Here is a 288,358-nt window from a genome sequence, read left to right as displayed (position 1 = left end):
CATACAGAAGAAATCTATACACACTGAATTTTTCTCTGGTATCTTTGAAGTAGTGTCATTTAAAAAGTGACTTGCCTCTTCAGCAGTCAGAGATGCTGCTATGAACATTTGAAAGAGGGGTCTATCTGTTTGTGTAGTTCTCCCCAGAGCACAAATGTAGCTTCTCTGAATCGTGGCCTGTAATTGGTTTTGTGCTGTATCAAAATTCTTCTATAATGTAATCATTATTTGCCAGAATCAAATCCAAAACAGCATTCCCGTTCTTGGATGGCTGTCAATGGATGAATATGCTGTCTGTTAAATTCAGTAAATAAAAGGAATAATGATAATCTCTCATGGAAAAATCAAACTCTCCCATGCTGACACAATATATAGTTACAGTACAGGAAAATACTAGCTTCATCATCTGTGCAAAGTTCAACTTTTATCTTGCTAAAGGGAGCGTTGATGATGAGAGAGACTATTCCTTCTGTAATGTTCTCTTAGGGATGTTTTCCACTTTTCTATGAACTACATTATTTGATTTCAGCTGCAATTCTATACCCACTTACCTGGAAGTAGGTCCCATTGAACTCAGTGGGCTTTAGTTCTGAATAGACATGTACGGCGCTGTTAATATGCAACTTCAAGATATGCAATAAAGTGCATGCACCCCCTAAAGAAAAAAAGGAAGGAAGGAAGGAAGGAAGGAAAGAAGGAGAAGCAATCCTAGTTGTTGGGGGATGCCTTCATTTTCCTCACCCTTGAGCCCAAAATATTGTCCATTATCTTTTCTGCATCTTTTTTTCAATGTTCTTCAGCTTATTCTTCACCGCCAGAAGCCTGATCAAGCCCATAACATCCTTGCAACATGCTGATGGGCTTGATCCATAACAATTCAGAAACTATTGATACGTATGTAACATGTTATCTTTGTGATGTTTCTTTGAGTAAAAGTATTTTATGGCAAATGCGGTCCTTTTAATTTATTTCTGGAATGCCAATGGCAATGCACTGTTTTCACCTTCTTTCCAATGTTTAGAAATATCAATATTTTAACATGGTTTTGCATGAGTGACCTCCTGATGGTCATTCCACCCTCTCCAGCACCAACGTTTTGTAAACCAAGACATAATATTTTCAAGATGCCAACATATGAATATATGTTAGAACTTCCAACAGAGAAAGCTGCTTGCCTGATACTGTCAGACAATTCATCTGTATAGCTCAGTATTGTTTTCATTGACTGACAGCAGATCTCTGGGGCTCACATACACCAAGCAGGATATTCCACTATGAAAGTGGTATGAATGCAGTATACAAAAGGCAGGAGCCACACTACTGGATGGCAGTTGAGTTTTCAAGGATACTATGACAAAGTCTGTGAGTGTGTTTTGACATTTGCTTTTTGTTTCTTTCGCTATTGCTCTGCTGGTGGCTGAGAATAGGGTCACAACTATGCTATACTGTCATTAGCCTTGGGGTAGCAGGCACCCAGCATACTGGGGCTGTACAGTTGCCCTACCCATTTGGTTTGCTTTAAAAAGTGCTGCTAGAGGCGGCACAGAGATCTGATGTGGTGTGAACATTAATTAAGGTTAAGAGTGCTTTAGGAGTCTAGGGAATTGTTCAGATCCTCAGTAGCAGAAGCCAAGTCGGCTACCACAAGAGACTGCTGTTCTGGAGTTCTTCACAAAACAAGCCCCAGTAGCCATTGGAAATTGCTTGTTTTCTATTCAAAACACAAATATTTGGGAAGAACTCATGCCAAATACGTGCCCTGGTCCCATATTTCCTTGTCCCTTCTCTCCATTCAGAATAGATTCCAGAATGACTTCTTGAGTATTATTATTTCTTTTTTAACACAAACTATCTGGTTTGAATTGGGAATAAAAGTTTGCACAATAATTGTTGGGCCTTGTTGTGGCTGAAGAATAAATCTCAAACAGAGGACATAGATGACTTGGCCTGGTGAATTCTTTCTCAAGCAATGGTGTACTGGAGCCAGGGCTCACAGGGACACAGCACCAGTACCTTTTATTAGCAGGATTGCTGATGTCATCTGGCCACCACCACCACCGCTTTGCCTCAGAATTGTGAACCACCCAGAGAGCTTCAACTATTGGGCGGAATGGAAATATAATAAATAAATAAATAAATAAATAAATTTGATTGTGTTCTAGTATTATTTTTTAATTGTTTATTTTTTCAGTTTTTTGTTTTTTGTTGTACTTTTAGTTGTTTATCCATTGAGTATTTTAATAATAATGATCTTTTAAAATATTTTTGCATACAAACTCCTTAGAGATTTTCTTATATCAAGTGGTATTCATGTATAAATAAATAAATAAATAAATAAATAATAAAAGTGTGTTGATTTGTTTTGCAAGAACAGATTTTACTCACATGCTTAGATCAGTTCTATTAAAATCAGTGGGAGTTAAGAAGGACTTAACTTTGGTTAGATTACGCACTTTGTGAATTGGACATATTTGGTGATTAATATAGGTATTAAATGGGCATTTTCCCCACAACCTTAGTGAATGTCCTTAATCATTCTCCTAACAAAGATGTATTCCAAACTCCATAGAAAACTATGATATCAAATGACTACAATAGAGGCATAAACTTCTGGCTGGTATTACTAATATTCTTTCTTCATAATAAATTAATGTTACATTTACAACACCTGTATAACACTGTACTTGGATTAATAATTTCAGTACATAAACCATATAGATGTTGTATTTCTTTTGGTAATAAAGAATCTGAGATGCTTAATTTCATGTCAAATTAGTCAGCATCTTTGCCAAGATAAGCTCTGCTGAAATGCTTCAGAAGAGTCTTATGTTCAAACCTAATTTGCAGTCCTTTATCTGCTCATTCAGAGGAGGTGAAGAATGAGAGTGAAGTAGAAAACTGATTTCGGATATCTTCTCTTGTTCAATATACGCATGCTTGCCATTTTAATGCATGCACATATGATTAAGTTAATAGTTAACTTGATTTGCTACTCTTGCAACATTCAATTAAGCTTAAAGGAGGAAATATACAGCAATGTGCTAATATCATGTTCTCTAATGACAGGCTTACTGTTGGAGACATGTGTCTATTATTCTTCCAGCACGAAGGTTTAGGAAGGAGGTGGGCTGGACCTGCATTGTAAATAAAAGCCATCTGCCTTCTTTGTGTACATCTGGCATATGGTCAAAAACAGACTATAATTTGGACCAGGAGGAAGTTGAAAGCAAAAGCAACTTGCTACCTGAAAGCAAGTAGGCCCTGATCACAGATAGGGCTCTGTGTCCCATATCCTCCAACATCTGGTACAATTATGGCAAAACCCTTTTGCTCAAAAATCACATCTCCTAATCAAGTAAAATCAGTCACACACATCCCTTTTGACAACAGGCTTTAAGCACTTTGAAGAACTGAATGTGGACTGAAGCTTAAAATGAAATTCCTCAGAGTCACACCTTTGTGCTCCACAATAAATCTGAAATAACTAATACGCACACACTATTCTGCATTCAGAGTCACCGATGAGAATCAGAACTGCCATTCCACCCAAAGGCATTGTTGTTGCGTAAACATTACGAAGACACTTTCTATGATCCAACACACCTTTATCGATAGAAAGGAATTCACAATGCAATGGAGAGAAGATGTACCTCTGCCAAGGAGCACCTTTCTCTGACTTTTGCTGCACATGCTCAATTGTTTCATGTTTACGTAGCCAGTTCTGGTTACATAAGCATGAAACAATTGAGCGTGTGCAGAGGACACCTGCTAACTCAGTAGGAAAGTTAGCTGATCTCAAGTTCCTGAAATTTCTGTGGTTAAGTCAGCTTTTTCCTGTCTGTCTTGTAAGAGGAACTTTCTTAAGAGTTGAAAGCCCCAGCTCAGTCAGCTGGCCATGGCTGAAGAAAACCCCGCACCCTCCCTCAGCATCAGGATTGGCTGCCACTACCCAGAGAAAGCGTGGTTTCTATTTTTTGCAGCGGCCACCTGGCACCATATAGAGAGCCCCCTGGTCGTATCATCACCACCCATGATTAGTTTTTACACAATGCTTCAGGAAGCATCTCTTCTTGCAAGTGAGCATGTAAAGTTTCAATTATGGGAGGAGTGGTGTGTGTTTGCTCTGAGCCAGGATCTCCCCCAGCTCCATCCTGTGGATTTACCGACATAAGGAATGGAATGACATTGGAACTAAAATGAGTAAGATGCCACCTTATGCATAAAACTAACAATTGGGACAGGTGATAACCGGAACATTTCAGTTGCTTCATATCTGTGCACACAAAGCTCAAAGCCCCTGAAACAGATTTTGGTTTCCTTTGGTTTAAAACAGGGATTTGAACCTCCTTAAGCTGGAGAACAGAATTCTATTTTGGAGAAGCTCTCGGAGGCTGCATTCCAATGGTGGGCGGGGCCAAAGGTAAAATGGGTGGGGCAAAGGCAAAATGGGCAGGGCAAAAGTACCAGCGTATTTTAGTTTACAGCTCTTACTGTCAGTAACCAAAGCAGCAATCCTATACATGTTTAGACAGAAAGAAGTCCTGCAACTCCCAGCAATGCCCAGCCAGTGTGCTCGCTGGGCAATGCTGGGAGTTGTAGGACTTCTTTCTGTCTAAATGTGCACAGGATTACACCCTAAGCCTTTTATGATGGGGGGAAATGCACAAAAAGGTTGGAAACCATGAAACAACTGGCGGCCGGGGGAAAGTGGGTGAAGCCAGGGGAAGGGGTGTGTCCATGTGAGGAAACCCAAAGGGTTGCATTGGACTCTAGGAAGGCTAGATTTGGCTCCAAGGCCTGAGGTTTTCCACCCTTGGTTCAGAAGAATTAATGTCAGGCCAGACACATTTTTGCCTACTGAGGTAAAATATCATCTCTTCTTTCTGCCCCTTAAATCTTTCATTATTCTGAGTCATTTATACATGCTCAAGCTGACTCAGATGACTTCCCCAACCTGGTGCCCTCTAGGCATGTTGGACTACAATTCCCATTCTCTAGGGTGCCCCTTTGCTCCACATTGGAATCCTCCAAACCACAGAACTCCTTTACTCTGGCCAGCCTTAGCTCCCTTTCCATTGGCATCAGCTCTCACCCAAAGAAAACTTACAAGCCCTAACTTCTATCAAGTGGATCCTTCAGCTGACCTTCTCTTTATTATGTAATCATCAGCAATACTCAGGATTTAATATACGTATCTTTTAAATTTTAGTTGCAGTATAAAGACACATGAAGCTGTCGTAGAGATCCATCACACCAGCGATTTATCACACTCTCGCCATGCCTGGTATGTGTTTTTGCAGTGTGGTCCTCACATAACCTTGTCCTTGTCCTGCGCTCATCTCGCCTCTTCGCCTCCCTTTTCCGTCTTATTTTGGAGCAGGGAAAGTCCAGTTTTTCCCCTTCCATGTGCAATAAAGCCACTCCTCTGTCTCGTGTATTGCTGTCCTTGTGCTATATCAGACCATCCCATTTGTTGTTGGTGTGTGTGTGTGTGTGTCGAAGGGCGGTCTCACTGACAAAAGAGGAGGGTGGGGAGGTTCTCCGAGAGGGAGCCCGAACACCCTGCAGAGAAGGCGAGCAAGTCCGCCACTACCCATGCCCAGTGGGGCGGGAGATTTTGCCGGCACAGTAGCAATACAGGTGAAAAGATACATGAGCTGAAATAGTGCGACATTGCACAGACATGAAAGTGCCCAGCGCTAGACTCGCTAAGGAAACAGAGGGGTAAACCGTGGATGAAAAGCAGGTGGGAGGGAGTAGGTGCGACGGAGCTCATATACTTAGACCATGGATTCAGGCTTAGTCACACTGAATGTAGACCCATTGAAATAAATTTCAATAAGTTTATTCTTGGTATGATTTATGGTATTCATAACTATTGTAAATCTAAACTAATGTCAATGTTAACAGGTTTACCTTAACCATGGCTAAATCTCGCTCGGCCCCATTTAATCCAGTCCTGTCTACACTGTCCTGCTTGTGGCGCCTCCTGAAAACGGCTCTTTTCCAGGAAGCATTCCTTAACTGACAAGCCCTAGTTTTTATGGATATTCTGTTTTAACAAGGACCATTTTAATATGCTGTTTTAATCTTTTTTTTAAAAAAAAAAACTTTTCTTTTCTGCTTTTTTTTTTAATGGTCACTGCTCCGGAATCTATTTTAGATATGGAATGGTATATAAATACTGTAAATAAATAAATAAATACACCGGGAGTAGACAAAACATTTTGGGTCAGTGGGCTCATGTGCCATTCCCCCCCCCCCCAGGTCCACGGGCACATTCTTGCCCTGCTTCCAGGATTCCCCCCTTTCTTGTCCATTTCCAGGATTACCCATTTCAGGAAAGGGGAGAGGAAATCCAAAGTGTAGCATCAGGGAAGTTGTTGAGAGAAGGAGGGGGAATTAAACTCCTCTCCCTGCCTCCACAATCCTAATTTCCCTCAGGCTTCCCCTCCCCCCTCCCCCTCTACCCTTCCCACGCTGCAGCCCATGGTGGCTATTTACATTTTAAAATAGCTCACATTAAGTGCAATAACACATTTAATACCACGCTGAGTGTGCTTCTACATCACACACAGTGCCCAAAGTAGGAGAAACAAAGGAAGAGGAGTGGTTACATCAGAAAAAGTTATGTCTGCCTGAAAAGACCTGGGATAGCATCCCACCTTGTTTCAACCCTTTTCAAGGCTGGGTTGCAATGTATAGTACAAGTCTTAAGGGTTATGATATAAACAGAAGAGTGAAAGGTGGGAGTTATAAGATAGAGACAGCTGAAACCCCAGCGGAGAAGGGCAGCTGGTCACAGGCGCCTGGAAAAATCCTTACATTTTGAAGAAACTAGTCTCTTCATCTCAGGAAGACAGACATCCCTGCTTCAAAGCCTTGTTGCCAAAGGTAGAGCACAGTTAGGAGATTCTCCATGGGAATCAACAGCAATCCTCTTGCACAACTCCATTCATTATTAAACGTTTGTGTGCAAGTTGTTCCCAAGAAAGAGTGTTTAATCTAACTGAATATAATGTTGGGCACTACACTTTAATTCTGATAGAAACCATTCTTCTCATAGAATCAAAGAGTTGGATGGGTCCTTGCAGGCCCTTCAGTCCAACCCCTCTGCATGAGGCAGAAAATCCAGAGCCAAAGCATCTACCCTCCTGTAAATTAAAGCCATTAGATCTAGAGGTTCCTACAGGAAGCATTTGTTGTGCGCTCATCATTCCTTACTCATGGTTGTTTACAGGTTCATTAGACAACACTAAGGCCCTCCAGTTTCACTTCTGTTTCTAAACAGCACTTTCCACGAGTCTTTTTTTACAGTAGGGAAAATGGGGTATTATTTCTAATGGTGAAAGAAAGTGTGATTTCCTCTTAAGGTTTTGCACTCTTCTGCTATACCACAGTGCAACCTAGTCCTTATGTAGTGGAAAAGCAGGAAAGGAAATGCTCCTCATATAGTACTTGGATCACAATCCTGCAATGAAACCAAAGGTAGATGAAGAGAATTAACAGCCTCATGTAGAAAAGCCCCTAGACATACTTTTTGTGGCAGCAGAGAAGTCGTTGCCACCTGCCGTGTAATAACCCCTCAGATATTTGAAGGGTGCTATCATGTCCAGCCTCAGTCTACAATTCTCCAGGCAAATTGAAGAAGTTCTTGTCAATGAAGTCTTAACTTTCACCTCAAAATGTGTCTGATTAATATTTTCACAACAAATTAATAATTTCCTCAGCAGTAACGGTGCTTGTGGCTTGATCCCAGCAAAGTCACATGATATCTCACTGGAGACCTATAAAAGAAAAAGAGGACCAGATGAGATGTCTTGACATGGCTTTTTACAGCTTCAGCATCGCTTGACTATTACACAAAGAACTGGATATTTATAAAGAGAATCAGAGCCATCCTCTCATTCCTCCACCCACATTTTTGGAGAGACTACAGCTCACCATATCCAGATGACTCTAGTTAGTGTTCTGGCCTAAACGGCGGCAAAATTACCACAAACACCACTTTCTATGCCAAAGAAATTATATTAGGGCCAACTGGCATTTAAAATAGCTTAAGTTTACTTGTTTTCTGTAATTACTTCAAGGTTCCTTAAAAGCGTGTTAAAGGTGCTACATAAATTCAAATACTGTCAGTTTTATGTCTTTAAAATTGCAAATGTAAGAGGTAGAGAACCAACACAGCATCTACTAGACTCAGGTTGGAACATGCAGCCTCACAGGACCCATATTTTCCATGGGAGAAAGAGAATATGTTTGTGGGTGAAAACAAAGTGATGACTGATGTAATTATTGAAGGTTGTGTCAAAAATTCCTCCTCTTCCTCTTCCTCTTCCTCTTCTTCTTGATGGAGTGTGTTTAAAAATTGTCATTCCCCCTCAGAAATACCATCTAGCTGTGAGTCCTGCAAGATGTGATCCATGCTTCTGTGTTTGATTCTACCTGGTCTAGGAAGTGGGACCATGACTTTCTCCAGCTTTGAACGGTGTTGCTCCTGCTGTAATTTTTGCGGCTTTCTTGGCCTATTTTATTTATTTATTTATTACTTCTTTGTTTGGCTTTAGCATTAATTATTATTAGATTCTTCAATTTTAGTGCACTTTTTATTCAAGTGAAATTTTGATTATTCTATGTACCTCTGATTATTTAAATGTCAATATGACATCTAGTTGTTATAGCACTATCTTGAAGTGTTGTTATATTTTACTGTGAATGGTTTCTGATCTTGCTATAAGCAGCTTTGAGCATGGCTTTACAGTAGGAACATGTCATACAAATAAACTGATGATGTTTTTAAACTCAATTGCCCATTTCTCCCCCACCTTTTCTGTTTAAACTACCTCTCCCTTCATGCGCTTAACATGTTTTTATTTATTTATTATTGCATTTATATCTTGCCTTTTTCCCTCTTATAGAACTCAAGGCGGTGTACATAATTCTCCTCCTCTCCATGTTATCCTCACAACAACAACCTGTGAGGTAGATTGGGCTGAGAGTCTGTGACTGGCTAAGACTCACCCAGTAGGTTTCCATGGCCGAGTGGGGACTAGAACCCAGGATCTCCTAACTCCCAGTCTAACACTTTAGCCACTACAGCACACTGGGCATCACATATTTAAAGAGGCTGTGGCATTGTGCTTCTGGTTGCACCCCCAAGGTTTGGGAGTTACTTTCCCCAGCCCTGTCCTCAATGTCTCTATGTTAGGGCTTTTCTATATGAGGCTCTTAACCCGCATCTTTACTGAGGCTTCTGTTTCCAGATTCTTTGCAGGGTTAAGATTGGCTCTTTTACACATGTTTTCCCCAGGTGGTGGTTGTTGGTGGTATACATTGGAATTTCTAGGTACATATTTTAAAGATGTTATGGAAAGGCAATGATGTAGGACCAGCAATCCATCTCAGAGTAATCAGAGATGGGTTGCTGGTAACATGAAAAATACTTGTCAGATTTAGCTCACCAAGACAGTTGTGTAACATTTTAAAATTATAATGAAATAATTTTAATTAATCATTGAATTATACAACTAAAGATGGAATCTATCCCATCAAACTCTTTAAAACAAGCCAAGTGGAAAATTTAGCCCAATTGCATGTGGAAAAGTATAGAAATGTTATTACACATTGAGTTTAGTGACACTCCCTTTACAGATGCAAAGATCTTGATGATGGTTACTTATTTTCCTGGCCTTTGGTAAAAATCAGTTTGCCTTTGAAATATTTGCCACAAGAGGACTCTGAAGAAGCCAACGTGTCAGTGATTGCTGAGATCTAGAGAAGTTCATTGCCTGGTCTTGCTTAAGAGGTAAATGGGAGAGTGTCATGAACAAGGACCCTGAGCCCTCATCCTCAGAGGATCCCAACCTCTTGTCCTCAGAAGATGATACACCAGAATTAATGGTTCAGGGAGGCATCATGAGGCTTCCACTTCCCCAGGACACAGTTCTCCAGAAAGACACTAGGAATCAGCTCCCCAGAGAAGGTCACATTATCAACCTTAGATTTGAGGACTTGGGCCATGGAGACACTAGCATTTCCCAGCCACTCCCATGTTGTCACAATCTGACATTGCTAAAACAGCCCATGCCCCTTTATAACAGCAAGCTTCAGTTAGTATGGAGGCAGGATCAACCAGCCTAAATGTAACCAAACTCCTATTGAATACTCACTTTTCCTCTGCTCCTTGTTGGAGTAACATACAGACAAGGGTAACATACCAGCACCTCTCAGAGCTTTCCATGGTGCTGATCTCTTCCTGTCTTGCTTACCTGAGAAACCTGACCTAACTTGAACCCTGTTCAACGTCTGATCCATAGCAGATCCTTGCAACCCAGGCTATAGTGCAAGGCATTGACAGAACCCATACCCTGAAATGACTCTATTATCTATTGGAAATTAGTGCCAACTCTTCTCACAATGGCCCCATTCAGACAACACGCTAAACCATGCTGCTTAACCACAAAATGGTAAAGCAGAAACAATTGTCTGTAGCAAGAAATGCAATATGGCTGGACAACCTCAGTTGGGTGGGTTGGAACTGGGGAGACTTCTTTTTGTGCTTCAGAACTGTTGTGATCTAGAAGTGTTGTATGCTTTGATCACACGGGGACTGATACAGGACCAGTATGGGATGCAACGTTCACAAGGATGCTTTGATTCCTCGCTCTCCTTTATTCCTCATATCGAGGCAGTAGCTAAATCCTGTCGTTTCTTCCTGTATAATATTGCCAGGATTCGACCATTTCTGTCTGTCTCTTCTGCCAAGACTCTCGTTCATGCACTGGTTATCTCTCGGTTGGACTACTGCAACCTTCTTCTCTCTGGCCTTCCTTCGTCTCACATCAGTCCGCTGGTCTCTGTCCACCACTCTGCCGCTAAGATCATCTTCTTGGCCCGCCGCTCTGACCATGTCACTCCACTTCTGAAATCTCTTCATTGGCTTCCAATTCACTCCAGAATCCAATATAAACTTCTCCTGTTGACCTTCAAAGCCTTTCACGGCCTAGCTCCTGCCTAGCTCTCCTCTCTCATCTCACACTATTGCCCCGCTCGTGCTCTTCGCTCCTCTGATGCCATGCTTCTCGCCTGCCCAAGGACCTCCACTTCCCTTACTCGGCTTCGTCCTTTTTCTTCTGCTGCCCCTTACGCCTGGAACGCTCTTCCAGAACACTTGAGAACTACAAACTCAATCACAGCTTTTAAAACTCAGCTAAAAACTTTTCTTTTCCCTATAGCTTTCAAATATTGAGTTTGTTCTGACTCTATACTGTTAGCTTCACCCCACCCGGTGCCTGTTTACACTTCCCTGTGCCTGTCTGCATTCTCTTTCCCTCCTTATTGTTTACTACAACTTTATTAGATTGTAAGCCTATGCGGCAGGGTCTTGCTATTTACTGTGTAATCTGTACAGCACCATGTACATTGACGGTGCTATATAAATAAATAAATAAATAATAATAATAATAATAATAATAATAATAATAATGGGAAAGTACCTAATTTTTGCCTGTCTGAGTGCTATCCATAATCTCAAATCGCTATTGTCTGGACAAGTGCTAGTTAACTATCTGAAACTGAAGGTGACCGAAGTCAGGGCAGAATTAGTCATTGTTTCAGATTAATTCATCGTTGGAGATGAGAATTGATAAGGAGGAAGGAGGGAGAGAGAGTGTGGTGAATGCATAGGCACTGTATCTTTAAGAGAGCTGGGATTAGACCCAGCTGAAGGGTAGTAGCCTATAAAAGGAAATTGGGAATAGCAACTAGCAGGCTTAGTCAGGCATACTGCTAGTGCTGCTAGCCTTGCAATGTGGATTTTTAAACAAAGGATTTTTATTTTCTTACTTTGTCTCTCTCTCTGGATACAGCATTTTGGCAATGAAGGTTCATGCTGGCGAAATTTGTAGCAAAAATACAAATCCTTTATTTACTTCTATCAGGAATCACTTAACCATTGTGTTAAGTATGCTCGAGCAGGTTCTCACAGGTTAAGGAAGGCCATGTGGCCTTCTCCTGATCACATAACAGTAAAGTTGTGGCTCTGTTCCCAGGTGTGGAGATTTTTATTTTATTTTTTTGCTAGTAGCCTGTCCAGCCAGAGGAGCAGTATGGAATGCTCTCTGTTCTCCATCACTTTTCACATGGTGTAGAACAGAGCTTGTCTTTGTGAGTGCTGGTAGAAGACATAAGTGTGGGCCATTAGAAATAAGCTCTCCCCATCCTTTCAATCTGGTCACTATATGGCATAGCTTTGGACTGTAAAAGGAATGCATTGCTTGGATGTCAGCAAGATGGTCACAGATTAGGCAGACCTGCTTACTGATTCTTACAGCTGTATAAACAGCTTAAAGGAATGTGATGTCAAACTAAGGTGACTGCAGAATTCAGTTATGGAGTGGCACTGTGACAAAGAGAATAGCTTGAAGTTTCCAATTCCTCAGCCTCAAGATCCTAACTGAAAAGAAGATGGTTTTCACAAAAACGTTTCAATGGCAAAAAAGTGTTGGGAGACATGGGAGAGTTATGACTGTAAGACAAAGCGGTCTGGAGTCACCCACCCCTCCATAAAATTCTGTGAATGAGGAAGGGCAGTGGTGTGATGAAGGCCACGTCTGAAAATGTAACCTCTATAGACTGAATAGTTTAATACCATAGGGGCAGAGTCCTCACTCAGAGGGAAGGCTAAGAGAGGTGTGTGGGAAGTGTCCACTTGTTCTGCTGGGATGCTGAATGCAAGAGAACTGTTTTATGATTATGGGCTCTTCTCACCTTGTTGAGGTAAACTGAACTGATATTTATGCATAGCAGAATTTCAAAGGGATGGGGAATTGTTTTTTGTATCGTTGATATTTGTTATCTTTATATTATTATTGCAGGGCTAATAGCTTGAACTACAATGTATAAGCTGCCATTTGTAGATTGTTCTGTGGTCCTGTGGTCTGAAGTGTCCAGCATCTTGTGAAACCAAAGACGCTTTGGGACTGACCTACTGTAAAGTTGCAAGCAAGAACTCCATATTTTTGTTTGGACTCAGGAGGACTAATTGTTGCATTTATTTATAATGGGAATTGTTGCATGTTTTGTATAATTTCACTTCTTAGTAAAGATATGTTTATTCAGTTATATTTTTGTAAGTTTTATTCTAATTAAGTCCCATAGGACCCACACAATTAAAGCTTATAGAAGCACCTCGTATTTGGTAGAAACACCTCATAATTATTGGAATCCACAGGGAAGTAGTTATGTCAAACATATGACCAATGAAATAATACCACATAATTATTGTGTTTGCACAAGTCTGTATCCTACATTTTTCTTGGAAACAGGACAGGAATATAGCTTAACACATGTCTGTACAAAGTATCAAAGAGACAGAAGATGTGATGGGAAGTTGTGACTGGTGAACACAGAAGACTTTTATGTGGCTCCTTCTTTTCTGGGCAGTTTGTGATGGTTTCTTCCTTTCCCCTCTAACACTGCTCACCAGTAACCTATATTTCAAATCAACTCATTCAGAAGAATCATAAATAAAGAACGTGGAGATACACAAATGTTTAAGTGAATATCTAAAAATTCAGTATTACAGGCCAGACCATTTTTAAAATCTTGGAGCTGGATGAAGGGTAGCATGTTGAAGCTTTACCCAGACAAAATGGAGAAAGTTATAACTAGCAAAGACACCAATGGAGTCCCTGCCCGCTGCCCTTGAAGCCCCTGCATAGGTGTATGTGGGAGAATTTAACAGGGAAAAGCAGCTGGGTAATATCAAAGCCCCATGTGACTACACAGAAGTAAATATAGGAGCGACGATCATCTGCATGCTATGTATTTAGCCCTTGGCATGCTTCAAGATGGAAGGTTCCTATGCTTCCAATTGAAGAACATTTTTTCCATAAAATAGAAAGATGGTAAAATAGAAAGATGGAAGAAGGAGTGGGATAATATGAGATGACAAATTGATGACGACTTTGTCTGGATTCGCTGTAAAATTCTGTGAAAAAGGCAGGATGATTACACAATCAAAGCCTCATCTGGAAACACTCTCAGAAAAAATGAACTAGGGCTGTGCATGGACCCTGCTTCAGGCCCAAACTGCTTTGGGTTGATCCGCTCATCCTCCGCTCCGTGGAATGAGATCTGGAGGGGCGGATCGAGATTTTGCTCCCCCTTCCCTACTTACTTGCCTCCGTGGCAGACAGTGGAGGCAGGTAAGTGGGGAAGGGGGGACGAAATGGGGGCCGATAAGCCAAACATCCCCCTGACCCCTTACCTGTGTCCGTCACAGTCCATCGTGGGCTTCAATTGAGGCCCTGGCTTGAAGCTGGAAGAGGAGGCCACGGCCTCTTCCAGCTTGAAACCGGGGCCTCAATTGAAGCCAGCAATGGACTGTGACAGGCACAGGTAAGCCCCCATCCCCCTGCCCCCTTACCTGGCTCTGCCGCCATTGCTGCACAGACTGTCAGACTGCACAGACTCCCCCCACCCCCCACCTCCATTGTGGTCCGGCACAGGCTTCAACTGAGGGCCAGGCCTCAAAGGGAAGCAGGCCACGGCCTGCTTCTGCTTTGAGGCCTGGTCCTCAGTTGAAGCCCACGAAGGACCATGATGGAGGCAGGTAAGCTCTCCTTCCCCTTACCTGGCTCTGCTGCCGCCGCCGCATGAATGCTGGCAGCAGAGCCAGGTAAGCCAATTTCCCTCCCCGCCTCCTTACCTGTGTCCGTTGCAGTCCGTCGCGGGCTTCAATTGAGGCCCCAGCTTCAAGCCGGAAGAGGAGGCTGTGGCCTCTTCTGGCTTGAAGCTGGGGCCTCAACTGAAGCCTGCGACAGACACAAGTAAGCCCCCCTGCCCCCTTACCTGGCTCCATCACCATTGACGTACAGACTGCGGCACCGGCACCAAGTGAGTCCCCCCCCCCCCACTTACCTACATCCAGAGCTCTGGATCAAGGCGAACCACTTTGCCTTGATCCACAGCCCCCCCCCCCGACCCGATCCGTCTCCGCCTTTGTTGGAGGCGAATCAGGCCGCTCCACTATCGCTTCTATGAAATGAAGCGGAGCACAGCCCTAAAATGAAAGCAGTCATTGATAGGATACAGCACACACAGAGACACACTTGTTACTCAGACTTGCATCCTTGAGTTCTCCGATTTGGCCCTTGTCTTGACAACGTTGCTAATGCCACGCGTGGCTTTCCGGGTGCTGTTGCTGCTGCGCGCGCCTACCTGAGCACTCACACAGTAGGTACGGGGTGCCTGGGAGCATTGACACCCCAGTTAGTGGGTTTTTAAAGGAAAAATGGGACTGACACAGTTTTTTTTAAATTGTTTTAAGCTGTAAATGTGAAGGATCGCATTTATAACTAACTGGGGCAGAAACAAGGGGGGAGGAACGGGGTGCTCCCTTCCTGGCGGTATTTCCAGCCCCCCCCTTGCTCCAACCTAAAAAAGTTGTGTTAAGTACCTGACTTTTTTAGTGCAGAGTTTTGGGGCTCCACTCTGAAGCTACCTTGGGGGAAAGTGCCCGTGTAGGCAAGCCCCTGGACTCACTGCTGTTTTTTTACTTTCAGATGGAGGTAGAAACTAGGAGCACTTTTCACTAACTTCATCTGGGAAGAAGGCTGGAACCCTTTCTGTTAGCTTCAACCTAGGAACCCTCATTTTTTACTTCACTGTTTGATACTTTTAAGCTTCTCTTCCTGGAATGACAGTGAAAGGATCCTTGGATGCGTCTGCTGGTGACCATTGCAGAAGATCATTTGGGGGCGGGTGGCGGGTGCACATTGCTTTGTGCTTGGTGTAGATGTGTCATGGGCCCCAACAGTGGTCAGTGCAATTTAGTACCACTATAAAGCAGTAGCGTAGATCCTGCAGTGCACTTCAGTAGTGCTATTAAGCAGTAGTGTGGCTCCTGCCTTTTATATTCCGCTTTCATAGTGGAATATCCAGCTTGGTGTAGATGAGCCCTTTGACTCATTTCTGCTAGTAAACACTTACTGCTTACCTCTATGCGGGACCACAGGGAACTATAGTTTGTTGTGGGTAATGATGATGCTAGTTATTGTTATTTTGTTTATAGTTGTTTATGACAAATATACAAAGTACAAAATCCACCATAACATCTCATTTATAAATGACAAAACAGGTGCACCTGAAAAAAATCCCCTTCTTTCCTGCAGGACTTTCCCAAATAACCAAATTCACTTCATGCTCATTCTAGAGCTTCCCTCTCCTTTCATTAGAAAGCTACTTTCTCTTCTTGTAAGGCATTGAATATCAGAAATTAATTTTGGTCCGTTGTGTTTCTATTTAACTCGTTTCAATTTATAGCACTGTCCTGCCTTGTACCTTCAATGTTCTACCTTCAGCAGACTCTTAGCTGTTTATAACTGCCCATTTGTACCTATCTCTAGTCTTGAAGATCTCCATCTTGGACTGCATGCTCTGAGGAGAAAGGAGAAAACAAAATGGAGAGATGGGGGAAATATCAGAATAACCTTGTAATAACAAAGTAAAGTGTTTTGATACATGAACTGAGAGCTGTAGTGTCCATGCCCCAGAAAAACTTGTTGTAAAGCAACCTTCCCCCACTCAACAACCCAACTTTAAAGGTCAAAACACCCAAAGCTATATCCAACCTTGCTATTTATCAAATACTCATTGTTTCAAGATTTTTGTTAACATTCAAGTTCCACACAACCCTGAAGTTAATGTGAATCATTAAAAGCCTGTGTTGTGCCATTTGTTTCCTTTGATAAAATATCGCACTAGCATCTTTCAGCTGAACAGCCTTTGCCCAGTTCCTGTGGGCAAGAGCAAATGTCAGCGGCCGACACAGATAGGGCCTGTGCAGCTTTCCTGGGCTTTGGGGCAGACACAGAGGCGAGCAGAAATGGCAGGCTGCCGTCAGCCATTAGCGGACAAGTTTGAGATTAATAGGTCGAGGTGGTAAAAGCCATTTCCATGTCTTCCAGTGTGGTGGCTTGGTATATATCCTGACCCATAATACTCTCAAAAATAATTAGAACAAGAAGCTATAAACATTCATTTCTAAAAGCCTCAAAACTCAAGTCGCTGTCTTCTGCTCAGCTTCCCACCTGTGAAATGGGAACAAGGAAATACCTCTCAGTGCTATTGTGAGAGGAAACAAGAAAAAGGCTTTGACACAAGTGTGCTGTATAGTACTGTGTATGTAATATTATATAGTATTATAGCTTTGGCCATAGATCTCCTTACTATGTGGATCTCACTACATTGTGAGTCCATGCTCCTCACAGTGACAGGTGTGTGTGCACTAACTTATGTTGTGATAGTGAACATCAACTAATTCTATATAAGAAACTCTGGACTCACTGATGAGAAAGCCAGGAAATCACTCCTCATGAGGAGGACATTTTAAGCAGGATCCTCTTGGCAACTGTAATGTCCCATCCAGTGGAGGCTGGTGGCTATGACTTTGGTGGGGCTGTGAATCTATTCTGGGTTTCAGTCAGAATCAGCCATAACTCTAAAACAGATATCAAAGGTTCTGAACCTATTTTGGGGATTGGGTTCAGCACCTTGGATAGCTCCTGTAGAGTTCTGGCTGGTTCTGACTGAAATCCAGAATAGATTTACACCACACTGAAAGCAAAGCCACCAGCCTCCACTGGTGTCAGCTCTCAATGTGTACCCCAGAAATGCAGAACTATGTTCTCCTAGCAAGAGACATCAAATGTAATCCAACACATTTTCAAGATGTACTATAAGACCTTCCTATTTGGGCTGCCTTTAAAAGCTCCATCACACCGGTGGGAAACAGCTCCCTACCGTCGCTTCTCTGTCCATGTTTTCGTTCCTCAGTTACTTCCTCTTTCAAAAGAGGAAGTGCACAACAAGCACGAGGCCCATTGAGTCCACTGTTGTAATGGCGCTGCTTCTCCTGCACACAGCAGGAGAGAGCAGCATTTCCGAGTTTAAAAAAAACATTGGATTTGATGAGGGTTGTTTGTTTGTTTTTGTCATGCAAGGAAGGCCAGAAGGGTCGGAAGGGAAGCAGGAGGCAGACGATGTCATGTGAGGGACCTGAGCAAACTCCATGAGTGCCCAGTAACGAGCGTGCAATAAAACGCTCATCAGATGGAGCTTTTAGTGGCAAAATAAAGGTGGCTTGGAGTAATTTTAATTGTGATATTTTGTACAGCATTTTAGAGGTTAACATTGATTTTATTGGTCTTTATATTTAAGGACTGCTGCCTGCCTTTGAGATTAGGTGGCATAGCAATCTAGATACATGAATGAATAAGGACATTTTTAAAGTACCATGAACCACCCAAAATGAAGACATTCTATTGTGTTTGGGAAGTGTGCAGTCTTTGGTCTTCCCTCTCCTATATATATATATATATATATATATATATATATGGGAGAGAGAGAGAGAGAGAGAGAGAGAGAGAGAGAGAGAGAGAGAGAGAGAGATGAACGGCCCTCACATTAAGTCACTTGGTGGCCCTTCCAGGGGTGTGGTGTATTATTTTGCGCCAGAGTGCATCAGTATATGAATAAAAAGCCGTACATGCTTGCCAAGTCCAGCCACAGTCCAACGCCAATAAGAAAACCAATAAATCTCCTGCATGGCCACCCAGAGACACACAGTCTAGCACTCACCTACAGAACGGGTACACTGCAGGCTTCTAATCTGCCTTCCTGCAGAACGGTCCCCTGATACCAATATGAAATCATACTGTGTCACGTTCCAGGGCTGCACTACCGCCTTTCTGGGAGCACTTTCTCTTGAATTACAACCTGCGGTCAGGCGGACATAATGGAGAATGGCCTCTAAGAGCTCAATGGGAAAGTCTGACAGAAATACGGCATCATATTGAGAATGGCAGGAAAAGCCTCTATTATTCTACTTCATTCTATCTGCTGTGAGGCCATGCGGCGCCTGGAGCCTGTCTGTATTTAACGCACTTCCCTGGATTTCCGAGTCATAGCCGCAGCTCCTACTCAACGCCAAATATTTCACTCTGGAGACGTACTACACTTCCTGATATAGGATGCACTTGCATGTATCCCAGTGACCTTAAACACTAATAAAGGAGTCATAATATGACCTAGACAGGCCTTGAGACCCAATTGTAATGTGAGTGATTGATGGGGGTGGGAGAGGTTGGTGGAAGTATTTCGTTGCCTAAATTTGTCCAGAAGCCTTGATAGGGTGAACTTTTTATTATGATTTGCGTAGGCAAGGGATTTCAAAACACTCTCTTTTGCTCACAGTGAGGGTTAATCGTGGGATTGAAACAAACAAACAAAAAAGAGTTGATGGTAACAGGTTGACCACAGTAACTCGGTTCCATGCTCTCTTCTCTTAAGCATGAGAGAGGACTTATAGAAGGCAATTAGAAGCAATTCCTAACAGTTTCTAGTACAGTTCCCAAGCAGGAAATTCCTTCCTGTTATTTATTTAAATCCTCAATTACAGTATCAAATAAAGGGTTGTATACAGGATCTTCCTTCTGCAAATGAAAGGGCTGTGCTCGCAGACGGTCTTGCTACCACATTTTGGGGTATCCACCCCTCACACCATAGATCACCCCATTGAGCAGAGCCTCCTGAATCTCTACACAGCTTTTTCAGGGGGGAGGAGCTTCCGTGGGAAGGAGGAGCCAGGGGAAATCCACTTCCGTTCATGCATTTGATCCAACATACATCTGGATCCAAGCCAAGCACATCAAAGCTCCATTTTGCATTTAGCCACAGGGAAAAGAAAGATGTGTGACATGTTCACTCTGCTATAACAACACAGATCGAAAGGGGACACCTTGTATTGAGTCAAAGCAATGACTTACAGTTGTTCAAATAGCCATGGTCTTTCCCAGCTTTGCTCCCTGAAAAGTGATTCTCTTGAGCTCCATATAACATTTGAGGTGAAGATCTTGAGCAGTCACCAATCCCAAGGTTGCTTATCCAAGAATAGTAAGCCCTGAAAAAAAAGCTATTTTCTAGATGTAAGTAATTATTAGGAAGGGACCATAGCGCTGTGGCAGATGACTTGTATATAGAAAGCACCCAATTTAATTTCTTATAAAGTTCTGAGGTTTGAAATATGTCTGCCTGACAACCTGGAGGTCTACTGCTCGTGAAGAGAGACAATGCAGTCCTTAATGTGTCCTTCATTAATCTAGGGTGATGACCATATGAAAAGGAAGACAGGGCTTCTGTATCTTTAACAGTTGTATTTAGAAGGGAATTTCAGCAAGTTGGTGGCCACATAATTGGGGGGGGGGGCATCGCCAAGCACATGACAAGCAAGCCACATCTCCAAACCAGATGGAAAAATAAAGAGTACTATGTTAATTCATGTGTGGCAATTGTGACAGAGAAGGATCCAAACATTCTACAAATGAGCACTTAAAAAACAAAATGGGACAATATCAGGGCAGGCATAGGGGACAGGAAAGGAGCAGCTTGGGTAAAACATTGTCTGGATTCTCAGGCCATAGCTAGACCTAAGGTTTATCCCTGGATCGTCCAGGGGTCAAACCTGTTCACCTAGGTGATACACAGGGGATCCAGTGCTCAGGCAGGGGTGAACCCTGGATGATCCCAGGATAAACCTTAGGTCTAGCTGTGGCCTCAGTGATAAGTGAGTCAGTGAACAATATCAATCAAAACTGAAGGAAGTGGCTAATGTGGAAGCACTCAATGTTCTAGATTTTGGACGTTTCTACATGAGGCATTTATCTTGTGCTCATGACTGTTCACTCACAGAAGTTTGGGGTTCCCTCCAGTGCCTCTCTTGTGATTTTAAAGCTTTATTCCACCATTGAATACATCACCCAAAATGCAGTAATAAATATAAACCACTATCAAAGAAGTTAGTTCTGTATTCCATCCAGGCCAGAAAGTCAGGCCTTCTCCTAACTAAATATACACACAGTGAAATTATCTACAAAAGAGTAAAGGACCATTCCTGCATTCAGTATACTTAGGGCGGGGGGGGGGGGAGGAGAAAAGGCAAATGAGAATGAAGCTGAGGCATGTGGAGAGCACAGAAGTGAAGTGGGTGAATTTAAATCTGCCTATATGCGGAAATGTTTCTGGGCATCACCCTCCTGCCCTGATGCTGGTAGGGCCATGCTTTGGGCCTGGCTTTGCAGTAACAGCATCTAGGATGGGATCCAACACTGCTACAGCACTTGTGCTAACTCTTCCCATTCTGGAAGTGCTACTTTTGACTAGTTTCTGGGGTTGCACTAGCAAGCACTAACCTCTTGCCACACTAGCATTTGTTTCCACTAGCACATTTCTAGCACTAGATATTGCCCCTAGTTGCCACAAAGCTCCAAACTATGTGTAAACTGCAACCGATTGACCATTCACCTCTGGGATTGGTCTTCATGTGGATGTTGGCATATTAGCATGGAACTGTATCAATATGCCCAAGAAATGTGAGGATTTAAACTTTTTTATACCAGCATATATTTCTTTTAACTTCTCAGACATTGTTGGACTTGGGTTGGAGTAGATGGGACTGAAATCCTCCTAGTTTTGGTGAAGAGTCACAGCATACTCTTTGGCAACCCATTCTCAAGTCCCCAGTTTCTTCCCATCATATAAAATGAGCTTCACAGGGTGTTGTTGCAAACAAATGAGATAAAGACAGCTGAGTACTTTGTACATGAAAAGCCTAATTGCAATAATGAGAAATAATGTGATATTGCCAAACCCTTATTTTTGTCGATACACATTTATATCTAGTCCGGGCTTCTCCAACCAGATGTGCCAGACTACAACTGCCATCATCCCCAGCCAGCATGCTGATCTAGTCTCTACCGTTTTTAATGGGAATTTGCAAATCCGCCTTACGCTCCACTTTCTGTCACTTTCTAGTCTGCTGGGGGCAATTACGTTAACCGTGCTGAAGCCTCGACTGGGAAAAGCTCACCTCCCCAATCCTAACATCTGAGATATGTGCGGCACTGAAACAGTTAACTTTTATGAAGACTCCGAGAAAGGGAAGAAAAAACAAAACAAAAAAACAGACAGTCTAAGAACAGCCTTGTGTTGGGAGGAGGGTTAGAGAACGAGGCTGTTGCTGTTGTTTTCATTGTGTGCACTCTAATCAGGGAGAGTAAGAACAATAGTGCATGTAATGCTGATTTTGGAACCGGTCCATGCAGCTTTTCCCAGGCTAGGCAGCCTTGGGAACCACTGATAGTGTGGCACACCAGGGGCACAGCCTCCACCACCAAGCACAGGGCAGGGCAGCCTTTTCTGTGGATAAAATATGTGACGGATGACAAGAATCTTCCCAGCATGGGAAGTGGCCAGATTTTTTTTTTTTTTTTTTTAAAAAAGGGAAAGGGGAAAGGGGAAAAAAGAAGGGAAAAAAGAGCCCACAACAGCGTGAAACTGCAGGACACTTCAGACACAACCTTTCCCCTACATGAATATTGCTCCAATGTTGGAAATAGCGTTCAAACAGTCTGCAGACTCCACTCTATAAAGCACGCGTGCGGCCACTCACACATGCCCATCTTACTGCATGTACTCTCGATGGGATACTCCAGCCGGCCACAGGTGCCCTGTGCATGTTCAGGCAATGAAAGACATCAACACAAATGATGGCAAGCACATGGTTCACACATACACACCTTTTCCTACGAAGAAGTAGTGCAAACGGTCATGTCAGAATCAATCATTGTCCTGTGACTAAGTAATCAACATGAGCCACAATTTTTCCAGCAGGCAACATTTCCTGAGAGGGTGGAAAATATTATTTATTTATTTGACTCTCCCCCCCCGCCTCCTTTCTCTCTCCACCCCCTTCCTTTTCATTTGTTTGTTTGCTTCCCTTTCTTACATTCACCATGCACCCCCCCGCGCCCCCCATCCACACTTTGAAGCCAAGATGAAAGAACTCTTGTGGCTGCTGGCACTGAGCAACACACGGGGAGCCTGACTGAAGTGTGTGCTTTAGTTTAAGATGCCATATTTTTCTCCTAAGGGAGGAGGGGTGGGACGAAGCAACAGCAAGCTAAAAAAAAAAAAGAGTTAGTCAGCTAAAACACACACACACACACACATTACACTCCACTGGGAGGCATATTGTGTAAATAGCTGGGGATGAAACGTGTTCCTAATTTTTCAAAGCTTTTGTGTTCAAGGACGGAGGGCTTAAGAGTAGCTAAGATGTGGCATCCTCCCATGAAGTGATAGCTGATGGCGAGGTTTTTATTATTTATAAAACAGAAAAACCTGTCACAAAAGATTACGATGAGATCTGACATGAGACGCTGTAGCACAACAACCTGCTTTGGGTGAATTAGTTTAGCCCAGCACACAGTTTCTTTCTTTCTTTTGAAGGATCGGTAGCAATGCAACCATGGTATGGAAATAAAACTCTCCTGCAAATTTGTTTGGAAATGTATTCATTTTATCCTATTCTTTCTCCAAGCAGGTCAGAGCACCATACATCCCTTTCTCCCATTTTATCCTCAGAACAACCCTGTGAGGTAGGTTAGACTGAGAGATATAGTCTAAGACCACCAGAGAGCTTCCTGTGTGAGTAGGGTGACCATATGAAAAGGAGGACAGGGCTCCTGTATCTTTAACAGTTGCATAGAAAAGGGAATTTCAGCAGATGCCATTTGTATATATGGAGAACCTGGTGAAATTCCCTCTTCATCACAACAGTTAAAGCTGCAGAAGCTATACTAGAGTGACCAGATTTAAAAGAGGGCAGGGCACCTGCAGCTTTAACTGGTGTGATGAAGAGGGAATTTCATCAGGTTCCCCATATATACAAAGGACACCTGCTGAAATTCCCTTTTCTATGCAACTGTTAAAGTTACAGGAGCCCTGTCCTCCTTTTCATATGGTCACCCTATGTGTGAGCACAGATTTGAACCTGGGTCTCTCTAGTCTCAGGCCCAACCATCTAGCTGCTGCAGTGGCGCACAACTGCAGGAGAGGTGCTTGGAAGTACAAAGTAAGACTGTGATCCTATGCGTGTTTACTCAGTGCAGTCCTATGCATTGGATGGTATCTATTTTTTGTTAGTTGTAAAATTTCCTATCAAATATAATAGTATATGTACAGACATACACCCATATCCCATGGAACTGAATTACAGTTTGTCCATTAGTTTCAGGGGCTTAACCTCTCTGAAAAAGGCAAGCGCTAAGTAAACATTATGAACTCAGTTATGTGTCATTCTAGAGCTGGGCTGACCCACAGCCAATTTCTACCATTGCCTCTTTTGGAATCACATTGCCATTTGATGTGGTTCTGATTCACACTTTAGGATAGCATGCTGAATACATTAATCTGGTCATCTGTTCCTTAACAATGCTCCCGTAATCTCTTCCTGTTTCCAAAGCACACTTTTAGTTTCATTCTGGGTCAACTAAATTGTCACATCTAGAGTCTCTGGTTTCTATTACCTACCTAGGTCCCTAATTTACTTTTTAAATCTCTCATGGGAATTTTGCAGTTACACACGCCAAGCACCGATTTTGTTTGCTTGTTTTTGTAATGTATTCCACTGCTTGACAAAAAGCTAAATTTGTGCACAGAGTATTCAAGAAGCGCAACATAAGAGTGCAATGGCTGTGCATTCTAGAACATAATTGCACCTGCTCCATCTCTTTGTTTGTTTATTTATAATACTTATGTATCACAATATAATAAAATCTCTGTGCAGTTTACATGCAAAATACTACAGGCTACTGTTTATATGTAGTTGAGCAGATACTGGGGCCCACATGAACAGGCAGGAGCTACTAGGACTCCTACTTACCCAGCATGCAGCCCCACCAGAATCAGGCCCATACCCAATTGATACCTGCTGCCACATGGGGCCTCTGGCAGTGCTGCAGGTGAGGAGCCTCCAGTTCACCCAGGTGTGCTTACCTAGAAGTGGTGTTTTTAAATGGGAGCCGAGGAACTGGTGGCTCCCATCTCTAAAGTGCCATCAACATTGGGCAAGCATGCCCCTGGGGAGGGACTGAATGGCAGATGGCTGCAGGGCTGCTGGGGCTACAAACGGTAGCAGTGGCCACCGTTTTCATCTAGCAAGCTCAGAAAGATTCGACATCATGTTTCCCTTTTCAGATGGAAAGAAGGCTTTTCAGAGGACTTCCTCAACCTTAAGCAGTAGACGGATCCAGTGTAAACAATGAGAACAAATACAAGTATAACTCTGTGTGTTTGTTTTTTAAGCCAAAGAACAGGAGGGGCAGAGTGCTGGCTAAATTGTTATTGTTGCAACTTAACTACTATTCATTTTATAACCAATGTTGCACAACATACATAGAAGGAACATATAATGTAGAACTCCTCCATTGCTAATGCACTCATATGTATTTGCCTCTGGCCTCCCAACATTCCTCTGGTTCAGTTGTAAGCATAAATGATGGGGTGAAAGGCTGCAGTTTTAAAGGGAAGAGGATTGCCTCACTGTGTGCTTCTATCACTCCCTTCATCGGTGGCTATCACACGGTGATTGGGTTACAGTTCAGTGAAAGAGGCTGTGGGAATGAATTAGCCAAACAGGAAACAGTCATAGCAGTAGCCCCTCTATTCAGGGACAGTTATATTTGCACATATGCCCTTTTCTATAAGCTCAAAACAGGTACAAAATAAAATATCAACAGAAAATGGAAAGAAATTCCTATAATAAGAAAACTCGAGATAAGACTGTTTTTGTTATGTACAACGAGTAGATACTTTTACACCAAATAGGAGTAGCTCTAACCTGTTACAGTTAGTCCTGTATGGTGTGCATGTATCTACTTTTTATACATATCAAATATATTCTTGTCTCAATTTTCTTGTTAAATGGAGGGTCTGTTGATTTGTTTGGTGTTCTTCCTTGAGGACTGTCCTCTTTCTTGCCTTTGCTAGAAATTGCTAGAAAATAGACAACTTTAAGTCATCAAAGAGGGCACAGACTGTTTTAAAAAAAACCCCACACATTTATGATTCATTGATTTAATGGCTTCATTATGTCCCTTCAAAATCAATGGGACGTAAGAGTGCTGAACTTTAGCTGGATTGAGTCCACAAACAGCTAAAATACATCCAAAATAATCATACTTCTTGATCAGTGGTCAAAACAAGCTGTTTACATCATTTTCATAAGACATCCAAGGTTACTTTTTGGCATGAAGGAGGTTACAGAGTTTGGGGTGGTGGTGGTCCTCTGTCAGGAATGCTCCTCCCATCTCCCATCCCCCACAATGTTTGGGCACATAAAAGGCACGATCAAAATTCCACCATGAACCCTCTTTCATATAAGTAAGCTTTACCACTCAGTTTTCAGCTCCTTTATCTGCCATTTTGAATCAGTGGCACATGCCCTTTAAATCTTTAAGCTCAGATGGATATAGGCTCTTCGCAATAGCCTGACTTCTCCCTGGTGTTCCATTGTTTATACAAATTGCATTAAAGGATAAAACACACCTTTTTAAAAAAAAGAAAAAAAAAAGATGCCTTATCCAAATGTTCATAGAGATTCTGGTGGAATGGGTGAGTCAGTCCATGAAGACATAAAGACATTTAGACTTTTGAAAATGAAAACTAGCACCAGCTTGAACAAACTTTGAAACACTGCTGTGATATGGGAGTAGAGGAGCAGAATGGGCAGAATCCAATGGTGAGCTTACGCCCCTGCCGATTCTCTTGCACCCCACAGTTTCTGTTGTGGAAGTGGTGGGTTTTGCTGTTTCCATTGTGCAAGCAGGAAGGAGAAAGACAGCCTGATGCGCTTCCTGGTGGATGCCGAATGACAGAGGCAAGACATACTTAGCACCAAGTAGGCATGCAACAGTGGACTTGCAGGTAGCACCCTATGTGAGCTCAGGCTAATGATGTCAGTGGCCTGAGACAATAGTTGCTGGCTATTCTGGATGTGGGTGCCTTCACAGTGGTGACATAGCCCCCCACTCGAACCCCCTGCCCCTGCCTCACAATGCCTACTGGTAATTGTAACATGATTAGTGGAACTGAAGTTAAGGACAACAGACTCCCTGGGGAGAAATTGTTCACAAGAGAATAGTTCCCAGTTTCATGGGAACTTTTTCTTTCATTTTCAATAAAGCTTTGGTTGTAGGCCTAGCTGTTGCTGTATCTTACTATTTACCACATAAACAATATGAGTATCAGGCTCCCATATCCTTTAGTTGTTGCTTTCTCCACCCCACCACAACCCCCAAGCTTTTTGTCATTTGGTTTACAAATAGAACTTGTGCTAGCTGCTCTTTTTGGAAATAGAACAGTAAAAGTGACAGTAAAATGAAAAATATGGGAGGAGTCTGAGTAACTGAGGTAAACAGAGGTGGCATGAAATGAAGTGCTACCTTTTGGATGAATTGAAAAGAAACAAATCATTGGGTCCAGATGACATCCATCCAAGAGTTCCTTGGGGGATCCAGGAATTACAGGCCATGTCTATATAGTACTTCCATTATCAGAGGTAGTATGCTTTAGTATACCTATTGCTAGGGAGCACAAGCACAAGGGTGCTTGTGGGCTTCCTATGGGCATCTGGTTGACCACTGTGAGAACAGAATCCTGGACTAGATAGGCCTTTAGTCTGATGCAGTCACGCTCTTCTTATGTTCTTATGTAAGAAGATCCATGCTGGATCATGCCCAGGGACTGATTCACTATTTTGTTTGTAACAGTGGCCAGTTAGATGTCTCTGGAGAGCTTACAAGGAGGACATAAAGACAACAGAACTTGTTTGTTGTCCTCCAACATCTGGAATTTAGAAGTATGCTTCCTTTGGATTTGCAGGTTCCATCATGGCTACTAACCATGGCTAAAGTATGAATTTCTCTAATGAGCTCCCCAGAGAGGTCCGCCTGGTGCCTACACTGTACTCCTTTCGTCGCCAGCTGAAGACCTTTTTATTCACTCAGTATTTTAACACTTAATTTTAACTTAAATTTAAATTATACTGTTTTAACTCTGTATTTTAACCTTATATCAATTTTGCTGCGTGGTTTTATCCTGGTTGTGCTTTTTATATTGTATTTTGTATTTGTGTTTTTAACTTGTTGGTTGTTTTATGATGGTTTTAATTTTTGTGAACCGCCCAGAGAGCTTCAGCTATTGGGCGGTATAAAAATGTAATAAATAAATAAATAAATAAATAAATAAATCTTTTTAAAAGCCATTCAAGCTAGGATATTGTAGATCTTTTCAGTTCATTGTCTCCCCCAATTCCACCATCACTCCAAGAAAGAGCACCAGAGGCCATCTTCCCCAGAGCTGATCTGCCTGGTTAGGATGTCTCCACTTCAGAACTTGGCCCTGAAGCTTTGATGCTGCAGCACTACTCATCTCCTGACAGTGATGGAAGTGGAACCAATGTCTTTCAGAAGCTGTGATATCCATGATGTGATGTCCATGGTAGGTATACATGAAAATTGTGGAGATAGAGGATCCTACTGCCTGAAAAAACATTGAACTGACTGTCAAGTACTAAACCATTACAAGATTGTCCAGCCAATACCATCCGTTCATTAGCCAGGACTGCATGGAATCTGTGCTCGTCATAATGGGCTAAATTTAGACAAATGAATAAAATTATCTTTGTCTTGACATAACAGAGGCTGGACATCAGAGCAAATGAAATGTTTACATATGGCCTCAATGGCGATATTAGCCAGAAATCAGAGTCCTTTAAGGCAGCTTTTGCAAACAAATATTCAAATTGATTTTTTTTTTAAAAAAAAATGTATGGAGCATAGTGTTGTAGACAGTAATGTGTGCTATATATTGTGTGACATTGCCTACCTTGGCACCTGTGCATTTTTAGTAGGAAGTGAGTGGATGATAAACAAAACTGGATGCAGGCTCCCCTGTCCCATGAATAGAGAACAGCATGTTTAGAGTGAAGAAAAGAGAATGCTAGAAAGTGAAAGCGTTTCATGCCAGCTTAGGTTCTGATGCCAGGCGCATTTGCCACCATCTCATCACCTGCTGCTCTCTGGGTAGCTCATTTTCATGCCTTCTGAACTGTGGGACCCTGGACCTCATCTCCAAGGTCCAGCCCTACCTGTACCACTGCTTCCACCCCAATGCAGCTAAACTGATCTGCACGTAAAAGAAGGGTTGAATCTCCTGCTGGCTCAGGAACCCTGGAAACAAACCAGATGTGTTTAAAAGTGCATTAGAATGTACATCCAGATGCAGGATGCTAGCTATTGGTAGTGCATTGCTTTCAACAGGATGTGCATCTTATGAACAGCCATCCACATTTGAGTGGCCCCATTCAGAAGACACCTTAAACCATGGCTTTAACCATGGTGGTTAAGCCAGAAAGCTGGGCTGTGTTCAGAAGATACCTTAAACCACAGCTTTAACCACGGTGAATAAAGCAAAAAGCCTTATTCACTGTGGTTAAAGGCATGGTTTAAGATGTCTTCTGAACGAACCCAGTGCAACCAATCACGTGTAAAGAAAATGAAAACATTTTCTAACTGTAACTAGAGCTTGATCAGGAAAACCTCCCTTTAAAAATATTATGGGCATGTTTCAGATTTCATGCATTTACCCTTCAATGGGAAAAGGTTGCGGAGCACAAGAAGCATGAAGTGGAGGAAAGGCAAAGGATTGGTGCAACCATAAAGTCAACTGATAAGCAGGCAGGAGGGAGAAATTTCCTGCTGTTGGAACTGGGGTCACCATATGAAAAGGAGGACAGGGCTCCTGTATCTTTAACAGTTGTATTGAAAAGGGAATTTCAGTGGGTGTCATTTGTATATATGGGGAACTTGGGCCAGATCTACACTTAGCAGGATATGACACTTTGAAAATGTTTTGAAGACTGTATATGGAGTGTGTCCTGGGCCCCAACAGTCGTCACTACTGTTATAAACCATTTTAAAGCAGTAGTGTAGATCCTGCCCTGGTGAAATTCCTTCTTCATCACAACAGTTAAAGCTGCAGGTGCCCTGCCCTCTTTTAAATCTGGTCACTCTAGTATAGCTCCTGCAGCTTTAACTGTGGTGATGAAGAGGGAATTTCACCAGGTTCCCCATATATACAAATGACACCTGCTGAAATTCCCTTTTCTATGCAACTGTTAAAGATACAGGAGTCCTGTCCTCCTTTTTATATGGTCACCCTAATGGGCATGCCAGGGCCCACCATGGCTGACACTGGGTACCATAGCATCATTTCTTCTTATAGTTGGGGTGGGCAGTCAGGCCAGACAGGTACATAGTTATATTATTTTTACTTTAAATGACAACATGGTGCTTATCCCCAACTAAATGTGTTTAGCTTCAGGGTAGCAGAAGCAAACTCCATTTTATTTCTGTAGTCATGATGGTGCTAAGATTTAAGTGAATTTAAAGTGCAAAACTGCACATGCTCAGAGTATTTTTTTTCTTTTTATATTAGGGTTGGTAAACAGGGCATTGCTTTTGCTTTTGCTGTAACATATCAGGATATAGAAGCAGTAGTAGTAAAGCATAGTAGTAGAAAAGCATAATAGGAAAGCACAGTCATAGCAAGACATAGTAGTAAAGTAGTAGCAAAATAGTAGTAAAGCATAGGATGGCAGTTGGGGTGGGGGAGAGAAATGTCACTTGTGTGCTTCACAACTGAAGTAATACACATGGGGCGTTACTAGACGAGGCTGTAGCGCGCGTTACCTTCCGCAGTCGCGTCGAGGCTTCCAGATGACGTTCACGAGGATCCGTCGTTATCCTGCGGTGAAGCCTCTTTATCCCGACTTTAAAAAAGTGAGTTCTAGTGCGCCTTTTCCTGCTGGGCTGCGGTAATTCGGAGTACATGTGGGAGGATGTGAGGTCACTGCGGTCCGCACTGGTCAGGAAAAGGCGTGCTAAGGGGAGTGGCCAGCGGCTTTGGTCAAGCTGCGTCCGCCATTTGCGCCCAGCCCGCCAGCTGGGGCAGCGCGGCGAAGCGGCTTTTTTTTTTATTCCCCCAGTGACAGTTTGCGCAGGAACGGAGGACCGCAAAAGTGGCTGGTGTGCTGCTGGGGGTGTGTGGGGGATGGATGGGGGATGTGCGCCTGCTTTTCCTATTTCAACCTTTGTGTGGGTCACTTTTCGGAAAGGCAAGCATCCCACAGTCATGGGAGGGTGACTCCTCGTGGTGGGCAGCCACCGCGGCCGCATAATGGCAGCGCTGTACGGTGCGCCGAAGATGTAAAGGCTAGCGGGGACTGAGGGGGACGGTCCAGGCATGAAGGGCTGTGTGCCTGTTGGTGTGGGTACGCGGCTGGAAGAGGGCACAGCTGTTTCTGGGCTGCTGCCATGCCTACGGCCAGATGTGGGTTGGCTCCGTGGGATGGGGGAGAGGGCACAGAGGCGGTCATCGCCACCGACACTTCAGAGGCATGATGGGAGATGTAGGCACAGAGTGCCCATGCAGACGACTGACCTCGGGTCATATGACACCCACCACGACCCCCATCAGGAAGTGACCGCATCAATGTTGACCCTCAGCACCAGCGCTCGCTGGCCGCGCCCCCTGTGAGCCATCCACCAATGGCAACTGGCTCCCCTCCATCCCCTCCCCACTTCAGCTGGCACTGGCACTGGGCCGGCGGCGGCATCGCTGACGGCTGCGCAAGTTTGCGGTCTTTCGGACTTGCGCAAACGGTGCAGCGAGCGAAAAAAAAAGCCGCGGCAATCAGGCCGGTGTGGCTGCGCAACTGTGCTCGCGGCGGCAGCAGCACAACCGGCACAAACTTCCGCCACAAATCGAAGGCAAGTGTGGATGATGAGGCGTCACGGCTGAATGGGAAAATCCGCTTTCACCGCTCCTAAACGTCGGAACACCCAGTAGGTCTAGCAACGCCCATGGACATCTACCTCCCCCCATTAAGTCCAGGGTGTAAAATGACTAAGCTGCATCACTGGGTGGATGCCCAGCAAAGCTAAGATCCAATAATGTCAACCCTTAAGCAGGGGACATGGACTGTAACCCTTATTTATTTTTAATTCCATGTGAACTTGACACTGTTGTTGAAAAAGCCGCCTCCCACCCTTCTGATTCTTCTTCACCTACCACACATGGTATATTTGTCTCTCGCTTTGTCCTGCGTGCTTCCCTACCAAACTCCGTCACTGCTACCGAAGCACTTTTATGCATACCAAACCGACTGTCTTCCCATAGCTTGCAAGACAGAAGTACATTGCAAAGGTGGAGCACAGGGAGAGAAATACGTTTGACCTAAAACATCCCCTTCACACGATGTAGCTTAGGGTGACCATATGGAAAGGAGGACAGGGCTCCTGTATCTTTAACAGTTGCATAGAAAAGGGAATTTCAGAAGGTGTCATTGTTATGCATGCAGCACCTGGTGAAATGCCTTCTTCAGCACAACAGTTAAAGCTGCAGGAGCCCTGCCCTCTTTTGTATCTGGTCAAGAGGGCAGGGCTCCTGCAACTTTAACTGTTGTGATGAAGAGGGCATTTCACCAGGTGCTGCATGCATACAAACGACACCTGAAACTGTTAAAGATACAGGAACCCTGTCCTCCTTTCCATATGGTCACCCCATGTAGCTGCCTTTTGGAAGTAGCCTTTCAGAAACAAATGGAGGAATGAATGAATGAGTAAGATGCCTCCTCCGCATTTCCTGACTCTCTAAATGAAGCACATTTTACTAGAATCTGCTTAGTGCTATTGGAACACATATTTCCAAGGGAATTTTTCCCCTTAGGCTGAACTTTGATGTATTGAAAAGAAAGAAAGGCATTGCCGGGGGTTGGATTGGGGCAGGGTGGGGTAGGGGGTGGAAGACCAGCAACAACTGTGGTGTAATCCTCCAGGGAAAATCATGAGTAAGATTCTTAAGGCTAATCTTTCCATATGTCCTCACTAGCAAAGACAGTACAACATAATTACAACCATTCCTGTTTCGCTATAAAGCCCTGGAAAATATTAATTCACCCAAAAGTGGGGCGGGGGGGCGGGCGGGAAGGCATGTTAAACTGACAGTGGTTGTCTTTACTGGATTCCAATTCAGGATCATCTGTCAAGCGCTCCACCCTTTGTCTACGTAAATGCTCATGCCAGCCGGTCTCCAAGGTGCCACAGCACAGTTTGTCTTCTTCCTGTTGCAGATATACTGACAGTTTATGCTATCGGCAGAAAGCTCGCTTTTCTTGGGATGGAGAGATGAGAGAGATGAATGTTTCACACAGACTGGCCTGCTCTAGATAAAACGGCAGACAAGGTGCCAAAACCTGCAGGTGGCAGTCAGATATTTGAACATTCTTCCCAGGGGGGCGGGGAGATCACTAAATGTAGAAAAGGACCACAACTCCCTGACTGTTAGTTGTCTGTGTGCAGAGTATTTACTTCAGTTATTTGTATGTACAGTTTAAGTAGCTTGTGAAATTGCTGCATGTCCAACAGGCACATTTTACAGATGTGGGGACTGAGGCCCTTGCTAATTAAGTAGCTCACTCAAGGCAATTGTTTTGAGCTCCAAAGTGTGGCACAGCAAATTCTGGCAGTGGAAGCAGGGGATAGGAGGAAGGAGCTCAAATCATCAGCAATGCTTCAATTCAACACATAGCTCCCAAACAGTTGACCTTGAAACTGTGTTCTACCATGCTGGGGATTGCAAAACAGCTGGGCCTCTGGCTAGAACTGGGGCAGTAATATAAGCAAATATGGGTAACACCATGAGACATCCAGTCTGGAGTTGCAAGGAGAGCAGTAAGTAGAGATGTATGGATTTTGAAAAATCCCTTCCAGCTGCGTTTTATGGATTGCCAAGTGCCTTACGTTCCATTGTCCACTCATTGATGGTTTTTTCTCCCAATTGTGCAAATTCGCACTTGGACCAATGTGGAAATCCCTCCCAATGAGCAAATCGCCCTAAAATGCACAAATCCCCCCAATATACATTGTTATGCTTTAGCCTATGAGATAAATTCTCATTTTTGGCTGGTGCTTTTTTATTTTATGTATTTTTCTGTGACTTAATTTGCATACAATTCTGGAAAATAAATAAATAAATAAATAAATAAATAAAACCATAGAATATGAGAGACCAGGAAAAAGCAAGACTGCTGTAGAATCCATGGGTCAGATTCACAGAAAACTGAACTCATTTGCTTCCCTTGTGGATTTCCCTGACTCCCCTAGCAGTAAGTACACATGGCAGGTGGTGCTGAGAAAAAGGGATCCGAAGAAGAGAAGATCCTAATCATGGCAGCTGTGTAAGCACATTCAGCTAAATGGACTTGCAAGATCCTTTGCAAACCTTCATGCTCAATGCACAAAGTTCTAGCTGGGCAAGCGGGACAATCAGGGATAGGGCATGAGTGCTCACACACATCCCACCTCCAGTTTAACCCTAAGTGTAATTCTGGTAAACACCTATATAGGGCTAAGGTCAGTGGTGTCATGATTTATATAGACTAGAATTCTTATCCAGAGACAAAAGAGAGGAATGGGAAATGATATAATTCCTCTGTCAATCCAGAACTGATAAGAAGAGTAAGATGCTTCCAGATGAGGCATTTATTGTGGAATTGCCACTAACATTTAACATGGTGTTTAGATGTGGCCATCATTTTTTTTAAATTCTCTTTTTTATTTGTGGTTATCTCAGGTGGTGGTAGCATTGGGGCTCTCCTACTGAAGATCCAAAAAGACTCAAACAGTTGCACTAATTCCACAGGTGTGTATGTTCCAAAGTGCTACTTTCCTGTTTTGGGAGGAGCCATGGCCCTGACACGTTTAGGGACATTTCTAGGAGTTTGCTTCTCAGTTCTCATGCATCCGCTCTAGCACTATTTTGTTTCTGGTCACCACCATTGCCAGAGGTGTGCTTTCCTTTTCAGTTAGAACAGGGGTCCCCAACATGGCACCTGCTGGCACCATGGGCACCTCCAAAGGCACCCACAAATGTGTCCCCAGTATGGTGCCCTCTTGCATCCAGTTTTTTAAATTAAAAATATTATTTTGATTTTTTAAATATACATACATGGATTAGTATGAAATACATATAACTTTCTAGCAGTTATATGTGGGGTTCAACAAAAGTAGTCCCAATATCCATTTGAAGGTGGCATCTATATGCCACCTGTTCAAATATTGATAATGCTGTCCATTGCATTATAGTGATATTGATAGTCCATTGCATTATAGGATATGAATGTTTATCCTTCTAATATTGTAGTATCAGTCTTTTAACTGTCAAAGGGGTAGAGGAATCCATTTACACTGACCATTTTTTAAATTTTCATGAGGCAGGTAAATAAAAGAACATATACATCAGCAAATATTAAAAACTGCTCCCATACAAAATTTATCCATATAATAACCTTCCCCTAAAAAGAAGCAACTACTGGACATTGCTAAAACATATGTTTAAAAGAAGCATTAGGTTTATTGCAGCACCAGAAATTAGCCATATTAGACAATCTGTTATTAAAGAGACCAATAGACACAAAAGTTTTTGCTGAATATGACTGAGCCTAAGATCTCCATCACACCAGTGGTTTAACTCTCACCATGCCTGGTATCTGGTTTTGCAGTGCAGGACACCCATGACGTTACCCCTGTCCTGCATCCATTTCACCTCTTTTCCTCTGTTTTGCAAATTATTTTGGTGCGAGGAAAGTCTGGATTACTTTCCCCAAGCGACTTTAATGTGCCCTTAAGCCTCTGTGTAGTGTTGTTGCCTTACTTTTTCATTTGTTGGGTGTGTGTGTGCTTTGAATGGAGTTTTGCTGATGAAAGGGGAGGGCGAGGCGGTTCTCCTCCTCCAGCATGAATCTTGGAATGAATGGACTTTTTACTGCTCCAACCCCACCCTCCTTGCCCACAGCACCCTCATTTTTAAAGATAAAGTGATGAAACTTGGGATCCTGAGAGGTCTTAAGTAGAGCTTTCAGCATGTCAAGTTTGAATCAGATTGGTTCATCCCCTGATTTTTTAGGATTTTTTTTTTTAAAAAAACCCTTTCCTTGATAGTCCAACAATGCGAAAGTCCACCTGTTTGCATTTGTGAAGGATCTGTTTTCCTTTACTTTGATAATGTGAAGCTGTGCATCACCAGTTCATAAAACAGAGATCTGCTGGTTCCCTTACTCAAGAGAAAATCCCATTGATTTCAACTGCATTTACATCCAAGTCATACTAAAATCCAATGCATGTTCAATCCAATTGAACAGAGAGAAACTTACTTCTGAGTAAACACGTATAGAACTGACTTTTAATAGTGTGGTCACTCAGAAGCTTTTTTTAAAAAAATGTCTAAAGCAGCAAACTAGAAAGAAGTGCTCCACAACCCTATGCTTACTTCTGAGGTCTTACTTCTGTTTAGTCCCCACTTGGCCATGGAAGCTCAAAGGGTGACTTTGGGCCAGTCACAGACTCTCAGCCCAACCTACCTCACAGGCTTATTGTTGAGAGGATAAAAATGGAGAGGAAGAGGATTGTGTGTGCCACCTTGGGTTCCTTGGAGGCAAAAAGGTGGGATATAAATGTAATGAATAAATAAATGAATGAATAAAGCTATCCATGAAAATAAAGAGTCATTTAAAAATGTGTGTGTGTGTGTGTGTGTGTGTGTGAGAGAGAGAGAGAGAGAGAGAGAGAGAGAGAGAGAGTTGTATATATTTCTAAACCACACTTTATCTTTGTGGATACCAGGACACTGTACAAATATGATTAAAATAATACACAATACAATAAAAATATTAAAACCACATCATCGTGATAAAAACAGTGAAGGCAGCAAATATGACAGAACAGACTATGTATGTGGCAGCATGTTCTCAGTTCTTAATAAAAAAAATTGCAAAAGCAAAAACAGATGATAGAGAACCAGAGTTGCTGCGATACTACAAATAAGTAAACAAGCTCTGTGCTCTTTCTCGTTCCCTCCTAATGAGGACTGTGCTGGGAGGCCGTGGCGCCTCTTTGGTGCTCATGGCTCGGGTCTGCAGAAAAACAAAAACAACCCAATAGGGGGGAGGAATAGGGAGGGAGCGTTCTCCCTTCCCCTGCACAAGCCTAATTACATGGCAAGGCTGGCCCCTCCTAGAGGAATCCAGTTCATGGAGGGGGTCTCGCCTTTGAAGATTTCTATGGCTGTCACCACAACAAAATATGGAAACCCTAGATGGCTTGGGCCCTGGTATTATGCTCCCAAGCACAGTCTGCTGTTAGAGGCATGGCAATTTTCCAGCAGTCTAAGTAGTCAAATGACAAGGCACAAAGACAAGCAGACCAACACCAATCAATATTTCTGGAGATGAATCATGTACTGCACAACTTCTTTAAAGGTGTTGGCGTGAAGTCCTTTGCCAGATGGTCATGGTGGCATGTGTTCAGGAGAATAGCAAGGGCAGCGTATATGCACTTCTTCTTCTTCTTCTTCTTCTTCTTCTTCTTCTTCTTCTTCTTCTTCTTCTTCTTCTTCTTCTTCTTCTTCTTCTTCTTCTCCTCCTCCTCCTCCTCCTCCTCCTCCTCCTCCTCCTCCTCCTCCTCCTCCTCCTCCTCCTTCTTCTTCTTCTTCTTCTTCTTCTTCTTCTTCTTCTTCTTTTCCTCTGCAAATATTATGAAGTAGTTTCAATCCATCTATATTAAGGGACGGGTTCTTTCCACTTCTCGTGCATAACAGGACATTGACTCTTACATTGCCCGCTTGAGGTTACTCAACACTAATTGTTCATTGTCAACCCTTACTATCATATTGGCAAAAGGGTGGATTTTCCTATGCTTTCAATGAAAAATTATAAGCAACTATTATTATTTGCATAGTGATTTTCCATATCAGTAATCCATACAATAGGCCAGTAATTTTATCCCCATATTGCAGGCAAGCTGAGGATAAGCAATTGTGATTTGTCTAAAGCCAACCAGTTGGGGTGGATGGATCGCTCTCATTCAGGCCTGTGTCAGTTCTGTATCTGTTCATTCATAAGCCTGCTCTGTCCCATTTCTGCATAAACCTGTGAATTTTTTAGTAAGAGCGCAACACAAAAATCAGTGTATAAATGATACACATTTTTAAATACAATTTTTATATGTATTTTACCCCCAAAGATGTATTTTTGTATACGTTTTGTCCCAAAATACACAATTTGGTGTGTCATTTTGAGCAGAGAATTGTACCACAATATTCGGAAGAGCGTATAATCGGAAGAATGACTGTGTTCCAATACACATATTAGATTGGAAAGGGCAAATAAAATTGGTTCACTTAAAAAATCAGACCAAATGAAATTCTTGAGTACCTCACCTAGTTGGTGAAGTTCATATCTGAGCTGAAATTTTGCCAGGGAATTCCAATTCGGAACTCATACTCTTCACCAGCGATGGGAAACCCCCAGCCTATGAGCCAAATTTTGTGTGCTAGACCTCCCCAACTGGCCACCAAGACCTCTTCTGAGGCTCTTCCCCAAGCCCCTGACCTCTCCAGGAAAGGAGGGGAGTTGGGTGGCTCCATGGAGAGCTGCTGTGAAATAGTGGTTCCCAAACACAGATGACTGGGAGTGTCTTGAGGCATCACATCAGAAAAGGCAGGAGCCGAGTAAAGCCAGCTCACTGGGGAGCCACCATTTCAAAGCACTGGGAGCACCTTGAGGGTGGCAGCTCCCCAAAGCTTCCCTCACTAAATTGACAGATTCTGAAGCCTAGACATAGGTCATGGCTAGACCAGGCCTATATCCCAGGATAGCCCCGGGATCATCCCTGTACATCCAAATGACACATGGGGGATACCAGTAGCAGGCATGGATGACCCCTCCATTTGCCTAGGATAATCCTTAGGTCTAGCTAAGGCCACAGTCAGAAGTGTAAGCCGCTGAGAGTATCCTTCTCTTGGGTTCGCTGGCAGGAAGCAGCAACAGCCCCAGCACCAAAAGCCTTTTGGATAATCTAAATGTGTGCATCTGAGTGTGTGTGTGCACAGGCCTGGTGGCAAAGGTAGGCATGGTTGGGCTCCTGTCAAGGGCCCACACCCCAGCAGGGTCTCACTGACAAAAGCTCCCTGAAGTTGATCCTCCTCTTCAACACTGCAACCTGCTTGTTCACCTGCCTCTCACTCTGGCCCAGACAATGATGGTGGTGAGAAGGAGAAGCAGGAGATGCCCCTGCCGACTTGCTCCGTGGCTCTCTGCCTGTCAAGCAAGCAAGTGGTTGCAATGAAGAGAAAGAGGAGGAGGAACAAGAGCAGCTAATGAAAAAAAGGCAATGAGAAGGTAGACTCACTGAGCAAGGGGACTCTTTGAAGGCGTCTTGCCTGAAAGGACTCCAAAACCTATAACCAGTGAGCTGCACATTTATGCACAATTGCCCCAGAAATTATTCCACTCTGAATAGCTGTCATGGAGGGGACCACTTTCTATTATTATTATTATTATTATTATTATTATTATTATTATTATTATTATCCTCTGATACTAACTCCCAGTCCCATGTCACCAAAACGGAGGGGCACTTTTCTGGGGGGTTCATTGCACACACCCCCCACTGGGCTCAATCTTGCTCCACCATTTAGTAACTGCAAAAATAATTGCTTGATGAGGAAAAAGGCAGCCTGACCCCATGATCCTATCCCAAACACAGACCCTAAGGACTGCAAGCGTGTGTCAAAAGAATGTGCTGTTTCTGTCATGCAGGTTCATCTGTCGTGGGGCAGACATGTCGGCACAGCAGCGTGGAGTAGATTACATGGCCACAGTTCATCTCAAATTGGACACAGGCTTAAAGATGAGTCATCATGAAGAAGAAAGAGAAGAGTTGCTCAGTGGGAGTTTAATGAACACTTCATATGAAAGGGGGGGCTGAGTCTCTGTAGCCTTGGCAAAACTGAAGGACGAGCTGATCTCCCTCTCTCTCTCTTTCTCTCCCTCCCTCCAGCCATGCCCACATTTTCGCTCATTTGCGTTGCTTGCAAGTAGGCTCTGACTCATGAGCAGAGCTTTACCCACCAGCAAATTATTACTCCCAAGGGTGCCTCGCTCAGATGAAGTGCCAACTCCAGGTTTTTCAGGGCCCTTGGGCACGTCCTCCTCAATGGGCCTCCTCCCTCAGTGAGTTTACTTTCTCAGCACGATTATCTCCAGCTGCTTTTGCTCCCCGTCCCCTGTCTCATCCCCGCTACCACTTGCTTTCTTGACAGGCGAAGAGCCAGTGAGCAGGTAGGCAGGGGCATCTCCTGCCCCTCCTTCCTCACCACCGCCACTGTCTGGGTCAGAGCGAGAGGCAGGTGAACAAGCAGGTTGCAATGGTGAAGAGAAGTGGCGATCCAGGGGGCTCTTGTGGGTGGGCCCTTGTTGGGATGTAGGCCCTCAGCAGGTGCCCAATCATGCCTATCTTTGATGCCGGCCCTACTCAGGTAGAGGACAATCAGACAATGGGAGGAGACAACCGCCCTCAGCTGGCAAGCCATGATTGCTGATACCTCTTCACTCCGTCTTCTGCCTTCTCCTTTCTCTCCCCACCCCCACCCTGCCCTCCTGCAAATCAGGGACCATGCTCTTTCGTCTGGGGCCTTTGGAATGGAGAGGCTGCTCCTGATGCACCACATTCTTGCAAAGATTGTCTGGAATCTGGATTGGATGACTTTGGGTGTGTCTTCACAGTGCTGCTTTGCTGCTCCTTCCTTGTAAAACCCCACAGTATCACTGCTGTGGGAAATCCCCATGGCAGGAGGGAGCACGGGCTTTCTGGCAGTTGTTTGGCTGGTTCAGCCTAGCCCTCTGCCCAGCCTTCTCACTCTTCCAGCAACTTATCAGCAGCCACCATCGACCCCAGAACACCCCCAGCTTGATGCTGAAGTGAGGTCACATGGTGGTGACCTCACTTCAAAGCAAAAAGTTGGGGTAAGTCCTGACTTTTTAAATTGCAGCTTCTTGGCAAAACCTGGTAGTGGCTGCAAGGTGGCAGCTGCATCATATAACTGACACAGTGTCACTGCACAGCCACTGCAGGGCAAATAAGGTGTATAGACAGCTTCTGAGTAACAGCAGAACTAAATGGGCATGAGATCTATACCTTATACACAGGGAGAGAAAACTATCAAGTTGAAAGCTTGACTTCTGCCTTGAAATGACAGAAGCCAACACACACACACACACACATCCCTGCCATTATAGTTTTCAAGAGGCTTGTCAAAATTATTTTATGGAACAGTATTTTATTATATCTCTGCCCAGATGCTCAGAGAATTTATTCCAGACCTGTTAACTTTCACTGCTAACATGTTAGGATATTAATGTGTTGATGAGTGGTGGGTTGTAGATGAGCAAACCATGACGTTATAGGGATTGCTGGAGACCAGATGCCTAATACAGCAAACAATTTACAAAGCAATCAGAAAGCAAACACACATAGTGTGTTGCCTCCAGTACATAAGAAAGTGATCAGAGCATCTCCTGTCACCACCACACCAAGCTAAGATTACTGCAAATACAACATTAAACCCTCAGACTTTTTAAAATGTTCTTAACACATGATGATTCTTTGTTAAGAACACAAAACAAAGCTGATGGTTTTATTTTGTGTGGATAGCAGGTGTCAATCAACTCAGAGAAAACATGTTTTAGAATTGTATATTGTGTATGTATATTTATTGTTCTAATTTATATGTATAATTTCATCTGAATGCCGCCCTGAGTTCCTTGTGATATAGGGCAGGATATAAAAGTTTAAATAAATAAATAAAATATTTTAAAATAGATGTGTCTGTTATGGTGAATGTCCATGATGCTAACACTGTTCATGATCACTGGGAAATTTTGACAATCTCTGATGAAACAGCTGAATGGATGTCGAAAATGTAGAGACTGTCCTCATTCTGTTGTCTGTCAGCAGTGTTAGCCACTGCTGACATTCATTTGTGCTATTCCATACCAAATGCATAATGAACTGTCAACCTTTCTTCATGGCTGTCGGTATTAAAATTTGGGCATCCACTATAACATAGTGACCTGGTTCGCACATAACGCTAACCCATAGTTGATTTAAGTCATGGTTGACCCATAGTTTGGTACCCTATCCAGGATTTGTCTGGCAGAAAAACAAACCATGGTTTGTTTTCTCAATCCCTGTGTTGTTTGTTTACCTCCTCCTTCACCTTCTCTCTCCCTGTATCCCAAGTGCTTTTGCTGCACTGTAGTAGTGGAATGTAGAGTGAGTGGGTTGGGTGTGTTTTTTATCATTATTGCCCACCGCCTACGTAACCATGAACAACCCATGGTTTAAACAACCCAGAGTTCGCAACCCAACAATGAAATATGGGTTCTCTTTCTGGGTTGTAAGTGGTCAACAAACCATGGCTTGTTTGTTAGTGTGGCAGTGGTCACACATCACAACAACCCCAGAATTCAACAATCCATTATATGAGTTACTATTATGTGTTAACCTTGTCAGTGAGACAGTTGGGGCTCAGGTTTCCTTTCTTAGGCGGGGTTACGGAAGCTATGGCTCTCCAGAAGTTGATGGATTACATCTTTCATCATTCCTGACCATTGGCCATACTTGCTGAGACTAATGAGAGTTGGAGTCCAACATCTGCAGTGCCAGGTTTCCTTCCCTGTCTTATGGCTATCAACAATTGAACTACTTTTTAACAGCCACATTTAAAACTAGAAATATTGTAAATAAGGAGCTGGAATGTGCTATAGTGATAGAATCCCATGATGGTAACAGTATATCCCTCTTGTGTATTTATACCTCGTCACTCACACAATGACATCTGTTGTGGTATTTTGGATAATACAGAATAAAACTTGGGAAATAATGCTAGAAAAGCAGTATACGGAACGTGCCCCAACAGCTATCAGTATGCTTCAATACCGATAAAAATCACTAGTGTAGATCTAGCCCTAGATGCAAAATGTGTGCAGAGGCACCATTAGTGTGCGTCTTTGGTACCTGGCTGTGGTTCATGGATTGCAGGTCTCTAGTAAAAACCCAAAGTTGATCCAACAGTGCTGAAGTCTTCCCCATCCTTGCCTTAGGCTTGTTTTCCCTGGGACTGGACTTTTGAAAATCCTCCTTCACTAAGAGGCACAGGGAAACAATTATCCAACTGCCTCATATTCAACAGAAGAAAGGAGAAAAGCAAACATTAAGAACAGATTGTGTCTTCTTTTTGCCTCAAGAATGTAGTGCTTCAAATATAAAATATTTTTGGTCATATCATGGTTTGTGGGATTTCATCTTTAGTATATAAAGGGAGATTATTTTGAAAAACAAAACAAAAGGTTAAATTCCTGTTCATAAGAGAAGTATTTTACTTTAGTGGTATTATCAAGCCCCAAATTAACAAACAAACAAACCAGTCCACACACACACACACACACACACACACACACACACACACACACACTGTTTGGGCTTGTTGGATGTTGTCTTCTCCAGCTAGAGGTTTATTAGGACAAACTTTTTTTGTTGAACAGATACATAAAAGGCGCTTTTATAAGATCATTTAAAAATTGCAGAAAGCTAGAAAATAATGGAATGATGAGGCATAATGGACATTATATCAGCACAACCTCGCAACTAGGGATTCATTTCAGTTCATTTCTGACCAGAATTTACCTAATTCACACCTCCTGGAGCCGAACTTCAACCCAAACACAATCTGTGGCTTGAAGTCTATATATTTCTAAAGTCAAGACGCAATTCATGCATATGTGTGAAAAACGTGTGTGAAAGACGTGTTGATTTGAAAAATGCACACAAACACACTTTAGTCAATGGGAGAAAATGCATACATGTAAAATGTGCACAATGGATGCAAACATTTGGAAAAATGCACATTTTTGTGCAAAAAAGCAACAAAAGTCCCCATCTGATATGGACATGAGTAAGAACAAGCATTGAGGTAGAAATCAGAAAACCTCAATGAGCTCAAATGTTGCTGATTTGCACATTCCTAATCACAGGCAGGTGTATTGTGTCACTGTCACAAATTGACTCAGGATGTTGTGGAAGCTCTGCAGAATGTCTCACTGGCTGGACAACACTACTGGGAGAAAATTCTATGATCACGCATAGATGACATAACATCATTGGCAGAGCATATCATATCTGGTGTGATGGAGCAGGAATGGGATCACTGACTCATCTTAAAAGTGATCAGTGTTTTGGCCATTGAAGCCTTCAGAGATGTTTACATAAGAACATAAGAAGAGCCATGCTGGATCAGACCAAGGGTCCATCTAGTCCAGCACTCTGTTCACACAGTGGCCAACCAGGAACACACAAACAAGACATGGGTGCAACAGCACCTTCCTACCCATGTTCCCCAGCAACTGGAGTATGTAGGCTTACTTATGAAAATTTATATCAGCATGCCTTTGCAAGCTTCACTGTTGTTGGTTTTTGCTTGTTTGTTTGGTTTTGCAACTTTCATGCAGAATAAAAGAAAACTTCCTACATTGGTCTTTCATAGGATGAGGCTGTGGTGATATTGGGGTATCCTCAATATTGCAGAGCATAAAACCCACAAGAAATTTGCAGGTAGCATCTGTAAGTGGAGCAAAGTAGGAATCTGAACACAGGCCTTCGCTGCAAAGCATATGTGCATACTTCTAACATTTTCCACAAGGATTTCTCCACAGATGTTCTGCTAGTCCCCACCCTCAGAGTTTCTTTATCTAGACATTATCAGAGTAACAACATGGGAAGTTGTCACAGGAGAAGCCGTTCCCACGCTTCTGCAGTAATGTATGAATTGGGCCAAAAAGGGCATATTGGAGTTATGAAAGTTTAAAAGTTTAGAGTTACAAGCCACATCTCAAAAGTCATTGCAATTCTGCAGTGCTATGTTTTGGAATATAAAAAATGAATTTCCCTGCAATATGACACTTCTTCAGTCCAGATTTCCTACTTTTCTTTACTCATCCATCTCTTTGAGTCATTCTGTTAAGCCTCTGAATGCTCCTACTCAAACTCCCCTTTTTGCCCTTCTCATGTTTTTCCTGTCTCTTGCCTCTTCTTTTCCCAGGGGCTGGAGATAAGATGACCATATATGAAATGCTAAGTAATATTTAACCAAGACCAACTGCAAACTTTTCTATGGACTTCATACAATTTCACACAAAATATTACAGTTCTTCATTTTAAAAAACCAAAAAAAACAAGAGATGGATAACTTCAAGCACAGTAAGAACCATTTAACTTAAGGAGTTGAGTTTTGTTTGCAGTGGAATCCAGTTTATAGGGACAGACCAGTGGTTGCCTAATTCAGCCTTCCCCAACCTGGAGCCCTCCAGATGTTTTGCACTACAACTCCCATCATCCCCACTTGCTGGTTTCAACACAATTGGAGGGCATCGGTTTGGTTAAGATTGACCTAACTTGTCCAGTGCCACCTGAAAGAGTTTCCCATGAAATCAATGAATACATTTCCATCCTACCAGAGATCTTTGGAGGCCAGGACAGGCTGGAAGGATTTAGGGCTACCCAGAGGCTTCTACTTTCCATATGAGCTTGAGGAGGAGGGACAGGGAGAAGCATAAGGAAGCCGGAAAAAGGTTCCCACTTGCCAAATTGTGCCCTCGGGATCGGCAGAACAGCACACAATAACTACTGCCTTTCCCTGAAAAGCCCCAAAGAGGTGGCCTAAAAATTATTGCGGGGGGGGGGGGGTGCTGACCGGCCCTTTTGGAAAGACTGACCTGCAACATTTCTTTCAATACAGGTATTCTTCCTACCACTTTGCAATGAAGAATTCTCTGCTCAGAAACACAGAAGAAACTGTTCATGAGAATGTTAACTTTGTCAGAAACGCATGAAAAAGCCATTGTTCTTCTGGGCCACAACTAAGTGCCTCTTAACAATGTCACCATAGTATTGCTCATTTTCTGCCTCTGATGTTGACAAGGCCGTCGTGACCTAGGGTCGTTTGCTGAGTACACACTGGTCACGCATGTTCAAGCGAGCTGCCTACAGGCTGTTTTGAATAATTCAGGCTTCAGCATCATTTTTTCCTACACAGTGCAGATGCTCTTTTAATCTGTTTTACTATTTTCATTCGACCGAGCCCCACAGGCACAACCAACCACCTCCTCCTGAGTCGCAGGGAGTTGGAGAAGGGATAGGGGAACAATTTGAAAAAGTGTAATTTATAAAACCATCAATAAATCTGGTACTCCCATTCACCACTTAGTGGGAAAATTCAACGAAGAGAAGGTACTATTAGAATGTTCTGTTGTTGATGTTGTTTATTCGTTCAGTCGCTTCCGACTCTTCGTGATTTCATGGACCAGCCCACGCCAGAGCTTTCTGTCGGCTGTCACCACCCCTAGCTCCACCAAGATCAAGTCTGTCACCTCCAGAATATCATCCATCCATCTTGCCCTTGCCCCCTCTTCCTTTTGCCTTCCACTTTCCCTAGCATCAGCCTCTTCTCCAGGGTATCCTGTCTTCTCATTATGTGGCCAAAGTACTTCAGTTTTGCCTTTAATACCATTCTGTTCTGTATAATGTTCAGTACATTATTAAAAAGAAAATTAGAAAAGAAATTCTACAAGACATCTCTCTGCCCCAAAACACTTTTATTATAAACATTCCAAAGTTTACATTGCAATGTTTCTGGGGCCAATTTAAAGTGCTGCTCCATACAGAATTAAGCATCAAGCCATTGAGGACTTTAAAGCCCTCAATGGCTTGAGGCCAGGTTACATGAAAGTTGGGCCAGATCTACACCAAGCAGGATATAATACTATGGGCTTTGCTGTTAATCCGGTCGGGAGTAGGGGCGAGCCCGAGCTGCAGCTAGCGTGGGCCATCGCCCCAGTCTACACGTGACACGCGATGGAGTAAGGGAAAGCCCCATTGCGTCTGCCATTTTTTTTAATCTTAAAGGGGCCATGTGTGTAGCAGTGCACCAACAACAAGGTAGGTCTTCTTTAAAAAAAAAAAGGGTTCCCCACTCCCCCTGCCCCCGATTTCCCCCCGCAATGTCCAATGCCCCCCCACCCGCCATGTCCGATCCCCCGCCCACCTGCCCCTGCTTGCTTGCCCGCCCACCTGCCCACCTGCCCACTTGCCATGTCCAATCCCCCACCCGTCCCCCCATTCACTTGCCATGTCCGATCCTCCACCCGTCCCCCCGCTCGCTTGCCATGTCCGATTCCCCGCCTGCCCACCCACCCACCATGTCTAATCCCTTGCCCACCCCCGCTCGCTATGTCCAATCCCCTGCCCGTCCCCCACTCACTCGCTCGCCCCGCCTGCCTGCTCACCTGCTCGCCATGTCCGATCCCCTGCCTGCCCCCTGCTCGCTTGCCATGTCCGATCCCCCGCCCACCCACCCCGCCCGCCATGTCTGATCCCCTACCCACCCCCCGCTCGCTCGCCATGTCCAATTTCCCGCCCGCCCACCCTGCTCGCCATGTCCAATCCCCTGCCCACCCCCACCCCGCCCGCCATGTCCAATGCCCCCTCTACCGCCCCCGGCAGCAATATCCGATCCCCCCAGCTGCGATCTCCCCACCTTGGCTCCGCTCTTCCCTCCCTGGCCCCCATTTCTCTCTCCCCCCCTGGTGATTTCCCCCAGGCACAGCGTTCCTATGGAGCACTGTGCCCAGTGCACAGCTTCTCCCAGCTACTCAGGAGTAAGCTGTATGTCTGGGAAAAGCCGCGGAACCGGCTAGACCTTCCACTGCCCTGGGCTCAGCCCGGGGCTGCGGAAATACTGGGTCACAACCGGTGCAGGTTATCCCGGGCCAAGGGAGGGTTAAGCCCAGGCTGACCCCGGGATCCCCTGTGCATCATCTGGACGCACAGGGGTGAGCCCGGGTATCAGCCCGGGCTAAACCCTCGTCTAGCAATGGCCTATGAAAGCGGTATGAAAGTGGTATATTGTATGTGTCAGGGCCCCAACAGTTGTCAGTGCACTTCAATACCCTCTTATATACTGCTTTCACACCACTTTCGTAGTGCTATATCTTGCTTGGTGTAAATCTGGCCATTGACTTCTCCTGAATATACTTACCTACTTCACCGGCCCTACTCTGAGTGTCCTGCCAAAGGAAGGAAGGTTACTAGGGAGATGGTCTCCTTGGTGATGAGCTGGTAACACCTCAACTTTGGAATAGGTGTCTCAGAGAGGTTTACCTTACTCCATCTTTATGATATTTTCAGCACCAGTTGATGACTTCTGTATTTAGCCAGCCCTTATAAATAACTAATGTTTTACAATCTGGGTTTCTCAATATATTATTTATATTTCATTGCATATCCATGCGTATTTATATTTCATTGCATATCTATGTGTATTAATTGCTTTTTTCTTCCTCTATCAGAAAAGAACCATTTTCATGCTGCCTCTACACCAAGCAGGATATGACACTTTGAAAACGGTTTGAAAACTGTATATGGAGTGTGTCCTAAGCCCCAACAGTTGTCACTACTTTTATAAACAGTTTTAAAGCAGTAGTGTAGATCCTGCCACTATTTCGATATTGTATTTTAATATAGTATTATTAATATAGTATCTTATTCCTTTACATTTTCTGTGAGCTGCCAAGAGTACCTATATTACTGGGCAGCCATATAGTTATAGCAAAATGGATACTGTTGTTTTTATACTGTTGTTTTTATGTTCCTGATGCTTTTTAAATTTTGTATACTTTTTATTGTTTACTGTTTACTGTTTTAACTTTTGTGAACCGCCCAGAGAGCTTTGGCTGTGGGGCAGTATACAAATGTAATAAATAAATAAATAAATAAATAAATACAAAGAAACAAACATGTTTTATCATACAAATTGAGCCAGTATTTCTGAGTTCGGTAAGTAATTAATTCCAACTAGTAAGTTAGTTACTATTGCAGCCTTTGCAAGGATGAGGAATTTGTTAATACTTTTGTCATTTTAATGATTTTTGTACACTGCCCCGTAATTTGATAATGAAAGATGGCATATAAATATTTTTTAAAAAATTATCAAGATTACCCAAATGAAGCTGAGGGAGGATTTAAATTTTAAACTGAGGTCCATGTTCAAGAGTTTCTTCACTATGTTCTAGATCATTGACTGCATACGGTACATTCAGTATACAGCATAACATACTATAAGCAGTGAGAGCAGATCTAAGATCACTCTCCTACTAGGAAATCCATACACAAATATAAGTTTGTTAATAACTTCCTATTGGTATAGTACAGATAGATCTTTGCAACTATTTTAAACAGCTTGTGGAAGGTTTATGTAGTGAAATGTGCATTTGTCATATATTACAGTGCTCACACAGTTTTCCTTCACTGAAATAATATGCATCTTTTAATATATCCATTTACATATATTATTGCAAGTAGTTCTTATCTGCTCTTTGAAAAAAATAAAAAGATCTTCTTCTCCAGAAGGACCTTTCTATTCACAACACTAAATCAAAGGTGCTATAGTGCTAGAACGCAAGTCATCTTTTCTAAAGAAGTTCTGGGTGAAAAGTGGTTATAGATCTCTGAAGCCCGCTGAGTTGTCATGTAGTTTCAGGATTCTGGCATTTACCCTGGGGTTGGTTTCCTTTGAATGGGCCTATACATGACTTTCTGGGCATTTAGTTACTTATAAATAGGTTGCGCATAGGGGGTAATTTCACAACATTAACAAGCCAAGAGTTACTGCTACCCATCAGATTTCTTGGGGAATCAACCAGGGCCAGTATGAAGGGCAGGAATGGTTCGGTACTTGACAAGAGCCTACAAACCACTAAAGACCCACTGATAAGAACCCTCTAGAGTGGCTCCTCCACTTCAACATTGCAGCCTGCTTCTCACCTGCCTCTCACTCTGGCCCAGACAATAGTGGTGGTGAGAAGGAGGAGCAGTGAGAAGGAGCAGGAGGAGGAGTAATAGTAGCTAGTGATAATGGTGGTGGGAAGGTAGAATCACTTAAGGACGGGGGCATGAGGGTGTCTTGGGCAAGGGCCCTCAAAAACCTGGAGCTAGCATGGGAACCACCAGTTCCACAGCATCCTTGCAGAGAGCAACATTGCATGTCTTTTCTAGGCCAGATCAACACCAAGCAGGATATGACACTTTGAAAATGGTTTGAAAATTGTTTGAAAACTGTATGTGGTGTGTGTCATGGGCCCCAGCAGTTTTCACTACTATTATAAACCATTTTAAAGCAGTAGCATAGGTCCTGCCCTAACCCCAGTCCAAAATAGCCAGCTTGTCCTTTGATTTCCTGCTTACATAAAGAGCGTAATCACACGGGGAAAATCGTGTTTGCTTACCATTGCTTCTCTGCCTGCACGTTTGTCCCTCATTACTTCCTCTTTTGAAAGAGGAAGTAAACAACTTGCACGTGGCCCATTTTGTGGGCCATTTTGATCCCGCTGCTTCTCCTACACACAGCAGGAGATAGCGGCAAGTTCTGTCTTTAAAAATAAGTCATGCAAAGAAGGCTAGAAGGGGTGGTAGGTATGTGGTAAGTATGTGGGAGGCAGACGACGTTGTGAGAGGGACCCGCAAAAATCCGTGAGTGCCCAGTAACGACCGTGCAATAAAATGCTCCTCTGATGGAGCTAAAAGACATGTCTTGCCCCCTCCTCTGTCTAGTGGGTGGGTGGGAGGGAGATAAAGATGATTCATCTCCACCTTTCACTTATGCCTTCTTGGGCCATCTTAGCTTCTACTGAGTCACATCATCTGAATATTACAGGCATCCAAGAGTCATACTTTAAGAGGTCAGGGTATCCACACTGATATTTCTAACCACAGAACTCTGATAGGAAATCCATAACAATATTGACAATGTGGGTTGAGTGGACCCATATAGAATTTAGAGTTGGCTATGCAGTGATATGATTGTTTTGATTTATATTCAGCTAAGAATTCAACACATCTCATTTTATTGCACTCACATATGCCTCTTATGTACACCATCAAGGCTCCCACTGCATTTCCATCTTGGCACTCATCAGGTCCACTCCACACTCAGTTTTGTCAATACCACAGCATGAGGTGCCTTTGCCTCCCCTCCCCACCCCATCTCAGCCCAGTGTGAGCAGCACTGCAGTGCCATTGGTAAAATATGGCTTGAGTTTGGAGGGGGGGAGGGATTTTTGAAAATAATAATACAACCATTCAGTATCTGCCCAGTTCTGTACAGGTTTACTCAACCCACACTTACACATTGTTTGGTCTGTGAATAGACCTCATGAAAGCATATTGGAGCAAATATATAATAGCTGCATTTCTATGGCTGCTGCTGCTGCATACAACCAAAATGCTGAAGAATACACATGGATTACAATTACACCAGGAAAACATCCAATCTGAATCTTTGTCAGTCTTTACTGATCTAAACAAGTCATTCCAAATAAAAATGAAATACATGAAATTCAAAAATAAACACTCTGCTGAACAAACACATTCAGATTAAAGATATGATTACAAGGGTTATACCAAAAAACCAAGAACCCTAAACACTCTGCTGGACCATCCACAATTCCCATAGCAACAACCACATTTAAATGGTTACATCCTGGTCAATATAGTCAAATGTCAACTGCATCCCTAGAGGGCTGACAGAGGGTTGGTATTACACCCAGCATACATTCCAAAATTGTTACTTTAATCATTAATTGCCTTCATCCACATCAGATTCCTAGGAGTCTGCCAGTAGTTTCAGAAAATGTGGATTGGACACTGCAGGTACTCTAACTCTGCAATATTTTACAGTGCTACATTTTGGCAGGAACAGGACTGCTGGGACTTCCCAAAGAAATCCATAGGAAATCCATACTGGTTCTGTGGTTGATTTAACAAAGCTCTCAATATTGTTGTTATTTTATACAAACGTAGTTAAAACAAACATATTTCTGACAACCGTAGCCCAAGTAAAATCCCAGATTCTTAAGCGACTAGTTTGGATGTTTGCTGTTGAATGCATATCTCTGGTTACGTGGCATTACACATAAAACTCTGGATGGTTAGCATGTTGAAGCTATTTGGCAACAAGTATGAAACTGCTTCCCTTTCAAAACTGACAAGTGATGCCTGAATTAAATATATTTCCTGATAGCACATTGCGGGCGGGGGGGGGGGGGGCGTTGTACTGCTGGAAGCAGTAGAATGGTAATGATAAATATAGACTAGAAGGGGGAAATATATAAACACAGTAACTAAAAACTTCATAACAATACATTCAGAAGAAAAACAAAATCTAGGGTGGTTCTGTCTCTAGCTGTTTGTCCACACTGAACTTAAATGGGCATTCATTACACAATCAAAATAGATTATCTTACATAATTCAGTGCCTGGTGGACTGGAAACCAGGCAGGCAAGTCACAGTACTCGTGTATAGGACAGGAGCAGAAGGAGGCCACATAACTAGATGACTTTAGGCCAGAAGTAGGCAACCTTGCGGGGTTCATGGGCACATTTGGCAATTTCCTGGTCGCCACCACCGCATGGCTCTCCACAAAATAGCTGCCATGGCAAAGCACAAGTAGCCTGCTCAAATGGCTGAACGCAAGGCACACTATAAACAACCCCTTTGAAGGTAGTTTTCAGCACCAGCAGAAGCCTATTTCACAGAAGGCGAACTCTTTTCCTGACTCCCTGTAACTGCTCCGCTCTGCCAGCCGACTCATTCCCCCATCTCTTTTTCTCTCACCCTGTTGATCACCACCCATACACATGTTCCCTCTTACCAATATTAATGAAAAGTTGGGACAGTAGAGCACTTTGGCAAATGACAAGAAAGGTGTGTGTGGGATGCACCGATGCCTGCAGGCCCCATATTACCTACCCCTGCTCTATCCAATCTACCACACTCTCAAGCTTAGACTAGGGATGTATGAGAAATTTGTTTCAGTGCATATTAGACCAGATTCTACCCAGTTTGCAACTCCTGAACTCGAATGCAGACTCAATTGCAATTTGCGGTGGAAGTCCATACATTTCCAAGCTTGGGGTGTAATTCAACAACCAAAGAAAAATGTGATTTAAAATGTGTGCATTTGAACAATGCATGTGAAATGCTTACTTTTGAAAATTCCACACAAACATGCTTTAATAAATGGGTGGAAAATGCATACTTTTCCGTGCAGACCGAAACATGCACCGAAATACCCATACATTTTTGTACGAACACCAACAAAACTAAAGCTTGCAATCTGATATGGACATGACTTGGAATGAGCTTCAAGGTGCATTTCGATAACCCTCAATGAGTTTTGCTGATTCACACATCTCTAGCTTAAATCCTCTCCCATCACATTGATGGTGAAATGTTGAATATTCACTATAAAAGTTGAAACTATTGGTGGTGATACAGCATTCCTGTTTGTATATTTTTGAACACTGGTCAATCTGTTTTCATTTTTATTTGAATTTTGGGTTGTGACAGCCTTTGGCTCTAAACAATAACGTTTGTTCATCATTCAATTCCTTCGTTGACATCTCTCACCCTCTGCCATCCAGCCACTACAGGCAATGTGGGGATGTTAAAAAAATACACATACACTGGCCTGCTATAACTATTACTGAGATACTGAATGTGAAACATTTTGAAAACTAGAGGTGTGTTATAGATTGATGCTAAGTATTAATAATTTTATTTAAAGTACAAAATATAGATCAAGACATTGAATACTCTGTGCCAACAATACATTAAAATGACTGCCTATACACTTAATTCCTTCACTGTAAAGCTCAGTTCAAAAGAGAAGAACTGTTCACACTTCTGGGAAACGCTCTGACTTGAGCTATTGTCGTCTGTCCAGGGGATAAGAGTTTTATACTCATTGGGCAATCACCAACGGGTGTTGTTGTTGTTGTTGTTGTTGTTGTTGTTATTATTTATTTATTTATTTAAGATGAATTTTAGGCCATCTTTAAGAGTAGGACCTTCTCAAGGCAGCATACAAGAAAACAGATGATGTGAAACAATGCAAAACAAATACAATAAAATTCAATAATGAGATGTTCAATGACAAATCCTAGTGGGAAGACAGTGATTTGACCAAAAATGTGTGGAATCAGTTAACCCAGGAATTCAATGTGAAACAGTTTCATGAAATGGCCCCTCCCTCAAAGTTGTTTCTCCAAAGCATTTTATTGAGTCAGAACGTTTACTTGGGAATAAGTTCCACTGAACCTAGGCCCCCATCACATCTAGGTCAAAACGCACAGCTCTTATTGCTTCTCTCGTTGCTCCAACATCGATTCCTGAAAACAGGAAGTAACGAGTCCCATTCAGTCGGGCAGGAGAGAGCAGGAACCTGACTTTTTCGGGGGTGGGGGGTTGTGGTGCAACAAAGGCCAGAAGGGGTGGAAGACGCGAGAGAGGCAGATGACGTTATGTGAGCAATCTGTGAGTTCCCAGTAACGAACGTGCAGTAAAACGCTCGTCGGATGGAGCTTTTAGTGGGGCTGACTTCTGATTAGACATGCATAGGATTGTAGTGTTAATCTCTGATTTCCCCTGCCAAAGTCAGCATTAGATCCTTTTCTAAAATGTTTGGGTCTGCTTTTGAATAAAGTGTTTTTCAATGTTTTGCAAGATATTCATATAAAGAGAGAGAGAGAGAGAGAGAGAGAGGTGGGGGAGAGAGAGAGATTGGAAGGCTGGTATAGCCTATATTTAGCTAAATGGACCAAGGGGCTTGTTCAGATGACACTTAAGGCTTTGTGGTTCTCTGGGGTTAGCCGTGCTGTCGCACACAACACTTTAAGCCAGTTAGAGTTGTTAACCCTGCTGCAGGCGGTCTGACTGTGGTTAGTGAATGAGCAGGGTTCAGCCAAACGAATCGCACAAGATGCCTTAACCAGCAGGGTTCAAGGTGCCTTCTGAACAGGCCCACTATAAGACAACATCTTCTGTCACATTGGAAAAGACATCTTTTTTTATGAGTCAAGTTTTCCAAGATGGGAACGATCTAAAGATCTGTTTAATTTGGGGTGATTCCAGACAAGGCTTTTATTGTACCGTTGCAGTGATTCATTCACAGAATTTTACAGGGGGTCCAGATAACATTGTCTTCCATTTCTAGACCTTTCATGCTTTCCCACCACTTCTTCCATCTTTTTTTCTTACCAGAAAAAAAATTAAGGAAGAAAAGACAGAATAACTGCACAATGCTTATTGATGTTTAGCACTAGGAACTTTCCATCTGGAAACCCCCTTAGGTTTTCTCTTTTCCCCCCTTTCTCTAGTTAGAGACCACTTCTACCATTACAAGAGTGATCTGAATGCTTTTCTCTCATGGCGCTCTCCTACACCACTCTCCTAACATTAGCGTGATTGAGTTTATAGGGGAGGGGTCGATTATGTGGTTACTTCCCCCACACGCATACAGGAATAGTATGGGCAGAGTTGCAGGGGACATAATCATGCTCTTCCTGTACTAGAAGAATTGTGCCTGAGGAAAGAGATGAATAACAACCAAAGTTATACCCATGAAGGTTGTGACGGAGCCCATGCTATCCTCCTCTGGATATTAATGTCCGCCATATTGCTATAACTGTATATGTTTCTGATCTCAAAGCACAAAGCTGCTGAAAACATGGCTGATGCATGTGTTGAAATATTGTCTGAGTTAGTCACTAGATTAGAGAAAACACAGAAATGTGCAAGCCCATCCAAAAAGAAAAGCAGAAGCCTTTTATTGGAAATGCTCGAAGCAAAAGAGCACGCGGATGAAGAACAAAAATTGTCTCTGAAAGCCAGATTCTTCAGAAATTGTCCCGCAGAACCTGCTCATCCTTTTTGCCTATTTCCACCATATTCCTTTCATGTCATTTCTGTCTAATACAAGTGGGGAGACTGATCAAACACATTCTGCTCATTCCACTCAACCCACAGACTCAGCGTCCCAGCTGTATTCCTAACCTCACAAATTCGCAGTGAAACCATCTCCAGTGTTTCAAAAGCATTGCGACTTTCATGAGGAAGACAAAAGAGGGGCAGTGGGAGCTCCTTAATTAACTTGACTTATTTCTGCATTTTTATTTTTTTCCATTTTTACTAGACATGTCTCCTCCTTTGTTAACCGTCTGGAGTTTTAACATGAGAGGAGAAAAGAAGCCGTTTTCCCATATAGTGGAAACGCAGGACATTATTTTAACTTGCTTATTTTTCCTGTCAAAGTTTTGGCAGTTGGGGAAAAAGTCTGAGCTCAACTATTCAAATGGAAAGAAGGGAATTTAACTAATGTGAGGCTTTGTCAGAGACAAAGTTAAAATCTTAACCATTTATTTTATTTATTTACGTATTTCTTTTACTTGGGCTAGATCTACACCAAGCACTTTGTCCCTTTCTGCACCTATGGGTGTAGAGGGAGGGAGAGGGGGCGATCCTGGACTTACCTGCTTCCGGGATCATCACCCTCAGTCTAAACAGGCTGTGAGAATGGAGGGATCATTCCTCCCAGATCCTGGGATCCCCTGTGCATCATTTGGACACACAGGGATGATCCCAGGATAATCCCTGGAAAAATGATTGATGTAGAACAGGCCTTTGAAAACAGTTTGAAAAGTGTATATGGAGTGTGTCCTGGGCCCCAACAGTTGTCACAACTGTTATAAACCATTTTAAAGCAGTAGCTTAGATCCTGCCTTGGTAAACTTAACAGGTTGCACCCTTCAGCATTCCTCTGTGTGTGTGTATGTGTGTGAGTATTAAGTAAAGACTGGCTGCAACCATAATGGATCCAGGGCTTCCTTGCGGCCTTGGCATTGTGCCTCTTTACCCCTCTCTCTCTCTCCCTGGGCTCATCTACAGCAAGCAGGATATTCCACTATGAAAGCAGAATGAAAGCAGTATATAAAAGGTAGGAGTCACACTACTGCTTTATAGCGGTATTGAAGTGCACTGACAACTGTCGGGGCCCATGACACACACCACATACCGCTTTCATGCTGCTCTCATAGTGTTATATCCTGCTTGGTGTAGATGGGTCATGGGCCCCAACAGTTGTCAGTACACTTCAGTACTACTATAAATCAGTAGTGTGGCTTCTTCCTTTTATATACCACTTTCGTACCACTTTCATAGTGGAATATTCACCTTGGTGTAGATGAGCCCTCTCTCTCTGGGATATGCAAGAAAATGTTCCCATGTATCCCCATTCCGTAATACAGAGGTTGGGAAACCTTTTCAGCCTGAGGGCTGCATTCCTTCCTTGGAAACTTCCCAGGGCCACATGGAAGTGCTGGGCAGAATTAGGACCACCCACACGCAAACTCTCTCTCTCTCTCTCTCTCTCTCTCTCTCTCACACACACACACACACACACACACACACACACACACACGACTTGCCCAAGACACTGGGCATTTTGTTAATAAAATGGGCAGTGCACAATTTGCAGGTATCTATTTTTTAAAAAAGTTTTTAAGCTAACCATTAATAGCTGTAAGTTCATCTTCATGCCCATCTTCGTGGAGAACAAAGCCTATAGAAAAACCAGTATTTCCTCAGCATGCCCTAGCACTAGAACTGAGAAAATTGACAAAGACCTACTTTTGAATGTCCCAGATACTAAGAATGAAACTTGTCACTCCAAAGCTGATGAAGAAATTCATAGAAGCATATTTTTTTTAATAATGAGGACTAGTAAAGCACAGTGTTTGAGTGGTTTCACTTGATCCTGGCGCTATTAGAAATCGGTGCCTCGTTCGAACCCACTTTGACAATAAATCAGCAGAAAGGTCAATGCTGGGTGTTAGTATTTTCACCATCACCCACCTTGTGAATCCATCTGCAGTTCCTTCTGCTCCTTTTCTCTGGAAGGCAGAGCCTGGAGTCTATGGCCATAGCTAGATGGGGTGATATCCCAGGGATCATTCCAGGATCGTTCCTGTGCATCTACATGACGCACAGGGGATTCCAGGAGCAGGGAAGGATGATCTCTCCCTTTCCCCAGGATATCACCCTACCCTTTTTCCCACAGTTTTTCTGCAGTCTCAGCATGATCCCAAGACCACAGAAAGTGTGGCCCGCCGTTGCTGTTTGTCCTGGCTCCTCATGAGTAACCACGAGGAGCTGGGAGCCAGGCATGGGGCACAGAGCTCCTCAGGAGCTCTGTGCTTTCAGGGGTGGGGTGGGGGGAGTGGGGAAATAAAATTAAAAAACCCTCACCTTCTGTGCACGAGCACTCATGCGCTCCCTCTCCGATAAAAACAAAAACAAAATGGCGGCCGTGATGTCACGAGTCACATTTAAAGAGGGCGTCGATCTCGCAATCATAAAATCATGAGATCGTCGCCCTTTTACCCCCCTCATCTAGCCATGGCCTATGACATCAATATGCAGCCTTGTAATTGCAGAGAAGTGCCGTAAAGGGACATCCCCTTGCTTGGAGCTGTCCAGCTCAACCCAGCTTGCCTCACACAAAATGTCACATGTGATACTCCCAAATAGGTCATTTCTAGCCACACATACTTCAAATGATCTAAATCAGCATATGCAAATAATTCATTTTTATTGGGTTGTGGGATGATTTAAAAGGCAGGGGATACACTATATTCAGGTGCACCAAAGACTTCATAAGAACATAAGAGCCCTATATTTGATCCACCAAAGGTCCATTTAGTCTGGCATCCTGTTTTTCACAGTGGCCATCCTGATACCTCTGGAAAGCCCACAAACAGGACACAAATGCAAAAGCCCTTCCCTGTTTTGCTGCCTGTCAACCTGGTATTCTGTGGCATACTGCCTCTAAATATGAAAGTTCCATATAGGCAGCATAATTTGTAACTACTGATCAACTTCTCCTTCATTAATTTGTTGAATTCCTTTTACAATCTTCTAAGCTTTTAACCATAACCAAATTTTGTGTCAACAAATTCCATATTTATTTATTTATTGCATTTCTTTACTGCCTTATAGCCGAAGCTCTCTGGGCAGTTCATGAAAATTAAATCCATCAAGTATAATTTAAGATATATACATACATACACATATATATATATATATATATATATATATATATATATATATATATTCCTGCCAATCATTTTGTATATTGGCATCTCCAGGTAGGGCTAGAAAAATTCCTGCTTGAAACCCTGGAGAACGACTGCAAGTCAGTGTCAACAATACTGGGCTAAATGGACCAAGAGTTTGCCTCAGTAAAAGGCAGATTCCTAGGTTTATTTATTTATTAATTTCATTTTTATATTGCCCAATAGTTGAAGCTCTCTCAGCGGTTCACAAAAATTAAAGCCATAAGTACAGCATAAAACATAATACGAACCACATAAAACCACAATATAAAACAACAATATAAAACCACAATATAGAAATCCAACCAGAATAAAACTGAGCAGCAAAGCAGAGATTCAAAACACAGATTTAAAATAGGAGAGTTAAAGGACTAGGATAGTAAACTGCTAAAATACTGGGAAAATAAAAAGGTGCTCCCCTGGTGCTGGAAAGAGTACAACATAGGTGCCAGGCGAACCCCTCTAGGGAGCTCATTCCACAGCCAGGGTGCCACAGCAGAAAAGGCCCTCCTCCTGGTAGCTACTAGGGGTAGCCAAAATCACTGAGCCATCATTGAGCCTATGAGCACTCACTCACCCTGCTGTTGCTGCTGCCTACTCCCCACAAACCAGTCTGCGTGACTTTGCAGAGCACGTGCAAGTGCTCGCCAGCCACCTGCCCTGGCTTCCAGCCCTTTTCCCTGCTATGTTAATGGTGGCTGGCATTAATTCAGCAGGGGGAAATGTGCAGTTTCAACACCAATGGTGGTCACCATTAGCATGGAATGGGGAAATGTGCACTTTCTGATTTACCCTTGCATTAATAGGGCCTTGAAGGCTCTCACTGGCATGGGGCGGAGGGGCAATAGGAAGTAAGGCAGATGTCTACTAGGGATTGTTAATGGGCATTAACACAGTGAGGCGAAAGGGCCGGAAGTCAAAGTGGTCCAGCACCCAAGCACCCATGGAGGGCTTGCGAACGCTCGGATGCAGGTCTGCACTCACACTGAGCTCATCTGACTGGGTCCACGAGGGCTGGATGCGGGAGGCCTGCTGCCCTCTCAGACACAATCAGATGCTCACATCATCCCTAGTAGACACCTGCCTTACTTCTTTTGGCAAGGGGCTCATGGAGAAGGACCCCTGAGGATGATCTTAGGGTCCAGGCAGGTACATAAGGGAGGAGGCGATCCTTCAGATATGCACTTTCAATTGTCTCACCTGAATCTCCAATCATTTCATTAGATGATCCAAGTGGAGGGAGAGAAACGAAAGAAAACACTTATCTCTATCCGCTGTCTTCACACCATGCATAATGGGGAGATCGTGGGGGGGGGGGGGAAGCAGAGTTTGCAGGGAGGAAAGTGGGGATTGTGGGGGGAAGCGGGGATCGCGGGGGGGGAACTGGAGATTGCGGGGGGGAAGCGGGGATCGTGGGGGGTATCGCAGCCAGGGTGGGGAAATCAGGGGCAGTGGGAGCAGGGAACTCTTTTTTAAAAAAACATTTACTGTTGCCGGTAGTGCGCTCCTGCTCACCTGGCCCTTTAAGTCTACAACAAAATGACAGACGTGACGGGGCTTTCCTGTATCCCATCGCATCTCACGTGTGGATAGGAGCGACAGCCCGTGCTACTTGTAGTGTGGGCTGGCCCGTCCACATGCCTGGATTTTCAGGTAGGTCTAGCAAGGCCCCAAAACACATTATTCCAACACTACTGTTTTATAGCGGTATTGAAGTGCACTGATAACTGTTGGGGCACAGGACACATTCCATATACTGCTTTCATAGTGTTATATCCTGCTTTTTATTCCACTTTCGTAATGATTTGACACATCCGGCCTAAGGCTGGATCATAGATTTGTAGAAGGGTATTACAACACTGATCACTTTAATTTCAATCTCTTTCATCGCATGGAGTTTTCCTTTTTCACAACTGCTGCACGCACGGTTGATGTTTTCATTGAACATCCTTCTTGGTTAGTAGCTGCCAGTTCAGATCCTGTTAGTGTATATACAAAGTTAGGATATATTTGCTCTAGTGTGCATCATGTAACACATACATTGAACTTTATTTGCTATTTTGTTGCCATTTGCACAGTTTGGGGAGGTCTTTTTAGAACTCTCTCCTCTGGTTTTCATTACCCTGAATAATTCCAGAGCCAACCACAAACGTGGCCACAATAATTTACAATATGAATTCATAAGCAGGTTCTTCAAGAGAGCAATTCATAGCTATTTGCATTATTGTGGTACTAGTGTGAGTGAAGAGGACACAACATACTAGCATCAAGTCATTTCACCCCAAAGAACTTGCTTCTAAAACGCTTTAATTCAGTACATGCTGCCAAGATGGCTTGTAGCAAAGCAGATGTACAGACATGGGCGTAATCTACACCTACAGCCCTTTCTCAATGGAGAAGGGATAATTGCAAAGTTTCCTGCTTCCGCAATCGTCGCTCATGGGGCATATGCGAGAGAAGTTTCCCGCAAGTAAAGGAGAGCCGCTGTGGGAGGACGTGTGCCCCATGACAGTGGTTCTGAATGTGCATTGGAAGAAGTGGGTGGGACTAGATAAATGGGTACGGGGCACAAATTTATTTTAACACCTCCTCCGAGATGCACAGCAGTGCAGGCACACAGCAATGCAGGGGAGGGGATAGGTACTTTGTTGAAGATGTGCTCCTGCACATCAATAGGTTTGTGTTTTTTTAAAAAAAATACACACAGTCAGCGCCAAAATATGCCGATAGCCTAAAACTGTGCCAAAAATGGCGGGCGTCCACTCCAGCACACCTCTGAAACCGCAGGTCACGCCCCTGACAGCAGGTTGGCTGTTTGCCGAGACAGGAGCTTGTGCTGAACAGCAACAGCTTTGGGAAGGTGGGGCCACACCGGCCGTGGACTTTGCGATTGTAGCAAGAGAGTTGGAAAAGCCGCTACAAATCCAGTCAGCGAGATTCTGGTAAAACGGAGTGGTTGCCCCGAGATCACCGTGGGAGTAGGTGAATGTCATGTAGCCCAGTAGGGATGACTTTGATATAATCCCTGAATAAACAGCTGGTGTAGACACGGCCATGGTATCACAGCAGTGTAATGAAAGGAGGAGTGGAACACCAGAAAGGATCTAGAGCTATTTGGAGCCAGAGATGTCCTGCTTGAGCAGAAAGGCACTTCTGCTTGTACAGGGCAGCACCACTAAACTCCCCGATTTCCCTGTCCCATTGAAAACTCCATGGCCCATCACACACCATTCCAGAGGATCCCTTGACCTTCAGGAACAGCTTTTGTGGAAGTACAGGAAGCAGTGGGCGACTGAGGCAGGAAAGGCCTCTTGCGCAAGCAGAGTTCTGCTCATGTATCTCTTGATCCAAGCCAGTAGGAACTTTACATGCCTATGAAGTTCATGGAACTGAAGTGTATGCCCTCTGTTTTCCATACCTTCAATCAAACTTTCTCATACTGTACTTTTTGGAGTTCTTTCACACTATTTAACTATTGCTGTACATTGTTACCAAGTGTTAGCTGAGCTACCACTGCCATATTACAAGTTTACTGCATTTAGGGATGTGTTAGGGGATATACATTTTTTCCAGATCTGAAGCCTAAAGCAGGAATGGAGCCTTTATGTTGAATTTCTTGAATTAACTGGTATCTCAGCCAACATGGTCTTGTTTTTTCATCTTTAATTCTAAGTGATATCCAGTTCATGTGGTTTGGGTTGCTGAGAGATTTGTTGTGATGGAAGTTGCATGAATCAAAGGAAAATTCCAAGGGATTATCTATGCAGCACAGTTCAGTCCATAAATTACTTCTTATTGGATTCTGCTGCTCATGATAACTTTCCTTGGTCCCAAGCCCTGTTTCTCAATCATTCCGTTGAACAAAGATCACAGATTTTAAATTTACCCATGGAAAATGGCTGGCCCAAGTGCCTTTAAAAAAAAAACTCAACTAGTTACCCTTATTGCTTTTGAATGTGACATTCATCATGTTGATGGCATTGGGTTTTTTCCTTCTTCAAAAAAATGCATTCCCGACTTAGAATAACACTGTGTGTTAATCAATGCTCTGTTTTCCAACAAATAAAGACTAAAAATAATATAATTTATATATTTTGTCTTCCCTCCATTTAAAACACTAGTTGATTATAACATCACAGCTCAAAAGCAGTTTCTTTCTAATCTTGCATGTTAGCCATTGTCAGGTCTTTGGGAATATTTTGGGAGACTACTATACCTTTGGTTTTGGCATTATTCAGTGTACAGTGCCTTGAGCAACCTTCTCAACCTGGTACCCTCCAGATGATTTGGGTTACAACTCCCATCAGCCCCAGACAGCATGGTCAGGGATGTTGGGAACTGTAACCGTGAGGTTCTGAAGGCAAAAAAACATAATATCTTTTAAATGTCTCCTGAAGACATACTTTTTTACACAGGCTTTCCCTGGTCTTCAATGTAGCTGGTTTTATATTGCCTTTTAAACTTTTAATGTTTTAAATTCATACTTGTATGTTATGTTTTTTAATTGTGCACTGCCCAGAGAGCTTCTGCTGATGGGCAGTATAACATGTAATAAAATAAATAAATAAATAAATAAATAAATAAATAAATAAATAAATAATAGCCAAAAACATATGGAGGGCACCAGGTTGGGGAAGGCTGATCTAGAATTATAACCTAGCCAACAGCTAGTTTCTGGCATGTATTCTTGCAGGTTCTCAGAGGGGATGGCTTGGTGCCTATGTTATGCTCTTTTCAGAACCAGGTGAATACCTTATTTTCCCAGGCATTTTAATTTTTCCGTTTCTGTTTTAAAGCTTTACACTGCTTCTACCTTTTATTTTGGTTTTTATATTATACTGTAGTTTTAAACTTTTAGATTGTATTTTATCATGTTGTATTTTATGGGTTTAACTGTTGGGAACTGCCCAGACAACTTTGGCTATAGGGCAATATAGACATCTAATAAATAAATAAAACTAAGCAGGTAAAGTATGGCAACTCTAGTGAATGGTGGCTTTTTGCCAGTGGAAAACACTTTAGCTGGTGCAAAGTGGGGTACCCCATTTTCACTGATCCTTCCTCCTCACACCAGCCTGCCCCCACCCCACCTCTCAAACGCTGCTCCTAAGGATTGGAGAACAGCAATATGAGATATGGCACAGGAGACTGCAGCAGGTAGGGGAGACTGGTGAAGACTGGGGTGCCTTGCTGTAAAGCCACTATTTATTACAATCCTATATTCCTCAAGCGGAAGGGTTTCCTGACTTTTTAGAAGCTGTGAAGCAGGGCAAATTAGAGCACGTGCATTTTTTCCTATTAACTGCAACACTACGAAGTGTGTGTGTGTAAGGATTATAATTGGAACCCTCCCAATAGTTCTTCATGCTCATTACCATGTTAGGAGTGGGATTTTTACTAAGATAACAGCTGGGGAGGAAAGTCTTAAACTTCCCCTCCCTGTTTGCTGTGGTGCTGATGACTATCATGCCTGGCATTTGATTTTTTTTTTTCAAAATGGCATAATTGCTAATCACATCATTATTAGCTTTGAGTGTAGTTAGGCCCTAACCGGACTCAACAAATGCATTGCAGATGACATTGTGAGCTGTTAATTGACACACCACTCTTTAAAGATGTTGTCTTATGAAGAACCTTCTGGTGGAAGCCAAGTAGATCCCTGGTTTCTCCTTCTTCCAGCTGACAGTGTACCCACAATGACCTGTAACACTCAAACCACTGTGGGAACATCTTTTGTTTTTCTCCTCCGGCTGGGTCTTTGCAATCAAACAGCAGGTTTGGTCCTGCATACAAAGACACCTCCATGTCTGCCAGTGACCCTTACCCTAACTCCTTCACTCCCTCTTTGACCCTGGCCCTTTGACTGTGCAACACACATCCCTGCATTGTAGGAGGTGAAGACAGCCATCACTCATTCTTTATTATAGTGAAGAATAAAAGTGGGTACAAAAGAAGCTGTGACAAGCTCTCTCTTTGCAGGACACTTAAACAAGCATCCAGGGCATGTGTATTTTCGCCTGCAGCAAGAAGAGCCTTTTTATTTTTATTTTGCAGTTTTACACAAGTCTAAGCATGTTTATTCAGGTGTAAGTCCTATTCAGTTCAACGGGACTTACTTCCTAGTAAAGGTGCTTAGGACTGCAGCCTTAGCAAACTTTAAAATGCTTGCTTGCTTTATGTATTTAATGTCTGGCATTCCTTTCCGTGTCTTTGTAACATACTATTGTATTAAGCAGAACTGAAACAGGTCTGACGTTTCCAACTATTAAAAATAACTCACAATCAAAGTTGTTTCTTGCTGGTGACATCATCTAGCTGTCCATTTTAATGTGGCACTCAAAATGCACTCCCAGAGGTACAAGGGCTGGTGGGTCAGGTCAATTGCAGTAGTGCTTTGGGGAAGGGAGAAAGCACCCTTCAAATTAAAACAACAACAACAACATAAAACTTTGGCTATGGGGCAGCATATAAATGTAATAAATAAATAAATAAATAAATGGCAGAGCATTGCTGCTTGAGAAGGTAGCAGCCTTGAGTTCATTACCTTTTAATTTGTTTTTGTAGGCTAAACAAGGGCTCATGCAGTAGAGCAGAAAGAAGCATTTTCTAGAAAGTGCTAAAAATATGAAAATTACTTTTTTAAAAAGGTCAGAAATATTTAGAGCAGGGTGGCATTTCTCATAATCAGCGACATCAAGATATTATCCAATAGTTTGTGTGCAAAACGCAGTCAGCGTTATAAGAACCTGAGTAGCTACAGTATCTCAGCAACAGGAGAGGATTATACTAACTCCACTAAAGGTTATGTGAGAATTAGTCTTAATTGTAAGTCCCACCAAGTGTATAGGATTCTAGCCTTAATTGGTGAACTCACTAGTGAATATGACTTTCTTGGTAGCCCCTGATCTCTACAAATTCATGTGTAACTTATTTAGTGATTGTACATTCTTGGAAGCAAAAACAATTACAGACATATAGCTGCTTGGGGCTCATGTACACCAAGCAGGATATTCCACTATGAAAGCAGTATGAAACTGGTATATAAAAGGCAGGAGCCACACTACTGCTTTATAGCAGTATTGAAGTGCACTGCAGGATCTACACTACTGCTTTATGGTGGTACTGAAGTGTACTGACAACTGTTGGGGCCCATGACCCATCTACACCAAGCAGGATATAACACTATGAAAGCAGTATGAAAGTGGTATATGGTATGTTTCAATGGGCCCCAACAGTTGTTAATGCACTTCAATACTGGTATAAAGCAGTAGTGTGGCTCCTGCCTTTTATATACCGCTTTCATACCGCGTTCATAGTGGAATATCCTGCTTGGTGTAGATGAGCCCTTGGCCTCCTTCACTAACAGAGTACTTCCGCCTGACTTAGGTTAAAAGCAGAGAGTTCCCAGAGCATTGTTCAGCCATTGGGTAAATGTTGCTTTCTCCCAGGCTTTGCAACTAAAATGACAAACACGTATACCAGCTATCAATTTTGCCCTCTTACAGGTTTCAGGTGCACACAGTCTGCTTTATTTCACCTATTCTTAAAAGCACCACATTAACATTCGTGTATCCGTCACCTTGTTAATTAAAAAAGGATAAAAACCTTTTTTCAAGTGCAAAACTGCTTTGGGGTCAGGGGAGAGTAGTTTTTGCAGTGCCATCATGGAGGGGGGCAGCCAATCAGTGTCACGCCCATATGGCGTCTACTTCAAATGTCAACCTGTTTTCTTCAGAGCATGACCCTGGAGAAGAAAGAACCTTTTGGACTGAATGCAGTGAGAGCACTTCCAAAGCAGCCCCACTATTCTAAGCACATTGCATATGTTGTTACCCTTAAACCACTGGAATTTGGTACATATATATCCCAATTCGCAAACTGATTACAAGAAAATCTAGAAACAAAACATTTGTACAACAGTCTCTCAAATAGGCATCACATGAACACACACACACACACACACACACACACACACACATCCAAAGAATATATGTGTGGGTCTATGGGGCAAAACCATGTCCACTACCTCCATTTCCCATGGCCCACAGCAGAAATGCTTCCCCACTTCCTGCACATTTGTGGGCACGGCTAGTCCATTGGTGCTGTTCTTTCAACACATGGGGAGTTGGGGGTTGTGTGAACCTCCCTCAAGTTTGTTCCAAATGGCTAGGGTACTTCCACACAATTTAGAAACCAGAAATTTGATACATAGGTACCCTGGTTATTACAAAAGTCTGAAAATGTTGAACTTCTTTGCATATAACAATCAAAACTCAGTTCATGAATTGTTCATCTTAATAGATACGAAGTTTATATTAGTGAAAATAATGTTTTAAAAGGGCATTACATTAGCAAAATTGCTTGCAAAAATGTTTATATAAGGCAAAGCTGTGAACAAAAAATGTGTGTGTTAGGATAAATGCACACAAAAATGTGCATGAATATTCATGCAAACATTTTTAAATTTCAGGACTAAGTTCAGGATGAACCGAAGTCAAGATTGCAAAAATCTTAACTGAGAGAAAACCTAAATCAACAGATCTGTCCATCCCTAATTTGCAATAGCATGGAGCCAAAAATGCCTGATCTGAGTATAAGTGACTGCATAAGACAGCTCATCATATCATGGTGACCACAAGATGGAACAAATCAGGATCCCTATGCATTTTCCAAGGTGGCAAGCATTTTATGAATGTACACAGGACAGAATTTTGAGTGTGACACCGATAGAAACAGCCATCTCTTTAAAATGTTCATGGAGGTAGCTGTTTCTGTCAGTGCCAAATTGAAATAGTCTTCCCTGTTGTGGAATACTTAACAAAACAAATGGTTTGGTTTTGGAAGGACAAGAAAGTGGTTTGTAAAATCTCCAGTATTACCATCAAAGCTGGCCCATGAACCACCTTTATGCGCTAATTAAAGAAGCAGGAATGAGAATGTGCCTCACCCACTCTCCTTCCATCAGCAACAGAAGGGCTACTGTTAAAAGTATAGTAACAGCTAGGGTACTGTAGACTGTTCCTCTCACCCCTTGGGTGACAAAATCAAAAGAGCTTTGTCTAATGCTTGGAATCCACCTATCAAGAAAACAAAATCGCCACTGATTGTGTTTTAAAAAAAACACACGGACATAAGAACCCAAATGACTAAGAAGCACTTCACTAAAATGTCACACCCCAAATCAGGCACCCTGCAGTACCTCTGTAAATATGGCATGCCTGATTAACGAAAAAAGAGGTTACTCTGAGGTGAGAGGTCGGTCAGAAAATGCTCACAGACTCATTTCCTAATAAAACCTAGGAGCATTCTGGACCATGACTACAAACACTTGGTAATCAGAGATACCCTGTCTAGGATTGGGCTACTAGTAGGTAGGTAAATCAGCCTACATTGGAGGAAGGTGTTACTTCTTTAATTCCATGCAAGTGCAGAAAAGCCACAAAGTGTGGTGTTGGCTGCAAATTTCAGCAAACTGACAAATTCCGAAGAGGAAAATGAACAACTAAACAAGTGTACAGCTTTTAAAGTTGACTACTTTAACTGGTGTGGGAAATGCCTGATGAGTTTTCCAGTGATCAGGACTTCATGACTGAGTTCACATGATCACTGCATGGTGGGTTGTGGTGTGTGCTGGCTACCATTTTGAATATTTAAACCCCAGTGGGGAGTTGCCATGGTTTGTCGTGTTGTCCGAAGATGGGCGGCAGCAGTTGTTTGAGAATTAAACTACTCTCAAGTAACCCATGGTCTATTGTAGAGTTATTTGAGGGTTGTTTGACCCTCAAACAACTCTTGCTCCCAGGGTTATTTATCACTGAATATTCAAAATGGCCAGTAGCATGTGCCACAACCCACCGTGATTTAAATAAACCACAGTGAACTGATCATGCAAAAAGACCCAATAGCTCCTTCCTATCAAAGCAGAATAAATTATGCAATCTAAGAAAACATTTAGAAATATGCTTTATTTGCATTATTTATACATGTAAGAGAATTCTGCTTTCCTGGATAGAGAAATCAGGTTACCTTGGTGCTGATGTGAGGGGAGCAGGTGGGGAAAGCACATGAACCATACACACAGCTCTAGGGATAAGTGGCAACACGTGCCAATCAGCTCCAATTCTTTCATGCATCCTATACGATTTCAGAAACTGCTGCCTAGTATGTCACTGATTGTATTATTTTCTGGAGACACGATAGCAGAGAGCAGGAATTTTTAAAAGGACTTAAAATGGGACTGAAAAACTTTTGATCCACCAAGCTAAATGCAACTCATCAGCAAAACAGCTGGGACTTGATAAATCTCTCATTTTTTGCTGCTGGCTTTGGACTGTGATGCTTTGAACAGGGACTGGGAACGTGTGGCCCTCCAGATGTTTTTTGGTTGCAGCTGCATGGGCTGTGCAGGCTAGGGCTGATGGAAGCTGCAGCACAACAATACCTGGAGGGCCACATCCTCCCCACTCCTGGAAAAGAGTACTGTTGTCTTAAAAAAGAAAAGGAAAAAAGATTAGGTCAGGAGATTTTCTCATGCAAAGAAAAAAAGCCACCTCAGAGGGGCAGGAATGGCTTATCCCTGAGTTAGGTTCAGCAGTACTGGAGTATGTCTGAGCCTCAAATAATGGCCTTAGCTAGACCTAAGGATTATCCCAGGCAAATGAAGGTGTCATCCCTGTCTGCTCCCGGGATCCTGTGTGTCATTTGGATGCGCAGGGATGATCCCGAGACAAAGGGCTGGTCTAACCATGGCCATAGTCTGGATTCAAATCCACTGCAGAAGAGGGAAAGGCTGCATCATGTGCAATAACCACTCTATTGTAGATTTTGGCCTAATCTACACCAAGCAGGATATTGCACTATGAAAATGGTATGAAAGCGGTATATAAAAGGCAGGAGCCCCACTACTGCTTTATACCGGTATTGAAGTGCACTGACAACTGTTGGGGCCCATTGATACATACCATATACAGCTTTCATGGTGCTATATCCTGCTTGGTGTGGCGCCTGCCATATTCTAGAAGATACATGAGACAAGAAATGGCATCCTAGAGAAGGAAGCTTTGGCCTGTCAACTGATCCCGGTGATGAGATCAGCATGCAGCACTCCTATTATTTGGTGATAGGTGGTTGTGGAGAAAGCATAGGGGTCCTGAAGGTTTTGAATGAGTTTTGAATTAAAAGTTAGGGGAACTCTGGGAAACAATTTGATTTACAAGGATGATGATAAGTGATCAAACAACAGGAATAAGTAGAGAGGAAGGATGCTGAAATACACTGGGGAATTTTCATGACATACAAATTTATCTTAGGACATCAAACAACTTAATACACAATTTGATGGTCAATTTAAAGTCATATATATAAAACATGCATCCTTCAGAGCTGACAGATCCCTCGAATCTCATGATGACTTTGTGCAAACATGTTTATTTATTCATTTGCAGATTACAAAGGAAGGGTTGGAATAAAAATGCATGCTGGCACTAGGAGTGGTGTTCCCAAGGTAGAATCAATACAGACTTCACCCCTTGAGTTTGCCTGTTTGATTCCCATGGAAGTTTTCATTTTGGTGTAATTTGCCTGCCTTTGGAGGCTCCCTTGCTTCAATGAAGGGTCCACTTTATTTACATAAATGTATCAGTGCTATTAATCAGTAGATAACTGGCTTGCTCCAAGGGGACAGAGGGACACACCAGCCATACTATTTTGAGTCATGACTACCCCGGCCCTATTAACTACTAATCTCACTGTACATTTGTCCCAATACATATTATAGCTTCATTTACATGAATTACATGGCCCAAGATTAATCATAGTTGCATAATGACAAGCTCAGATTAACTGCCATCTTATTTACACTGAAGCATATTGATGTGTGCAATTGCATGTCAAAAGGGACAAAATGTGCATGCTTAATTGTGGCATTTGGATAATGAACCATAGATATTGTAGCTCTGTTGAAGCCTTCCCCCAACCTTGTGCTATTGGCCAAGTTGATGAGATGATGGGAATTGTAGTCTAACATATCTGGAGGGTGCCAGGTTGGGAATGATTCTAGTATATTCCCTATATTTTTACCACCACCATCTCCTTTAGCTGTGGGGTAAAGTGTATTTTGGCATTTTCCTTTGTTTATTCAGCAAGATCCTGAGTCTCATTTTCAGTCACTGCACAGGAGCCAACAATAATTTCTTTATTTCTTTTTACTAAACAGGTAAATAAATAAAAAATAATAATATCCGGGATCTGGCATGAACAGTTTGCATGGCTATTTACATTATAGGACCTGACCGCCTGCTATTGTGAATGTTCAAAGGGTGTTTTTGGAAAAGCAGGTGATGTAATTCATTAATATAAGCTACGTTCAAACTTCAGAGCTCATAGTAATGAATGCCTACTTAAGAACAAACAATGGATAATATAATTTTCACATAGAAGACATATGGACTCCTCACCCCTAAAGCAAGGGTGTGGTACTATTAGCTATCTCACAAACATGGCTTTAGTGGGTGTGGGTTGGGGAGCAGGGGAGAGAAAGATGGGGAAAATGTATTTAATGGGACTTGGGAGAGCAATATTTAGGGATCTGATTTTGATTCTGAACTGTGACACTTTTTCATTTCCATGCTGTTTCATTTTGTGATATTTAAAGAAGAATGGACTTTGGGGGGGGGACATTTTGCTTAGTGTTTCTGGCAAGACTCCACACGAACTTGTTTTTCATTCTGAATTATTTCAACAGATTTTTGTTTATTTGTTTGTTTGGAAATAGTCAGTGGTATAGATATTAATATAACCGCTGCAGTGTTGGTATTTCAAATAATTAAGTCTGAAGGGCACATTTTAAATGAATGCTGTCATCCCTCCACTAACTTTCCATCCCCATTCAACATATTTAAGTGAGGTATCTAATGTGACTATACAAAGAAGAAGGAATTTCCATTTCATCTAACCAAGGGAACTTTTCTATAGTAAGGAAATACAATTACATGTTGCAACATTTGAATAGAAACACTACCTCCAGAACATATTTACAAAACCAAGTTAAGGAACAATAATACCGGATTTTTTAAAACCCAACTAGTATCCAAGTCCTAAACAGATCTGCGCCAATTCATTGATTCCTGTGTCCAATGCATGCTAAGTTCCTGTACCTTCATTCCCTTCAGTCGTAGAGCTCAGAACTATAAGTGGAAAGAGATATACTTGGAAAGCTGTCAACTTAGGGCCAAACTAGATGTTATGTTTAGAGATGTCCTTCGGATTCAGCCAAATTCCTTACCGAATCTGGCTTATTCAGACAAATTTTGGAGACATTTGAATTGGAGTAGGGCTCTTTCTGAAACAGAGCAAATTTGAATCTGAAAATATAAGGAAAACACCAAGAGCCCTACTTCAATTTGAACGTTTCCCAAATTTGTCTGAAAATTTGATACATGTTTCTCCCCAAGCTCTCTATTATTATTATTATTTATTTATATAGCACCATCAATGTACATGGTGCTGTACAGATAACACAGTAAATAGCAAGACCCTGAGAGAGGAGGAAGGGAGAGGAGGGGATGTAGTTTTGTAACTGACAGCTCTAGTTTCTAATAACATGAATGGTTTTATCAGGCCTCTCTAATCCCAGTGCTTTGGGGCAGGGCTGTTGATGCAATATATTGCAGAGTAATCAGTGGTCTTCGCTAATTCAGTTTCCTAAGAGCATGAATGTTAAAAGAGATTTGATGGAGTCTGTCAGACTTGGAGGATGTAGCATTGGATGCTTCCATGAAAAACCCTGGATGCTGAAGTCCTTCTGCCAATGGTACTCCACATCCATCATCCATCTCTGTCTTTTTGCACGTTCTGTGACTTTGATGACACAAGCCTTAAATTGTTTTTTATTCATCATAACTCCCTAGCCCCCTGCACCTATCCTTCTGAAATGCTGCAGATTTTTTACCTAGAGACATCTCTGTGATGTATACCATTTTCATATGAATTGGCAAAACAAAAACATGGGAGAAGAGGAAATAATTTATTCCCACCCACCCAATCTCTGTTCTGCAATAAGCGGTGGGTATCATGTGCATGATGGAATTGGTGGGGCTGGCCACTCATAGAATGGATGCGACAATTATCCTCGCTTGTGAATGAGTAGCACTGGATACTCCTCAGACTTATTTTTCACTGAGGTGTTAAATCTGTATCTGGGCTGTACTACTACAGACTGCAGGTGGAAGTTCTCATGACTCCATACAATAGATAGATAGATGATAAATAGATAGATAGATAGATAGATAGATAGATAGATAGCCACATTGATAACCAGATATCAGTCTTACCTTAAATGTGAACCAATAGGAGGAGATGCTATTAATTCAGTGGTACTGCACATGAGTTGCATACCAGAGGTTGGAGGTTCAGTCTCTGGCATTTGCAGTACCTAATATGATCTTAATGATATAGGGCGGGATACAAATGTTTTAAATAAATAAATAAATAAAATAAAATAAAATAAAACACTTCAGGCTAAGAAGGACCTCTGCCTGAGACCCTGCTGGAAAGAATTAATTGAGGACTTTGGACCAATGGTGTGTCTCAGTTTAAAAGCAGCTTCATACGTTCATATAAGTTGAGACGCATTTCTTCCATCACAGAGGAATCACCGTCCACTCCCACACAAATTCCACAAAGTGCTAAAATAAAATAAATGACTTCAATTAAGTTAATACAAAAATAAAATAATATTTTAGGACTCTTAATAAAGGTAAAAGTGCTCTCTCCCATTAATGGCACAATTTTTCAGCCATTGGGCCCATCATGGACTTCCATTGGCCTGAAGAGGAACCCAGTTCGTATTTCAGTGATAGCTGAACATGAAGTGGAAGCAAACAAAAAAATGTAAAGAGTTGGCTCCTTGTCTAAAAGCTCATGTCAAACAGGATTACCCCTTCAAAATCTCCTTTGCCAGTGCTCTCCCCCTGGCCCCATACACTCCATTCCTCACTCTCTGAACTCTGCCCATGTAAGTGTTTGCAAGTTGGGTGAACTGTAAAGTGGCTCTCATCCAAGTATTTTGGTTTCTGGATAAGCTATAAAATTAGGCTGCCACTCTGATCCTAATCACACTTATTTTCCATTAATTTTAGTGAAACTTAAAGCCAAATCTTAACTATATTTATTTGGAAGCAGTTACTGTTTATTCCAATGTCCAAGTATATATGTTCAGGCTACAACTTTCTCCTTGTAAATCCATGCCGTAGGACTCATAACTCATTCCTAAACATGTTCAGTCAGAAACAATTCCTATTTATTTCAATGGTATTTCATTCCAAGTAAGACTACTTAGGATTTCTGCATTAGGTGATATGTGCGTAGCTCCTGAATTCATGAAACCACACAACTATTTAACCAAAAATGGAATGATAAAATGTATTCCTATGAAATGTTTGATGGGGTTGGGAAATGTTAGAGAGTTTAAAGTCATAGATGCTTCTCTATAAATACAATATTCAGGGAGATGATGGATATGAAAATAGGTTAATATTACTGTTTTGAAACATATCTTGAGCCACTCTCCCATTTTGACTGCATAGTGTTTTGAGGAACACCTAAAATGTGCTTAGTGGCAGTTTTACTAGTATTATTATTAATAGCTAACATAGCACTTTACAGTTTGCACAGTATTTTAACACTTTTTATTTTACTAGCCCTCCCCACAACCAGCTGAAGAGGTCACTATTATTTCTATTTGGGCAGAGAGGTGAGGCTGACAGATTACTTTGTCCAAAGACTCAGGATATGTTAATAGTAAAAGTGACAGTTTCCAGAGGAGTAACCATAGCCAAAATGGGATTTGTACTTTACTCTCCCCCTTCTAAATACAATCATGTTGAAAGTAATTATTGAAATAATAGGGGTGTACTTCTAAATAGTAAGTTTATGGTTAATATGTTTTTAAAAGGATAAGTGGCAGATTGGGTTTTCAGCTATTTTGAAGTCTTCAACAGAATCCAAATTAATACTAAATTAGTTGAACCATATTTATCTGGAGGAATACTGCATTAACTTGGATGAGTCTAAAAGCAACAAAAAGAAAGCAATAAGGAACAGTAATAATTCAATCTAATGTAATGAATACTACAATTCCAGATATGTCTTCTTGGAAGTAAAGTCTTATAGAGCCCTATAAGATTTACTCCCGGGCCACTGTGTTTAGGATGGCAGCCTTAATAGTTGTTTTAAAAACTATTGGAATCTTCCCTAAAAACCATTTTCTCAAAGCATTGTTCGTTTTGTTGTTAGTGTTGCTGTTTATAATTTAAAAACAAACAAAAGTGAAAGCTTTTAAAATTAAAAGCTGATCACTTATATTTTAAATAAACCATCCTTCCAGAATTTTGAATCGCTTTCTTCCTGAAGTATAAACTCCCTCCGCGTGCTTCTTTCCTTCAGTCTCCATGAAAAATCTTCATACTGTAGGGGTGTGTGTGTGTGTGTGAAATCACTCCGTTGTGGGGGATGTTTTTAAAATCCTGAGAACTACCGCTTGTTTTTGCTGAGGGGGGGAAGGCGGATGGTTGCTTTTGTTGTGTCTGAGTAGCGGCGCAGTTTTTAGTAACTCTGCAAACATTAGCATGAAAAGGATGTCCCCGTAGAGGCAATGAGGCATGAAATCCCACAGTTCCTTTACGCAGTAACAACAGCCACATGAAAGAGCAACATGCAACATGTCACTATATATAATTACACAGCCTGGGGCGTTGGTGAAAGAGGAACTGGTAAGGCTTTCTTTTCTAACGTATTGCGCTCTCTCTCTCTCTCTCTCTCTCTCTCTCTCTCTCTCTCTCTCTCTCTCTCTCACACACACACACACACACACACACACACACACACACACACACACACACACACACACGTTTCTTTCGCTTTTAATTTATTACCCACAAATACACACGGGGTGTCCCCCCTCTCACACCGCCCTTTTTAATCATTCCACGCACAATTCCCCCCCCACTTTAACAACTTACACGCGCGACCACACACGCACACGAGTTTTAAAGCCACCCACACAATCTTTTTTTCATTCGACCCAATTACACACCATATGATCTGGCTGGCTCTGGCTATACCCATTTGCCCCCCAACGATATATTTTTTAACTTTACACACATTACACATACGCTAACACGCGCTCAATTTCCCTCCTCGCTTTCAGGAGTGTGTTTTCCCATTCTCACGCCCCCTTAGATATTTTTTAAACGTATTACACACATTCCCACGCGCCACTTTCCTATGAATTATGATTCAACATTACTATCATTTGGTCCCATGCATTCCACGCACAATTCCTCGCCTACTACGTGCCCCCCCCTCCACCCGTGCCTCTCTGACGCTTCCACTGGTCCCGAACGCGTTCTCTTCTTTCTCCCCTCCAGGGGAGCCGCTCGGAACCTTTACGCACGCGCGCGCGCGCGCATATTCAAGCTCGGGTGGGATTGCATGTCTTTTATTTCACCCGACTGCACGTGTTAGCGTGCGCCCCGTCACCCCGGCATCTCAGTAACAGAAACCACCACAGAAAAGAAGCCCGGCGCCGCGCGCCGCCCTGAGAAGTGGCGGGAAGGCAACCAAGGAGCTTGTTTTGCCTCAGCGGGCGCCTGGCGCGCGTACTCTGTCTGCTGGCCTATGACGAATTTGCCACTTGCTAGCCTAATCTAACGCACTAGGAAAGTCACTCGCAGTTTTTAAAAGGAATAATAATAATAATAATAATAATAATAACAACAACAACAACAACAACAACAACAACAACAACAACACACGTCCTGTTCCATTTCCTTCGACGCAGGAGATATTTAACGTTGTATTGGGTATGAGAAGATACTTGTCTCCTCCTCTCCAAAGCCGAATTATGACATATCCAGCGGTTTATTTATTCCGTCCATCTTCCAAGGGATCCAGGGAGGCAGGCATGTGTTTAACACACACACTCGTGCCCCGTTTTAATCCTATCAGTCCCGTGAAGTAGGTTAGATTGAGAGGGATAGTCCAAGACAACCCAGTGAGCTTGACGACTGATCAGAGATTTGAGCTGACATCTCCCTCCCACCCAGGCCATAGCTAGACCTAAGGTTTATCCCTGGGTCGTCCAGGGATCAAACCTGTTCATCTAGGTGACACACAGGGGATCCAGTGCTCAGGCAGGGGCGAACCCTGGATGATCCCAGAATAAACCTTAGGTCTAGCTGTGGCCCCAGTCTCGCTCGCCTAGAAAACGGAACCGGCTGCAGCAGGCTTGAGCCTGCAATGAGTCCAGTTCGAACCCCCGTTGCTTCTATTTTTAATTTTAAAAGGCCATATTTTGCTTTCCTTTCTCAACATATTCTAGCAAACCGTAGATACCAGGCAATATATTTCAGCTTGTCAGCTGAGAAACATTTTTAATGTTTGGGGAGAAGAAGAAAAAAGGACAAGGAATTCGCATGGCAGTCAAGGAATTAGGAGGAGGAGGAGCAGGAGGAGGAGAAGCAGAAGCTCCAACTCTTCGCCTCTCACAAATGACTCAAGGAGAAGGGCATGAATAGCGGGCTGATTTTGTCAACTCAGTCCTAAATACTCGGAAATAAGCCCCCATTTGTTTCAGTGAAACACATTCCCATTTAGGATGGTGGCCAAAACCCAGTTACTGTTGCTCCCCCACATCCCCGCTCCCAACTATGATGGCTTGTTGCTCTTCAGGCTTCTTATCGCGTTCATCCCTTTGGCTGAGCAGGATCCCTGCGAGCAATCCAATCTCTCTGGAACAGGGCGGTGGAGGAGACACTGGGCGCTGGTGGGGGGCAGCGTTTGGCAAGCAAGAGAGAAGCAGGATGATCTACACAAGGCGAGGGGGGGAGAGGCAACATCACCCATCTGGAGACAGGCCTGCCGGATGACAGACAGGCTGCCTGGTGATTGTCCAAGCTGAAACGGGTCGGGTTTCTGTTCACACGGGGAGGCCGCCGCCCCGCCGCCGCCAGCAACGCGGACGGGCGACCCCAGGCAGCCCCTGCCCTCTACCCGCGCTTCTTTCACGCCTCTGCCAGTGTGCGTCCTCCGCCCCGACTCTCTCGCTGAGAATGCCTGCATTTGTCCTTCACTTTTACGGCTTCTTCTCCTTTCTATCTTCTGCATGTTCATCGCCGGGCCCTCTTATCTCCTCCCAACACTCCCACGTCCCCTCCACTTCCTGCTTGCTTTTCTGTTTCTATTCTTTCTGTTCTTTTTTTATCCTCCCCATTTTCCTTCTCTGACCCTTCCTCTTGAATTTCCTTTTCCTCCTCTCCTTTCTTGTTCCATTACCTCTCTTATTGTAGGTGAAGGCTCAGAAGAAGACAGCAAATGGTACGCGATTGCCTTTATTTATTTGTTACTTAAACATATTTAGACTGCGAAGACTTCAAGGCGGCTTACGACAAAATCGATAACGTAACAATTAAAAACATCCGTCCAATTATCAACAGTAGCGGCGTGAGCAGCAGTAAATAGTGAGAGAACTTTCCACCCTCTTTCTTCTCTTCCTGCCTCCATCCCATCTCATCCCTATAGATGCTGTTGCGGTCGATAACTGAATTTATGTCTACTAGTTTCCACCGGTCAATGACATCCATCCAGACTTCATTCGTTCAGAGAAGCGGATTCAGTTCAGCGCAGCCACCCTCCGTTTCAACCTCATTCCCACTCGATGTATTGTCCCAACTGGAGTTCTTTAGCTTCTGTGGGATGAAATGCAGGAATATCGCTTGCTTTCCTCTTCTTAAAAAAAACAAAACTGAATATAAGCAAGTGTGAGATGGAAAAGAGAGCAGGAAGGCGCCGACAAGATGTGAATAATCAAATGAACGAATAAAAAGATGTGGGGATGTAATCTCTAAAGTTACACCAAGCATCCATAATGCAACGAAAGTGCGCGTTAAACATTTAATTTAAATAATCTACATGTCAGAATAAGCGAATGCTGCCTGCCCAGTCCTGTTGTTGCTCTTATGCTTCGCATTGTGGCAATTGCCTGCTTTGGTATTTCATAAGAACTTCTATAAAGGACCCCACTCTTAAAACTACTCAAGAACTGATCAAATGAACTCCTATTTTCCACGTCCAGTTTCGAGTTCCAATGACATTTCGAGGTGCTTCAGTTATAAGCCACTCAGTCACTCTTGATGTATCCTCCCCACTTCAAGATCTTATCTTCTTCTAGAATCTTTCAAGAGCGAAGTTCTGAAATTCAATATTCTGAAAGTGACCTCTTCCCTTCCACCTTTTTTTTTAATAAAGCACAAAGAGAAGGCCTTATGGGTTTAGAATAACCGCTTCATTCCCATCGCACTTTCTGGGGTGTGTGTGGGTTGGCCGGGGTGTGTGTGGGGGGGTGTTCATTTAAAAAAACAATCCCACCTACATGTATTTGACTGAAACCAGTCTGCCCTTCCATACGCTGTTTCAGAAGGGGACAAGCCTTCCTGACAAAAAGCCCGTCCCAAAAATCTAACTCTAGGGCAAAGTTCGCTCCTTCCAGAAATTGCTCCTCCGGTGTCCCCCTCCCTCGTGATGCTCTGTATGCGCAGAAGCTCGCGTCTAAAGGATGGCGAGCTACAGTCCCCACCCCCGTCACCCTTTATTGCTGGAGGTGCAACCTTCTCCGTGTTGGGCCACATGATGGAGAAGTGCAGGCCCTCCGAACTATCTGACTTATTGAGTGGTTGCACTGTTTGTGCGGGTGGCTTCGCCGGTTGCGCAGTGCGCCGCTCTTGATCTTTCGCTTCCGTCATCCGCCAAGCCGGCTAGCAGAGGCAACCGCGTCGATCGGCTCCTGCTATGCCCGTCCGCGGCCAGCCAGGCTCCTCCGCAGAGCTGCCTCTCAGCCGCCCGCCTGCCCGCCAGCCCGTCCTCCCCCTTTCCTCCCGTCTCCCTTGTGTGCGAGAGGTGCTCGGGGCTTTCCCACGCTTCCAAGACACCCAGGAGTGTTTGGCGCGGAGCTCGCTGCTGCGCTTTAGCCAATGGAGAGGCGCACAGGAGCGCTTGGCAAGGAGGCCTGTCACTCACTCCTCTGCCTTCCCAATCCCGCGGCTCACCCGGGAGGGTGGGGGCGGAGCTGAAGCACCCAGGGGGCGGGGCCTCGTACTTGAGGCTGAGCTGCAGCGTGGGAAAGAGCTTCAAAAATCCATTGGCTTGGCTGGCGCCGGCTGGGGAGGGACAGGCTGGCTTAATCCGGAGACGGTCCAAAAAGGAAAACTTAAACCGAAAGAAGCCCACGCACGAACAAGCCTGAGATCTTGCAATTTATCTCCCGATTTGGAAGCTGGACTGTCTCTTTTGGCCACGATGAAGCGGCCTTGCGAGGACACTACCTCAGACAGCGATATGGACGAGACGATAGACGTGGGGAGTGAAAATAATTACTCTGGGTAAGGAAAAGGTTTTTGTTTTTGAAAACGTGGAACACATCTCAGATCAGGTCCCGCCTAAGTCATACTCAGAGTAGACCCATCGAGATCAATGGCTAACTTGAGCTACACTGATTTCAATGGGTCTATTCTGAGTATGACTATGGCTCCAAACCCTCTTTCCTGTCGTTGGGGTGGGATCCAGAAATGGATGGAGGAATTATTGAAAAGCATCACATGTTAAAAGTGTCAGTTTATTATACCCACACGTATGGGAGCCCAAGTTCATGTACTGAATTCAGATTTATGTAATTATATTTATATACCACTCAGCTCGCAAATGCCTTCATATACTGTAGTGTTATGGAGCTTGAAGGGAATAATGACTTATGCTATTCAGTTGTGATCAAGGGTCACAGCAACTTTAGACTTACCTGGACTGCCTGCTACCCTACTCTTGACTTCCTTATTCCTTGCCCTTTCTTACTGACATTCCCAGTTGCAAAATTTATCTTGGAAACATGTTTCAGTGAGACTATTTCTAAGAAAAGATGTTTGGGTAAGATGGTAAGCTATCTGGGCTATCCAAACAGCAACAGTAGCATATCTTTATCCTAACCAACTATAAAATCGTTCTATAGTGAGCAGGCTTTTGGTTTCACTAGAACGCTACTTGAGGGCTGGATGTTAAGCAAACAAAAAGGGGAGGGAGAAACAGGAGGGTAGAGAGACAGAGTTACATCTGTGCCTTGCCTGCTTTTGACAATGAATATGCATTTGATAATAGTGAACTCTATGTGAATATGGAATTGCAACATCTTGCAGTAAAGACTTTAAAAACAGAGACACCCTTTGAAGTAGGTGATGTCGGACAACCGTCTCTGGTGCACTTGGATGGGATGTTCTGTAGAACATTAACCAGGGCTGTGTGTTGCTAGAACCTTTTTAAGTGTATGCTGTTGTAGGTCATTGCCAATAGAAAGAGGATCCACTGGAAATCATCTTCGCAGCAGATGATTTGGGTTTGTCTGCTGGAAAGGATGGGGTGATAAGGAGTCTAAGGCCGTAGCTAGACCTAAGGTTTATCCCAGGATTGTCCTGGGGTCAAACCTGTTCATCTAAGTGCCACACAGGGCATCCAGCGCTCAGGCAGGGACGAACCCAGGATGATCCTGGGATAAACCTTAGGTCTAGCTACGGCCTAAGAGAGAGAAAAGAGGTTGATTGAGCTTCCATCAATCTTCATTATATTTTGCTTCTGAAGAATAAGTGGAGCATTATTGGGATAATTGGAACAAGGTATGCTTCAGCCCATCTACTACTGTACCTTGTTTCACTGCTTGTCTAACAAATCTCAAACCCTGAGATGTGTGTGGTTGAAGGCAGCTGTCAAAGCAAAGCAAGATATATTTACAAGAAGGCTGTCAACCACCTGAAGAATTCGAGTTCATTGATCATTTGAAGAAAGTTAATATTACCACATCCTTGGACTGAGAAGCTGAAAAACACGTAGCAGCAAAATTACTTTTGAAGTCAATTATTAAGTCCCTTTGATTTGTAAAATGTGGTTTCTTTTTCTGGGTTTGCTGAGATGGAGTATAGTGTAGAAGTGTAAAGAAGTGTTAGTCACATGATGCAATTAATCCGATCACCTTATATAATCCATTTTAAATTAACCTGTATTAAATACCATGATCAGGATCATAGTTTTACCATTTAACGTTGGCCAGTTTAATTTATAGTTCTGGTATGGGATAGTAATTCAGTGCTGATCCCAATCAAACTGGCCAGTGCTGGACAATTAATCTTAATTAAATCTGAATTTTATGAAAGTAATGTGCCAGCTGGAAATGTTATCCCAATTAAAGTTTAAGCCTCAAGCCATTTACTCCAGAGTAGTCTTTTTAAAGTCAATAGGTTTGCTTCAGAGTTAAGTGCATTGGGGATCTTTGGTCTAAGGGAAAATGTAATTCCAGTTAATGTCATTGCTTGAATAAAGGCAAAAATGTGGCTGTATTAAATGTAGAGGTGTGGTAGGTGTGTGTACGTATACATGCATGTTAAAAGCAGGTTTCAGGGCCTATAGTATCTCAGAAATGATTATGTGAAATATATGGCCCTGTCGGTGCAAGCACATTTTTCCTTTGATGTCCAAATAATATATTTATTCTATGTAAGAGCAATGATTGTTTTAAAAGTAAAGGGCAGGATCTAGTGAAAAGTATGTAAAAATGCTGACTTGGTACTATTGAAGTCAATTGGACATGCTGGAGTTCACTAAAGCAATATGACTTACAAGTCATATTCAAAGCAGCATAGTGGTTTAAGCGCTTGTCAGCTGTAAAGGACAGTAACTGAGGTTGCCTTATTGAAATGAATGGAGATTGCACAACAGAAGTGCCTGATGGGTTGAAAATTAAAACCTTACTGTTTTGTTGAAGTATGGGTATCAAAGGTCCCTCAAAGAAACAAACAAACCAGGCTTCATGTCCAAGTCTGTTAGAATGAAGTAATTTACACCTGGACACTTGCAGTTGGGAAGTAAGTTCCATTGATTTTGGTGAAGCCTTCATACTTCCAAGCTGAACCCAGGCAGGGCAGAATGTTTGGGAGGACTCTTTTTAATAAACCTCTTGGCCAGCAATCTAAAGGAGAGGGTGTGTGGGGTGTGTGTGTGTAAAGAGAACTAGTGAACGTTTTGTTCTCACTCTGTTCAGTTTTTACTGAGTATATATGTGTGGATGGGCAGGAGGGATTAAATCTCTCCATGAAACAATGCAGTGGGATGCAGCACCTGACATGCCTTTTCAACTGTTCCTCAGGCACAGCGCCAGTTCGGTGATCCGATCAAATTCTCCTACAACAACGTCTCAGATTATGGCCAGGAAAAAAAGAAGAGGGGTAAGTGTTTTCCCACACACACACAAACACCATGTTTTTCTTATAACAGTTGCATTCGTTCTGCAGTTTGTACCCTTTCTGTACCTTGGCAGCTTAAATTTAATACACACACATATATTGTTTTTGTTTTACAAATAGATTATAGAGAAAAGGCGCCGTGATCGTATAAATAACAGTTTATCTGAACTGAGGCGGCTTGTTCCAACGGCTTTTGAAAAACAAGTAAGCAAAAATAAATAATTAAATAAAAGCATTCTGTATCTCATCTCATCTGGTTATGTTGGGTCTTTCATAAAGCTCATTAAAATAAGACTTGATGTATCCTGATCTGGCACAGAGCAGGCACTTCAATAAAATGCTTTGTTGTGGCAAAACTATTAAAAGCAAAATCCTCCAGAAAGCTGAAAAACATTTCCATTCTCTGTTTTGGTGTTCCCTTAAGGGCAACAGTGCCCATGTTGTCTCTGTTCTTTCTATGAATTCCAGTAGTGGTTTTGAGCTTTTTGTTTTTGTTTTTAAAGTGCTTTATTCCCTGTAGTTTAAAAAATATGTCAAATACCCTTCTGGATAAATCTTTTAAAAGCATGGTATTTTTCTTCTTCTGATGTATTATTTAAATTATACATTTAATCTGCCATGTTAAAATAGCCTAATTAGTTTAGTTCTTTAATAGGAGAACCATTAAAACAGCTCTATACTATATATGTATAGTCTTTGTGGACTATACATATATATAGTCCACAAAGAAATTATAATAGAACAGTTGTTGTTCATGCTATATGACTCTTTGAAGTGATCCGTATGGAAAAACAATGTTTTAAATACACGTTTTCCCAGGGTGATCACATGAGAAGGGGTCAATAGAAACTTGTATTCTACTTGCAGAAGTTCTGTGAAGGACACATTCTGTTAAAATGTGTGTTTGTGCACACTCATTCAAAAGAGTCATAGGGAAAGCAGTAAATATTATGTTTTCTTTATTGACACATTTTTATCCCTCCTTTAAAAAATATAACAAGGTGACTTGAAAGAAAAAAAAGTGGGTGGGTGTGTATTGCATGGAATACCATTCAGAAACATTAATTCTGGAACCCTAGAAAAGTGCATTGCTGGAGCACAAGATAAAAAATATAAAGCTTTAGCACAAAGATTCTAAATGATTTCATAGGATCATAAAACTGTAAGGGATGAAAGGGACTGTAGTCTCCATGTTTACAGTGAGGTCCTATATTTAAGCTCTCCTTTAAAATCATTGGTCTTTAGTTTCCTGGTTATGGTGTGCCAAAAGCTGAGAACAACAGGGGCTGAGTACACCATACTAGGAGATAGTTATGGAAACATTCACAGGGCTGTCCAAACATCTTCTAAGCCCCGCAGTGGCGCTAGGTCAGTTATACGACGCAGCTGCCAACTCTCAGCCACCGTGGGGCTTTTCATTGAAGCTGCTTGGTAAAAAAAGTCAGGAAGTTACCCCGACTTTTTTCTTAAAATTGAGGTCATCATGGCCCTTCCACCATGTGACCTTGCTCTGAGGTCAAGCCGGGGGTGGATGGCAACCCCGATTGGCTGCAGGAAGCCAGGCAGAGGGCACGGTTATGTTAATTAATTTCTCTGATGCTGCCTTAATTCACCCCAATTTATATCCAAAACTGTGCACTTGTGGAGGGAGCTTTTATCCTTTACTTTGCTGATACACACCTGTGCATCTCCAGTTTATAAAAATAGAGATCTGCTGTGTTCCTTGGCAGTTTTCTCTAAACTGTCAGGGAACACAGCAGATTTCTATTTCTATAAACTGGAGATGCACAGCTGTGCATCAGCAAAGTAAAGGATAAAAGCTCCCTCCACAAATGGGCACCCCTGAATAACTTGGTATTTTTGCTTCTTCTCAGAACAGTGGACTTAATGGGTGGGAGGGGGTGGGAGCTATTACTCCCACACCCCTCCCCCCATCTGGAAATATGTTTTTCTAGGCACTGAAAATCCAGCTTTTAGGGACAGCCAGCTCTGGCGTATAACAATGCCGGAGCAGAGCCGATTTCATCATACTGTGGAGAGTAAGAGCAATACGCTTTCCTCCTGGGTTCATGAAGGTGAACCCCAGGTGGTGTAAGCAAGTTATGCCACATGTACTGGAGAGCAGAAAATTAAAATTCATGGCAGTCATTGGTTTATATAAGCTGGAGGGAGTTTTATTTTATACATATGGTAATCACATCAATTCTAAATATGAAAAGAGAACCTATCAATTACGTCTTTCAACAATGACATAAATTTTAGGACTTTTTAGTACCTCACTGTCTGATCTCCAACCAATTGTGTTCATGTCTGTTGCCAGGCTCAGATAAGGGAGAGAGATCATTACATCCTTGGGAGAAAAAGAGGGGGTTTGTCTTAAAGGTATAATAGGTCCAAAATCAGGAAATATAATTTCAACCTTGAGATTACAATCAGTAGATAGTTTACAGTGAAAACCTATGCTTGCCTGTTCAGAAAGTCCCAATAGGAGGTAAGTATGTATAGGGTTTCAGACTTAATCTGAACCAGATTAATGGGAATACTTTACAACTGCTTTGGAGTGTTTTGAAGATAGTGTCTTGAACAGATATTCTGCATATGTATAAGAAAGCATGGATACGTGTGTGTAAGCAACATATATCAGTTCCTTTTTTTGAAACTTAACTTGTGACCCTCAATAAAGCGTTGCAGTGTACCCTAACCCTCTAATAGGAGTGCTACAGTTCAGGATTTCAGCCATTTAAACCCTTCCTTCCTCCAAAATAATCCATTCAATTCCACCCCCAGTGAATTTTCCAGGTTTCTTTTCCAACTAATATTTAAGATTCTGTGGCTGCTGAACATGCTCAATCCTTCTTGTTTTTTGGGGGTTGGGTTGCTGCTTGAGGTTTGGTTTTTAAAAATATGTTCATACTTCTGCAGAGCGTTAGGGCTCTCCCCAAGCATGATGATTCTTTCCTCTTGTTTTGCACAGACCCCATTTTGGCTCTATTTCTATCGGCACGCAACACCTCTATCCACTATTAGAAGGAGTGGTATTCCTTTAAGAGGGTTATACCATGTTTAAGAAAACAAGCATTTGTAGTTTAGGACACATGTAGTTCTCTGGGTGCTGTAAACCTGCCTTCTCAGTTTTCATGGTAGGGGAAGATGGTGTTTATTTTAGATGGTAAAGCAGATAGTGTATGTTCCACATGTAATAGACCTGTAATGCAGACACAACGCTAATTGTGAAGCAGATGTAAAGAGCTGAGAATGAACAGGCAAAACTATCATTCATGCTACCCACACTATACCATGAGCAACTTGCAAAGGAGCCCTATTTAGTAGGCTTTGACTGCATGGGAGAATGGAGGTATTTTCAGCTAGTCAAAGAAACTGGGACAAGAGACAACAGTTGTTTGTCCTATTGCATTGTTTACTTCTTGAAAACCGCAAACATTATAAAACTAGGCTTCCAAAGCCCTTGGAAATTACCCAGCATCAGGCAGCTATTACTCACCCCTCACCAAAACTGCTTGTACTGGGTCAATGGAAAAGATTAGCACTGAGAAAGTACAAGTTGTAATTTGGGGGGTAGCGGTAAAAGGAAGTCAAATTTTAGCAAACAATGCAAGATAACCTCAGACATATAAAATGCCAACATACTGTGTGTAGAAACTTAGTACAAATAATACAAAATGTGAAGAAGGCCATTTGAAACCAACCTTGTAATGACCTCATGGCATAATGTTTTTATCTTGATCATCCCTAAAGTGACTATTTTCAAAAAATATTATCAGTATCTTGATTTGATGTTATCCAAATCACCCATAGGAAAGCTGCAAGTCCATTCTCTTTGCCAAGGATACTATTGCTCCTCAAAAGAAAAAAAAGTTATTATTTCTGCTTAAACTTTTATGAAACTGAACAGTATAGTAGCCAACTGAAGATACTCAGATTTTAAGCAGAAATTGAAGTTTATTGAAGTATTTTAAATGGTGACTTTAGTGCCACCAGTAAAGAGAATAGACTTTTCAGAACAAAATTATTGCCAAACTTGGCTGTAGTCTTAATGATACCTGCAACATTTTTTTGCGTACAAAGTGCTTCAGTTGTTGCCTCATTTATCCCCACAAGGTAGGTTATGCTGAGAGCAAGTCATATAATGTTGTTCAGGAGATTCAGGGTGGAGTAGGGATTTAAATTTGGACTTTCCATGTTCAAACTCAATGCTCTAACCATGGTATCACAGTGGATTATGCATTGATAACTCAATGACAGAGGCTATGTTTTCCTGGCATTCCCATTTAAAATCATCAGGTAGCAGATGAGGTGAAAGATGTCTGCCTGGAAAAATATCTATAATTATTTATTATTTATTTATTTATTTATTCCATTTCTATACCACCCAATAGCCTAAGCTCTCTGGGCAGTATAGGCCACCGTACGTCTTTTTTTTAAAAACATAATAATCCTGAGTGGCAAACAATAATGGCCTAAATGGTAAATAGCATGTGGTATCAGGCAGCTTACTATGTTTCGAAACGTTTTGTAGTGGTAATTTAAATAATACATGTTGTTTCTTGGACATCCCCACCCTACCCAACCAAACATACAGGCTGTGTTCGTACAATACAATAGTCGATGGTGGGTTAATAGTCAACTCCACGGTTGATAATCAAGGTGGTTACTCCCCACACAACATGATTATAATCAACCGTGGTGTGGATTAAGGCCAGCCTCGTGTTGACTATTAGTCAATGGTGTGTTTGATTGACACATCCCCTGTCCTCTCTTCCCCCCGCAGACCTCCCACTGGTATCCCATCAGCCATTGCGAATTCTGCCACCTGGGCTCGGTAGTTAAAAATAACTGCCAAAAATAACCAACTGTGTGCAACGAAATAGTCAATGGTGCTCAACACATGACACAATAACCAACGGTTATTCAAATAATCAACTCTACACAGAGTTGGTTATTTCAGCTGAATAACCAACCATGGTGTGAAAAAGTCCCGACAGATGTCACAATAACTCACTGTTGACTATTTAACCCACCATTGGTTATCATGTCATCCGAACCCAGTCACACAGAAATACTAATAGCTGTATGAGTACTGCTAAGTTTAGCCGTAAGTCATAACTTGTAAATACTCTTAAGATTTCCAGCTAAGCCTTCAAAGCCTGCTCTCAGAGGAAGTTACTTTGGAATCTTGCATCATAATCCTAAATACTTTACTCAGAAGTAAGCTTTGCTAATGTCAGTGAAACTTGCTTCCAGATCAGTTGTTTAGAATTAGAACACAGGCAGCTATTTGGCATGGGTTGGTTCACACATGCATGCACATCACTTGATGACTGTACACTTAATTTGTGACTGAAGGTGTGAACGGGTGCCTTTGAAAACGTTGTGTTTAGAGGTGATGTGAGATGAAATGGAAATTCTGACACCACAAATAGAACTGCAGTGGCTATAGCAAGCCTTGGATGGAGTCTCCTAGGCTCAGACTATACATGGACAGTGGCAGACCTACATGATCACCTATTAAGCAGAGAATGAGAATAAATGGGACATGTGGGTGAGTAGGGGCTGCTGAACCATCATCTCTCATTCAGCTAACACCCCCCCCCCATACACACCTCACACTCTTTGCCAAGCTATTTATGTGAGCCCAACAATGGTGGACACCTATCTGACAACACTCATTATATCACCAGTCTAATCTAACCTAATTCTTTTACACAACTTTTTTAAGGTCTGAATAATTTTGTAAGATGAACGTTGAGGGTTAAATCCAGCATCGGACTAGTAGATATTCACTAGTGTGACAGGACTTTCTCTGTCTCTCTTCTACCCTGCATTGCTCCGTGCTACCTAAAAATATGCTCTAGAGGGTTCCCGAATGCTCTGGATCAGATTTTGAGGGCACACAGGGGGATGCAAGGGGAGGGGGAATTCCCTCCCCCCCCCATTCCACTGTGAAACATCAGTGGAATGACAGTGATGGATAACCCCCTGAATGTTTATATGCTCCTTTTAAACACATGCACGCATGAGCACACACGCACACACAGAGCAGTTACTACAAGGACACCCTCTTGCTCTCACGTTATTTACCTAAAATTTAAAAATTGCTTAAAACACACACACACACACACACACACACACACACACACACACATTTCTCAGTGGATACTGTGTCCATCCTCCTTTAACACTAGAGTAAATATCTTCAGAAAATAATTATTTTTTAAATTACTATTTTAGAAGAAAAGCTCTTGATAACCACAGCAATGACACTTGTTGTGAATAGTTTTGGTTAGCAATCCCATTTTGAGCTTACGTTGGAGCTATAATAACCATATAAGTTTAAGAAAATTTCTTCTAGCAATGTATCCCTCTATGAAATTTTATTAGATTGGCATCTATGGGTTGGCCAGATTCTTTGACCTATTATTTAGCTTTTCAGTCCCCTTGTGTTGCATTGATCCCAGGAGATTTAAGACCTACTTCCATTATTTGGCAATGATTGTTCAATGTGGTACTATTAAAAATGGCATGGCATTCCTGCTACCTGTGGAGTAAGGCAACTTTATTTCACTTTTAAAGATAAGTTTTTTTCTTAGTCTGTTCCACAGAAATGTGACTAGAATATCAATGATATGCATCTTCTTAGATGGCTTGAAAAGACAAATTCATGGAGGAGGAGGCTATCAGTGGCTACTAGTCATGATGGCTACATACTATTTCCAGGGTCACAACAGCACCATGAATTTCTTTGGCTGGCAAACAACAACAGAAGAAGGTTATTATCCTTGTGCCCTTTTTTGTGGGCTTCAAGAGGCATCCTGTAGGGGAAAGGATAATAATTAAATGAAACATATAATTAAAACAAAACTTAGTTGAGTATCATTTTTCCTTAGCTACAGATCATCAAAACTATTCTTTAAGCAGCACTGTTTTACTGATAAGTGGGCAAAATTCACTGGAAGGTTTTTCTACACAAGTCTCGCTATGGGAACAGCTAGCATGCTTTTCTGAAAGTCCCATTTATTTCACTGTAACGGCTACCTTCCCAGTGGATTTGCCCTTTGATGTTTTCTGAACCTCTCAGACTTCATGTAACCCTTTGTGTGCTACTGTTCTTTTTAAAATTGCTGTTTTTAAAAGTTGTAGACATGTATATTTGCTATACCTGTTACCCCATCTATGCTGTTCTGTGATCCACAAGACATGTGTACGCACAGTTTATGTCCTTCTAGACACTGTGATATAGTACTTGTGTGTAAAAACAAAGTCTGGGATGCAGATGCTCAACAGAAGAATTAAGCTGAGAATGCTCTAATGGTTGAGAAAATTAAAACCATAAGATGGAGCTCAAAAGAGAGTATACGAAATCAAAGCATGCAGTACTTTTAAGCCTTTATTGTTTGTGCCTCTTATCTCAAAGGGATCTGCCAAATTAGAAAAAGCAGAAATCCTGCAAATGACAGTGGATCATTTGAAGATGCTCCAGGCAACAGGCGGGAAAGGTAAGGAATTGATTTTTGGACTGTTTCTAATATTAGCAGGGAAACCTTAGCAAACACTCCTTTTGACAAGCTGGGATAGTCAGTTCTAGATTAAAGGAGTGGAAATCGGTGCTAAAGGCAGGGCTGAACTCGTGGGAAAGAACTACTGGGACAAAAGAAGCACTTGACCCTGGGCTTGTGTTTGCTTTCATAACACTGTGGGAGAGTAAAGGCTTCATTCACAGGCAGCCCAGGCAGAGATTTGTTTGGGGTTTCCAAAGAGCACTGAAATCGGCACAAGGGAGACAAAACAAATACCCCAAACATCCAAACATAAACAAGGAGTGCTGCGGCAACAATTGTGCAGCATGAAACAAAACCAGAGTTAAAATTCATTATGCAGCTGCTATACCACGGGAAGTGGATCCAGAGGAAACTTTCCTTATTGTTTATGTATTGCCCTTTGTTCTAGAAAGAATGTTTTCCATGCAAAATTAGGCTGTGCCATTCATTCACCAGGACAACATCTAAGCTTGGGTCTTCTGGGCATTGGGTAGTTAAGAAGAAACCCAATACTACTTGGAAAAGAAGTATCCACAATGTGTGTTTATTTTGTGCGCCTGTATGTTTGCCATGTTGAATCGGGAAACCAGTACAGAATGCGATTTCTGAAGAGAATAACGTCTTTTCTCTTATCAAAAAGCAAGGTTTCTTGCTCTCTTTGGTTTAGAGAAAGTACCATGTGTACTGGAGATTCGGCAGGCAAAGGAGATGCTTGAGAGCCAAAAGGTTAATCTGAAATATTGTAGTAGGTTAACTTTAATTTTTGTTACTTGAAGTTGTAACGATACCTTGTTTTGTAAACGGAAATGAATAAAGGTACAATTGGGACCTGCAACAAAAAGTTGCGAAGTCGAGTGCTCCTGTTCATGGCCAGCACGTTGTGCTTTTCCAAAATATTTTATTCCATTCTCCCCCTCCCTTATTTTTCCTTCCACCCCAGTTAGTCAATCAGCATTCTGTGATCACTGGGAGTAGACGTTGGGCTCTTCAGGGTTCCCTTCCTCTGGCCAGCTGTTCTTCCCCCTTCTCTCTCTCTCTCTCTCTCTCTCTCTCTCTCTCTCTCTCTCTCTTTTGGGGGGGGTACTTCTGCAAACCTTGGTGCTCACACAAGCCTTCTGATCTCTCCGTCTTCTGTGTGGATGATGCCACTTTGGTATCATAAGCAAGTTCCCTATGAACCAGCACTTGGTGATTAAAGATCACTATTAGTACATGATAGAGGGGGAAAGGTTAATTGAATACTGTTGTAGCATGTGCTGGGGATTTCCAAGTTTAAATATCTCCTTTGGCATGAATTCACTGGGTGGTCTTATGCACACCACTATCACTCAGCCCCAGTCCCCTTCTGCAGTAGGGGAAAAAACCTACCTTAAGAGTTGCAATGAGAATTCCTGAGATAATCTATGCAGTAATGCATACTGACTGGACTGCTGCTGTCAGGGAATAGGCCAGGCAGAGCTTTTTCCCCACTCCTTGAGCAACAAGGCACCATTTTTTTCAGTCCAGTCTATCTTGCAGGGTTGTTGTGAAGATAAAATCCTTCCTTCTTCCCTGTCTCTCTGCCAGGTGAACCCTTGCAAAACTATTTCAAATTGTCTGGAATCCAAAGTATTGCATATAAGGGAGACATATTTAGTATCCCTGTGACAATTCACATAATATATACTTTGCGTCGAATAGAGTTTTCTCTGAGGTGGTGCCTGGGTTGGTTTGTTTTTTTAAAAACAAACAAACACCAGAAGGTAACCTTGGAGGATACTTACTCCTAAAAACAATGACATCCCCTCCCAAAGCAATGCTATGGATGTATTCTTATGATGTAGTTTGTTTAGAGGAGGAGAATTGTGAATTTCGTCAGGGTGAGCCACAGCAACTTTCAATTTGAATAACAGTTTCTAGAAATAATGGCTGTTAAAGATTCACATTATTGTTGCCCTTCACCATTGATTCTTTTACTGAAATGTAACTAGGCCTTTTTCATGAGGTACAGCGTCTCCTATGCTAGAATATAATAGGTAATGACATTTTTTGAAGCACAATCCCACGCAAAGTTAACTTGAAATCCCATTTAATTCAGCAGGGCTTACTTCCAAGCAAACATACACAGGACTGCATTCTTCGCGTGTAAACAAATAACATTTGAAAATGAGAAGTGGAGGTTTGTGTGACATCATTACAGATATGTAGGAAATAGAAAAATCTGTAGAAGACAATGTTTTTCTGTATGTCTCTGTCAGTGCCATAGTGTCAAGACAATGAGACGTAGAGCATCATCACCTGGGGTTAAACCGTGTTTGCTTACCATCACTTCTCTACCCAGGTGTTTGTCCCTTATTACGTCCTCTTTTGAAAGAGGAAGTAAACAATGTGCAGGTGGCCCATTCAATGGGCCATTTTGATCGTGCTGCTTTTCCACAGAGCAGGAGATTGCAGCAAATTGTGTCTTTAAAATAAATCGGACTTACCGGGGGGGGGGGTTATCACGCAAAGAAGGCTAGGAAGAGCAGGAGATACGAGGAGGCAGATAACATCAAGAGAGGGACCCGCAAAAATCCGTGAGTGCCCAGTGATGAGCATTTTATAAAACGCTTGTCTGATGGAGCTCCTAGACACCTGAAATTTGTCACACATACTAAGAAAATCCTAGGGATCAGCATCCTGGGTTTTTTTTTTTTAAAAAAACATGCATTTAAATTATATGAATTTAAATAGGTTGGTGTGTTTGAAGCCTGCAGTCCCATCTTTGGTCTCTAGGTGGCAAGCTTCTTAACTAGCACATAGCTTTGCAGTCGATGCAGTCTGAATTCAGGAGGGACAGAGTTATATGACTGCCGCCATAACCCTACTATGGGGCAGCCACAACCGAGGAAATGTAGTAGACCCCTCCCTCTGAGGACTATAGAGGTGCACCATGGCATGGGCTGTGCATAGTAATGCCAGCAGGCATGGTTTCACTCAGACATGTCCATCTTTGACAGCTGTGCACGTGTCTTTGCAGTCTTTGCTGCATGGAACTAAGGTATATTCCTACCCATGCAAAGCTGGGTTCATTCACTAGTAACTAAATCAAACAAAACCTACTTAAACATTTCTGTGAAAGAAGACTAACGTGTGGCTCTCCAGCTGTGTTGGACCACAACTTCCATGATGGGTTGTAGGCCAAACATCTGGAGAGCCATAAGTTGCCCACCCCAGCTATAAACACCTGGTTTAGAAGTAAGTCCCATTGAGATCCATGGTTTTACTTCCGTATTAATTGTCTGCTATACTATTTCAGTTATATGAGGTAGAAAGAAGGAATCACTTGAGGTATTTTACTAACTGAAATCTAAGATAAGAATCTATGTTATGTTGGTCGATATTAATGTTTCCCACATTTGAGGGCCATATTTTTCGGGAGTATGCAACCTTCTTGGGGTTGTCTAACCCTGCTGAATAGTCCTAATCTATGATAGTACACCGATCGCTACTGTATCAAATGGTGACCGGGCCTATGTTAGTTCATTGCAGATAGACTGCATGACTTGGGACATGTAGTATCCAAATGGGCCATTGGTTAGCGGCCCTTCCTGCCAATTCCGTTGCACAAGCAGGACCCACTGCTTGCGCAGTGGAGGTTTAATGCTTCTTATAGGAAGCCCTGAAAGGAGCAGAAACACTCATTTCTGGATTAGGACAGGTCGAAGGAGCTCCCTTGCATCAGCTCTGTTGACCTGCCCTGTTCCAGAAACTAGTGTCTCCGCTTGCTCTCAGAGGGGCTAATTCTCCATTGTGCAAGCTGTGGGTCTTGCTTACAGAACAGAATTGGTGGGGTTGCGACACCCTCTTGGATAATGGCCAAGGACACCCAATTGGACTGACCTACAGCACTTTGTATTTTTTTAATGAAAGCCACCAGAAGCTTCTTCTCTTCCCTTTTTTAGCAAGAATGCAGGGTCACCTTTTTCAAAATGACCTTTGTTTCAATGCTCCTTTGAGGCTTTATTTCTAATTGCCACTTTATTAATGGTAATAGAAATGCTGACATTTTGTATACTTTTGTGCTACGATACTTGCACATCTATTCTTCTGGAATGGAATGCATCCATAAGCAAAATCATGCTTCACTCTTCTAAAATAAGAAACGATTTTATCAATGGGGCTTACTCCATATATGTATGCATGTATAGCCATATAGCCCGGACAATGCAGGGCCATCCCCTGGTCATCTCTGATCAGAGATAACAAAGGGATTCACCCATGGTATCTCCAATCAGAAATTGGAGATTCCTCTCTCCAGGCCAGGGTGTAGGGATCAGAAAGGGAAGGGTTAGGGCTTGTGGAGGGTGCCCAACCCTCCACCAGCTGGACTGGGCATCCATGCAGCTGAATTACACCCATGAGCTGGAGGATGCCATACCCTGATGTATAGGACTGCCGCCTTAATATTATGCATAACGTGGTATACATAGCTACTGGATGAATAATTTAAGTATGACCAGAATATGTTGCAGATTACCATTGTTGTTGTTGTTGTTGTTGTTGTTGTTAACATCAGACACAATTCATTTGAAACAATTCTTTGCAAGTGCTATTGAATTTATAAGGGCATTTGGTACATTCTTGCACAGATCTCAGTAATCTCATTGGGGCTTTGCACAAGAAAAAATCTTGGTGGATTGCACCGAACTTGTTTTAAACTTACCATTTAAAAATATATAATAAAATAACAAGAACTTTATTAATTTAGTGAGAGCTTTTAGAGCAAATCCAAAATATTAAGATACTTGTAAGTATCATATTTAAAAGTCAGTCTATAAGGAGCAGGATTTCACAGCTAAGCCTTTCAATATTCAACTTATTATATTCCACATATGTATGTGGCACAGATGCAGGCTTTGATCTGTAATAGTGTGGAAAATCTTGCAATAGAATTTCAGTCTTAAACAATAGGAGAATAAGTATTAATTTTTTAAAGAGTGTCAGACAATGATGATCAATTCTTTTCCATTGTTATGTCTGGTTGCAGGGACAACTTTAGGATATTACATTCCCATCAGTGAGCATATGGGTTTGTGCATGCATGTGAGTAATCATAAACATAATTGATGATGATGGGTCATCAGACTTAGTTAGACTAGAAGTATTGAAACCATCCCATTAATTTCAATGGGTTTATTCTAAGTATGACTAAGTCTGGATCCAACCCACTGTAAATAGTACTCAAGCCAATTTTTAAAATAAAAAATCTTGCCCTGTGAGCTGAAAACCAGAAAGAGTTTGGAGATTAGCTCTGCCCTTTTCAAGATAGGCCACAAAACCATCTGGTTGTTAAATTCATGTCTTCCTATGTTTCAGGTTACTTTGATGCTCACGCCCTTGCCATGGATTTCATTAGCATTGGGTTCCGAGAATGTTTAACTGAAGTTGCGAGATACCTGAGTTCGGTGGAAGGTCTGGACACGTCTGACCCTCTAAGAGTTAGATTGGTCTCCCACCTCAGTTCATGCGCTTCTCAGAGGGAAGCTGCTGCAATGACCTCTTCCATGGCACACCACCACCACCCATTGCATCCTCACCACTGGGCGGCAGCTTTCCACCATCTCCCTACGGCTTTGCTGCAGCAGAATGGACTACATTCCTCCGACATCTCCCCTTGCAGACTCTCAACCGCATCAGAGGTGCCTCCCCACGGATCTGCTCTTCTCACAGCCACTTTTGCTCATGCTGATTCCACACTTAGAGTGCCCTCTGCTGGCAGTGTCGCTCCCTGCATCCCACCTCTTTCTACCTCTCTGCTCTCGCTCTCAGCCACTGTGCATGCTGCAGCTGCAGCCGCCGCACAGAGTTTTCCTCTGTCTTTTGCTGGGGCATTCCCAATGCTTCCGCCGAGTGCAGCTGCAGCAGTAGCAGCTGCAACAGCCATCAGCCCACCATTGTCTGTATCAGCAACTGCCAGCCCTCAGCAATCCAGTGGTAATGGAAACAGCAAACCCTACCGACCTTGGGGGACTGAAGTTGGAGCATTCTAAATTTTTTCTTCACCAGCCTTCATTGGACTTCTGCAGTTACCACAGAAAGTTCTTTACAGAAAGTGTAGACCATGAACTGGTCAAGTAACCCTATGGATTCCCAAAGGACAGACTGGGAAAAGTAAAACGATGCTGCCTTAAGACTGGTCAAAATGGACATGAGGTATTTTGTCTTTGTTCGAATTAGGCATCATACTGGACAGCAGCGATCTTCAAAATGAGGACTCCCATGTTGCCAAGTACGCAATTTCCTGAGAAATGTATAGACCGTAGAATTAATCCCCTTGCTATGCATTTTTATTTTTATTTTATTTGTCAGAGGGGTAATGGATTATAGCTATAAAAAAAAAGATGAACACTGTCCAAAATGTGCAAGTGCCTGCTCTCTTCAAAAGGTGTGGTGTGTTTGTGTGCCTGTGCATGTATTTTCCTGTCTAAGGCAAATACTGTAAGTATGGAAATGAAACTAGAGTGAAAAGAGAAGTGATTTGGAATCATGTGATGAAATCTACAATAAGAATACAATTCCTAAACAAAATGCAAACTGTAAAGCTTCAATCCTTTGACGTCAGTGGGACCTAAGCAAAGTAACTGTGTGCAGGATTGCAATCTAGGAATAACCAAACAGGTTTTGAAGCTGTATGCGCCTAATCTAATCTCACCTAGTTTACTTTCTTTGTGTACTTGTCAAATAATGATAACCTGTGACATAATGCTAAAAGCACTGATCTTTCCAATGCTTGCTTTAACTATGAGCATCTTGACTCTTTCTTTAAAACAAATGGTTTAAAATGATATCCAGGTGTGGGCATGTGTGGGTATCAGGATAGTTCTATGCGAAAAAAAGATGCATTTGGATATATTCACAGTTGATTTGTTTTGGTTCTGTTTGCAAGCCAAAATGCAGCTTCTCACTAACAGGATACAAGTGCATGGTCTCGGCATGGTCACCTCTTGGCATGGTCACCTGTCGGGAATAGGGATGAATGAGTAGCTATAAGATAGGCAACTGCAAGTGTTTCTGTATGGGTTTGATTCCCAACCCAAACAAATGTGTTGAAGATGTAAGTTATTTTCTTACTACCCAAACAAGCATTGCTACAAAAATGTTTTGCTTTTTTTTTTTTAAATTACAGCAACATGAAATAACATAAGTATTTTTATTCATTGACTCAAAAGCTAGAGAGTTTATGTTGGAGGGGGAAGTCAAAGAAAAGCACAGCATGTATTATGCACTTCATTTCTCTGCTGTGTGGAGAAAGCAATAAACATTGAGAATGTTAAACATTATGCAAAATATACTTTTAAAATATTTGTTTTAAAAATACTGTTCCTAGTTGGAAGGGGGAAATTGTTCATTATTTTGTTAACCTTTTTTCTATGCAAAAGTCTTTACATATCACTAATTAAATGAAGTCCTTTTTGACTGACTTCTAGAGGTTGTTTGTTTTGATATGCCCACTGGAAGCAAAAGTGAAAAGTGTAGAAGTGTTTAATGTCAGGCAAGCCCTTATAGGGATAGCATATTGCACAATTGTAATGGTGGGGTATGTGTTCTCTTGTTTAAGTTTGTTTAATCTGCTTTCCCAAATGTGTGATAGAATTATGTTCAAAAACTGAATGCCAAAACCCAAGGCTGATCCAGGGCCAAACTAGATGTGATAAATGTGTGATGAGCCCTTGCGTGCTTGGTTCTGGTTTGCTAAACAGTAGCTACAGGGATGCCAACCTGGATTGGGATCACAGAGTTGGGGAGGGAGAGGGGATTTAATTATTTTTCTCCCATCACAATCCTGATTACCTCCCCACCCCACGGCCCATGCCTGCTATTTCCCCCTTGTAGGAAGCTGCTAGCTGTGCGAATGGCAATTTTCTATCTGGAGCAAACAGCTGCACCTGGATCAGGGCCATGGCACGGTCTCTCTCCTGTGGTCCCCGTATTGATCTCACCTTCTTTGATAAACAAAAACCAAGCACACAAGTTTCTACCAAGTGGATATGTCCCATTTAGTTGGGCCCTTATGTTGATTCAAAAAGTTTGCAGATAGTTGTCCTTGATAAAGAGCCAAGACTGCTAACTGCAGACATTTGGCTCCATAAAATAATCTCTCCGTTTACAAAAGAACAACCATGGTGAAAATAAAGTAGGTGGTTTGCAGTCCTCACATTTGTATTTAATATGGGATTGAGCAGATTGAAAGGGAAAGACAGTACAGGCCCACGTTGTAGTTTTAAGGGCCCTGGGGCAGGAATCTTAGGGAGACAGCAGCTTGCCCAACAGCAATAACCCACATATGAAATGAGCCCAGTTTCCTCCTGTCATGGATTGGCACTCTTGTTCTTAGCTCACGCAAGAGACTCTCTGGAAGGGGTCAAGGAAGAACACTATCTATGCTCCCCACCCCACCCTACTGGAAACCTCAGAGTTTAGAGAACCGCTTCTTTAATTAAGATTATATGCCACATTTTATTTTTGCCTCACACAGCAGAAGGCACCATTAGGCCTTTGCGTCTTATTAATCCTATGTCTTTGAATACAGCAACAAAGTAACTTCACTTACGGATCAGAACAGTTGGTCACACACTTGCCTATAGACAGCCACTGGTTAACTATTAGTCCTAGGAAGAACAAGTTGTCAACACGAATTCGGGGGTTATTTTCAGAACAGTTAAGATGGAAGTGGGCTAAAGGCACTGCTGGTACAAAGTGACCTTGTGCCAGCAAAAATTTAAGTGTGTTGTGCACAGGTAGGAAAATTCTGATGAAAGCTTTGTTTGCACAGCCGTTACTGCTACATGGTGCTGAATTAAAGTAACAAGGATGAGTTATGCCCCATTCCCCCAAATAAATCGTGTTCCCCCTAGCTTGTACCTGCCTTTTGCCTATATTAGTGGCAGTTCAGAGAGAAAACTTTGGGGGGGGGGGTGCAGATTCTGGAACAAGGGGTACTTTCAAAGGAGAGGCCTAGCACTAAACATTCGAAGGCATTGTACAGCGATTCTGTCTTTTTAATGAATTTTCTGCAGCCAGAAAAAAAAGACAGTAGTGGTAAAACACATGGGAGGGTTGCTAGTGGAGGACAATAACATCTGGGCCTCCCATGAAATTCCACAAGTGAATGTGTCAGGGTGACAATGCATCTGGAAGCCACCAAAAAATGGCTCAACCCAACAGCTTAAAGGGGAAACAAGCATTTTGCCGTTGTATTGATCTGTCCTCCCAGTATTGGGTTGACCATACTGATACGCTGGATAGAGAAAAAGGGGTCAACAATTATTTTTCCTTTACGACTGTTACATTTGTCCACACAGTGTGGCACAGAAAGATATCATCTAGACATTTGGGTAAATTTGTTAGATTCAATTTAGACAATAGATTTTTTTTAACACATAAAAGCCAAGTTTAAGAATGGTTGTGTTAAAGACATCCACAGAAAAGTTTGATTTATTTGTTCAATAAATGCATGATATTTCTAATGATCATCTAACTCCATTTAAAAAATCCCAAATTACAAAGCCCTCAGATGAGTAAAACACAAATTTATTTCTTGGATTAAGCTACAAACACTCATCTGTAAAGATAAAATACTTCAGGCAATGCCAATCATGAAGGAAAAACATATTTGGCTACTGCAAGTAACATGACCTTTAAGGGCCATGGTATCCTCCTTCAAGACCTGGTAAACCTGCAAGAATGAGTCACATTAGTAAATCACTATTCAACCCACATTGTGCTTTTCCAAGAGAATGAGGATTACAACAGCGAAGGCCGGCTGCCCACTGACAATCATGGGAACCGACCTCAGCAATAAATCCAGGCATTATCTGGCTCAACATTGACCAGTTCTCACGCCACAACAACTCTTTTGATGTGACCGTCAAAACCCAAGGATGCCCAAGAACAGGACCAGGAGCAAAAAAAAAAAAAAAAAAAGTTAATAATTTAGTAAAAAATATGTAAAGCCTGCTTTCCGAGGGATCATTCTCTCTGTGTGGACATTTTATTCTGTGCCAAGGAATTCACAGGTTGTTGTTTTTAAAAAAGAAGAAAACTGTTGCAATATTTGTACATGTAATACCAATATTGTGTATGATCCTACCAAACGTTAAGCATTGTTAAGTCTCATTGATGATAGAGAGAGAAATGTAAGCACATACTTCCCCCATTGAAAAAACAAAACAATGGAATTTAAAAGGGCTTAATGTCACCTGGATCTTGCCCGATATTTACTATATAGGCACCATGCAGTATTGTTGATTTTTCATTTCCACCTTCCATGTGTACACACAGCTAGGTACAAGTGTGTGCGTTCCTCACACACATCTACACAGTTCTGTTTTCTGCAGAGGAAATGTATCACACAGAAAGCAGCCCTTCTCCTTCTTTGCCAGCCATTCTGGAAACATGGTCAATGATTTTTTAGAAGCTTAGATGTCTGTCAGGGGCCCCTTCTAGTCAGCTGGTCTTATGCGCATGTGTGTACATCTGTACACGCTTAGAATTCCTCCATTAATCTTAACCACTTCCATGGATTCCATGTACATCCATATGGAAATAGACTCTGTGGAGTTCATTTGTACACAGGGCCCTTTTCATGATGATACTGAATGCATGGCTGCCAGGGGCACAATCCCTTTCTCTGCACACATTCAATGCATGTATGAAAACATACATGGAAACAGTCCTTTTATTTTCTTATAAAGGTTCTAGCAGAGTAAAGGGAAATGGTGATGTTTAAAATGCTCAGCTGATATTTTTATAGCTTGTAGAAGATTCTCTCATTTCTTTCCCATTGGGGGCTCACCAGGCTCCACCATATTTTACTTTGGCCTTCACCTAACATGTCCACGGTTGTTGCTGTTTTTATTGCTTTATAAGACTGCATCAGTTTTTATTATGTGTTTTGTTATTATACGCCACCTTGAGAGGGCTCCTGCCCTGAAAGGCAGCCAAAAATATTTTTAAATAAATAAATGAAATTATAATGGCTGATGGCTATTAGCTACTAGACAACTGGCCTGCTTTGATTGGGGTTTGGGTGGAAAGAATTTGGATTTGAAATGTAGCCAGCAAATGAAAAGAAGTCTGAGTTTTTGCAGCTGACCGCAAGGAGTGTCCTTGTGTCTACACCAGCCCAGTGTGGGCTGGTCACGGCAAAGTCCCTGTGTGTCCAAATGATGTGCAGGGACTCCTGGGGGCAGGGGGGATGGGCACAGTTTTTCCCAGGGATAAAGAAACCCTTGGGAAAACCCAATTCTTCCCGCAGTCTCGGGATCATCCGAAGACTGCATCCCAAAATGGGCACAGAGCCATGTGGTGTGGCTCTGTGCCCAACAGAGAAGATGGTGGCAGCGATTTTGCCACCCCTGGGATAGCGGGGAGCGGTTTGGGGGTATTTTTGGTTTCTTTTCTTTTTTTAAATCTACTCGCTTTTTCCTGGAGTGGGGCCTCACTCTTGCACAACTGGCTCCACTCATGGGGGGGGGAAATGGTAGCTGTGATGTGCTTCTTTCCTCCTGGCGCCACATGTGCATCCTGGGGGAGGATCTCACGATCAGGATATTTCAAGATCCTCCTGGAAGGCTGGGAGGTGTAGAAAGGGCCAAAGAAGCTCTGGGAAAACTCGATTCTTCCCACAGTCTCAGGACCATCTCAAGACTGTGGGAGGTGTGGATGCCCATGGGCACAGAGCTGCGCCACGTGGCTCTGTGCCCATCAGGCGAGAGGGTGGCAGCAATTTCTCTATCCCTGCGATGGCGGGGTGTGTGTTAAGGGGTACATGGTCATTCCCCCCCTTTTTTTCATTGAAGCAGAGCTTTGCTCATGGGGGGGGGGGGAAATGGCAGTCATGACATGCTTCTTTCTTCCCGGCATGTGATGCGCCATGTGTGGATCCAGGGGGAGGATTTCGGAACCAGGAAATCCCGAGATCCTCCCCACTCTGTCCTGGAAGGACGGGAGGTGTAGAAAGGGCTCCTTTTGCTGTATAATATTTGCTTTCGGTGGGTGGGTGGGGGACTGATGCTTTCCAGAACAGCATCGGGCGCATGCTTCATTGTTTCCAACTGTTTGAGATGTAAATAACCTGATATTACAAATATTCGTGATTTCCAGTTTGAACTTCTTATGAAGAAATGATCCTAAGGAAACTTCTAATAGTTCAGGGAAGAGGGTAATGGCAAAGCAGTAGCTTGTCAGCAGAGTGGGAAATCCCCTTTGTGAGCCTTCTCCAAAAATTCTCAAGGAATTCACAGCTATTTATAACAGTGGTGGGGAACCTCTCGCAGCCCAAGGACTGGATTCAATTTGACACAAGTTCTCGGAGGCTTGCATTCCAGTGCTGGGTGGGGCCACAGGGCAAAACGGATGGGACCAAAACAGCAGCATATTTTAGCTTCAACTTCTGCTGGTAATTAAGCCATAGGAGAGGAATTTCAACCTTTTAGAATAGGGAAAGAAACAAAGCCGGAAAAGCACCCAAAGGCCAGTAGATAAGGGAAAGGGGCTGTGGCCAGAAAAAGAGGAGAACCCCCTCCGATGAGCGTTTCATCGCATGCATGCTACTGCCCACTTGCAGATGTTCGCATGTCCTTTAGACGATAATGCCCGCCTCCCACGTGCCTCCTGTTCCTTCTGCTCATTTTTCCATCGCAAAATAGACCCCTTTTAATCTGACTTTAAAAAAAAACAAAAAACAGAATGTGCTGCGATCTCCTGCTATGTGCAGGAAAAGCGGCATGATTAAAACAGCCCCTGAATGAGCCATCTGGTCTTTGTTTACTTCCTCATTCTTCTCCAAAAAGAAAGAGGAAGTAATGAAGGACAAACGTGGGGGTAGGGAAGCGACGGTAAGGAAATGCGATTTCCCCCCGTGTGATGACGCTTGGGATTCGAGGATAGCTGGATGTGGCCTGCGGGCCGGAGGTTCCCCATCCCAATCTATAAAATACTAACATTATAACTTATTTAAAACCCTACAAAATACATCCAGATTAAAATTCAAGACATCAGCGTAAAGTGTTAGATGGCTTTCAAATTATTAGTGGAGGGGGGGGGGAGGCTTTCATTTAGGAACACAGGAATCCAGCTTTTACCAGGCCAGATTAGTTTTCCATTGAGCTCGGTATTGCACTCTGACCAACAGTGGCTCTCAGGGTCTTCTTGGGCAGGGGTCTAGCCCACCGGAGACTAACTGATTCATTTAACTGGAGATGCCACAGACTGAACATATGGTGTCCCGCATGCCAAGTACGGGCTCAACCAAGTAGCTAAGTGCCCTCCCATAAAGCTTCCAAATAACCACTTCCAGTAACTCTCCTTGAGAAGGGAATTCCACCGTGGGGAAAAGTCTTTGTCTTAACAAGGAACACCTAACAGCACAAGCATTGCTCTGTGCGGCCTTCCCCAACCCAGTGATCTCTAGACATGTTGGACTACAACTCCCATAATCCCCAGTCAGCATGGCCCATATTATGGTCCTAATGCCCTCCAACACACCCTGTTCGAAAGCCTGACTGAAATGGGTCCAGATAATCAGCATCGTTCAAATACACCTGGAGTTGCGAGGCTACTTCCTTCTCAATCATCTTGGCCACGAATGGAATTCTTGAGACTGGCCAGTAATTTCCCAAATCTGTTGGGTCAAGGGAAGTTTTCTTTAATAGAGGTCTTATTACTGCCTCTTTCAGGCAAGATGGAAAGTGGCATTAATTGCTTCCCTTAGCCATGTGGCCAGTCCTGTCCTGGCTGATTTAATTAGCTAGTATGAGCAATGGTAGTAGCCCTACTTTTCCAGATACTTGTCCATCTCCTCAAAATTCACAAGTTGATTTCCCCCCCCAAAGCAGTGCCTTCCAATACCAAGGTTTTATCCACCTCACCTGTCCCAATGTTGGAGTCCATATCAAGGTGAATCTGAGCAAAGAATGAGGCAAATTGTTCACAGCAAGCAAGTTCCTCTGACTGTTCTGGCTCCCTTTTCCAGCACCCTAGTGAAGGCCACACACAGTGCAGAATGGCATCCCTGGTCTATTCTGTATGGATGTGATGGAGGCAGAATGGAGGCTTTCTTGCCTGCCTTCACTTCCATAGAGTAGGTCTCCAAGTGGATTCCAGTCTGTATTCAGTCAGTTTTGTCCCAAGTTTCATTTCATTCATTTATTGCATTTTTATACCGCCCAATAGCCAAAGCCAAGTTTTCCTCCAACAACGTTCTAGACTTCATCCCTTCTGTTTCATTGCCCTTAGTTCCTGGCTTGGCTCTACCAGGAGAAAAAGGATAGGCGTGAAAGTGTCAACCACCCTGGCCATTTCTCTATTCCAGAGATCAGCCAGGCTTCAATAATATCACCAACACATGAGCCAGGAACAGCTGATCTCAAAGTACATTCAGAAAACTATTCAAATCCACCAGGCGTCTGGGCAGACCGTTTTAACCGGAGGGCCACTCCTGCAGAGGTTTATAGCAACATCCGGTCTAAAACTAACCAGAAAGTAATCAGACCATGACACATATTCTACTCATGCGGCATTGGGCTGCATGAGTGGGGCCACATACAAATTGGGTTGGATCCATGATTGTCATGGCGGTCATGAAATCCTGAGACACTCCTGACTGAAGAACCTCAGCATGAATTCCTCCCAGCAAAAGAAGCCCAGAGTAATCCAAAGCCAGTCCCCGAGCTCACGTTTCCCTTTGGGCACATGTTTTCAGCATAAAGTGGAACCAGTATTTTTTTAACACTGATTTCTATTAGGAGCAAGCAGAGTAGAAGCTTGGGTCATGAGACTGGGATGCCCCCTTGTGGAATCTTTCTGCAATATTTTTCAATAAAGGTACAGCAAGCCACTCTTGGAATGCAGTGGCCATGCAGCCTGTTAAGAGGACTGGGAAATCTCTCTCCTTGCCAGAGACCTTGGAGAACCACTGCCAGTCAGAACAGACCATATTGTTATTACATTTGTATGCCCCCGCCCACCCTCCTTTATGACAGGCAGGGCCTGCCCAAGATATTTTGCTGCCTGAGGTAAGAGGACAAGGTGGTGCACACACACACGTCTCCCACAATTCTACCTACAGAAGCAAACTGGACTGGCAGTTGAATTGTGTGTCAACAGTATTGACACGACAGTATCCTCCACATGTGAGGGCAGCAGATTAGTTTAGAGCAGAGCTTTCCAAACTGTGTGTCGCGACACGTTAGTGTGTCAGCTGCAGTGTGTAGGTGTGTCACATGAACGTAATGAGAAACCTCTGAGTCTATGTGAAATAAGCAATACCAACTTGCATGCAATTTTACGCAGCAAAGGTGCCGATTAGTATGGTGCACTAGTATATTACCCTTCCGTCGTATCCATGTATGCACACCACAGTCGAGGGATCATACAGGTACTGCGCATGTGCAGTATGCATAATCAGGTCAAAACAGCTCATTCCGCGTCACTTCCGGTGACACGGCTGCACCTGGAATGACGTATTCAAGAAATTCCATGGGTCCAGTTTTTTGATAGAACACCATCTCAACCGCCGTTCGATCGCAACTCGACAAAATTGGTTCAATGTGAAAAGTCTTGGAAATGTATGTTATTACCTTACAAATCATATATTTTAAAAAATATAAATGAAAGTTTTCATGAGACATGTGTCCTCATACATTTCGTTATTACAATTTATGTATGTGTCCGTATCTCTTATAAGGGGTTAGTTTAACCTCCGGTTTGCTAGTAAAACTGAATTACTGTGTCGCGAAATGATGCATGTCTAAAAAGTGTGTCACCAACATGAAAAGTTTGGAAAGCTCTGGTTTTGAGAGTCCAGGACCAGCTGGGCGACACACAGAGTGGGGCTCAGGAGGAATGACTTAGGGGGTTGCCTGTGGTGAAATCCTCACCCTACCTCATGGAAGGCAGGGTGAGCACCTTGTGGCTTCCAAATGTTTGGATCTACAACTTTGATCATCCCTCACCATTGGCTATGCTGGCTAGATCAGGGAGGAGTTGTAGGCCAAAACATCTAGAGGTCCACAAGTTGCCCACCCCTGCTTTAAGGATCTCAGGACAGTATACAAGATGCCCTGAGGAACTTACAACCTAAAATTCACCAACCACATCTTTAGACTGTGAGAACCTGGTCTCAGTTTTTCATGCACTATTAACCTCGAGACTAGATTAGTGCAATGGCATTCTGCATTGGGACCCCTTTGAAGACTGTTGACGCTTCACTTGTGTGTTCTGACTGCAGTGGATAGGTTAGCATACATAGCACAGTATGGAAAACTTCCCTGACCCACCCAGCAGCATTGGCTTGTAGTCCACTTCCCATTCAAAATGTTCATTTTATAAAGCCTTTAAGGTGCAATCCTATGCAAGCTGAGACAGACAAGAGTCCAACAACTTTCAGTATTCCCCAGCCAGCCACGCTGGGAATAGGGCATTTGTCTGTCTAAACATGAAACAGCTAGGGCCTCAGCTAGGGTCTCTGTATGTCTCTGCCTGAACATTAAAAATCAGCTGAGAATAGTCGAATAAACAGCTAGCAGTGGACAGGTTTCCTCAGGGGCAGGATCCTAGTTATGGAATTCACTCCCCAGAGAAGTTTGCCTGGCACCATCTTTATTATCGATTAAATAGCAAGCAAAGAATATATTCTCCAAGGCTTTTTAAACTCTATTTTACTGCCATTCTTATTGCTACATGTTCTGTATTTGCTTTTAATGTTGTTTACTTCATTTTAAATTATATACATACATGTTTTAACTTGTATACAATTCTGAGAATGCCAGTGAAATTAAAGGCTGTGTATAACATTGAACAAATAAATCAAAATTCAGTGCAAAGGAAACAATAGGAGGTCTACATAATAAAATGGTGTTATTCTTTTCTCCCTCCCCATTTTACCCTCACAGCAATCTTGTGAGGTAGACTAGGCTAAGAGATAGTGACAAACTCAAGGTAGCCATGACTTATTGGGGGTTTGACATTAACCCCGAAGCCACACTGGCATTCTTCCAACACTGGGCCACATGGACACACACACAAAGGGTTGATCTAATGATCCACACAAATTTACTTTCATTTAAACGAGCAGCTGAAGTTTTTCCTGGCAGGAAGATTCAGTGATTAAAGAGAGCAAGGAAGTGTCACCTGCTTAATATTTGGTTGTCAGCTATTAAAGGCAGAGAATCTGGATCAGTAAGATGATGATAGTGCAAACTATGCATGTCTACTCAAAAGTAAGCCCCAATGAGCTCAATGGGACATAATCCAAAATATGTAGGTTTAAAGCCTAACTGGAGTTACTTTCTCCGCTCTTATATTTGATATTTTTCTCTATCAGGGGTCAAAAGATGCCAATGGGTTTCAAGGGCAATTGCAGCTGAAGTTCGAACTGCTAACCTTTGACCCATGCCCTTAACAACTGTTCGAGTTGTTTGCAATAGCAGCGGGAAATGTATAGCTGTGCACAGAGTATTTTTATTATTATTTTCTAGTCCAGATTCTCTGCCTTTATGAACAGACAATCGAATATTAAACCGGTGACTATTCCTCGCTCTGTTTCCCCTCTTTAAAGCAAAGCCTCGTTATAAGCATAACACATTATCGTTGGACAAAATAAACCCAAGTCAGGAAACTCAAAGATTTTGCCCTTTAACAACTAAAATTCAGCTAATAAAAACAAGCTTCCCTGACCGGGAATCGAACCCGGGCCGCGGCGGTGAGAGCGCCGAATCCTAACCACTAGACCACCAGGGAACTGAAAAACAATTTCTTCTTTTTCTTTATGAGAAAGTTTTCCATTGGTTTACTCCCTCTTAATCTTCATAGGCCCCACCCATAAATGTCTGCCAGCCTGATTCACCTATCAGCATGACGTCCAGGGCCTAAAGCCTTTCCCATCTAGGACGCTCCTTGGCAACCGAACTGACGATCCCGCCTCCCTTAGGTGGGAGGTCGGATTGGCTTTGTCATTGACTGCGTTTAAAAAGGGGCGTGCCAGACAGAGACTACCCTTTCCCTTTACTCCTTCCAACTTTCAGTTCTCGGTGCTCACGCCAACATCGCGAGAATTAGTGCCATGCATTTTCTTCCAGAGAGATAAAAATTATAGAAGTACATCAATTCTTTCGATAGTATCCTTCCGGGATCACATTGGAACCTACTTAAACATCTGACAGCAGCGCTTCCCATAAAAATCAATGGAGAAACACAAGATTTTGCCGTAGCTGTGACCGGACACCATCGTGTCCATAAACACCTCAAAAGGAGAGCAACATGGTAGATTGGTAGGGAGGATGAGGCGGGATTGGATTCCTAGCCAAATAACCCCCCACCACACACACACAAAGCCACCCCTCCAGGTGAGGCAAAAGTCAGGCTGTTTGCATAAAATGCTCCCTCAGATTCCCTCTCATCCCAAACTTGGGCACCATTGACTTGCACATCGCACAACAGGTTGGTATGGGGAACTAGTCTGTAGATAGCCATTTTATGACACATTCCACCTTTGTCCCATTTGGGGAATAATTTGGTAAAATAGACTTACTTGTTTTTATGCAACTTGCGGAATGGGACGAGAGTGAACAATGTGTAAACCTAACAGGGATTCATATGTTATATAAAAATTAAATGAAAGAGAAATATAAAACAATGAATTAGGATTTTAGAATGTAGCGAATAAAAATAAATCCTTGTGTTTATTAGCAGTTTATAATCATCTAATATAAAACCTACTAAAATGAATTAAAATTAGAGCAATTGTCGTTAAAATACAAAGCTTTAAAACTTCTGAAGACACATCACTGTTATTGCACCAGGAGTTTTAAAGCACAGCTTGAAGAGTGCAGAATTTTTCATTCATTGAACATATAAAGAGCAATCCTTTAAACAGTATTGGAAAGCATGTTATAAGAAAAATGTCACCTTCCCTGACCGGGAATCGAACCCGGGCCGCGGCGGTGAGAGCGCCGAATCCTAACCACTAGACCACCAGGGAACTGTACCAGGGTGTTGTAGTCTCCTTTATACAAAAATAAATACTCTTTTTCATTCAATGAAGAGAGAAATTATATGCATTAACAATAAAACCTAGATACTAAAACATCTCTTCCCTGACCGGGAATCGAACCCGGGCCGCGGCGGTGAGAGCGCCGAATCCTAACCACTAGACCATCAGGGAATCTGATTGCTGCTTACTGCCAAGCTTTACATTTCACATTAATTTGGTCACAGTAGTAATTGCAATTTATACAGAGGAAATTAGCTATTTCATACAAATTAAACTTATTAGAAGCCTATTCTATGACTGTTCCATGTCTGAAACTAAATAGCGTTCCCTGTCCTACCTTCTTTAGGAAGCTATATACATTCTTCCTGGTTTTCCAATATATGTGCTGATTTATTCCTATGATGGTAAATATCTTACCTAGCAGCATGGGCATAACCTTGCCTTGAAGAAACATACAGACTGGGTTTCCCCAACCTGATGCCCTTCAGATGTGTAGTCTTAATATCTTTTGCATTATTTATTAACAGCCTTGGTTGACTTGATGGATGGATGACCTTTATCAAAAGTGGACTGGGGGGGAAGCATAACCCTCTTAATTCGGGACGGTGTAAAAGCCGGAACGGAACGGAACAGGCCGGAACAGCCCCATTATATTAAAAAACCATACCAAAAACAGTGGCATGTGTTAGCAACACCTGAGAACAATATTTTAAGACTAAAACCATACCAATATTATATCATTATTAACCCCAGAACTCCCAAAATGACGTCCGGAACAGAATGGGATGGCCGGAACGGCCACTAGGGAACGAGCGATATCAACCAAACTCACCAGACATGCATAACTAAATGGCAGGGATGCAATAGGCCACAAAAGTTGCCCCGAAACCACGTTCAGATACCCGTTCCGGGCAAAAACGTGTATTGCGCAAAACCGGCCGTAACGGCAGCTTCCCAACGAGGAAAGTAAACCAAACTCACCAGATGCACCTAACTAGGTGGGGCAAATATAGAAAGCTCCAAAAGTTTCCCCGAAACCACGTTCAGATACCCGTTCCGGGGGGAAACGCGTATTGCGCAAAACCGGCCGTAACGGCAGCTTCCCAATGAGGAAAGTCAACCAAACTCACCAGATGCACATAACTAGGTGGGGCAAATATAGAAAGCTCCAAAAGTTGCCCCGAAACCACGTTCAGATACCCGTTCCGGGGGAAAACGCGTATTGCGCAAAATGGGCCGTAACGGCAGCTTCCCAATGAGATAAGTGAACCAAACTCACCAGATGCACATGACAAGGTGGGACAAATATAGAAAGCTCCAAAAGTTGCCCCGAAACCACGTTCAGATACCCGTTCCGGGGGAAAACGTGTATTATGCAAAATGGGCCGTAACGGCACCTTCCCAATGAGGTAAGTCAACCAAACTCACCAGATGCACATGACAAGGTGGGACAAATATAGAAAGCTCCAAAAGTTGCCCCAAAACCACGTTCAGATACCCGTTCTGGGCAAAAACGCGTATTGTGCAAAACGGGCCGTAACGGCACCTTCCCAATGAGGTAAGTCAACCAAACTCACCAGATGCACATGACAAGGTGGGACAAATATAGAAAGCTCCAAAAGTTGCCCCCAAACCACGTTCAGATACCCGTTCCGGGCAAAAACGCGTATTGCGCAAAACGGGCCGTAACGGCACCTTCCCAATGAGGTAAGTCAACCAAACTCACCAGATGCACATGACAAGGTGGGACAAATATAGAAAGCTCCAAAAGTTGCCCCGAAACAACGTTCAGATACCCGTTCCGGGGGAAAACGCGTATTGTGCAAAATGGGCCGTAACGGCAGCTTCCCAATGAGATAAGTGAACCAAACTCACCAGATGCACATGACAAGGTGGGACAAATATAGAAAGCTCCAAAAGTTGCCCCGAAACCACGTTCAGATACCCGTTCCGGGGGAAAACGCGTATTGTGCAAAATGGGCCGTAACGGCACCTTCCCAATGAGGTAAGTCAACCAAACTCACCGGATGCACATGACAAGGTGGGACAAATATAGAAAGCTCCAAAAGTTGCCCCAAAACCACGTTCAGATACCCGTTCCGGGCAAAAACGCGTATTGTGCAAAACGGGCCGTAACGGCACCTTCCCAATGAGGTAAGTCAACCAAACTCACCAGATGCACATGACAAGGTGGGACAAATATAGAAAGCTCCAAAAGTTGCCCCCAAACCACGTTCAGATACCCGTTCCGGGCAAAAACGCGTATTGCGCAAAATGGGCCGTAACGGCACCTTCCCAATGAGGTAAGTCAACCAAACTCACCAGATGCACATGACAAGGTGGGACAAAAATAGAAAGCTCCAAAAGTTGCCCCCAAACCACGTTCAGATACCCGTTCCGGGCAAAAACGTGTATTGCGCAAAATGGGCCGTAACAGCAGCTTCCCAATGAGGAAAGTCAACCAAACTCACGGGATGCACATAACTAGGGGGGACAAATATAGAAAGCTCCAAAAGTTGCCCCGAAACCATGTTCAGATACCCGTTCCGGGGAAAAACACGTACTGCGCAAAACCGGCCGTAACGGCAGCTTCCCAATGAGATAAGTGAACCAAACTCACCAGATGCACATGACAAGGTGGGACAAATATAGAAAGCTCCAAAAGTTGCCCCAAAACCACGTTCAGATACCCGTTCCGGGGGAAAACGCGTATTGTGCAAAATGGGCCGTAACGGCACCTTCCCAATGAGGTAAGTCAACCAAACTCACCGGATGCACATGACAAGGTGGGACAAATATAGAAAGCTCCAAAAGTTGCCCCAAAACCACGTTCAGATACCCGTTCCGGGCAAAAACGCGTATTGTGCAAAACGGGCCGTAACGGCACCTTCCCAATGAGGTAAGTCAACCAAACTCACCAGATGCACATGACAAGGTGGGACAAATATAGAAAGCTCCAAAAGTTGCCCCCAAACCACGTTCAGATACCCGTTCCGGGCAAAAACGCGTATTGCGCAAAACCGGCCGTAACGGCAGCTTCCCAATGAGGTAAGTCAACCAAACTCACCAGATGCACATGACAAGGTGGGACAAATATAGAAAGCTCCAAAAGTTGCCCCAAAACCACGTTCAGATACCCGTTCCGGGCAAAAACGCGTATTGTGCAAAACGGGCCGTAACGGCACCTTCCCAATGAGGTAAGTCAACCAAACTCACCAGATGCACATGACAAGGTGGGACAAATATAGAAAGCTCCAAAAGTTGCCCCGAAACCACGTTCAGATACCCGTTCCGGGGGAAAACGCGTATTGTGCAAAATGGGCCGTAACGGCAGCTTCCCAATGAGATAAGTGAACCAAACTCACCAGATGCACATGACAAGGTGGGACAAATATAGAAAGCTCCAAAAGTTGCCCCCAAACCACGTTCAGATACCCGTTCCGGGCAAAAACGCGTATTGCGCAAAATGGGCCGTAACGGCACCTTCCCAATGAGGTAAGTCAACCAAACTCACCAGATGCACATGACAAGGTGGGACAAAAATAGAAAGCTCCAAAAGTTGCCCCCAAACCACGTTCAGATACCCGTTCCGGGCAAAAACGCGTATTGCGCAAAATGGGCCGTAACAGCAGCTTTCCAATGAGGAAAGTCAACCAAACTCACCGGATGCACATAACTAGGGGGGACAAATATAGAAAGCTCCAAAAGTTGCCCCGAAACCATGTTCAGATACCCGTTCCGGGGAAAAACACGTACTGCGCAAAACCGGCCGTAACGGCAGCTTCCCAATGAGATAAGTGAACCAAACTCACCAGATGCACATGACAAGGTGGGACAAAAATAGAAAGCTCCAAAAGTTGCCCCAAAACCACGTTCAGATACCCGTTCCGGGGAAAAACGCGTATTGTGCAAAACGGGCCGTAACGGCAGCTTCCCAATGAGATAAGTCACCAGATGCACATGACAAGGTGGGACAAATATAGAAAGCTCCAAATGTTGCCCCAAAACCACGTTCCGATACCCGTTCTGGGCAAAAGTTCATATTGCTCAAAACAGACCGTAACAACAGCTTCCCAATAAGTCAGCCAAACTCACCAGACGCACATTACTAGATGGGACACATATAAAAAGCTCCAAATGTTGCCCCAAAGCCAGGTTCCAATACCCATTCCAGGCAAAAACCCATATTGCTCAAAACGGGCCGTAACGGCAGTTTTCCAATGAGGTAAGTCAACCAAACTCACCAGATGCGCATTACTAGGTGGGACAGATGTAAAAAGCTCCAAAAGTTGCCCCGAAACCACGTTCAGATACCCGTTCTGGGCAAAAGTCTGTATTGCCCAAAACGAGCCGTAACGGCAGCTTCTCAATGAGGTAAGTCAACCAAACTCACCAGAAGCACATTACTAGATGGGACAGATATAATAACCCCTGAAATTTCCATGAAAGTCAGGTTCTGTTACCCATTCCGGGCCATAGTTCATATTCCCAAAATTAGCTGGAAAAGAAAATTATGGGTGAGGAAAATGAGGCACTATCTATTGTCGCGAAATTGCCTCGAAAGGCAACTTCTATGTGTGTGAATGCAATCAAATAAACTACTTTCATTGTACTAACTGGAACATTTAATAAACTTTCTCAGAATCCAGAGTGAAGTTCTGCAAAGATGGTTTCCTACAGAAGCCCATAGTTGTCATGTGGTTTGGTAGTGTGCTTAAAATATCAGTCTATGATGGCATTGTTGGGGTTGGGCTGTCTCATTCCATCATGAAGCTTACAATGACCTGTGGCTATTCACATCTTTCAACCTAACTTATCCCACAGGGTTATTACAAAATTGGGAAAGGCCATTGTAGTTCACCATGCGTTTCTGGGTGGCGGGTGGGATATAAATGTTCTGTCAAAAAAGCCCAGGTCTTTTGAGGATTGCCATGGGAGTACTGGAGGCTGCATTACAGGAAGTCCAAAAACGCGGCCCCCAACCCCTTCCAGGACTGATGGAGGCCTTCCCCTTCAGCCCTTTCCCCCAGGAAATTGGGTGCCAGTCCCGGTTGCCCTGGAGATCTCCGTTTTTCCAGAGGTCTCCCGGGTTTTCCCGGTCATCTGGTCACCCTTATCACACCAGGAGACAAAGCGTTAATGCCCACATTCCACAATCTTGACAGGTACCCCTCCCCTCCCCAAACATGGAATTTATTTTTAAAAGCCAATCACACAATTTTTAATTGTATGTTAGGTGTCTTGAATAGGTTAGTCCCATGTGAATAAGAGGGAGCTAGGTTGACCATTTGTTTGATTCAGTATAACCCATTGTCATTGGCTGTGATGTTCTGAAGCTTTATTAACATATACACTTCTTTAGTCATATTCTTTATGAAAACATGAATACAAGAAAAATAACCACAAACAGTAAGAACAAAAACAATGTACATAATATCTATATACTCTCTCTCTCTCTCTCTCTCTCTCTCTGTGTGTGTGTGTGTGTGTGTGTAAATGTAAATGCTAACATATAGCACCTGTTAACATAAATTTTTGCCTACAGTGTAGATTATTCATTTCTCACAACACTTTGGACATTTGAATATACCACGAGAAGCTTGATTTATCTCAAGGCAAGAGAGATGGTGCCAGTCCTGACAGGCTCCCTCGCACAGAACCATGGTGTCCTCCTTGGGTTTCTTGCACTGATCACCCATTAAGCACAAAGACCAAGATGAAGTGTTATACTGTTGTATTGCTGAAGACAAGAACTGGATTGTAGAAAATGTTCCTTTCGGTGGTTTTCTAGAAACAGGACTATTGAATTGCTTAATTTCTCTCTGATTTATTTGCTTCTTTATTCTCTGCTGCTGTCTCTGCATTAAACTTGGCCGTGGAAGAAGTGATTTGTGCATGAGAAGTTCATTTGCAATCCACTGCCGTACAGGCACCATGTCTGCTGGGAAAGGGACAGGTGAGCCACTGCATAGCACATGTGCAAAGAGACATACAAAAAGTTTGGTTGACTTACCTCATTGGGAAGCTGCCGTTACGGCCCGTTTTGCACAATACACGTTTTTGCCCGGAACGGGTATCTGAATGTGGTTTTGGGGCAACTTTTGGAGCTTTCTATATTTGTCCCACCTTGTCATGTGCATCTGGTGAGTTTGGTTCACTTACCTCATTGGGAAGCTGCCGTTACGGCCCATTTTGCGCAATACGCATTTTCCCCCGGAACAGGTATCTGAACGTGGTTTGGGGGCAACTTTTGGAGCTTTCTATATTTGTCCCACCTTGTCATGTGCATCTGGTCAGTTTGGTTCACTTACCTCATTGGGAAGCTGCTGTTACGGCCCGTTTTGCGCAATACGCGTTTTTGCCTGGAACGGGTATCTGAACATGGTTTCGGGGAAACTTTTGGAGCTTTCTATTTTTGTCCCACCTTGTCATGTGCATCTGGTGAGTTTGGTTCACTTATCTCATTGGGAAGCTGTCATTATGGCCAATTTCGCAAAATACGTGTTTTTGCCCGGAACGGGTATCTGAAAGTGGTTTTGGGGCAACTTTTGGAGCTTTCTATATTTGTCCCACCTAGTTATGTGCATCTGGTGAGTTTGGTTGACTTTCCTCGTTGGGAAGCTGCTGTTACGGCCGGCTTTGCGCAATAGGCGTTTTTGCCCGGAACGGGTATCTGAACGTGGTTTTGGGGCAACTTTTGGAGCTTTCTATATTTGCCCCACCTAGTTATGTGCATCCGGTGAGTTTGGTTTACTTTCCTCATTGGGAAGCTGCCGTTACGGCCGGTTTTGTGCAATACGCGTTTTTGCCCGGAACGGGTATCTGAACGTGGTTTTGGGGCAACTTTTGGAGCTTTCTATATTTGCCCCACCTAGTTATGTGCATCCGGTGAGTTTGGTTGACTTTCCTCATTGGGAAGCTGCCGTTACGGCCCGTTTTGCGCAATACGCGTTTCCCCCCGGAACGGGTATCTGAACGTGGTTTCGGGGCAACTTTTGGAGCTTTCTATATTTGTCCCACCTAGTTATGTGCATCCGGTGAGTTTGGTTTACTTTCCTCATTGGGAAGCTGCCGTTACGGCCGGTTTTGTGCAATACGCGTTTTTGCCCGGAACGGGTATCTGAACGTGGTTTTGGGGCAACTTTTGGAGCTTTCTATATTTGCCCCACCTAGTTATGTGCATCCGGTGAGTTTGGTTGACTTTCCTCATTGGGAAGCTGCCGTTACGGCCGGTTTTGCGCAATACGCGTTTTCCCCCGGAACGGGTATCTGAACGTGGTTTCGGGGAAACTTTTGGAGCTTTCTATATTTGCCCCACCTAGTTATGTGCATCTGGTGAGTTTGGTTGACTTACCTCATTGGGAAGCTGCCGTTATGGCCCGTTTTGCGCAATACGCGTTTTCCCCCGGAACGGGTATCTGAACGTAGTTTCGGGGCAACTTTTGGAGCTTTCTATATTTGTCCCACCTAGTTATGTGCATCCGGTGAGTTTGGTTGACTTTCCTCATTGGGAAGCTACCGTTACGGCCAGTTTTGCGCAATACACGTTTTTGCCCGGAACGGGTATCTGAACGTGGTTTCGGGGCAACTTTTGGAGCTTTCTATATTTGCCCCACCTAGTTATGTGCATCTGGTGAGTTTGGTTGACTTTCCTCATTGGGAAGCTGCCGTTACGGCCGGTTTTGCGCAATACGCGTTTCCCCCCGGAACGGGTATCTGAACGTGGTTTCGGGGCAACTTTTGAAGCTTTCTATATTTGCCCCACCTAGTTAGGTGCATCTGGTGAGTTTGGTTTACTTTCCTCATTGGGAAGCTGCCGTTACGGCCGGTTTTGTGCAATACGCGTTTTTGCCCGGAACGGGTATCTGAACGTGGTTTTGGGGCAACTTTTGGAGCTTTCTATATTTGCCCCACCTAGTTAGGTGCATCTGGTGAGTTTGGTTGACTTTCCTCATTGGGAAGCTGCCGTTACGGCCCGTTTTGCGCAATACGCGTTTTTCCCCGGAACGGGTATCTGAACGTGGTTTCGGGGCAACTTTTGGAGCTTTCTATATTTGTCCCACCTAGTTATGTGCATCTGGTGAGTTTGGTTTACTTTCCTCGTTGGGAAGCTGCCGTTACGGCCGGTTTTGTGCAATACGCGTTTTTGCCCGGAACGGGTATCTGAACGTGGTTTTGGGGCAACTTTTGGAGCTTTCTATATATGCCCCACCTAGTTATGTGCATCCGGTGAGTTTGGTTGACTTTCCTCGTTGGGAAGCTGCCGTTACGGCCCGTTTTGCGCAATACGCGTTTTTACCCGGAACGGGTATCTGAACGTGGTTTTGGGGCAACTTTTGGAGCTTTCTATATTTGTCCCACCTAGTTATGTGCATCCGGTGAGTTTGGTTGACTTTCCTCATTGGGAAGCTACCGTTACGGCCAGTTTTGCGCAATACACGTTTTTGCCCGGAACGGGTATCTGAACGTGGTTTCGGGGAAACTTTTGGAGCTTTCTATATTTGCCCCACCTAGTTATGTGCATCTGGTGAGTTTGGTTTACTTTCCTCGTTGGGAAGCTGCCGTTACGGCCGGTTTTGCGCAATAGGCGTTTTTGCCCGGAACGGGTATCTGAACGTGGTTTTGGGGCAACTTTTGGGGCTTATTGCATCCCTGCCATTTTGTTATGCATGACTGGTGAGTTTGGTTGATATCGCTTGTTCCCTAGTGGCCGTTCCGGCCATCCCATTCTGTTCCGGACGTCGTTTTGGGAGTTTTGGGGTTAATAGTGATATAATATTGGTATGGTTTTAGTCCTAAAATATTGTTCTCAAGTGTTGCTAACACATGCCACTGTTTTTGGTATGGTTTTTTAATATAATGGGGCTGTTCCGGCCTGTTCCGTTCCGTTCCGGCTTTTACACCGTCCCTCTTAATTCTGCTCAGTCACTCATGGAGTTTTGACACCATAGACTGTGGCATTCTCCTGGACTGGCTCCATGGATTGGGCATTTGAAACACTGTGTTACAATGGCCTGGTCCTACCTCTGGGGTCAGTTTCAGAGAGCACCATTAGGTAACTATTCCTCATCTCCTTGACAAAAGATCTATGGGTTCCGCAGGGTACTATTTTGCTCAAATATTGTTTAATGTCTATTTCAGGGGAGTTTGACCTCAGGCCCAAGGGCCAAATCCAGCTTCTGGGGCTCTCCAGATGCCCCCCTTTCCCCTGAACATTTAATGGTTTCCACCTTTTGCATGTGTGTCCCCCCCCATTCTAAAACGTTCAAATTTCCCCCAAGAAAAGCCTCTCTTTCCCAAGGCTTAGTTACTGAGAGTAAGAACTTTAAGCTCAATTATGTTGGTATTTTGGCTCCACCCCTTTTGACTTTTGCCCTGCCCACCACTGGAATGTGGCCCCTTAGAGTTCCTCTGAAATTGAGTTTGGCCCTGGGGCAAAAAAGGAATTCCTAACCCTTGATCTATATGAAGCTGCTGGGACGAGTCATTAAGGGATTTGGAGCAAAGTGCCATCATCAATATGCTGCTGACACATCAGCATATTGTCCCTGTGACATTTGGAACAGGTGAAGCTGTGCAAGTCCTGGATCAGTGTCTGGACTCAATGACGGCTGAATGAGGGACGGTAAACTGAAGCAGAATCTTGGCAAGATGGAGGCCCTTTGGGTGAACTGTTCCCAAATCCATCTGGAAGGGGCTATTTAGGCCATCGAGTTGGACCCCTGCTCATTGCAGGAATACAGTCTACAGTATCCAGTCTCTGTTTGAATACCGCCAGTGATGGAGACCCCATCACTTCCCTAGGCAGTTTTTCCTGATATTCACCTGGTCTCTGCCTTCCTTTAACTTAAGCCCATTGTTTCATGTAGCCTTGGATGATAGAGAGCAGTCTGTGGCCCTCTTTTGTGTGACAAGCAGTTATGTACTTTAAAAGTGCTATCTTATCTGGAGAGAACAGAATCCCATTTTACAGAAAGACAAAACACCAACCCACTCCTTGGAACCCACAGTTCTGTCTTTCTGTTCAGGATCAACCCCTCCAGCTGCTCCTGAAGTCTCTATTTCACACACCCTACCATGCATGTGAACAGCTTCCCCTGTGCCTGCAAAGTGCCCTGCTGAAACCTGTATTTTTTATTTTTTTAAAGAAATAGGGTAGTTGAGAGAGCTTCAGAGTGATGCACTGTCCTCCAGCCACAACAACCCTGTAAGGTAGGTTAAGCTAAGACATCCCTTCGCACCCTTGGGCCCTTGGATTATTACTGCCATCAGCCCTAGCCAGCATGGCTCGTGGTTGGAGATGCTGGGAGTTGTAGCCCAAAATATCTAGAGAGATACAGGTTGGGGAAGTCTGTGCTAAGAGATAGTAACTAGCCCAAGTTGCCTTTGGCATATCTCAGGGGCTGATTTCGCAAAGTTTATTTATTTATTTAATTAATTTCTATACCGCCCAATAGCCGAAGCTCTCTGGGCGGTTCACAAAAATTAAAACCATGAAGAGCATAATAAAACAACCAACAAGTTCCCTTGGAGCAGCATCTCTGCTCACCCCATCCCATGGCCAGGGGCAGGTGGAAGACATAAAACATTACATCCTACATTGTCTGCTTTATGAAGCATTTAGAGGTAAACGCTGCGCCAGATTGTTGCTAAATTCACAGGCTCTGAAGTGGAACGTATTCATTATCTTCTGGCAGATGCACTTTCCTATGTCAGCTACCAAGTGGCCATCTTTACCCTGTTGATTCTTAAAATTAGAAAGGGAACTGTATCTACCAATCCTGTTAAGACATCTTGCTAAATTGTAGTCTAGGAATAGTTTTAGTACTGGAATTGCCTTCATTTATAGCCATAACCACAGATAGATATTTAGGATTTTTATTTGTATTTTGGCAATTACCTGTTGTTTTTATGCAATCATCTTCATGGGATGACCAGAGGTTCTAATATTACAAGAAGGGAGAAAAATGTCTCCTATCCACATTTTCCACAGTATACATAATTTTGTACACCTCTAGCATGTCTCCCCTTAGCCTCCTTTTTTCCAAGCTAAATAATTCCAGCTTTTGTAATGTTCCCTTATAGGGAAGATGCTCCAGCCCCTTGATCATTTTAGTTACCCTGTTCCACAATTTCCCCAGCTGTACTATATCATTTTTAGGTGCGGTAACCAGAACTTTACACATTATTCTAAGTGTGGTCACACCATAGATTTGTATAAAGGCAGTATGATAGAATGACACTCCTTGCCTGAACATTGGAAATATAAGGAATTATTATACAACCTCTTCCCCCAACCCCACTCCCCAATATGGGCTGCATACAAGCTAATTAAGAGAAATATGGAGTTCTGACATTCTCATTGCCACATCCCAGTTTCTCACTAGTTCCAATCCTCACATCTCATGTACAGTTGTAATCTGATAATCATTCCATAGGAAGATCCAATGCAAAAGTGTACAAGGTGTGCACTTTTGCATCTTCTGCAGGTGTGCTCTACAGAAGTGGTAATTTCAGCAGGTGCTGCTTTTTTATCCTTGAATGATAAGCCATACCCTTCTTTTAAATTCTCTCTACGATTAAAGGCACAGGAAGCCCTCTTTGTACCAATCACTCTGTTCTTCCAGCCATTTCTGCTTGCTGGTCTGCTCTTTCTTCAGGATGCAATTAAACATGAAGAAACTGCTCTTTTTCTGATGATATAATCATTGAGATGCTCAATAAGTGAATAAAAGGGAGATATCAAGCAGGCTGTCTGAAAAAAAACTTGTTTTCCCTGCCACCACTCTCCAGGCCTCTGGTAAATTGGCCAATGCCACTCCCTCATTGATTGCTGATGTACTATTTCATCTTGTCTGAGTTGTGAATTAGGATGAATTAGTTGGGTGCTGCACCTTGCAACAAAACTTAAGACTTCGCAGGGAAAAACAACATTAGAATGGGTTTCCAATGCCAATTCTAAACATGTGAAAGATCGTTCTTCTGAGAAAATAGAGGCCTACGTTGAATGCAATTCTTCAGTAGTTTAACCCAGGAACTGAAGGGATGAGCAGGTTAACTCTGGGTTGCTCAATCCATAAACAATCCAGTTAATTAAACACATCATGAAATAACCAGAATTGTTAATTAAAACCAGAAATGTCTTGCACTAGCTGCTTGTCTCTCCAGTTCCTGGGTTAAACAAGCCAGGAATTGCTGACACATGAATTTGCTCACTTTTTTTTTCCTTTAGGAGGGTTGCATCTGATGCCACTCTAACTTAATTCCCATTTATTTCAATGGGTCTACTCAAAGTAGGACTGAACAGGCAGAAACTCAACAGGTATGTTTCATCAGCACAGCATGGAAGGAAAAAGTGACACATAATGAATTCTTGTCCTGTAATGAAATGCATGGGGGCTCTGTCTACCAAAAGAAAGAAAGAAAAGGTAACAGTCTTTCTACTCACAACTGAGCAATCGTAACCATTGCAGATTGCCTGCAATTAGGAGCAAGGGCTTCTTACTTTTAGAACATGACTCCTGAGCAGCCCTGGCTCCAGCATTTCTTGAAGCAAAAAGTCAGAAGAAAAACTGTTCTCCTTTCATTGATTTCCCCTTTTTGTTCTTTAAAATGGTGCATAAAAATTAGAGGTTGTTGAAAATAGCACTTTTACTCTGGATTCCGCAACCAAGGCTTCTTTGAAAAAAGAATGCATATGAAAAACATGGACACGACTTTCGCAAAACCCCGTTGATGCGTTACTAGAAAGCTACAAAATGGTTTAGTACGAATGCCAACAGTAAATACACGGCATGTACCATGTGCGCGTGGAGTATTTCCATTTGGATAACAGTCACAAAGACCATTACAAATGGAAGTATCGGTCAGGTTTTGGGGGAGGAAACACCGAGTTCGAGTGACAAGAAAAGGAAAGTTGGCGATCTCATTCCTGAGGGCGAGATTAGGAAATGGCTGCAGGCTGCTTTCCCCCACCGTGGAAATGCACATTTCCCTGCTGGAGAAAGGGTCACACCGCGATGGTGTGTGGGCGGAGCTGCAGCTGGGCCTGGAGGGAGGGGGAGAGCGAGAGCGGGTTCCCGCGAAGCGGATTCTGCTGGGATTTGTCGCCCGGGCTCGCGGGGGAAGGGGGTTTGTTGTGTTTGTACGCGCGCAGGGCTGCGTCTGCCGCTGCCGGGGACCATGCTGTCGCTGCGGCTGTCGCCCTCACATTGCCAGCGGGCGTTTGGGAGCTGCGCGCTTTGGGTGGCCGGCTAAAACCGCAGTGGTTGCCCAAGGGCTTCGCAAGAGCGCTTCTCCTGCGACGGCTGTAGTAGCCACTGCTCGATGCTTGAGTTCGCCTCTTCGGCTACTATCCGCCCTTTCCTGGGCATCATGGAGGGATCTCCCTTCGGCATCCTTGGCGAGAAGCTGCCGAGCGGTCCTATCCTCCTGGGCTGAAGAGATCCGGACCCCCCGCCGCACCTTCGATACAGGTAGGTTTCTTGGCTGCTCTACTATAGACACCGCGGAAGGGGCGAGCGCAGCAGCAACGGTGCATCTTTGGAAAAACATCAGCGTGCCTGGGGTGCATTAAAAAACTAAGGGGCGCGCGGGGAGAATATCTAAACTGCGCTGCTCGTAAAAATGCTGCATCTCTCCCCCCCCTCTTCCCCCCTTTCCTAATTCGCATTTCAGGGGCACAGGCCACACAATTCATTGGGGAATGGGAAGAGGCGGGCGGATCGGAGGGGGAGGAAGCGCATTTGCTTGGCTGCCTCCTGCCGCAAAAGCTTGTTTTCTTTGGCATGGCTGTCAGACGAAGCAGCTTCAGGCACGAGCTTTGGTGTTCCTCCCAGGCTCAGTGGTGCAGATTGAAGGATGTGGGTGTGGCCGCTCCGCTTTCCTCTTGGCCCTGGTTTGTTCACTTCCTCGCTTATTCTGCTGCTGACATCTCCCTTCCCCCATTTTAAGGAACTAAGCGTTCGGTGGCCTTTCAAGAGGCCGGATCCCCCCTCTCTTGTTATAAGAGCGTCTAAACTAAAAGAGTACCCTGCAATTAGGTGTAGTAAAAGATTTCTTGCCCATAGGCCATGCTGGGGACAACCCACACTCCCAACTCATTTTGCAAGCTAGTGATTGTATATGTGAACAGATTGCAGCCTCTCCCATCTTTAAGAAGGCTTCTCCTATGACAGAGAAGGTTTGTTTACTTCCATGTCCAACCAGAATGCATCTTTCTTGAGTTATAATTCGTGGAGGGCGAGAAGATAGGAGGAGTAAACTTGATGACCCTAACTCCCATAGTTTTGGGGGGAATTAGATTTGTTTTTAAAGAGGTCCTCAGTAATGTGGGTTGTGAATCTGCTGCAGTGATGCATAAATGAAAACAAATAGTTCTAGCAAATATTTTCGCATGTTCAGCAGAACTTCGAGTCATGTATAATTTACAAAAGCAGAACAGTGATTTTATGAAGAACACATACTTTCAAAAAACAAATGAGCCATTTTTGGATTCTGATTATTAGGATTCTTGCAATTCCAAACACACCTTCCCCCCCTCGCTCCTGGTTTTGTGTAACAACATATTTGCTTACAATACACCATTGGCCTTGGACATGACTAAATGCAAGGTGCAGAATTGGGGATCACATAGTATTGCTTTTTAAAAATCCAATATTAAACATGTAGATAGAAAATGTTTGCCTTACGATGGATTGTTCTGTACCTAGCATTTGAAGACTTGCAGCTGAACCTCTTCCTTAGTTGGAATGGAATTTGCAAAGATGGGAACTGAACAAAAATTATTATACTAGAATCAGTTATACAAAACAATGCAGCAATTGCCTGTGTAGAGCTAAATGCATAAATAGCCTATTGAACACAAGAATTTTATTTTTGTTTTCAAAACTTTATAGTCAGCCAGTCGAAATGCTCCTTTGGTTCACTGAGGATGCAATCCTATGCATGTTTAGACAGAACACCCCCCTCTTACAATTCCTAGCATTTCCCTGTCAGTATGGCTGGCTGGGACATGCTGGGAACTGTTGGACTTTTTTCTAAGGCTGTAATCCTATGCATGTTTAGACAGAAAAAGTCCTACAACTGTCAGCATTCCCCAGCCAATATTGCTGTACAATAATAATGCAAATATAAAGAGTATCGGAGAGAGAGAGAGAAATCCTCCTTACTAATCAACAATGCATGTATATACATTTAATTTCCTTTATACAAGGTGAATAAGAGCCCCTAAATGTTACTGAACTCCCCAGTGAAACAAGCTGACTCTTTTCATCCTACCTGTCCCTTGAGTAACCTCAGCCCTAAAAACAGCCTTAGTACCTTATAAAATGCAACTCCTAGGCTGAGTTCAGCCGACACGCTAATCAACTCTGTGTGTGTGGGGTGTGTGTAAAAGGAACAGAATGGGAAACAACCGTTGATTAGCGTGTCGTCTAAACTCAGCCCTAGATTCCTTACTGTTGACCATGCTGGCTCAGGCTAATGGGAGTTGAAGTCCACAACATCTGGAAGGCACAAGGTTGAGGTAAACCAACCATTTCATAGAGGTTATACTAACGGTGCTCTTGGATAGACAGCTCAACAGGCGTCGTACAGCTATTCCATCTTTCCCTTCTTAATGGAATTTTTGTGGGAAGAAAAAGGATAGAAGTGCTGGGAAAACACAAGAGAAGATGTTGTCACCTGGAAGATGTTGTCTTCCAAATAGAATATGTTGTCACCTGGCTCCCCGTAAAATTCTGACTTTGTGACAAATTTTTGTCTGTGACATTTTTTTGTATTTTTTTAAGCGAAAGGAGAAAATAGAGAAATGGATAATAAGAAGGCCCCAATAATGTAATATTGGTTAGAAATGCAGATCTCATTTCTAAAAGTATCTCAAAAGTAGCTGAATTACTGTGGCTTTTCCCTTTGCTGCGAGGTCACTACCTTCTTTCCGCTGTCTGTTGATGGTGACCCTGCTTCAGGTTCAAGCTGGAGGCATTCCTGGGGGGCAGATCAAGGCCCAGGATAGGACATGGTAAGCTGGGAAGGCAGGGCAGGGGGAGGGCTTGACCAGTTGAATGGCTGCCGTTGTTGCAGCTTTTTCGACCAGAAAGTCTGTGCTCCCTCCTGCAATGAAGATCTAACGTTCTCACCCCGCAGCTGAGATGTTGCGGGGTTTTACGGAAACAAGCGGCAAGACACGGCCTCAGTGATTTAAGAATCTTTAAGCTATATTTGTAGCTTGGACATATACATTTATTATTTTTCTATGTTTGGAATTTATGCTGATTTCAAGTAAGTGTACGCACGATTGCAGGTAAAACAAACTGCCTTATTTATTAAAACATTTTGTTTAAAATGTAGGCTAGGAGAATACTGTCTTATAACCTCATTTGGGAAATAGTATCGTGTAAATTGCTAACCATGATCGAAGTTAATAAAAGAACAACAAGACCAAAGTTAATTGAAAACATTGTTGAGTTAGGCTGACCCTGCACAGGGTTAACTCAAGTTCACACACATATATATACATACATACATAAACTACATTTGGTTTTATATGCCATAAAATCCCATTGTGATGACAGAATTTGATGTTCTATATTGTAGTTATAGGTTTGACATATTGGTCTTCTAGAATGGAGAAAAGAAGGTTGGTTTGATTCCTCTTTGTATATGGACCTGGTTTTTACAGCTCTTTACCTTTCCATTGATATTTTGAGTAAATAGGTAGCTATGTATAATTACTGTTAGTGATGTTTCTGCACTGCAGTTACCATGTTTCTGTTAGAATTTATTTGTAATAAATAGCTGGAATTTTAGTTTAAACGTATCAATATTTGCCAAGTAATTGATTTTGATGTGCTTGAAATGATGGCTGTGTTTATACTTGAACAATTTTAATGGGAATTTTGAAGAAGGTCTTCCAAGTTTAATGCATAAGCAAATATTTACATACTTTTAAAGCAACGTGTACAGAAAAGATAACTCTAGGTCCAGTTCTTACAAACTGAAACACCAAAGATCATTTAAGCAAACACAGAGATGTGAAAGTAGAAGTAAGTCAAAGTGAAATGCATAGATTTCCCCAGGATTTAAAAATTTGCTCTTTTCTATAAGAAGCCTTGAATGTGGAAGAGTTTCATAAAGTCCTTGCAGAAAGTTAAGTATATGACTGTTTGCATAGTTAAGGCCTGATACGGGTACAGTCTTCAAGCACAGTTAATGCAAAGCATAGTTTGTTCCCTTAATCCTAAATTATGGTCCAAAATGTACAGTGATACAATGTTTTCATTTGCTGAATGAGATAAAAATGCCAGTGAACATTTATAATGAGACACCAGAGAGATATACTTATCATCTTCCAAGTTAGAGAGGCTGCAAAGCTACCCTAATAATGTTTGCTTAACTATGATTAACAGGTATAATGTTTTTTTCATCTCCACTTGAAACTATGATTTCACACTCTGGAATTGGCCTGGCCAATTCTTAAACATTGTTTAGGTATCTTATATAAGAATATGGTGATGTAGACTTATTATTCAAGATCCCCCAGACCAATTTTGCTCATTTTTGTTTTAAACTGAAGCTTGAGCGGTGTAGACATACAGAAATTTTTGAAAGTTTGAAAAAGTTCAAAGCTTGAGCTTTAATAGCAATTAATTTCTTCCATGCCAAGCAGGAAGGGCAGCACCTTCCCCAGCGGGATGATGGACAGCCCTGCTTGGTCAATCAGTGTAGTGTGAAGGCAGGCTCTGGGTGCAGCATCACCATTAGGCTGTCATCGCCAGTGGGGAGGAGGAGTGGGAAGGGGATGGAGGCGGCCATTTGGACCACACAAGGGAGGGGCAGGGATGCACCACTTGCAAATTTTGGAAAGGGGATTCACTATTCATGAGCCATCTTTGCATTATTGATGAGCCCCTCTGTGGTGAGGTGATTGAGGGGTAAAATATGAGAAAGGAGCAGAACTATTAGTGCCAATGGCGACAGGGGCTTTACAGGAGCTTTTGAATAATGACTTTGTCATTGTTAAGAAAAACAAACTATGGTTAAATGTAATGTCTGCGTAGGATCTAATGGTAAGAAAGGGGTACTTGTGAACGCACATCTTTTGTAGAATGTACGGGTCAGTGTGAGATTCCTAGAAAACTGAGCAGTGGCTGAGAGGCTTGAGGTTCTCAGTTGCTGTGTGCTGAACAGAAGGGAGAAAAGCAGATGTAACTTTTATCAATCTCTCACTGCAGTGTTAGGAAAAGGTCAAATACACCTGTTGTAATTCCTTTTTTTATTGCCCCCTTCCTCGCTCTGGCAATTTTGCAAGTGTTTATTGCCTTTGCTTATAAAACCATCAAAAGAAAAATAACACAAAAGGCAAGTTTTATGTATAAGACTATTCTGTAGTTCCTGTTGTTTACATCTTTATTGGATGGATGTATTTGGTTATCTTTTTCATTTGATTTTTAAAGCGTACCCATGTATTTCCTGAATGATAAATAGAGGTGGCAATAAAGGATAACAGGAATTTAGGGGGTTTGCTTCAATATGTCTGAAAGATAGGAACAGGATAGTCATGTCACAAGGAATTACTTTTCCACAGTATTGTCTTATATACTAATAGTGAGCTCATTCTACAAGTTGAACACAAGGGATATGTCTGCAGACTCAACAGAACTCCAAGCTTTATGGCTGTACAACAAATCTTAAAAGGGAGGGGGACCCTTAAGAGCAGCAAACACTCAAAAATAGTTCAGTAAGGGCTGAGCATGCTCAGTGGGCACAAAATGCTGGCAACCAGAACCAAAGGAGAGCTTTTTTAATAGCATAGCTAGGGAAGGATTTGGAAAGATGGAAAAATGGGGGAGTCCTTTTCCCCTTGTCTCTTCCTGAGACCTTCCTTCAACTCCCCTACCCCAAACACACACACTCTAGTAATCCAACAGCACTACAAAAAGTGGCCAGAGCCCTTAATAGGACAAGTCCTCTGATGGGGGAATAGTTGTGGGTCTTATATTGATCACTACGTGTCTGTGCCAATCCTATGATGATGTAGACAAGGGCCTAGTAGTAAAGATAGCACCAGCACTTTACTTATGGCTTCCAGTTGCACTTTACTTATGGCTTCCAGTTGCACATTGATTTCTGGGTTCCCAACAGCATCAAAGAGATCAAGAGGAAATTTGCCTGTATGCCCTACAGGTAAACAAAGTGCACTATCACAAAATGGAAGTCTGTACAAGCTTTTATTGTAATGAGAGCGCTAGCACTTCAGTGATAGCTATTTTCTTGCTCTCAGTGTTTCATATGTGAAATGGGCACAACAGCATCCTCCCTTATAGAGTTGTTGGACGGGTCATTGAAATGAATAAGCATCATACATTCCATGAGCTTTAAAAGAGAAAAAAGGCTCAAAATCACGCATGCGGAGAGATGAATGAAGAAGCTTCATTTACAGGACCAATCTGGGAAATGTTTCTTAATTAATGAGCTGCTGTCTGCAAGGGAAGGAAGAAGCAATATTGCAGAGCTTGGCATGAATGTTAAGAGGTTAGGTTATAGTAGTCCTGGGCCACTACATTTGCACAGCTGAATGTACACATTCAGTTCCAAGCATGGTATATTATTGGAGATTTGTCCTTGCTTAGTCATTTCTAGTGTAGGTTGGACAAGAGACCTTTAACCAGAATGTGATCACACGGCTAAGTTTCATAAGAAAATTGACCTCATTGCCTGGCAGTACTCATAGTAGAAATGCCAACTGTTTCCTTCAGAGAGTTTAGATATCAGCTTTATCCTTCAAGGGTGGGATGGTTAGACAATATTTGAATCTTCATTGTGCCTGTATTATGAATGTATTGCCAAGTAGTGCTGAGTTGAAGTTATTTTAATCCCTTATTGACATAAGGAATAGATTGAAAATACCTGGGAAGTAATATACGTACCTGTATCCTATTTTGAGGAGAAGCAAATATCCCTGGTAAAATATAAACAATGGAAAAACAATGTGTTGAAATGGACATATGGGTAAAACATACCCTTGACATCATGGTTGCCATTTGTTGGCCAACCTCATCTTCCTGCATGGTCGTTATCAAGCTTTCTTGCTTTCCACCATGTAGTGACCATGCTGTCTAATTAGATGAGTAGGTTGGACTTTTGCTATTGGGTTGCATTAGTTTCCCTGCAGCAGTCATGTAGCCTAGGACTAATATTGGATAGTACCCATTATATTTATATATCTCCCCCAATCTGTTTGCTATGCTGAGCTGATTATCCTGACAAGTTTAACTGCTCATTCATTAACAGAGTATTCTCTGTCCCATGGAGGCTTAAATTTTAGTCTTCCGTGGCAACTGATTTTGCATAACCTTTATATTTTTTAAACAGCTAGTGTAGCGTCCATATCACTGCCCATCCTGGTCAGAACTGTACTTCTTGCTGTCCTCCCATCCCCAAGAATTTGTAACATTTAGTGTGACACCAATTGCTTACTGCTGTTAATATGCATCACCCTGCCTTCATTTTTAATTTTTGAACCATTATTTTCTTATATTAATATTTTTAAAGGGTTAACTTGCACATATCCACTGTACTAAAACATTAGTAACATGTCTATTTACTAAGATTGTGGGAGGGGAGAATCCCATAGAGATGACTTAAGGTTTGCCTCCCTCCCCTTAGTGCTTTTTACATCAGAATTTTTGATAAACATAATTGATGAATGGATGCATTTGTACATGCATTATACATCCGGGTGGGTGCATTTCTACATGCATTATACATCTGTCTTAAAAAAACAAGAACAACAACCATCCAAGTCCACAGTCACAAGAGGGATGATGATGATGATTTATTTATTTATTTATTTATTACATTTGTATACTGCCCCATAGCTGAAGCTCTCTGGGTGGTTTACATAGGATAAAAACACTTAAAAACAATACACATACAATTTAAAACCATACAAAACCAAACCCAGGCTAATTACATAATGCTAAATGCCTGGGAGAAGAGAAAAGTCTTGACCTGGCACTGAAAAGATAACAATGTCGGTGCCAGACGGACCTCATCAGCACCTTGAATCGGGCTCGGAAACATACAGGCAGCCAATGCAAGCAGGCCAGAGTGGGTCTTATATGTTCGAATTTTCTGGTCCCTGTTATCATTCTGGCTGCTGCATTTTGCACAAGCTGCAGCTTCCGAACCATCTTCAAAGGCAGCTCCACATAGAGTGCATTGCAGTAATCTAACTTGGAGGTTATCAGGGCGTAGAAAACTGAAGCCGGGTTATCCCTGTCCATATAGGGGCATAGCTGGGCCACCAACCGAAGCTGGTAGAAGGCACTCCGTGCCACTGAGGCCACCTGAGCCTCAAGTGACAGAGATGGTTCTAGGAGAAGCCCCAAGCTACGAACCTGCTCCTTCAGGGGGAGTGTAACCCCGTCCAGAACAGGTTGAACACTTTGTATGTTCAGGACAGTTTGTATGTTCATGTGTAGTTTGATGGCTTCGTATGAAGCTGCCTTTCATTGAGTCTGACTTTTGATCCATCTAGTGTAGCCCCAGCCAGCAGATTCAATGATCAGCGATGATAGGAGTTGTAGTCCAACAACATCTGAAAGACCACAGGTTCCCCAACCCCTGATCTCATCCAGTAGTGTCTACTTTGAATGGCAGCAGATCTCTGAGATATTGAACAGAGAACCAAGCATTGAATTTTGGCGCATATAAGCTATGGGCATTTCTGGACAAGAAAGTTATTATTGGGACAATGAAGACAAACTTAAAAGCAAAATAAATTCACTAAGGAGCACAGGTCCAGATATACCCCTAGTTTAACAGAGGTGGTGGGGTTCGTGATCCCATTTCCATCTAAAGAAATAGGTATTGTTTTGCCCCAGGTTCACCTTTAATTTTCAAGGGAGGCGCAGAGCCAAATAGTTCCAGGCTCATCTCTCCTGAAAACCACTTCAGTGCTACGCAGCCTTGACTCATTAGACACCAATGTGTTGATGTTTTCAAGCAGTGGCCTTTAATTTTTGTAGTCCCTGCCATCTTGCTTCCGTCCCACTCATCATCTGTTATATTTTATGTTTGTGTTACCGTTTTTAAAGCCAGTAGTCTGGTGGCAAACTAATCTCTTATGTGTGTGTGTATGTTTTGGAGATTAGTGTTTCCATCTTGCTCAAGGCATTTGAGGAACAAGTATGTGGGGAATTTGCTCTGGAGGGGGGGCAGGTCTGGGGGAAAGGAAGATATAACTCCATGGCCGGTGCTGATCCCTTAACTGTGGTTAAAAACAAGGGAGCAGTGTGCCTGTGTGACCATGCTACCCCTGCACTGCCATCATGTGGAAAGTCTCCATACCAGTCAGGTGTTCTTGATGGCATGTGGTAGTGGCATGGAAAGACTATGCCAGCCTTCCGCAAACTGGCAGCAGATGAGTTTGACTCTGAATCCCATGCTGGCTGGGGATTATGGGGTTTGGAATCCAACGTATCCGGCGGGCACCTGGTTGCAGGAAGGTGGGGCTACATAATGCTGGTGATCTTGAGGCAATGTATTCTAAATGTTACAGCTGCTGTAGTGTAGAGCTATCGTGACACAGAGGTGCCCCCCCACAGTGGTCTCTACGTGGCGAGTGTGATGTGGATACTGTACTTAAGTCTTTAGCCTGTACTTATTGATTTTTTTCCCCCTGGCATAGCCTGACAGAAAATTGGGCCAAGCTGGATTTCTGCCAGACGAAGCTGCATTGCAATGTGCAGTGCAAGGAGCAGTGAACGCAAGTTGTGTCCTTCCTTTACAATTGTTGCTTTCATGAACTGAATAAGCTGAACAAAGCAGCACCCTCTCCTTTGGGACTCAGTGAGTGCCAAAATCGGGCCCTTTTACATTCTCTGCATGCACTTGTATATAGATGATTCTGCTTCCGTCAACTGGCCTAACAACTCACCCCGTGTCATTAGGGCCTTGTTCGTTTTAGTGGAGAGAGGCAGCGCCATGCATATACCCCTGTGCATTTGTAGAGCTGGCTCCACCATTGTACACATGTACACAGTGGGATCCCACTGTGTGTGTGGGGAGAAAGGGCCGATTCAAAGATCTGCCTTCTAAATGTGTTGCTGAGCAGTGGATGTGTGTGGAAAAACTGACCAATGTATTTACTTATTTACTAAAGGATTTATGGTGACATCTTTTTGTCCTAGAAAGGGTTCCCAAAGTAGCTCAAAACACAATAAAGACCAATTGAACATGATAAAACATTAATGGCACCAAGGGGAAACAAGAAATTTAGCATGCAAGTTTAAAGCTAGATTATTATTTTTAAAAAGCAAGATGCCAAAGTTAAGAGGGACAGAGTCAATCAATCCTGTCCAGAGAAGGCATTCCAGAAACTGGGTGCTACAACACAGATGGTCCTGTTGTGCATCCCAACCAACCATACCTCTGAAGGAGGTGAAACGCTGACACTGAACTTGGCTGAAGGATCATATGGAAAAAGCAGTCCTTTAGATACCCTGGTCCCATACTGTTTTGGGCTTATCGGTAACTACCAGCAATCATGCCCGAGAACAACTGGAAGCTGTGCTACTGGAACAAAACTGGGGTTATATTATCAGTACCGTGGGCCCCAGCAATCAGTCTGCTCCTTGGATTTTGCACGAGCTGAAATTTCTGAATGCTTTTCAAAGGCAGGCCTATGTGAAGCCCATTCTAGTAATCCAATTTGGCTGTGACCAAAACATGACAGTGTCCAGCTTTAACCAGGAAGGGGTGGAGCTGCACCAGATGAAGTGGAAAGAGATGCAGACGGGTGGGTTATGAGATGCTCACGCTACCATAACCGAGCCCATGTAGTCCTTGTTGCCATTTCACAGAGCATATATGAAGGTGTACCTTCTGCTACAACCCATTGCCACCGTACAGTGTTGCAGTTCAGCATGACTCGTTGCAGATAGCACTTTGTTGTTCAGCTATCTCTGGACTGGAGCCAGTGTGATTAGGTTTGAAATGTAGGAATCTAATGTTGGCAGCTGCTTGCTTGATGCTTCATTACTGTGGGCAGTTTTTAAAGTGCTTTTTGTAGTTACAGTGAATCATACTAATGGCTTGAGTGCCTGGAGGCTGAAGGACCAGCTCCTCCATTAATGCCAGTCAGAGCCACTTTCCCATTACTCTCCTCAGCTGCTAATTTTGGAAGTGCAAACGATTCAAGTGAGCCTCATTATTACAGGTTCTTAAAATTTTAACACTAAACATCTTGCAGTCATAAGCCAAATAGGCTAGAAAAACACATATATTTTCCCCACCATTTTCAGAAGCCAAGGTTCTAAGAATCTAAGGCAACAAGTGAAATAATATATATAAAATCCTCTAGCTTTCAAAACATTGATCCGTTTGGAATATGTGCTATATGACCTTGTGAGTTTCTGGAGAAAAATGTTTGGGACTCATCTGAGCATCTGGCATGCTGATTATTCGGACAAGGCTGGGAACCCAGTAACAGCATGGTGGCTGGTGAGTTTAATGAAGAAAGACAGATGAGTCAAATGGAGTTCATTTGACTTGTCAATAATTTGTTCGTGCTGGATAGAAAAACAAGGTTAGTTCGGAGTGCTATCTATTGTGGAATTCAGTTGTACTTGATGGGGACCAAAGTTATTGGCCTGAGGGAACCTGTCTCCTCAAACAAAGCATTTTAAGAATTTCAGCAGTAAACATTTGCTTTAAGGTGGCATGGTGGTGGTAGTCGGAGTGTTTTCGAGGACTGACCTTCATTCCATGTGAATGTTTCCTGATTTCTAGATTTCTCATGTGCTGGAAAGATAGTAGATGTTACAGGCAGAGGGCAGTTTTGATTGACTAACATTTTAAATCACTGAACATTGCTGATACAGCAATACACAGAGTTCCTTTCTACAAGAGTTGTAAACCTGTCTTCCTCATTTACCATTCTGTGGTTATTTAAGAAATGAGCGCAGTGCTTGATTGTGTTGAATCTCCTGAATGAATTGATTCTTTCCCAGCTTGATTTATTATGATACATACATGAGTCATCAAATTGCGTACATATAAGAACAGGCATAATGAGGGTTTTCCTCTCTCATCTGAAACTCCCTTTCTGCCTTGTAAATTACCTACGGCGTTCCCATGTCTGTGGCAGATTTTTCTCTTGTGTGAGAAGAGGGTAAAGGTATTATGGTAGGACAGAGTCTATAAGATCAATAGGCTGTGTGTTTCTCCCCAAAACTGAAACGGCTGGAAAAGGAGTGGACTGTGTCCTATTTGAGGTAATAATCTAAACCAAGGGTGGGCAGAAAGTAGATCTCTAGATATTTGGGACTTCTGCTTCCAGCATTCCTGACTATTGGCCATACTCACAGAGGATTCTGGGAGTTGAAGTCCAAAATAATAATAATCGAGAGCTACTTTCTATGCACTCCTGAACTAAGCCTTGTTATCATGCAATCTAAGGTGTCCAGACATTGGACTACAGCACCATCATCCCTGATCATTAGCAGTACTGGTCAGGGATGATGGAAAGTATAGTCTAATGACATTTGGGATCCTAGGTTGGGAAACGTTGGTTTAGGTGATCAGATATGAGCTGTGGTGTGCATTGAACTCACATCCTCCCCCTTCATTTTACTCATACTTTGTACAAGAGACAAGCAGAGGGAAAGCTTCAGCTTTCACTTAAGAACAAACTGTAGTTCCACATTATGTACAAGTGCGGGGAACTGTGGTTTATTCTAACTGTGCTTAGTTAAAATAAATTCGGATCAAATCATGGTTTGATATTGAGGTTTGTCAACTAGCCTTACTTAGAACAAACTACAGTCCCTGTGTTTATGCGTAACATAAAACTGTGGTTTGTTCTAAAGTGAAAGCAGAAGTGTTTGGTCATCTTGTGTATGAAGGAGGAGAGGAGGATGGAGTATGTGAGTCATTTTATCTAAATTAGGCTTCCCAGCCTGGTGCCCTCCAGTTGTTTTGGGTTTCAATGCCTATCAGCCCCAGTCAGCATTGCCAATGATATGGAATGCTAGGATTTGTAGTCAAAAACATATAGAGGGCACCAGTTTGGGGAAGGATGCTCTAAATAATCTAGAAAATGTTACCTTGGTGAACTGTACCTGCAACTAATATAAGGAACGAGGTTCCATACTAGGAGGAAATGTTGCATACATAAAACCACACTTTTTATCATCCTTGATTAATTGTTTAGAATCATAGAATAGCAGAATTGGAAGGGGCCTACAAGGCCATCGAGTCCAACCCCCTGCTCAATGCAGGAATCCACCCTAAAGCATCCCTGAAAGATGCTTGTCCAGCTGCCTCTTGAATGCCTCTAGTGTGGTAGAGCCCACAACTTCCCTAGGTAACTGATTCCATTGTCGTACTGCTCTAACAGTCAGGAAGTTTTTTCTGATGTCCAGCTGGAATCTGGCTTCCTTTAACTTGAGCCCGTTATTCCGTGTCCTGCACTCTGGGAGGATCGGGAAGAGATCCTGTCCCTCCTCTGTGTGACAACCTTGTAAGTATTTGAAGAGTGCTATCATGTCTCCCCTCAATCTTCTCTTTTCCAGGCTAAACATGCCCAGTTCTTTCAGTCTCTCTTCATAGGGCTTTGTTTCCAGACCCCTGATCATCCTGGTTGCCCTCCTCTGAACACACTCCAGCTTGTCTGCGTCCTTCTTGAATTGTGGAGCCCAGAACTGGACGCAATACTCTAGATGAGGCCTAACCAGGGCCGAATAGAGAGGAACCAGTACCTCACGTGATTTGGAAGCTATCCTTCTATTAATGAAGCCCAAAATAGCATTGGCCTTTCTTGCAGCCATATCGCACTGCTGGCTCATTTTCAGCTTGCAATCTACAACAATTCCAAGATCCTTCTCGTTTGTAGTATTGCTGAGCCAAGTATCCCCCATCTTGTAACTGTGCATTTGGTTTCTATTTCCTAAATGTAGAACTTGGCATTTATCCCTATTAAATTTCATCCTGTTGTTTTCAGCCCAGCACTCCAGCCTATCAAGATCACTTTGAAGTTTGTTTCTGTCTTCCAGGGTATTAGCTATCCCACCCAATTTTGTGTCATCCTCAAATTTGATAAGCGTTCCCTGCACCTCCTCGTCCAAATCATTAATAAAAATGTTGAAGAGCACTGGGCCCAGGACTGAGCCCTGCGGCACCCCACTCGTTGCCTCTCCCCAGTTTGAGAAGGTTCCATTGATAAGTACTCTTTGAGTCCGATTCTGTAGCCAACTGTGAATCCACCTAATAGTTGTTCCATCTAGCCCACTTTTAGCTAGTTTGTTAATCAGAATGTCATGTGGTACTTTGTCAAAAGCTTTGCTGAAGTCAAGATATATGACGTCCACAGCATTCCCACAGTCCACAAGGGAGGTTACCTTATCAAAAAATGAGATCAAATTAGTCTGACAGAACTTGTTCTTGACAAATCCATTTTGGCTTCTAGTGATCACCGCATTGATTTCAAGGTGTTTACAGATTGACTTCTTTATAATCTGCTCCAGAATTTTCCCAGGGATGGATGTCAGACTGACTGGTCTGTAGTTCCCAGGTTCCTCCTTTTTGCCCTTTTTGAAGATAGGGACAACGTTAGCCCTCCTCCAGTCGTCCGGCACCTCACCTGTCTTCCATGATTTTGCAAAGATAATAGATAAAGGTTCTGAGAGTTCTTCCGCTAGCTCCTTCATTACTCTAGGATGCAGCTCATCGGGCCCTGGAGATTTGAACTCATTCAAGGAAATTAGGTGTTCTTTGACCATTTGTTTATCAATCTCAAACTGTAATCCTGCCCCCTCAACTTCTGCTTCACTTTTTCCAGGGGGATCATAGACCTGCTTTTGGGAGAAGACTGAGGCAGAGTAGGATTTGAGCACTTCAGCCTTTTCTTTGTCATCTGTTATCAATTTGCCATCCTCATTAAGCAGCTGAACCACCATTTCTTTCCTCTGTCTTTTACTACTCACGTATCTGAAGAAAGCCTTTTTATTTCTTTTAGCATCCCTCGCTAATCTCAGCTCATTCTGAGCTTTAGCCTTCCTGACGCCATTTCGGCACTTCTGCGCCACCTGTCTATTATTATTATTATTATTATTTATTTATATAGCACCATCGATGTACATGGTGCTGTACAGATAACACAGTAATGTACTCAGTCTGTACTCTTCTTTTGTAGCCTGGCCTTCCTTCCACTTCCTATATGTATCCCTTTTTGTTTTCAGGTCATCTCTAAGCTTGGAGCCACATTTGTTTCCTTTGTTGTCTTCTATCTTTTCTCCTTGTTGGAATTGTTTGTAACTGTGCCTTTAAAATTTCCTTTTTTAAATACTCCCACCCATGCTGCACTCCTTTTCTCATTAGGCTCATTTGCCATGGGACCTTTCTTATCATAGTTCTGAGTTTATTAAAATCAGCTTTCCTAAAATCCAGAGTACGTTTATGGCTACACTTAACTTTTGTCTCCTTCATAATCAAGAATTCAAGTATGACGTGGTCACTTTCTCCCAGAGTTCCAGTAACTGCCACTTTATCCACTAAGTCATCCCTATTGGTCAATAACAAGTCAAGGATTGCCGATCCTCTAGTTCCTTCCTCCACTTTCTGTAGGAGAAAGTTATCACCCACACATGTCAGGAATTTCTTGGAAGGGCCGCTTTTGGCAGTAATGGTCTCCCAACAGATATCAGGGTAATTGAAGTCCCCCATCACTACTACATCACACTTCCTTGAAACACTGGCAATTTGTTTCTCAAAAGTTTCGTCCTCGTCTTCTCCTTGATTGGGTGGTCGGTAGTAGACTCCGATTATCATGTTCTTTTTATTCCTTGCCCCATTTATTTTAATCCAGGTGCTCTCGATGGGGCTCCCAGTCTGATCCGCCTGTATTTCTGTGCAGGGATAGGTATTTTTAACATATAGTGCAACTCCACCTCCCTTTCTATTTCTTCTGTTCTTTTTGAACAAGTTATATCCGTCAATTGCTATATTCCAGTCATGGGAGTCATCCCACCAAGTTTCAGTTATACCTATCAAGTCGTATTTGCCTTCCTGTAACAAGATTTCAAGTTCGTTCTGTTTGTTTCCCATGTTCTTGGCATTAGTATATAGACATCGAAGACCATGTGTTTTATAGTCTGGCTTTGTTCCTACATTGTTGCGAACAAATGCTCCTGATTCTGTACTCAATCACTAAGGTATTCAAATTTCAACCCTACTGGTAATCATGCAATGGAAGTGTAGGAAATTCTGCACTTTTATCCATTGTTTAATCATTGAATTGTAATTATAACAGGCTGGTTAAATATGGTAGTAGTGTTACGATTGTATATTAAAGGATTTTGAGTTTGCACTCATTGAGCAGAATAAAATAGTCTGTCCAGACCCCGGATTAGTGCAGTGGTGGAAGTTGTACATAAGCTGGCTAGAAAATGCAAAATGAATGTTTATGTAGCCATCCTGAATGTTCTCAAGTTGCATAAATTTAGCATTTTCTTTTACTCTTCATGCTGTGCCTTAGTACACTCTGCACAGTGTGTTGGAGCTAAAGTTGCTATAGAAACCTTAACTTTTGCTTTAAAATGTTGATAATCTGTGGGGTTTAGTTGCCCTTGTCTCTTTAAAAAATAGCATTCTCTGTGCATTACTGAGTTACCATAGTAGTGGTTTCCAGGTTCTCTTCCCTCTCTTTTTGGCACACATAATTCATTGCATCATGTGGTAGAAACCTTTGTTTTATTGCTAAGTATTATGCACTCATAAATGATTTTTAAATTACTTTTCAGGCACCTGGATCTTGAAACCTATATTGGCTAAAATGTGTATATGATTTGAAATTGGCCCTCTGTCACTTTCTCTCTGTATTCATGGTAATCAGATCTCTTTTCCCCTGCAGAACTGCCCAGAGAGTTTTTGTGGTATAGTAGCGTAATAAATAAATAAATTCAAGTGAAGCATCTTAGATGAAATGTTTCTGGGGGCAGGGTTTACAGGCCAGCTGTATGCATGTTTACTGAGAAATATCAGAGGCAGCAAGCCTACATACACCAGTTGCTAGGTATCATGGGTAGGAGAGTGTTGTTGCATTGTGTCCTGCTTGTGCATTCCTGGTTGACAGCTGGTTGGCCACTGTATGAACAGAGTGCTGGACTAGATGGACCCTTGGTCTGATCCAGCATGGCTTTTCTTACGTACTTACATTTTTAAGTCTCACCAAATTCTATGGCACTTTGTTCCAAGGTGTGTGTGTAGGATTGCAGTGTCAGCATCATTTGCAAAAAATGTTCCTAGAATGCAGGAGTTCAAGTCTTGTTGCTTTTAGGTAATACAGTTTTTGCTGGTGGCAGGTATCCCTTACTCATGCTTGAATAAGTTAGCATTGTCATGCCCTTATTCATTCTTTGTGTGTGGGAGAACATAACAGATGTGATTTGAAGGAGAGTCCTACTCCCACTGGGTGCAGTAACCAAGGTGAAGTCTTTAGTCATATTTAGCTGAATATTGTTTTCAAGTTTTACTGCTTTCTTCTGCTTCCAAATTGTCATGTGGATTTGCAGTGGTTCCAGGAGAGGGTGCTACTGTATGCAATGTCTTAAATTAGTCAGAGGGCTATAAAACTTGAAATACTGTCTTGTATGTTTTATTAGGGGGTTTCTTTTCAAATAGCATAGTTTCCCCAATCTGGTGCCTTCCAGATGTGATGGACTACAAGTCCCATTATCCTGGCTAGTTACTTAAAGTAGATCGATTGAAAGAAATGGGACAGGTTAGCTGTGACTAAGTTAAGACACATTCATTTCAGTGATCCGGGTTCATACGTAACAACAACCCATCAGTTTAAGTATCAACAGGTTGCCATGCATGAGTGCGCCTGCCTCTTCTGCTTTGGCACATGACTCACAATTGGCTCCTCTACAGGTTGTGCAGTGTGATGGGCAAACTTGGAATGTTTAGGGGCTAAGCAACCCAGGGTTAACCCATGGTTTGTAGACAGGGCGCCCATTCATGTATGACAAGCCACCAGTTTTTCAACCAGTAGAATGGGAGAATATGTAATGTTCAAGTTTATTGAGGTTTTTCGAATTCTTCCTTGAAGCTCATTTCACCTCATTTACATTCCTGAAAACAAGCAGGTTTTTTTCTGATCAAGAAAACTTGTGTTTTTAAAAGTGCACATTTTTTCCTAATTGGAAGAATATGCATCTTTTAAAATGCACATTTTTTTTAAGATAAAAAAATGTGCCGTTTCTCTCCATAGGCTAAAGCGTGAAAATGTGATTTTGGAGGGAGTATTTGCGCAAAGGCTCATTTCAGAACTGTGCATTTGTGCAAGTGCACAATTTTGAACATGAATGTAAATTTGGGAAATTGCAAACATTCCTTGAGAGTTGTGTTCCTGCTCATGTTTAGGGTTTGCGAAAAGGACATATTTATATGATTTGCAAGCAGAAACAAAGTTCTTTTCTTGCTACTTGCGAACAGCTCCAATGTATCTGTTCTAAGAGTGGGTTCAGACAACATGATAACCAATGGTGTTTTAAACAGTCAACGGTTGTTTATTTAACTGACCGTAGGTTATTGTGTTGTGTGGTGGGTCTTTTTTAACCAACGGTTGGTTATTTGGCCAAAATAACCAATACAAATAACCAACGCTGTGCAGAGTTGGCTCTTTGAACCACTGTTGGTTATCGTGTTGTGTGGAGGGCACCATTGGTTATTTTGTCAGCCATAGAGTTGTAAAGCAAGAGTGGTCAAAGCGGCAGCTGCCGCGCTAGTCCAGCTGGAAGGATAGATTATCAGTAGCAATGGCTGATGGGATACTAGCAGGAGGACTGAGTGGGGGAGAGAGGGTGGGGGATGAGTGAGTCAACTCAGTGTGGATGAATAACTCAACAGTAACATCACAGTTGATTATTACCATGTTGTGTGGGAGTACCGCTAGATAAACAGCTGTTGAGTTGATTATTATCCAACCACTGATTATTGTGTTCTCCAAATGCAGCCAAAATATGACTAAATACGGATCCATCCTGCGTAAATGAAGTTAGTATGCATGGTTTTTGTTATGTAAATAGCAGCTAAGGAGAAGCCTGAGCAGCCGCAGGGCCATGGCGATTTGGTGGGGAGTTGACATTAACTCTTTCTCCCCTGCCATGGTGCAGATCTAAATTACCTTTATGAAGCTCCTGCATTTCAAGAGAAGCCTCTATTGGTGACAATGGATGTTTGCCTGAAGAGGCTGCATTGCTTTACCTGCTTACCTGGAAGTATGGCCCATTGACCTCAGTGAGCTTTGCGCCTGAATAGACATGTATAGGATTCCACTTTAAGTATCATACCAACCAACAATTTGACATCTATTGTAATGTAATTTCTTAATTCTGAATCCAAGTCCTGCCCATTAAGCATATTGAGTTAAAGTGTGGTTTTCTATGTGAATCAAGGGCAAAAATGTTTCTGTGTTGAGGACAAGCTTTATAAATATGACACAGCTGCTCATGAATTTTATTTACTAGTGTGTAAACTGTTATTATTTAGACCGTCAGTGAAGCAACACGGACCTTTGCTTTCCATGCCATGTTTTACCTAGTAACTACTAGCACTCGCTTCTGAAACGTTCTAGGCATTCAAGTAAGTAATTTTGCATTGTGACATTACATGAGTAGTGAGAGAAGGCTTAAAGGAATTCTTTATAATTACTTCCCTAAAATATAGATTCTATAATGTAAACAACATATCCCAGATATTTCAAGGGATCTATTTAGTTTTGTTATAGCAACCCATTAGCCTACATGTGTGTTCAGAAAATTAGGAGACTGTTTTTTCCCCTTTTTCAATCAATCTACTCTGAGTGTTGCCAGTGGACAGCTAACTGCTCAAGGAAACAGTGCTTAACAGAATATGTAAGACATTTCAAACCAACATTTCCTATGTAAAGGCCTGTCAACTTTTAGCTTGCACTTCATATCTGCCCACGCACCAGAAGGACCTACTAGTTGGGATCAAACTATGTATGATTGGAGTAATTACCTCAGCATGCAGGGCCCTGATTCAGATTGGAACTGTGGCACTTCATGAGGGAGTAGGATTTAAGCTTTCCCTGCTGCCTTTTTCATTCCAAAATTCCATCTCTCAAGGGGTGGGGATGTCTGTATTAATCAGAATAAGGGCTCGCTTACATGTGTAGTTAGTGGAATGTTTAGTTTGACCCCAGGATAACAGGAACGAATGGTTCCTGGAACAACCAGAAAAGAGCAGAAGAATGGGGGAAGTCAGACGAGCTCATAGGAAGGGGCTGTGCTGCCCTGTCTTGATCCGGAAATGAACATTTCCATTTGTTTTTATGTTTGCTTGAGGAAACACTACTTCCTGTTGTGCTAATGGTGGGTCCCTGCTGGTGAAACAAAATTAGTAGAGATGTAGTGGCAGCATATGAATTTGCCCTGTATAGCTCACCTATAGATATCTGTGATTTAGCAGGATTCTGGGTGTCAGAGATAATTTAAGAGCAATAGGTGCATCCTGATGATAAATTTGGGGAAACAGAATAGGGAAAATGAGAATAGTAGAAGGTGTAGAGCAAGGGTAGGCAATATGTGGCGCGCCAGATGTTTTAGCGTGCAATTCCCATGATGTCTCACCATTGACTAAGTGAGCTAGGTCTGTTTGAACTTGTAGGCCAGAGCATCTGGAGGCCACATGTTACTCACCCCTGGCCTAGAATGGTCAGATTAATGGGACTTGTAGTCCAACAAAATCTGGGGACCCAAGCTTGGGAAAGTTTTTTTTTTATGGTTGCTGCTTATATCTGTTAGAAATAGTTGGTTTCTCAAGACCATCTTTGGTTATTGGGTTAGTTCTGCTCCGTCAGTCTCCTCCTTTTGTGTAACCTTTGACCTTATCTTCCTATAGTTGTTAGTGAGAGTGTTTATAATTTTCCAACTTGAAGGGTGGAAGTAGAATATCTTCTTCTCAACAATACACAGACTTTTCAACTGTGGAATGCTCTTCTTGATGAGATCTGTCAGGTCTGGACACTTGGTACCATCTGGTGTTCGATGAAAATATGGCTGTTCAAAAAGACTTTGGCTGAATAGTTCCCTGATTTATTATTTTAATACTATTCCATTTATGGCTGGAAGTCTCCATATCTTGCCTATCTTCCTCTTTTATTTTAACTTTGTGCCCACTAGTTAGGCTGGCTGATATTCATGAGCTTCCAACCTTATGTTCCTGCATTATGCCTGAAGAGAGATCTGAAGACCTTATTTGTGGCTTACTCTGATAGCTGCTGGCTATGTAGCAGTTCTGCTGCCCTTTAATTCCGGCACAACTGTAGTGTTGTTCTTAAACTGTAGGACGTGATTATGGTGAGTGAGAAAGGATTGTTGGGTTGGAATTGAGCTCACGCTTAAACTGGCTGGATGAACCACAATTGAACCATGCAATTCAACACAATCTGTCTGCTACTGAATTTGCAAAAAGGTTAAAGTATGCTAGTAAAAGTATTTAGAATATATTTCTCTCCACAGTTCTCTAAACCCACATTTTTCAGACTATGGTCCATGAAGCCCTAGAGTTCGTTGCAAGCTTAGCAGAAGGAGCTTCTTGATAAGATGGCAGAGAAAATGCCTGAAAGTCTGTGCCACCATTATTGTTCTTCCAGCATGCACTCTGTTGGTGTAGAGCAGTCTTCCCCACCAGGTGTCCTCCAGATGTTTTGGATTACAACTCCATCATTCCTAACCATTGGCCATACTGCCTGGCCCTGGGCCAACAGGAGTCCAAAACATCCAAAACAGGGGTAGTATTGAATAGGGGCCATGCGCACAAGCTAGTTCTGCCAGTTTGTGCGCATGTGTGTACCCCATATAGTGTGCATGGCCACGATATAGCGCTTCCAGGGGCACGCCCCAACATGAGTAAAAACACTGGTTTATGGAAGGGGCTCAACCAGTGTTTTCATTCGTGTCAGTGTTGCATATCTGCAAGTCTTGGCACCACTGCACCTTACTTCATAAGAATATAAAAACATAAGAAGAGCCATGCTGGATCAGATCAAGGGTTCATCTAGTCCAGCATTCTGTTCACATAATGGCCAGGCAACTGTTGACCAGAAACCCACAAACAGGACAATAGTGCAATAGCACCCTTCCACCCATGTTCCCCAGCAACTGGTATAAATAGGCATACTGCCTCTGATACTTGAAGTGATCGTATGAGGTGTGCTCAGTGCTTCTATTTTCTAGAATAATTCTCCAATTTTCAAGAGAAGAGCCCTATAAGTGTCTCCCCACAAGATCATTATTTTAGTTTTTTAAGGAGTTAGAATTGGACTATTTATTTATTTATTTATTCTGCTTTTCAAACTAACTTTCTGAAGTGGTTTCCAATAAACATAATAATATAATAATGATAAAACATAGTTTAATTTTTTAAAAAGAAATTAATGGAATGTCCACTGGTATATTTAATAATTTGTACTCTGGGTGAAGTTTAAGAGTTATGTATCATGTAACATGCACTTCTCTACTTCCATTGAAAAAGCAATATCCTACAGCCACAATTTAAAAATCCAGTGAACCACCCCCCCCCCCCGAAAAAACGCACAGGCATGTTTAAGAACCAGCAGGAAATCAAAATAGAATGATCAATTATAGAACACTTTCTGGAATAAAAATGTAATTAAATGCCATCTAAATATGGGATAGAGGAGGAACATTCCACAACTAATGGCCAAACTAGATGCAAGTTCAATTGCAATTAACATGGATTTTTTTTTTTTTAATGAAAGAACAGCCTCAGTATCATGGGGGTGGAGAGGGGAATTTTAAGAGTATCATCACATGGGGGGAAATCACATTTGCCTACCGTCGCTTCTCTACTCATGTTTGTTCCTCATTACTTCCTCTTTGAAAGAGGAAGTGAACAACATGCACATAGCCCATTCAGTGACCTGTTTTGATTGCGCTGCTTCTCCTGCACACAGCAGGAGATAGTGGCAACTTCTGTCTTTAAAAATAAGTCGGACTTACTGGGGTGTGTTTTTTTTGTCACGTGAAGAAGGCTAGAAGGGGTGGGAGATGCGCAGGAAGCAGACGTCGTCTTGAGAGGGACCCACGAAATCCATGACTGCCCAGTAATGAGTGTGCAATGAAAACATCATCTGATGGAGCTCTAAATCTTTATCTCCCTGCCACTGTGCAGACAAAATTCTCTCCTCCAAGGCCCTTACTTGCATTTCAAGGGAAGTCTCCATTGGTGCCAAAAAAAGTTTCCTTTCAAATGCAGCTAGCAGCTCTAGAGAGAGATTTATGTTGGTGCCATCCTCAGGGAGAAGGAGTTAAACTTCCCCTCTTCATCCTGCATAGCTGCTCAGGCTTCCTCCCAGCTCTTACTTACACAACAAAAACAGTGGATGATAATTGTATTTATACAATTTAATGTAATTCTGCCTGCATTGACCCTGCCCTTCCCTTAGAGCAGAAGAGTTCCTAGTCATGTTTGTAGTGTAGGCTCTTATTGCTGGCAAAGAGAAGGCTCTGGGGCTGAGCTGGAGATGTTGTCTTCCAGGAAACATCTGTAGCCCTTGGCCTGTACAATTCCGAGTACCACCGTCTATTCAGTTTGATAACTTTATATGCGGACTTCGTAGTTTTCATGTCACTCTCTTTAAATGTGTGTTTCATTTCTTCTATTTTGCATTGTAAGGACTGGCCTGTTACTTTTCATCCAGATAGGCTACAGCCTTTCAGGAAGAGCGTTACACCATGTATTTGCCTTTTCTGTGATCTAATGGAGACAACTATTCCTCTTCTATGAAATGAAGATACAAAATAGCTTTTACTAGTTTTACTTTTCACCACCAGCAGTCATAGAATCATAGAATAGTAGAGTTGGAAGGGGCCTATAAGGCCACCGAGTCCAACCCCCTGCAAACTGCAGGAATCAGTATATTCCCTCTCTTTTTTTTTCTTGAATGCTCTCTGCGTGTTCTTTTTTGCCTTTTTTTTGGCTAGTGTTATGTGGGGGGAAACTACAGCTTTTGTTTTTTTTCATCCTTTTCGGACTTCTTGTCTTGAATGGTTCATCAGAGAGAGAGACAAATAAAAACAACACACTGTGCACTCAAATTATTGCAAACGGGACTTGTAGTGAATCCTGTGTAAAATGACTTAAATTTAATGGATATCACATTCATATTTGGATCATATTTAAGATAAGGATCATATTTAAGATCCTTCCATTGAGAACTTGTGTTTCCATACCTGCGTTTATAAAATAAATAAATTATACCTTGTGTTCCGTACAATGTGCTGAGCTGTGACCGTTGTTTTTTTGTTTTTGGTACAATAAGCTCTGGGTCACGTGACTTGCTTTTGCTGGTTGAACTGTACTTGTTGTGGGGCTGTGCATGGTAACGCTTATGAATAATGTCAGAGGTTGTTGACATGTTAATTTATGAGCTTCTTCTTTTTCCTCCCCTTCATGATAAATGTAGGGGCCGTGTATGGACATGAGGCACTAAGTGGGAGCACAAAACCGCAGCCCTTTCACCTTGCACTTTTTCCTGTTTATGATGGACACCAAGGAAGAGAAAAAAGAACGAAGGCAAGGCTACTTTGCCCGGTAAGCACAGTTTATTAAAAATTGTAATTTTGGACTTTCCCCTCTGCTAGGTCATCAGAGGAGCCCTAATGTGGTTTCAGACTGCCTTTTCCTACTGGAGAGGTGTGTTGTTCTTTGCTTTATTTTTAAATTTGTATCTGGGTTTCCATGCTGTTTATCCATGAGACTTACAGGTTAGCACTCAGCTTCAAACTATTCTGAATCTTCTCTATATTATTAGCAGTATATATTGAATCTGGACTTTATGGTCCTTGTTTCTGCTTAACAAGCTGTTACAGTGAAAACTGCCCAAGTTTTCTGATTCATTTCTTTTTTAAAGAGTGTAATGAGTAAGAAAGATTGCTGTATAGTTCCAAAAGCCTCTAGCAGTAAACTAATGTTAAAATGAGCATTGTTTCATAAAAGAAAATAGTCAGGCATGAAGGAAAATAAGATCAAATTAGAGCTTCTAGGATTAAATATTAACTTGGAATGGGCACAATTAGCAACTCAGATATGACATACATTGCATTAAATTATTCCAATAAAGTATCTAAGCATGGGAGTTGTAATCCACAGCATTGGCAGTGACACAGGTTGGAGAAAACTACACTAGGGTGAAAACAGGCAGCCAGTTATTATGTGTAGAGAGCTTAAAATTGACTTGTGGCAGGGGTTAGTTACCAGTAGTCTTAGTCAGTGTGGTAGGCTATGTCTTGTGTTGTCATTCCTGTAAACGTGGGGAAGTAGGATGTGTGCAAATGCTCAGCACAGAGTCTACAGGTGGCCATCTTGCCATGCAGTTAGAGTCATTGTCCTGTGTGTTTGTAAGCAGTGGCATAGTGGTAAATTTTAAAGTGCACTTACCATGGCAGCCCCCGTAGCCACGCCTCTAGGGAGAGTCGAAAACTGCAGGCAGCTGTGTGGATCCAGGTCAGTTAACCAGTTCAAGCAGTTTTCATCTCCACCAGGTGCAGGTCTTACTTAAAAGTGAATGTGTCTGAATTAGTGCTATGCTGAAACAGCACTGTTTTTCTGCCTCTTTTGTTGGGAGACATTTCTCAGGGGGCAGAGCTTCATTGCTTATCTTACTGTAAGGAGATGGCTGAAGGGTTGTGTGCGCTTTCTTTTATCATTCCCTTCCCCCCCCCCCCCCCCCCCAGGCTGGTCCAATGGCCCTGTTCTGTCCTTGCAGCCTCTCAGGTTTCCTGAGCTTTCTGGAAAGCCCTCCAGAGGACATAGCCAGGACTTCCTCCCTTGGTACTTCCCTGTGCTGCTGCTTTCAGTGTCTGAAAGCTGAGCGAAAAGTTGTTGTTATTAGTCTTGGAATCATAGAATCATAGAATAGTAGAGTTGGAAGGGGCCTGTAAGACCATCGAGTCCAACCCCCTGTTCAATGCAGGAATCTACCTTAAAGCATACCTGGCAGATGGCTGTCCAGTTGCATCTTGAAGGCCTCTAGTGTGGGAGAGCCCACAACCTCCCTAGGTAATTGGTTCCATTGTCGTATTGCTCTAACAATGCCAGGAAGTTTTTCCTGATGTCCAGCCGGATTCTGGATTCCTATAAATTGAGCCCATTATTCCATGTCCTGCACTGATCAAGAAGAGATCTCCTCCTCCTCCTCCTCCTCCTCCTCCTCCTCCTCCTCCTCCTCCTCCTTCTTCTTCTTCTTCTTCTTCTATTCTCCTTCCTTCCTTCCTTCCACTGCTTGTAAATAGCACAGCTTCCTCCTTCTCTGTGGCTCAGGCCAAAAGGCACTTTCTCTAGTGTTAGTGTAGGTCTCCGATCCAGATTGGGACCCTCTCATGGGGGGGCGGGTAAGCGGCCTTGAGCCCTTTCCCCTATTGTAGTCCTGATTCAGACTGAATCATTATTTGGCACTATACATTGCAGGTGTGAGGCTCTCCCTTATCCGAATTGGGACTGCAGCAGAGGAAAGAGTTCAAGGTCCCCTACTCCCCACACTAGGGTACCAATCTGCACTCTACATTTACACTAGAGTAAACAAGAACAAAAGAGGTACCTGCTAGCTACATCTTTAAAGTAATGTTTTCCCCAACCATGGAGTAACTTTATTAAACAATCAGAAAATTACTCCAAACATTCTTTCTTTCTATCATTACAACATGTTTGTTGTGATTTATTTCCCCCATCATTTGTGCTCCTCCCTCCCCTCCCCCCTTTTTGTTATTGCAGACTGGAGTAACTTCTAGTTTTGTAAGCACAATGGCTGCATACTGTAAATACAGGTGTGTGTTTTTTTAAAAAAAATCACTGAGACACTTGTTTTTTCCTTCAGCTTGAACCCTCAGTTAGTTTGGAATAATTGGTCTGTTGCAAAAGAAGAGTCTGTGGCAAGGACACTAGTGCTTGAACCAGCAACCAGTAATAGTCTGAGGCTGTGACCTAGCCTGGTGAGCTACCTTGGACTATAGATGCTGAGATCTTGGAGCCCTTTTCATAGAATCATAGCCTTAAAGGGGGCAGTGTGGATCATTTCCTGCTTGATGCAGGAAATCCAGAGCTAGAGTGTCTAGAATAGATGGCTTGAAGGCATCCAGCAAGGGAAATCCCACTGTTCCCTTAGGTTATTGGGTCCATTGGGCAGATTCCGAAGGCGTGCTTATGCTCCAGCAATTCTCTTATGCCCCACCAATTCTGAGTGTTTCTGGGGCAACTCAAAATGAGCAGAAACTCTCATTTCTGGAAGGAGGCAAGTCGGCGGTGCTTGCAGAAGGGAGCTTTGCCAACATGCCTCCTTCCAGAAACGAGTGTTTCTACTCATTTCGGGGCTTCCTTAGGAAGCACTAAATATTTCTTGTGTTGCATTGTAGTTGGCGGGACCCACCACTTGTGGAAGGGAATCATTGGGGTAGAAAGGAATTGGTAAGTGTCCTGTTGGATTTGTCCATTATAGAACTTAAGCCTACTTTTTCATCACCGTTGTTATTAGTTGCTATTGCTCCCCATCCTCTTCCTCATCATTTTTACCACTTGCTTGCAGTGAGCAAGTGGTCAGTGGTATTTACTCCTTCTCATTACCACAGTTCTCTGGACCAGAGAGAGAGGCAGGTGAACAAGCAGGTTGAAATGGTGAAGATGAAGAGCACGTCCAGGGGTGTGGGACCAATCATTCCTACCCTTGGCTCTCCTTACAGATACAATGACAACAGCAAGCACAACAAAAAGTACTTCTGAAATCCATGATTTTTGCAAGGGCAGGAAAAAATGTGGCAGATCTCAAAACCAAAAATCTCAACAGTGAACCTCCAAGAACTTCCTTTTTCAATGAGCTCAGAGAATAAATGTAAATACAATGATGTAAATTAGCGGGTATTTCAGTTTTTCTATGGGGGGAACCCCTCCACTGTTTTTATGCACTCTCTTCCTGTGCAGCCTCTGCTGGTGGTATTGATTTTCTTGTAGGCAACACCCCGTTTCCTGTCCTGGTGGAAACGTTGCATTAGAATTAACAGAGAAAAAACATTTTGAAAGCATGTGGTGTGGGAAGAATTGGTTGGCCTCAGGCTTTCAGAACTAGGACACTGAACATGTGGGTTAAAAGTGTTTGCTCACATGAAACGGGACTGGCTTATCTGTACAAGTTCTACAAGATGCCCCTATTGTGTGACAGAGGACTTTGTTCGAGAATTACAGATGGGATGGCACGTAGTTCCTTTTAGTGATGTGTTATAAAACTGCATTTTCTCTCTCTCTCCCATCTCACTTCCCTATAAATGTATAGAATTTCTGTGGTACTCTGGGTCAGCGTTTGCACACACACCTTCTCAACATGCAATGTAAAATCCACTTTCCAGTATTCTGTTATTCCCTAGGGCAGTGGTGCAAAACTTCTTTCGGCCCGAAGGCTTTTAAATTGTACTTTTATATTTTCTTTTTACATTGTGGTTTAAGTTTTGTATGTTACTGTAAATTGTACCTTGGGGTTTTAATTTATGTGAACTGCCCAGGGAACTTGGGTTATTGGGTGGGATCCTACAGATGTGTCATAGTTATGGAGATGCACTACATACCTTCCAAGGTTCTTTGCAATGCAGATGGACATGTTGCCAGTATTCTCTGTTAGAAGAAGAGGTTATTTCTGATGTTATTCCTGGAGGCAAAGGCTATAAATGGCTACTAGCCCTGATGGTTTTGTGCTATCTCCAGTATTCAAGGCAATAAGCCTGTGAACACCAGTTGCTGGGGAACATGGGTGGGAGGGTGCTGTTACACCATGTCCTGCTTGTTCATCCCTGGCTGGTGGCTGGTTGGCCACTGTGTGAACAGAGTGCTGGACTAGATGGGCCCTTGGTCTGATCCAGCAGGGATCTTCTTATGTTCTTATGTATTAAGGGGGGAAACATTGTACTCTCTTCCTACCCATCTGGAATGACAGTAATTCCATTCTGACAACCATGGCATATTCATCTTTTAGTAACCACATAACCTCCAATGGCGCAGCAAAATCTTCAGAATATTTTCTATAACCATGAAGAATAAGCTCATTCATTTTACTGCTGGTTTAATATCTTGATATTTTGGGTTGTTGTTATTGTTGTTTGGAATTGTTTTTATGAATGTAAACTGTCCCAAGGGCATCTGCCAGTTGGATGGTATATAAACTTAATAAATAAATAAATATAAGAAATATGCTGTGACCCGCCCTCCCAATTTTTTTTCTTTTGTTAAATTTAAACTTGCATTCTTACACTCCTGGCAAATGTTATCTCACTTAGAGTAAAACAATTACTTAGGCATTCTTTTTTATTCAATACGTTTTAGTCACTCTTCAAAAAAGAACAATGCTAAAAAGCTTGTGGGATGGCCATCATGACTGCGAGATTCTTCAGCCTTTAAATGCCCCAAATTGAGATCCCCTTGCATTCTTAAGATGGATGTGCAATGCACTTAGTCACAGAAATTTCAGCTGGGGGCAGTGGAGGGGGGCAGTTATTTCTACATTGGCATTTTAGGAAATCTATTATTGCTGCTTGGCAAAGAAAACCTACTGTGGTGTTTTTTTATGTGTAATCTTACTCTGTAAATTACATCTCTCATTCTCTCTTACTGTCAATGATGTTACACTTACTCCAGTCAAGGAAGCTCGTAGTCTTGGCTTTATATTTGATTCCTCGCTCTCCTTTATTCCTCATATTGAGGCAGTAGCTAAATCCTGTCGTTTTTTCCTGTATAATATTGCCAGGATCCGATCATTTTTGTCTGTCTCTTCTGCCAAGACTCTTGTTCATGCACTGGTTATTTCTCGGTTGGACTACTGCAACCTTCTTCTCACTGGCCTTCCTTCTTCTTACATCAGTCCGTTGGTTTCTGTTCACCACTCTGCCGCGAAGATCATCTTCTTGGCTCGCCGCTCTGACCATGTAACTCCACTTCTGAAATCTCTTCATTGGCTTCCAATTCACTTCAGAATCCAATATAAACTTCTCCTGTTGACCTTCAAAGCTTTTCACTGTCTAGCTCCTTCCTATCTCTCCTCTCTCATCTCACACTATTGCCCCGCTCGTGCTCTTCGCTCCTTTGATGCCATGTTTCTCGCCTGCCCAAGGGTCTCTACTTCCCTTGCTCAGCTTCGTCCCTTCTCTTCTGCTGCCCCTTACGCCTGGAACGCTCTTCCAGAACATTTGAGAACTACAAGTTCAATCGCAGCTTTTAAAGCTCAGCTAAAAACGTTTCTTTTTCCTAAAGCTTTTAAAACTTGATGTTGTTTGGACTCTATACTGTTAGTTTTACCCTACCCTGTGCCTGTTTACCCTACCCTGTGCCTGTTTGCATTCTCTTCCCCTCCTTATTGTTCTACTATGATTTTATTAGATTGTAAGCCTATGCGGCAGGGTCTTGCTATTTACTGTTTTACTCTGTACAGCACCATGTACATTGATGGTGCTATATAAATAAATAAATAAATAATAATAATAATAATAATAATCTACAGCAATGCCTCTATCAACGTTGTAAACTACATTGTAAGGGCAGTATCCAATGGGGCTGTTGGGCAAGTGGTCCCTCCCGCCGATTCTGTTGAGGAAGCAGGGCTGACTGCTTGCACAACAGAGATTCAACACTTTCTATAGGAAGCCCAGAAATGAGTGGAAATGCTGGTTTCTGGATCAGTACAGATTGGCGGAGCACATTTGTGTGAATTCCATTGATCCGCCCATTCCAGAAACAAGTGTTTCCGCTCTTTCCCAGTTACTCCTGGAAGCACAAAATGTCTTGCTGTGCAAGACATCATGATACAAAACTGGAAACAACCGCTTGAGGGTTCAACCACCGCTTCAGACATTGGTATGGAATGCAAGTGTCTGTTTTCCCAAAGCAACTGATCCACAGGTCTTGTATGGGAACATCCCATCCTTTGCATGCCCACCATAAAACATTGGTTGACATGCAAAGCCCGTGCTCTTCTACCGTGTCATTGGCCTTCCCTGCCCTTCTTTAAGTCCAAGGCGACTTATCAATACATTTAAAAGCAATAACAACTAATGAAGATTGCAATACCAAAACAGCTAGGGAAGATATTAAAGCTCACTTTTGAATCAAAAGGTTATTCCTCCAACTTCAGTGAAGTCATTCATTTCTCTCTTGAGTATGTTTGTCAGAGAACAAACGTGTGTTAGAGGGCACTGATTCAAATAACCTTGAATTCAGTGAATGACATGTTTCTCTAAAAACAAAGCCGATCATAAATCGGGGCAGCTGACTGTGAAATTGTAAGTTTAGATGACAACGTAATAAATAGAAGTTAGCCAAGTACATTAGCTAGTGTGGTCTTGTTTGAGATGAAACTTATCTAGGCTTATGAGGACCCTCTTCTCACATTATCTCAGTAGAATAGCAGCCTCTGCAACCTGTGTTTGTCCTGTGCTGCTCCACTAACATCAGAAGCCCAAGGTCACATGGAAGGAATCCGTGATGCTGCCCCTCCTGTCCCAGTTTCTAGGACAAGGGATGCTAGCAATGATGTGAACTCAGATGTCTGATGTTACCAAAGCAGCATGGGAAAAGGAAACACAGCAGCAGTGCTCGTCCTTCAGGAATAAGGTGAGAAGAAGTCCTAATAACTATATTAGAGATGGAATGATATGGCTCGGGGGCCCCAAAAAACTGAAGGACCTCCTCTCCCCTTACGAACCTGTCTGGTCCTTGAGGTCAGTTTCAGAGGCTTTTCTCTGTTTGCCTCCCCCCCCCCACAAAGAATCTTGTGGGGTCACAGTTTGAAAACAGGCCTTCATGGAATGCTTTCCCCAAGGAAGCTTCACAACAGGTAGTGAGGACCACCAATATGGCTGGCTTTAATAGTGGACTAGGAAAAATGATGGAGGATAAGGCTACCAAGGGATACTATTCCTACGGTCATATGCTATCTCCAGTGTCGCAGGTAGTATGCCTGTGTACACCAGTTGCTGGGGAGCATGAGCGGGAGGGTGCTACTACACTTATGTTCTACATGTGTGTTTCCTACACACAGCTGGATCAACTGCGTGGACTAGCTGTACCCTTGGTCTGATCCAGCATAGCTCTTCTTATGTTCTTACCTGGTGACAATGTCATCTTTTCATCATCAGGCCAGTCTGCTGAGTTGAGTGCTGTGTTTATTCTTTTATTGTTGTGGTTTTTAACAGAGTTTTTAATATATTTGTTTTATGATCATTTTAACTATGCTTCAAAATTTACATTTGGGCTCTTCTTATTGTTAGTCACTTTGAGCACCATTTTCTTGGTGGAAAGGCAGGGTATACATCAAAGAAAGAAATAAAATAAAGAAATGCTTATATCCCCAGGCATTTGGGTGTTAGATATAACCCAGTAGTTGTGGGCTGCTTTTGTGGTGATCATTCTAGGCTGGGGAGAGATTTTGTGTATTGTGGATGAACATTTTTCATATTTTTAGAACTTGTGTTTACGGTGTTTATTTTTATTTGTGTTGCTGTACTAATTATAGTTTTTTCCTATCATATTAATTATGAATTTGTGTCTGTAAGCCTTTGAATTGAATTTTGCAGTTGGAAATGACACATACATTTTAATAATAATAATAATAATAATAATAATAATAATAATAATATCATCATCAACAGGAGCATTGTTTAATAATTGGTGATCTACCAGAATTGAAGTGGGTAAAATTATAATTATTATAGTGTTAATGAATGCTTCCCCCCCCCACCCCGCAAGTTAACTAAATATGTTGATATATTCCCTCCATTTTCCTCCCCTAGTTTGAAAAAGAAGAGACTGGCTAAACAAAATGCAGAAACTGCTTCTGCGAATGCTTGCATAACCCCCGGGCGTAGAACTCAGTCTGGAAAAGAGGATGGAAGCAAAGTTGTTTCGGTGCAAACCAATGGATCTCAAGAAAACTGCGAACATTCTGGGGAAAAGGAGGACTATGAGAAGAAGAAGAAAAAGAGCAGTCAGCCAAAGGATATTAGACGCACAGATCTTAAGCGATACTATAGTATTGGTAAGTTTAATGGGAGGACTGTAGCAACCTGAAATTCATGGTGGTGTTTGTTCTGACATTGCCGTTCTGCTTTCGGTAACCTTACTTCTGTGAGTCAATATGGAATGTATAAACATGTTCTAGTTTTATAAGTTCCTCTTTGCATTTCAGTAATGTTACAAAAAGGTGATTATCTTATTGATCTTGGCAGAGACAACTTGGGTGTGAAAATCAAATTGTGAATGTAGAATTTTTAAAGGATTGGATAAGAACTGACCATTTTTTAAGCATCAAAATTAAAAACACGCTTCTTTATATTTGAAAGAGTTGTGGTGGATGAATGGGTTAGGATTGATCACAACCGGGACAATTGTGGCTTTTACCCTAATGATGGGTGTGACATCTGCCCCTCCTATACGCCGGATTTCACCAGTTGTCCCCTCATGCCTAGGACATCAAGCCCAAGGAGTGGGACGTCACTGCCAAGACAGCTGTATACACTGATCTGGCTAATCTACTACTCCACCTCAGTCAACGCCAAATGAGGGTCGAAACAATCACTGTTACTATAGTTTCTTGTTTGGGGAAGTTGGTGCTGGCTGTAAAGTGCTATTGTATATGGAAGCATAAACAGAGACCAAGCTGGCACATGGATTTAACTCAATAACACCAAATTAAATGTTTATTATATATAAGGCAATGGCTCAGTTTGGACAACATGTTAGTTAACTGTGGACTGTTTAAGCAAGCGATGCTTAAATACCCCACTCCCCCAACTAACGTGTCGTCTGTCAGGCAAAAACCATGTCATGGTTAGTTATTTCCCAGAAATAGCTTAGCTTGTTATAGCTTAGCGTGTCATGTGATCCATGACTTAGCATGTTGTGTGAACCATTCCTAACCATGATGGCTACATAAACATGGTTTAAACATGCTTACTAACTGTTTGTTGCAAAAAGGTTAGCGTCCTAATCATGGCTTAGCGTGTTGTCTGAATAGGCCCATTGAAAATTCCACGAATTTGCCTAATCTCCTTTTAAAGCAATATAAATTGGAGGTTATTGTCACATCTTTTAGAGAATTACATTATTTCAACTACCCACTGTGTGAAGGAATACTTCCTTTTATCTGTTCCTTTTACCATTTGGTTAATTGTTTGAGCCCTGTTTCTAGTATTATGAAAAAGTGGAGAAGGAGGGAACCTCTATCTAATATTTTAGGCTATTAATCACTTTCTCCATTTAATCCCTTGTGTTCCTGGGTGATTTGCCAGCCTAGCATTTTATAAGCTTATTATAACTTGTGTTGTGAATAATGACTGAATGATTATGATCGGTCCCTGAGAATAGCTCTTAAAAAATTTAACACACTAAATCATAATAAGAATTATTTGTGCATATTATTTCTTGTTGAAAATGTTCAATGATTAGTATAAAAGACCCTATTACAAAAAAAAAAAAAAAAAGTCAGAAAAATTAAACCTAGCAACATACAGGCTTTTGAACATGTACATATATGCGTAAACATTGTCTTCTGGATTTAAGAATGTAAGAGCCCTGCTAGACCAACTGGGAACTCCACCAAGCAGAGGCATAAAGAAATCACTTTCTCTTGCTGATGCCTTCTCTTAGCCACTTGTATTCCGTGGCAAACTGCCTCTGAGGGTGACATCACATGGGGGAAAATCATGTTTCCTTACCGTCACTTTGCATCCTGTGCTTTTGTCCCTCATTACTTCCTCTTTCGAAAGAGGAAATAAACGACTTGCACATGGCCCATTCAATGGGCCGTTTTGATCATGCTTCTTCTCTTGCACGCAGCAGGAGATAGTGGCAACTTCGGTTTTTTAAAAAATATATCGGACTTTTTTGGGGTCTATTTTGTGATGGAAAAACGAGTGGAAGGAGTGGGAGGCATGCAGGAGGTAGACGTTGTCGTCTAAAGGACGCGTGCACATCCATAAGTGGGAAGTAGCGAGCATGCAATAAAACACTTGTCTGATCAACCTCTGAATATAGAGATTCCATTATGACCATGACAGACCTCTCTTCTATACATTGCTAATCCCCCTTTAAAACTATTTGAGGGTAAAACCACATTAATTGCATAGTGTGTACCTGAACCTTCTATTTTTACTTACTTTAGAATAATTGCACATGACCTAGATATGGATTGAGTCCCGTGTGCACCAGGAAGGGAGGATTAAACCTCCCCACTTCACCTATTTTCCTCCTGAAATTCTGTCTCCCCACTTCGCAGGGATTTTTAAAAAGGGGAATGCCTCTATTGACTCCCGTAGATACTTCTTCTTTTTTAAATCCTTGTGTTGTGGGAGGGATTTCAGGAAGTTAACAGGGGAGTATGTGTTGGTTCCAATTCAAATTGGGGTTGCATGCAATTCCTCTAAAGAAAAAGACAAATCTCCACTACACGATATGCAATTAACATTACATGTAGTTTGACCCTAGGCCAGTGGCCACCAGGACTTCTTGTGGCAGCAAATGCCGCAAGTTAATTATGTGTTGTGTGAAGAAGTGCTTTATTTTGCCCTTACGTTTTATTGGATAACTCTTGAGTCTCTCAGTCTCTTTCTCCCCACCTTCACCATACCATCCATAATTTTCTAAGCTTTTATCATGGCTTTCCTTCCATCATCTATTTCTTCTTCTTCTCTAAGCTAAGAAGCACCCTACCACCCCCCGGCCACAAGCTTTAGCTTTTCCGTGAAGGCAGAATTCAGAATGACGTGAGTTACCCAAATTAACTTTTATGATATGCCCCATTAAACTTCTGAAGTGTAAATAGAATTTGCAAGAATGACTCCATCATTTGGCAGGACACCACAAGGATAATGGGATGGAAAATGGCTGTCCGAGTTGCCTGGAAAAGGTCCAAAAGGCACTCTTAGTTTGGAGCGTGTAAGGCAGCTTGCTAGGCGTGTCATAAAAGATTTTGCTAATATAATGAATCTCCTTAGCATTTATACAACAGTGCCACAATTTGAACCTTCTTAGTAACCTTAAAAAGGGACTGCTCTTTTCTGCCTGGGTCAGAGATACAGCAGATAGGATGCGCAAAGCCTTTTGCTGGCAGTTGAAACTGAACATACAAGTTGTGAGTTTGAATGGAGGGGTTTTGGGTTTTGTTCGTTTGTTGTTTTACAAAATCATGGTATTCTCTTTTGTAACTAAAGGAAGGCAAAATACTGTTGTGTGGAGAAGCAAGAACTGTTAAGTGGAATTCTGGTTAACGCAGCTTTCAGAAGTCTGAGTTTTATTCAGTGGTGGATTTGTGCTAGTGGAAAGCACAACTTTACAGATTATTCCCTTAACCTTAAAAAGATGTTATAAAGCAGGCCCAATGTGATTGCACAGATCCCATTCGTTCACACATACTCATATACACATCACTGCAAGAAGGCTTTTAAAAAGCCTCTGTTGGTGTCAGTGAAGGCTTTTTAAGAGGCCTTATTGCAGTGTGGGTGTTTTCAGGAGGGATGGTGTTGGGGAGGGAAGGACTAACCTTCCCCTCCCAGAGCTTTTCCGTTCCTGCTTTTCTGCTATGTAAACTCTAGCGGTGCTGTGCTGTAGAGGATTAGCACAAAATAACATCTTTAGAAATAATACCCCATTTCCCCTGTTCTAAAACAAACCTGGGAAAGTGCTTTGAAACTGGGGGATCATGACGTCTAAAGAATCTGTAAACAACCATGAGTAAAGGATTCACAAGAGCACAATAAATGCCTCGTGTAGAAAAGCTCACGGTCTGTGACATCCTATGCAGACTCAGATGTATACAAGGCAAGCACAGTGATGACTCACAACAGCAGTAGCTGGTTATAACAAAATTTCCTGAGCTTTTGTTATGCTACCTTAAGATCTATAGGGGGACAGATTCCTCAATGTATACAATCAAACCTATTCATAAACTCTACAGCAATGTAGAATTTGATAACCCAGAATTATCAACGGGCTTGGTTGCATAGGGACCAAGATCTTGGAACACTGGACACAGAACAAATACACACAATTTGATCTTAGCTGGAATGTGTGATTGTTCCAGATTACAAAACTTTGGATTTATTCACCTTTTTTTTCATATTCCGTATTTGTGCCTCAGTTGACCAAAAAGAAAAAGAGATTGGATTTAGTTTTAATAGATAACTATGATATTTTGGCTCCCTTCAGTGCTGATTATTGCAGAGTTTTGCATTGCTTTGTCACACAGTTCTTTCCATGGAAAGGGCAAAGTTTGAAGACAGAACCTTGTAAATCAGTAACCACTGATCTGCTGCTGTTTCTCTAACAAGTAATAAATAAGTAAATTCCTAGCCCGCATTGCAGATACGTACAATTCTTTTCCCTCTGGTCCATCCTGAGGTGTTATCTAAGTGACGCAGGCTGCTTTGTGGTTGGGACAGGATTGACATTTCCAACTTGTTTTCAGTTAAGAAATGTACTTTTGAAATACCAGAATTGACATAATTTCTAAATTCGGTATTCACTGAGAAAGGCATTAGATCACGTATGAGAAAACTGGCAACTCCACAGCAAAATAAGTGCTTAGGGAGAGCTGTAGCTCCATGCCAGAATGTGTACTCCACTGATAGAAGGTCTGGATTCTATCCTAGGCACCTCAAAGAGTGGGACTTGCAAAGACTTCTGCCTGAGAATTCTGCAGAGCTACTTTTCACCAGGGTGGACCATTGGTCTGACTCTGTATAAGGAAGCTCTTTATGAGCTCTTTTGTGAACCACCCAGAGAGCTTTGGCTGTGGGGCAGTATATAAATGTAATAAATAAATAAATATTGTGCATAAATATAATGGCATGCTCTGCCATTAGGTGCCAATTGGGAGCATGGCTATTTGGTGTGTACTCCTAAGGCATAGGTATAAGCAGCAGGAGGTCTGATTTTGGATCACCTGTTTGAAACTGGGTATTCTGCTTAGCACCTTCATAGTGAAGGTGGGGTAGGCAGTGGGATTGCTGTACTTGATACCTGACCCAAGGTGTGTTTTATTTAGAATGTAAAGCTCTGATCACAGAGAACAAGAATCCAGTGTGCTGCTACATACGACCTAATCACCCTTGCTGCAAATAGGAGTGGCTAAACAACCCAGGGATGTTCTGTTGGGTGACAGATAAGCCAGAGTTGGAACTGGCAAGCTTGCAACAGGAGCAACCAGGCAGTGTGCACCCACAACCCATGTTTTTAAAAAACCCGGGTTGTTGTGATGTATGAATCGTGCCTGTGTACCTGGTGCTGGGAAATAGATTAAAAATAGGAAATAGTAGTACTGACAGACTGAGTGAGTTGGCCAAAATAGCCTTGAGACTGAGGTGTCATAGTTTTTTAGATCTGGAAAACAAGCTTTCATGCTGAGGCACCTCCCCGGCCCCCTATTTTTACATGTGCTTCAGAAATTCAAGGTTGGAATTACCAGTTATTCCAGGCGTAGACCAATCAGAGATGTTGGTGGGTATATAATGTGATTTATCCTTTGGGGATTCACTAACTCATGGGCAGTTTGTGGCTGGAAGAGCCTAAGGTGTGATTCCCTGTTATAGACAGGTATAACCTTGTGAAAGTTTAAATCTCTGGGATTTTTTAGTTCTGTCGCATGGCGGACCATGCTTGATGGGACCAGTTCGTTTTCAGACTGTCCTTGGGAGGTTCCTGCTGACCTTCATTGCGAGCCTTTCTTCTCAAGACTATTTGACTAATGCAATAGGTGGATGTGCACATAATCTTTCTAGTGCGTCTTGTTCCATTCGTCTGAGGCCAGGCGTCTCCTTTATTTTCAAAGAGGGTTGCAAGTAATGAATCTGCAGGATTCGATTGTTCACTTGAAAATGATAGGAGATACAGAATAGGGCGATTTTTATGGTGAGTTTATGTTACATTGAGCTAATGTAGATTTTAGGGCATTTTCACATATGGTACTAAAACACATGATCACATCTCTGCTTAATAGGCCAAAATTCAAATGAGTCTTTTGCCTTTGCACACTGTTCCTTCCCACAAATGGCAAACAAACCACCATATCTTCAATTAAGAATAGTTTGCTGTTTCATCTGAAGCCAGAAACAATGCTTAAGAGCAGAGGTGGGGAACCTGAGGCCCAGGGGCCAAATCTAGCTCTTTGAGGTTTCCAGATAGCCACACCCCTCCCTTCCCCCTTGCCCCCCTTTCCCCAACCTAAGCTGACCATATTTTGGAAACCAAAAAGGAAGACAATATGGCCGCCCCCCCCAAGGGTGTGTGACCACCAACATGTCCAGCCCCCCAAAGTGTGTGACCATCAAAATGTCTAGCCCCCAAGGGGGCCTGACCACCCATACATAGCCTTGGTCATATGTCTGATTTCACAGCACATAAATAAACAAACCTGTTCTACATAAAATTTTAATGTTAAAATTAAATTAACATTTAATGTATCTGAAATTAACTTCGCTCAGTCCTACTTTTGTAGCTTTTGCTGTACTTTGCTTTTGCTATACTCTGTGTGATACAGTCTCTACTTCCCTCAAATATCTTTTCTGACTGCAAATCCTTCAATGGATGACCATAGTCTCACCTTTCCTAACATTTAACACTCTTTCCTCATCACCTTTCTCACATGCATACTCCAGATTCAGCATATTGAACAAGGGGGCTGCGCTGGAGCAAGCCATGAGTGCTGCTGCTGGCCACTGCCACCGCACCATCCTTCTTCACCCGCTGTGGTGCTCTTGCTGCCACCCCGCTTCTCCTCTGCCACCGCCGCCACCACTACGCCTGGCCTGGCCTGCTGGTGCTTCAGCTCTTTTGCCAGTGCTGCTCCTCTGATAATGGGTGATGCTTCCTTCTCCATTGTACCAGTGTTGCTGCTGCTGCTGCTGCACCTCCTTCTCCATCTCCATCTTGCTTTTGGCCCTGCTGGGAGCTTCTTCTGCCACCACTGCTCCTGTTGATAGCTGGGGTCTTTCTGTTTGGAGTACACTCACCCACCTTTCCCAGGAGTCTCAAATCTCGTGAGACATCTGGGAAGTTGGGTCGCCAGAAGTCTCATGAGAGTTGAGATTTCACTTCCGGGGTTTTTGATGCTGTGTCCCAGGCTGTCGAGCCTTGTGTGGCGCAGAGCAGTAAAGCAGCAGTTTCTGCAGCTGAAACTCTCCCCATGGCCTGAGTTCGATCCCAGCGGAAGCTGGTTTCAGGCAGCCGGCTCGGGTCGACTCAGCCTTCCATCCTCCCGAGGTCGGTAAAATGAGTACCCAGCTAGCTGGGGGAAAGGTAATCATGGCCAGGGAAGGCAACGGCAAACCACCCCGCTATAAGGCCTGCCAAGAAAATGTCAGCGAAAGCTGGCGTCCCTCCAAGAGTCAGTAATGACTCAGTGCTTGCACGAGAGGTTCCTTCCTTCCTTCCCAGGCTGTCATCTGAGTCAGCTCAGGAGAGAGCAAGGGACGGGAGCCAGCCCGATTTCCCTGGGGATTTACTCTATTGAGTAAATCTCCATCTGGAGCCCTGGTCCAGATGGAGATGAACTGGATTTTCCCAGGTGGGTTGGTCAGCCTATCCCAACCACTAAACATTTGGTGGTTTCCTGAGTGGTTTGTGCAGTTTTCCCCATTCTAAAAGTTTGAAATGCCTCTCCCAAGGTTTGGTTACTGGCAGTAGGAGCTTTAAGCTAAACTGGTTTTTTTGGCCCTGCTCCTTTTTGCCATCTGCCTTGCCCCTTTGGCCTTGCCTCCCATTGGAATGTGGCACCCCAAAGCTTCTCCGAACTGGAATTCGTCCCTTGAGCTGAGAGAGGCTCTGCACCTCCACTCAAGAGCTTTGGAACAAACCAGGAAATTATCTAGTTTGAAGTTGATTATATATCTTGGCTTGTTTCAGAACTGTTAACATAGCTTCCTGGTTCAGACGAAATGGGAGGGTGCAGAAAGCAGAAGAGAACCATTTTAATAACTGAATGTATAAGCTGTCCTGTGAAGGTTTTACATTCACCTTGCAGACATAGGGAATGAAAACAACAACAACAACAACCCACTTGCTTGAGTCGTCATGTGTGAAAACTCCCATGTAATCAAATCCCAGTTGTGAGAAATAGTAAAGCTACTTGTGTGAGATCTGCCCAGGATTCTACGTGTGTTTATGTGCTTTATCCTGTTCCGTTGCTACAAGGGACAGTGCTCATATTTCAGCTGAAGGGTCGGGGGTGGAGCAAGCAAACTTATACTCATCCTTCTTCTTACTCTGTCCAGAGCTGGATTGCACAGACCAGGGCGAGCCCCTTCCTCACTCACTGCCTCAGCAGAGTCTTAGGTTAAGAGTGTGTGTGTGCTTGCGTCAGAGACGGCATTGTTCTCTTCTAATGTTCTCAAATTGGGAGAAAATTGGTCATCTCGTATTCTGGGAGGCTCGGTCTAAATTTTGTTGTAGCTGATTTTCAGTGATCTGTGAGGCTCGCTTGTTTTGAGCCAGGGCAGGCTGACTTGGGTGGAGGTGTGGCAAAGATCTTGTTGGAAGCAAAGCTCACTTTCTTTTTTCCTAAAAAAAAAGGGGGGGTTGTAAATGACTGAAAAAGGACCAACATAAGGATTTTTGGAGGCATGATTAGGTGAGCCACTGGCATTCCTGCACCTGAAGATGTTTGCTGTGGAGTGCTCCTATGTCCACCATCCGGGAGAATTTTGCAAGAGCTGCATGCCGGATGTGCTTGGAAAGGCCGCCGTTGTCTGTAAATATCCTGAAAAAAGCATTACTGTGGAATGGGAAGAGGCTTTGTCGTCTTCAGGCTACAGTTCGGCAACTGGAGACAGCTGTGAATCTCTGCCGGAGGCCGTGGCCCATGATCACAGCAGCCGTGGGACGGCAAAGAAGAAGCTGCTAAAGTTCATCTGTAGCTTTTCAGCTCAAAAGCATTTCTCCTGGTCTGTGGATTACAGGCAGCCTTACCTGTTGTTAGGTACGCAAGCCACTGATTCCTATCTGCCAATGATTATTGCATTTGGAAGAGAGAGTAAGGCACAGGGAGAATAGATCTTAGGCAACTAGACGAGGTGAATGAGCTTTGAAAACTTTCTGTTGGTACTGAAGTATATTTTTAGTTATGAGCTTTTGACGTACCGCATTTCCGGCAAAAATGCAACCTGTTATCCGTTCCTTTTGTGTGCATGTGTGTTAACAGCAATTTATTATCATTGTGGGATGCATTTAGATCAGGTGTGGTGATCATGTGGGCTTCCAGATGTTGCTGGGCTGTAACTCCCATCAGCCCTAGCCAGTAGAGTCAATGGTGAGGCATGATTGAGTGAAAACATCTGGAGGCCCATGCGCTTTCCATGCCTGGCTTAATTATATGCTTTAACATTGGGAACAGCCACTGTTGGGCAGTACACTTGAGTCCTAATCCTCAAGCTGAATGTCATGTTTGAGTAAGCTAGTTGAAGAAAATGGGACTATTGTGCAACGGCCTTGTCTCATTCATAGAATTTTATGGAGGGCCCAAATATCGTTGGCTTACATTTGTGGCCTTCCCGTGAAATTCAGGAGATATAGTTTCTAGTTCCCCCCTTGGCCGTCACTGACTTTCAGCCCAACCTACCTCACAGATTTGTTGTGCGAATAAGATGGATAGGAGGAAGATTATGTAAGCCGCCTTTGGTTCCTTGCAAGAGCAAAAGAAATGGGATATAAATGTAACAATAAATGAACAAATATATTCCTGTCAATACTCAAACATGCAACTTAGGAAGGTTTCCCTTAATATTGGCAAAGTTAAATTATTTTACTAACAGAATTTTTATATTATAATCCTGAGAACGGGGATTGTCTTATTATGGTTTATTAACTTTTGTATGCCACTTTGGAACCTTTTTTTTGGCTGAAGAGTGGGGTAGAAATGCTATAAATAAATAAATAAATAAATAAATAAATAAATAAATAAATAAATGCCTTTTCTGCTTGGGCATTAAAATGGCCTAACAGTTGCAAGTTGTAATTTTGTAGAATGAACTGTGTAAGTGCCCACAATAAGTATCTAATACAATGGATGGAAATGCCATTTCAGCTTTAGTATCTGCTTCCTGTCTTGCAAAGAGAATAATACCCATACAAGGACCTATGCTGAATTATGCTGAAGCCCATAGCCCCAGGCAAGGCCATAAAAATGCCTTAGAAATGCCAGATGACAGGAAATTGCACGTAGGCAGTTCTGATGTCATCAGAGAGCTGTATACATAATTCTTGTTGATCTTGGAAATGCTTGAGTAATCTTCCCTACCATGATGTCAGTTATATCCATGACCTTAGGCACACAGAGAAAATATATGTGGTGTCACAGGTGTGTCCCACCATAGCTTAGGGTAAGACACACTTGTGGGTATCAAGTGCCAGTTGAAGACCAATGCTGTACTACATACCAGTGTTGAGCATTAATAAAATAATTAACTTTTACTATTGCAAATGTTGCCACATGAACATGGGTGTTGAACCTCTTTCTGCCCAAGTGCCAGATTCCATTTCGGAGAAGCTCTCAGGGGCTGCATTCAAATACCAATTAGTTAAAAGAGGTTGGGCCAGGAGAAAGGGGGTGTGGCCATCTGAGGAAGCCTGGAGGGCTGGATGGGAACCTCAGGCAGGCTGGACCTGTGATTTAGAAGCTTGATCTCTTATTTGTAATTTGAAGAAGGAAGTTTGCTATGGATCTTGCCAAAACCGTACCAAATTACATGTGTTGCAATTTAATTTATTTTTTGTGGAATTTCCCAAAACCTGAGGCCGCATGATAAAATATAAGCTATTGTATTTTAAAAAAGAAAGAATAAAGTTCTGGTGAACATCCTGGAGGGGAAAGGTATGTGGGTACACTTTAGGAGGCTTTAACTTATAGCTGTTCCATTGAATTATTTTTTAAAGCCAATCTTCTTATTTTGGGAGGAATTTGATTTGATTTGAGCCTTGTGTGGCGCAGTTACTGCAGCCGAAACTCTCCTCAGTTCAATTCCTGAGTTCAATTCCAGCAGAAGCTGGTTCTCAGGCAGCTGGCTCAGGTCAACTTAGCCTTCCATCCTTCCAAGGTCGGTAAAATGAGTACCCAGCTAGCTGGGGGAAAGGTAACTGTGACTGGGGAAGGCAATGGCAAACCACCCCGCTACAAAGTCTGCCAAGAAAACATCAGTGAAAGCAGGTGTCCCTCTAGGAGTCATCAATGACTCAAGTGCTTACACCTTATAGGTTCTTTGCACATGTACTGATGGTACAGCCTGCCAAATAAATGTGTTTAGGGTTGAGGTTATAATTCAGGTTTTAATTATGTTATTCTAGAAGTGAGCTGTACATATGGAAGTCCTGATTCAGAAAACCCAATGCTCTGATGTCTGCTTATTCCCTTTCCCAACCAACATGGGAAAAGTACTGTAAACTGAACATTCTGTTCACCTGTTGAACAGACCCTGCCCAATGAGTAAGAAGCATTGCTAGTGCTGAGGTTCTTCTAGCCTGTTAGCATGCTTTGCAGTACCCATCAGATTTACAATGAATTTAGTACTGCCTTGCAAATGAATTGACAAATTATAAACTGTCAATGCTTATTGATGATGGTGAGGATGATTAAACAAAACAAAAACATGTATGGAAATCCCACCTCCAATGGGTGGAAGGTGAGTTCAGCAGGTCTGCAGCCCTGCTTTTCCCCTCATGTAATTGTCAATAACATGAGGGACACTGGCAGAATAGGGCTTACCTTTATATCTTGACCTATTTCCAAAGTGCTCGTGTCTGTACAATGTGTTTTTTTCACTCCATGTTCCCATCCTAATCCTACGGGGGTACGTTAGGCTGACAAATCACAACTGTCCAAAAGCCACTCTTCTAGGGACTGTCTATACACGTTCAAAGCCCCGCGGTGGCTGCAAATTGGCACTGTGTCAGTTATATGATGCAGCTGCAGATTCACAGCCACCGCGGGGCTTTCCTGCAAAGCTTCATTGGTAAAAAGTTGAGGTTTTACCCCAACTTTTTCATTGGGAGCGAGGTCACCCCTGCTCTTCCATCGTCTGACCTCGCTCCATGGTCGATCTGGAGGGCATTTGGGGTGGATTGTGACCGGTAATTGGTTGCCAGGAGCCAGGCAGAGGGGTGGGGGGACCACTGGAAACCCCACGTTCTGTTCTGGCATGAGGATCACCCAATGCCTCCCCACAGGAGTGAAACTGCAAGGTTTAGGAGGAACTTGGCGCCAACCCATCATTGTGAAGGCAGGGCCATGGTGAGTTTCATGACTGAGCAAGGGCCTGAAAGTCCAACACACTATTCTTTACACTGTCACCTTGATCGCAGAGAACAAAGCAGCAAAATAGGAAAAAAATTAAATAGGCAAGATGATACCATTTCTTGGGCCAACCTCTGTGGATGAGAGAGTGTTCAAGCAATCAAATTATGCAGAATTCTTTACTTGAGAGAATGAGAATATGGCTTGTGCATTTTCCATGTATAGAAGAAGTGACCATTTAGTCACTTTAGGTAAGTGTGCTGTGTTCATAAAACCTTTAATGTTTGTGTGTGGGCAGCACATTAACAGGGATTACAGGCAATTGTAATGACTCACAAAGCCAGGGTTGCTGTTCAGTCATTGTTCTTGCTATTTATCATGGTTATACATTTTAATCTGAAGCCATGTTGACTTTAGAACGTAGGTGGAAATGAGCCATGGTGGGAGTGTATAATATGTGCATAATATTGCCTCCTTGCAGAAATATTATATGCAAGGGCAACTTTTCAGTGTGAGTTAATCCCCAGTTTCAAGTTTAACTCTCTTGGTTGGGAAATACATGCTATAAAGTTTATGTATGTTGACAGATTAGTGATCTGAAAGTTGTTCAAGTTAGGTAATTGCTCTGGTTTCTCCTTCAGATGACAATCAGACCAAAACCAATGAGAAGAAAGAAAAGAAAATGGTCTCTCAGAAACCCCGTGGTACAATCGAATATACGGTAAGAATTGGCTATATAGAATTGTACAGACATTTTTGGAAATGTCCACTTCTTCCACTCCCAACTTTATTTCATTTATTTGAAATGCCATTCAGTACTCTACATTACTCTTAATTGTTTGTTGTTTAACACTTACTATTTATTTGTTACGTTTATATTCTGCCTTTCCTTGAAGGAGTCCAAGGCAGAGTACATGATCTTCCTCCTCCTCCTCCTCCTCCTTTCTGTTTTGTCCTCACAACAACCCTGTGAGATAGGTTGTGCTTAGAGTCAGTGACCAGCCCAAAGTCGCCCATTGAGCTTCATGACCAAGTGGGGACTAGAAACTGAGTTCAACCCTCTTAACTACTTCACCACATTAGCTCTGTACTAGTAAGGGGAGACAATCCTTTTTTTAGTATGTAAAGCATCTAATGTCAAATACAACACGTGGCAAATGCCTTGTCAACTCTTGCATACTATGTATATGTGCATGTGTGTATGCTTTCCCTAGAATTCGAACAACAGCAGCAATAACAATAATAATTTATTTCATTTCTATAGCACTCAATAGCCAAAGCTTTTTGAGTTCACAAGATAATAAAATAGAGCATAAAATCTCAATGTACAAAATTTAAAACAATTTAAACAGCTAAAACAATTTCAATAAAATGCTAGACCTGTTAAGAAAGCTGACATAGGTGTCCCATTATATGCCATTAAACGCCTGAGAGTGGGGAACAGGGTTAACCTGGCACTGAAAAGATGATAGTCTTGGCATCAGGCAGGCCTCAGTGGGTAGATCATTCCATAATCAGGGGCTACCACTGAGAAGGCCCCGTCCTTTGTTGCCATCTTCTGAGCCTCCCTTGGAGTGGGCACTCAGAAGGAAGGCCTCAGATGTTGATCGTAGTGTTTGGATAGGTTCAGGTCAGGAGAGGTCCCAATCTGGATTGGAAGCAAAAACAGGAGGAAAGAAACAACCAAGAAAGGTGCAAAAAGGGGAGAAACAAGTTGGGCTTCTCAACCTAATATAAAGAAATTAAAAGTTCAGCATCTTGAGAGCTCGTTTCTCCCCCTTTTGCACCCAATCTGGATTGGGACTGCAGTGTATGGGGAGGGAAATCTAACCCTTTCTATGTGACTGTTTTCCTGCTAAAAATATCTCTCCTCCCGCCCACTCACTCAAACTGCTATTTTCCCTTGGCATTTGCTGCAATGACATTTTGGGGGCACATAGCAGCTGAGGGAGTGAGTTTTTTTTTACAGGAGAGACAATCTTTCCCCCCCATGTATCTCTCCTTCTCCTACACCTCTAATAACAGCACCCCTCTGTGCTGTACCTTGAGCCCCACTGCAGATTGGGAAGCTATTGCTCTTCTGAGAGGGGAATCGGGAGGGAGGAAGGAAGAAACTCCACTGAACATAAGAAGAGCCCTGCTGGATCAGACCAAGGATTCATCTAGTCCAGCATTCTGTTCCCACAATGGTCGAACAGCTGTGGATCAGGAATCTACAAGCAACATGAGTGCAACAGCATCCTCTCGCTCATATCCCCAAGCTTACAGCCTCTGATACTGGAGATAGCACATCACCATCAGGACTAGTAGCCATTGATAGCCTTCTCCTCCAGAAATTTGTCCTTTTTAAAGCCATCCAAATTGGTGGCCGTTACTATGTCTGGTTTTTGTTGTTTATTCGTTCAGTCGTTTCCGACTCTTTGTGACTTCATGGACCAGCCCACGCCAGAGCTTTCTGTCGGCTGTCGCCACCCCTAGCTCCCCCAAGGTCAAGTAGCACATTTGATAGTTTGGCAATGTGCTATGTGAAGAAGTACTTCCTTTTATCTGTCCTGAAACTCCCACCAATCAGCTTCATGGGATGACCCTGGGTTCTAGTATTTTGAGGGAGTGAGAAAAATGTCTCCCTGTCTACATTCTCCATATCATGCATAATTTTGTACACCTCTATCATGTTTCCCCTTAGCCGCCTTCCCCCCCCCCTAAGCTAAACAATCCCAGCTGTTGTACCCTTTCCTCATAGGGGAGATGCTCTAGCCCGTTGATCATTTTATTTGCCCTTTTCTGCAGTAGTATTTAAGCAATGTAGTAACATTGCTTAATTATCTAAAACAAATGCAATCCTAAACATGTCTAATCAAAAGTAAGCTGTGACTTACTCCCAAGTAATCTTGCTGAAGAATCAGGGAAATTTAGTGAAACGAAACTGAGAGGGAGGGGGAAATAGTTTTTCTTTGAATTAGAGGCTCAGTTTCACACATATTTTTTTGGGTGAATCACTGTTTCGCCTCAGTCCTAACAGCCACTCAACCGGCTGAATGCACATTCAGCACATGTAGGAAAGGCATCTACACACATACAGTCATGTGTGAAGGGAAGGGATATCCTGGCTCAATCAGAAACCTCTCTCTCACATGGAAGATGTCTACATTTATACATGCATACCCCCCACTGATGCACATCAAATGTGCAAATGGACGGGTTTGTGCCACTTCGCATTGGGAGTTGGCTATCCCATCCATCCATGCAACTCATCCTCACACATTACTTGAACACGGGAGTGTGGTGTCATCTTAACCTCCTCAGTCTCTAGCATCAAATTTCTCTTTTTTTCATCACTTCTGCACACAGAAGGCTTACCTTCTGAGCTAACACATGCACAAATATAAGCAAAGAGGAGTAATATACAATACACTGTATGTGTTCAAACTCTGGTATACTTACAATGGGGCTCAGTGGATTATGTCCATTGTGTAGAAAACATGTTAGTTCTGTATACAATGTCCTTATCTTGTAAAAACCAATAAATGATTGACTTAATGAGATAAGCAGAGATCGAAGTAAGCCAATAATATTACTTTGGTAAATATTAGTGTTTATTTTCACTTATGTTCCTACAGTTAAATCCTCACTCAAGTCCAGATGCAGAAGATTGGGGATTTTTACCACTAATCTTCATGAGTATTGCAAAGATAAGATATTTTGATGTGTCGGCACATGTGATTGCTCTTGGCTTTTCTCAGAGGTCAAATGCAAGCAATAGAATATTATGGAAGAGAATTCAGGATTGCTGTCCTTGAATGGGAGTTAGATGAAAAAAATACTTTGAGTGAAGTATTTAATCCGTGATGTGACTATTCATATATACTCTTATATAAAATGAATTGGACCAAGCTATGTATTTAATTAGATAATCCATTGTATTCTGCACTGACACACACACACACACACTTTGTCAAATTCCATTTCCAGAGGTGTAGCCATATTAGTCTCGTGCAACGAAATCTACAGAGAATCCTTTAACATCTAAAAGGTGAATAAATCAGATGATGAACAATTATGCCAGAATACATTTGTTAGTCTTTAAAGTGCTACAGGACTCTTTGTTTTTTGAGGGAGGGGGAATAAGAACCAGTGAAATAGACTTGTAAATCTAGAGTTTAAATGTATTGATTTTAATGAGGCATCATTGCTGGGAACACATTTTAAAATGTAATACTTCTATCTTTCTCCCCCTTAGGCTGGAAGCAAAGATACCCTAAACAACATTGCACTGAAGTTTAACATCACTCCAAATAAACTTGTGGAGCTCAATAGGCTTTTCACACACACAATTGTTCCAGGCCAGGTAATTGTGTCAAGATTAAATCCCAATTTCTAAAAGGTTTCATCTGTGCTAACCAAGAAAGGCTGTTCTGAAATCATTTTGAAGTAACCCCAGTTATGGAAGTGATACCCCCTAATAATTGGCTGGAGGCATGCAGCAGTTTCCAACCCATATTTACCATGCAATAAGTCTGCGGTTTTAGGATGAACATATGAAGCTGTCCTGTCTCAAGTCAGCCGAGAGAATGAATAACATGGAATCCCAATCTTTGGGATAGGCATGGGTTTTACCCAACTTAAGTAGTGATAGTTAAGGCAGTATTCTATCTTCAGCTTCTTCTTTGTGGTCTCTGTGCATCACACATACGGGCCCTGCATCTGTGTGAAGTCACGATTTGGGAAACTTCTATAGCTGAGGAGTTTTGGCGGGAACATTTCCTCTACTGTCCCAGTGTACATGTCCCTAGCGGGTTCCCGCTTATTCCTTCAGATCTCTTTCGACTGCCATTGTGGTAGCCTCATCTGGGAACTTTTCTTGAGTTCGGTTCATCTGAAAGCTAAAAGTTGTTTTAAAAAGCTGAGGTTTTATTCTTTCTCTCTTTATAGACTTCTCTCTTTACCTTTTGCATTATTTGATTTATTTTTTTGTTTTGCGACCCTGCGATCGCCCTTAAGGCAGTATGACCCTCAAGAGGGTGCTGGTTGTGGGAGCAAGTTGCCATTCGATGGACTACAGTTATACTGTATTTCTTCGATTCTAAGACGCACTTTTTCCCATATAAACATCTATAAAAACGGGGTGCATCTTAGAATCGCGGATATGTTCATTATTTCTTAGAATCAAAGCTTTTTTTCTGTTGGTGGTACTGAAATTAATGTGCGTCTTACAACCGATGGCGTCTTAGAATCGAAGAAATACGGTAGATAGCAACTTGTCTATCTCGTGTCTAGTGATCTTGGCTGTAAGTCAGTGGCCTATCAACTTAATATAGTGGTAGTATTTTGTGATGTCATCCCATAGTCTAAGCTGGCAGGTTTTTTAGCTATGCAGACTTGGCAAGTGACCCAAGACTACTATATATATAAGCAAGCTTCAGGAGGAGAATGAGATTGGCAAGCTGCTATGCTACTGGTTGAGCGTGGTTGTGCGTGGAGTCTGCCAGGAACTTAAGTTATCTCCATCCTTGTTTATACATTTTTAATGAGTTATAAGGCCTGCTTAAGGCTCAGCTAATACAATAGAGGCTCACAGATATCTAGTGATTGTGAGCATTGGAACTGCTCCTAGAATGGGTAGGCAACCTGGTGCCCTCTAGATGTTTTGGACTAAGAGCATAGTGAATTAGTCCAAAACATACTGAATTAGACCATTGGTCCATCTAGTCAAGTATTATCAATGCTGACTAGCAGCAGCTGTCCATGTTCTCAGAAAGGGATCTTTCTCAGGATTGAATTTATGACCTTCTGCATGCAAAGCACATGCTCTTTCGCTGAGCTATGCCCCCTTGTTGACTACAACACCCAGAAGCCCCAGCCAATATGACCAATGGTCAGGAATTGTGGGAATTGTAGTCCAAAAAACCCGGAGAGCACCAGGCTGCCTACCTCTGCCTTAGAATGGTGAGTGACCTCACAACACATCAATAAAATGCTAAGATAGCAAGTATTAGCATTAGCGATATTTAAATGCAACCCTTCAGTTTATAGAACCCCCCAGGACAGCCAACAACAATTAATAAAATGATGCAAGGAAAAACGAAACAACACAATAATATATGGACTGGGTTTGCATGACATGCGAACTCTTGATAGGTTGTTTTCTGGAACAACTCATGAATGGTTAGCATGTCATCTGTACAGTTTTTCCACCCATCGTGGCTCAAACAACTCACCCTGAGAGCCCATGGTCTGCAGTAGGGGTTGTTTGACCTACGGTGAGTTAATATGGTGTCATCTGGCATGCCAGCGAGGGTTACAACAATTGTGTTACAGAGCCACTCGGTAAGAGTGGCTGAAAATGCTGACGCCATTAATTGACTTAATTACATATTACTGGTTTAAACTCTATTGATTTTAATGGATTTAACCTGTAATGTTTTTAAATTATTTTTATTAACAATGTAGACCCCCCCACACATACACAATTCTCGCACTTCCAGAAATGGTTTACTCATCCATCTTTACTAGAAGCAAAAATAGTCTGTACCCTGCAACGAGAGAGAGAGAATCCACGACATCAGTTGTGTCTATTTATAGCTAGGTGCTTTAAGGCTTTGGTTGTCTTCTTAGTGTTTTTTGATACATCTCCAATGGCATTTTAGCAATAAGGTGGTATATAGATACTGCTGATAATTAAAATAATCTGTATAATTTTTTAAAAAACTTTTCTGTTCTGTTTTTATTGGCCCAGGTTCTGTATGTGCCAGATACTGAACCTCTTTCTACTGCAGGGAAGGCAGCTTCCTCAAGTCCTGGTGCTCCTGTTTCACCTTCATCATCAGATGCAGAATATGATAAGCTTCCGGTAAGATTTCCAGAGGGGCAGCTGTGTTAGTCATAGTTTGTTGCAGCAAAAATTACAGAGACCCCTATAACACCTTAACTAACAAATTTATTATGGCATATGCTTTCATGGAAGTAAGATCTGGTCTCTGAAAACTTATGGCATAATAAACTTGTTAGACTTTAAGGTACCACACGACTCTTTGGTTTGACATTGCAGGTTTGGGTTTCCAAAATACAGTGGAATTGCTTAGCAAATTTGCAGTAGAGATGGGGGCTGGTTTACATTTTATGAGATACAAAGAAGAGAGAAACAAATCCTCAGGATGCAGTGATTACTATAGGTCGCCAGTGATTACTATAGGAGACAGTTTATTGCTAGAGGAAAATCTGTAGACATCTTCTAACAAGTAAGCCCCTTGAAGAAGGCCTTTGAAAGGACACAGGCCAAAACGCGTTGGGCTTTGTACAAATAAAGCTTTTTGCATCCTGAAGACTTGTTTCTCTCTTCTTTGGATCAGAATTGGATGCTTTCCTCCTTTCGTTTTTGGTTTTTTACATATTATGAGAGACACAGGACGCTTGCTCTATAGCTGTTGACCTGTGTTGAATTGTTTGCTTCTAGTGGCTTGCTACTTGTGTTGATGTTCTCCACACAGCTACAAATTATCAAAAGCAGGACATTTTCAAGGCTTGAGAATATCACCTGACCTGGGAAACAAGCTGAGGCACACAAATGTCTTAATGTGTGGTGACCATTTTTAAAGTCCCTTTCCGTGTGATATGTAAACTAGCTATAAAAGAAATAAGCCCAGTTCTGGGAGTCTTTCAGAGACAGGCCCCTTATGACATTACCTTGTGCAGCGCGGAAGTTCCTAGAGCTTGGCTCCTTCTTGCATCAGAAGTCTGAAGTCACACAGTAGGCTAGTATAAGTACATGCTAGATCAGGCCGAGTGTCCAACTAGTCCAGTACTCTGTTCTCATAGTGGCCAACCAGCCATCGGCCAGGGACCAACAATTCAGGACAAGGTGCAACAGCACCCTCCCACCCATGTTCCCCAACAACTGGTGCATATAGGCTTACTGCCTCAGATGCTGGAGGTAGCACATAGCCATCAGGGCTAGTAGCCATTGATAGCTGTCTTCTCCAGGAATTTATCCAACCCCCTTTTAAAACCATCCAAATTGGTGGCCATCACTACATCTTGTGGTAGTGAATTCCATAGCTTAACTCTACACTGTGTGAAGAAGTACTTCCTTTTATCTGTCCTGAATCCCCCACCAATTAGCTTCATGGGATGACCCTGGGTTCTAGTATTGTGGGAGAAGGAGAAAAATGTCTCCCTATCCACATTCTCTGCAACATGCATAATTTTGTACCCCTCTATCATGTCTCCCCTTAGCCTCCTTTTTTCCAAGCTAAACAGTCCCAGCTGTTGTAACCATCCCTCATAGGGGAGATGTTCCAGCCCCTTGATCATTTTAGTTGCCCTGTTCTGCAGTTTTTCCATCTCTATAATATCTTCTTTTAGGTGTGGTGACCAGAACTGTACACAGTATTCTAAGTGTGGTCGCACCATAGATTTGTAGAAAGGCAATATAATACTGGCAGTTTTATTCTCAATTTCTTTTCTAATAATGCCTAACATGAAGTTTGCCTTCTTTACAGCGGCCGTACAGTGGGTTAACATTTTCATGGCATTCATTCTCATGGCATAGTAGCTTAGAGACCAAGCTGTGAATTAGTAAGTCCTTTTTTTGAAAATTGCCTCTACCATGAGCTCACTAAGGGGAGTTAGAGAGTCATCACACAGGGGAAAATCACATTTCCTTACCATTGCTTCTCTGCCCCCACATTTGTTCCTCATTACTTACTCTTTCTGCCCAGAGGGGAAAGAGGAAGTAAACAAAGACCAGGTGGCCCATTCAGGGGTCTTTTTAATCGCACCACTTTTACTGCACACAGCAGGCAATCGTGGCACATTCTATTTTTTAAAACGTCGGATTAAAAGGGCTCTATTTTGCCACGTAAAAATGAGCGGAAGGAACGGGAGGCGGATGTCATCTAAAGGACGCACATACATCCGTAAGTGGGCAGTAGTGAACGTGTGATAAAATGCTCTTCTGATGTACCTCTTAGGCAAGCCACTCCTTCCCAGCCACAATATGGGGGATAAAGATACTGATAGACCTTATAGGGTTGTTGTAAGGATTACAACTAGATCAGGGCTGGGCAACTTGTGGCCCTGCAGATGTTTTGATTTAAAACTCCTATCATCACTCACCATAGGCTAGGGCTAATGGGAGATCTAGGCCAGTGATGTAGTAGTAATAATAATAATTATCACCACACCAGCATTGCACAAGTTCTCAGGAGAGGCAATGCTGGCATAAAAAATACCCATGGAATGGCTTCTCCGTGGCGTCAGTATTCTGACATTACCAAGAAGTGAAAGAATAAAGCCATGCAGCAGTGGCTTCTCTGTATGTATATATGTATGTGTGAATAAATTATGTTTTTAATTTACCTAAAGTTCTCGAAAGGCCATGTTAGCATAAGAAGGTGTTCTGTAATGTTGCAGATTGCACCAATATCCTGAAATTAACTTATTTCTTTCGGTGCCTGTATGTAAGCTTTCAAGTTACACAGACATCTTCATCGAGCAGAAGTTGAGATGTGTATAGCTTTCTGAAGGCTTTCTACAGAGGAGACAGAAATTACAAAAATAACTTGAAGGTTTACTGTTTGTACTGGCTTGGATCCTGACTTTCCTTCTCTGAAGGGAATAGAGTTGCATTCATGGAATTGCATTCCAACCACACTCTTACACCTCTGCAGCTTTCTGCACCACCTGAAAATCTCCTTGCAGTGTGGCACTCTTTGGAATGGTGTGGGATATGTTGTGGTAGCAGCGGATTGAGGTAGAACTCATGTCCCCTGACTTTGACTAATGGAGGCGCAACTTAGGAACCAAGCCAACGATTTTTTAAAAAGAGTACTTTTATTTCCCCCCAGGATGCTGACTTAGCAAGAAGGGCTTGCAGACCTCTCCAAAGAGTCCTGTCATCCACCTCAGAGGAAGACGAGCCAATTGTTGTCAAGTTTTTAAAAATGAATTGCCGATACTTCACAGATGGCAAGGTAGAGGATTTCGCTAGTTTCTTTTGCGAGAGGTTTGTTTCATGTATTATAGGCCAGTGATAAGGAACATCTGGCCATCCAGATATTGTTGGGTTGCAACTCCCATCTTAAGCTCTGCTGGGTAGGGCTGATGGGAATTGTTGTCTGACAACATCTGGAGGGCCACATGTTCCCCATCAGACCCTTTAATGAGGTTAACAACCATTTTAACTATTCTGTTAGTAGAGTCGAAGGATTGCCACAGTAACCAGATCAAGAGGTAGTTTCCCCATAAGCTATCTTAAAAGTTTCTCAATTAAATAGCATTGATGGAGTGTGTTCTTGTTTTGTGAACATAGATAAAGGTGTTCCCTGAAACAAGATAAGCAGGTGTTTTGTGAAACATCCATCACGAAGGAATAACTATTTCAGATTTGGTTGAAACAAAGTTCACATTCTCAACCATTAATTCAGGTGTGCAAAAGCTTTTGATCCACCAAGCTGAATGAAGGCCACGAGGCAGGTTTTATGATCTGCTGAGCATTTCCCTCCCTCCTTCTCACTCACACACAGTATAGTCTGAGATGGGCTGTGTTTGGCTTTATAGATCACATTATGTTGGTCTGCTTTAATTGAATGAGTTCTTATTCATTCATTTATTCATTTATTTATTTACAATATTTATCTACTGCTCCCCATTCAAAACAATAAAAACAGAATAAAACACCTTAAATAGATTTTTAAAAGCAAAATGAAAGGTGAACTGTGAACCGTGGCTGTTCATTAAGGAGAGGCTTCCTGGAACAATGACATTTTCAGGAGGCACTGAAAGGAATACAAAGTTGGCGCCTGCCTGAACTCCAGAGGCAGGGAATTCCATAGGAGAGGGGCCACCACACTGAAGGCTCTTCATGTCACTGATTGCCTTCTGTGCTGGACTTAACATATCAACTGATTTTATGAATTCCACCATTACAGAAAACTCACATACCAGGTCTTCTGTGGACCTCCTCTGCCTCGGAAAACTTACCTTCCTTGGTGGGGTGGCTTTTCCAGGAATGGCTACCTGGACCAAAGCTGTTTTGTCATTGAAGCTTGAGCTTCCAAGTACTTAGGATTCTATAGCAAGCATTTGGCATAGTTAATATTTCAAGATATTATTTGCAGATGTGTGTAACGTTATTGCTAGGGAAAAGAACCTCCAACAGAAGGTGATTTAGAATGGCGAAGCCTCAAGGAGGGGTGGGAATGGGAATGTTTAACTGTCCCCCCGCCCCCGGCCAATTTCCCCTTGCAGGATTCCAAATGTGAATTTGCTCCTGGACTTTTCTTCCACGAGCTTGTGTATATCATGTAGGTAAGGTCTAGGAGCGCTAACATTTAAGTAAAAAGGCCTTAGCTACATGAACAGCGTAACATGTAGAGCTTCAGCTATGGGGCAGTATATAAATTTAGTAAATATATAAATAAATTTAACTGGAACACTTTCCTTTTACCTTCATTCAAGTTTCTTATTGGAAATTCTTCGTCTAAGAACTGAAGTCATGCTGTTATGAGACTAGGGCCTGCTTGCTCTGAGGGTTGACTCATGAATCTTCATAATATTTTGACTCTAGTTAATTAACAATCTGCAACTCCCGTTTCATTGCAGCCGGGGATTAAATTTAAATACCTTGATCCCTTTTTATAACTCCGGCCTTGTCTGCTAAAGATAGATGCGTTTTGAACACCTGGAATCTCTATCTCTCCTTGATTTCAGTAGGGTGTTGTCTGCCCAGAATTAGCAGTTTGGTAGAAAACATGATTCCATTGGAGGTGGGAGGGAGTTTTGGAAAACTCTGAGAGGGAATATAAGGGACAACAGACCCAAGGATGTTCAGTGAATGTGTCATAACAATCTAAATTGTTAAATGCCCATTTTTATTTCAAGGGTGTAGTAGGAGGAGTCATGTTAATTACTCCCAACAACATCATGTTTGACCCCCATAAGTCAGACCCTCTGGTAATTGAGAACGGCTGCGAAGAGTACGGGCTCATTTGTCCCATGGAGGAGGTGGTTTCGATTGCGCTCTACAATGATATCTCTCACATGAAGATCAAAGATGCTCTGCCATCGTAAGAAGTCTTCTTTGTTTATCAAATTTGAACGTTATCAATGGGCTATGGAGGACAAGCATCTGAAAAATGAAAAGTGGACCTCAGTGAACAAGGCAGCAGCTAACAAGAAAGAAGGGAAATAAGCAAAGTAGTGGTGTATTCTTTAGGAATTATGATGTTCACCTAGGCCCAGATAACACTTTTTTTTTCAGGTGATGAAGCTTGTATACAGTGGGCACTACTGTATTTCCACACGTGGCCAGCTCTCCTAGTTGTAGTACACACGTAGAAGGCCCTGCTGACTCCTATCTTTCCACCGGTGCCTACTGCTTGCATAGTGCAATATTGCACATCTGTGGGAAAGCCCCGAAATGAGCAGAAATGCTTGTTTCTGGAGAGGGTAAGGTCAGCAGATTAGGCCCCAGTTGGAAACTGCCCAGAGAAGTTGCCAACCCATTCGTATGTAAATGAGAAATGTTGCCCTCATAAATTCAAATTATACATTTTTAGTTTCTTAACATGGCACTTTGAATGTTGCTTGAGGGTACTTTTCGCACATGCAGCTCACCCTTACAAAAATGAGGAGGCCCAAATTACTTGTTTGAGACCTTTCTCACCTCACAAAAACGACACGATAATTGTGCTTAAATCTTCATTTTGTATTAAATGGCACAAAGGGAGAGTCAGTGAAAAGGATGGAAGTGGGAGAAGGGAATTACGAAATGGTAAAAAACAACTGCGGCAGAGAGCAAGGCAGCGGCATGGTGTGGATTTCGATGGGCTACTTTCTGTATTCGTATTTTTCATGACAGTCCCTCACCTCATTAATTAAAGGTAGATGATCACAGATTTCAGTGGTGTGAGCTCCAGATTATATTGGCATAACTTCAGCATGCCCCAGCCAGGATGCATAGTATTGCATCCTAAAATTTTAGCATAAAGCAGTACTCAGCCATCTAACTTAAGCTTGTTGTTTTGTTACTGCCAAAAAGTAGTGCAAAATTTCAGGATTGCTAACTTGTCTATTATGCCTTTCTCACTATTGGGGACCTGGTGTGGGGGAAGAGGGCAGAGAAGGGCTGCAGTAGCATAATACGTTTAGCCACTTGGAAGGAGCACGTAGGTAATAAAACAGGAGCGCTCGTGCTTTTTAGAACATTTACTGAGATGTGTGGGACTTGTAGAAGCACTTTATGAACACAGTGGCTTGATGTTCTGTCATTATTAATCTTTATGAGGTAGAAGATAAAATGTGGGCAATAGCCATGAGAAGGCTTCCATTTATTTCAGGAGTGATACACTTCTCCCGGCCTGAGTGCCAAATTAAATTTTGGAGAAGCTCTCGGGGGCCGCATTCTAGGGGTGGGCAGAACTGAAGGCAGAAAGGGTGGGGCCAAAGAAACCAAGATGCAAAACCAAGATACTGGCATATTTTAGCTTGCAGTTCTTAACAGCCAGTGACTAAGCTTTAAGAGAGGCAGGGAGAAGTGAGGGAACGGGGTGGGGGAGCGGGGAAGGAGGCATGGCCATCTGGGGAAACCCAGAGGACTGGATTTGGGACCTGAGGTGGGCCAGGTTTGCTCCTCGAGCCTGAGGTTCAACCCGCCTGGTTTATTTGTTAGGAGCAAATTAGGCTAGTTTGTCAGCCTTTTCTAAAACTCTCAGGCTCGTGCGTTGGGCACCTCAAAAGTGTATGATTTGAATTAAGAGAAGGCAAGTGTACAGGTAACAGGATTTTATGATTTCTGACCCCATCTCATGATTTTGAGTTGAATCATGATTTTAAAATCTTGGAACGATTAAGGCTGCACTTTTTAGTCTCCTGAACTAACTAAAAGGCTCAGCTGATGAGATAGGATTTGTTTGCTCTAATTGCCCTGCAAACCATCACAGACAGACAAATTAAACAGTACACAATCATTCTGTTGCTCTTTTTTTAGTAACATAAGACCCAGACGGGTTCGTGTCTTTCATTCCCTCATCTGTAAAAATGCCTATATGATACCTAAGAATGCATCCATTTCTCCACTTCCACATCATTTATTCAAAATACAAATATTTGATTATATTGGTTCTTTCAATTTCATAATTTCTTTATTTCGGTTGGCTTGCATTTTATTTTGAAGGACACCGTTGTCTTAGTTGATATTATTTCAAAGTTGTTTTGGTGCATTTTAGTTGACTGTTTCTTTTTTGCTATTTGTTGTATCATTTATTTAAACATTTGTTGAGTTCTCCTTTTGTTTTCATTTTGTTCTGTTTTTAACACTCCATATACATCCACCATCTTTCCTGACAGCGACATTCCAAAGGATCTTTGTCCTCTGTACAGGCCTGGTGAGTGGGAAGACCTTGCTTCTGAGAAGGACATTAACCCATTCAGCAAATTTAAATATATGAACAAGGAAAAAAAGCAGCAGAAAGTAGACAACTTTGTCACATTGAGTTCCAGACTGATCAAACCATCAGAGGAGGAGAAGGTGACAGATTTTGAAATGGTTAAACCTTCTGAAAGTTCTTCCCCAGTGACTTCCAGGTCAGTGGAAACACCAAGGGACTCCACTATTCCAGAGTCTTCAAAAAGGGTGGCTTTGGAAATATATACTACAGAACATTCTGTAGAGAGCGTTACTCTGGACCTAACCAAAGACAATTCCCTTCTGGGAGAGGATGGCTTTGTTGAACTAGAAGAGACTTCATCACAAGTTGATAGCAGAGCAGATTGTGGAGATCAAGGAACAGTAGATGTTCCCAAGGACTGTAAAATAAGAGAGGAAGTTCGGTTACGAGCAACAAATAAAGAAAATTGTAAGCAATCAGTGTCAGATTCATCAGGGCCAAAGCATGAGATCCCTAAAGATGTCCTTGATCTAGAGTCCAGTGAGAAGCTAGATGTGGTGCCTGAAATGAACAAGGGTAGTAGTTCTCCAACAAATAAGGTAGAGGCGACTCTGGATGCAAACAAGGACCTGAATAAAGACAAGCTTATTGAATTTTACCTCAAAAAGGATAAGGATGAGCCACCATCCGCTGATGACTTGTGTAAGGCTGAACTCAAGAAAGAGAGGAACAATATACCAATGGGTATAGACTTAACACTTAGCTCTTCACATTCGCAAGCCACTAAAGTACTTACAAGCAAAAGGGCAGGACCTGATTCGTGCTCTGTGGAAAGGAATGGGCCATTGCCGGAAGTTGACTCAGCAGCAGGAGCAGAGAAAAAAGAGTGTGATGGATCAAAAGCTTCCTCGTTGGCATCGCATCAAGATAATAAGTCTGAAATCAGATTGTGGTTGCTGCAAAGAATCCAGGTGCCCATTGAAGGTAGGCTTACTTGCCATAGTTTTGCGAAAGGATTCTTGCTAATGTTTTATTGAAGGGCTGAATGTCTATTTCTATTTTAAAAAGTCTCCCTTTTAACTTAGCAGAAAGGGTTGTGGCTCAGTAGTGGCGCACATGCTTTGCATGCAGAAGGTCCCAGGTTCAATCCCTGGTGGGGCTAGGAAACCCTGAAGAGCCATTGCTGCCAGTCAGTGTTGACAATACTGAGCTAGATGGACCAATGATTTGACCCAGTATAAGGCAGCGTTCTGTGTTCCTGTGCTAGATATTTTAACAATATAATTCTATCCTTCTGCCTACCTTCCTTGTAAGGCAAATTGCTGGCAATTGAGACTGGGCTCCTATATTCTAGGTAAAGCATATGCTCTACTATGGAGTAATTATCTTTGGGGCTGGAGCAGAATCAATGCAGCATCCCTACAATTTGGAGGGAAAGGATTGTGTAAATACACAAGGATGTTTTTTCTAAATTCATCTCGCTCCCTCATTGTTGCTTATGACAGTGTTCCCTCAATGTTCAGGTACCAGAAAACAAATGTCACTTCAAATTCAATGAGACTTTTAAATGAATCTGGTTTTAAGCACTGGTTGTTATCATCCCCTGGCTGGATGACCAGTTCGTAGTGTGACCGAGCTGCTGAGTGTGTAAGGCTTGTCCACACTCGCAGTGCATTCCAGATGGCTTCCCTGACTCTGGGACTTGTCTTCATTTGTGAGCAAACATTCTGCAACAGTTGTGCACTGGCATGAATCCCCTGGGTAGCAGAAGTACTGTCTCTTTTGGGGTCTCACTGGGAATTGTGCAAATAGAGTTGCAGAAGAAAGCACGCAACAAATTAAATGTACTGGAGCTCTCATGGTATGTCTCCACTGTATGTCTTGAGGTTCAATAAAAGACTCCAAGCATATTCTAAACCAGCCTTACAAATCTGTGGAATGGGTGCTGTTCAGCATTTGCTTATTTGCTTCTTCTCCCTTTTCTGATCCAACCCCTCCAGCATGTCACCACTAACTACCCACTGGCATTTTCCATCTTTTGCTACCACTAAGATGCTGTTCTGTCCAGCTGCCCACTGTAGCACCTTCTTTCTCCAAAGGGTGTGTGTGCAAAGCACTGTAGGACATACAAAATCTTGCTTCCCTGACTTTAGAAGGCCAAAGTTGGCAGCTGGAAGAGTGTCACCATTCTTTTTCCACCTGCAAAAGGACATTAGGTATAGGAATAATGTAGTTGCTTGTTTCATCATGTTGTGACCATTTCTTCTTAGCTCAGGTGAAAAGATGAATGGCAAATTGCATTTCTGATGTAAAGCATTAATGGCAGCATTCACATGGAAGAGTAAGGCAGGTTTCTTGCAAGTCCTATCTTACTGAGAATAAACTGCTTACTGGGGCCTGCAGCCTGTTTGCTCCCTCTTGGTGTCTCCTGCTAACACGAGGAATTAAACAAAAGAAACTCAGAATCTTGGCCTGTCACTCTCTTTACAAGCCAAGATTGCAAACTAAGGTTTGTTCTTGACTTATGAATTCTGGTTTGTTTGGAAGCAAGTAGCCAGGATCCCAGGTTTGGATAACACACTTTTTTAGCTAGCTAGCAGGAGGAGCCTTGTAGGAGTGAGGGGGCTGCATGCCTCAGCACACATCTTGTTCACAGTGTAAGGATTCACCATTCCATGTAGGGATGTCATCAAATGAGTCTGGATTTTTATGAATCTGACTTGCAGATTCCACAGTGGACCAGCTTTTCCCAAGTCACATGAATTCTGTGGACTTGCATACCCCCTTTTTTTTTACTTTTCATGATTTTATGCAAATTTAATTATAGAAAAATACATGAAATTTAAAAAAATCCCACGCTGAAAATGCACATTTTCCCCATGAAATGTGCATTTGTGGGGGATTTGTGCATTTGCAGGAAGTTGTAAAAAAAATTGATTCTGGCATTGAGCAGATGATGGAACAAAAGTCAATCTGACAATAAGCAAAACACATATGGGCGGATTTTAGAAAATCAATAGATCCCTAATTCCATGTGAATGTGGCCAGTGTGCCTGAACTTAGTCTTAATCATTTCCTTGCTGCAGTTGCTGGTGTTTCCAGAGATGAGAACTATTATGTGTGATTCCTCCCTCCCACTATGTTTTGAATATAGTTAAAATGTACTGATTGCAGGGCCAATGTTAAATACTACCTAATCAGCTTTTTCTTCAGGTCAAAGTGCCCAGGTGAATAATATACCAGGCTTTGTCTCTGTGTCTATGTGTTTTACAAAGTGGTTAATTTCAGTGATTCCCTAAGACCAGTTTTGGAGGGAATGTATAGCATGTAGTTTTTATATTTTGTTTGCAGTTTCTTTTACATGAACTGCCATGGGATTTTTATTGATGGGCAGTGTAGGAGTATTTATAATAAGTCAATAAAATGCAATAAATTCAAAAATGTCTTTGGCATTTCTGAACAGTCACTTCTTGACCAAGGTTAAACTGTTCCGCTGCCCTGATATGCTACGTTTGTTATGTTGCAACTCTGTGGTCTCTCTTGGATTCAGATATGCTTCCTTCAAAAGAGGAGAAAAGCAAGACCCCACCCATGTTTCTGTGCATCAAAGTGGGCAAGCCTATGAAAAAGTCATTCACTGCCCAAAGCACTACCATGGCTCAGCAATATGGAAAAAGGAGAAAGCAACCTGAATACTGGTTTGCTGTTCCTCGAGAAAGGTAAGCTGCAGCTTCTCATCAAAGTCTCTGATCCTTTCCAGAATATATGGAAATGACAGCTTGTGCAGCATCCAACAAAATACTTGCTTTGGTTGGGGGGTGAGACTTCATTTCTAATAAAGGTATTGTCCTAATTTGCATTCTGTTTTCCCAGTGCCGTTGTTATTATTTTATTCCCCACATCAGCTAAAAAGGACTTGAAAAGCAACAGTTTGTTCCTGGAAATATGTGATATTTCCACCCCTCTTGGGCACATTCTGGTTAATTTGATTGGCTGTGTGGAATGTAATTGCACAAGTGTCACAAGGCCTGGTTCTGGTTATTGCTTGTGACGTGGCAAGTGGCACAACGTCCAACGCCCTTCTTCCCCTCCCATTTGCCATATTTTTATTTTATTTTATTTATTTGCATCTTTTTAAAAGATGTAGTAAGCTGCTAGGACCTGAGTGAGAGATTAAACTGAAAAGAAAAATTCCTGATGCAAGAAGCCTCCTGTCTGTTTCATTTTATACTGTGGCAATGTGCTTAGTTTATCTCTTACATTTCTGTTCAAACAAATTGCTACTGTGATTCACCCATTGGTGACCTCACAATTGGATGACTAATTTGAGGCTTTCCTTGAGATTGCTCTGGAAGCTGTAGCTGGTAGAGAACATGGGTTGCATGGCTGTTAAGTGGGTCATTGGGTCACACACCCATTGCACCCACGCTGAACAGTACTGGCTCTCTATTTGCTTACGGGCCATCTTCAAGGTCTCGTTGTTTACACATAAAGCCTTAACAACTCGGGACCAGGACATCTAAAGGACCGTCTCCACCAGCACATTGCCACAGTATAAAATGAAACAGACAGGAGGCTTCTTGCATCAAGAATTTTATTTTTTTCAGTTTAATCTGTCACTCAGGTCCTTTTAAAAAGATGCAAAGAAATAAAATAAAATAAAAATATGGCAAATGGGAGGGGAAGAAGGGCGTTGGATGTTGTGCCACTTGCCACTAACCACGTCACAAGCAATAACCACAACCAGGCCTTGTGACACTTGTGCAATTACATTCCACACAGCCAATCAAGATAACAAGAATGTGCCCAAGAGGGGTGGAAATATCACATATTTCCAGGAACAAACTGCTGCTTTTCAAGTCCTTTTTAGCTGATGTGTGGAATAAAATAATAACAACCGCTCTGGGAAAACAGAATGCAAATTAGGACAACACCTTTATTAGAAAGGTGCAGAGGGACATGTGCCATGGACGCCCCTGAGCAAGAAGGAAAAAGAGCTTCTCTCTCCCTCCCCACGGAATGGCGGCGCCCTGATCAAGTAGGGGGGAACCATCGCCGCCATTTGGTGGGAAGGGTGGAGAGGACTGGGAGAGAGCAATAGCTAACCCTGCCCTTATGGCCTACTCAACATAGGATTTGTTTGCATGTCGCCCAAGTATGCCATGCAATCCGTGGAGTGGTCTCTGAGGGCAGGGTTGGCTAATGTATCGTCCAAACACGCCCATTGTCACCCAGTGAGCCCCATGGCTGCAAGGAGATTTGAACATTTGTCCCCCGGAGTTGAGCCTAACTAGGAGATAGAAAGGAACTTGTTCAGACTTTGTCTTGATATTTCCTGCCAAGGTAAAACTGGTGAATTATGAAACTGACCCTTGTCAGTTTCAGCCCCTGCAGATCCTTCTCTTAGAAGACTGAGCATTATCCTGCTCTTGCATTGAAGTGCACACAGGCCTTAAAATAAAACCCAAAGGTCAACATGGTTATTCTCATGAACCCAGATCAAGAAACTGGAAAGGAAATTCTTCACATTAGCCCATTAGATCCTTTTTTTTCTGATAAAACAGCCAATATCTTAGAATCTCTTTGTGGCTTCTGACATGCCAGCAAGGGAAAATGAGGAAATAGCTTTCAAAAACTGGGTGACAAAAGTAGCATGAGAGTAATAGCAGGAAAAAAAAGGAGTTAGAGGAAGTAGATATATTCGACTTTTTCCAGTCTGAGAGAAAGCATTAGTTAAGAAATGACTGGATGATACCGCAGAAGTATTTAAAATGAGTCTGAACTTCAGCGCTTCCTTTGTTTTTTAAGTGTATGTATTTTAGATATTTCATTTTGTGGTTTTAGAATTGTTCCAGATTATGCAGTGTTGAGATTTCACAGCACATCTCTTAACATTAAAGTACAATCTGGAACAGAATTCGAATAGAAAATGAATTCGTTTGCCATAATCAATGTGTTAAATATTTAAGGTGTTGCCTGAATTTTTGTTGTTTTGCTGCAACAAGCTAACAGGGAAACCACTCTGAAAATGAAGCCGTGCAGCTGATATCCTTGCCCACTAATCCTGCAGCTGCCCATATGGCTTACTTTGCAATAAAACTATGAGCTGGTTCATACAATCAAACTGCAGCATGTGCTGGTGGCCATTTTGAATATTCAATACCTGGCTGCAGCTTGTCACATTGTGTGAACCTGGGGACTGTGGTTATGTGAGAGTTAAACAACCATTGTGCAATCCAAAGCAGACCATGAGTTCACAAATATTCAAACTGGCTGCCCGCCTGCGCTGCAGCCTACCATGGCTTATTTCAGGCATGCGAACTAGGTCATTATGTCACAACTGCAGCTCTTGGCTTCTGCTGTCTATATGACTTTGGACATGCAGCAAGTATTCCCAAAACGTTATTTTGTCAGCTCAGACAATGAAACTGAGTTAATCAGTGGCTTGGCCACTGTTGCATGTGATTGTGAAATAGGAGCAGTCCTTACCCTTTGCACGTAACTTTAAGAGCAGTAATCATTACAGAAATGTGCGTTATTAGGGTCCTCCTTTGCTTTGCCTGAATGTTCATGTTGACCTAGTGATACATCATTGCATTGGGCCAGCTGCTGGAAGGTCCTCTGTTGTGTATCTTGCAATGGGGAATGTTAACAGTTCTGGAAAGTGAGTATAAATAAGTTGCTGTTCTCTTAATTTTGTATGACTGAAGGATCTAGATTAGTGGTTTATATTTTTACATCTATAAAGTATTTGCATCTTGAAAAGCAGCCACTGCTGCAGAAGGATTTTAGGGCCAAGGTAATATTAGAGAGCAGGGAATGAGGAATAGGACATGGACCAATGGCATAACTGTTCTTTCCAAGATCAGTTGATCCTGATGCAGCACATCTGATTTTTACAGTGTATAGGGGCTTCAGCCTGTGCCAGTTTGCTGTCCATCCATGGAGTTGATGCATCTGTGCAAGGATGCCCTGGCAGAATAACAGCTTTTCTTTCCCAAGGATCCTTTGCCTGCATTTTGCTGTTCACCAAAAAGCACTAAGCCAAGAAAGTAGGGAAGTGGGTGTGGATGTGATCCTTAGCAAGACTAGAAAGAAATCATACATGGAAGCATGTTAATGTTATGACTGATATCTGTCCGTTCCAGTTTTTCTCGGTTACTCATTTTTCTAATCTTAAGTTTGGTTTGTCCTGAACTTTGCAATTATTTTTTTACAAGTTTGCAGGAAAATTCATATCCATTTTTGTGCATATTTCTAACACATGCATTCTTGTACACATTCTAACAGGCACATTTTTTGTAAGCAGTTTTCTTAATTTTATACATTTTAAAGATTACTTTCACTAGTATACACATTTTTGTGTGCACTTTCCCCCATATGCGCATTTTGTATGCATTTTTTATTCTGAGAACTCCATTTCCAAATTCAGAGAAGTGTGAATTTTAAAAGGATTAACTGAGTTTGTTTATTCAAAAGTGTGAAATTAGATAAATTTGCATGGGAAATTAGGAATTAAAATGGGAAAATCTCCATTATACCTATTTTTAAATATTGCTCTGTAGTTGCTTATGTGGTTGGGATCACACTTGAACTATGGATAATATCCCAATTTTTGTGTGTGTTTTAAATTTGAGTGCATAAGACTGCAAAGCTTTAGATTCTGAAGATGAGAGTGATCTTAACCTCATCAGTTTCATTGACTGACATAATTATACAAATATATATATTAAACAACAAAAAAACTAGATCCTGTTCTTCTGGTGCTTACCCAGAGCATCTAACGACAATTGAAAACAAAACGTAAAATGCAGAAATAAAAATCTAAACAACAAAATAACAAACATAATAAATATTATATTTATTACCAAGACAAAATCCCACAATCAAACCTCTTAAGGGAAAATGGTTAAGTGAATTGCTCACATTTCTAGAAGAGATGAGTTTTTCACTGCAGAGGGGAAACTCAAACATGGGTGGTGCATAAAAAGATTAAAAAACAGTTGCAGAAAGATAAGATAAACTTGCAGCTGCCTTGCCTCTGTCGTTCATGTAGCACCACAAACCAGAATGGGACTGGCAACAACAACCTAAAGATGGCTACGGAAGCAGGAGATTTGAGATATGATTTCCACATATATGTTCATTACTTGATAGGTGCAACATCAAGGGATGGTTTTGTTTCCTGTGTGTGTTTGACAGCAAGAATACACTTGTCCCTAGATCCTGAACTCAAGGTAGCTTCGGAATCTTGGGACAAGGGAGATCCCATGTTCAAATAATCACATTATTTCTCTGTTTGGCTATTTGCTTCTATGAAGGTGGGAGTGGGGAGAAAGTGTTAAATTTAAATTTTAAGTTAAATTTTAAAAATTAAAATAAGTCCAAGGTACAGCTATTCTGCTGTCATCAAATGCATGGACAAAAGCAATTAAAAAAACCTTCAACAGGTGCCACATTCACTGTGTGTGTGCAAAGCTTCTTTTAGGCAGATGGTAAAAATTCAGTGTTTTGAAATGCCCAGCACTTTTCTTTTTCTCTTGTTTTCCAGGGTAGATCATCTGTATACCTTTTTTGTGCAGTGGTCGCCTGATGTGTATGGCAAAGATGTCAAGGATCAGGGTTTTGTGGTGGTGGAAAAGGAGGAGCTTGACATGATAGACAACTTCTTCAGTGAGCCCTCGACCAAAAGCTGGGAGGTAAGTTCTTTCTGTTTTCAAACTCAGAAGAATCGGAAACTATATAGTAGGTTTGAGATAAAATATCACATCTAGCTGCCCAGAAGCTTTTGTTTCTGCTGCTTGTGATCTTCCCTTTGCCTCAGGATCATTTCTTTTAAGGCAAGTGTGTAGTCCTCATGGTTGCAGGAAAGGTCTTAAACACAGTGGCTTAGTTCAGACAACACATTTCTCTACTCAGTGGGAAAACTCCACCCAAAGGTTGAGTTTGTAGGGGGTACCCACCACAAAACATGTACTAACTCCACCATTGTGTGACCGTGGAGTTGAGTAAAAGGCAATGCGATGTTTGATTGACAGTTCCTTCACCCTCTCTCCTCCCTCAGTCCTCCTGTTGGTATTCCATCAGCCATTGCTGCAAAGAAAACAATCCCAGCAGCTCTTTTAGAGGGGCACTTGCTCCTTTTACTGCTCTTGCTGGAGAACTCTGCAGCCAGTGGGAAAAGTCCACTCAACGGAACGGGAAACTTCATGGAGCTCTCCACACAACATGCAACTCAAGAGTTGTGCAAGAATTCTCTGCACAGTGTGGATGTTCAGCATGGAGTATTTTCTTTAAAAAACTCCACTGTGGGGTGGAGTTTTCCCTCCAGACAACACATTTCTCAATGGTGATGTAAAAACTCCACTGTGGAGTTCTAAAACCACCATTGAGAAATGTGGTGTCTGAACTGAGCCAATGTGTTGGAAAAAGCCTATTTCAAAAGTACTCTATTCTTATCCTCACATTACTGCTTGATCACCAGTAAGTAAACCAATCCCTTAAACAATTCAATTATGCTGCTTAAATAAATATGATCTATTCTAGTTCTATACCAAATATCATAGGGTTAAGTATATAATTCAAATAAAGTTGCTTCTGCATCTGTGAAACTAAAAAACAACCACCACCTGTGTCTGTAGGGCTGCACAACAACAAAAATGATGCAGTTGACACTCAAAATATTAACCTGCAAAACACTCATTTAAGACTATGTTCAAAAATCTTTGAAAGGTATACACACATTGGAAGTTTAAAAAGAGATTGTTAGATATATGGTTCTACAAAAGCATCGTTTACATGTGCAAAGATTTTGGAAGGTAGTATGGGATAAAATTCAAGAAATTAAGGGATATGATCTCTCCTCGCCACCCCCCGCATCTTAAAGAAGATTATTCTGCGATACTTAAAAGAGGTGTAGAAATTGTATCTTTAGAATTATTATTCTGTTTACTTGCCAATGCACAAATCTGTATTGCTGGGTATTGGAAAAACACCAAACTTCGGTAATTTCAGCATAGCTTTTAAAAAATGGGATAACACATTGTAAATAAAGATAACTTGCTTTTTGAGAAACTTACAGCAATACAACCCACATGCAGGTTAACAACCTTTGTGAGAACAAGGCCTTAGCAATGGCAGCATCAGAGTGTGTGTGTGTGTGTGTGTGAGAGAGAGAGATTGATTGATTTATCCTACATATGATATTTCTGGAGAAAAAATTACAGCCTAGTTCATATTATTGTTTCTATCCTAAATATATATTTTTCTGAAATAAGTCCTGTTATATCTTTTTATGCTTTCAGGCAAGCATATTTAGGGTTTTCTAGGATATACGGATCGATAATAAAGAAAAGCACTCTGAGCAAATTAAAAATGCCATTTCTTCAAGTAACTACAGGAGTTGTATAATGGGCAGAGGTAGCGGGGAAAGCAGCTCATCTGGGACAGCTTATTTCCCTTCTCCTCTAGTGCTGTCTATGGACCATAGAGATTTGAAGATTTGTTGGGAACAGATTTGCCCCTATGTTTTGCCAGTGCTTTGGCTCCATATTTTGCCAATATTTTAATAAAAAACCAATTTGGTTTGAGCACTTATTGTCTTCAAACAAGCAAATAGGTGAGTTCTCGGAAAGTTCAACGCTGGTTCTTGTGGTTAAACACAAATTGACTGGAGCGCTCTCTGGATGGTGGGGAAAAAAGCTCATATTTTTGAAACAGAAAGTCAGAAAACCTACTAGATTTGCAAACTCAGTTTAGCGTTGTTTGAGACTCTGTTCCGTTGATTGCCTATTTGTTTGTGATAGTTCATGTATTGTCAGATACTTTGTAAATCAAAGAATATTTGTGTGGAATTGACACATTGAAGGCAATTGAGGTACTTTTGAATTCTGTTAGGCGCAGCCTTCCTCAACCTGGGGCGCTCCAGATGTGTTGGACTGCATCTCCCAGAATGCCCCAGCTCCTGGCTGGGGCATTCTGGGAGTTGTAGTCCAACACATCTGGAGCACCCCAGGTTGAGGAAGGCTGCGTTAAGGGAAAAAACAGTTACAACTGAAACGGATTTGATCAGTTTCCTCTTTGAGACAATGATCAGTTTCTTCTTTGAGACAACTTCCTCTTTGCCTCACTGCCTATTTGTTTATGATAGTTCATGTATTGTCAGATACTTTGTAAAGCAAAGAATATTTGTATGGAATGTTGAAGGCCGTTGACGTACTTTTGAATTCTGTTAGGAAAAAAACAGTTACAACTGGAACAGATCTGATCAGTTTCCTCTTTGGGACAATTATCAGTTTCTTCTTTGAGACACCTGTTTTAACACTTACCTCCTTCCTTCAGCCTCTGCATACAAAGAGGCGAAAAGTTTGCAAGTGGGATGCAGTACAGAAACAGAAGGAAACCACATAAAAAAGGAGATGGATAACCTAATAAGCAAAGTTCAACTTGGGAATCAAGAGATGATATGGTTAGCTTCTATGAATTGGAGGTTGAAGGGGGGGGGAACCATATAAAATCATAGCACAGAAGAAGAAATGTAAATTAGCCCCCAGGATCTTCTTTGGTTGTTGAGAGAGGAGTGTGGACCACAGACAGCCACAACACATATACAAAATACAAACAGGAATGGTTCAGACGTCATGGTATGGGAATCCTGGCTTTGCCAGTTTATAAGCAGCTTGTTGGTGCGTGCTGCCCGATCGCTGCTGCTGCAAGCGGAAACCACTCAGAAAACCATAGACCCTTCCTGCACACCACCATAGGGGTGCAGTAAAAGGCCCCATAGGGCCCGGTGGCTGCTTTTTGTAAACAAAATGTGGCTACTTCCAGTTTGACCCGAGGATTCTTCTGGGGTCAACTTCTCCCCATTTGCAGGCTAAGCCCCACCAATCTTGCAATGAATGCCCATCATGGAAGGAACTGGATATGCCTGCATAAGGGAGGAGAAGCTGCTGCTTGCCCTGTTCTGCCACATACACGGGGCACTGAGTGGGGCTGGAAAAACTGGCACTGGTGTAGGTAGGTAATTTTAGACTCTGGACTTAATAGCCTGACCGGAAATGGGATGGTCTTATTTCTCTTACTTCAACCTGTGGAAAGCCCCGCCCCCTGCTCATCTTGGTGAGTTGGGGCTCTGGTGGTGTCTTCACGGCTCTGGGTTGTTGCCATGTCCCTCGGAAACCCCGTAACTTCCCTCCCCTGGGATGGCATTAGGTAATCCTGACATGGAGGGTTTCTGGGCAGTCATCTGGGGAGTGGAGCCACCCCCCCTTCCTGGTGCAAGGTAACCAATAACAGGTCGTCTTCTACCAGGCTGCGACTCCAGAGCAAGGCAAGGGTTGTCTTACAGCCGTCTTGCATGTCCTCACCTCGCTCCAGAGAAAAAAAAGTCCAGGTAAGTCCCTAACTTTTTCCCCAGCAGCTTTGGCAGAAACCGCCCCCAGGGCGAGTTTCAAAAATTTTGTATAATTGATGCTGCGCCACAACGCCCCCGCCCCCGCTTTTCAAGCATTTAGGCGACACCCTGGGCTTCCGCCCCAAAGTTTTGTCCTGACAGTAGCCCTGGACAGCCAAGCTCTGAACCAGTCACCCTGATTATGTAGGTATGAGGGGAAAGGCACTATCAGGACTCCCTTCTCCTGGATCCCACCAAAGCCTAGGGCTTAGTGCTATCCTTCTCTGAACCTCAGCTTATTTTTCCCTCTGTAATATAGAGATAAAAAATAGTGATTTGCTATACAGGGCTATATAAAAGGTTACAGAGAAGTGCCTGGCCTATTTTGATTATTTCAGCATATGGCTCAAGTGCCACAGACAAAGAAAAACAGAACAAAGGTAGGAAAGCATTCAGTATTTACCAGGCAGTTCAGGTTGGCATAAGCAAACAGGTAGCATGCTTAAGGTTTCAGACAAACAGTAATTTCCTGGCAACGGGAGCATACATATGCCACTCCCATTTCTAAGCCTTGTCTTGTTCCCAGGCAGACAGTACAGCCATCAAAAGTCTGCCCAGACAAGGTCAGCTCAATTCAGACAGCCATGGGTTTCCTTTGTGGGTGAAGCAGTGGCATGGGTGCCTCTTGTACTCCCCAATCCATGTACGTAAAATAAAGTGTGGATAGAGAAAGGTTTTATCTCCCCCTCATAAACTCTTACTGGTAACTCTAATTATTCCAGTAGTGTGTTTTTTTGTTACAGGGCAGCATTCTTCAACCTAGATTACAGTCCCAGCATTCCTGGCTGTTGGGAGTTGAAGTCCTAAACATCTAGAGGGCACCAGGCCACAAAAGGCAATGTTATGGGGTCTTTTAATTGATTATTAACAACATGTAATAGGAACAGGGATAAATAATTCTTCCTTTTATTATGATGCACTATATTAACCTTTTCAAGAGCTACTCTCAGGGATTGAATGTCTCCACAATTGCCCATATTTTGTTGATGGATACATTTTTAGCGCTGGCTGAATTGGACTTTCTTCTTGACTGTGCATTGTCACTTGGACCAGGTAACTTTTTTTTTTTTAACAAAGGGAGGCATTAGCTCAACCCTTAAACCAGTATCTGGCAACTTTGTAACACTTTCATCTTCAGAATTATCTATTTCAGAAAAATCAGACTCACTACTACTGCCAGATAAGTCCTCCTCTCAGTCAAGTTCTGGTTCAGTTAGTCTTTCCAAGGAACTCTGTGCTTCTATGACATCAGACTTTTTCCTGAGTTTTGCTCGGCTTGTGAAGTAGTAGTCTAAAGATCCAAAAGATGAAGTTTTTGAAGATGATGCTCCTGATGAAGCTGGGTGTTGTTTGTTATTTCAATCCCTTGCCTTTGTAATATGGAATAAAAGAAATAAGAGGCATTGAATATGGTGGGATTAATTGTTGAGTAAACATTCATAGGCTTGCACTGTGAGTAAATTCTCCCCACTTCCATTCCTGTCCTAATTCTGGTCAAGAGTTGATCTGCCCTTCCTAAAACCGGCTTGTTCTTCCCCCAGGATAGTTTCCTCTTCTATCCAAGTGGTGAGCCTCATATTTAAGTAACTGGCATACAGCTTCCCCACAACTGCCAGTAAACTAATAGGCCTATAATTGGATGGATCCTCCCTGTCACCTTTTTAAAATATTGGTATCACAACAGCATCCAGCCATTATGAGGGGAGCCGGCCAGAGTTGTTAATATGTGTAAAAAGATTGGCTAGAAGGGGAGCCCACCAATCTAGCTTGGCCTTCAGGATTTTAGAGGTTATTAAATCTAATCCTGGGGCCTTTCCTGGTTTAAGACATTTAATTAAAGTCTTTATTTCAAATTTATTTGAAAATTAAAGTCTTTATTTCAATTTCATCCATGCCTTGTGAGGACCATATTCAGAGTAATCTTCTACAGCTCAATAAAACCATTAAATTGCCTGGGCACCCCAGATGCTAGGCTTCAGAGACAGGTCTGAGGCTGGGGTTCTTCCTCCAAAGTAACTGTTCCGCTTGACCGGCTTCATGCCCACGGCAGAGAGCCTCAGGCCGAGAGCCCTTTGGCTTGCGCCTCCAGCACCCAGGAGTCTTTAGTACCTGCAAGGGGGCGGGGCAGACAAACACTCAGCTCAGCAGAACACCCAGGCTTTCCCAGCAGCAGCCTTTCCAGAGTTTGGGTTACAAAATCACATGTTTAAATGGAAAATGTGCCCCATCAAACAGGAGGAATTTATTTATTTATTTATTTACTTTTATTTCTTTATTACATTTTTATACCGCCCCAATAGCCAAAGCTCTCTGGGTGGTTCACAAAAATTTAGCCAGAATTTAGCCAGAAATATGTGTTAACTTGTACCATGAAAAGGAAAGAAGGGATTTTTTAAAACCACATGTTCACAATATAATTGAGATGCATTATACAGCAAAACAAAATGGATTTTATTTATTTTTTACTCTTCAGGGGTGTGGGGCTGTCCATGGCGACCAATAAGGGGGCGCCATGGACTCTGCTGCCAAAAAAGTCGGGGTAAGTTTCCCCTGGAAGGCTTCACAATGGCGGCTGTGTCATGTAGTTGACATGGTGCTACTGCGAAGCCACCCCGGGACAAACTCTTCATGTAGACATGCCCCTAGTCCAATTCTTTAAATCAGCCTTCCCCAACCTGGAGCTTGTAGACTTTGTGATAGGCCCATGCCTCGAGCCAGGCTAGGGTTTCTAATGACCTGGATTACGCACAGATAACCCATCCCAGGATTTGTACCAGATTTTCAAGGCAAATGCCAGTGTGTAGAACCAGATTCCTACTTCCAAGAGTCCTAGATCCCTGGACACAACAGTGCTGTCCACTACAACACCCAGCAATCTTGACCCTTTGACATGCTGGCTGAGATTGATGGGAGTCCAAAACTTCTGGAGGGCACCAGTTTGGGGAACTGCTGTAACCACTACACGACACTGGCTGAGTTTACAGTCCCCCCTTCCCCAAACCAAGTGTGTATGCAATTGTAAGCCAGCTAAATACTTTATGCATCTGATTAAGTGAACTCCAGTCCACAACAGCCTGTGCCATAGCAAATTTGCTAGTCTTTAAGATACCAGATGTTTCGATGCAACAGCCTGACATGGCTGCTCCTCTGGAAATTGTTACCGGGTTCCAGAGAGTGGGCTGATTTGTGGCCCATTGGGCTTTGAAGCGGTTCTTCAAAGTGAGAGTATTGTTAGCGGAAGGCAGGTGAGATCAGGAAGGGGATCTTCCCTTATGTAATGGCAGTTAGTGGGTATTTGATCAGTTGGGGTTAGAGAGAAAAATGTATTGGCAGCCGATAAGGAATTTGACAGATTCCCTGGAATGAGAAGCAGTCAGCCACTTGCTCAGGTGAAATCTCAGAGAGAACATTAACTTCTCTACAGCTCCTGTATCAAAAGGTTGACCAAAACAAAAGGACCTTTTGATCCCAAGGTAGATTCTGAAGATTCGTGCAGCCCTCTGTCGCTTGCCACCTTTCCAAGGCAACTTCTTTTGTGCTGATCATGTTGCCAACACACACACACAGCCCTCTTTACCATATACTAGGGAAAACGAAAGTGAACGCTACAAGGAAGTATATATAAAAAGAAACCACTCGTTCCTTGTCGTCAGTGGTGAGGAATTTGAATTGGCAGGAAGAGCAGAAAAAACGTGGTCCCGGGAAAGCAAAATCTTAAGAATGAGAATGAAGCAAATGCCCGTGAATTTTCAAATAATTTACTGTGCCAAGCCTGGCCGGGAACAGGAACCCTTTGTACAGGTACTGTGACCTGAAAGTTGTAGAAATCTCTGCTTTCTTTTCAGTTCTTTTGTTTGTCAGTTAGCAGCATAGAACAGAACACTTTGTCCAAAAGACATGTGGAAGCTATGCCAAAGAATCATGTACAGAATGGGAATGCTGTTAATTGGGGGAATTGAGGTTGACAAATCTGTCCAGCACCACGGATTATGCTGAAAAAGTTTAGTTGTAATTAAAATAATTTGCACGTCCTGTTTCTGGGCATGGCACATGCAGTGTTGCTGCTGATACAGGAGCATGTTTCTCTTGTTTTAGAATATATTTGTTTTGAAATTCTGGTTTTTCTTCTTTGCCCTTGTAAATGTTGAAAGTCTACTCTGAAATAAGTCCTATTGGATTCAATGGGACTAACTCTAAAGTAAGTTTGCATAGGATTAGAGCCTAAAAGAATTGTTAAATAGATTTGTGTTCTTTTTTCTGCTTGTTTTTAATTCTGTTCTTCACCTTTTGTGATGAGAGCAAGGGGCTAGACGTTTTGCCCCCCGAAATGTATTCAGTTTATAAAATGCAGGTGCTTAAATACAGTTTGTTCCCAGGTTGGGAAATAAGTTGGCTCCTTATTGTTTTTATCTGCTTCTTTTCTGTTTTTATTGTTTTGATTATTGCATTCTGTGCTATTGGTAGTTAGATAGTATATAGATAGATGGTTTAATTTATGTAAGCTATTTTGAGTAGTTTCTTTCTGGAATTGGAAAGGATTAGATAGCAATCCTATAAAGAAATGAATCACTAATTTAAATGCACTACAGCTCTTCCCTTCCCAAACACCCCAAAGACAAGACAAAACAATACCGCCTTTAAAAATAATCAAATAAATTGGAAGATAACAATGTAAGATAAATATAATGTGCATTTATGATTTGATCATAAGCCCACAAGTTTCCATGTTTATTGTGCACTATGCACTCTCTCAGAAAGTAAAAATATACAAGTCTTCTGACCAAATAATATACATATACTATAAATTGTAGTGTCTGTGATATATATTTGTGTGAGTGTGTGTTCACACAATCAAAATAAGCCATTGTGGGGTATTTAAATTATGGTGCATGCCATGCCCAATTCCCATAATCACCGCTGCGGTGTGTCTTCTGAACCTGGGTGGCATGGCTTGTTGGAGGAGGAAACACCCTCCAGTAATCCTACAACAGCCCATAAAATCTTGCCCTGCACATGCTACATGCTACAATTTAGATAAGACACGGTGGCTTATTTTGATTGTGTGAACTGGCCCATTGTGTGAGTGTAATTTGGATTTCCAGCAGCATAAAATGTTTAGCTACAGGAAAACTTCTGTTAGTGACTAATGTGATTGTATGGGTTCTTTCTGACAGAGCGATCCTAGCACTAACCATTAGAAGCCAGGCGTAACTATTGCCATCTTGTCATTCTTAACAAATTTTCTGTGGTAAGAAAAAAACAAAGTGGTGGGGAAACCCGAGTGCGTTAGAAGTGAATGATTTCATCTGGATCCCCCATAAAATTCCATGAGTAGGGCTGGGTAATGGCATTATAAAGGCCTTGTCTGGAAGCACCATGTGAGTGGCTGTGTAGTAGGAATATAAATTAGTATAGCAGGGATAAATGATAAAGAATTTATAATAATGGGCCTGATCAGACAATATGTTAAGCCATGGTTAGGCTTTTGCAGCAGATGGTTAGTGAGCATGTTTAAACTATAGTTATGTAGCCACCATGGTTAGGAATGGTTCACATGACACACCAAGCCATACTGTTTAGCTCAACGACCATGGCTTAGCGTGTCATCAGAATGGGGTCAATATAACCATCTCTAAAACAACAACAACAACCAAAACCACTCTGCTCCAGAGTTGTTCTTATGGAACGCTTGAATGTTTTTAATTTTTGTGAACCGCCCAGAGAGCTCCAGCTATTGGGTGGTATAGAAATTTAATTAATTAATAAATAAAATAAATAAACACTTGTTAACAAACCATCACAAGCGTTACCTTTTAAGGCAATTTCTTCAAGGTTCAAAGGAGTACTGCAGGCATAAGTCAAAATGCCAGTCACATATTGCCAACTGATTGGTCAAATATGGTTCATCTTAAATGATAAGAGTTGTTCCATAAAAAGCTCTCATATTGATTGCAGCCCCTTTTAATGTCATTATGGTGTCCTTCTGAAAGCAAAGACAAGAGAAATGCTCCTTGGTTCACACACCCTTCAAGAGGTCTGAAGATGAACCCACATTGTTAATTTAGGAATAGAGTCTCCTGTGCCTTTCCCCTTCCCTGCAAAACCACATTTTCAAAATGAAAAACATAATCTCAGCTATTTCAAGTCTTATGATTTCAGTGAGAGGTATTTAGATGTGTGTTTAACTCAGCATTGAAAGTAATATACTGTAACTTTAAAGTGCTAGTTCTCTAAAAAAAAATTAATAGTTGTATGTATCTCTAGGTTCCAGGAAAATAGCCATGAAGAACCATTTTGTCTCTTGAATATCATTCCTGCCGATTTATATTTGCATAACATAGTTAGGTATAAATTAAAAAATGATTATAGTTGTGTAGAATTTATTGTTTTGACTAAAAAAGAAAAATGTGACTAATTTTGTAATTAGGTTAGTTTCCCCTTTGTAACAGTCACTGAATTGATGCTATAAATAGAGCCTCAGAATCTCCAAGGTATGTGTGTTAATATTAGTTCTACGTTATATAAGATTAATAGATAGATAAAAGTCATATATGGGGTTTAAAAGTGAATTATGTGTGGAAAGTTTGTAGGCCACTGTTCCAATCATTTCTAGCCCTGCAACATCTTTTAAGTCTTAAGTTCTGGTAGTTCCTGTTTCCGCCATTCAAGGTACTGTTTGTGGCCCTATTTACATGGTCAGTTACTTCAAAAAGTGATGAAAGAACTCTTTAAATTGGTTTTCCAAGTCAGTAAGCCTGTTCAGATGACACTTCAGGCCCTGTGGTTAGCAAAACTGTGGTTCTCTGGGGTTAGCCATGCTGTTGCACACAACCCTTTAAGCCACGGTTACAGCTGCTAACCCTGCTGCAGACGATCTGACTGGGGTTAGTGAATGAGCAGGGTTTAGCAAAACGCATCACACAAGACACCTTAAACTCTGCTGCTTAACCAGAAGCCTTAACCAGCAGGGTTTAAGGCATCTTCTGAATAGGCCCAATCACTGATGATAGCCCCTGTTCAGGTAAACCTATTCATGGTGAGAATGAATTATACTATGCCATTGTTACTTGGGCATTATCTAACTCTTTTATACAGTATTTCTTATGGACAACATGCTTTGCTTTAACTATATGAGCAAATTTCAAGATATATGTGGTATGCATGAATACATGAGCTTTGCACTCCGCTGGTGCAAAGCTTCTACTGCTTGTGGGAACACTGTTTTCATCCTGTGTCAAATCCAATACTTTGGTCCCATTTGCACAAGCCATTGCACAATGCATTACAGCTTCAATACATTAAAGTTTTGCTTTGTAATTGTTCTGCAGGGCATACGCAACCACTAGTGGAACAGAAATCCGCTAGCGAAACACAACCACCTCTTCTTCTTTTGCTAGCATCACATTGGATACAACCCATGATTTTTGTGCTTCTCTAGCCCTGTGCAAGGTCACTTTCTCCCTTATAAAAATGTTGACTGTTGTTAATATAACATGGGAGAAAACATACCAGACCAAGATTTATTTTTTTAACTATCCCTCTTTTCTATTTAGATTATTACTGTGGAAGAGGCAAAACGCCGAAAGAGTGTTTGCAGCTATTGTGAGGAAGATGATGGTGATGGGGACCAAGATGAAGATGCTTTGCCTGTCTTAAAAAACCAGAGTGCGCTCTTAGAAAATATGCATGTAGAGCAGGTAAAGCTGGTAACTTGGCCTTAACTTCCCGTCTTTGCTCCAAGACTTGTTGCCTTCCAGCCCATGTTTTCAGACTGGACCTTGGCAGTTCACAGTCATCCAGCTCCAAGGATACTTTAGCTATCCATTATCTAAAGATAATGGAGTAGCCAGCTTTTCTAGAATTCATATATTTACCTTTTCTATTTAGATACGGGATCAGATCCAAAGAGCCTGTGTTTGAATGGAAGGCTTTCATGGCACACCACTCTGATGAAACTTCAGGGCCAGGGATGGGGAGGGCTTCAATGGAAAAGGACTGGAAAAGCCCAGGTGTGCAAGCTGCCATTTTGAACCTGGCCAAAATTAGCAATTTCTCCGAATGCATATGTGCCTGTCAGCATTTTGCTCATTCACCTGGCCCTTAGAATGTCCAGTAATGAAGGAGGTGGGATAGAACTGGACAGTGACAAGGAAGAAGGAAATTGTGAGGCAATGTTTGGACCTCTTTAATGAAGTGCATGAAAGGCGTAGAGCAAATTGAAGAACTCATTCAAGAATAAAGAAAAAGATCATTTTATAGCACCGGAGCTTGGCTCCCTTTTTCCCCTTGGTTCGTTGGTGCTCTTTCCCCCCCTTTTGCACTCATTTCTAACAGCCATTCCATCTGGCTTGGCTGAGAGTTCAGGTGCCTGAACTGTTTCCATTCAAATTTGCTGTTTTAAGAACAATGCCATTTTAAGAATTGGTGCTTTACAGATCCTAACTGGTCTTCAGTGTCAGTCTCTAAAGAATTGCTCTTGTCCATGCCAGCCAAAGCAGGGGACAGACTCAGGTTTTCCTTGCTTGGCTCCAGTGGGGGAAAAATAATTATGCCAACTTCAGGGTCCAATCCTGGGGCCTCCTTGCCTCTGTCCCAGACCTGCCTCACCACCATTTGGGGCTCTTCCATTGTCTGCTCATAACGAGTAGTGCTGGAGCTTTCTGTTAGGATAACTATGGTCTCTGGGGAAGAACCCCCCACTCCTTGCCAATGGAGCTCTTCACCAGTGGAGGGGTGACCTCTTCCCATTCCTAACCACTCTGGGACAGCCATATGAGGATATTATAGTTGCTCTGCCCTTTCCCCCCTCTCTATCACTTTTTTCTCTTTTGTGCCACAATAAAAGATAAACACTACTAACAGTATGTCCTGTCTCATATACTTCATATTTGTCACATGTGCTTAATAACAGGCTGCTTTTTAATTGTACAAAAGTACAACTCTGATTATGGGTAAAACTGCACAGTTCTCATATTGGACAGAGTGACTTTGTAGTGACACATGTGATATATGGAATGTCTTGCATTTTAAACCTGTAGCATTTTTTTTTTACCTTCTAGCTTGCCCAGCGCCTGCCTGCAAGAGTTCAGGGATATCCCTGGAGGCTTGTCTACAGCACACAAGAACATGGGACCAGCTTGAAAACTCTATACCGTAAATCAGCATCTCTTGATAGTCCAGTTCTACTTGTCATCAAAGATATGGACAATCAGGTTAGGTGCCGTGTGTGTGTGTGTGTACATTTTTCAAAAACGTCAGTAGAAGTAAGAGGGGGGAAAGGCCTAGGCTAAATTAATCTCTTTCCTATGGAAAAAAGCATCTGAGTATCTCGCAGTGTGTCAAGTGTTTATTCCGTTTTAAAGTTCCCTTCGCACAATAAGGACAGTTTGGTAATGCCACTGTGAAGGTTTGAGACCTATAAAGGCAAAGAAGAAAGGTCAGGCTTAGAGTGTTTTCTGTTGGGAGGGGGCGTCCCTGAGAGGTTAAGTTTCATTTCCTGGTGAAGTTTCATTTCTCCAATTAATTTTCGTTTCTTCAAAGTTAGAACAGTACCTTCTGTTTTGGGGGAAGGGGGTATAAAAGATTGAGAGAGCCAGCCAAGAGAGAGCCAGGGAAGACCAGAGCATGAGAAAGTAGCAGCCTGAAGAAGTCTAGGTGAAGTTTAGAGTAAAAGAACTTGAATTTTTGCAACTTTTATTTCCTTTTAATGCCTTTGGTATCACTCAACTCTATTGATTAAATACCTTTAATTCTAAATGGCTTCTTTTAATTCACTAGTAAACTACTGTGCTAAGCTACAAGTGTCTGGAGTATCACTCACCCCAAGCCTACAGTCTAAATCCCATGTTACTGGGAAGGAAAAGGGCACATCTACATGAAGGGTTTGCCCTGAAGTTGCTTCACAGTACCGGCAAGTCATCTACATGACGCGGCCGCCATTGAGAAGCCATCCAGGGTTAAACACTGGAAACTCCGCTCCAAAAGAAGTTGGGCACTTAACCCAACTTTTTTGGCTGCAGAGCCCATAGCGCCCCTGTAAAAGTTAAAAAAATAAAAACTGAGGGTGGGGAGAGGAACAGGCCATTCCTCCCTTCCCCTTTTTAAAATTTTATTATCTATATCTGCGGAGCTCCACAGATACCTATAAAAACAACAAAAAGAAATGGGGGTGAGTGAGGAGGAACGGGCAGCCAGAGGGAGGAGACATGTGGTTCGCCCAGACTCTCTCGCATCCTCCTCTGCTGCCTTGTCCCTTCCCCCACTCTGTTTTTGTTTTTATTATCTCTAACTGCAGAGCTCCACAGATATAGATTATACTTTTTTTTAAAGGTGGGGGAGGAATGGTCCTGTTCCTCTCCTCCCCCCCATTTTTATTGTTTTACTTTTCCAGAGGTGCGGGGCCGGAAAATTCACACTTGCCTTCCTTCCCATGCAGATGTTGCAAAGGAAAGGAAGTGCAGGTGCCAGGCGCCGCCATAAAAACAAGGGGCAAGGTAAAAAGGTGGGACTCTTAAGGTGTCAAGAGATTCTTAAAGAGTTGCTCAAGGGGTCCAGGATGGAAGGAACCCTGGCAGCCACTACTCTACTATCTTGAAATTTTCCAGCTGCAGGAATAGCTTAGAATACTGGCGACCTTTCCATGATTAAAGAAATAACATTTGTGTACAGGATGAGGGTGAAGAGGAGTGTCAGAACATTTGCATTTTCTTGGCCATCTGTGTGGATGCTGGCAGAGGAAGCTGGAGAAGTATGGGCTGTCATGGCTGGAGGCATACAGAGCATCTTCCCACTTCTAACTGCACTCATACTACTTATAATATTTGGGATATAAGACTTTTCAGAAGTGTGTATTTAATAGAGTGTCCATAAATAAAAATCCTGTTTGCTAAATGTTCTAAAATCAACATCTCTTGTTAATCTATTCATACTTCTTTTTTTAGTGTTATACTTTCTAAATTCACCTCTCTGAAATCTGTTTTAGATATGGAGGGATGTACAAATTTTGTAAATAATATACAATATATAAATAAATAGTCATTTTGTTTTCATAGATATTCGGGGCATATGCAACGCATCCTTTCAGATTTAGTGACCACTATTATGGAACCGGAGAGACTTTCCTATACACATTTAATCCTCTTTTCCAGGTATGGTTCTTACTTACTTAATCCCGTACTTATACAGTATGTTTGTTTACCTGAAACATTATTAAAACTTGCAACTGTGATTTTAAAATAATAAACTGCACAAAAGTTAGCAGTTTGAAAGTGTGTTTGAAACTGCTCTTACAACTTCTCGATAGTTTTTCCAGTGGGCCAAAATAATGGCCTAATGATATAGATGCAAGTACAGCTGAACACGTCTCAGATTTGTCAGCATCTGGATGGGACAGTCCCTGAGAGACTCTTGTATAAGCCGTTCCGAGCACCTTGAAGGAAAAGCTATAAAATACACATAAAATAATTAGTCCAGAATTTGAATTTTCTGCGCATGGATATGTTTCTTACATAGCTGTTGAGGAAAGCATAGGACTGTTCTGGCTGTAGCAGCAACAGTAGCCTGTCAGTGTTGAAAACAGCCTATACGGTTTTGGCAAATGAATCAGAAGAATAAGGCCGGAGGGAGAGGCACACCATACCATTGCAAAATGTTCTGCTGCTTTTAATTCTATTCAGGCTGGGGAGCATGAATTTAAGACACAAATTGAGAGGATTAGTAACAACTGTTAAAATCCAAGAACAAAAGAAGCAGGCAGCTGCACAATAAGGAATGTTTAATGTTTCTAGCTTTTAAAAAAATGCTTGGGACCACTTTTCTACTTCCTACTGTTTAGGTGTGAGCTAAAGTAGAAAAGTGGTCCCAAGCAGTTTTTAGCAGGAAACATTACATTAAACATTCTATTGATGAAGAGCTTCCTCAAAGGACTTTGGGAACCATATCTATTGTGCAGCTGCCCTCTTTTTGTTGTTGAGCATGAATTGCTCCCTCACTTTCAAACTCAACACATCCTATCCATGTCTACTTAGAAGTTCTTTGAGCTCATTGCAGTTCAAGATAAGATACAGATCATGGCATTTCTTTTAGTTTCCATTATCCATCCCTTCCTCCCATGTCTCTCACAACATAACGAAAAGCAATTTTCTTTTGTTATTGAAACTGCCCTTAGGTTTTTAAATGGAGTGGAGAAAACACCTATTTTATCAATGGAGATGTAACTTCAATAGAACTTGGTGGCGGAGAGTAAGTTATTTTATTTTTTTCTTGATGTATTTATTAAGCTCATTGGTGATTACTGTGGTAAAGCCTCTTCCAATTCTGTTTTTAAAATGGCTATCTCTCTTCAGCCATCAGAACTGCTGCATTGAGCAAGAGCTTTGTGTGTGTGTGTGTGTGTGGTTCTTGCTTGCATGCACATATTCATAGAATCATAGAATCATAGAATAGCAGAGTTGGAAGGGGCCTACAAGGCCATCGAGTCCAACCCCTTGCTCAATGCAGGAATCCACCTAAAGCATCCCTGACAGATGGTTGTCCAGCTGCCTCTTGAATACCTCTAGTGTGGGAGAGCCCACAACCTCCCTAGGTAGCTGATTCCATTGTCGCACTGCTCTAACAGTCAGGAAGTTTTTCCTGATGTCCAGCCGGAATCTGGCTTCCTTTAACTTGAGCCCGTTATTCCGTGTCCTGCACTCTGGGAGGATCGAGAAGAGATCCTGGCCCTCCTCTGTGTGACAACCTTTTAAGTATTTGAAGAGTGCTATCATGTCTCCCCTCAATCTTCTCTTCTCCAGGCTAAACATGCCCAGTTCTTTCAGTCTCTCTTCATAGGGCTTTGTTTCTAGACCTCTGATCATCCTGGTTGCCCTCTTCTGAACACGCTCCAGCTTGTCTGCGTCCTTCTTGAATTGTGGAGCCCAGAACTGGACGCAATACTCTAGATGAGGCCTAACCAGGGCCGAATAGAGAGGAACCAGTACGTCACGTGATTTGGAAGCTATACTTCTATTAATGCAGCCCAAAATAGCATTTGCCTTTCTTGCAGCCATATCGCACTGTTGGCTCATATTCAGCTTGTGATCTACAACAATTCCAAGATCTTTCTCGTTTGTAGTATTGCTGAGCCAAGTGTCCCCCATCTTGTAACTGTGCATTTGGTTTCTATTCCCTAAATGTAGAACTTGGCATTTATATTGTTGCATTGGATTGTGGACTTTTCCATTAAATAACCCAGACTGATAAATAAAAGACTCAAATATGTTTGCTCAAGTCCATTGAGATCAAAACCATGCACACAGCATGTGCAACTTACTGCTGTGTTTCCATATATCTGGATAAAGGCTATCAATGTTTACACACTTTTTTAAAAAAACAAATAAGCTATCAGTCAATATCTGTTTCTGGTTAAAAAATAACAAGTAAGATTCAGCTCACACTTTTAAGTCCTATTGATATCACTGGAAAAACATTAAAACACATTTCTAACCAACCAGTTGTATTAAATGGAATGTAAGCACATGTAACATATTCCTGGATCATGCCCAATATTCTAAAGTGTACTATTGAACAAATGAAAGTTTTCATCTAATTTTCTTCTGTTTCAGTGGTAGGTTTGGTTTATGGCTAGATGCTGATTTGTATCACGGCCGGAGCAACTGTTGCAGCACATTCAATAATGATATCTTGTCCAAAAAAGAAGACTTTGTCATACAAGATGTGGAAGTATGGACATTCGAGTGATTTACCTGCTGCCTTAAAAAGCTGGACTTGGGTTTACTGAGCACTCAGTGGATGCTGAAAATCAGAATGTAGACTTGCCTCACAATACAACATGCTTTTCCATTGTTGTGGCTTCACAAGAAGATTTTAAGGCAAAATTGGAGAGACTACTACATCAAAAAATTACATAATGTCTTATTCCCGCCCTGCCGATGTTCCTACGATATGGATGCAAGATGTTTATGGAGCGCATTTGCGTCGGTATACAAGTTTGTTTAAAGCAGCCTCATTATTTTCTGTAACTGTGAAAGAATACTGTGGAAAACTGCAGAGCTGTATAGTAGATTCCATGTGTATTTTTATTCAGTGAAAGTGAAAACCAAAAAGAGGGAAAAGTTGTGTTACCAAATTCTGCAGCATATAGTGGTGGTTTCCATGACAAAGTAATAGATATTAAGAATACAGCACTTAAAGGGAGTTTTTTTTTTAAGGGATATATTTATTCTTTGTATAGTACATTTTTCTGAAATGTAGGTGTTTTTTTCTTTTAATATTTCAAATTTCAGAATTTGCTAGAATTTATTGATTAAATTAGATGTCTTCTGCAGCGGTGATGAATCATTTGTTTTCCTAGGTTTTGTTTTTATATATATATATTGCTTTTTTATTTTGTAAAAGAAACATTTTTGTTACTTCTAATTATAGGTTTTGACAGAAATACATTCTGGATTGTTTGAGATATGGGCATTGTCAGCTCCAGTTGTCAAATATACCCGTCTAGTTGTGTGGTAATGTTTGGAAAAGAAGAGATCCTGTTTTTAACCAGTTATCAAGACAGAAATGCCTTTAGAAAGAGCACCATTGTTGTGGGGCAGAAAACTGATTTTTAAGTCATATTCTATAAATTACTTGAAATTCTTTATTAGGGAACAATATTAGTGTCATGCCAAACTGGCTTAGTTGTTTTAAAAAAAATTCTCATTCTTCAAAAATATTTTAAACCTGTGGTTGACTTTTGCTTTTATAGCAAGGTTAAAAAATGGTTTAAAAATGTTTTTTTAATAACATTTACATGTTGGTTGGACCAAGCATTCATTCATCCAATGATTCAGCCTAAATTCAGTTTGGTAAATTAAGTAAGAAGAATAAAGTGTTGCAAGTTAATCGAAAAAGGTAAACATTTTTGGTTATTTGTCTCTCATAAAAATATTTTGGTTAGAAAAAGAATTGGAAAGATCATGCTGTCATTTCTCTCCAAAGCTTATGCTATTTTAACATGTTGGGATCTTGCATGTTTAGACAGGAAAAAAAAGTCCTATAGTTCCCAGCATTCTCTAGCCAGCCATGGTGGCTGCTGAATGCTGAGAGTTGTAGAACTTTTTTCTTTCTAAACATGCATAGGATTGTGTCCACAAAAAGGAAATTAAGCCAATATATAGAATGGGGGGGGGGGGAGATGTGATTCTGTGCTCCTTTATAGCATTGGTCAATACGCTGTGTATGTCACTCTTGACGCACCTGTCCCCAGCCTAAGCTGCAACCTAACATATAAACCAGGTGCTTCGCAACAGGTGTGTTCCATTCCTGATACCATTGCTTCCAACTAACATGGAAATAACTAGAGCGAGCCAGAATCAAATCAGAAGAAGGGGTCTGGCCTACTAGCAAATAATGTTCATATTCCTTCGCCCGTACATGTTGTTATATGACTTGATCAGCTGGATTCGATCAAATTGTGAAGATTATTTGTTCTTTCCGGCTTTATTTTATCTGCAGATGTCAAAGGAAAATAGCAGCTTTCCCTTGACAGCATCAGTGACTCTTAATAGACAACGGTCATAGTATAAGTTTACAAACATAATACAGTGACGTAAGAGTTGTTGACAAAATATGTATGCAATCACTTGGGATGAACACAAACATGTCTATTTTGGCATGTGTAGATGCTGTGGAAAACATGCTGGCAATTGGTGCTTGCTGCAGCATGTACATACAACGAAACAAAATGTATGCTTCCATCACATGTGGTGGTATACATGGAAGGTATGCATATAATACCCCTACACAGGAGTAGTAGCCTTTTAGACAATTTATCATGCCTTAGGGCATTAGTTAACACCTGACAGCTAAGCTTTTCACTTCTTCCCACCAGGTATTCTTACCATCAATGCTACTCTGACAGATTTTCACTATAACTATGAGCTGCTATTAGTATAACACTTTGGAGATGCGCCAGTAACTGCTAAAAGATGGTCTTACTAATGATGGGATACTTGTGAGTTACAAGCAAAAGGTTTTTGACATTTGACATATTTTACTACTGTTACGTGCAGTTTATTTCATTATACTTGTCAGACCATATCTGAAACGTTTGTGATCTATATGCAAAATAGTGTTGTCCTATCAAAATTCTGTGACCCTTAAGAAACGATGGATATTTAATATATGTAATGCAGTGCTATCGCAACATTTTCAATAAAGGAGTTTATGCATTCATATGTTTAACTTGAAGTTTTTTTCTCCCCAACTTAATATTTAAAAGTGCCTCCATTCCATTATCTCTCCACTCTTACCGTGATAAATCTCTACACTATCTGGAGGTGTCCTAGCTGCTCTCTGAAAAGACTCCACTGTTTCCCTGGCTTTCTTTTAGAGTGTTCCATTAAACCTGTGGCACAGCCCTTTATTATTATTATTATTATTTATTTATATAGCACCATCAATGTACATGGTGCTGTACAGAGTAAAACAGTAAATAGCAAGACCCTGCCGCATAGGCTTACAATCTAGTTCCCATTTAGTTCCCATGCCCTCCTGTAACTCTGGGTACAAGTATAACTGAAATCCCACCACATATTACTTCCATGTTTATCCATGCCTCCATTTCCTTCCCCCTCCTCTGTTGTTTCCCCAGGTTGAATTTTAGATTGTAAGCTCCTTAGGACAGGGATCTGTCCTTCATACTCCATAAAACCCCACGCACACTGATGGTGCTATATGATTAACAACATTATGACTACACGACCAAAGTGTGATTGCATAATCTGCATGGTACCTAGTCTGTGTTTTAGTAGGCCGTGAACTCCGGGAAGAGCTGACTACCTCAGAACTAACCTTAGAACATCGCTCAAGCTGTGCCACCTGATCATGCCTAAACCTATTGAAATCTATGGGTCAAATAATGCCTAACTGCATCATCTGCCTCCAAATTCTTGCCTGTATCTGGGCAGAAATTATTATTATTATTACTACTACTACTATTTTGTATCCCGCCTTTCCCCCCAATACTGGGACTCAAGGCAGCTTTACAAAATTAAAGGAAGTGAGGCAGATGGCTACTAGGCGGAGGGCTTTCTCTGCTGTGGCACCCTGGCTGTGGAATGAGCTCCCCAGAGAGGTTCGCCTGGCACCTCAGCTGAAGACCTTTTTATTTTCTCAGTATTTTAACACCTAATTTAACTTAAATTTAAACTTTGCTGTTTAAAGTCCGTATTTTAATCTATATAAATTTCTGCCGTGTGGTTTTATCCTGGTGGTGCTTTTTATATTGTATTTTGTATTTGTGTTTTTACACTGTTGGTTCTTTTATTATGTTTTTCATGGTTTTAATTTTTGTGAACCGTCCAGAGAGCTTTGGCTATTGGGCGGTATAAAAATGTCATAAAAACAAAACAAAACATACAATTAAAACATAAATCTAAATATGCAAAAGTTAAAAATAATTAAACCATCTATAATATTAAAACATTTAAAGATTAAAAAGCAAATGACAAATAAAAATCCAGCGCCATAACAAAGGTCCATACTATTCCCAAAGGCCTGCTGGAACAAGGAAATTTTTGCCTGCCTCCAGAAGTATAGCAAGGAGGGAGCCAGCCTAGCCTCCCTGAGAAGGGAGCCTGAGAAGATCCTCCCGCGCATTCCCACCATGCATAGCTGTGATAGTGGTGGACCGAAAAAAGGGCCTCCCCTGAAGATCTTGGGGCAAGGGCAGAGAGCATATGATCTTTCAGATAACCTGGCTTTTATTTACTAGCCTACAAAAAGCATAGCCTGCAAAAGTAGCAAATTGTGCTAAGTTTCACAGAAGTCAGTGGGGAAGCCTTCAGAAGCACTAATAAGAAGTGGTATAAGAAAGACACTTGTGTGTTTTCAAAAGCACACACCATTACAGCACATAGGAGGCAGGCTTCAGACCACTGGTCTACCTAGCTCAGTATTGTGGACAGTAATCGGCAGTAGCTATTCAGTCCAGAGTTTAAGACCTGGATTTTTTCCAGCATTACCTGGAGATGCCAAGGATTGAACCTGATACTTTCTAGAGACAAAACTGTAGCTCTCCTAATAGGGTAGTGCATGCTTCAATAGATTTAATGGTGCAATCCTATGCATATTGAGACAGAAATAAGTCTTAAACCTAGGATCCAACATTACCTGGCTGCAGCTCTACTAAAAGGGCTCTTTTCTTGCGAGCCGTCGCAAGCTGTTTCCATCCATTCGGGAATGAGGCTCCAATCATGCACATATGTACCTTATGCCCCGCTGAACCCAGCGGGGTTTACTTTTGAGCGGTCAGGTATAACGCAGCACCTTTGTCTTGAGTAATTAAGGGCGCACGCCTCAGCATGTTGAGACGGGCTGAGTTCGGACGACACGCTAATCAACGGGTCTTTCCCATTCTGTGCCTATTACCCTCCTCCCCCGGCCCCCCGTTGATTAGCGTGTCGTCCTAACTCAGCACGCCCCCGTCTAGCCATGCATAGGAGTGCATTCAAAGCGCTGCGTAATCTACTCCCGGAGCAAAAAGGCGCCGGGCTGCGAGGCTTCGCATGCAACCCAGGCCCGCCCTCAGCGCCGCACCAAAGCCGCGCTCCCGCCTCCTTGCCGTCACCCGCTAGGGGCCGCCCGCTTGCCTGACTCCCGGCGTGCTGAGGAAAGCCGGCCAGGGCGGAGGCACTGGGGCGGGGCTGCCGGTCGGCTGTGTCAGTGGGTGCAAAGAGAGCGCAAGGCCCGTCCGGAAGAAGGAGCCTGATGGCCGGGGAGGAAGGAGGCAGCTCGGGCTCGTCTCCTGCTGCGGAGCCAAGTCCTAGCGGCGGCGTGGTCGCTGGCGCGGCTGAAGGAGCGGGCGGCGGCGGCGGCTACGACGGCAAGTGCGTTTTCTGCCGGATCAGCCACGGGGAGTTGACGGGCACCGAGTTGCTGCCTTGCGAGGTGAGGAGGGGGAGCGGAGGACGAGGTTCTCTCCGAAGGGAAAGGTCTGGAAGGAGGACCCTTCCTTTGGCCCCGGCTGAGCTTCGATGCTCGGCCGCCCATTCTGTCAGGTTGGTTTTCTACCCCTGCTCTAATGCCCAAAGGTCACCTCCGTCGCTATGGAGCGAAGGGGGCAGAGACATGGTAGCGAAAAGATGCCCTCCAGATGTGTTGGACTACAGCTCTCATCATTCCCAGCTAGCATGGCCAATCCAATTGCATTGGACTGCATTTTCCATTGTTCCCTGACACCATGGCGAATCCAGTTGTGCCGGACTGCAACTCCTGTCATTCCCACCCAGCATGGCCATTAGACAAGGGAATGATGGCAGTTGCAGTCCAACACATCTGGAGGGCACCAGGTTGGGGAAGACTGATATAGCTAATCTCAAATAGGCAATTATGTGCCTCCACGAAGCTTGCAAGCAGAGCACGAAGGCAGAGCGGTCCTCTGCTACTGTTCCTTCCCAGTATCAGCCTCTGAACCTGTAGATTCCATCCATGGAGCTCCTGTGGCTAATAGACATTGATATTTTCTATGCATCCCCTTTTAAAGGTATTGAAGCCGGTGGCTATCAACTACTGAATAAAGCCTGCATTGCAATTCTACACGTGCTTATTCAGTAGTAAATTCCACTGTATTCAATGAGGCTTATGCCAGGAGTGAATAGGATTGCAGCCCTGGAGCTCCATCAGACGAGCATTTTATTGCACATTCATTACTGGGAACTCACGGATTTCCACGGGTCCCTCTCATGACGTCACCTGCCTCCTGAGCGCCTCTCACCCCTTCTAGCTTTTTTCGCACCACAAAAACAACAACAACACCCAAGAGCATCATCACACAGGGAAAATCACATTTGTTTACAGTCACTTCTCTGCCCGTGCGTTTGTCACTCATTACTTCCTCTTTTGAAAGAGGAAGTAAACAACGTGCAGGTGGCCCATTCAGTGAGCCGTTTTGATCCTGCTGCTTCTCCTGCACACAGCAAGAGATAGCAGCAACTTCTGTCTTTAAAAATAAGTTGGACTTAATGGGGTGTTTTTTTGTAAACATTGTTTACTTTCTGGTTCCAAAGAGGAAGTAATGAGGGACAAATGTGTGGGCAGAGAAGCAACGGTAAGCAAATGCAATGACACTCCTGGTCTCTAGTTTCAGCCACAGCGCATATTTAATTGCGGGTTGATTCTTAACATTTACAAACCAGTTCTAGGCCATTGTTTGGGCTCCCAAACCATCTCAAGTTCCAATAAACCACAATATACAATGCGATCAATAACATCAAATAACATGGTTTAGTGTCTAAACACCATGTATTTAAAATTATTTTTAGGCTGCCTTTAAGGGTAAAACCCTTAATGTATATTGTATTTAAGAGAGTAATATAAGCAAAAAGACAAATATAACCCTCAAAGGGTTAGACGTTTGGGAGTGAGAACATGATTCATTTGTCTCAGCCTTTTATGTGCTAACACACTTACACCTCTCATCCATTGCCTCACTTCTCTCTGCTTTTCTCACATCATTTATGGGTGTTCTCTCCCCCCTCCCCAATTCTGCCTTTATATCTCTTGATGTAGCCTTCTGCCAGTCTTTTTAATTTCTATCCATCCACCCTCCTAAACTGGGTACTGTGTTAGTGAGCAGGTGAGGGAAAGTGGACGGGGGGGGCGGAGTAGCTGTGGTCTACAAAGACAATCTCAACCTGACCAGAATTCCTGTCCGGGAATTGAATCACATCAAATGTGTGTACCTGACCCTAAAGACCAGGGATAGACTGGGGATTCTCTAAGTGTACCGGCCACCTCACTGCCTATTAGAATCCCTGGCTGAGCTCATGGAACTGGTCTCGGAGTTGGTGTTGGAGTCGCCCAGGCTTTTGGTCCTGGGTGACTTCAACATCCCATTCGAGACCAGTTTGGCAGGTGCAGCTTGGGAGTTCATGGCATCCATGACAAACATGGGCCTATCCCAACAGGTCTCCGGACCCACACATTCTGCAGGTCACACCCTCGATGCTGTTTTCAGCTCCGAACAGATGGATCTGTGGGCGGAGGTGATGAATATCTCTGTGTTGTCATGGACAGATCATTTTCTGGTTAGGGTTAGTATCACAGCTACTATCTGCCCCTGCAGGGGTGGCGGACCTATTAAAATGGTCCGCCCTCGAAGGCTGATGGATCCTCTTGGATTCCAGATAACCTTAGAGGGTTCTATGACTGGTATCGTCAATGATCCTGTTGAAGCCCTGGTCAATAGATGGAATCAAGACCTAACTAGGGCCATCGACATGATCTCTCCCAAATGTCCTCTTCGGCCTGCTTCTAACTGGGCACCTTGGTATACAGAAGATATCAGGGAGTTGAAGCGGGAAGGACGACGACTAGAGCGCTGATGGCAGAAAACTCAACTCATATCCGACAAGACACGACATAGAGAACATCTTCGTTCCTATGGGGTGGCAATACGTGCAGCGAAGAAACTTTCTTCTCTGCACGCATTGCGTCTGCAAATTTGCATCCAGCAGAACTGTTCAAGGTGGTGAGAGGTCTAACTCAGACACCTTTCCCCCTGAACCCAATTTTAGAGCCTTCGGTAGTTCGCTGTGATGCCTTTAACAATCATTTCACAGATAAAATCTCTTGGATAAGAGCCAACTTAGATGCCGTCATTATAGCAGAAGCTGACAATGGAGTGTCCAGCAACTCCACAAGTAGGGTTACACTAGATCAGTTTCAGTTGGTGAGTACTGAGGACGTGGACAAGCTGCTTGGACGAGTGAGGAAGACTACTTGGCCTCTTGATCCCTGTCCTTCATGGCTGGTCGTCCAGGGTGGAGATGCAGTTAGACAACAATTACAGCATATTATTAATGCATCTCTCAGAGAGGGAAGTTTTCTATCATACTTAAAAGGAGCTGTAGTACAGCCACTTTTAAAAAAGCCCTCCCTGGACCTTAATAATTACAGACCAGTATCAAATCTTCCATTTTTGGGCAAAGTGATCGAGAGGGCAATTGCCTTCCAACTCCAAGCAGTCTTGGATGATGCAGATTTTCTAGACCCATTTCAAACCGGCTTCAGAGCAGGATACGGAGTTGAGACCGCTATGGTCGCCTTAGCAGATGATCTACGCTTGAGTATTGACAGGGGAAGTGTGTCCCTGCTGGTACTTTTGGACCTCTCAATGGCTTTCGATACCATCGACTAAGGTATCCTTCTGGATCGCCTGAGGGGATTGGGAATCGGGGGCACTGTGCTTCAGTGGTTCCGGTCCTACCTCTCGGGCAGGTTCCAGATGGTGATGCTTGGGGATAGCTGCTCCTCAAAGAAGGAGCTGCTGTGTGGTGTACCACAAGGTGCCATCCTTTCCCCAATGCTATTTAATATTTACATGAAACCGCTGGGAGAGATCATCTGGAGGCATGGGGCGGGGTGCTATCAGAATGCTGATGACACCCAAATATATTTCTCTATGCCTTCGACAACAGTGTCAGCTACGGATAGTGTGTCTCCTCTGAATTGAATGCTTAGAGGCAGTAATGGGCTGGATGAGGAAAAACAAACTGAAGCTGAATCCAGACAAGACAGAGGTGCTTGCTGTCAAAGGTCATAACCTAGGTTTGGAGGTGTATCAACCAGTTCTGGATGGGGTTACCCTCCCTCTGAAAGACTGTGTCTGCAGCTTGGGGGTGCTTCTGGATCCGTCGCTCCAAATGACAGCCCAGATAGATGCGACGGCCAGGAGTGCCTATTATCAGCTTCGGCTGATATGCCAGCTGCGCCCCTTCCTAGAGTCGGAAGACCTAAAGACAGTTGTGCACGTGCTGGTAACTTCGAGGCTCAACTTCTGCAATGCGCTCTACATAAGGCTGCCTTTGTGTCTAGTCCAGAAACTTCAACTAGTTCAAAATATGGCAGCCAGGTTGGTCACCGGTACACCTAGGGGTGACCACATCAAACCATTCTTAAAATCTCTTCACTGGCTGCCAATTAGTTTCTGGGCAAAGTATAAAGTGTTGGTTATCACTTTTAAAGCCCTACATGGTTTGGGTCCAGGCTACCTGCGGGATCGCCTTCTCCCATACAATCCGCCCCGCACACTCAGGTCCTCTGGGAAGAATTTACTCCAGCCAACAAAAACAAGGATGACAACTATTACCCAGAGGACTTTTTCTTCTGCCACTCTCAGTTTGTGGAATGGCTTGCCGGGAGAGATTCGTCAACTTAACAGTCTTCCAGAATTTAAGAAAGCCATAAAGACTGATCTCTTCCGGCAGGCCTACCCAGCTGAATTTTAAGATTCCTTTTTTAATGGTGTGCTGCTTTTAATGATGCACTGGTTTTAAATGTTTGAATTAGTTTTATGTACTTTATGTTGTTTTTAATTGTGTTGTACCCTGCCTCGATCCAGAGGGAGAGGCGGGTAACAAATAAATAAATAAAATAATAATAATAATAATAATAATAATAATAATAATAATAATATGGTCACCCTACTAAAAACCCAGCTTTTCACCCAGGCTTCCCCTGGGCTATAAGTAAAGTAATCCTGCCGCTCCATTTTGCTGCTCTTTAAGCTGTTTTTACTGCAGATGGTTTAAAGTTGTGCTTTAAATATTATATATAAATGTATTCGAATATCTGTTAACTGCTGAAGGGTGTTAATATTTTCAGCGGCATATAAACACAAATCCTAAATAAATAATCCATCAATTTTGCTTGAGAGCCGATTTAAGGAATAATATTCCATAGATGGAGTGCTGGGAATGGGTGGGGGCAAAGGAGATTTGTTTTCCTTTTGAGAAGTCCTTCTATTAATAGCATGTTTAAAAGCTTTAAGAGCCATTGCATGTCCTTTCTACCCCTTTGCTCCATGATGCACAAAGACTATACAGCATTGTGAAGTTAAAAGATTTTTATGTAGAAAACTTGGGTCCTCAATACAGAAGCAAAACTCATATGCTAGACAGTCACTGAACTATGAGAAAAGCCATTCTAATTCTCAAATGGAAGAAGTTGGGGACCAATAGGCAAATGAGTTAGACTTCAAATAACTTGTGGAGTGAGGGGGCAGGCAAGGCCTCTGCTGTGGCCTGAAGCCTTGCCTTCTACTGCCTGCATGTTTGACGGGGCCCTACATACATACACAGAGCTCCTCCACATGAGGCAGACCTTGAGCCAGTCAGGATCTGACTGAGTGGAGAAGCTCTAAGCACATAAGGGTCCTTCTTGTATACCTGGACTGCAGGGGGAGTGGCTGCCAGGTTGTCAGATGGGTGCTAGAGAGAGAGTGACTGTGCAGCTCTCCCGTGTTCATTGGATAGGTGGAGGGTGAGTCATCTGAACTCTGACTGAAAGAGACTGAAACTGCTTTGCATTGTTATTAGCCAGGTAGCATTGTTTAGGAAGGGGTGCTGTATTTCTGTGCTGCTGGTAGACATACTCCATATATAATTTCCAGAGGGGTAGCTGTGTTAGTCTGTTGCAGCAAAACCAACAAAGAACCTTGTGTTACCTTAAACTCTAACACATTTATTCTGACATAAGCTTTTGTGGACTCAAGCCCACTGGGCACTAGTCCACAAAAGCTTATGTCAGAATACAGTTGTTAGTCTTTAAGCTGCCAAAAGTCTTTGTTGTGTTTTACTTTGTATACAAATACTTTCTTTCTACCCTTCCTCCCCCCCTCCCCCGGGAGAGATCAGTGATACGGAAGGATATTTCAAAACCATCATCAGTAAAATTGTTTCTTACATGATCTTCTGTTTGCCAATAAGGCCATTTCAGTAACAAGATTTTTTTCTTCTTCTACCATTCCATTAGCATGAAGACCTGGTGTGCTTTAGAGATATCAGACCTGGAGCACCACATCATTATTTAGTGGTGCCCAAAAACCACATAGGAAATTGCAAGACTCTAAAGAGCGAGGATATACCATTAGGTAAGCCTGGGCTTGGCACTCGTAACAAGAGTGCAAAGAATTGTTTTGTGATTGTTTTGCAGCTATTAGGATGTTCGGTGGCTAGAGTACAGCTGGAGCCCAATCTCTATCCCCAAATACTACCAGCTGCCTCATACTCCAGTTGCCAACCAAGAGGCAAATGGTGGAAGGAGTAGGGGCTGTGGCTGTGGGATTTAGTGGCTTTTGAGGGTTGTGGAGGAGGTTTTTCCATTCCCTTCTCGAAGTCACTTCTATGAAACTAGTTGTCACTGATACGACCAGTGACATAAAGCAAGGATAGGCAACCCAGTGCCTTCCAAATACAACTCCCATTATCACTGACTGTTGGCTGTAGCTGATCAGAGTTTTAGTCCTAAACACCCAGAAGCCACCAGATTGGCTACTCCTGTCATAGAGTATTGGACTATAACCTGGCTGCTGCAGGTCTTGACCACTGTTTTGATCATAGATTCGCTTGATAGCTTTCAGCAACTCATGTTTTCATTTCAACTATATACACTTGGTACTTCACTCCTTGATCTCTTAAAATCTCCTCCTCTGCCTCCATCCTTAATTGCTTCTGATATTTCAGAGGACACTTTCAAGCCTACAATTATGAGTATTTCACCATGTGGAGCCATCAACCATGCTCCAGTCCCCTGCTGGGGAGCCTGCTTTGGCTTTCAGACTAAAATTGGGGAATTCTTGCAATGAAGAGTGATTAAGGGAGCAATCCTATGTCCCCTAAAAATTGTCTGAGGGGTCATAGGATACTGGGGTTTACCTCCTCTGAGGTTGGAGATAGTGCTCTGACCTTGGAAGGGACAGTCAGAAGTCTGACCCTCCTCCTCTGACCATTCATAGCTAGTGTGGAAAAACCTGCTCCAGCTGGCCTCCAAGGTCAGAAAACCAACGTCAGAGAGGGGAAAAGGTGGGTGAGGAGACTGAAGAGAGCAGGGTACAAGCTATCCTGAGGCCTTTCTCGCCTCCTTCCCTCTGCCTTTAAAGCACTGTTGCTAGATGGGCAAAAAGATGGGCAAAAAATGCAGGGCAGGAGGACCTGGAGGTGAAGTTTGGCTTTGCTGCTCCCCCTACTCTGGCTTCCAGTTGTACCCTAAGAAATTATATTTCTTATAGATAACATGTTTCTCATAGCTAAAAAGGACTCCTATGCAAAGAGACCCATTATTTTAGATTTGTTGTGAACCTAAGCCATGTTTACTTAAGAAAAAATCCCACTAAAATCAAAAGGGTTTGCATCAATTTAAATGAATATAGGGCTGAGCCATTGGACTTCAGTGCATTGGAAAGATAAATAAAGTTTTAATTCTGATTTCGTTCTCCCTCCTTCCCGATCCTCCTCGACTTCTCCGATCTGACAGTGGAAAGAATGATGGAAACCGGAAAGTCTGTCCTTCAACGGAATAAGTTTACTGACTTGAATGATATAAGGTATATTTCCACAAGGGAAAACATCTAATTTATTTACAGTATTGCATAATAAATAAAGGAGATACATGTAATATAATTATCTTGTAGGAAACACGGTTGGAGCTCTTAGAATTTAGCATAAAGGGTAAAGGCAGAAGTGCCTCACTTGTAATTCTTTGGGAAGGAAAAGATTTAAATCTTTAAGGGCTTTCACATGCCTCACTCTGAAAAGAGCACCAAACTCATTTCATAGGAGAATTCAGCCCTAGTTGAGTAGCGTCCCCCAGAGTGCACCAGTACTAGAAAGCCAACCCACTATTACTGCCTTGGATTTAAGCCATTGGCTGTTCTCTGTAGGCAATAAGGAACTGCATGCAGCCAAGTGAGCAGGCTATTGGAGGGAGAGAGCACTTTGTCCCTCCTCTGCTCCCAATACGGAAACCAAGGGCTGATCTACACCAAGCAGGATATTCCACTACGAAAGCAGTATATAAAAGGCAGGTGTCACACTACTGCTTTATAGTGGCATTGAAGTGCACTGACAACTGTTGGGGCCCATTGACACAGACCATATACTGCTTTCATAGTGCTATATCCTGCTTGGTGTAGATGTGTCAATGGGCTGCAAAAGTTGTCAGTGCACTTCAGTATCACCACTATAAAGCAGTAGTGTGGCTCCTGCCTTTTATATACCACTTTATATACATCTTGCTTGGTGTAGATGAGCCCCAAGAGAGCTGTGTCACAGGAGGGAAGCACACTTCTTGCCCAGCATAGAAATACAGCAAACTGCTGAACTATTCCTGTCCAGTTCCTGACCACTAAGGTGGGGCTGGTAAACCTGTCTCCACCCACCCCCGCACACAGATGGTATCGTCCCCCAGAGTGCACCTATCATCCATGGCCATTAGCCATACTAGTTGGGGCTGGTGGAGTCCACCAACATCTGGAGAGACACATGTTTCCCACCCTTCCACTAAGATATCGCTCTCTGAAGGGGTGCAGAGCTTCTGGCCCCGGGGCCAAATCCAGCCCTCCTCCAAAGGAGGCCATGACCCCTTCCCCTGACTCCACCCTTTTTCTCCTCCTCCCCATTGTTTTGTGGGGTTTGTGCCATTATTTATCTATTATAAAGAGCTAAATGCCTCCCACAAGGCTTAGTTACTGGTAGTAGGAGCTTTAAGCTACACTATGCTGGCATTTTTGCCCTGCTCCTTTTGCTGTTGGCCCCACCCACCACTGAAATGCCCCCACCCCTGAGTTTCTCTACAATGGAATTTGAGCCTGTGGAGTCAGCAAAGACAAATAATGTCCTAACATTAGTGGAGATAGTTTCCACCGGCATTTCTTTCTATTATAAATAATTTCCGCAAAGTACTGCAACTTGCAGAAAGTCCAGGAGTGAGCTAGCTTGTGGCATGGAATCAGATCAACATTGACTTAATCCTGCATTAAAAGCTTGTGTCAGTAAATGGAATTTGCTAGTAGAGTGGCAAGGTGCTCTGGCTACATCTACTCTATTCCCATAAGAAATCGCAAATTTTGTGAAATCAGTTCTGCATTATAAAGTGCCCTGTGTCCAAGAACTACATCAGTTCACTGGGTTGTGGATGAGCTGATATGGTGCTTCAAATAGTTATGGTCCATGTGCACTGATCACTGCATGGTGAAGCTTTATGTTAAACTCCCCTGATTAGTTCATTCTGATTGCTTTTCTCTTGTTTCTCAAGGATGGGGTTTCACTGGCCTCCATTCTGCTCAATATCCCACTTGCATCTTCATGTCCTGGCTCCGGCTAGTCAGTTGGGATTCTTGTCCCGAATGGTCTACAGAATCAATTCGTACTGGTTTATCACAGTAAGTATTTCAGTGATGGTTTGATGATCCCTGCTTCCATTGTAAATATGGGGCTCCGTTCTTTCCATTTTGTGCTAATGAATCATCAAAGTTAATTTTATGGTATGTGAAATACTTATCTTACTAATTCTCAAACGGCATAGAGGTGCTATTGTCCTTCCATTTCCAGTCCACTGTTCCTGGCCTTTTTCAGATTAGTGCTTCTGCAAAATTTCAGGAGCTTCTCCTGTTTGTGTAACTACTTAGCATTCTGTCAATCTTGCTACTTACTATTCAGTCTTGAATTAAATTAAGGGTGAAGTAGTTCTGTCAACCTATCAACAGTTATCTATGAACTGTGTAGCTCTTACCTGACTACAGCGGAATCTTATACATATCTACTCAGGACTAAGTCCTACTGAATTCAGTGGAGCTTTCTCCCAGGTAAGTATTATAGAATTCCAGTCTACATTTAAGCCTCCTACAGTTTGACAACACCAGTCTGCTATTGGAGTCCAGTCGACCCCTGTAAAATCTTAGGTGGAGAGAAAAATATGATTAATTTCAAAATTTAAAAAAAATAAAAATAGATTTTGTTATATCGCATTCCAAAAGCATTGCCAAACCTAAAAACTATTGGGGTAGATTGGACCCCATTATATTATCTTCATATTTCTTTTAACATCAGTAAGGCAAATCTCAATGGGCTATCAGGAAACCTTGGAAGAGAAAACACAAGAGAAAGCAAAACAGAAACCTTAAAGGCCAAGATGTAATGATGGGCTTACAATAAATAATAGAAAGGATCCAATGTGCTCCATTAGCCTAATAGAGTGTATCTTTTTTTCTAAATTTACATTATAAATAAAAGTCTAGTGTCATGATAAAGTCAACTTGGAGCAGAATTAACCCCCAAGGCTAAAACTTAGTTCTGGGGTCGAAGAGACTTCTGCAGTACTTTGCAAACATGGAGTTATTTGTACACACTGGAATGTTCATATTCTATCAGAAAATATATATACTTCAGTACTCCTGAAGAGGTATTAAGGCATATTCTATTTTTAATTTTATCTTGTACACCACTCTGAAATTTTGAATGGGGAGCAGTATACAAATATTGTAAATAAAGAATGGAATTTATGATACAGGCAAAATGCTATTTTCCTTACTCTATTTTGAGAAGTTGCTATGAATAGGACGGATACCAATTAGCTTAGGGGTCTGGGAGTTTCATTTCCCCGTTAATTTTAATAGGGATAAATCAGACACCTAATACCTTGGAAAGTAATATATATATATAGGGCTTTCTCCGTTGTGGCACTCCAGTTGTGGAATGAGCTCCCCAGAGAGGTCTGCCTGGCGCCTACACTGTACTCCTTTCGTCGCCAGCTGAAGACCTTCTTATTCTCTCAGTATTTTAACACTTAAATTTAACTTGAATTTGAATTTTGCTGTTTTAACTTTGTTTTTTAATTTTATATCAATTTTGCTGTGTGGTTTTTATCCTGGTTGTGCTTTTTATACTGTATTTTGTATTTGTGCTTTTAACCTGTTGGTTGTTTTACTATGGTTTTAATCGGCTATTGGGCGGTATAAAAATGTAATAAATAAATAAATAAATATTTTAAAAATGAAAAGTGGGATGAAATGCCACAGGACAAGTGATCCCATAATTGAGTATGTGGAATATGAAGTTTTACAAATATTTCAAACAGCTATTGGGATTTGCAACTACTCATGGCTGATAGGGAGTTAAAATAGGAGCAAATAAAGTTCTCAAATGTAACATTGTAAAGCTAAAAAAAGGAGACTGTTCAATGCCAGACGAGACAGCCATCTTTAATATTTTTCTTTGTTAAACGTGGATCTATAAACCACTACATGACATGATCTAAAATTAAATGTTCATGTTCTGTATGTTGTACAGAAACCAGCTTTAAAAGATTGATTTGAATGAGTTCTGTGAGCTTTAGTTACTTGTGTTCTTGTTGTTGAAAGAAAACTCTCTCTGAAAGGTAAATGTCCGACTAGTTTCTGATACAAACTGGAAAGAAGAAACATCTTGGCTTGGATCCAGACTTTGCTTGCCACAAGCAGAAGGGCTCCTCTTGCCTGTGGAAGGCCTTTGATCCAGCTGAGCATTTCCATTTGTGCAATGGGAAGGAGGTGATTTTCACTGATCCCTCCCCCACCATTGAAAATGTGTTCCAAAGAGTTGGAAGATGACCTGGAAGAGGATGGGTTAGGAGATGCAGGGGGAGTGGGAGGAATCAGCAAAAATCCTCCCCCCTCTTTCCATTGGCCAGAGTGGAACTCTGCACAAAGAGTGGTTTCACTGGTAGGAGCAAATTCTGGATCTAAATGCTCAAGCTTCCATTAGAAATTGGGAACCAATTTTAATAAGCAGTAACATTTCTAGTTACTGGGTTGCTGCAGGCAACACTTTGGCGATAAGAGTGGAGGTTGAGATGGTAGGTCACTATTTCAGGCCCCATTCCCTGAAATGCCCTGTCTGAAAATTGTTGCCACAGCAACCCCATTGCATTTGCACCCTTGATGGGAATGAGGAGACTGTGACATCGCTTTAGGTGGTTGGATTTGGCCCAGTGGTTTCTAGTTAAAAACCCAAATTAGTTAATCCTTAGTTCTCTCAATAGATTTCATGCTTTGGAAGCTTCAAGGGGGCAGTAAGTAATTTCTGGAAAGTATTGACATATATTTTCTCTTTGACAGGCTGAGCAACTGATGGAAAGGCTGAAGGCTGAAAGTGCTACAAGCTGAAAAGCACTCACTTTACTGTGTACATCTTTTGTTTGTGACCACTGATTATAGGGTAGAGTATAATTGGTAACATGCCAGACTTTGAAAACTATTATTCAATTTGCTGCTACACAATTGTTTAACTCATTGTTAAACTAACACCGTACACTAAATTTCTCAGGCAAATATATGAATGCAAGAACTGTGCACTTTCCAGAGCATCCATACCTATAGATCAGAAAGTCAAAAGTACGTATCCCCTTTAAAAAAAAAATCCTAATGAATCCTGTGAAAGATGTAGTTAAAGTTTACTGTATGCATCTGGATTTAACTGTTTTTTGTCTAAACAATGCAAGGCCTTTGTGCCTATACAACATGTTAGTAACTTCTTTGGCATTGCAATGCTAGTGATAGCTATGATGTCTTGGTGCTAAATCACTTATCACACAAATGTATTTGACTTTACGCACAACAGAGGCAGTTATGTATTTTACCATTTATTGTTGTTCCCTGCCTCGATCAAAATGGAGAGGCAGGCAAAAAATAAATTATTATTATTAACTAGCCTTTTTTTCAGAGTATGACTTACATCTGTACTTCTAATGTCAGACATTACACTGTTGGTATGTTGGACTAGGGTAAGATTTTTATTTGACTGTGGGCTGTTGTAACTTAACTAGTTAAGTGCATGCATTAAATAATAGCTAGGTGAATGATAGAACAGATTAAAGTAATGATTTCTTTGGGCTTAACCTCTAAGTAGGACTTCAGATTTACAGAGTATAGGAGGCTTATGCTGAAATTAAATGTTGTCACTTAAATATAGCTTTGGTCATTTTGGAAATTCTAAACATGGAAAGGTGCCAGTATGTAGACAGATCTTGGAATCTTGGTCTTAGCAACATCCACAGCTTGGAAGATCCAGAACGTCAAAAGTGGAGATGCTTTAAGACTTAGCATGAACAGTACATTTTTGTAATTTAATTATCTGGCTCTTTCATAATGTTGCTCTATGCAGATACTCAGAACTCTTAAAGAAAAATGAACTTGAATAAGCACTTACTGAAATTGCACATTTTGGCACCGGCTGCATTACTAATGCAGCATCCAATTATTACTTCCACATGTTTTCATTATATTGGTGTACAGAATATGGCCAAATAAATTAACTCTTTCTGGCCATTTCTTAATAACTTCAGAGTTTTAATCTTAATTTATTGATGACATAGAATGTACTTACTTTGATACTTAAGCCTGGATTCAAACTGTTGTTAATTAAAATAATCAAGCAGATTCATTTGGTGGGGTGGGGGGAAGCTGTCTTCCTACTGTGTTGAAATGTTGAAGTAAATGTGTTATAGTATGAAATGATTGTGTATTATGATAATGTGTTTATGTAACAAAACCATGAAATCTACTATTGGAAACTTAAAGTTAGTGTAATACTGCTATGAAAAGAAAAACAAATAAAAATGGTTATCTAGGAGTATTTTTGCATCTCAATCTGATATTCTTGATTATGGAAACTCTGCTTTTGTCTTTCAGTTTCTTAGGAAAGGTGCATATAAGCCTGCCATCTATCTTAACAGCACTGTCATGCTAGTTATATTCTAAAAATGTTTGCATTTAAATGCTTAGACTATTAAAGCCTTTCCATTAAAAGAAATGAGCATTTTAAATTTGAAACTAATTGCTCATGGTTGATTACACTTGCCTACTTCTATGTTGTGGCTTGTAATTTTAAAGGATCTTATTTTGTCATTAATTTCACAGTTAATGCATTTCTTAATTATCCTTTATTCACATCAGTGCTATAAGAACAGTCAGCCTCTAAAAGTGCTAAAATATGTTTGTATCACTTCCAGTTACTTGTTAGTATTTACACTTCAAACACCATGACTCATCTGAAACACATCCATTTGTTTTCCACCTTACATGTTTCCAGCTCAGTACTTGCAGATTATCACTTGCAATATATAGAAGGCTGGGGAAGACACTAGATAATGCATTGGCAGAGGCCTAAATTAATGAGCAGTATTTCACTTTTGTTTAACATGTTCCCATCTGATAGCATTTTCGGAACTAGGTCTTGGCCAGCCAAAATTGTTGTTCCAGGCCTTTAAAATATTCCCAAATGTATCATGCAATAATATTTATCCAACCATCTTATTCAAGTAAGGTGATAACTACATCATCATCTTTTCCTTGCCAAAGCATTTCACCTTCAAAATCAACTAGGCCATGCTTCCTTGCTCTCAGTAAGACACCTACTACTTTATTGGATATAGTCACGTATCTGTCAAATAGATGTTTAAACGTTATTCTCACATAGCCATCTTGCCCCCGCTCTCCAACACTACTTATGACCAAGCATAATTCTTCCACTTCTTTGCTTATGTGTGTGTGAGCATCTTTTCCTCTCTGCTCTGTTTTGGAGCCTTCAGGGGGACGGCCATAAGCTGGGTCTCCTCTCCCAGTGCATAAAGTTAGTGGCTTGTCACTGCTGAACGGGTTCCGTCTCTGATAATCAACATGATCCTCTGACCAGCTCTGCCAGCCTCTTTTTAGTTCTCCCACAGTGCCACAATGGGTTCTGGCTGCTTTTGTACTGTGCATTTTGCTCCCCTCCATGTGTCAAGGAAATTTTGTGGCATATCAGCTGTGAAGACAAAAAAAACCCAGTAACTTCATTTGGTTTAACCTGTACAATATATCAAGGCAATAAAGGGTCGCCACATGAGTTTATTGCTACAGAAACAAGTCTTAGGACACCTTAGGGTGTAATCTTTAGGGAGGCTTACAAGTATCCCATCTAGTATCCATTTTAGCTAGATGGGTGATTTTATCCATCTAGGAAAGGCTCTAGAGAGGGGGAAGAAAGGAGGCTGGGGACAACTCGCAGCCCCATGTCCCTAGTCTCTCCACCCCCAGCAACAACCCCTTTCACCCCCTACAAGTACATGTTTGTGAGCTCATAGCAGCAGTTAGTGTGGTTCTTTCCACGCTCGGAGCAGAGCAGCGGGAGTATAGTTTTCTGGCTACGTGCCCAGAGCCAGGAAACCAAAATATCTTACCTCCGCCCAAACACTGTCTAGGGGGCTTAGGATTACTCTCAAAGTTTAACAAATTTTACATACATTATACTTGCCTTTTTTTCCTAATAGCAATTTTTCATAACATACACTATTTCATCAGCCCAAGTTCTTCTATTTTCATTCTACATTTTTATGAAGTGAAAAAGAAAACAGATCAACCTATATTAGCCTTTAGACAAATTTAAGATGCAAACTTATGCCTATTTAGACAGAAAAAGGGAATACTGGGAGTTTTGAGACTTTTTTTCGGTATAAACATGCATAGCATTGCTCCCTTATGATCTTAGATTCCCCTGTCCCTTTGGAAGAGCTGTCATTTTCCTTCACCTAAAATAAAGCTAGTTGGCACCATGATCCTTTCCACATTTATAGGAAAATCCACTCCAGTAGAACTTGCTCCAGTGCTCAAAGAATGGGATGGGGTGGGGTAGATGCTGTCCCAATTCCTAGACCTATACACATTCCACGTTTTAGGTGGATATAACTGAGTCTGCCCTAAACATCCCACTGCTCTTTTTCTCCATTTCCAGCATGGACTTGACCCCAAGTAAGTATAAATGGGTTACAGTTCAATCCTATGAAAATATTTATGGGAAAGTATGTCCTATTCTATTCAACAGTGTTTTTAAGCATGCACAGGACCACCAAATGAAGCATAAAATATTTGTCTTTTATGAAAACTATGCACACCAGGTACATAGTTTATTTTCTGCAATAAACTAACAAGGGTAAGTTGTTAGTCTATTGTAGAAAAAATAATACAGTCTTGTGGTATCTTAAAGACTGAAAACAGTTTCAGTGTCATTCCAGAAACTCAAATAGTACTACTGGAGCTCTTCTGAATCTTTCCATTGCACAAATGGAACGCACAATGGATGCAAGTAGTTGTGGAACCATTTGCACAATGGGTTACTTGAGCAGAATTGTACAACCGGCTGTACAAGTACACTTGTGCAAACATAACTTTAGTTAGGTTTTTCTCTTGCACATAGTGCAAAACCTAGTTTCCAGTAGCACAACATGATTTGTGCTAATGGTTGGATACTGTCCAAAGGAATGTATTCTGGCAAATGTTTTCATGGACTATATTACCAATGTAATCTGATACATGGAGTGCTATGGAGAGCTTCAGGTTTATATATAGTACATATGGTAGGGCCCAAGGGGAGAATTGAAAACAGGTCAAAGAAATTCTGGCTGGGGTGTGCTGCGAGTTGTAGGACTTTTTCTTCCTGTCTAAACATATATAGGATTGCACCCTAAATGTAGAAAGTACTGACAGTGACAAACACATGATTAGCACATTAATAACACATATATTGATTGCCCTTGGTAAAATAACTACATTGATGTACTTACACAGGGGTACTCTTCTCAGTAAGAAAAATGTTGTTTTCAACATTGCAGCACACCAATAATTCTGTTTGGCCTTGGCCTGTTTGATGCGGCAAGCACCTCGCTTGCTTGAAGCTATACAACCAATCGGTATAGAGTATTCCGCTAATCCTTGCAAAAGGGTGGAGATTTCTTCCGAGAACTAGGCATTTTTTAAGGTGGAAAGAACTGCCTATAGATAATATTCCACTAGATATAAAACAGCAGAAAACGAAAAGTGTTTCCCATATTGGCTTCTTAGTGGTGTTTATAATAAATTTAATGTTAATATGCAGAAAATAGAAAGCATGCAAGACTAGCTAAGCTGATGGGTGCTTTGACATCAGATGTTAACACATTGTAAACATATTCGGGGTGCATGAACCAATGAAGGCTCAAAAGATTTTTTGAGGGAAAGCGTGTGTTTTACATGTCACTGTGGAACTTATTCATGATAAGGAACCTGTCCAATTACAATAGATGCTTATTTGGGAAACTGAATTTTTAGGTCTAAGAACTCGAAGATTTCAGATTCGAACCTCAGAAGCATTATCGTTAGAAACTATCTCTAACTATCTGGGTAAAAACAAGCCTCCTTTTATATTTCTGGCAGGCTACAACTAACTTCAAACTATAAAGGCTTCTCCCACGCGTTTAATCCTAAAAAGGCCCTGTGAGCTCAATGGGACTGACTCCTACTATTTGCCTTGGAGCCCGTCCCTAAATGTATCAACTTGGAAACCTCTTTTAAAGGATTGCACATAGCTTATTACAAGCAAGGCAGCTTAGGAACCGAAGACTACTATGTTTCCCTCCTGTAGAAAGAAAAAAAAGGATCGTTACAAAAAGGATGTTTGCAGTTCTCACCATTTACCTACAGCGATCGCATTCAGACGTTCCTCCTTTTCTGGTCCCAAAGCAGTTTCTCTGCTCCGCCCCTTTCCCTGTGGTCCCTTCGCATCATTCCTCCGCCCCGACTGGGCCGCGCGCATGCGGGCGACGGAAGACAACGAGCCGAGGCGATGGCGTTGCCGAGCGTGGCGCTGACGCGATACTTGCTGCTGCTGGCGCAGGAGAACTTGGAATTCCGGCTGCCGGTGAGTCCCAGCTGCCAACCGCGAGAGCCGCTTCACACCTGGGCATTCCCAGAGGCGGGGGGCGTCCGCGCGCGCGGGCCTCGCTGCCAATGAGGTGCAGCTGCTCGTGGGCGCAGCCACCCTTTTGCCGTATTTATCTCCCGCCTGACAGACAAGAAGGGTCTTCCTCCCCTGGCGGGTGGTGGGATGGGGGAGCCCGTCCGTCGGCCGGCCGACGACTCACACATTTTGGTTTAAGGCTGTTGTCGGGTGTATTGCATTGTTTCTGGAAGAGCAATAGGCAATATCCAACGTTAGCCCTACTTAGAGTTGACCCATTGAAATGAATGGGATATAAGTTAGTCATGGCTATCAGTCCCCATTAATTTCAGTGTATCTACTCGAAGTAGGACTACCATTGAATACTACCCATTGATTCCAAGGGCCCCGTAGCTGGTATACAGGAGCGTGTACAAAAAGCGGTTGAGGAGTATGGAGCATTTCCGCACACACATGCAGATGGCTCTGCAGAAGAAAAACATGTCCACTAGCCCAGGGTCCACAAAGCTTCAGGGTTGCCAAATCGACGTTGGTTTTTGTTTTGTTTTTTTCCTTTTTCTTTACTAGAACCCCAAGTTCTACCAACCACAGCTTGGTGGAAAAGTTATATAATTAGACTTGGAAAAGACAATTGTATATCTTTTCCACCAGGCTGTGGACTTCTGAGCCCAGGAATTTGGGTGAGTACCTCTCCTACAGGACTTTCTCACAAAAACGCACTCCTGATTATCCAAAGCTTTCAGCAGTTTCTGGAGGTGTAGCAGACTTTGTGTTAATTTGCTGCAGCAAACAACAACCAGCCAACAGTCTTCTGTTGCCCCTCAAACAAACACGTTTATTAAGGCAGGCATAAACTTTTTTGTGGATCTGATGAAGTGGACAGTGTCCATGAAAGCTTATGCCGTAATAAATGAAATGTGCCACTTAGCCCATCAGTTCTCAGGATATGGCATGATGGCTCTAGATCAGTGGTTCCCAAACTTTTTCAGGTCACCGCCCCCTTGGTTCCACAAACTCATGCCCAGTGCCCCCTACCCTACACTATAAAAATCATTATTCGGAGTAGCGGTTTTCAACAACCCACTAAGGAAGATAATAACAATAAAATCCAAAACAGTAACAATTAATTGAATATTTATTCAAAATCCAGTTACATTTTTTTAGTTTATTCAATTAAACTTGATCCAGTGATATCATCTTTTCAAAGTTTGATAGTCATTTAGCAAGAATATTAGATACCACATTTAGTAACTACGGTAGGATAGAATACCTCACTATTCTTTAAATTCTTAATGTGATGAATGGGCTTTATGAAGTGATGCCAATTTCCCAATGTCTGGTTTAAAGTCACTTAACATGAGTCTTAAATCACCACGTTAAGTAATCTGGAGTCGATTTCTTTGCTTGGAGAGAAGTAGGCAGACCACACTAAAACCACATTCCACCAAATATGATGTTGGAAATGCAACCAGGAGCTTCTGAACCACTCTCCATAGTGCAGGATAGCGGGGCACACCAAGCAGGGGATGTCTCTTCATTAGCATTTTGGTGCTTTTGAAACATTTCAAATCATCGTTAAAAGGACTCTTATTAAAAGGTATTAATATATGTGTGGATTCTTCCCCTCTATGGCTTGGGACCAAACTATCTTCTCCCATAAAAATGTCCCTGGGTTTCCGCTTCTCGGAAAAGACCACCTCGAGCACCCCCCTGCTGCCCCCTTGCCTCTTAACAACCCCCTATGCAATCCCACCGCTCCCGGGGGGGGGGGCAGTACCACCCACTTTGGGAACCATTGCTCTAGCTGATGGACAAGCTGCCAATCCCAGCTTGAGGAGGGAGTGTAGACATGCCAGATGCATTGGAAAAGGGAGCAGGTATCTCAGGTCAAACACTGTGTCCAGATTTCTTCATACAACAGGTTTTTAAAACCTTGTCCGTTGATGAAGTGTGCTACAAAAAAATAAAATAAAGAAAACAATGTCCTTAGATGTCTGTGCGATAAAAGAAAAGATTTTTAAGGAACCTGTGCTCATCACTTGCCTTAAAAATGCAATCATTGGTATGTATTGGCTCAGGCTAGACTCATTATTTAGTGCAGAGTTTTTCCATTGTATGTATATATGCATGTATTTATGTATGTGGATTTCTTTTGTTTTCTGGGCTTTTTCATACATTGTTTTTAGAGTCTATCTTTTTTTGTACATGTTAAAACTGAAATGGGCTTATTCTAGCCAAAGTTAAGTGCCTTTCAGGCTGCAATCCTATGTATTCTACTAAACACAGTAGAGGTTATTTCCAAGTAAATATGCATAGTATTGCCCATTCAATAAGAAACTTCTCATCAAAATCACAACTATGTCTGGATTGTTGCCACTGTGTATAAAGCAAGTGTTTTATAAGGACAGAAGTCTAGGGAAGCTCCTTGTTGTCTGCAGTTATCTATAGTGCCTAAGGCAATAATAGCCACACTTATATGGGAGTAAATCCCAGATTAAGTTCAATGGGACTTACTTTTGAATAGATGTGCATAGGATTTCACTTTAAGTGATTTGGAACCATAGGCATGCACAACACGTTTCATTAGGATGTGCACACAGGGAATTAAAAAAAGAAATCCCTGCGTGCACATCCTAATGAAACGTGTTGTGCATGCCTATGGTTCTAATGCATTTAAAGTGAAATCCTATGCACATCTATTTATAAGTAAGTTCCATTGAATTTAAAGGCGAACATTTATTGAATACTCAATCATAAAGACATTTTTATTCATTTATTTATTAAGCAGTGTAGACACTGATGCCCTGCTCTGCTCTTGGCTTGCAGGTGAGGGGTGGGGAATGAGGAGACGGTCCTCAAGCCCCAGCATTGGTGGGGCTTTGTCGTGACACTGGTTGGAGGAGCGGCTTATGAGGTGATATTAGTGTTCGGGGGCCCTCGTCCTGGCCTCTTCGAAGCACGGCTCCTGGCAAAGAGGCTCCCAGCAGAGTGATCCCGTTTTGCTCCTGCTGCCAGAGCAACAGTGCACTGTGAAGGATGGCAGCAGTGGAGCGGTCGGAGGGGATCTGGAGGACCATTCCTGCTGTGTCTGGATCCCTACTCAATGGTCCCTCCAATTTGGCACTTATTGCTTGAGACATTAGGGTGTGCCTGGGCACACCCAGCTCACCTGCTGTGCATGCCTATGATTGGAACACTGGTAAGTTCTGACTGTTTGGTAGAGTGGCTCTAATTGTGGCTTCCCTGAATAAGTATTTGTTTCATAGTAAAACAATGGACTTGATTTAACGTTTTAAGGTATCAGCTAAACTACGTTTCTTTTCCCAAACCATTTAAGTATATTTGTTCCATAATTTTTTTCTCCTAGGAAATAAAGTCTTTGGTTTCCCTCTGTGGTGGACGATTCAGCAGTCAACAGGAGCTTAGATTAAATGTAAGTATTAAGCTCAGATTAAAACTTCCAGCTCTTGTAAGCTTTAAACCATTCACCAAATTGTTTCATGAAATTTGTATTCTAAAGCCAAGCTTAAAACTTAGTTGCATCATTCTATAAGTGCTTCAGATGGAAGCAGACCATGGAGATGTTGTTCTAGATGCATTGTGGATATGATGATGTAATGTTTAATATTAGAGTATAGGGTCACTACCATCAAATAATTTGAAAAATGGAATGCAAAAACAAGGACATTTTATTAGAAACCCTGAACACTGAATTGTAGTTTGTGTTATGACTATTGTATCACTGTTGTGTGAGAGCATCTCTGCTCAATAGGTAGCTGATAGACTTGAGTAAGGAAAACATTACCTTTCCTCATTCTTATTGGGCCTGTTCAGATGACACTTCAGGCTCTGTAGTTAGCAAAACATGTGGCTCTCTGGGGTTAGCACTAATCACAAGCTGGGTTGTCGCACATAGCACTTTAAGCCACAGTTAGAGCTGCTGACCCTGCTGCAGGCGGTCTGACTATGGGTAGTGAGTGAGCAGGGTTTAGCAAAATGCATCGCACAAAACACCTTAAACCTTGCTGCTTAACCAAAAGCCTGAAGCAGGGTTTAATGTGTCTTCTGAACAGGCCGCATCTGTTTGTTCATTGCCCTGAGAAAACAGAGGAGGGTCAGAAAAAGATTATTCTTTGTGCTGTCCTTTTTTTATGCTGGTCGGTACCTTGATCAGCCCACTAAGTTCAACAATGAAGCCTTAATCGGCCAAACACAATGTACGGATGGGTTCCTTCCCCTTTTCTCTTAACCTTTCATTCATATCACCATATTATAACTTCTTATGTGACAGGAGCCCTACAATATATACATAAGATATGATGGCATCTGTTATTTGAATTACTTGCAAAAAACATACCCGTGATATAATTATTATGTCTCTCTATGGGTGGGTTTCTGCAAAATTAAGAATCCTCCTATCCCTATTTATGAATCAGTGAATGAATTTTGTGAAGTTCAAAAATTGTAAGTTACAAATTGTTTTTCAAAATCTGTAATAGAAGTTGTTTTTCCAGTAAAAGGCCCCAGTGAACACTGAAATTTACTTCGAAGTAAATATACATGGGCTTAGACGCTTACAGCACAATGATGTGCACATCTGCTGAGAAATATGACCCGTTGAGCTCAGTAAGACTTACTCCTGGGTAAGTGAGTATAGGGTTGAAGCCTAAAAGTGCTGAATTTTTTTCAGCCTGTTTAATGTATTTCCCCCAAACTATAGCTGTAATCTACAGTTATGTGCATGCAAGTCTCATGGAATTCATTGGATTTATGTGAATGTAACATAATTCCTATGGATTGCATTCTGTCTTTTTAGAATGCTTCTTTTTTCCTCATTGACTTTTGTACTTTTATTCTGATCTTAAAAGGCATAGTGCCATCTGCTGGAAAACACCTTTTTCCTTTCCTAACCAAGCTATGAAAGTAGACAGAGTATGCAGGTCACAGAACGAAATGGTGTATCGTTCCCTTAAGTGTAGTTCTGCGCCTCTGCTGTAGTTTTTTCTGATGTACCCCCACTGGGCTCCCACCACTGCCTGTTCGTTCTCATTTTACTCCCCATGATATAATGATTATGTCTCTCTATGGGTGGGTTTATGCAAAATTAAGAATCTTCCTATCCCTACTTATGAATCAGTGAATGAATTTGTGTGCTATTTTTTATTTTATTTTTTGGAACATTGCTAAATAACTTTGAATAGCCAATCTGTATAAATGAGAAGGAACTGTAGATATATTATTTGGCTACCAGCCCATTGTTGTTTGGCTTTTTAATAAGCATCATTATGTTTTAAGACGTGCATCAAAGGACTTGTTCACACACCATGTATCTGCTGTAGGAACTAATACCTTGTGCAATATTTTGACTTCTCACTGTTTGTGCTGGATAGATGATGTATTTTTTAGCCTTTCCAAGGGAAACCTGATTTCCAAACCTCATCTCTTGCCAAATGCTGCCAATATATCTTGCAGCGACATCTGTATATAATTGTCCCATGGAGAATCACAGATTATCTTGTATATTATGGGCATCAGTAAATGGTATGGAAGCAGTTTCCATCTGAGAGAGAGCTAGAATTCTACCCCAGAGTCCAGCTGTCCTCTTTGTAACATTAATCCGGGTCTGAGGTAGCAGAATAAGTTAACAGATAAAAGACACAAAACAAGTAACTTGAAGGTCGTAGAACCTTCTGTGGAAGAAACCAATATAGTCTGAGCCTGACTTCAATTGACTGTACAAAGCCATCAATCTTGCCTTTCTGTCCAGCTGCAGCTGCCACCTCCTGTTCTGGCTGGCGAAAGTTAAGAAAGTGTTTCACTAGGGTGACCACATGAAAAGGAGGACAGGGCTCCTGTATCTTTAACAGTTGCATAGAAAAGGGAATTTCAGCAGGTGTTGTTTATATGCATGCAGCACCTGATGAAATCCCCTCTTCATCACAATAGTTAAAGGTGCAGGAGCCTGCCCTCTTTTGTATCTGGCCACTCTACCATAGCTCCTGCAGCTTTAACTGTTGTGATAAAGAGGACATTTCCTCAGGTGCTGCATGCATAACAATGACACCTGCTGAAATTGCCTTTTCTATGCAGCTATTAAAGATACAGAAGTCCTGTCCTCCTTTCCATATGGTCACCTTTTCATAATGCCCTTTCCTTTTTCTTCCTGAACAGTCCCCATTTTGGATTCTTAGCCTGCCTTCAGAAGAGATGGCAAGAGGTCTGATGAAGCGAACAGTATGTGCAAAGTAAGGGTGATGCTTTGTAGCAATACATTGAGTTCCATTGCTTTCCCTGGAGTAAGCTTCCATTTAAGTTTTTTCATCCCCTTTCTCCATCACAGGGGCATGGCTCTGCCTTCTGTGCTGAAGCAGCAATTGCTGTTGGCACCACTGTTTGCTCCTTGTGCTGCATTCTAAACACTGCCAGCCGAGAGGCAGTGACTAATGCAAGCAAAGCTCATGAGTTATAGTAGAGGAATTTCCTATTGCTGTTTAAATGAATAGGCTGGTCATACAACAAAGGGCTAAAGATAAATGCTAAATTGTGTGTGCGCGCGCACGCCTGTGAGTGTGTTTTGTGGTTCATTGGCACCACTTCGTTAAGTTTTGTTTCTGATTGATATTGCATGTGGTCACCCACGCAAAGAATTCTAGTGTTAATTTTTCACTGTTCAGGTTTCACTAGTGCACTGCACAAGCACCACTAAACTGAATAAAGGTTGCACATGTTTGGTAGATTTCACCCACATCTATTCCATAGTTACTTGTGTTAGTTCTATTGAAGTAGGTATATAAATTCCATTCTGAAATGACTGAGTTTATGAGAATGTTGAATCTGAAGATTTCTAAGTGAACTATATATGTATCCTCTTGCTGGATGTAACATAACTATTATGACACTTTCAGATCTATATTTGAACTGTGGGGTCATGGGAAAACTGCAGAAGAGCTGTATTCTTCATTGAAGAATTATCCAGGGGAGAAAATGGTTTGTATAGGATAAATTGTTTTGTTTGGGTCTTTTGAGAACGTGTTACAAAGTAACAGCACATTACACCTTGTCCTAATCAAAACTCTTTGATTTGATTTAGAGCCCATATTTACAGTCCAACTTTACATACAAAATAAAGGTTCATGTTTTTAACAAAACATTAACACAAGAAGAGAAGATTCAAAGGATAGATGTAAGTATACAAAATCTCTTGAAATAATTGCTTAAATTTGTGTCCATCAATAGAGTCAATATACATTAGTCCTACTTAGAATAGACCTGTTGAAATGTTTGGGACTTAAGTTAGTCATAACAAGCTCATATCTTATTTATTTCAGTGAATCTACTCTAACGAGGATTAACATTAGATGCTACTATTGTAATGCAAGATTGTATGCACATCATGTTGTTGCACCATTTACTCTGAAGTTGGTTATTTATAACCTGGGCAAGTTGCTATCTGTCTTTATGGTATCATAGATGTAAGGTGCAGTTAACCCCACCCCCAAGCATAAATATGGTGCGCTCTAGGACTGCCTTTCTGCCCTCTAATTCCTTCACTCTAAACCCAGATGGGTGGGAAGGTGGTGGTTGCTCAGTGATGAAAGACTGTCACACAGCACAATCCTCAGACATTTACTATTTTACTTTACTATTTCTATGCATACTCATAGATTTGTATAATGTACCAAGAGTGTTTCCTGGGCTAAGATCCGGTGGCCCTTGGCTCAACCTAAGCTTTCCCTGCCCCTTCTGGTATATTCACATTTGCCTGTAGTGAATTACCTGTGAATTGCATATGCACCTACAAACAGACTTCTGGAAATGAATAATAAAAATGTATATTGTTTGGTACAGGATCCAAAAGTGTCATTAACAGGCAACAAAGCTTTTGACTTGGCAGGGTGGAGGTAGGCGCACCTGTTTTGAATTGTCCACACTTTTGCTAAAGACAGCGGTTTGTTTTCTGTTTCTGTTGTAATCTGGTTTGGCCAGGAGACAGGACTGGACAGAAATGCCTTTTATCTGATTCACCAGTTAAACCAGCTGCAACCCTTCCTCCAGGATCAGGTTCTAACCACAATCATCCATGCCTTGGTATCCTCAAGATTATTGCAGTGTGCACTTAGTGGGGCTGTCTTTGAATATCCTCTGAATATGTGACAGTGTGGATTGCGCTTGTTGGCCTAGCTATAATCATGAGCTGAGTGGAGAGATTCCATTCTGGATCACTCACTTCATGTTGGGTCAATTCACATGGGAAATAAGCCACCATGGCACCTGCTACCTATGCCAGTTGGATTCCGCTCGATGTGGCTTGTGATGTCATCCAAACCCAGGTGGCATGGCTTGTTTGGGAGGGGCAGCAACTCTCAAATAATCAAACATCAGCCCATGGGTTATTTGAGGGTTGATGCCCTCTCAAACAAGCCATGTCGCCTGGTTCAGATGACACGGCAAGCTGCACCAGCGAGGGTAAATAAAGATATCTGGCTGGCATGTGACTGGGCCATGCAGCAGGGTTAAGAAGCCACTGTGGCTTGTTAACCATACTGTGATCATGCGAACTGGGTCCTTGGCTTCCAGGTCCAATTGAAGGAACTGGTGATTCATTTCCAAACACTTACATTGCTTAGGGCAGGGGAAATTATGTCAACCCAGGGGGCAAATTCAGTTTTGGATAAGCTCTCAGGGGCCGCATTCCAGTGGTGGGAAGGTAAAAGGAATGGAATCCGAAGGCAAAAGTGGTCAAGCCAAAAATAAAAAAAAATACCTGTGTGTTGTAGGTTAAATCTCTTACTGCCAGTAACTAAGTCTTAGGAGAAGCATTCAGCCTTTTAGAATGGGGCGGAGGGGACAGGGGAACTGCACAAAAGCTGGGAAATCCCCAAACAATTGGTGGTTGGGAAAAGGGGGGTGGCCCCAGAAGAAAGGAAGTGACCCTCTGGTGGGTGGGGCTGGAGGGCCAGATTGGAGCCCTGGGCCTGAGGTTCCCCACTCCTGGCATAGGGAAGGAGTATCTGAGGAAGGGCCTTCTCCACACAAACCTTTTCATCCCTACATGTCATCTAGGGAGGCAGTATTTGTGCTGTGTCTCATCTTCCAGAATAAGTACATGGAGTAGGTTATAGAGTAGAGCGTGATTAGTAACGATGCTTATGGAAGAGCCTCTGCAGGAAAACTTAGCAAAAGTCTTCACTTTTTGCTCCTTAGTTAAGCTGTTTGTTCACACACACAGAGAGATTTATTTAACTAAGTAGTTGGCTTTGTCCTGCCATTATTTTAGTTCTATATGTATGCCACCTTGGCTAGCTTGTTGTTTAGGCATTATATGAACAATATAATTGTATACAATTTTAATCTATTAATACTTCTCCGGTAATTCTTCTGGCTTAGTAGGTGGTAGCCATTTTATGCTTCAATTATTGATATTGTTATGACTTGCAGTACTTCTGTTATTACAAAAAGAAAGCAACAAAAACAACTCAACAATACCATAATTGTTGGTATTATGACAGAGTGTAACATAACTGTTTTTATTCGTATGTTTGTTCCTCTCCTCCGTTAATACAGTCTCTAGATTTTTTACCATTTGAAGGAAAGGTGAATTTAAAGAAACCGGATCACTTATTTTGGTTTTTAGAAGATTATGGGATGGATCCAAACAATATTCCAGAACAGCCTATTGCTTTATATTTTGGAAGATGGGTGAGTAAATGATTACCAATTAAATAGCCAGCTTTTAAAATACCAAGAAAAAATAGTTACAGTGTGAGAAAGATTTGAAAGTTCAGAGTAAGTGGGAAGTAGGATAGAATTTCGTCATATATTTTTCTATTTTATTGATCACTGTAAACAGCGTTGGGCATAAGGCAGAGAATATACTTACATGTGGTGCTTCTGTGATACTTTTGACACAATGCTACCAAACGAACAGGGCTGGCCCAAGTCATTTTGCTGCAAAGAGCAAGACACCCCCACCCCCACCCCATGTACTGGCCTGGCAGATGAATCTGTCTCCAACACCAATGATTCTGGGACACCATCCTCCACTGCCCCTGAAGATGGCAAGCTGATGGAGGGTGTGCAAAGCAGGCCCTGTGGCAAGGCCAACACCTTGCTGCCACCTGAGGCAACTGCTTTACTCTGCCTAATGTCAGGGCCAGCCTTTCAAATAAAATTCAAGCCCATTATAGCAAGCATGGGCAGGAAGCAGACTACAAATCAATTGTGGAGCATCTCCTGGATGCTGGATTCTTGCAGCCATGTGGCCTTGGTCTGATTCAGCAAGGAACTTCTTAGGTTCTTGAGCAAGACTGCCTACTCAGGACCATTTAATACAAATCAGTTATACTTAAACTGTTAGCGAGAATGCCAAAGTATTACAAAGTATGCTTTTCAAATTGTAAACATCTTGGTTGAACTCAGGGATTGTTGTAAAATTAAAATAGTAAATTATTTTGGTCTACGGGCCTCCAGTGTCACCCACAAAGCATTCCAATCCCTGCTGCCTTTAGAAATTTATTAATATTAACAACAACAACAATAATAATAATAGTAATATATTGAAAAACTTTATGGCACTAGGTTCTCTTTCTTGTTCCTGAACCTGTCACTGATCAGCTGTTCAGTGAGCAGGAAGAGAAGGACAGAGTTGCTTCGTGGACCTGCCCAATCTTGTTCCACCCACACAGACTTTTTCCCTTTGCTCTCTATTCACTGTCAGACTCTAGCCTCGCTATTTCTCTCCCCTCAACCTCTTTCCTTTCTATTTTTCTCCCTTCCCCATCCCTAACCTTCTTTCTCTCTCGAGCCCCTAGCCTTGCTCTTTCTCTCCCACTCATCCATTTATCTTGCTGTTTTTCTCCATTCCCATCTTTCGCCTTGCTCTTTCTTTCTCTCTGTTGCTATACTTTGCTCTTTATGCCACTCAGCCTTGCTCTTTCTCTCCCCTCTACCTCTATGTGTTGCTGTTGTCTCTCCCTCCTGGCCTCTAGCCTCACTATTTGTCTCCTGCCACCTCTTTCGACCAGCCAGGGTCCCACAGCTGTGATTCTGTGACTAGCCACATCCTTTGTGGGATTCATTTTGTGGTGGTGCCCACAGCAGTTTCTCAAATTCCCAAATCTGTCCACAGATCCGAAAAAGTTGGATACCAGTGGTCTTCAACTGGTGGGTTGCAATCAGTCCTGATGGGTCGCAGCAAACCTGTTGCCACCATGTTGGGCAATTGTGAAATTGAGAAAATGGGTCTCATGTTGCATGTTGGGAGGCTGAGGTGGGTCTCAGTCTGGACCAGTTGAAGACCACTGGTCTAGACAGCATATTAGAGTGTTGCTCATTTTATGTACTCAATATTAGGACCTGAAAGATTATGTTTTAGGGCAAAATTCCAATAACCTCAGTTGTTGCTATTGTTGGTTGTTGTTGTTTTAAACAATGCTTAGTAATCAAAGTAAGTCATTTCTGTTGCCCTTCTCTCTCCTCTTGCCGCCCCCCCCCCCCCCCCCGGTATTCCATAGATTGCCAGTGGACAAAGGGAGCTTATTGAGTCATACAGTGTAAAAAGGAGACATTTTATTGGGAACACAAGCATGGATGCCTGCTTGGCTTTTATCATGGCAAACCATGGGAGAGTAAAACCAAATGATGTTGTGTTTGATCCGTTTGTTGGAACAGGTATTTAGGGGGGCAGGGATTGAAAATGTTTTGGCATACTGTCTGTTTATGTTTAATGTTATGTCATCAAACTTGTATCTCTTCAGCTATCCAGCTCATCCTGATGGCTATGGGCTACCTCCAGTATCAGAGGCAGTAAGCCTATATACACCAATTGCTGGGGGACATGGGGGGGAAGGTGCTGTTGCACCTGTGTCCTGCTTGTGGGTTTCCCGTGGGCAAGTGGTTGGCCACTGTGTGAACAGAGTGCTGGACTAGATAGACCCATGTTCTGATCCAGCATAACTCTTCTTATGGCTCTTCTTATCTCCCTAGATTCTGTCTTTACTGATAATGTAGACCAGACTGTAAAAAGACTTCTAGCAAGTTAGAAGCAGTTGCTTTTGTTAAGATTCCATTTGTAAAGAACAAAGCATAACTTATCCAAATACGGAGCTCCCAGTTACCCAAATCTGATGTATTCCCCTTTCCCTAGGCTCATAGCTTTTCAATAAAATCAGTGGTTCTACCACAAATATACATTTTACTGCATGGGTGGAGGACCTCCAGCCCGATGCCTTATCCAGACTAGAGATTCTCCATCTGGCCAACGGAGCCTTCATGGATTCCTCCATAGGGTGGGAGAAGCCAGTGGACAGCAAAGCAGGTTCCCGGAAGTCCAGTAGTATCAGAGGGTCTGGCCGTGCTGCCTGACATCATTTGGCCTGCCACACCAATTTAGTTGTCTACCTTATTTTACTGCTTGGCCCCATGCAACTACCAAGGAACCTTCAATACAGTCCTTGTTGCCATTCAATTTCCATGGCAGTTCATGTGAGCAATCTTTGGTGTTGAAGGAGCAATAGAACCTTTGGCATCCTCATTTGCGTACTCAAGAATTAGTACTGTAGCCTCTATAGAATCTAAGCAGTGGGGCATTAGGGGTCAGCGAGAAGAGAGGGAATGGCTTTTACAGTTTTCTCTAGAGGACCAGAGGTTTCCAGACTAGCACTCTGTATTTAATTGCCTCTGTAACTATATGGCAATCTCTGTTGCCCTGCCCTCTATCTATTCAACCAAGGTATATGATGAATGTGCAGGCAGGACTTGTGTGACAAAGGCTGGGTTAACACAACACAATAACTCACCATGGGTTATCATGTTGTCTGCGTGCAGCACTTTTTTTCCCCTTTTTTTTTTGCAGAGTGGGTTATTGTGAACACAGCACGTTTTCTGCTGGGTGGGTTGTTAGCCATACAGTGTGGTTTATTTTTCTTGAACAAGACACCTTGAGAACCCATGGCTTGATGTTGAGTTGTTCAGGGTGGTTAACAGGCCACACTGCATGGTTAATGAGAAACTTGTATAAAATGCGCTGCATTCAGACAACACCATAACCAACCGTGCAGAAAAAATGCTGTATTCAGACAACACAATAACCCACATTGCAGAAAACGCACTGGGCTTGTTCAGACAACACACTAAGCCTCTTGCAACAAATGGTTAGTAAGCGTGTTTAAACTGTGGTTCACATGACATGCTAAGCCATAATGTTTATCTCAAAATGCTTAACCAGTGTGGCTTAGCATGTCGTCTGAACAGGGTTACAGAGTTCACACAACATGATAACCCACAATAATATATCTTGACATCAGAAAAACTTTTGGCAAACTGCCCCATGACATTCTGATGAGCAAATTAGCTAAAAGTGGGCTAGATGGAACAACTATTAGGTTGATCCACAGTTGGTTACAGAATCGGACTAAAAGAGTGGTTTTCCCGAGTGGTTCACTGATTTTAGGAATTATGCAGGTTTTCATATCTTTCTTTAGTTTGAACTACTTGGACTTAAGGCAGTTTGAAGGATGTTTTGAAAAACAAAAAGCACATATGTAATTTTTCTTTTTTAAAAAATTGTAATCTTGCTCCCAGATTTGTATGTTCAAAGTAGGAGATAGGCTCTTTTCAACACATTATTGGTAGGTTGATAGAAAGCATATTATTTTCTTTCAATAAACTTTCTGATGTATCAGTAGGGGGCGCTTTTATCACATTTATATGGGTCGTGTAGAAGAAGTGCTTTATGAAATACTTTTTATGTGAAATAAAATCTGTTTCAAAATAAGATAGATAGCAAATATTAAGTTTGACATAAAGAGAATTTGAAAGAATTTGTACTTCGATGAACAGGGAAAGTTTTTTGTCAGAAGAGATCAAAAGTTCAAGGAAAGAAAGGTTGTGAATGGAGCTTCTCTAGGTCAGCTAGGGCAGGGATGAGGAACCTGGACCCCTCCACAGGTTCCAACTCCCATCAAACCCACCACAATGGCCAGTTAGGATGTGAATTGTAGTCCAGCAGCATCTGGAGGGCCTTGTGTTCTCCACTCCTGCCCAAGAGTTTTATGTTGAGCTGTTGTTAAATATAAGATTTGTGTTAGAAAAAAATAATTTGTTTAAATTTATAGCCTGCCATTCATCTTATGGTCACAGGGCAGGCTCCATATATAGATAGATATAAAATAAAACAATATAAATCTTAAAACTACAATCAAAAGCTTAATCCAGGACACAAATTAATTTGGTACACAGCTTTACCACAGGAGGAAAATAACACAATTTCATATCCTGGTTGTGCTTTTTATATTGTATTTTGTATTTGTGTTTTTAGACTGTTGGTTGTTTTATTATGCTTTTCATGGTTTTAATTTTTGTGAACTGCCCAGAGAGCTTCAGCTATTGGGTGGTATGAAAATGTAATAAATAAATAAATAAAATCCTTCAGCCACTATCAAAGCTGATTCTTCAGTTGGTGACAAAATGCATAAATGAAGGTGCCAGATGCATGTCAGAGGGGAGGGAATTGCACAGCTTTGGGGCCACCACAGAGAAAGTCATTTCATGTGCCGCCACCTCTGAGGGGTGCAGTATTGATAATAGGGCCTCTCATGCTGATCTTAGCACCTGGGCTGGGTAGGTGCTCTTTCAGTTATCTGAGACCCAAGTTGTTCTTGCTGTTTTCCTTAGTATTAGTGATATAGCACAGTACTCGCAAAGCATATGAATTCAACAGTTGTTAATGCAGACAACCCATTTTTAACTCTTGGATGACAATGACAATAGCTTTGTCTGTGTTACAATGCTAAAATTATCTTTTGGCCTTGGAGTCACCATTTGTTTATGCAGAAATTTGTAAGTTTGGTTAAAGGGGGGGGATGAAAATCTCTTAAACAGACACCTTTTAAATTTAAAAAATGGAATAGATAATAACATACTCCTGGTTCAAATCTAACTAAAGTTAACAACTTTCACATCCTGTTGTTTTCAGTGGGATAAATTTAAGGACATGCACCCTCTCTTGTTGAAATCAATAAGTTAAAAGTGCTCAGCTGTGGCTGGAGCATTACTTTGCAGAAAACTTTCGAGAACCTCCTGTTGCATTATTTGTAACAATACGAAACTCATAAAACTCTGTTTGTTGCTGAATGTTGTCCACTACATCTGCATTGGATTGTTCCTTTTAGAATACACCACTGTCTGGAACTTTTTAGCTTTTTCAGAGATTGCCTTTTGAAATTGAAGGCTACAGGCCTGTACTGCAGACAGATCCTAAACTATTTCAGTGCTAATGATCTCTTGCTTCATCAGTCTTCTTTGGCAGATCCCTAATGCTAAGGTTGAGATCCTAGTATGAAAGTACCTCTCTTTTAACTTTCAACTAGATGCTTTTGTCTCAAAATTATCTTCATGAAAAGGGAAGATGGTGAAGAGAGAAAAAAGTTTGTGCATCTTAACATTTTAAGGACAAAATTAATTGCTAGCTAGAAATAGAAATAGGCAGTTGCTTGTGGTTTTTAGGATTGTTGTTGTTTTTAGCAAGTCTGGCACACAGCTGGTGTTTGTTTTTGTTTTTATATCCAAATGTCTGCTGTATTTCAACAATGTGACATAGTCCTATGCATTTTGCTGTTGTATTCCCAAATAGTTGTATCATCAACTACACATTTGCCTCCTTTCTTTGTCTTGCAGGTGGACTTCTTATAGCCTCAGCCCACTTCGGAGCATATGTATGCGGGACAGATATAGATTATAACACAGTACATGGACTGGGTATGTTCTTTTCATTACATAGCAGTGAGAGTGTAATTAAGTAGCATATGGTAGCAATTTAGTGTATTGCAAAGCGTCTACCTAATCTGACAAAAGAATCAAAGGTTTTCTTGCTCAAGCTTTGTCAGAGCAGGGCCATTTATTCATCAGCCACACAAAAACCCACCTCTGTAATCTTAGTATAGTTAGTTATGATAAACAGGCAGGTTTACTGCAGAAAGGAAAATGCAGGTACTCCAGATACTTCAAGTGAGAGAACCTTGTGGTTTACTCTTGACTCATATTAGAGTGTAGGAGGCTATTCACATATGCACTCAACATGAAATTATTGATAATGGTCAAAGGCTAGCCCTTTTCATCAGTTTTGAAGAATGTACTCAGTTGTTTGCTTGTTTTTAGCTTTTTACATTTGCAATATACACAATCCAAAGAAAATTAGGTGTGCCCAACTCATGCTCATAATGCCTTGCACATAGTGGAATTTCCTTTTTGCATGGTCCTTTTGCCTTATATTAAGAGGAGCTCTTACATCTTCTGCTGGTATGTTGTGTGACGACACAAATATGGAAGGAAGGATGGATGAATTCCAGTTTTGCATGTTACCCAAAAAGGAAGTGTTAGTTGTACTTCTATTGCTGTTTGTTTAAATGTGCAAAGCTATCCTAAGAACTGTGGCTGTAAGGGTTTAAAGATATCCAAGTGAAATAGAAAAAGTTGCATTTCTTTTCTGTTTTCTTGCCCCAAGTCCAGAATTGTTTTAAGTTTCTTGAATGAATTACAGTAAGAAAGTAATACCATCAGTGATTACTCTAATGCAATCTGGCATGAAATTGAGTTGATTTTCTTCATTTTTAGGCAAAGCTAGCAGGAAGAACCAAAAGTGGAGAGGACCTGATGAAAATATCAGAGCCAACCTTCGCCAGTATGGTTTAGAAAAGTGCTACCTTGATATATTCGTTTCTGATGCATCAAAACTCATATGGAGGAAGGGGGTGCAGTTTGATGCAATACTCACAGACCGTAAGATGATGCATAGCCTAAAATATGTATGATTCATAAATGCAGTCTGTAAAGATGATAATGGAACCATTTACAAGTTTGTCATATAGCCTACGTCCAAAGTGAGCATTATAACGAGGACATCCAGACTAAAATATGTGCTGACTATTTGCAAGGAGCTAGTGAGCCAGTTGCCCCTCAGTTCCATCTGTCATGAGTTTTTATTTTATTTTATGTAAAATGAAGTCTTGCAAGTCTCCTAGTAATTTGGGACTGCTGGCAGCATAAGATCTTTTTCTGAGAGTAAGCAGATTGCAATTTTCTCTAATTGCACCTCCCATCATAATGGACATAAAGGTGATCCTGTCTAAGATAACTGTAGATGTTATGTTGACATCTGGCATCTCTTCCATATAGAAGCTGGCAAGCATAATAAGTGCATTATAGAATATGGTGGTCTACATTTTGACCACTTCCTACTATCCATTGAATGTAAATTCTTAATGAGTTGTATGGGCTGCTACATTATTTATTTGTGTTTGTCTTCTTTTAAATGTATCTTGAGTATGTGCCTTCTTTGGAGTTCATATCTTATTGTCTTCTGTTTCCCTTTTTGGGGAAACTTCTTCTTTTGTATTTGTTTCTGGGATGACTCTTACCTACATCAGCTACTCCTGATCCATTCAGAAAGTAAGAGTGATCCTTCTGTTACTTAGTGGACTGTTTCCAAACTGAACATTGTTGTTTTTAGTTTATACATTAAGTTACCAGCAATTTGTTAAAGATTTTAAATATTCTCTCTCCTATCCATAAATAGGATACCTAGGAAAACAAAAAATGGCTTAATGGTCAGGGAAGGAAGGGTGTATGCCATTTACTACTGCTGATCCCCTGGACATAAAGTATAACTTTGTGTCCAAGTTGACTTCTGCTTCTGTCCATATTGAACTTTTACTCACTCTGTATTAATTGTTGAAGTTGTTTATGAAGCAATATGCTGTTTTATACAAAACAATAGTTCCCAATCTTTAAGGTCTTTCCTTTGAGTCCATAACCTTTAAGATGCAGTATTTATGGTAATGGACATAGCAGCATTTGGGAGGCAGAAGAAGGTTTTTCAAAAGCAGACATAGAAATTAACTAATGCCCATTTCAATATAAATTAAACACCCCTCTCTCGCTAGTGACTTTGAAAATAATTCCTCAAGGTGCTTTAGGAAAGCCTAAGTATCTTTCAAGGCAGTGACTTTTACACTGTGCATGAATATCAGGATTATGCTATTATAATATCAGGATTATGTTCCATTTATTGCTAAAGAAGAATGTACCGTTCCTACCATTTTTTATTTTCTGGATACATGGACAGAAGGCATTTCTTTCCTAACACAAATAATTAATGCATTGGCAAGGAAGGAAGGAAAAGAAAGAAAACATCATGCTATTTGTTTAGAAGAAGGGGGGAAAGGGAAGATTAGTTTTACAATAGAAAGTATGATCTGTTGTTAGATAGATCATTAGATAGATCATTGTTAGATAGATCATACCTAGATCATAGATCAAAGTATGATCTATGATCTAAAGTTAGAACACTAACTTTTATCATTGGATCAAATGTAAGTTTAAAAGCAATATCTTTAGATGCTTGATGAAAGCATTTAAAGAAACCAAGAGGGGGTGGGGGGATAGAGAAATTTTAAAAATCAATCAGGCCGTAGCCTGCTGAAATAATACTTTGTTTAAGTCTTCAGGCAGACTTTGTAGAACCCAAGCAGATCTCCTGGGCACTGCTATGGAGAAAGCCCTTCCTCATGTCACCATCAGCCAAAACAACAGAAAGAGCATGTGGCATATTAAAGACTAACAAATCTATTATGGCATAGACTTTTGTGGACTAGAGTCCACTTCATCAGTCAAGCCAGATTCATGCAGGAAGAGGGTGGCCCCTTTAAATATCCAGTCCTTAGGTGTATAGGGCTTTAACAGTGATAATAACTTGAATTGGGCCCAAATGGATCTGGAGTCAGTGTAGTTGGCATAACAATGGAATTACAGCCTCCAGAAAGCTCTGGAGGTTCCGGACAGAAAACTCGTGGCTATGTTCTGCACCAGCTGAAGTTTCTGAACATGTTGTAAGTGTCTTAAATATTTGTTCTGTGCAGCTCCATATGGCATACGAGAAGCCACCAGAAGAACTGGCTCACAGAAAGAAATGGCTAAAATGACAGAAAGAGGGTAGGTAAACCTTGCGTTGAGAAAGGGGATGTTTGAATAGAAAGCTAGCTTTGGCTTTAGAAACACTTGCTGAGCATTCTAAATTTCTGCCTAGCCCATGACAAATCTGAAAGAGCTGTTTTAATTACATTGCTTGTATGTAGCACCCACTTTTCAGTGTGGGTCTCATGCTTTTTGGATAGCGTCTTGGATTAGGAATTCAGCTACTACATCACTCCCATATGGAACATAGTGGGGCAGAGATGTTAGCGACAGATGTTAGTCACCCAGTATGTGTCTTGATGTAATCACATGACACTGGATAGGAACTGGTGGAGAAGGCCAGTCAGTAATGTTAGTGGGAGGTTATCGTCTGAATCCGTGTGGTTGTGAGTTCTTTAAAATATTTACAGGAAGACCTGTAAATTGTTTTCAATTTAAACCTGCACAAAACCTTGTTTTGCCATTCCCCACACAGGCTAAGTTACTATTTCCCTTTTTATTAGGAAGCCCAGTTCTAAAAATGCACTGTCTCCCATTACCATCTTGCCCCATCATACACAAAATCAAGTTATATAGCTTACTTTAAACTATATTAGGTTTTTTTTTTATCCTTTCTCTGCTTTTACCTATAGTAACCTATTTTCTTAGCCATTAGCTTTTGAATTTCTGGTGCAGTTTTGGTTCCTCTGTGGCTAGCATTAAACTTTTTGAAATTCAAATTATATCTGAAATGTTTTATTCATATTTCTCCCTCATTTTTTAAATGGTAAGCGACTGTACAAATGAAGCATGACTTGTGCATTTTTAATCTTAAAGTGAGAGAGAGACTTGGCAAGAATACTGGATATTCATTTCTGTTGAATATGGGAAGGACACTGGCTGTTCATTTCTTACCTTATTGTGTAATCATAATGTTAGATCAATGTTCTTTTCACCCAAGGACGAGATCCAAACAGCCCTTAAGCACGACTCCACCATTCCAGCGACAGAGGGTTCAAAAGCGCTTTATTGATTAGTAATCAAGGCCTGCTTTGTTTTTAAAAATATAAATTATAATGTACCTGCTAACAAATAATTATTTTTTAAAAAATGCTACCCAGCACCGAAAATCACATCTCCGTTTCGTCAAATTATCATCTGAGTGACATCCTTTTTGACCTGTTAAAATTTGCTGCTGAATACCTCGTGATTGGAGGAAGATTGGTCTACTGGCTTCCTGTATACAAACCAGAGTATGTATTTATTTAAAAATATGAACGTTTTAGATGTGGACTATTCTGTTATATGATAACTACAACCGTTAAGGATGGAATGGCTAGGAGAAACTTAGGCTTGCCACAGTAAGCTCAGGTTTTAGCACATGTTGTAGGGAGAACATTCTGAAACGGTTAAAAATCTATTGGAATGCCAAGGTTACAGTCTTAAGTATAGCTGTATGCAGGTAAGTTAGGAAGCTGCCTTACATTGCATCAGACTGTTTGTCCACCTAGCCCAGCGTTCTTGACACTAATTGGCAATGGCTCTCCAAGATTTCAATCAGGATTCTTTCCGAACCCTACCTGGAGATGCCACGGATGAACCTTCTGCATGAAAAGCATGTGCTCCACCACTGAGTTATTTCTTGTCCCCCAAAGCTACAGCCTGCCTTCTGTTCAACTGATATCAGCCTCATTTGTGCTTATGATATAAACATGATACGTATCTTCAGCATGCAAATCCTTTGTTGAAGGAACTGCACTGGCTGCCTATTTGCTACCACGCCAGGTTTAAGGTTCTAGTACTAGTGAACAAAAAGCCCTAAACAACTTTGGACCAAGATATTTGAGGGAGCGCCTTTTCCCTTACCAACTTGTCTGGTTGCAGAGATCATTAGTTGGTATGGACCTATGGGGTCCATTGGAATCCACCAGGAGAAGAGCCTGGCCCCCTTCTTATGAAATTCCCTGCCGTTGAAGGTCAAGCAGGCACCAACGTTGTGTTGCTTCTGGTGCTTCTGAAAACAGTTCTGATCCAGGAAGCATTCCTTAAATGACCAGCCATGGTCTTATTAGTATTCTGTTTCAATAGTTTTAATAAGTTTTAATCTTTTTGCTTTTGTATTGTACTTTTTATGTTCTTTGCTCTGGAATCTGTATAGATATGATGGGTGTTTACAAATGTTGTAAATAAATAATATTTGGGAAGCAATCAGAATGGGACTGCCCTTAACTAATTGTGCTGACAAAATAGGCTTGGTTAAGAAGGTTGACAAAAGGTATCTTCTCTATTTGTATTGTATCTTACTGTACTTCCAGCTCTGGAATAGATGAGACCAGTAAGGAATGTGGATGCTGCTTGATTTAACTGAAAATGAAATAATTTTGATAGGGTTTATTAAAGTATTTACAGCCTGGGAAGCATGTATTTATTTATCTCATTTGTGTCCTGCCCTTCCTCCAACGAGCTCATGATGGCAGTAGTATATTTGTTGGATTTAGGGATGTAAAACAGCTAAGAGTTGCATTAAAGGAAAGTTCTTATTTGAATGCATTTTGGCAGACAGCTTTTCATAATCACTTTAAATGACTTGGGTGATAAAGTGCAAAAGGAACCCACATGAAACATTCTCTTCCCATTTACAGCCAAACTTTCACCTGCATCATGTCTTTTGTTTTGTTCTCCCTCTGTGTTACACATGTGGCTATAGATTCTGAAAGCAATTAGCACACATTGTTTCTGGAAATTTAATAAGGCTATGAACCATGTGGAAGTGTATAGTCTAACTCAGTTTGAATCAGCCCCTCTGGCTGTTCTGTTTCAGATTCACATATTACAGTTCATAAGCTCTTATAGCCCTTTGACTGTTTATTTCTTCCAGATATACAGAAGAGATTATACCCCAGCACCCATGTCTGAAACTTATTAGCAACTGTGAACAGACGCTTTCCAGCCACACGTCAAGACACCTGATAACCATGGAAAAGGTGAAAGAATTTGAGGTAATTGTTTCGATGGGCTTTTGGTACAAAGTAGTGGTTGTCAGATTTGTACTGGGTTTTTTTCTACAATACAAACGTCGGGCATTTATCATAACAAACTAGGTGTTGCAAAGCATTTTTATATCTTGGTTTTAGAAGGTTTGTAAAACGGTCCTAAATGTCAAAACAAGGAAGCCAAAGTATTTGTGCTGATGGACCTGGACAGCAGTAATTGAAGGGAATTTTTCATTTTCATTTTTTTCGTCTCTATGGTATGTTTTTCTTTTTCATTTTTTGCAATACATTTAATGCAGTGGGGGAGTGCTTTTTGTTTATTCCAGTTTTAATATTTTGGTTTTGAGGTGCTGCACAGTTGCAGCTGAGGAATTGTTAATTTTTCCATTTCTTTTATAGACAGTGCATTTCTGATTTCTAGTTTTCTGTAATTTTATACATTGACACTATGATTTGTAGAAACCATTTGCATGTGTGTTACTTGGCTCTCTGCTACCAAATACAATCTGCTTCTTAGCTGTTCAAACTATGCCTCTCATCATGTGAATCTTTCAGACAATGAGTCCAGTTTAAAGGAAAAGAAAGCCTGGCTCAAGTCTAGAGGTATAATACAAGGAAATATACGTCAGTGTATTTCTGATCAAAGGCAAACAAAGAAAATGGCAACAAGGGTCTCTAGTATGTTCTTATGTGTTAAAGTGCAGATAGTAAGGTGTATACTACAGATGTGCGAGAATTTTGTTCCTGTTTGCAAATCACGTGAACATGTCCCATTCGCAACCCTGAACGTGATCAGGAATTCAACTCCCTGGAAATTTTCGTACTTTCCCAAAACTGCGTTAGCAAGTACGCACTTGCACTGATGCACACTTCCACTTGTAACAATCAAAATCCCTCTAAAACAAGTGAAAAAATATGTAAGTTCATCAGTAACTAGGAAAAATATCCAACTGAAATATCAGTTAGCCACCTCAATCAGTTCAGTAGAAATAGTAAATCCCTTTGTTATTTTTTGACAGCCCATTCCTATGCATGTGTTCTCAATGGGGCTGACTTCCCAGGAATGTATATAGGATTGCAGTCTGAGGCAAACACGGGGTAAAAGTAAATGTAAAAATGGGCTCCTATGTCCATTTGTTATGAGCATTTTCAAAGTTCATTTTTAATCACATTCCAGAGGTGAGATCTGTGTTTTTTTAAAAAATATTCACATCTCCTCATCCTTGAGACATGTGCAGAATGATTTTATGTGTGTTTTTTATTTGAAATACTTTCACAGGAGCCTGTAGAAATAATCAAAATATTTTCCTTGCTATATTCTGATACACTCAAAAATTCATTCTGAACTTGTTATGATCTTTCCTTCTAATGTCTTTAGCTGTTCAACATCGCTGTGCATGCACAGTCACCCATGTTTGCATATATTGTCACTACTACTGTATATGATTTGACTATGGTTGAATTTCTTTACCTAAGCTCCTGACATCATCATCATCATCATTCATTTCTGTACTGCCCAATAGCTGTGGCAATTCATAACAAATCATAAAAAATACATTATAAATATCATAAAACAACATCATAATAAAATGTGGTCTGATTATTATTTTTAAGATACAAAATTCAAAACAATTAAATAGCCAAAACCAATTTCAGTTCAATTTCAATAACAGACCTGTTCAAGACAGCGGACATAAGGTCCCCCATCATATGCTATTAAATGCCATAAATGTACATGACATAAGCTTGCAAGTTAATTACTCAACATTATGTAGTTTTCTTTTCAAATGATGATTATAAATTCTTTTTAGCTGATATCAGAACACTGAAATTGGGATTTATTCGTATTCGTATTATTTTTTCTTCCCAATACTGCACTTATCAAAGTAGTATTTCTTACTTTTCTTCCCATTCAGTATAGAAAAATTCAATGAGGTTTGTCCAGTTCAACTAGTTAGAAAAAACATAATTTACATTGGTCCAACAAAGCATGGATATATTGGCCCCGTTCAGAAAACACGCTAAACCATGCTGCTTAATGACAAAATGGTTAAGGGAATACTTGAACTGGACAAACCTCATTGAATTTTTCTATATACTGAATGGGAAGAAAAGTAAGAAATACTACTTTGATAAGTGCAGTATTGGGAAGAGAAAATAATACAAATATGAAATAAATCCCATTTTTCAGTCTGAACAGGGCCATTGAAGAATGGTTATGCAGCTAACACAGGCCTCTTTAAGCATGATGTTGGCCACTTATCTGAGCAGCTTTCCATCCCATGCCTTCAGCATTGATTTAGGTTGTAAGGGCAATATAGACAATATAGATTAAATATCAGAGATAATAAAAAGACAAAACATACAAAAACTAAACCAGCATCCATTCAGATAACCATAAAAATGCCAAAGCTGCCTGAAAGTTTGAAAATATTAAATTAACCATTCTTAATTCTATGCACCAGCATCTTGTTTAAACTGAATTGGCCTTGCCTGCATGTGCTGTATTAACTTGCCAGAAATCTGTGGCCCAGGTGGCTGTTCTGCTGGCAAGCTAGCATTTCATTAGTTAACTTTGAGGGCCCAATTTTAAATGCAATAGCAGGCAAGTGCGATGCTGTACCAGTAAATTCTTGGCTGACTTAGCATCACATTTACATTGGGCTTCACCACTGGCAAGAAAATGCTCAGAGAGAAACGGCGTTAATATCAGTGGAGGGATTGCATTGCTTTGTACATTCAGGTAGGGCTTCTCTATAGCAATGAATGGAAGATTCACACGTTAGACATTTGTGCGCACTCAGATTGTGTGTATTTCTAGAGCAGGAGTGACAACATTTGCTTTAAATGATTTCTTTGAAATGGAAAGAGAAATATTTGTGCAAGATTTTCATGCCGTAACCATCCAGTTTTATACATGAAAACATCACTGCTTATATATGTGCTCTACCATAGCAGGGACGCAAAAGACATGATCACAAAACTCACATTCCAGGGCATTTCTATCCCTCCTAAAAGAAAACCCGACCTCTTGGAGCTCCCTCTGTTGCATCACGGAACACTGGAATTGGAAGGAGAATTCCAAAAAGCTCCAGTGAATTTAGAGAGATCCTTTTGATCTTGGCAGAAGTACAGTGTATTTAGATTTAAAACTAGGTGCCTATAGAGTTGGTGGAATTACTTTTTGTTTTGGGTTTCTTTTATGCACTATACCAAGTCGCAGATCGACTGTACGTTGTGCAGAGACCAATGTTCCTTGCCTTCCCATAGCCAGAAATCACAATGAACTTAGTTAACAAGGAGTTGAAGGAACAAATATCACCATCCTAACATATTGTTCATATTACAACTATAGTACTATCCATATTTATGGATGCACACCCATCCGTACTGTAGTACTGGCATATCTGCCTGTGACCTTGTCCTAGTGCAGTACCCAGAGAATACTATCCTAAGTAATTCTGTTTATCAGTTTTTTAAATATATATATTATTATTGCTACTAGCTGGTTTAGTCTCAAGCTGTAAAAAAATTGATTTTTTAAAAATAGTTCGGCTCTTGAAAATTGTATCTGTGTTGATTGATCAAATTCTGGGATCTCAGCACGGCTCAGCACACGAGAGCCTGTTATTAGGGCAGCAAACACACATAATAATCTTCTCTTGAGAATGTTTGACTGGCAGGCTGAGTTTCCTTTAGACCCTGCATTTTCTCAAGGGTTTACCCGCATAATCTCCCTTCTGCTGACTCTAACTTCTCAACATATGAGTCGTTTCAGAAATCAGATTCATAAGCATGTGGGATGTAATGCCTGAAGATGTGTGTTTTGCCTAGTTGCTTCCTTAGCGAGCTTTGTCTTTGCAGCTTGAGCTCAGGAATAATTAAAGAAGGATTATGACTGATTTGTTACTGATTTGTATGTGTGCAAATGTGTATATGTGTGTGTAGGGGAGTGTCCACAGGCATACCTGTGCATTTGATTAATTTAAAATTGTTTAAATGAGAACTTGTATTTTTCTGAACAAAAGCCCTTTCTTAGTACCTTATTTGAATATGTCCCACACACACAGAAATGATAAAAAACCCTGCAGTATAAAACTCCATTTTAAATTGCAAGTGCAGATAGCTGATGAAGCATTAGGATTTGTGTAGAGTTTTTGTTGTGGTTGATTGGTTGGGTTTTGATTTTTTTGTTTTTATAGATTGTGTCTCACCCATCAGTATCTTTTAAAAAATGTTTTGTAAATGTAACAGATTAAATCCAAATTATTGGCAAATTCTGTATCTTTTATAATGTCACTGTCTTTGTTTTGTTTTAAACCTAGATTCGTAATAGTTATTTCAAGGCATTTAGGGTGGGATTCATTGGTTGTCATTCTAGTGATGGAAGGTATGCAGAAATGGAATGGGGAGCAGATAAATTCTCAGTAAATCCCTCACCCCCTGTATCCCCATACCCCCCAAATCTGCTCCAGAGGGTTGGAGACCCTCCAAGTGGGAACCATTGGAAATCACACACCCTTCCTGTTCCCCTGGAAGACATCTTCCATCACCAGAGTGATCACCATAGCAAAACAAAGCATAAAGATGATATCCAGAGACACAAACACTATTAGGGTTTTCTCATTATGTTCCCTTTGAACCACAGCCCCTGAACTTAAAAACCCATGTAGGTTTTACGTTCACTGTACTAGATCATGGTCATAAAACTATAGGGCTGGCTAGTTTTTTCTTGCAACTTAGAAGCTGCTAGGACATCGGAAACTTTTGCTTCATTTTTAACTGACCTCAGTTTAGTATTGATCCTGTCCAGATGATACGCTAAGCCACAGTGGTTAAGCATTTTGAGCTAAGCATTATGGCTTTAGCATATCATGTGGACCATTCCTAACCATGGTGGCTACATAACCATGGTTTAAACATGCTCACTAACCATTTCCTGCAGAAGGGTTAGCAGCCTAACAATAGCTTAGTGTGGTGTCTGAACAGGTCCATTATGTCAAAACCCTAAACGGTGGTTAATTCTAACAATGGTTTATTGAAACAAGCCATCTTTTTAAACAGTTTTAATTTGGCTTGTTTGAGTAAATCATAGATAAGACTAACAACAGTTGTTGGGTTTGGGCTAGATTGTGTTTAGTAAAAACGGAAATGAAAGATTACAGTCTCCTCATGGCTACACTGGAGGAGTGAGGGAGTACACAAACCATGCTGCTAGGGAATGGTGGGATGCATACTCCAACACCTCTAGAGGGCACCAGATTGGGGAAGGTTGGTATAAGCAATAACTCTCCTACTCTGGACAGGGTATGAGACTGAATTTTTCATTTCTATCCCCATGATGAATAGTCTTGGATAAAAGACCCAGACCTGCCCTATGAAGACAGCACATAGCTAGACAGATCACGAGAATGGAATAAGATTTAAATCTCAGGCCAGAATCTCAAAACTAAAAGTACCTTTTGATACAGCATAATGGCTGAAAGCTGAGCTGTGAGTCACGACTGGTTTTGAATTTTGTTAATGCCATCAGCTCAACAAGTCACTTTAATCAAGCACTCTGCCAGCCTGTATCTGTAATACAGGGTTATAATACTATCCTGCCTTACAGATTATTGTAAGGATTATGAAGATTATGAGATATGTGAAGCACTTGAACACTGAGAAGAGCTCTTTAAGAGCTAAGGTACTATTACTTGTTGCCATCTCGGAAGGCTGAATCAACTGTCTCACAAAACGGGCAGGACAGGGCTGGATTATCCTTATGCCTTTAGAACTTAGATCTTGTATCTGACTATGGCACAGGCAGGCGACGTGGGACATTACTGGCAGGACATAGGATCCATCCGAAACACTTGCTTGCCAGTGCAGCAGTGCTTAATATCAAGCTATATAAACACATTTTTCTAGTTCCTTTTGTTTAGCAATTTGAGAGCTTCTACATTAATTCTCTTGGGGGAAATGTTCTTGTGTCAGTATATAGTGTAAGTTTAAACAGTGTATTTTAATATCCTATAGGATGAAGACCGCGATTCTCACATATTAGACAGCCAGTATTTACCATACAAAAGTCACAATTACTTTCGTGAGAAATATTTCAGTGGAGTGACAAAGAGGATCGCCAAGGAAGAAAAAGACAGCCAGAAATAATTCTTAAAAAAAAAAAAAGTCCGAAAGCAAAGAACGCACAAGGTTTGCATTTGGCTGTTAAAACATCTGGACCTCAACATTATGTGGATGCTTCAGAGAACAAATACTGTTTTTAATTTTTTTAAACTCAAAGCAAAAGCCACAACATAAGTTAAGAACAGTTCTTTTTCATTAACTTTGTTTATACCAGATTATTGCACAAGGTTTTTTTTTACTCTTATTTAATTTATTTTTGTACTTCAAGTTCTAATGATAATTGACTGTAACCTTTATCACTATTATTGTTTTTAGCCCATTACCGCTAGCAAAAAATACTAGTATTGTTTGGCTTCTTAAACTGTGAACATCTGGAAGTCTTAAATAGACATAATATAATGATTTTTTAATATAAGGAAGATTGATTTCATTTGTTTTCTTCTTTTGTAACTGATAGATATATAATAAATTCAGCAAGAATGGTTGTGAATTTTTAAAATTGTGTTGTATGCAGCAGTAGTTTATCATTTCTTATTGGCATCTGCAGGGCCAAAATTATCCCTGTGATCAAGGGTCCAGAGGCTATTATACCTCCTGAATTCCATATCTGAAACTCATTGGTATTTTGGATCATCTACTGTTTTCAAACAAGATCTGATTGCCACTGCTTCTGATATTTTTTATGGCTATTTTTGGATGATTTTACTGATAGTATTTTTATCTGTCTCCCCCTTTCTGCCTGGATTTCTATCATTTTAGAAAGGCAGGATATAAATATTAGAAATACAGAAGTACACACCCGCCCTCCCACTCACTTAATCTCCACTGAAAATACAACCTGGTTCCCCTGAATTACTGTTAACAGGTAAATGTAGTTTGGTCCTCTGTTGAATTAGGAGTCTCTGCAGTCATAGAATGGGGTGTGATCCAGAGGAAGCTCTCACTCATGGAAGGTGGGAAGAGTGATTTTTGCCAATTCCCCTCCCTTTTCCATGTACCACCTCCCATTCTGTTCTGGAGGGTTCCTCAACCTTGCAAAGCAGATTTTTGGGGCTGCATGGGGAAATAGAATTTCCAAAAATAATCTCCCATAAAGGGGGCTCCATTCATGGGTGCTTGGATCTAAACCAAACTAGCAACCTATTAAAGTGTCAAGAGTACAAAAACCACATGAAAAGGAATCTCCAGCAATGTCATACCAGATTAAAAACAAACCTAAAAACAGAAGGTCTAAAAGGCCTGGGATTTTTTTTTAATTATTTGATACCATAGGGCTATTGAGGTTACTGCCAGGTGAACATCCCAGGGGACAGCATTCCAAAGATGGAGAGCCACCACTGAAAAGGCCCTGCCTTGGCTTGCCAGCCACTTTACTATATGGGAGGCTAAAGATGGGCCTGAGTCACCAATCTTAACATCTCTCAAGGTTCATGGGGAATAAGGGGGTTTATAGTGTTCACACCCTTCTCTGACCAAGCATCTTACATTTCTATTTATGTGAAGCTTTGCCATACAACTGGAATTGGAAATGCCATTTGGGTTGAGACACCTATCTGGATGTCATAAATTAAAATGCAAATAACATGTTTCACTAAATGAGCAGAATGGGGCTAGCGTTATCTAGGTTCTTCTTCGTGGTCTCTGTGCATCACTGTGCATGTGCAGGAGGGTTCCTGCCCAGATCCCCAGTTCTTCGACAGTCATCGTGACAGCCTCGTCGGGAACCTTGCTCTTAAAAAAACGCTAAATAGCTAAGACTTACCTTATTATCTTCGTTCTTTCTCCTCATCTTTCGTCGTTTCTTCTTTCTCTACTTCTTTCCTTTAAAAAAATTTTTTAAAAAAATTTACTCCTCTTTACCTCATTCTCCTCTGACTATAACTATATTCTGGACCGCATGGGCCCCAAGACCCCATTCAAAAAGTGTGCCCGCTGTGGGACAAAACTACCACCCTCAAACGGCCACAACTTTTGTGTCATCTGCCTTGGAGAAGGACACAAAGTAGATTCCTGCCCCCATTGCCAGGCCTTTTCAAAACTTACAAGGCGGCATAGGGCGGACAAATTGCGGGCAGAGCTGTGGGAGAGAGCGCTTGCATCAGTGGACCTGCCATGGCTTCTCAACAAGAGCCAGTAGCGCCTCCAGCTCCTGTCGAGCCACCAACAACTCGGGCTGACAGACCCCACCAGGAAACCCCTGCAACGCCAGAGCGATCCCTGATTGCTTCGGTAGCAAAAAAGCTAAACAAAAAAGCGCGGACTCCAAGGTCCTCAGAAATCGTAAAAGAAAAGAAGAAGAGTAAATCGGCTAAGAAGCACGATCACCATAAAAATAGAGCATCGATGTCGACCATACAATCGACACTTGCTCCTACTGCCCCATCAATAATGGAGCCGGTTACAACCATCGTAGCCTCTTCGACATCGAGGGTCGTACTGATGCCGACGCCATCACTATTGGAGTGTGAAATTAGAGATAACGCCTCGCTGCGAGGCACAGAACAGGGACAGCCTACAAGGGGATCCAGTAGATCGTCCCCCCACGGAAACTTACCTGTTGAGGTTCAACGTCGACACGATTATCGAAGATCACCTACACGTCTTGAATGCTGAGTGGGATATCGTCGTTCACCTGACTCAGTCCGTTCGTCCGATAGTCGATATCGAGAGGATGACCGCTACTACTATCCAAGACAACACCATTCACGATCTCCTATAAGCGAGTGGGAAAGGCATTCAGAATGGTCTCTCCTGCCAAGACCGACCTATTATTATGGGGACTGGCACGATCTCCATGATCGATATCGACAAGACACTCGATCACCGCCTCGACGTCGAGAACCACCATCGGCCACTATTTCTGCTCCGGGACAAATAATGGAGGCACTACCAACTCCATTACTGACTACATCAATAGGTCCGCCAACTCGACGTCAGGAAGCATTGATTCCGGTTGCCCAACAAACCGGAGACATTCAAACCGTCCAAATAGCTTCGTCTTCTGAGGGAGCAGACGACTATTGCTCAGACTCAGCATCCTGCATTTCGGCCACCCAGTCGATACCGTCACCGGACTCGATTGTGGAAGCCCGAGGGTCTAGCCCACTTTTCAGATCTCATCCAGAGAATGGCTCAAGCACTCGGCATGGAAACCCGACAAACTTTAGAGAAATTAGTCGACCCTGTCTTCAATGCCATATATACTGAAGTTGCAACACCAGTTGCTAAATCTTTCCTACCAATTCTGACCAAAGCAGTTAAAGAATCCTGGAAAGATCCAGCAGCATTGCAACCATCGTCAAAACGACTCAACAACATGTACAAAGTCCTTGATAAAGAAGCAGAGTTCCTCTTTATGCATCCTCAACCGAACTCTATCATTGTGGAATCGGCACAGGGCCGCTCTCAAAGAGTGCACACAGCACCGGTCGATAAGGGAGGTCGGCGCCTAGATTTAATGGGCCGAAGATTTTACTCAATTGCTGCATTAAGCCTTAAGGTATCAAACTACCAAGCTACAATGTCCAGATATCAGTTATTTTTGTGGGACAAGATGATGTCCCTCTGTGACAACCTAGGAGACGATCAAAGGGAGTTGGCGAGAGTATTCCATGCTGAAGCCACTAGAATGGCACGCCAACAAATAGCCACAGCTAAACATCAAGCAGATTGTGGCTCAAAGACTATGGTTGGAGCAGTCGCCCTTAGAAGGCATGCCTAGCTCAGGTCCGCGGGTCTGTCACAAGAGGCCAGAACTCGTATTGAGAGCCTTCCATTTGATGGCACAGGCCTATTTAATTCCAGAACCGATGAGGCCATGGATAATGTCCAAAAGGCTAGGATCACAGCACGTAAAATGGAAATAGGGCTGTCCCAACAACTACAACAACAATTCAAGCCTAGAAGATGGTACAGGCAACCTGGATTCACTACCACAAGATACCAGCCTGAAAGACAAACGTCTAAACAACAATTCCAAGGGAAGAAACAGTTTCTGCCTTCGAAGCTGAGGTTCCAGTGTCGTAAGCCCGACTACATACAAAATCGGCACCTTTGACTCCCCTACCTACACCACGACCGCTCTTTTCAGCGACCGTCTCTCGACCTCGAGGAAGGCTTGGAATCAGATCACTATGGACAAATGGGTGCTTTCCATCATAGAAAACAGCTACAGAGTGGAGTTCAATTCCTCCCCACCCTCGGGAGTCCTGAGATCAACTACACCATTGCCTCCCCTCCTGCAGGAGGTCCGCTCACTCCTAGAAAAAGGAGCAATAATACCAGTACAAAAACATCAAGTAATGAAAGGATTTTATTCCTGATACTTCACTGTCCCAAAAACCGATGGAGGTATCAGACCTATATTAGACCTACGCAACGTAAATACTTCTATAACACCAAAAAGATTTCATATGGTCTCCCTTCCAACGATCCTGCCACTGCTCACAGAAGAGTTGTGGTTTGCGTCTATCGACCTAAAAGACGCTTATTTTCATATAGCCATCCACCAGGACAGCCAGCAATACCTACACTTCACCATAGGTCAGAGCCCCTTTCAATTTCGAGTCCTACCCTTCGGGTTGTCGACAGCCCCCAGAGTGTTCACAAAGTGCATTGCGGTAGTTTGCGCCCACTTGAGAAGTCGAGGAATTCAAATTCACCCTTACATTGACGATTGGCTTTTAGTAGTGGACTCAAAATGTACCCTTCAACGTCACATAACTTATGTTCGGGATCTAATGAGAGACCTAGGTCTCCTGATAAATATGGAAAAGTCTACCCTTCTTCCCACCAAGACCATAAAGTTTATAGATGCAATCTTGGATTCGTACACCACCAAAGCGACCTTGCCAATCGAAAGAGCGATAGCTATCGAAAAACTAGCGCATGACCTGTCCCAACAAAAGAGTACTACCGCATATACAGTTCAAAGACTCCTGGGACTGATGGCATCAACCACCATGGTCGTACCCTTTGCAAAGCTCAAGATGCGGCGTTTGCAACTCTGGTTCACCAGAGTGTTCAACCCATTACAGAACGCCAGGCGCACCTTTCTCGCCTTGCCACCGACAGTAACCAAATCCCTGAAATGGTGGAAGAACCATCAGAACCTGCTGAAGGGCATATCGTTCCAACCTTCAATGCCAACGAAGTTGATTACAACAGATGCCTCAACAACTGGATTGGGAGCCCATCTCGACTCCCTGAGGGTTCAGGGACTCTGTTGAGCAACAGAAAAGTTGCACATCAACTACCTCGAACTGCTAGCAGTCCAAAAAGCCCTCAGGGCATTCGAAACCGTGATACACAACCACCATATTCAAGTGACATCAGACAACACGACAGTCGTGTTCTACATCAACAAACAAGGAGGCACAAAATCCTTATCCCTAGCCAACCTCACCATACACATATGGGAATGATGCATTCAACGTCGACTGTTCCTGACTGCAGTTCATATAGCGGGTGTATCCAACACACTGGCCGACAACCTCAGCAGACAGTCCTTGATAGTCCACGAATCGTGCGTTCACCCTCAGGTCATCAGGGAACTGTTTCACCTCTGGGGACAACCGTACATAGATCTGTTTGCAGCAGAGAACAACACAGAGAACAATACAGTTTGCCTCTGAATGCGGGTTCTTACCCTCGAGCTGTTCTGTTCATCAGATCCTGTCCTTTTTATTAGTTTTGATTGACAGGGGTCTGAAAGTTTCCTCTTTGAGAGTTTACTTAGCAGCTATTTCTGCTTTTCATGATCATATTGATGGGTTTAGTGTTTTTTCTCACCCTACTGTTAAGCGGTTCTTAAAAGGTCTACTAAACCTAAACCCACCAGTGAGGACATTTTCACCGTCTTGGAGTCTATCAGTGGTTCTACATGCACTCTCTGGTAGGCCATTTGAACCTTTGGCAACCACTGACCTGCGTCTTCTGACTTTGAGGGTGGTTTTCCTGGCAGCAATTACGTCTGCAAGACGTGCCAGCGAACTATGTGCATTAAGAATAGATGAACCTTACCTGGTATTCCATCTCGATAAAGTAGTACTTCGTCCTGATGTTCAATTTTTTTCCTAAAGTTGTCTCCAGTTTTCATGTTAACCAAGACATTGTCTTGCCAACGTTTTTTCCTTCACTTTCATCCACCTTAGTGAAGACACTACACTTATTAGATGTCAGAAGGGCCTTGGCTTTCTATAAGGAACGCACTGCTCCCTTCCGCCAGTCACAACAGCTCTTTGTATGTCATGGACAGAACAAGAAGGGCTTACCAGTATCATCTCAGAGACTTTCCTCATGGCTGGTACAGTGTATTATCCTAGCCTACCAGTTACAGAAGCTAGACCCTCCAACTTCAGTCAAGGGACACTCTACTAGAGCTGTCTCCACATCGTCTGCCTTCCAACGGGGCATAACTGTGCCAGAAATATGCAAGGCAGCAACATGGGCTCGACCAATGACGTTTGTCTCACACTATAAACTGGACGTCAGGTCGAGATCCGACTGCTCCTTTGGCAGAACTGTGTTGTCATCTGTTTTCACCTAAGGACACCAACCCTCCTCCGGTGAGTAAAGCTTGCTAATCGCCCATATGTGTGATGCACAGAGACCACGAAGAAGAAGGACAGGTTGCTTACCTGTAACTGTGGTTCTTCGAGTGGTCATCTGTGCAGTCACACAACCCACCCACCATACTCCCCACTTGGTGTCCATCATGTATTACCAGTGTTACTTCTAGTAGTTTTTCAGGTACACCTACAGGTGTTTATATTCCTCAGACGAGGCCTTAGGTCTCAGAAGAACTGGGGATCTGGGCAGGAACCCTCCTGCATATGCGCAGTAGAGAGGGGAGGGTTTCCTGCCCAAAATGGCTCTTAGCTATCGAAAATTCCCGAAGCGGGGCTTCGCGCAGGCGCAGAGCCCATATGTGTGACAGCACAGATGACCACTCGAAGAACCACAGTTACAGGTAAGCAACCTGTCCTTTTCAGACATTCAATAATAACGTTTTCAGAATCCAACAATCTTTTTTGATTATCTGTTGAAGAAACTCTTTGTTTTGTTTTTAAATAAAATCTATCTGTCCAGGATACTGAACGCTAAAAAATGTCCAGAATATAAAATAGATGTCCAGAATATAAAATACATCTAGAGAATGAGCAGCTGTGATGGAGAGAGAAAAATCAGAGCTACACCAGGATAAACTCTGCCTTAAAAATTCTAGTTAAATAAAAAGGTTTTAATTGCACTCTTAAAATTAAGCAATGAGGTGTCCTCCTTTAGGAAGCTTTTCCAAAACAGCAGTGCCACTACAGAAAAAGCCCTGCCCCAGGCATCCGTAGAATGGGTTTGTTTTTTGTTTTGTTTTCAACTCGAAAAAGAAGATACCTGAAGCAGGCCTCTCTCATTTAATCCTTGCAAGTTCTCTGTGACCTCTTGCCTCCATTAGAGATGGATAGGTTCTTTCCCTGCCAGAAACTGGTCATTTGCTGCAACAGCAGAGGGTTTTTTTGGCTCCTTATAGCCAAACTGACTCCAGCCTGTGTTAAATTCCAATCTCTTGCCCCTGGCGGAGACTGTCTGTTCAGAAGCCTGCTCTGAAATCATTGCCTCTGACAGTTCTTTGGGGCGCTTTGAAGAGTTTTCCAGTGTTTTAAAATATTATTTTTGGACCACTTTTTTTTCTTACCACTCTTTTATTGCTGCAGTATGCAAGGGAAGAAAGAGATGTGACCTTCTTGTTTCACAGAGCAGCAGATGTTCGTATGGTTTTTTTGCCCCATTTATCAAGTCAGCAAAATATACACAACTTCCGTAATATACATTTTATTTGCTGGTAAAAGTTTGCTCTGTGGTTGTTTGAGCACTTCAGCCATCTCCATCCCCCCTGCCCCCACAACCTAGCTATTGTGTTTTCAAGGTAGATGTAACATTATTTGAGTGATCACCCCACTTTGCAGGTGTCCTCATTGCACCCACAAACACATACTTTCCGAGGACTGAGTACTTGGGGGGGCGGGGGGTATTCAAGGAGAAGCTAACTATGCAAGGTGCTTATTGGTACGCACACATACTATGCGACAGTCACAACCACACACAGCAAGAAACGTGTGCGTGCATGCATGCATGCACACACAGATCAATCCCAACCCCTGGAGCAGTTTTGCAGTTCAAAAAAAGAATGATAACTGTATAAACCTTCATGGAGTGCTTTAATACATATATTTTTTAAAAAGGTAGACAACTTATATGTGTCTCAAATGGAAGGGAGAAGCAAGTCTGATAGTTCAGCATTGTCTTTCATAAAGCAAGGAGGAAGCTGGCATAGCCTATGTCTCAGGAGCTCAATTTTTACATTATTTTTTAAAAAATTATTTACTATGTATTTATTTATTTACAATAATTATATACCGCTCCCTACTGAAAATTTCGGAGCGGTGTACAAGATAAAATAAAATAACAGAATAAAACACTTTAAAAGAGATTTTAAAAGAAGAAAAATGTACAGTGAACCGTGGCTGGTCATTAAGGAAAGGCTTCCTGGAATAATGCTGTTTTCAGGAGGCACCTAAAGGAATACAAAGTTGGTGCCTGCCTGACCTCCAGAGGCAGGGAATTCCGTAGCGGGGGGGGGGGGGGGGCTACCACGCTGAAGGCTCTTCCCCTGGTGGACTCCAATCGGAGGATGGGTCTATGTGGAACCACCACCAGCAGGCCCTCGGATGACCTCAGTGACCAGGCAGGTTGGTAGGGGAGAAGGCACTCTCTCAGGTATCCTGGTCCCGTTTAGGGCTTTGTACACAAGTATAAGAACCTTAAACCTGGCCCAGTAGCGATGAGGCAGCCAGTGAAGTTCCCTCAGCAGAGGAGTTACATGCTGGAAAGGGGCATCTCCATCATGTCTATCCTCATCCTAATTTTTCAAAGGGAAGGAGCTTCAACAGAAAATTCTTCATACACTTTCTTTGACTTCTGGAGATGGGGCAAGCAACAAACCTCTGTTCACTGCCTTTGTAGAAACTGAGATATTTTTAAATGGTGTTTTTTTTAGTTAACTCTAAAGTGTTATGTGTCAGAAGTGAAGATCCAGAGTTTGACTAACTTTGCCATGGGCCTAAAAGTTGTATTTCTGTGTATTGTTTTGTTTTTAAATTAATAAGGTGAATTGAGGTAAAGGTCTGGAAAACAGCAGATACTCCTGTGAAATTTAAAGTGTAATTCTAGGCATCTCTACTCAGAATATGTTTGAGTTTCAAATACATGTGTTTAGGATTGCAGCCTTTAGACAGTTTCTTTGCCATTTATTTATATTTGGAAACAGAAAAAGGAACCCTCTTGTATTTTAAGACTGCTTCGTTAGGTATTAGACATGTTCCTCAATGCAAGATGAGACCACAGATGATTTCCATGTACATTTCAGCTGTATAACTCAGGAGGGCAGAACATCAGGCCTGTAGTCCCAGTCCAGCCTCCGGCTCAGGAATAGACTGTTCGTTGGCTTCCCAGCTTTTGCACAGTTCCTCCCCACACACACACCTTTCTAAAAGTTGGCCCCCAAAGCTCCTCTGAAATGGAATCCAGCTCTCAGTGTGAAAGAAGTTCTGCATCCCCGATGTAACACATTATTATTGTCCTACAGTTTAAACCCTTGATAGTGCCATCTCTTGAACATACATTTCCCAATGTCATCTTAAATGTCAAGCTTGTCATAGCAGGGGGTTGCATGTTCATTAGATTACATGTTTTGAATGTTTTTATTGTCTCGGAATATTGGTGTTCGCCAGGAATACTGTGACAAATCACAGCTTGAACTTGTTAACTGCACTAATTTCATCCAGGGAATGACCTGCCAAAAATGCAACGGCAAGTAAAGTGGTTGGATTTACAAATTGCTATTATACAATAAAAAGAAAGGGGAAATATTAATAATTTTAAAAGGAGGAGGGGGCGGGACACTAACAACTTTTTCACCAGTGCATGAACATGACAGAATATACAAAATTATAAAATGTTTCATAATTAAGACTGGGTTTTAAATTAACTTTAGAAATTAACAGCATGCTAGTGCCAAGAGTCTTCATTTCTGCCTCATTTTTAACACTTGTTTTTCTTCTGTTTGACAAAATCAAAGACAAAAATCCTTCCAGCTGTGACTTCACCAAACTGCATTTCTGAAGCTCCTACTCACTGGATTAAAGTAAATGTTTGAAAGCCTCAAACTGTAACCCTGGCAGAAGAACAGCTGAGCCCCCGCAGTATCCAGTGCTCCTAGCTCTTATGTGCTGAGGTAATATAAGTGAGCACAACATATGGAGCTCCATCACACTAGAGACTTAGTGCACTCTCGCCATGCCTGGTGTGCAGATTTGCAACACACATGATGCCGTGTCTGCCCTGCTGACACCCCAGCTCTTCCCCAGCCTTTCCTAGAACGCCTAAAGTCTGAATTATTTCCCTAAGTGTATTTAATGTGCCCTTAAGCCTCCATGTAGTGCTGTACTCTCACGTTTTCCATTGTGTGCAGTGATGGTGGGATCCTTGCTGTTGGCTTGAATGGATTGCATCAGGTCCTGGCAGGGAAAAGTGATCTCTCCCAGCAACGGGCTCCAAGCCTCAATAGAAAACCCAAACCTTGGATTCCAGTCTTGAAAGCATTTTTTAAAAAATCATACAATACCTGGATCTCCGCAGAGACAGGATTGTACTCCCTTGATGCCCCCAAAGAGCCAGACTAAAGGATCATTCCATTTTTGCCAGGCAGAAAGGCAGTCTGGTTGAAGTACTCAACTAACAGGACCAGCTTGTATATGACTTGTGAAAGGGGGGAGGGGCAACCAATGAACTGGAGGGAGAAAGAGAAGGGGTGGGATGGAGTAGAAAAGCAAACACACAAAAGATCAGCGTATTCAGGTGAAAGGAACAAGCTTGACGCGCTTATGCATCGGAGGTAAAACACACACACACACACACAAAGCAGAGGGAAAGTAGGGGGGGAAATATGTGTGATGCAGCTCATGGTGTAATCAGACTAGTTTTGCTGTGCCAATGGAAGTTTTCTGTCAGCGGAACGGGGCAGAGTTCACATTTCAACAATTTCCATTCATTACAGGTCCCTATATCACAACCAATTTTGCTTTGGAGGGCTGGTAGACCCTCTGGTGCAGATTTGGGGTTGAAGTTCACATGGTAGTAGAATCAGTGGAGACTGGTGACTCGGATGCCAGTGGGGCAGTGAATCCAAGTTTCAGCCGGAACTCTAGAGGAGCTTTCCAAGGTGCAGATTCAATGCCCCGTGACATGTGAGTCACCAGCCCCCACTGAGTGGAATTGCTGAAAATCTCATCTCTCCCCATTCTGTTGATAGAAGCCCTCTTTCAGTAGATGGAAACGAGTTGGATTTCACTCATAATTTGGTAACTTTGTTCATAGCTATATCATCTCCTTGGGCTCTGAAATTCTAAGTATACAAAAGAAAAAGAATTGAGGCCTGCAATTCCAAATTTTCTTTTAAGTCTCATTTGCAAAAGGCTCTGATTTTGTTTTTTAAAATTAAAGCATGCACACTTACAAAATCATTGTGAGGAATAACGGTTCATAATGTTACAAATTGTACCTTCACCATATACAATGAATTTTAATTTTTTTACTTTTAGAGGAGCAATTATGTAATGTGACCTTTGGTTAAACGTAGCATCACCTAAATAATACAAGAATCCCCTTGGGAGTTTATAGGACATATAATAAATAGAAAAAAACCATTGGCTGCCTACATTTCTGCTGTGGAAGCAGGAAAAGGAAGAAACAGCTGCAAGTATTCCTGTTCCAACAGTAAAACGAAGTATTCAGGCAAACTGACCTCTGGCAATAGTCCATTTATTTTTCATTTTTGCAAAAGGAGTTCTTGGAAAACGTTTGTAGGGGCACTCTAAAAGGGTTTCTGACCTTGCCTCTTATCCATTTGCAATAAAGAACTTTATGATTTCAAATCCTGAAATAAAATAGTTAACTTCCGCTTAAACTGACAATAGTTAATACTACTACTACTACTACTACTACTACTACTAATAATAATAATAATAATAATTCAAAGTGTTCTTTATATCCAACATCAGTTTCATGGCATGCAGTATATAAAGCTACTGTTTGCAACACAACAACAAAATTCCCTGTGGGCTCACAGAACTAGTTGCATTTTTAAGAATTGGATCCCGGCAAAGAAAACAAAAAAACAAATCAACAACACCCAAATTGATTGTACAGAGTTTTCTTGAGAATGTACATGGTATGAGTTGTGAAGTACTTCAGATATTCAAATAGCTAAGCGAATTGTAATCATAGTATCTCCATTTAGGCTCCACCATTCCAAAGGGCTTGTAAAAATTCTAATGAAGATCAAAGGGCTGACAGGCTTTGTTTAGATATGGCCTGTGGTCAAGCACTTGTTCTAGTTATGACTTAGCTTGATTTTATTAAATTGAACTAGAGTCCCAATTTAGTTATCTAGGTATTAGACTTCTCTGCTCTTAAAAGGCTTGTGACTAGGGGACATTCCCTCCTAAACCAATGCATCATTCACTCTCCTACATCTTGTGCTGCTGCGTATGATTTACCAACTCTTTTGCCAGCAAACGTTCCTCAAGTCAAACACACACACACACATTAAATGAATATTAAATGGAACTATCTAGCAAAGTTTGCTCTAGTTCATGCATGTATATGCCACAATAAATTTAATTGCCTAAGATACCACTGGCCTATTGTTTTAGAACTTAAAAGAAAAACATTGCAGAAAAATGTGGAATATACTGTCATCAGTCAGTCCTTGCATTGACCTTTTTAACATAGGGTCTTTCACTTAACTTCACAGTACTTCACTCTATATTCTATAAACATGATGATATTCTGAGATATTTTTATATTGTTTATTTGTCTTTTTGATACTCTACTTGTTGAGTGACCCAAGAATTGAACCTTAGTGTTCTTCTACGTTGCTTTCAGGTATATTTTGGCCAAATCTGAAATCTAGAGCAGTGTTGACATTTGGCTTCTGTGAGAGAATAGGCCCTTCAGAACCAGTTCTATCACTCAGCAGAACTGTGACAAGGTGTGGATAAAAATGCCACAACATCTCAGAGGCTCTGACTTAGTTTTCTTCACAGGGTACACCACATCAGCACAAGAAGGACAGGTGAGGAATGGGGTCCCTGAAGCTTATGCACAGCAGATTATTTTCAAAGTTTTTATTTTTCTGTTCTTCTAGAAAATAATTCTGTCTCTATGATGAGTGAAAGTCTGTTTGTTAAAGGTGAGTGGTAAGACAATACCACATCATGACAGTCTACATTTTGTTTTCATGATGGTGTAGAATTTCTAGACTACCATACCCAGATTAGTATTTAGAATAAATGTCTGTTATGTGGTGTTGTGGAGGAAATAAGGACAAATACTTCAGTGTTTTTACTGAAATGCACCATAAGAAGTTTAAAGCAATCATTTATGACAAAACAGTTATAACCAGTTTCTTTTGGAGACTGAGTAGAACTATCAATATCTTGGCTTCCCATTGTGCACATTTGACATCCAAGGTTTGCATATATATCAGGTACATGTGTTTGTTTGTTTTTATTGTGTGTGGGATGTATGTTTGGATTGAAGAAACATACTATGACAAAATAGGTTTATCTGCTATGCGGCAGGGTCTTGCTATTTACTGTGTTATCTGTACAGCACCATGTACATTGATGGTGCTATATAAATAAATAATAATAATAATAATAATAAGTATTATGGCCACTGGAAGATCATAATTTAGGCATGGGCTGGACTGGCTGGGTGAGGAGACATGAAGGACATTAGTTGAAAGTTGTCCCCTTGGCCAGATTACCCTCCATCTGTCATGGCGGCTTACAAAAATAAATCCCCTCTTAATGGAATTACTCCTGCCTGCGATGTTTACCATGTTTACCCTGTCTGCTTGGTGGTGCTGTTGGTTAATGCCAAATAAGTCCAAAACAAAACTTCTACCATTTACAATTTAATTGTGGATGAGGGGGATGACCTAACATGTATTATCAAAACCTGAGTAGGAAGTTGGCTGGGGTTGGCCTGATTCAGCTCTGCCCACCTGGGTTCAGCACCAGCACAAACTGGAGAGAGGGGAGGTAGCTGTGGTCCTCCTGTGCAGGATTTGAGGGGTTACATCTGGTAGTGGGCCAGAGAGACAGAATAGGGAACTTGCTGGTATACCACTCACTGCATTGCCCAGTAGCCTCCCTATCCAAGCTGATGGAGATGGTCTTTCGGGTAGTGTTGGAGAATCCAAGGACAGTGGACCTCCACTCCAGCATTTCACAGTAATGGGCCTCTTGTAGCAGAAACTTTGTGTACAGCCAGCTGTTAGCTAGGTATGCCACATAGTTTTCAGATCCAGGAACTTTATTTTCCATCATGATCCTGTTTCCTCTTCCAGGAAAGCAAGTCTGTTTCAATAAGAAAAATGCAATTAATTATATTCAGAACATATTAAAACACTTCAGGAGATACTTGGGGAAATGTCTTGCTTAGTTTTATATGAACAGGAAGACAGCTTGAAATGCCAAATCCCTATCTTGGTTTAGTTCTTCTGTGGTTCAGTCTTAATTTTAATAAGCAGATTTAAGATAACTCTCTCCTTTTGCCCTGATTCTACTCCCAGAAGTAAATTTCCAAGAGGATGGGGTAGAAATAGGCAATCACCTGCTTTTTCACTGCCTCTAGACAGACAAGTATGTATGAGAAGAAATATTTAACATAATTATAGCCTGATTTAATAAACTCTCTCTCCATGAACTCCCTAGCTGGTGTGGACAAATTGATTCCAGCATTAATGTTAATGTTCAGCTAAACACGCATACACACACACACACACACACACACACACACACACACAGAGCAATCTTGGGTTCTACTACTTTTTAAAAAAACAACAACAGCTCAAGTTGTCATTGGCATGGTTTGTGTTTTTCTGAACTAATTAATAATTTGATCAATGAACTTTAATTACATTCTTTATTGATTTTAAAATGTATGAATTGAAACTATCCCATGCTATCCATCCACAAGTGGGTCTCACTGCCACTTCAGTTTTATTTATTTATTGCATTTTTATACCGCCCAATAGCTGAAGCTCCCTGGGCAGTTCATGAGCACTCAGCCCTGCTGATTCTATTGTGCAAGCAACACCAACCGCTTGGGCAACAGAGATTTAGAGCTTCTGTAATCCCATTGTTTAACTAGCGCTGTTGTGCGTCCTGTTTCATTGGAGAGATTGATACAAATTGATATGAATTGGTTTACGCAGGAGTTGAGGGAAGGTCCTGCTGCTGTTTCTCAGGGCTCCTTTAAATAGCAGACCTACTTGAATCAGGGAATGCCTTCCTTCCTCCTCCATGCCTCCCTGACATGTGTGCAAAGGACGGGTGGGGTCTTGTTACCTGTTTCCTCACAGGCCACAGGAAAGCCAGGATTTACTTCTAAGGAGAAGTAAGATTTTGCAGTAAATTCATAACCCTTGTCACACTTACTTGGGAGTAAGCCCCATTGAACACAATGGGACTTACTTCTGAGTAGACACATGGGGATCGGATCTGCCTCCCTTTGTTGCAGGGAGGCATTTTACCCTCTTCTCCCTCTTTTCAAAGTCCTTTCTCAGCAGGTTCAAAGCGTAATGCCAGCTTTACACGATGTTGATTTCATGCCGTTAGGGGTTTATTCCAGTTTATCTGTGATGTATTTTAAAATGGAATAAGGGGGGGGGAACTACAGGAGACCTCCTGTTGAGCACTGCGCTGTTAAATTGACCTGGAAACTTCAGTCAGTTGCCAAAAAGTTTAAAGAACACCTTAGTGCTTCAGGAGGAAAGTTTTGACACAAGCCTAGTTCCCCACTTAACAGGGAGCAGTGAATTGTGAGGCGTGCGGGCCGGCAGCAAAGGTAGAAAGGCTGGTGGAGAGCGGTGTGGTGGTACAGCCACCGCAGCAGCACAGAGCTAGCAGCAGCATCTCCTTCCCAGGAGGGGACTGCTGAGCCAATCAGTGTGATGATGGGTGTGGCCAAAGAGGCAGACCCTACCATCCACCACCAGTGCCTCTGGCATCAGCCGGTGGGTGGGCTGATTACAGGATCCACGCCCTATGCTGCCGCCAAGCCTATTCAAGCGAGTCAATAAAGTTGTGGCCAATCCAGTTATGCCTGTGTGTCTAATTTGGTCTCGTCCCTTTGCCAACCAGACGCAATAACCGCTGCTCTCACAACTAGAAAGGCTAATTTCTGGAACCGGGTGTGTTGGTGGAGCTCCCTCATGGTAGTTTCACTGACTTTCCCCTTTCCATAAATTATCACTAAATCTCTATTGCGCATGTGGTGGGCATTGTGTAGTGGGCACCACGTGTGCAACACAATCAGCGGAGTTGGCTGTTCAGCTCATGGGCGGTCTCCACTGGATACTGCCCAATTCATCCCAGTAGTTTCCCAAACTGGGCTTCAAAAGGACATACCGACGGTCACTTTTTGCTGTCCCCTCACCCCAGCCAAAGAGAAAAGCACCGTGAGCAAGCCAGTTTTGAGCTAAAAAGAACTGGAGGCGAGAAGATTAAGCTGCCATTCTCCACTGACCTACTTAGCTGTAGCATTCCCTACACCGCTTTCGGTTTTTAAATAATGCAGTGAAAACTATCATGGAACTTCATGTAATATGTAATTTGAGACCCTGTCCGCTTTGAAGTCTGATCTGTGTCCATATGACCTGTGTGACCTATATAAATGTCAGAAGAATGTTGCTTTGGAATAGGACTAAAATGAGCAATTTGTGAGCTCGCTTAGAAAGATCAGCAACTTATTTTTTACAAACCATCAGCACGCTGTTAATTGCGGTAATAAAGGTTTCACTAGAATGCAAGTATCATATGACTAATTATAATAAAGCATCTTATTCAAATATATGGTTGGAATAAAAGCAAACAGCTTAATCACGATTTTCTTTTTCTGTGATCTCATTTTGTAAAACCTTCCATGTTAAATCATCTATTATTTTCATCTTTCTCATGTTTGAAATGTTTATCCTGAAAATGTTTAAAGTAAGTAGACCCAGTTTGCCTGGGAAAGTATTACTGCACAACTAGCTCCCAATTTTTATCTTTATTTTTTATCATAAAATAAATAAAATAAATATAGTTTACAGAAATGTTTGTATCCAGACACAGGAGATTTCTAAATCTGAGACTTCATGTTTCCCATTGACCATCATGGGAAATCCAAAGCCAACTAGAACCCTTTTTCCTCTCTTCGACAGAAATGGATGATAATCGCAGGCAGGAGTAATTCCATTAAGAGGGGATTTATTTTTGTAAGCCGCCTTGTGAGGGTCCCTGCCCTGAAAGGCAGCCAAGAAATGTTATAAATAAAAATATATATATTCTGACTGCCCAATGTCAGAAAAATAGTTGCAGTTTTGTGTGTGTGTGTGTAGGGTTGGTTGGTTGGTTGGTTGGTCTGTATGTGTGTTACATAGTATATTGTTATTTTTTAAAAGGTAACTGCTGATAACTTTTTAGTATATTGGTAGAATTGGACAAAACATGCAGGGATAATTACTGCCCCCCTCCGGGGGGATCAAGTCTGCCAAATTTCAGAATGATAGTTGCAAGGGTGTTTGAGTAACAGCTGCTATGACATTTGGGGAGTCTCTAAAAGAGGATGTACTTAATGTTGACATTATCCATGAAATAAAGCTTTGCAACAACTTAGACTTGTGTAGTTGACAGTTGCTGGTCCATACCAGAGCTCCTGGACCACTTTCAAGTACATCACCATTGCACAGCATGTTCTGTATCACATATTCTTTTATTCAAACCTTCCTAAACACCCTCCCTCCATTTCCCCCAACTTCTCTGAATATGTTTCTTTCTTTGTGTATCCCATTTTAAAGACACATCTACTGGGAAAAGAAACACCAAAACAAACAAACAAACAAATGGGATCTGCAGAAAGCCAAAGCAATGTGAGTTACTGTGCCAAAACTACATTTTTAAGTGTTACCATATTCTGATTGAAAACTTAAATAACTTTTTTTTAAAAAGAACCAAAAACCCAACAACATTGTGTTATGCAAATGTCATGTCCTGTTTACAATTCGGATGTAGAAACCCTTGAGCCTTCCTTCACTTTATAAGGGTTTATTTTGAACAAAAAGTTGATAATGAAAAAAAAAATGCTGTTAACAAAGTTGATTTGACTTCAATGCACATCCAAATCACACAGAGAGACGAATTGTTAATCCACATCTAATTATGTATTTCTGCAACTGTATTAAAAACCATGATCTTTTAAAACTGTTTAAAAATGGTTGCCATCTTTTTCTTTAAAGTGATCTGCTTTTAATCAGATTGGTGATTTCCCCACTTAATTTGTAGACCCCAGAGTTTCTTTAACCCATTCTCAAAAGATCCCTCCTTACTTCATTTAGGGCACAATCCTATGAATGTTCTGGTAGGGGGGAAAAGTCCTAAAACTCCCAGCATGCCCTAACTAGCATGACTATCTATACATGCATTGGATTGCACCCTTAACCTTGCATTTCTTTGAGATGAAGGTGTCAATTCCAAGGATGAAATAACTTTACCTTGAAATAACTATAGAACTATAGAAATAACCATAGAACAGTCAGTACCTTAGAGAAACAGACAGGATGGAGCTTACAATCACCCAGCAATGGTGGAGGTTATTCATTCAGAACAAGATGAAATTACCAGGTTCTGAACAATTCTTTATTCCTCATTTTTTTAAACACACAAGGCAAAATCTAAAGTCACGCAACCTGACCTCTGCTCACACTATGGGAAATTTCTCCTTCCCCCTGCAAGCCCCCAAATCTGCTCTGAAAGTTCCCCAATCCTCTAGATTAGATTTTGAGGGTGTGGAGGGACTGCAGTGTGTGGTGGGGAGGGAGAATACCCCCCTTCCCATTCTGCTGACAGAAGCTGTTCCATCGGAAGAACAGACTAATTGGATGCAACACATGCACAAAATCTGGAGATGAATATTCCATTCACTTTTCAATAAGGAAATCATCCAATTGACCATTATTGTTAGTAACCATGAAATTATCAGTTTATGGTGCTAAACAAAAAGAAATAGCTTTAAAATGCTTCCTCTCCATTCTAAATATGTATCTGCCTGTAATATTGCAATAATAGCTGTAATTTCATTAAAAGGCCTTGTTTTGTAATTCTAGGGGAGTGTTGAGGTAAGTAAGTACTTTCAGTTGCATGTGTTTATTTGCTTGGAGTAGCAAGCTTGGGAATTGGACTCAAGTTGATGTGTATCAATCATGCTGTTCTTGTTAATGAACAACGGTAATTCTTTATTATTTCCTTTCTATTCAGGATTAGGCTATTCTTCTGAAGTCAAGGGCCAGCCAAAGTCACGGTCAATAATCCCAAGTTTACCCTGTCAGATGAGAATTTGTGCCTTTGAGCTGTGTGTCACTTAGCACCAGGGTGGAATTTAATAATACAAAACAGCAGGTATTTAGGTGGTATTTGCATGATTAAGGTACTTGACAATGATAACCATATAATTGCATTTTTACAGGGGCTCTTTCATTCAATAGCTGGAGAAATAATAGGCCAAGATATGGCATTTCTGAACAGCATTACATGGTTTTGCAATATTCTAAAGCAACAGTGCACTTACTAGGAAATTTAAATTGGTCAGTTTATTTCAGAGTAAGCATGCATAAGATTTAAGGGCTATTAGCTTAGGGTCAAGTTCACTGGAGGCAGTATGTGAGCTCAAAGGCATTTTACCTTCTATTAAATCTTTAATATCTTTTACCTTACATTATTTTGAAGATTATCCAGATATTTCAGTGGAGTCATCTGATGAGCCTTTAAAACTTCAGATCTTACATTTATTACATCTTTATTGATACAATGACAGGAAAAGTCTGGCTATGGAATCTATTGATCATGAAAACATTTTGTGAATTAGGAAACATTTTTATACATTCTTTCTTTCTGAGAAACAGTTATTAATATATTTCTTAAACTACTAATAATTAAATACATCTAAATATTACTGGCGTGACAGGTAGAATCATAGAATAGTAGAGTTGGAAGGGGCCTAAAAGGCGATCGAGTCCAACCCCCTGCTCAATACAGGAATCCACCCTAAAGCATCCCTGACAGATGGTTGTCCAGCTGCCTCTTGAATGCCTCTAGTGTGGGAGAGCCCACAACCTCCCTAGGTAACTGGTTCCATTGTCCTACTGCTCTAACAGTCAGGAAGTTTTTCCTGATGTCCAGCGGGAATCTGACTTCCTGTAACTTGAGCCCGTTATTCCAGCACTCTGTCCTGCACTCTGGGATGATCAAGAAGAGATCCTGGTCCTCCTCTGTGTGACAACCTTTTAAGTATTTGAAGAATGCTATCATGTCTCCCCTCAATTTTCTCTTCTCCAGGCTAAACATGCCCAGTTGTTTCAGTCTCTCTTCATAGGGCTTTGTTTCCAGACCCCTGATCATCCTGGTTGCCCTGGGTGTGTGTGTGTGTGTACATAGGGTTGCCAGCTCCTGAAAATTTAAAAAAATCTAATGCCTGGGTAGAGTCAATGGACAGAGTGAAATGGTAAATATCTAAATCCCTTCCATAAACTAATGTCAAACATTTCCTTCATAACATGTGTAATGTAGAATTTTTCACCTGCAAATGTTGTTGTTGTGGGTCTTTTAGCATGGGTGAGGAACCTCAACCCTGGGTCCCAAATCTGGCCCTTCTGGGATCCCCAATGGCCCTGCCCTCTTTCCTCCTCCTACAGATCATTTGGTGGTTCCCCAGCTCCTTTACAAAATGTAAAGGTAGTCTTGCATTCAATTGCAAGTAGGCCATTTCATGCCATTGGCCTTGGGAAGCCCTCCTGTGCTGCCTGACTGAGGGTCAATTTTGCGATGTATGAAAGCATCAAAATGCATATTTGAGTTAATGAGCCAAACTAAAATGTCCAACAAAGAAACAAAGGGAGGCATGGTGTGTGGTGTAGTGGCTAAAGTGTTGGACTGGGAGTCAGGAGATCCGGGTTCTAGTCCCCACTCGGCCATGGAAGCTCACTAGGTGATTTTGGGCCAGTCACCGACTCCCAGCCCAACCTACCTTACAGGGTCGTTGTTGTGAGGATAAAATGGAGCAGAGGAGGATTATGTACACCGCCTTGGGTTCCATGGAGGAAAAATGGTGGGATATAAATGCAATAAATAAATAAATTACAATACCTTATGGAGTGCTACAGTTCTATCTGCCTGAAATCACTTTCTAAGGTTCATAAATGCACTTTACTTGTTCTGGAGCCCACATAATGAGTCAGTGTTGGCACCGCAGAATGTCTGGCTCCCAGTCTTCATGCTCATTTTGCGAAACCACACTGGGATTAAACTAGCTGAAGCAGACTGGGATGTAGATTTGGGAGAGAACCTGCTCTGCCCCTTATTAATGGAAAACACCTTAAAATAGACAGCAGCAATAATTGGTTAATTTCTTTCATGCAAAAGTAATTAGAGTCCAACCAAATCATTCACTAGAGAACATGTCTTTAATTTTTCTTCTTTAATTATCACTCATCTTTAGCAACATCTGGTTCCAGTTCTTTATTAGATAGTTTGCATGCTCGAATCAATTCTGGCTGGTGTTTCGTTTGTCCTTGCTTTCATTTTCTACTGAACTGCTTTATTCCCATGGTGCGGAAAGGTTAGCATTACTTTCTTTTACAAAGCAAAATAAATCAGGCAAGTGTTCTGTCAGATCATTATTATCATGTAGCCACACCCAGTAACAAATCCTATAGTGAACATGCTTGGGGTTTAGGAAGCCCAAGCACTGCCAAGAGAGGGCTGCTTTCCTGATTCTATTATGGAGGCAGAAGACATTTATGAAAAAGCAGGAGTCCTCATGCAAAATTTCCTCCCAAACCCCTAGTTTGGGGTATTCCCTTGGCTTAGGATGTGTTATAATGGGATAGAATTAGAGAAGACATCTCCTGAAAGATCAGGGGCCAATCTACATAGGTGATTAAGTGTGGAGCAAGACTAAATCATGTTTGTTCGTGACATATGATGTCGTTGCCACTCTGCAGCAACCACATCTTTTTATCTTAAACATAGCTCCCATGTGGTTCCATGCAGTGTGCCTTGTCCCCCGAAATTAAATCCTGTGTACTGGGCATGCCTATCAGTGTGTCTGTATTCCACATTCAGTCTCAACAGAATATGATCTGCATGTTCCATTTTTCTTTTGTACATTAGCTAGAGTCTGCCATGTCTTTTCTCCAGTGTATTTGATATAACCTCTCCCTCTCCTTGCTCTAAATGCAACTCTCACATTGAGGGCTTTTCTACATGAGGCATTTATTGTGCGCTCACCATTCCCTACTCATGGTTAATTATGGGTCCTTTAGACAATGACATAAGCTTTCAGTTTTGCTTTTAGAACAGGGAAAATGCCTCTTTTGATTGTGAAAGTGAAAGAAAGTGCATTTCCTCTTGTATATTTGCTAATTCCCTAAAATCACTCCAGCATAATTTTTATTAGCCTATTAGCTATCAAGCCATGTACAAGGTTATTATCCTATATAGTCCTAAACAACTTGGGACCACCTATCCTAAACAACCTGGAACCACCTAGCAGACCACCTTCCCATATATACACCCAGACGACATTTAAGATCTTCAGAGGAGGCCTTGCTGGTCATTCCAAAACAAACGGGATGTCCCAGAAGAACCTCGACGGTGGGTCTTCTCTGCAGCAGCAACCACCCTCTGGAAAGCCCTCCCTCATACAGCTTGGGAGGTGGAAAATATATTGTCCTTTAAATACCTCCTGAAAGCACATCTTTTCACACAAGCTTTCCCTGAGTTGTAACATCTGCTGGGTTTATTTGGGTTTAATGTACTATTTTTAAACTTTTAAAGCTTTATGTATTTTTAACTGTAATATTTTATGGTTTTAATTGTGAACAGTCCAGAAGCCTCAGCTATTGGACAATATAAAAATGTAATAAATAAAATAGATAAGTGTTATTGGGTTCAGCTGCTCATGCAGCAAACTTACTGTGGCTGGAGGTGGTAAGCCATCTATTCATCATAAATGAGCAATATTAGCTCTACTATTGTATCTTCTTATAATGACCTTACCCCTGTTTGGGGAAGTCCCAGCAAAGTTAGACACCATCAATACATGCAAAGCCCAAGTGTATATCAGTTTTTTTTTGTTAATGTACATTGAAGTTCATCTGCCATTTTGTTGCCCATTTACCCAGTTTGGAAAAACCCTTTTGCTCAGGAGAATCATGGACTACATAAGAAATGTCTCTTGCAGCAGGCAGGCAGGCAGGCTGCCCTATAAAAGACTCTTGACATGTGTTAAGCAGTGTGTTGGTGGGATGTGTGGAGGGGTGTTTATTAGCAGTCTGGTTTGCCTTGGACATATCAGACATCAAGAACAAAGGACAGAGCCAAATCTTTGTTTTAGTCTCACGACATTGAAATTCAGTCTGATCTGCCTGCAATTCAAAATTTATTTATTTATTCCTGTGGCTTTGTCATTTGAAGTCTTCTTATAATTTGGAAAATTATTTTCTCTTTTGACCCATTTAGCTTTAGGGAAGCTTACAGAGAGTTTCCAAAATTAGAACATCTTCGAGTGTTCAGGTAGGACTTTATTATTACGGTTTGGACTGTGCTCTAAGGTTCTTCTTTTGCAAGCAGAAGAAGTGAAGAAGAGCTTTTCTATCCCCCCCCCACACACACACATACTCCCCCTATTTTTTTTTCCATCAGAAGGCAAGGGAAGATAAACTAACTCCACTGTTCTCAAACAGGATGGTTCACATGGATGTTCAAAAACTTTTTATATATATTTTGGAAGGACCGAAAAGTAATTTCCTGGCTAGCACCTTTTGCATTAGCTACAGCTAGGCCTTGAGCAAAGTTAGAGCTACAGAAACACATTCTGAAAAATATGTTGTGGATCATTCTCATTTTAATGATAATTTACTTTTGTTCTCTGAAGGAACAGTTGTTACTCTTAAGTGATTGCTATATATGTTCATATATTTTTTGCGACAATTATACTTGGTAGTAAGGGAATAGAAATGAGAGTTAAGGAGAAGATTAAATATTTGGGAATTAGAATTACAAAAAATTTAGAGAATCTAGAAAAGGAGAATTTAATGAGGTTAAAGAAAGAGGTTTTAGAAAAATTGGAGAAATATAAAAGACTAAATTTATCTTGGTTTGGAAGAATAGCTTTAATAAAAGTGAAGATTTTAGCTAAAATTAATTTTGTATTTAGGATGTTACCAATAAAATTCTCAGAAACCGAGATAAAAAGTTGGCAAAATATTATTAATAAATATTGTAATGGAGAAAAGAAAGTGAGGGTAAATAAAAATAATTGGTATCTAAGCCAAAAAAAGGGTGGATTGGGTCTCCCAAATATAAAATTATACTATGTAGCAAATAGATTAAGACACATTGTAGAAGCAATTATTGGAGTAGGAGATTTACATTGGATGGAGGAAAAAACTACAAGTAATGTAGAGATGAGTTTGGAAAATGTTTTTTTTAAGGAAGGAGGGAGAAAGTGGCTTGGAAGTATAGATAATCCACTCCTGAGGACTCAATGGGAAATTTGGAGCAAATTTAAAGGGAAGTTGCTTCCGAGCAACTCTCCCTTAGCACCGGTAATAATGTTAAAGAATTTCCCAGAGGATCTGAAGGGTAGATTATGTAAAATATTAAAAGAGAAAAATAAAATGAAATTAAAGGATTGGTTAAGAGATATAAAAACAAGAGATGATATGGAAAACTTGTTAAAGGAGAACAAATTATCTTGGTTAGAGTTTGGGCAATTAGAACAATGGAATAAAAAGTGGATTAAAGACAATAGAGTTTGCAGAAAGATGACGAAGTTTGAAGAGTTAATAGTAAATAAGGAAAAAGGTAAAGGAGGTAGTAAAATTTTAAAAGGGTTAATGAGCGAAATATATAAAATATTGTTAGAAAAGGAGTCAAGGGATAACTCATTGAAAATGGTATGGGAGACAGACTTGAAGGTACAAATAGGGCGACAGAGTTGGGAGGGACTATGGAAACAAAGAGTGTTGAGAAATATGTCAGTGAGAATAAAGGAGAATTATTTTAAAATTTTGTGGAGGTGGTACCTAACCCCGATAAGATTGAACAAGATAAATGATCAGCATTCAGCAAATTGTTGGAGAGGTTGTGGGAAAAAAGGAACGTATTTACATATGTGGTGGGAATGCAAATATGTACAAAGATTATGGAAGATGGTGCTTATAGAAATTGAAGAAATAGTGGGAATGAAAATAGAACATACACCAAAGATTGCATTACTGTCACTATTTGAAGATTTAAAATGTGGAAAAGAAACTAAAGAGCTGATATCGAGTTTGCTGACTGCAGCATGATTAATGGTAGCTAGGAACTGGAAGATTCAAGGGGAATATTTCATTGAAGAATGGTATAAAGAAGTATGGGATACAGCTATTAATGATAAACTGACTTGTAATATTAAGTGGAGAAAAGGCGTAACTAAAATAAATGAGTTTGAAGGAATCTGGAAACAGTTCCTAATATTTGTGTTTACTAAGGGAAGTGGGAAACCGCCAGCAGAAGAAACAACAAGATTTTGGAATCAGGAATAGATCCCGAGGTGTGGGGTGCACTGTTATGTTAAGAATGATTATGCTGTACAATGATAATTTTTAGGTAATATCTGTTCAACATATATGTACTCAACGTTTATTCAATATGTATGTAGTAGTTGTTTGATGTTTTCTCTTTTTTTATTATTGTAATGTATGTTTAATTAATGTAGAAAATAAAAAATATTAATAAAAAAAAATTATACTTGGTAGTTTTACTTTCTGCTAAGCCCTGTGGCAAACAGCAATAAGGCTGCTTCCAAACACAGCATACTACATAGGCATCACTCTGCCTGATTCACTGAATTTTACAGGAGATCCAGACACAGTCATTTTCCACTTGTAGCTTTCCCATGTTTTCCCATTGCTTCTTCTATTTTTTCCGTTATTGCGGCAAATCTGTTAAGAAAGAAAAGACAGAAGAGCTGCATGATATCTTCTCATTGGTAGCGCAAGGAGCTCTCAGTCTGGAAGGACCCGAAAACTGCTTCCACCAAACCAGCCATAACACTTTCTGGGCCTCAGGTATCTACTTTTGGTAATATGAGAGTTGGTTATTAGATATCGGGTGTGAAAGGAAAAAAAAAAAAAAAAGGAAAAAAAAGAAAAGACTTGGCCCATAGAACTAATCTTTGATCAGTCCTATAGAACCAATGTTTGGCTCTCTTAGCTTCCCCACCCCAAATACCTATCTATAATATCTATGATGTTCTTATATGTAAGCAAAACCTCACAGGGGCTCATATAGCCTTCTGCTTTATATAAGCTCAGTTATAATGCCTTTCAAACTTCTTATAATCTCAGTCCTTGCTCTACGTCCCAATACCAAATAGGTTGGTATGGAACGAGACAGGGCTTTTTCTGTGGTGGGACTCTGTCTGTCGAACTCCCTTTCCAGTGGAATTTGATTACCTCCCTTACTTTTGGCGAGCAATGAAGATGTTTTTACTTGGCTAGCTTTCCATGACTGTTTATGAGTTAATTACTACCATTGTTCCTAATTCTGTTGTTCTGCTTTTAAGCTTTTTAAGCTCTGTGGATTGTAGTGTTTTAAAGTTTGTATTACACACTACCTCGATAATTTTTGGCTAAAAGGTTATATAGAAATATGTGTAATAAATAAAATAAGGAAATAGAGTCGTATGCTACAACCCTAAACAGATTTAACAGAGAGTAAATCACATTGAATGCAGTGGGACTTATGTACTAGTAAACATCCATGGGATTGCACCGTTCATTAATTTGTTTATTAAATAAATAAATAAATCTCTATATTTTTATGCTAGACAATGTCTTCCCAAGGTTGCTTCCATTAAAATAGCCAATATACATGATAAAAATCGCTACATCATAAGTACATACACTAAACTATCATTAAACGAGTAAAATCCAATGATCATAAAAAATGGCCACAGCAATAAAAGTAACAATGTTAAAGGAGCATAATTAATCAAAACCAGCTAAAACGTTTAACATGATTTCAGGACCAGTTCATGCTATAGTACCCCAGCTTTTTCAGAAAAGAGGACCTAAAATAGGTGGGCCTTCAAAGCCTGCTTAAAGGCCTGTAATGATGAGGCATCTCTTCCAACAGAGAATTACACAACTGTGGGTCACCACCTAGAAGACCCTATCCCTCATGCTATCCAGTGTTTTTAAACCTCTGTATTTCCATTTTGCTCCAATATTTTATTTTTTTGCACATATTATCTGATCTTCAAAACACCAGTAAATCTAAAATCTCTTGTAAGTGAACTCATAGGTTTCAAGTGGAAATACAAGAAGCAGGCAATATTTTGCAAGCATTAGTGACAGGCATCTGACAAAGTTCTCTAAAGGGTGCTTCACATCTCAGGGCTCCACATCTGTCATAGATTTATGGTCCTGCCTTGGAAAAATCACTAAACTCTCAGTGTCGATTTCCCATCCGTTAAAAGGGGGTGATAGCTTGGCTTCCTTCCAGTGGAAGATGGGAGACGTCAAACCGCATCCACATGGTGAAAGTAAAGGGCAGACCAGCTCTTTGACACAGGGGGTGGAAGCGGACAATTGGAAGTTATGTAGTAGCCACTAAAAAGCTTAGCATGTGGCAGCTGTAACTGTAGGAGGTGATTGTCTGTAGCCTCTTGTCTCCATCTCAGCATGGAGCTGCGGGAAGCAGTGACGATAATGCTTGCTTGCTTCATCTTCATAGGTCCCAAGTGACCACTTTTCCCACATGATAAGCTTTTAAGTTGTACCACCACAGGGCCCCTGTTCAGTAGTTTGCATCCAACGAGTGGCCAAAGAGAAGTATTCATAAAAAGCCAATTTGTGGATTTTAGGACTGTCAGTGGGTCAGCTTCAATGGTTTAAATTAAATTATTTAATTACTTACATTTTAATGAATTAATAAATGTTACTGCAATACTTTTGCATATTACTAAAGCCTTGATGAGGCTGCCTTTATGAAAATCTTTAGTAAGATAACTTACACTTCACAACTCCTGTTGTAATGCTGGAGAAACAAAATATTAAATAAGTGCTGTAATTTGCAGCCCCATCAATTTAAAGCGCCGCTTACTGATTAACTGAAAGTGCAATGCTATGCATGTCTATTCAGAGGTAAGCCCCGTGGAGTTCAATGGGACTTACTCCCAGTTAAGTATGTATAGCCTATGGCTGCAAATATTTGCATATTTACCCAGAAGGTATCCTTATTGAACTTGATGGGACTAATATGCATTGTACTGTTAATCTGCAATACTGTGAATATTTACTTGAGAGTAGGTCCCACTGAATGAATACAGTAGGGATTACTTTTAAGTGAATATGTTTAGGATTGAGCTGCATTGCTGCAACCCTTTGCACTCTTACATGGGAATAATCGTGCATAAATTGTACTGCACAGCTTTATTTGGTGAATCTCGTAATTACAATTTGCATTGAGTACAGAATATATCTGAATATTGTCATGCTAAGGTCTGCATTGAGGATATA

At 41.9% G+C, this 288,358-nt stretch overlaps 4 protein-coding genes, 1 long non-coding RNA gene and 3 other non-coding genes across 11 annotated transcripts; 4 read left to right on the top strand and 4 right to left on the bottom strand.

Annotated features, from left to right (window-relative positions):
- The first annotated feature begins 80,147 nt into the window (after positions 1-80,147).
- HEY2 (hes related family bHLH transcription factor with YRPW motif 2) lies at positions 80,148-97,645 on the top strand. The gene is made up of 5 exons (XM_063125725.1): positions 80,148-80,353; positions 83,155-83,233; positions 83,372-83,455; positions 90,684-90,765; positions 96,145-97,645. The coding sequence occupies exons 1-5, from the start codon at positions 80,271-80,273 to the stop codon at positions 96,816-96,818; spliced, it is 1,002 nt and encodes a 333-aa protein (XP_062981795.1). The 5' UTR covers positions 80,148-80,270; the 3' UTR covers positions 96,819-97,645.
- Positions 97,646-108,498: 10,853 nt separating this feature from the next.
- Positions 108,499-108,570, bottom strand: TRNAE-CUC (transfer RNA glutamic acid (anticodon CUC)). Its single transcript has one exon. It is a non-coding gene; the product is annotated as a tRNA-Glu (tRNA).
- Positions 108,571-109,738: 1,168 nt separating this feature from the next.
- Positions 109,739-109,810, bottom strand: TRNAE-CUC (transfer RNA glutamic acid (anticodon CUC)). The gene has a single exon. It is a non-coding gene; the product is annotated as a tRNA-Glu (tRNA).
- A 111-nt stretch (positions 109,811-109,921) lies between these two features.
- On the bottom strand, positions 109,922-109,993 carry TRNAE-CUC (transfer RNA glutamic acid (anticodon CUC)). Its single transcript has one exon. It is a non-coding gene; the product is annotated as a tRNA-Glu (tRNA).
- Positions 109,994-122,977: 12,984 nt separating this feature from the next.
- On the top strand, positions 122,978-211,229 carry NCOA7 (nuclear receptor coactivator 7). 3 transcript variants are annotated; one of them, XM_063124712.1, is made up of 16 exons: positions 122,978-123,297; positions 147,342-147,469; positions 155,695-155,939; positions 168,818-168,897; positions 172,417-172,524; positions 174,913-175,026; positions 178,022-178,147; positions 180,057-180,241; positions 182,556-183,547; positions 186,114-186,282; positions 191,115-191,262; positions 202,571-202,714; positions 204,077-204,229; positions 206,069-206,164; positions 207,184-207,257; positions 208,619-211,229. In XM_063124712.1, exons 2-16 carry the CDS (start codon positions 147,417-147,419, stop codon positions 208,752-208,754), a joined length of 2,823 nt encoding a protein of 940 aa, XP_062980782.1. In that variant the 5' UTR covers positions 122,978-123,297; positions 147,342-147,416; the 3' UTR covers positions 208,755-211,229. The 3 variants fall into 3 exon arrangements, with proteins under 3 accessions (XP_062980782.1, XP_062980781.1, XP_062980783.1); XM_063124711.1 differs by having other exon boundaries at positions 182,523-183,547; XM_063124713.1 differs by lacking the exons at positions 122,978-123,297; positions 147,342-147,469; positions 155,695-155,939; ... (6 more) ...; positions 186,114-186,282; positions 191,115-191,262 and adding an exon at positions 198,683-198,818.
- Positions 211,230-213,764: 2,535 nt separating this feature from the next.
- On the top strand, positions 213,765-227,435 carry HINT3 (histidine triad nucleotide binding protein 3). Of its 2 annotated transcripts, XR_010025382.1 has the most exons (6): positions 213,765-213,944; positions 219,810-219,927; positions 221,310-221,379; positions 223,089-223,215; positions 225,928-226,027; positions 226,136-227,435. XR_010025382.1 is itself a non-coding variant. In XM_063124710.1 (5 exons), the coding sequence occupies exons 1-5, from the start codon at positions 213,765-213,767 to the stop codon at positions 225,973-225,975; spliced, it is 543 nt and encodes a 180-aa protein (XP_062980780.1). In that variant the 3' UTR covers positions 225,976-227,435. The 2 variants fall into 2 exon arrangements, 1 of the variants encoding a protein (XP_062980780.1); XM_063124710.1 differs by having other exon boundaries at positions 225,928-227,435.
- Positions 227,436-227,655: 220 nt separating this feature from the next.
- Positions 227,656-230,508, bottom strand: LOC134398424 (uncharacterized). The gene is made up of 3 exons (XR_010025414.1): positions 230,409-230,508; positions 229,092-229,171; positions 227,656-228,613 (listed from the first exon to the last, which is right to left on the bottom strand). It is a non-coding gene; the product is annotated as an uncharacterized LOC134398424 (long non-coding RNA).
- A 905-nt stretch (positions 230,509-231,413) lies between these two features.
- On the top strand, positions 231,414-260,125 carry TRMT11 (tRNA methyltransferase 11 homolog). The gene is made up of 13 exons (XM_063125723.1): positions 231,414-231,520; positions 234,927-234,992; positions 237,731-237,804; positions 238,465-238,546; positions 238,650-238,742; positions 241,124-241,258; positions 243,073-243,229; positions 247,235-247,315; positions 248,171-248,335; positions 250,474-250,546; positions 251,629-251,760; positions 253,386-253,506; positions 259,519-260,125. Exons 1-13 carry the CDS (start codon positions 231,446-231,448, stop codon positions 259,648-259,650), a joined length of 1,386 nt encoding a protein of 461 aa, XP_062981793.1. The 5' UTR covers positions 231,414-231,445; the 3' UTR covers positions 259,651-260,125.
- The last annotated feature ends 28,233 nt before the right edge of the window (positions 260,126-288,358 follow it).

Source organism: Elgaria multicarinata, chromosome 4 (genome assembly GCF_023053635.1).
Source record: "Elgaria multicarinata webbii isolate HBS135686 ecotype San Diego chromosome 4, rElgMul1.1.pri, whole genome shotgun sequence".
In the NCBI taxonomy this organism is placed as follows: domain Eukaryota; kingdom Metazoa; phylum Chordata; class Lepidosauria; order Squamata; family Anguidae; genus Elgaria; species Elgaria multicarinata.
Note: the sequence above shows the minus strand (reverse complement) of the source record. Positions and strands in the feature narration are given on the sequence as shown.

What these genes read in the sequence shown, in the direction of transcription:
- HEY2 (XM_063125725.1), top strand. Translation starts at nt 80,271, where the DNA reads ATGAAGCGGCCTTGCGAGGACACTACCTCAGACAGCGATATGGACGAG. An exon ending in AGTGAAAATAATTACTCTGG is followed by an intron (nt 80,354 to 83,154) that starts GTAAGGAAAAGG and finishes ACTGTTCCTCAG; the next exon opens with GCACAGCGCCAGTTCGGTGA. An exon ending in CAACGGCTTTTGAAAAACAA is followed by an intron (nt 83,456 to 90,683) that starts GTAAGCAAAAAT and finishes CTTATCTCAAAG; the next exon opens with GGATCTGCCAAATTAGAAAA.
- NCOA7 (XM_063124711.1), top strand. Translation starts at nt 147,417, where the DNA reads ATGATGGACACCAAGGAAGAGAAAAAAGAACGAAGGCAAGGCTACTTT. An exon ending in ACACAATTGTTCCAGGCCAG is followed by an intron (nt 172,525 to 174,912) that starts GTAATTGTGTCA and finishes TTATTGGCCCAG; the next exon opens with GTTCTGTATGTGCCAGATAC. An exon ending in ATCAAAGATGCTCTGCCATC is followed by an intron (nt 180,242 to 182,522) that starts GTAAGAAGTCTT and finishes CTTTCCTGACAG; the next exon opens with CGACATTCCAAAGGATCTTT.
- HINT3 (XM_063124710.1), top strand. Translation starts at nt 213,765, where the DNA reads ATGGCCGGGGAGGAAGGAGGCAGCTCGGGCTCGTCTCCTGCTGCGGAG. An exon ending in GAGCGAGGATATACCATTAG is followed by an intron (nt 219,928 to 221,309) that starts GTAAGCCTGGGC and finishes CCGATCTGACAG; the next exon opens with TGGAAAGAATGATGGAAACC. An exon ending in ATTCGTACTGGTTTATCACA is followed by an intron (nt 223,216 to 225,927) that starts GTAAGTATTTCA and finishes TCTCTTTGACAG; the next exon opens with GCTGAGCAACTGATGGAAAG.
- TRMT11 (XM_063125723.1), top strand. Translation starts at nt 231,446, where the DNA reads ATGGCGTTGCCGAGCGTGGCGCTGACGCGATACTTGCTGCTGCTGGCG. An exon ending in ACTTGGAATTCCGGCTGCCG is followed by an intron (nt 231,521 to 234,926) that starts GTGAGTCCCAGC and finishes TTTTTCTCCTAG; the next exon opens with GAAATAAAGTCTTTGGTTTC. An exon ending in AAAAGGTGAAAGAATTTGAG is followed by an intron (nt 253,507 to 259,518) that starts GTAATTGTTTCG and finishes AATATCCTATAG; the next exon opens with GATGAAGACCGCGATTCTCA.